The following is a 253,511-nucleotide window of genomic DNA, read 5'->3' on the forward strand; positions in this document are numbered from 1 at the left end:
CGACTTAAAGCATCTGCTACCTTGTTGGCTTTGCCTGGATGGTAGCTTATTGTCAAGTCGTATTCCTTCATGAGTTCGATCCATCGCCTTTGTCTCATATTTAGTTCCTTTTGAGTGAACAAATATTTGAGACTTTGGTGATCGGTGAAAATATTACATTTGGCCCCATAAAGATAGTGTCTCCAAATCTTTAGTGCGAATACCACTGCGGCTAGTTCGAGATCATGTGTTGGGTAATTTTGTTCGTACGGCTTCAACTGCCTTGATGCGTATGCAATCACCCTTCCCTCCTGCATGAGTACACATCCTAAACCTTCTTTGGATGCATCACTGTAGACGGTGTAGTCCTTACCTTCCATAGGTAATACTAGCACTGGTGTGGATGTAAGCTTCTTCTTCAAGGTCTCGAAGCTTTGCTCACATTTTTCACTCCATTGAAACTTAGAGTTCTTCTGTGTGAGCTTGGTGAGAGGTATGGCTATTGAGGAAAATCCTTCAACAAATTTTCGGTAATAGCCTGCTAGTCCCAAGAAACTTCGTACCTCTGTCACATTCTTTGGTGTAGGCCAATCCGAGATTGCCTCCACTTTCTTAGGGTCCACAGATACTCCTGCTGCTGATATTATGTGTCCCAAGAATGCGACGCTCTCTAGCCAGAATTCGCATTTCTTGAACTTGGCGTATAGTTCTTTTTCTCTCAACTTCTGTAGGGTGAGACGAAGATGTTCTTTGTGGTCTTCTTCACTTGACGAATATACTAGAATATCGTCGATGAATACCACAACAAACTTGTCAAGAAATGGTTTAAACACTCTGTTCATGAGATCCATGAATACTGCCAGAGCGTTTGTTAATCCGAACGGCATCACTGTGAACTCATAGTGTCCGTACCTTGTCCTGAAGGCTGTCTTTGGGATATCTTCTGATTTGACCTTCAATTGGTGGTAGCCTGACCTTAAGTCGAGCTTGGAAAAGACTGAAGCTCCTTTGAGTTGGTCAAACAAGCCAACGATCCTTGGAAGTGGATATTTGTTTTTGATTGTGATCTTGTTCAGCTCTCTGTAATCGATACACATCCTCATACTTCCGTCTTTCTTCTTTACAAATAGGACAGGAGCTCCCCACGGAGATGAGCTTGGTCGGATTTGCTTCTTGTCCAACAACTCTTGAAGTTGCTCTTTGAGTTCTTTCAACTCTGCTGGAGCCATTCGGTATGGTGCTTTGGAGATTGGTGCAGCATTGGGCACTAAATTAATCTCAAATTCCACCTCGCGGTCGGGAAGTTCGCCAGGGAGTTCTTCAGGAAAGACATCCGGGAATTCTTGCACTACCGAAATCTCTTCTAGTGTAGGTGCAGTTTCTTGTTTTACCTCGCTTAACATGGCTAGGTAAACTTCTTCTCCACTTTTCATGGCTTTCCAAGTTTGAGAAGCAGAAAGAAGAGTCTTTCGTTCTTTGGTCTTGCCATGAAATAAAATTTTCTCTTGGTGTGGAGCTTGGATGGTTACCATCTTTTCATGACAGTCTACTAAGGCATGATTCTTGGCTAACCAATCCATTCCAAGAATTACATCGAATTCCACCATGTTTAGTTGAATCAGTTTGCCTTGAATTTCTGATCTTCTATGAGAACACTAATATCCCGATATAGAGTGCGAGTTTCTAAAATTCGATTTGCAGGAGTGGCTACTCTATATGGTTCTTCTAAGTTATCAGGCTTAGCTCCTAACCTCTTGGCAAATCTCTTAGACATGAATGAATGCGTAGCACCACAATCAAATAACACATAGGCAGGTATATTATTGATTAGAATGGTACCGGCTACGACATCATTGGAGTTGTCAGCCTCTTCTTGAGTTATAGCATAGACTCGAGCATTTGGCTTGTTCTCCTTAGGCTTATTTGGAGTTGATCCTCCTGCTGGTCCATTCCTTGGATCTGGAAGAGGACATTGAGCAATGCGATGGTCCATCTTTCCACAACGGAAACAAGCTCCGGAATTCCTACGACATTCACCCGTGTGTGTGAATCCGCAAGTTTGGCACTTGACTCCTTCTTTGTTTGATTGAGAAGAAGTGGTTCCTTTGGATGAAGCACTGGTAAATTGGTTGTTTGAAAACCTAGGCCTCTTGAATTGCTGGCCTGATTGGTACTGTCTTGGCTGAGGACGTTTGAGTTTGTTCTCGCCTTCACGCCTCTTGATGTCGTTCTCAGCTCTGATGGCGGCTCCCATCAATTCATCAAAACTATTGGGCTCGATAACGGCAAGAGCAGATTGAATACGGCTGTTCAATCCCTTCTTGAAGCGATGCATCTTCAAAGCTTCGTCTCCCATGATGGTTGGGGAGTAAGTTCCCAATTAGTGGAACTTGGATGAGTACTCCACCACTGTCATATTTGGTTCTTGCACCAAGCTTTCGAATTCTGACAGCTTCTGCACTCGAACTGCTGTCGGAAAGTACTGCCTTAGAAATGCCTCTCGGAACCTTTGCCAAGTGATAGGTCCCGCCTCTAACATGGCTGGTGAGACTCCTTCCCACCATTTGGCAGCTTGATCGACAAGAAAAGGTGTAATCACCTCTACTCTGATCCTTTGGGGAACCTCAAGTAGTCGAAGATGATTTTCCACCTCTTTCATCGAATTCTGTCCGACCTCTGGATCGGTGCTCCCATCGAAGTTAGGAACTCTTGCTCTTCGGAGGGACTCATAATGCTGTTTAGTCCCATTCTGAGCTGGAGGTGGTGGTGGTGGCTGGTTAGCATTAGGATTCACTAACCCTTGTAACGTGGTTGCCACAATCGTGGCTATCGCCATTAAATCCACTTGGCTGAGGCCAACTGCTGGTGGCTGTTGTTGCTGTTGTTGTTGTTGTTCATTCTCATTGTTACGGTCGTCATTGCGATTGTTGCTGTTTCCATAACGGGGGTTGCGATTGTTCCTTACTGGTCTTCCGTCCATTTCCTACAAATACGAAAGTTCTAAGGTTGATGGTAGAATATGGACTCAAGAAAAGAAACAAAATGATTGAGTAATTGCTTGAAATTTAAATATGAAACCAATGGAAAAAAAATAACTTTTATTGATTTCCCAAGAAAGTGCAATTACAATCGAATTTCGAAATGAAAACAGAAAGGCAAGTGGGACAAGTGTTATTACAACTACTACTACTGGTATTCTAGTCTATCACTTCTCCCAAATCTAAATCCATAAGATCCTCTTCAACTTCTTCTTCTTCCTCTTCTGGTTCTTGCAGATAGTGAGCATAACGTTGAACATCACCCTCTAAGTGTTCTGCTCGACGCTCTAACTCGTCATTGTCCAGCTTTAGGCAGTAGTTATGCCCATTTAGTTTCTCTAGCTTCCTCTCTAAGTTCTTAACATAGCTACTTTGGTCAGTCATATCCTACATCCAAAACATTAGGGTAAAGGTTCAGAATTGATATCAAGAATATGGATTAAGTTATAGACAAGTACTGGAATGAATAGAATCAGTAAGCCTATAACATTCAATAGCAGAAAATAGCTCAAAAATTTTCGGTCTCAGAATGGCGTGAAAAATTTATTAAAAATCTTTCACATCAAGAATATGAATGATACCAAGTTTGGTGCAAAAATACTTAGCCATTTGGAAATGAAAATTCCTCAAAGCTTCAAAATTTTGGAAAATTTTTACGGAAATGATGATATCCCTATCTAAACGATGGATTTTGGGCTTCGTCGGTGGTGCTAGAACGATGAATGGTTCTAGGTTAGGTTCTCCTCGTCGAGAGCTTTCCAACGCCTACTTTTAATGGTAAAAATTCCTCCTGGATCAAAAGTTATGGCCGTTTGAAGTTTGCGCGAAAAACACCTCAACTTCTATGCCATTTTGCGAGGTCTACTGCATTCACTTGCTGGAATACACTGCCTACTGCAACTCTGATGCTTCTGCAATCAGTCTGCTGCTTTTCCAGCATTGTCTGCTGCATTCCGAGTCTACTAACTCCGTCTTCTGCATTCAGATCTACTGGTTTTCTTCTACTGGTTCTGGTTTCAGACTACAGGCCTTATCCTACTGTTTTTCGTCTACTGGTTTTGGCCTACTGAATTTTTTTTTTTTTTTTTAAACTCGTTTCAGTAGTCTATTACAGTAGCTTATTTTCAGTAGTCTATTTCAGTAACCTTCAGAACTTATTCTCAGAAGTCTATAAGAACTTATTATTTCTAGTTCCTCCTCCCCAGATTATGAAACCCGGTTCTGCTCTAATACCACTTCAATGTCATGCCCCGGGACGGGGGTTGGTTGACACCGGCGTTGCTCTCAAATATTACATTCGAAAACAACAAGTCTCAGAAGTACAGAATCTCATAAACCAGTCTTTTATTCATAATACGAAATAAATCAATTGTCTGTTACAACTCGAATACTGATGTTTTACAGCGGAAATGTAAAACCAAATATTACAGTGTCTTAACAGATGCAGCGGAATAAAAATAAACATAAACTTAGAACAACAGCCTTCTTCACCAGCCCCAGAACTGGATCTGCTCTTCTTCTTCTAACATCTCTTCAGTACTCTTATCTGAGATGGGTTTGGTGGGTGAGTGATATGATTGTCACTCAGTAAGCAGGGGCGGGATTAACTCCCAGTTTTCGAAATCGTTTTCAACAGAAACAGTAATACAATGATATACAGAACTCGTATTTCATGACAGAAATCAGAACTCAGACTTTGCAGGTTTCAGAACAGAAATCAGAATTAGTGAGCACTGAACACGTTAGTGAATTTCATGGCTAAACCGATATCAGTCCCCTATATGTTCTCTCCTCTAAGGGGTGAGGCCAGAATCAGAATCAGAATTCAGAAATGTTCAGAATATATATTCCTACCATTAGTTCACTAGGGAGTTTCAGTGCTTCAAAATCATATATCAGAAATCATGCAGAAACTGAACTTTAAAACAGAAATATCAAACAGATTTCAAGATATTTATATATAAGCCCACTTACCGTAAATTGCTAGAGTTTCGGTTGAAGTCTACTGAAATCTGCTTGCCTCGCTACTGATTTTACAGCTTCGAAAATACACTCTCTTAGCTCTAATTTGAGGTGATAACTCAAGGTTTTGGTAAACCAATTCAGGTGTTTGAGACTGATATTTATAGGTGAAATTCTGACTGTTAGGCTCCTTATTAATGGCCATAATCTGCCATTAACAATCTTTATTCCGTTTAAATGCTTCAGTTACAAGTCATGGCTGAATTGGTAACTGTCTGCTGCTGCTGCTTTCTCGCTCTTCTTCTGCTGGATTCTGTCTGCTGGAAAATACATGTCTGCTGGAAAATATAAACTTCTGAAATATTAGCTTGATGCTGGAATTGCTAGCTTCTGCTGGAATTTTCATTTGCTACTGAAGTTGCTAGCTGCTGAAAATTCGGGTTCTCACAGCCATGATATGCAAGCTTCGGCATCTTTCTTATGATACTTTACCGTTTTAAAGACTAACATAATAGAATAAGAATCTAAGGGACATTAGTTCCCAATACAAATCCCAAACCATCTGTGTTCTGAAAACTTTAATGAAAGCTTCTAGCGTGGAGAGAATAAGACGAAGACTCCGGCATGAAAAAGCTCTTGTTATTGAACCAATTGGGTTATCGAGTGGCATAATTGCTTCTTACTTTTCTTACAAATAGATTCAATTAACTATTGTTGAAGAAGCCTGTATAGGCAAAAACATTAAAGATTTTCTTCTCTTGCGTTTAAAAATTTACTAAAATAAACTTTATGATATTTTCTATTAAATGAAAATTTAATATTTCATAATTGATATTTTCGGTACCTAAAAAATGTTGCACCAAAAAGCACCGAAATTATGTGGCATTTCTTGATCGCATTAAAGCAAGCTATATTGTAACTTTTTTATTCTATATGATCCTTTTTCCGTTCAATCCCCATGAACCAATGGAAGCTTGAAAACCATGATAAATGTGTATGCTTTACACAATTTATTTCCTCCGTTGATTATCAAAGACCGAGTATTAAAATTCAAGGTATTAAAATTCATTCTCCTTATCCATGGATGCACTTGTTGTCGAGTATGAAAGGGCTTTTTTTTAAAAAAAATCATAAACGTACATGAAATAAATTAAAGTGTGTGTATCAGTAGTTAGTGTTATGCTCGGGTGTTGGCAACACCAGCACACAACATACAGCGAAAATTGATTATTTAACATACACGAAAACTTTTAATAAATAAACACCAGATTTAAATTACGCACAAGTACGAATACTTGTGCGATGTATCATGGCAAAAATTCACTAGAAAAATATGTAAATCGTTTACACAAAACAATACTAGTGAGAATAACAAAAACAAATTCCTTGACACTCCAAAAGGATTAAAATGCATCAAAATAAACCAATATTAAAAGTTAGATGCATAGAATAAAAAACGTATTGCTTAAAACCAAACGAAATCACCCTTCGATCAACACTCTGCGTCAATGTTTTTCTTGAGTGTCGTCATCACTAATCAGCAACACAATATCAGTGTGAATCAATCACTCGATCACTTCACTCGAAAATCTCCAATACAGAATTTGTGTGTTCAGAAAATCCTCCAGCAGCTGCGTAGCAATCCTCTTGAAAAACTATTGCTTCTTCTCTCAACATTCCATCTATATATTGTTAGAGTAGATATCCTGCAAGCCAACGGTTGGCTAGGAAATTTATTGATTCAAGTGTAATAAATAATATTTATTTTAATATAATTTAATTTTTCATGATTTGTTATTTCTTTATCTGTATACTCATGTGAACAACATAGATAAAGACCTTGATTATACTTTAATACAAATGAATCGTAATTCGATGTTGAAACTCATTTGTAAACACTGTATAATCTAAATTCGTTCCTAGTCGATACAGCCGCCTAAAACATGGATAAAGGTCGCTTGAGCTCGAGATTAGCATATGTGATGTTGTGTACCGCGTTTCTTGGTAAAGGCATAGAGATGTCCAAACATGCAGATGGGTAGTCATATGATGATTATACCGAACAACCCTCCTTCGGACTTTCCAAGTGGTTATCATTCATCGAGAGGATAAGTCTGTGGTTATGATTGTACACCATTAGTCCTCACGACCCGGGACAACACTGAGGCTCTATATGCTAGGGATGTGCTTTGACTCGTTTACCGGCTCCAGGAGAGTAATCAGGTGGCGAGATTGGGTACAGTTGCGACACATATAGGAGCCAGTGCATTGTAGTCGGGAATTCACCGCTCACATATGGGTGTAGATATCCTATGTGATCTGATGAAATAATAGTGCGTGGAATCTCTGACCAGAGTATGAGATGTACGTTAGAGAATGAGTTCTCCAATAGTACATACGATGTCACTATTTATATGTGTCACATAGTTATCGAATTATTATGCAACCCTCGATGAACCAATGGTTGCAGATTCGATCGGGATATATGAGATGAAAGGACCGTACTGTACGTTAATCATAATCGACTGGTTCTTGCAGGCACTATCAGTGATACCTAGGGAATCATGGGACGATGCTACTAGACGCTCTTACCATGATTCGATGGGTTTAATCAAAAAATAGTTTCTGACATTCTCATGATCAATTGTTGATACATAGAATGGGGCAAATTAGGGTAAGCTCGAATAAAAGATTATGTCCTGAATCACAAAGAGTTGTGAACCCACGGTTAGCTGTATCCCTGAACCATTGAGGGTCACACGAGAACTGGTTTACTTATTTACGAGTGCCCAAAGAATATTTTGAACGTCAAAATAAAATTTTTAAAAACTTCCGCTGCGTTTGGGTACGAGAGAACCGAGATCCAACATATATATCTCCATCTTTGCCCTAAAATATCTTTCCATAGATACTTACATCCTATAAACAAGGAAACAAGAGTTTGTTAAGAATGAAACTCAATTCAAATCTTGGATGTTATATTTTAAAGATAAGTTCCTAAATTAAATCACGTGAATTAAATCCCAAAAATAAAAATTATATAGGATTAAATCTAATCATCTTATCAATTTAAATTAGTCTAGAAATACAAAATATTAATATTTCTAATTAGATAGAATATAAATTAAAATAAGAATAAAATATTTATTTTAGATTATATTCGAAATCTATGTTCATTTCTCAATCAATCTATAATCCATTATTGTCTCGTGGTGCCAACAAAGTGAAACATGAATTGGATTGGAATTTTCAATCTCGTTGTAATTTCGATTTCTTAGAAGCAATTCCATCATTCCTTAGGCCACTTGTATCCCGTAACTTGCTGATTTGATTAATGAAATGGTTCCATTCTAAAAAAAAAAAAAATATTCTTTTCGTATGGCTTACTCCAGAGTCCACTTGAGTACCCCAGAACCCATTCTGCTTTTCACACAATTCCCAGTTTCCATTTTCCGACATGGAGGTATTCAAAGTTATTTCCCCCCGTCAGCCGGATGCAGAAAATGGCAGAGAGAGTGACAATCAGGTAACAATGGAATCGGAAAGCACAGACATATTCGAGGACTATGACTTGTATCTGGCTGCCAAGAACGGCAAGCAAAACGATTTCAGCAGCATCCTCGATCGTGTTTCAGCGACTAAGCATGTATCCTCCGGTGAAATTTTGAGCAGGGTAACCCCTATTGGGAATACGTTCTTTCATGTAGCAGCTGTACATGGAAATCACGGCATGGTAAATTACATAGCAACCAAATATCCATCCATCATACTCCTAAAGAATTTCAATGGAGACACCGCATTGCATCTTGCTGCAAAAGCTGGAAATGAATCGATGGTGGAAACCTTGGTGCTAATCCATCATGATTTCTTGGGTTCATACGTACCCGAGTCTCAGGAAGAGACTAAAGATGACGCAGATAAGAATAACTTATTGAGGGCAAAGAATGAAAGAGGAAACACAGCCCTTCACGAAGCTTTAATCAATGGTCGAGAATCTATTGTTCAATATTTGATCAAAGAAGATCCTGAGCTATTATATTACCGCAACAAACAAGGAATATATGGGTTGTACTTGGCGGCTGAAGCTGGTTTTGCCAACTGCGTTTCTTCAATTCTTCAATATTCAACAGACCAGGAACGGTTAAATGATCAGTTCAAGGAGAAGTCTCCCATTGAAGCAGCTATTGTGAACAAAAAACAAGGTATTTCACATTTTGCATTTGTTCAGCGTTTGGAACACATGGGTATTCTAAATTATAAAAAGCATTGATCATATCAACTTCAATAAACTCCAAGTCTTTTGACTAGAAATATTTTCTAACATGCTATTGAGGAGCACATCATGAATAGCTTTGGTTAGAAGCAAAGACATACAACTAGCGTATATGCTTTTGATTGTTTAATGCTCAATTTATAGTTGTTGGTAGGTATTCTTTCTTTTATCTTGGGAAATCAAGGATAGAAATGGGTGAACCAAATGGTTAGGAGAAAATAGTCGAGACAAAAGTTTGACTCTTTTTTCTTAAAACGATATTGCCCCGTCCCAGTACTCACGGTTGTTGGTAATTCGTTTCCCAAGATACAACGACTACAACTTCAAAATAGTAGCACTACAAATTTTAAAGCCACACAAACTTGAAGTATTTAGAACGCTATCAAGATGGAATGCAAACTTTCTAATTTCGAATTCTAAGCATTAAACTTAAAAATCCAATTCCAAGAGTTTAAATCTTGCAAAACTTGGATTTAAGCGCAAATGCTTAAAAAACTCAAAACTAGAAGACAACTCTCAAATTTAATTCTAAAGTTCGAATTTAAGCGTAAAAGCTTAGAAAATTCAAACTCAAGATTTTATAACTTGAAAATTTGAACTTTAAGCGCTAGTACTTAAAAATTCGCATATAGAACTAAATTAGAGAGAAATGAGAAGAAGAGAAAGGTGTGATTAATGCAAATGAGGGTGGACTTATTTATAAAAAAATGAAAAGCTTTTATGAAGCAATGCACCACTTCATAACATCACTTCATAATTGAATCAAAATGGCCATGTACATAACATCACTTCATAATTGAATCAAATTTAACTTGGCCATTTGGCCAAGTACAAAGAGACGCCTCTTGAAAGAGGCGCCACATTCATGAAATCACAGCATTGGCCATATTATTATATATATATATATATATATATATATATATATATATATATATATATATATATATATATATATATAATTCTTTCGATTCAATTTTTTCACTCGATAAAATTTTAACTCAATTAATTTCTCATTCACCCTAATTGGTAATCGAGAAATAATTCCGTTCGCTATGTAGCTTGTTCGAATTATTTTATCGATTCTAAATGAGTACAAAACTCATTTTTCTAACAATCACACACATGAATGAAAATTAATGCATGTGACTATGCTGACTCGACATATAGCGTTCTAGCAAAATATTATTGCATCAGGATAGGTAGTTTTTTTGCTTTGAACCTTCCTTAGTAAGATATAATCGGATTTAGTGGACGTGATGCCTTGAACTATTCGTCATTTTGTGTAAACCAAGACAATTATATTCACACAATAACATTTCTAACATTTTATTATGTTGTCACTTTTGGGTCCATTTCGGCCATGTACACCGCTTGGTTTCGCGAGTGCTTTTCATATTTGAATCGGCCACACTTCGCACTTACGTCGGTGATCTCCTAGGAGAGTATCCCACTATACTCCATCATATGTATTAGTATATCTTAGGAATCATTAAACGTAAATCCTAGCCTCATACCTCTTTGTGGGCAACACCTCTTATCACCTGAATAGTTAGGAGATTTTTTCAAGGTGTTTCTTCCAATCTCGTAATTTAGTTGTCCTTTTTGAATCTAGATCTTGGGATCTCCAGTCAACTAGTTGGGTATCCATTACAAGATTTAATTTTGGGGTTTTAATCTCATTCCTCTTGATAAACAATTCATTTGATCTCTCGGTATACCTTTTGTAAGTGGATCCGCTAGATTCTCCTTTGATTTTACATAATCAATGAAGATAATACCATTAGAGATCAATTGTCGTATGATATTATGTCTACGACAGATGTGTTGAGACTTACCATTATATATAGTGTTTTGTGTCATTCCAATTGTTGATTGACTATCACAATGAATTATTATTGAGGACACTGGCTTATTCCAACAAGGGATTTCTTCTAAGAAATTTCGAAGCCACTCGGCCTCTTCTCCAGCTTTGTCTAAAGCTATAAATTCAGATTCCATTGTGGATCGAGCAATGCAAGTTTGCTTAGAAGACTTCCATGATATAGCCCCACCACCAATGGTAAATACGTAAACACTTGTGGATTTTGAATCATTTGTGTCAGATATCCAATTTGCGTCACTATAACCTTCTAGGACTGCGGGATATCTCGTATATTGTAATCCATAATTTAAGGTTTTTCTTAAATATTTAAGTACCCTTATTAATGCCTTCCAATGATCATTGTCAGGATTACTTGTAAATCTGCTGAGTTTGTTTACAATATAAGCAATAACTGGACGAGTGCAGTTCATGAGATACATCAGACTGCCTATAATATTCGAATACTCTAATTGAGATATGAGTTCACCTTTATTTTTGGAAAGATGCAAACTTGGATCTACGGGTGTTTTGATCAAGGACATATCATTCGCATTATATTTTTCCAATATTTTCTCAACATAGTGAGATTGCGACAAAACACGTGCTTCCGATGTTTTGGTGACTTTTATTCCCAAAATGACATATATTTCTCCCATATCATTCATATCGAAGTTTTTCATTAACATCTTCTTAGTAGTCTTGATGATATTAATATAGCTTCCCACAATTAACATATCATCGACGTACAAGCATACTATCACATATGCTTCAGGTGTGCCTTCGATGTAAATACATTTATCACACTCGTTAATTTTGAAGCCATTTGACAGCATAGTTTTGTCGAATTTTTCATGCCATTGTTTTGGCGCTTGTTTAAGCCCATATAATGACTTAACGAGTCTACACACTTTTTTCTCTTGTCTAGGAACCATATACCATTCGGGTTGTTCCATATATATTTCTTTCTCAAGTTCTTCATTGAGAAATGTCGTTTTCACATCCATTTGATGTATTTCTAGATTATGTAATGCTGCAATTGCTATCAATACATGAATATATGTTATTCTCGTCACTGACGAGTATGTATCAAAACAATCAAGACCTTCCATTTGTCTATATCATTTGGCTACTAATCTAGCCTTATATTTTTCAATAGATCCACCGGTCTTGTATTTCCTTTTAAGAATCCACTTGCATCCTAATGGTTTATTTCCCGGAGAGAGGTCAACCAATTCTCATGTATGATTTTGCAAGATAGATTCTATCTCATTGTTCATCGCCTCCTTCCAAAAGGGGGCTTCAGGACTTGATAGTGCTTCACTAACTGTCCTTGGTTCATTTTCCAACATATAAGTTAGAAAATCGGGGCCAAAGGTCTTTGCTATTTTAGCCCTCTTACTACGTCGTGGTTCTTGTTGTTCTTCTTGAACTCCACCGCTCGTAGTTTCATAAATCCTTTTTCGAGAACTTGTTTCTTTATTTTCTTTACAAGGAAATGTTGTTTCAAAGAAGACAACATTTCTTGACTCAATAATTGTTCTTTTGTGCACATCGCTTATTTTTAGATTTAAATACCAAAAATCGATATGCACTACTGTTATTGCATATCCAATAAATATACAATCTATTGTCTTAGGCCCAATTTTTACTTATTTTGGTTTTGGCACTTAAGCCTTTGTCAAACACCCCCACACTTTTAAATATTTGTAGGAAAGCTTGTTACCTTTCCATAATTCGTAAGGAGTTTCTGTGGGGACCCGGACGCTAATCATTTTCTTAATCGTCATTGGGACTAATTTAATCAATTATAATAAACAAGGTCTAAATTTTTGTTTTTAAATGCGGAACGTAATGGAATCAAACTCCTATACATATTAGTATAAAAGTATAAATCTGATACAACATACAAACATTTACATCTCAGGTTCAACAACTAACTATCAAGTGTTTAAACCCTATCTCTAGTCCAAGTCCGTAGTCTCCACTCTAATCTCGATCTTTCTTCACCTCTGTGACCCTGAACCTGTCCCACATGTTGCCATGCACACATACAAACACGATAACAGCCGGATAACTCCGGTGAGAATAAAATCCCAGTATAAACAATGTATTAATGCAATCATATAAAACATATATAAAAGCATAAACAAATATTAAAACATGTATCTAATCTGACTACATGAATCAATGACTCGTTATCTCATCTCAACTCACTTCTAATCTAGGGATCCCGATCTAAGTTAGACTTGGGCATGCTATATCGAATGTCTACAATAGAAGTCGGTCTACATCTAAGCACATCGATATACCACAAGTCTAGGGTCTTAGCGGTTCTGTCCAAGACTTGGCGGTTCTGCCCTAGCTAGGCTGATCTGCCCTAGACTCGAACTCTTTCTCTGCTATAATTCAATAGACTAAACATATCAATCTGATAATTTGCAAATATCAATGCAATGAATTAAAGTATGTGATTTTGGGAAACTCGAGTCAAACCTAACTCGAGTTGTGCAATCCCGAATCAACATTTATTTATACCTTTCGTTCTGTCGTTCTGATACGATCAAAGTCTCGACTCAAAGTCTGTCAATGTTCAATCTGACAATGACAATATCAATATACTGTATCAATATTCTATTCAAATCAAGACATCTCTGTCTTATCAAATTCTGACAGTACAACAGTACAATTCTGCGATACCGGTGATACCATACCAGTATATACTAATTCCAATAACTTATAATCAACCACAGTACAAATCTGACATCAATTCTAACCAATTCCATTCTGAAAATCATAACAATTCCATATGATATCCGTTTCTTGATCAAACTTCAATTCTACGCTGTCTAACATGTCAAGAACATCATATATGACGTGTATTCAATTCCAACAACATCATAATTTTAAAACATGTCAAAACGTATTAAAACTTACGTCCGGTTGTATTCTACATGGACAGGAACACAGTACTGTACTCGGATTCAAAATCAGACGGACGGATTGAAATATAAAGGATTTGACATGTAAAAGATTTATATATATCTCTCGATTACTCCTTGTTTATTCTGAAGGAAACGATTTATATATATCTAATTGCATGTAAAAGAAACGTGGCTTCTTTTCACCATTCTTACGCGGCGCTCGGGCGGTCGATCATTACCGCTCGAGCGCGGAACCCTCTGTCCGTGACTTACATTTGATATCCACTGGCGCTCGAGCGGTAATATTCTACCGCTCGGGCGCCATACTTTCTGTCCGAGCACTTTTCTTGTTAAACACTGGCGCTCGGGCGGTCATTTCCTACCGCTCGAGCGCCAACAGTCCTGTCTAAAAATTACACCCTTCATAAGCTTTGACCAATCTGGTCTCGTAATAGCCCGGTTATAATCACATTAATTCCAATTCAATAATCTCCGTTTAACATGATATAAAATCTAGGGCATTACAGTTTCGTCCTTAACTTTGTGTGGTATTTTTATAAGAATGTAGTTGGATGAAAGGATTGCTTCCCCCAACAAGTTTTGGGGTAATCCTGAACTCAATAACATTGCGTTCATGATTTCTTTGAGAGTGCGATTTTTCCTTTAAGCAATACCATTTGATTGTGGTGAATATGACGCAGTAATTTGATGAATAATGCCACTTTTGCAACAAAATTCGTCAAATGGTGCTTCATATTCTCCACCTCTATCACTGTGACTAACTTTTATTCGTTTAGTCAATTGGTTTTAAACAATTCGAGAGCCTCATATTTGCTACGTTGCAAATAAACATAACAATACCTTGTGCAATCATCAATGAAAGTAATGAAATACTTTTTTCCTCTTCTAGTTTGCACAAACTTCAAATCACATTAATCAGTGTGAATTAACTCTAGAGGCGTTGTATTTCTTTTCACAAATGAAAACGAGACCTTTGTAAATTTTGCCTCTACACAAAGCTCACATGTGTGTTTTTTGTTTACGTCAATTGATGGCGATAAATTTAAATTTACTAGCTTACATAGTGAATTATAACTTACATGACCCAAACGATCATGCCATAAATCACACGACTCAACCAAGTAAATAGAATTGGTATTTTTATTGCATTCAATGTTACGAAGTACATTCATCGCATTCAGTTTGAAAATGCTCTTTTCTAGATAGCCTTTTCCTACAAACATATCATTCTTTGATAGTACAAATTTGCTAGAATGAAACACTAATCTAAATCCAGCTTTGACAAGTGCTGATCCCGACACAAGATTCTTGCGAATGTCCGGAACTTGTAGCACATCAATAAGGGTTAATTCCTTGCCGGATGTCATCTTGAGCACAACCTTTCCAAGTCTCACGATTTTTGACGTAGTAGAGTTACCCATGAAGAGTTGTCGTTCACTAATCGGGGTATAGGTAGAGAACATTTCCTTTTCGACACAAACATGTCTTGTTGCTCCGGTGTCGATGAACCATTCTTTTGGATTGTCCACTAAATTGGCTTCAAATACAACAGCAGAAAGCATGAGATCCGACATGTCATTTGACAATTTCTCATTTTCGGTGATGTTCACTTGGTCCCTTGACTTATTTTTATTACATTTTTTTTTTCTCAGCAATCTAGTGCCAAATGGTTAGGCTTGTCACAATTATAGCAATTTCCTTTAAACCTTTTGGCTTTTCCTTTCTTTGGACCATTCCCTTGGTGCTTTCTTTTCTTGCTAGTGTTTTGTTCTACCAAATTTGCTCTCGCCTCAAAATTGCTCTTTCCGGCCTTCTTTTCGGATGCCCTATTGTCCTCCTCAATTCTTAGGAGCATAATCAAATCTTCAAGATTCATCTCTTTGTGTTTATGCTTGAGATAATTCTTAAAAATTTTCCATATGGGAGGAATTTTTCAATCATGGCCGCCACTTGGAATGAATCACTAAGGATCATTCCTTCCGAATGAATTTTTTGCAGAATTACTTATAACTCTTGCGCTTGGGCCATAATCGATTCGGAATCAATCATCTTGAACTCCAAGAATCGTCCGACAATGAAATTCTTCAAGCCGGCATCCTCAGATCTATACTTTTTGTCAAGTAACTCCCATAATTCTTTTGCCATTTTCACTTGAAAATACACGTTGTAGAGTGCATTGTCTAGTCCATTCAAGATATAGTTTTTGCATAGGAAGTCGCTATGATTCCATGCATCAACGGCTGCCCTCTTTTGAGTATCTTGTTCTTCTTAATCAACAGTAGGCGATCTTCTTTTAGAAATTTTGCCAAAGCCAAGGTGGTCAAGTAGAAAAACATTTTTTTGTAGCCACCGCTTGAAATCAGTACCATGGAACTTTTCAGGTTTTTCTCCATGATGGACAGTTGGAGTCGTTGTACCTGTTGAGGCCATTTTGGTTCAAATATCGTTTTAAGATTGTTGGTAGGTATTCTTTCTTTTGTCTTGGGAAATCAAAGGATAGAAATGGGTGAACCAAATGGCTAGGAGAAAATAGTCGAGGTAAGAGTTTGACTCTTTTTCCTTAAAACGATATTGTCCTACCTCGGTACTCACGGTTGTTGGCAATTCGTTTCCCAAGATACAACAACTATGGTTTCAAAATAGTAGCACTACAAATTTTAAAGTCACACGAACTGGAAATATTTAAATCGCTATCAAGATGGAATGCAAACTTTCAAATTTCGAATTCCAAGAGTTAAACATAAAAATCCAATTCCAAGAGTTTAAATCTTGCAAAACTTGGATTTAAGCGCAAATGTTTCAAAAACTCAAAATTAGAAGACAACTGAAATGTCTGCTATTTGTTTTCTTAAAACATGCTATTTTTTTTCAAACCTCGCTTAGCATTCGGCCGAACCATAAAATATTTTTGACATCATTTTAAAATAAATCAACCAACTATAATTTGAAAACCAAAAGAATTAGTTTAGCATAAAATAACCCAACATTTTACTAAACCTAAAAATAACTTTTGAAAAGTATAGCTCATACTATAACTTCTCAAAAACCATTTATAAATAAATCGTTGTAAAAATATTTTTATCAAAACTCAAAATCATAAATCATAACTAGTGCGGAAAACTAGCGTCGATCCCCGGGTTATGTGCACCTTTAGTCCAGCAAAGTCAACCATCAAGACCTCCATAAACATTATTATCATAATCATCTGCATCAATCACACCTAGTGAGTCTAAAGACTCAACACATCATATTCTTGATACCAAATAATACGTATAAAACCACAAGCAACAGTGAAAATACTTTTACGTAAAAATAACGTTTTCATGACATGCATAAACTTCAAAACATAAACATTTTCATAAACATTTTCGTAAACATTTTCATATCATCTTCAACATATTCATGTACATATTATCATCAACAGATACGTATTCCTTTTCTTTTTCGTTGAATTCAGATCGTTAATTGTGACTTTCGTGTTCATCTACGTCTACGTGTTGGGCGATGGATCCATCTACATGTAACTACAGTACTGGACGGCGGGGACACCAGCAACACGCTCACCGATCCACTGGGCATTGGCCTTATGTATTAACATATCATCGTATTCGTATTCGTATCCATGGAAACACGATCGTAGGGCTCTCACTGGGACCATAACCCTCACGATATCTCCAACATATCATCGTATTAGTCACAATTACTTCACTTTCTTCAACGCTTCATATTCTCATCACTTTATAAAATTAGTCATGCATATAACGTTTTTCTTTTAAACCAAGAATGCAACATATCTTTTAACGTTTTCATTTAATCATAAAACCCATAAACATTTAAAATAATAAATCATAACATATTAAATCATAAAATCCATAAACATTTTAAAACCAACATTTTAACATATTAAATAATAATATTTAAAATAACATTTTGACATGTTAAATCGTAAACATTTAAAATAAACGTTTTAACATATAAAAATCCATAAACATCCATAATCATTGAAAATAATTATATTAGCATATGAAAAAGCATTCAGGACACTGCCATGACATTTATTAATTTCTAGGTGTAAAATGACTATTTTACCCTTGGACGTAAAATTTCACGTTTTTGACATTTTCTTGATTTCATTGACTCTAATATGTCCAATAATTATTTAAGTTTACATGAATTTTCTCATATTTTTATTTAGCTTAAATCGAGGTCTTTTAATTTTATTTTTAAATATAGCAGATTACAGTGTTTAATCCCGAATTAAATCAAATCTTAATATAAAATTCCTAAATTAAAAAATTAGACTTGTAATAATTATTTAAGCTTAAACCTAATTTTTATAATTTTATTCCACATAAAACTAGGCGTTTCAATTAATTCGTTAATTAACATTCCGTGCGGCGATAAAATCTCGGATAAATCCAAAACTCCATATTTTGATCCCAAATTTTAAACATAGTATTTTTATTGTTTATACTACCCTTCCAAGTAATGAGCCACACCCATGGACCCATAGATTCAATTCTAGTCTCATTATTTTTTTTTTGACACCTTATCGAACACACCGAGCCATCTCCTAATTTATGCGAGCCACGCCTGAGCCACCTTGAGCCAAATCCTATCCAACCCACCTAGGGACCCTACTGACCAACCCCGACCCATAGAACCTAGCCCTAGCTCGCTCAAACCTTGCTGAAACTTGACCCAAGTTCTGCACTTGTGTGTGCGTGAGTCTCCTAGCCTAAGTAGGACTCCTAACCCAACTAGGATACTTCCAGCCCTTCGCCACTTGAGCACTCGTGACCCTAACCTTCCCTGGACCACGCCCAGACCATCCCACTCCCTAGAACCCAGCAGCGAATCCCCTGAATTCAAAAGCACCACCTGCGCGACTTCTTGCTCGCTCACGGTTTCCACTCTTGGTTCGAGCCAGTAGCGACCCAACCCATAGCCCAACCCCTTCCCATGACCCTTGGACCCTGATGGACCTACCCTGAGCCACCCAGCCCCAGCAGCAAGCCTCCTTGGCTGCTGTCCCTTGCAACAGGTCGCGCGAGGAGTTCCTCCTCCATGGGACTGATCCATGGCTGTGCGCGAGGGGCTAGGACCCTTCCAGACCCTAACCCACGTCCCTTAGTACCCATCACCATGACCTGGTCGAGCCCCAAAACCCCATGCATAGTGATCGAACCCCTTGGCTTTGCACAACCCAACAAACTCACAGTTTCCTCTTTGAATTGATGCCTACGATTTCCTGCCTTTCTTTTTCATGTTTTCAGCTTATTTGGTGTGTTTTTATGACCCTAAAATTTGTGAAAAACACCCTTAATCCATACCCTAACCATGGCAGCCCCTTAACACAATTTAAAAATGATTTTTGAACCAAAACACAAGAGTTTAACACACACATATATGCATAGTTACAAAAATATCATGATGTGCAATTTGTTTTCATTCAAAACATGTTCAAATAAATATTATGGTGTGATAGATGATTAAAGGAAAGAATATGACGTGCCTTTGCGTTTTAAACGCACGATTTTACGTTGACGAATCGAAGAACGACGACGAGGAGACGACGGCTTGAACCCTTGAAAGCTTCGAATTTTTCCTCTTAAAATTGATGTGTGTGTCGTGAATATACTTGAGAGAAGAGTGTTTGAGTTGCACAAGGAAGGTGGCGTGCATAAGTGTAGGTAATGGGGTCAAATTACATATTAAATAGTAAATAAAGTATTAACCAAGCTTAGGCCCATTAACCATGTTAATTAAGCCCATTAGTGCTTAATTAAAATATTAATACTAATTTAGTTTAAATAAGTTTGTAAATTTATCAGCCAGGTAGTCAAAATATTCGTATTTTTGTTGAAAATCCAACAACGATAAAATTACATACCGGTGTATAAAATCATCTCAAAACCCCTTATTTTCAAAAATAAGAAAAAGCATCATCTTTAATTTAAATAATTAAAAAAAATTAACCAATAAAAATATTTTCTATTTTTCAGCCCTCGGTCTCCGTTCATCGATCGCAACTTGAATCTCCTTTAAAATTACATTTTAATGCAACCAAGTAGAAAAATATATTTTATACATGTAAAAATGCACAACATAATTAATTTATGCAATAAAAACAATTAATTGAAATGCACAATGAATTTAATAACTTGTATGCAAGTGGTTCGTGTGGACCTTCAAATTTTCGGAGCGTTACAACAACTCTCGAATTTATTTCCAAAGTTCGAATTTAAGTGTAAAACCTTAGAAAATTGAAACTCAAGATTTTATATCTTGAAAATTTAAACTTTAAGCGCTAGTGCTTAAAAATTCGCATATAGAACTAAATTAGAGAGAAATGAAAAGAAGAAAAAAATGTAATTAATGCAAATGAAAGTAGACCTATTTATAGAAAAGGAAAAGCTTTCATGAAGTAATACACCACTTCGTAACATCACTTCATAATTGAATCAAAATTAACTTGGCCGAATAGACGCCTCTTTCAAGAGGCGCCACATTCATGAAATCAATGGCCGTGTGATTTCAATAATTTTTTTTTAAATTATATATATATATATATATAGATATAATCTTTTTGATTAAATCTTTTCATTCGATAAAATTTGAACTCGATTAATTTCTTATTTACCCTAATTGATAATTGAGAAATAATTATGTTTGCTAGATAACTTGTTCGAATTATTTTATCGATTCTAAATGAGTACAAAACTCATTTTTCTAACAATAGTTTTCTGAAAGACAGATGTGTTAGAAGTCATATTAAATTCAAGCCCCCGATTCATAAAACTACAAGATGATCGAGGGAGGTTACCACTTCATTATGCTGCTTCATTAGGTTATGTCGAGGTGGTTCTTTATTTGCTGAAAGGGAATGCTTCCTGTGCCACTCGAAGAGACAAAAGTGGCTCGCTCCCCATTCATCTTGCTGCCGTTGAAGGTCATGTTGCTACCATATGCCTTTTGCTTAACTATTGTCCTGCTGATCCGGTGGAGCTGCTCGACGAAGATGGTCGAAATATTTTACACCTTGCTGCTCAAAATGGAAAACTTAATGTAGTCAACTACATTCTCCACAATCCCAAACTCAATGAACTTATAAATATGAGCGATAAATATGGAAATAAACCCCTGCATTTTGGCCGCCACAAACTGGCATCCTGAAATTGTAATTGCCTTGACATGGGACAAGAGAGTGGACATTACGTTGAGCAATGATAATGGGCTGACAGCTCTTGATGCTGCTGACTTTCATATGCTTGATAATCCCCCATTTCGCCAGGTTACGCACTATGAACTCTTCTACTTTCTTTCTTAAGCAAGTACGGATGCCTCTACCTTTCCTGATGGATAAAAAAATTAGAGCTATTTGTTAGCTTGTAATTGAAGGCTTTAAACTCTATTATCATATTTCCGAAATCATTGTGCAAATAAATTGTCTGCACAAAAAAGAAGGGGAGATAGTCACAGCCATTCTTAAAAATGTTAAAAAAAATCAATTGTTTTGCCCCAATATTACCCCTAAAGCTCCCGGACCTGATAAAACTAACAAGAGAAAAGAACAAAGGAAAAACAAATCTAAAAAATGGGAAAATGTCCGTTTGGATTAAAGTGAAGAGAAAATTAAAATTAGAGGAAACATGATATGTTACTAACCATATAGAACTTTCTTCCATGACACCAGTGCAAGTGAAATTCGATAATCGAATTTCGGTGTATTACAAAACATAGAGAAAAGTAACCTCCAGTATTGGATGTATTGAGCATGAATTGAGAAAGAAAAACTGAAAACTCTATTATTGCTCAAGTGAAGAATAAACTCTCGTTTGTACAGATATATGCAACGCTAGTTAACTAACTAACTAAAACATTGAACCACTAACTGTGATGTTAACTGATAATTAGCCGACTAAGCATTAATTAAAACTAATACGCCCCCTCAAGATGGACGGTATATGTCATGAATAGCCATCTTGGACATGAGAGTCGATAATGATGAAAGGGGAGTGGTTTTGTAAACATATCAGCGAGTTGTAGGTGTGATCGAATGGGAAGAAGCTTGATGAGCCCAGCAACTATCTTTTCTCGAACAAAATGACAATCGATCTCGATGTGTTTAGTACGTTCATGAAAAATCGGATTGTTGGCAATGTGAATGGCAGCATGATTGTCACAGAAGATGGCAGCTGGGGAAGGTACAGCAACATGGAAGTCATTTAACAGTTGCAAGATCCAAACCAATTCACTAGTAGTCCCTGCCAGTGCTCGATATTCCGCTTCGGCAGAAGATCGAGAAGTGGTGGTTTGCTTCTTGGCTTTCCAAGATATAAGTGAGTCGCCAAGAAACATACAGAAGCCCGTGACAGAACGACGAGTATCTGGACATGACGCCCAATCAGCATCTGAAAATGCTTTAAGTTGAAGTGATGAGGTAGCTGAAAAGAAAATTCCTTGGCCAGGTGATGATTTAAGGTATCGAAGAAGGTGATGAACTGCTGTCAAATGGGCGGAACGCGGTTGAGCAACAAACTGACTCAGCTTGTGGACAACATATGTGATGTTAGGACGTGAAATGGTGAGATACAGAAGGCGACCAATGAGGCGTCTATACATAGAGGAGTCTGGGAGAAATTCTCCTTGATCAGCCGATAAATGAAGAGTTGGATCCATGGGAGTGGTGGTTGGCTTCCCAGCAAGGAATCCAGTATCCTCTAAGAGTTGTAAAGCATATTGACGTCGGCAAAGAGAAATCCCGTCCTTTGAACGAGCAATTTCCATCCCGAGGAAGTATTTCAAGGACCCTAAATCTTTCAACTTAAATTGGCTGTTGAGGAAGGTTTTGAGAGAGTCAATGTTATGCCGAGATGGACCAACGATGATGATATCATCGACATATACCAACAACGCAGTGAAGGATGAATATGTTCCTTTAGTAAACAAGGTGTAATCTGATTTCGATTGAGTAAAACCAAAGCTAAGAAGCGAATGAGAAAATTTAGAATACCACTGCCGAGAAGCTTGTTTGAGGCCGTATAAAGACTTGTTGAGTTTACACACTAAACGATCGGAACGAGCCCCTGAAACTGGTATCTTGGAATAGCCTAAAGGAAAATCCATATAGACTTCTTCTAATAAGTCGCCATTGAGAAATGCATTGTTGACGTCCAGTTGGACTAAGACCCAATTGTTGATGGCAGCAAGGGCCAAGAGAATTTTGACAGTGACAAGTTTAGCCACAGGTGAAAAAGTCTCAAAGAAATCAACACCTTCTTGTTGAGTGTAGCCTTTAGCCACTAATCGAGCTTTGTAACGATCAACCGAGCCATTGGAGGCATATTTAACTTTGAATACCCAATGACAACCAATTGTATGTGTGGGGACCCGGACGCTAATCATCTTTGAGATTTAATTATCAATTAAGATAAAACAGGGTCTAAAAATTTTTCGTTTTAAATAAAAACTGCGGAAGGTAATGGAATCTAAACAATATATACATTTCTGCATAACAACTACAGTTCAGTAGAAAAGTACAATACTGTACAACCTAAGTCTAAGGTTCAATTACTAAATTCAAGTAATAAACCAAATCTGCTACAAGTCCGGAATCACCACGCTAACTCGTCTTCTCTCATCGTCCTCTCGACCCTGATCCAGCCCCACCTGTTGTCATGCACACATACAAAACAAGACAACAGCCGAATAACTCCGGTGAGAATAAATCCCAGTATAAAACATGGTAAGCATGTATATATTCAAAATAAATCATGATTAGAATCAAAATAATAGATTTCCTAATCTACGAAATCCATTTAAACTCGCATGCAATTTAAATCAATAAATATGCACATAAACAATCTAAATCATACAAACATGCTATCATAACTGAAAGCAATAACGATGGGTCCCATGATCTAGGAGCCACATCCATATGAGCATGCAGTCCTAATCAAATCATGTCTAGACTCGACTCAACTATAACTCTAGGGATCCCGATGTGAATAAGACGTCACTGGCTGTCACATACCCAACCAATCGTGGTGTTGTACGTCTTATTCCTAGACTTTGGTCTGAGCTGTATCAACGGCTGCAATAAGAGTAATAGCTACTCCTAAGCTGAGATACACCGAACATCTAGAAGTCTGCCTGATCTCCAGACTGTCCTATCTTAATGCATGAATAACAATCTATAATCATAGCATAATCATATAACACGTAATAAGAGTATAGTATGTGATTTATTGGGCAACTCAACGCGATCTCAATTGAGTTGTTCTTCCCGAATATCACATGAATTATACCTTTGTCGTCCCCGTCTGATGAAGACGAAGTCTCGAAGTCGAATTTGTCCATATCTGATCTGAAATGACAATAACCAATACACTGTATCAATGTATAATCCAATTCAAAATCTGTCTGGTCAATATCTGAATAACTACAATCTGATTCATATCAACCATATCACAAGATAACAGAAACCAATACTGAATCTGATCAATCTGTACCCACTGATGTTTAGATGGCATAACAATACAGTCTTGTACCCCGTCAGTCTTAACATCACAATTATAATACCAGAATTCCTAATAAATCTCAGTACATTCTATAACTTCAGTACCGGTACACTTTAAAATGAATAACGGCATAATTCTGATAGTAATCTCAATCAAATCAACTATAAAATTCATAACAATGTCATAACCAGTCTATTTCTAAATCTGACTTCGATTCTACAATATCTACGGTAGCAGAAACACCATATCTGAATCATATTCAATTCTAACAACATCATAAATTCAAATCTTGTCTAAACGTAATAAAACTTACGTCCTTGTGTAGCTCGTAGCGAGAGGAGTTCAGAACTGAAGTCGGATTCCAATTCAGATAAACGATTTGCTCATAAATCAATTTCTAAAGAAAAGAACAAAGCTTTCCCCCAAACTTGTCGATTTCCTTTACTTATTCTGAATGAGAGACGCTTGTTATATGTATATATATATACTCCATGCATGTAGAAAACGTGGCATACTTCTTCACGCAGCACGTCTCGCGCATATGCGCGGCCACTACTCGCGCATATGCGCGAGACCTACTGTCTCGGCGAAAATGCTACTCGCGCATATGCGCCATTAATTCCGCGCATATGCGCCACCCCTTCTGGCCCTCCCGCGCATATGCGCCACTCTACTCGCGCATATGCGCCACTGGTTCTGGCCTTGCCGCGCATGTGCGCGCATTATCTCGCGCATGTGCGCGCAAGCCTCGGCCAGCTCCGCGCATGTGCGCCAATCCATACAGCGCATGTGCGCGGGGCTCTTTCTTGGCACACACATTTACACCTTTCTCATGTGTTCTAGTCCGATCCGTTCCGTCTATAATTATCTTGATTAAATTCAATAAGTCATTTCAGATTAATCTCAGATTACGGTAATCGTATCCAAATCATTTCAGATTACGGTAATTAAATTCTCGGGCATTACAGTATGCTTGCCCTGTGGTAAAGGTACGATAGACCAGGTACGATTTTCTTCTAGGGCCGATAGTTCATCACTCATAGCATTTCTCCATTGAGAAAAATGAACAGCCTCATGATAGAACTTTGGCTCAAATTTGGCAGAGACATTGAGAGCAAAAGCTCTATGATGCTGTGTTAAAAGATCATAAGAAAGATGATTGCTTAAAGGATATGAAGCCGAGCAGTCTGTTTGTGGTTTATGCAGTAACAAATTGCAATGATAGTCCCGAAGATATGATGGTGGCTGAGAAACTAGGGTGGAAGTTCGAGTTGGTGCTTGGATTTGTGTGGACTGAAGATCAGATGGAATGAGCATTTCATCCAATGTGGGAGTTGGTAAGTCCTCTAGAATATCTGTATTTTGAGCAGTAGAGTGGAAATCTTCAATTGCTGGTTTGGGAAGCACAACATCAGGAAACATATCTACTAAAGGTGTTGATGTATTATGTGGGGCCCTTAGCTCCTAATCGTTATTACAATGCAATCAGATTAGGATTTAATTAATCACAGCGGAAAACGGGTTTAAAATTTCTTTACAATGAGCCCAAAATATCTCTTCTGATATTTAAATACTAAAAATAGTATCTAAATTCAAATCATAAAACACGCCCACACATAATCAAAACCAATCACATACAAACATCTCATATCCTCGGGACATGCCCCGGTATATAGATACATATACATATATACTGGGAACAAGACATAAATATAAACCTCAGCCCAAGCTGTGGCTCCCTCCAGAAGTACCCTCTCTGGTCTCCTGATATCCTGGAGTACCTGCCATTGTCCACACACAAAGACAACAACAGCCCCCCTTGGGGGTGAGCAAAGCTCCGTATGGAACAACCAATCATATATACCACAGATATCTAAACAATGATATATGGTATGCAATGCATGTATGTCGTGGAGGTATCAGGTCAAATGCCCATCCACTGAGCACATGTCAGAATCAATCGAATCGCTATCAAATCAAATCAATGCTCGAGCTGGCACACCGGCCGATATGGGAATACACATATGACAACGTCGACGAAGCGTCGTCAATCCCACATCTCATATCCAATCATATGGGGCCACAATTGTCTATGCTTTACGGGTCATATAATACCGGCATAGCGATTGTGTTCACAAACCCCGGAATCCAATCAAATCATATCAGGGTATCCAAGGATCATAGCTCAACGTGCATGTCATGTATCGATGTATGCATAAAATGATGTGTGTTAACAAAATATTATTTTATACATCGATATCTCAATCTCAATGTCATGTATGCCACATCAAATCAACAAATAGGCATATAGACACATATTCTCAATCCAATCAATCAAATCAATCCAACATATATCATATAATACAGATACCTGTCGTATGTTACCCGGTCGCAACATACCTCAATTCTTCGTTCCAGTCGATGTAGCTTGAAGATATCAGTATAATACTTTATCTACATCAATAACATACTCATTCCAATCAATAACATACTCCAAAATCATTAATATGAGTTTCAAATATCAATTGAAACTTCAAAAATTCATATCAAATCGAAATCGGAACATAATTCAATTCCGACTTCAAAACTTAGTTTCTTGTCAGTTATTCTACCGCATATATAACCGACACATAATTCTTCAATCTCAGTCCAACTATTAAAATTCCCTAATTATAATAAATTAAGAAAAATTTAAAATAACATCACTATAATCATTTCTACTTCGTTAAAATCATACACTAGTCAACAATTTTCAGTTTCTGTATGATTTAATAATTTATCGGATTTATTCCAAAAATCGATGAATTTCAAACATACCAAAACTATGAAATTTATACCTCAAATCGAAGACCTCGTGTCAACAATCCTAGATCTGAAGTCGGTTCGTCGATTGGATAAACCGATAAGTCGCACGATCGAAAAGAAAATCCGAAAACCCTATTTCTTTTCCCCTCTCTCCTCTCGGCTTTGTCTCTGAAGAAGATGACTTGAATTCCATATTTACGTACGTTTCATATTTATCTCATTTTCCTTTTTTTTATTTTTTTTAATATTATATTATATTATATTATTATATTATATTAATAATAATATAATATAATATAATTTATACTATTTAACATTTTAACTTCGGTGTATCACTTTTGGACCAGTCAAACGATCTAATTTTCCAAAACTCAAAACATGAAACTTCTGTATCTTTGAGTTTTCTACGTCATATCCAAATCTCAAATCATTTGGGCTTCATATGAAAAAGATATGTCACTATTTATCATTTTACTCTTAAAATTAATTCATTATTTTTCAACTTATCTACGAAAATGCCATCAAAATAAATTGAATATTTTTCAACTTATTTACCAAAATGTCATCAAAGCTATTTTAGTCTCGGGGTCTCACATTTCTCCCCCTCTTAAAAGATTTCGTCCTCGAAATCTCAAACATCTCTATATACATAACATTGGTAAACATATATATGTCACCAGTTATAGTACATATCAAATCTAAAATCAGAAAAAAGATCATAATACATCGAATACAATGGAACAGATGTCATAGAATCAAACAAATGCGGATACGAATCTCGCATCTTACTTTCCAATTCACACGTTGATTCTTCAACACCATGTCGTGTCCATTGCACTCGAACTAGCGGAATCGATTTGTTTCTCAATATCTTTTCCTTTCGATCCATAATGCGAACAGGTTGTTCAACATAGGAAAGAGAAGGATCAAGTTCAACCTCATCAGGTGCAAGCACATGTGATGGATCTGGTTCATATTTCCTCAACATAGAAACATGAAACACATCATGAATAGCAGATAAAGCTGGTGGCAATGCCAATCGATACGCAAGATCACCAACTCGATCTAGAATCTTGTATGGCCCAACATATCGAGGAGATAATTTCCCTCGCATGCCAAATCGAACCGTACCTCTAAAAGGAGATATTTTCAAAAACACTCTGTCACCTTTCTGGAATTCCAAGGGTCGTCTTCGTTTATTCGCATAACTCGTTTGACGATCTTGAGCAGCTTTCATCCGTTGCCGAATCAACTGAACCTTATCGTTCATTTCCTGTATCATTTCAGGTCCAGTCAATTGTCTCTCACCAATCTCATCCCAAAATAACGGTGATCTACATCGTCTCCCATAAAGAGCTTCAAACGGTGCCATACCGATACTCGTCTGAAAGCTATTATTATAAGAAAATTCAACTAATGGTAAGGCATCTTGCCATCCCATTCTGAAATCCATCACCACAGCACGCAACATATCTTCTAACGTTTGAATCGTACGCTCGGTTTGGCCATCAGTTTGAGGATGATAAGCAGTACTCATAGCCAAACGCGTACCCATCGCTTCCTGAAAACTACCCCAGAATTTAGAAGCAAATTTGGGATCACGATCAGATACAATTGAGACTGGCACCCCGTGCAGTCTCACAACATTCTCAATGTATAAACGGGCCATTCTCTTATAAGAATAAGTCCGTTCATACGGAATAAAATGTGCAGATTTCGAAATCCGATCAATAATCACCCAAATAGCATCACAGCCCTTGGGCGAACGAGGTAAACGAGTCACAAAATCCATAGCAATATGTTCCCAATTCCATTTTGGGATTTCGAGACTATGGAGTAAACCCCCTGGTTTCATTCTCTCGGCTTTCACTTGTTGGCAAACAAGACATTTCGAAATAAACTCAGCAATGTCCTTCTTCATACGTTTCCACCAAAATTGAGGTCTCAATGTCAAATACATCTTTCGACCTCCGGGGTGAATACTGTATTTGCTACAATGTGCTTCTCGAAGAAGGGCAGATTTCAAATCAGAGTCGTCAGGAACTACCAGCCGACCATTAAGTCGTAAAGAACCATCAGAAGAAATCTGGAATCCAGACTGATGTCCAGCAGATACAAGTTCTTTCGACTTTTGGATCTAAGCATCGCTTCGTTGGGCCTTTCGTATTTTAGATATCAAATTCGGCTCAATTTGCAATGCTGAGACAGTGACAGAATTCCAATTCGAGTGAAAAGTCCAACCAGAAGTACAAATATCCTCGTGTACTTTGGCGACATTGACAGAAGCTAAAACAGAATCATAAACTTTACGGCTCAGGGCATCCGCAGTAACATTCACCGATCCAGGGTGATATTGAATCTCACAATCAAAATCTTTCAGGAGATCCATCCACCTGCGTTGCCTCATATTCAGATCAGATTGAGAAAAGAGATATTTCAGACTCTTATGGTCCGAATAGATAACAAACTTTTCTCCGTACAAGTAATGGCGTCAAATCTTCAAAGCAAACACAATGGCAGCCAATTCGAGATCATGAACAGGATAACGTGTTTCATGAGATTTCAATTGACGAGATGCATAAGCAACCACTTTGCCATGTTGCATCATAACACAGCCCAAACCTTTACCAGACGCATCTGTACAAACCACAAATCCTCCGGTACCTGAGGGAATAGTAAGCACAGGTGCTGTGGTCAATCTCGTCTTCAATTCAAGAAAACTAGCTTCACATTCATCTGACCAAATGAATCGCTGATTCTTCTGTGTCAGTTGAGTAATAGGTTTAGCTATCTTCGAAAATCCTTCAATAAAACGACGATAATAACCAGCTAAACCCATGAAGCTACGGATCTCAGGAACATTCGTAGGTCTCGGCCAATTCAACACAGCTTCGACCTTCGAAGGATCAACAGATATACCATGTCTCGAAATGACATGGCCCAGGAATATCACCTTGTCCATCCAGAATTCACATTTGGACAATTTGGCATACAAATGACTAGTACGAAGAGTTTGAAGTACCAGTCTCAGATGTTCAGCATGCTCCTTTTTCGATTTCGAATAAACAAGAATATCATCGATAAATACAATAACGAATCGATCAAGATAATCTCGAAAGACCCGATTCATTAAATCCATAAAGATAGCAGGAGCATTCGTAAGACCAAAGGGCATAACCAAGAATTCATAGTGGCCATACCTCGTACGAAAAGCAGTCTTGGGCACATCTTCGTCTCGAACTCGTACTTGATGATACCCAGAGCGAAGATCAATCTTCGAGTATACAGAAGTACCCTGAAGCTGATCAAACAAATCATCAATACGAGGAAGTGGGTACTTGTTCTTCACAGTAGCCCGATTCAGTTGCCTATAGTCGATACACATTCGCATCGTACCATCTTTCTTTCGAACAAATAAAACTGGAGCTCCCCAAGGTGATGCACTCGGTCGAATATATCCCTTATCGAGAAGATTCTGTAATTGTTCTTTCAATTCTTTCAATTCCAATGGTGCCATACGATAAGGAGCTTTAGATATAGGCGCAGTCCCCGGCACAAGATCAATACTAAACTCAACTTCTCGATGAGGAGGAAAATCAGGAATCTCATCGGGAAATACATCCGGGAACTCTTTCGCAACAGGAATCTCAGATAAAGAAGACTCCTTCTTCGAAATATCAATAGCGTAGATAAGATAACCTTCATCTCCGCTATTCAAAAGTCGAGACATTTCCAAGGAAGATACCAATGGAATTTTGGCTTGGGAACCCTTGCCATAAAAATTCCACTTGGGTCCATCAATCGGTCGAAATCGAACCACTCCATGACAACAATCAACGGTAGCTCGATTTGTCATCAAGATATCCATGCCAACAATACAATCAAAGTCGTGCATTGGGAGGACAATCAAATTCAGAAATATCACATTATCCTCATATATCAATACACAATTATGTACAACTTTCTCAGACAAAATAATCTTCCCTGCTGGCGTGGCTATCGACAAAGTATCATACAACGGGGTACATTCAATATCGTGAGATGCAACAAATGCATGAGATATGAATGAATGAGATGCTCCTGTATCAAATAAAACACGTGCAGGATAGTCGCAAAGCGTGCAAATACCTGCAATCACACCTCCAGGAGCTTCTCTCGCCTGATCCTCAGTCATGGCATACACTCTAACTTGCTGAGGGCCTTGAGCAGTCTGACCATCAGGTCCTCGAGCTCTTGGTACATTCGACTGCTGAAAAGATGGAACAGGAACAGCAGGTCTCATCATACTAGGGCCACCTCTAAATCCTGGCTGGGGTTGAGCAGAAGTCGTACCCCTGTTCGGACATACTCGAGAGAAATGGCCTTCCTGCCCACATTGATAGCAAGTACCAAAGATACCTCGACACTGCTCGATAGTATGTTTGCCTCCACAGTGGCTACAGTAGGGAGCAATCACAGGACTCCCTCTCTGTGATCCACTAGAACTCGAAGAAGACGAAGAAGCAGAGCCAGTCTTCTTGAACTTCTTACCCCTCGGTCGCAAAGTAGGCTGCTGAGCTGACACCGGTGGTGGAGGAGTATAATGTGGACCTCCCCGCCTAAGTCCAGCCTCGGCTGCCTTAGCTCGTTCAACTGCCTCTGCGTAGCTGGTAGGCAATCCAGAAACAACATATGTATATAAAACAGGATGTAAACCATTTACAAACCTGTTATATTTCGCCCTCGCATTTCCAGCTACGTGAGGTGCATACTTCAACAAAGTAGAAAATTTCGAAGCATACTCTACAACAGTCATCGTTCCCTGCTGCAGATTATTGAATTCATTCTCCTGAGCAGTATAATAAGAAGAAGGGGAATACTGCTCCAAAAACTGGGCCTTGAAGACATCCCATGTGACTTCAGTTCCAGCCTCTTTCAATCCAATCTCAGCGGCTTCCCACCAAGATTTAGCTCGGTCTTTCAGCTGATACAAAGCAAGTTTCAGTCTCCGAGCCTTGGAATACTCAACAATATTAAACAAGTGCTCGATATCCTTTAGCCAGGACCTCAGCTCTTTCAGCACTCTCAGTGCCAAAGAACTTCGGTGGTTTCAGATCCTGGAATCGAGCCATCACAACATCCATGGACAACCCTTCAAATTGCCCAACAATCCTCTCAGTACTGCTACCCGCAGTTTCATTTGTGTGATCCATCTCCAAATCAAAAGATGAATATCACAATTTCATATCAATTCATAACCTCATCGTCTCATATCATCATCTCATATCATCAATCTCATCAGATACTTACTCAAATCAAATCACATAAGAGCAAGTAATACAAATAAGTCAAACACATACGCACAATTCATTTGTGCCTATTTAAGTGTACACAAGACTCAATAGAGCATTCCCAGCTATGCTCTGATACCACTCTGTGTGGGGCCCTTAGCTCCTAATCGTTATTACAATGCAATCAGATTAGGATTTAATTAATCACAGCGGAAAACAGGTTTAAAATTTCTTTACAATGAGCCCAAAATATCTCTTCTGATATTTAAATACTAAAAATAGTATCTAAATTCAAATCATAAAACACGCCCACACATAATCAAAACCAATCACATACAAACATCTCATATCCTCGGGACATGCCCCGGTATATAGATACATATACATATATACTGGGAACAAGACATAAATTTAAACCTCAGCCCAAGCTGTGGCTCCCTCCAGAAGTACCCTCTCTGGTCTCCTGATATCCTGGAGTACCTGCCATTGTCCACACACAAAGACAACAACAGCCCCCCTTGGGGGTGAGCAAAGCTCCGTATGGAACAACCAATCATATATACCACAGATATCTAAACAACGATATATGGTATGCAATGCATGTATGTCGTGGAGGTATCAGGTCAAATGCCCATCCACTGAGCACATGTCAGAATCAATCGAATCGCTATCAAATCAAATCAATGCTCGAGCTGGCACACCGGCCGATATGGGAATACACATATGACGACGTCGACGAAGCGTCGTCAATCCCACATCTCATATCCAATCATATGGGGCCACAATTGTCTATGCTTTACGGGTCATATAATATCGGCATAGCGATTGTGTTCACAAACCCCGGAATCCAATCAAATCATATCAGGGTATCCAAGGATCATAGCTCAACGTGCATGTCATGTATCGATGTATGCATAAAATGATGTGTGTTAACAAAATATTTATTTTATACATCGATATCTCAATCTCAATGTCATGTATGCCACATCAAATCAACAAATAGGCATATAGACACATATTCTCAATCCAATCAATCAAATCAATCCAACATATATCATATAATACAGATACCTGTCGTATGTTACCCGGTCGCAACATACCTCAATTCTTCGTTCCAGTCGATGTAGCTTGAAGATATCAGTATAATACTTTATCTACATCAATAACATACTCATTCCAATCAATAACATACTCCAAAATCATTAATATGAGTTTCAAATATCAATTGAAACTTCAAAAATTCATATCAAATCGAAATCGGAACATAATTCAATTCCGACTTCAAAACTTAGTTTCTTGTCAGTTATTCTACCGCATATATAACCGACACATAATTCTTCAATCTCAGTCCAACTATTAAAATTCCCTAATTATAATAAATTAGGAAAAATTTAAAATAACATCACTATAATCATCTCTACTTCGTTAAAATCATACACTAGTCAACAATTTTCAGTTTCTGTATGATTTAATAATTTATCGGATTTATTCCAAAAATCGATGAATTTCAAACATCACCAAAACTATGAAATTTATACCTCAAATCGAAGACCTCGTGTCAACAATCCTAGATCTGAAGTCGGTTCGTCGATTGGATAAACCGATAAGTCGCACGATCGAAAAGAAAATCCGAAAACCCTATTTCTTTTCCCCTCTCTCCTCTCGGCTTTGTCTCTGAAGAAGATTACTTGAATTCCATATTTACGTACGTTTCATATTTATCTCATTTTCCTTTTTTTTTTATTTTTTTTAATATTATATTATATTATATTATTATATTTATTAATATAATATAATATAATTTATACTATTTAACATTTTAACTTCGGTGTATCACTTTGGACCAATCAAACGATCCAATTTTCCAAAACTCAAAACATGAAACTTCTGTCTTTAAGTTTTCTACGTCATATCCAAATCTCAAATCATTTGGGCTTCATATGAAAAAGATATGTCACTATTTATCATTTTACCCTTAAAATTAATTCATTATTTTTCAACTTATCTACGAAAATGCCATCAAAATAAATTGAATATTTTTCAACTTATTTACCAAAATGCCTATCAAAGCTATTTTAGTCTCGGGGATCTCACATATTATTTGAGTGGAAGGGAAAAATATTTTCATGGAACACCACGTCCCATGAAACAAACACTTCGGAATTGTGGATATCATACATCTTATATCCCTTCATTCCAGGTGGATAGCCCAGAAAAACACACGTCCTTGCTCGTGGTTGAAATTTATGTCTGGAGACAGAAAGTGTGGAAGCAAAACCCAAACATCCAAAGACCCTGAGAGCAGAGTAGTCAAACGTGTGTTTGTACAAGAGTTCATAAGGGGTCTTGTGTTGTAGCAAAGGGGAAGGCATCCTATTTATCAAGAAGGTTGTTGTCAAGACACATTCGCCCCAAAACCTGAGAGGAACTCGTGACTGGAAATACAAGGACCGTGCCACATTCAGCAAGTGCTGATGTTTTCTCTCAACCACAGAATTTTGTTCGGGTCTTTGTACACAAGAGAATTGATGTATCATTCCTTTTGCTTGGATTAAATCTGTGAATGCCAATTCTCGAGCATTGTCGGTTCTAATAGCTTTGATTTTACTGTTGAATTGAGTATCTACCATAGCATAGAATCGTGTAACATATTGTGGTGCATCAGATTCGCTGTGAATGAGAAATACCCAAGTAAAACGTGTACAATCATCCACAAGTGTGAGAAAGTATCGTTGATCATGTAGCTTAGAAACAGCAAATGGTCCCCATATGTTACAGTGTATCAAATAAAAAGGAGATGAAGACATATGATGATTTGAAACAAATGATAACCTTTTTTGTTAGCCAAAGGACAGATATAGCATGGATTAGTATTGTCCAAATTGATCCTTTGACATTGCAGCCGATCTTGTGTGCGTGCCAGAATCTTGTTGGAGGGATGTCCTAGGCGATTATGCCATTCTTGAACAGAGACTGAGTTTGCGGTAAGTTCGGAGGATGTGTTCGCTTCAAGAACGTAGAGATTGTCAACTCTGTTACCCTTGCCAATCGTCTTCTTGAGGTTGAGATCCTGGATCACAAACTTGTCACGAGAAAAACTTATGACCATCTCAGTATGCGCAATGAACGAACCCACAGAAAACAAATTGAATTTGAAGGCCGGGACAAACAGAACATCCCGAAGAATTAAATCATCATTGATCTTGACATCGCCACATGACTCAACATTAACATGTGTATGGTTTGGCAATGTGACAACTGAATTCCGTATGGGTTTCATGGAGATAAAATCTTTAGGACTTGAACATATGTGTCGTGAAGCTCCCGAATCCATTATCCAACTGGAAGAAGACATTAAGGAATGTGGCACATATATGGAGAGACAAGTACCTGATGAGTGTGATGTGTTGGCTGCATCGTGAGACTTAGTCACAGTAGATGATAGATGATTGGCGAACATTGTCATGAGTTGGCCATATTGGTTTTTGTTCAGACCCTGAAAAAAGGGCTCATTGTTGCTGCCAAATGAGTCAGTTGTAGCCTCAGTAGAATTTGGTTGACTTGAAGCTAAATTAACCGGATGAGTTTGGGATGAAGAATAGTTTCGAGGAGGCCTTGTTTTGAACCCCGGTGGATAACCATGTATCTTGTAGCATGTGTCTAGAGTATGACCATGCATGTTGCACGTGGAGCAGAAAGAACGTTCTCTCGGATAATTCCTCACATCATAACGAGGCTTACCTCTGAATGCAGATCCCATGTTATCGTTTGAAAATCTAGTTGGTTCTCCCTTGATTGGTTCTCCCTTTACTGCAAGTGTCAAGCCATCGGGTGAATATGTGGGTGTACCAATCTGATGTTGCCTTTCTTCTTGGATGATCATAGAGAACACCTTGTTGATTGGAGGCAGAGGATCAATCAACAAAATCTGACTTCTGACTTGGGAGAACGATTCATTAAGCCCCATTAGAAAGGCTAGTACATAATCCATTTGATGATGCAACTCCAGTTTCTTAATTCCTTTACAACAGCTCCCACAAATGCATTGAGGCCTGAAATTGTTGAGTTCTTCCCAAATTGTTTTGAGTTTTGTGAAATATACACTTACAGACGATTCGCCTTGACGATGATTGATTAATTCACGTCTTAGTTGAAATATTCTCGGACCGTTGCTATGCTAAAAACGATCTTTGAGATCTTGCCAAATATCCACAGCGGAGTCTGCGAAGATGATGCTTGCTGATATATCCTTTGAGACGGAATTGAGTATCCATGAAATCACAATGTTGTTATTTCGCTTCCACGAAGTCAACAAATTCGGATCGGAATTATCAGGTTTTGGAATTGATCCATCCACAAACCCCAGCTTGTTCTTCACCGAGAGAGCTATGATCATAGCTCGATACCAGGAGGAAAAGTTATCTCCGGTCAGTAGTTGAGAGACAAGAACAAGCCCTGGGCCATCGGAGTGATGTATATAGTAAGGATTCATGGAATCATCAGAATTAGCCATTGCAGAAAGAATCGAGAAGCTGGATTAATTCAGCCTGATCGTCGGAGTATGCGAAGCGGCGAGCATCTCAACTTGATCGGAGATCTTCAATCGAGTGAGCGGTTATTGCTCTGATACCATATTGGATGTATTGAGCATGAGTTGAGAGAGAAAAACTGAAAACTCTATTATTGCTCAAGTGAAGAATAAACTCTCATTTGTACAGATATATGCAACGCTAGTTAACTAACTAACTAAAACATTGAACCACTAACTGTGATGTTAACTGATAATTAGCCGACTAAGCATTAATTAAAACTAATATCCAGCAATGTAGATTATCCATTATAATTATATACTTTAAAACAATCAAACGATCTATATAAACTTTGTTGGTCCAAGTATCACTGAGGTTGTTTAACCAACTCTTGACAAGCCACCAGTAATCTTACCCATGATATCTCTATATCGTCTTTCAGGGATTGACATGGTCTGCCCTGAAAGCAGCAGGAACACCTCGAAGGCAGAGCAAATTCAAATGGGGTTCGAGCTATTGGACTGAAAAATACAAGGACAGAGTTAACACTCTATTGCTTGTATCAACTCTTGTAGCCACAATAACTTTTGCAGCCGGTTTCACTTTGCCTGGTGGGTATAGCATTTCTGAGACAAACATTGGCATGGCAGCAATGTTAAGGAAAAAAGCCTTTCACGTATTTATTTTCTGTGACACTATAGCCATGTATAGCTCCATAGTTGTCGCCGTATCTCTCATTTGGGCTCAATTAGGTGATCTTAAGTTATTGCGTAATGCTATGACTGTAGCGCAACCGTTGTTGGTGATTGCTCTTACCATGATGTCCATGGCTTTCACGGCCGGAATATTCCTAGTGGTTCGTAATCTTCACTGGCTGAGTACTGTTGTTTTAGTCATAGGTTTATTGTTCCTTTCGGTTTTGTTGGTCCTCCTGATACCTTTATGCATGCCACTTACATCAAGTAATAGGATAGCACGCTACATTTCATATTATCCCTTCTGTCTCCTTATGTTAGCAACCAGAACTAAATCACAAGACAAGAAGGATGGATAGATAAATATGCATTTTGTGATATGGATTCCTTGAGCTTTCAAGCTCTTGTATTTCTGTAATTCATACCAATAAACTGAATATCATTAACTGTTGTGAAATTCATGTAATTGTTCCATTTTTGTGACAGCAGAATCTTATATTTGACAGTTTGTTTTTGGGTATAAACCAATTTTAGCCTAGATGATGTTCTTATGAAATGTACTCTTTGGGTCCAAAATTTTTTTTCGTATGAAATTCGGTACAAAAGATTGATAAATCTAAAACATATATATGATATTTCAAAACAAATTATATTAGATCTAATATAAAAAAAATAAAATTTTGAATATAAAATTGGAACAACTATAATAATATCAGTATGTTCTAATCTTGTTTGTGTGGTCAAATATTATACATTTATACCCGATCTGAAAAAGTATATTGAAATATCATATATTATTACTATATTTTTAATATTTGTACCAATTTTCATTCGAAAAAACCTGTGTGTTATTAATGCTAAAATTTGTTAAACATGTTTGGTTGCTAAAAAAATTATATATTAGTGTCAAATATGAAATATTTAATATTCAAGTATCATATTATAAATCCAAGATTTTTAATATTTTATACTGAATTTTCATATGAAAAAGATATGTCATTAATGTCAAAATTTGTTAATACATGTTTGGATACTCGAAAATCATGTATCATTGTTAGATCTGAAACATGTAGTACTCAAATATCATATATTAATAGTAGTTTTTAAGGTTTTGTACCTAATTTTTATCCGAAAAAGATGTGTCATAATATCAAAAATTTGTTGTTTATATGATATGTAAAATATTTAATTTTAAAATATGATATGTTTGTTTCATATTTTCAATGTTGAATATCGAGTAGTTTAATGAAATATTTTGATATATCAAAATATAACCAAATATACACTCCTTGATGAAAGAATAGAATAGGCATTGACACCTAAAAGCAGACACGTGGATTTTTTGTCATGCGGATTTAACGCCTTAACTGTCGTCAGGTCCCACTTTATTAACTTTGTAAGATAGTCCCTAAAATATAATCAACAGACTACTTGATGTATACAAGTTTTAAATAGATTCTGTATAGATATTGCAACGACTTCAAATCTTTTCTTATCTCTAGTGATAGTTTTTAATTAATTATATTCAATGGAAAGTTGCACGAATAAATTTTGCAAAACGTATATTTTTTTGAGTTATTTAAAAAAAAATATTACATTTTATGTGTTTTTAAATTTTCTTATATTTAAATTTAAAAAGAAATGAAATGTAGCAAATAAAAAATAGTTGATATATGTAATGCGAACAAAAAAGAGCGACGCAAGTAAATAGCAGAGTTTGTTTCAGTACATATACATGCAGTTACCCAGTTCCTGTCTCAAAGTTTTCCACATACCAACTCCACAAAAAATACGTCGGCGAACAGTTCGCCTCGATTCCCACGCGCCGCCGCTAGGTGGTGGTTTGACTATCAACATTCCACATTATGAAGGGTCTACTCTACTTAGTCCTTGTCTGCATTCTGGTGGTCACCGCCGCAGCGGTGGCCGACCTGCATTGGTACCCAGCGACCGCCACTTGGTACGGTAGCCCTGAAGGGGACGGCAGCGACGGCGGGGCGTGTGGGTACGGATCTCTGGTGGACGTGAAGCCGTTCAGGGCGAGAGTTGGAGCAGTGAGCCCGGTTCTGTTCAAGGGAGGCGAGGGCTGCGGCGCGTGCTATAAAGTGAAGTGCTTGGACAATTCCATATGCTCGAGGAGGGCTGTGACAGTCATTATAACCGACGAGTGCCCCGGAGGTTACTGTTCAAACGGGCGCACGCATTTCGATCTCAGCGGCGCCGCCTTCGGCCGCATGGCGGTCGCCGGTGGTCACGGCCTGCTCCGAAACCGGGGCGAAATCTCTGTCATGTACCGCAGGTAAATAACAGTAGGGAATCATGTGATTCTACGATTTCCGTTTCATGATTCAGTGTCTTTAACGGTCTTATTGTTTAGTTTTGTCATTTAGTGACTTATTAAAGTAATAATCATCCCCAAGAATTATTATTGGCCAACCCAACAAAACATGTATTGACATTTGACCCTACATGTATCTAGCCTAAATAATTAAGGTAATCTGTAAGATTTTCAGTTCAAACCAGACTAAGTTATTTGAATTTGAGCTACACGTACAGGACTGCGTGCAAGTATCCAGGAAAAAACATTGCATTTCGAGTGAATGAAGGATCAACAAACTTTTGGCTCTCACTTTTAGTTGAATTTGAGGATGGAGATGGCGATGTTGGGTCCATGCACATAAGACAGGTAAACTTATTCAGATTTTAGAGTGCCTAATTTCCCTTTTCTTTTTTAAGTTAACAAAAAGAAATCACCACTTACGAGTACTGTACTAATAGGTAGGAAAATCCCTTTTGAAATGTGAAAGCAAATTATAAGGGTAACCTCTATGGATCGAATTCTCGAGTTAAAAGGAATTGTTCAAAGACTTTCCTTTGCTTTTTAAGTTATTTTAGTGAAAGTGCGATATCGGGACAACAAAAGTGTTTTTTTTTTTGTTTTTCAGAGTCAAAAGGGGGAGGGGATTCTTGGTCTCTTGCAAAAAGTCTCCACTTGCACGACTATCTAAAAGTAGCCTCTTATGTGACCCCTTGATCCAACCGCTTACCTAACTTTAATTTGTTTGCAAAGAATTAACTAATAACAACCCTTTGGCTTTTTTTTAATAATGATAGAATATTTCTTCGTTATTTCTCCATATGTACTTTGTGCTAAAATAGTAGAATGTGTGCAAATCATTATGTGTTACATGTTGTCCGATAAACTGTTAGCAAAGAGAATTTAACTCATGATTATTGATCAAATCTCACACACCCTGCACATCCCCTTCATTAGACGAACTTGTCATTGATATTTTTCTTTACAAATGCATATTTCATTGTAATGTGTACAACCAATTGAAAAGATTTCGTGTATGATTAATTGCAGGCAAATTCAAACCAATGGTTAGAGATGACACATATATGGGGTGCAAATTGGTGCATTATTGCTGGACCTCTTCAAGGACCATTCTCCGTGAAGTTAACTACACTCTCAACCGCGAAAACGCTCTCGGCCAGGGACGTGATTCCGAGAAATTGGACCCCTAAAGCCACTTACACCTCTCGCCTCAACTTCTTTTCCTGAAATCCCTTCTGGTTCTCGATGCAAATTTCGTGTGGACTCGAAAACAACACCTAGATTTGCTCTCTGTTTTGTTAGTTGCTTGCAAGTGTATGCGTGTATGGTAATTGTGATATGTGTAGTAGCCCTCTCCAAAGGAGAGAGTGCGTATTCCATAGTTTGTGAAATAGTACATGTTTTAGTCAGTGGGAAAATAAGTAGTCGTCTCTCTTTCTTTCTTTTTTTCTTTCTTTGTTGTGTGTTTTCATATTTCCCCACTAATCAGTACTGTTTTCTCGTCGGTGTAGCAATTGGAGTTTGTGGTATAAGATTGGATTATGTGGGACCTCTATATATTATTCTAGTGTTTTTAGTACATCATGATAGAATTCTTTAATTTTACAAATAAGGATAACGACAAATTACTACCCAAGAAACAATATTGGTTAACGGTAACTTAAAGTTTGTCAACTTTGTATCTCATGTCTCTATCCATCAATCAACCCCCCCCCCCCCCCCCCAACAACCCCCTGTCTCTTCAATGCCATTGCTGCAACAACTGCCATACACACACAGAGACATATATATATATATATATATATATATATATATATATATATATATATATATATATATATATATATATATATATTCGGATCTTGGAACAAACTTCCTTGAGTAATATGTAATTAGAAATAATTTTTTTAAAAATTACATATATCATATTTGGCCGTAAGATTACGTAAATCGTATATATTGAATTGTAAATTCCGAATCAGAGAGTAGCTCAAGAATTAAAGAAAATATATTATTTAAAAAGAATGCATGTGGGTCAAGGTAGAGCATGTGCTGGGAACATGCATGTTTAAAAGGGCACCTTTCATGTTCACAAGTTCCGACCTTTTCCGGCCGACACTCTTGAGGGTTGTTGGACACATGGATTTGTTTACATTTTTTGTTGAGTGGATTAATCATTTTGACCCGGTTTAATATCCAATGTTATGGATAACTATTTGATTAATAAAATTGGATCTTAAATCGGGTCAAAATGATTATTAAAACATCTTAAAATTTTAACGATAAATATTTGACTATTAATCTATCCTTATTTAATCCACTCAACCAAACACACTTTATGTCTACGGACACGGACTCTCGTTTAATTTTTCAACTTTAATGGACATTTTTTTCCTCTCTTTTTTGTCAAGTTCTTGATAATATCATAAAAAGTCTTCTTACGATTTACGGAAAGTTATGATTACGGATGAATTCAACATAAATAAAGATTTTAACGGTTATCTGGGAACAGTTATAAATTCAAAATAAGAGTAATTGATTGTTCCACAGTCCAAAATTCTGTCGATCGGTAGATGCGAATGCATCAAAAGCTGCTGAAGTTGAACTGAACCTGAGCCTACCAGCACATGAAATGGTTATCAGTTCGAAACGGGCAAATTCTTTTTCTTCCTTTTTGATTATCGAGAGAAATATTTGTTATAATCGGATTTAAGAAATTATAATAAATTGCCAAAGATATTATAGGCCGAGTTTTTTTAGTGGGCCTAGTCTTTCTGGACTGCACCTAAGTATTGGACCATACATTCATTTGACTTGCCCCTCAGATGATTGAACGAGAGAGCAGACAGGCTTGGTGAGAGCATCTGCTATTTGATCAAAAGAGAGGGAACATATTGATCGGCAGCAGATTTGGAAATGACTTTTTCACTGACAAAGTGTAGATCAAACTCGAGTATTTGGTGCGTGGATGAAAACCCGGATCAGCACTTCATGCAATTATGCTGAGATTGTCACACCAGAGAGTTGGATGTGAAGTTCCGGAAGAAGAGATTGAAACCAAATAAGCTACTCAGCTTCCGTGCTTGAAACCACAGCTTGTTTCTTAGAGTTCCGTGAAATAGGAGAACCACCAAAAAATCAACATAAACCAGCATCCGGATAATTTTATTTCGAGAACATGTTAAATTCTGAGAACTTATTTTAGTTACGTCTATTTTCATTTTATTTTAAGTTATAAACACTTCCATAATTTTATTTCGTTTTCGGAAATTTAATTTTAATGACAAGATTATTTTGAGTTAATTTTGAAATAAAATTATGTTATTATTAAACAACGTCCGAGTTGACCACCTGGATCACGGGGCGTGAGACCTTTAGGAGGGAATAATTTGGAGTCAGATTATGTAACTTGGTAAGGTAAACAAACAGCAGTATGGAATGCGTCTTCGCAGAAGGATAAACGCAATGAGGCTTGAGCCAAAAGAGATACGCCGATGCTTTGGTTTGATTTTACGGCTAGATTTATTTTGGTCCTGCCTGAAATGTTGTGATTGTATTTTCTGATTTGATTTTTCATAATCAAGTAACTGAACTGCTGGCTTGCTTTCTTCTATCAGCATTCACCCTTACATTGAGAGGGCACCAAAACAAAATTCCAAGCAATTTTGTAATGGCAGGAAAAATGTTCCTGCCAATGAATGCATGTCAGTGAGGACAAGGAACTTGGAGCTAGAATGACCAAAGTGATACTCATTTTATTACAGAAAAAAGAAACACAAAACAAGTTAGGACAATGCCCGTTCGCAGCCCAACAAATTTGTCAAAACAGATTATTACTTCTCAAAATGGTAACAACAAATAACATGAAATAAAGACTCAACCACAAAATCTTCTTATATATATATAAGATTCAATATCACTCATCAGGCATTAGCAAGGGTCTCTGTCTTCACGGACGATGTATCAGAGGTCGTTATTTTAGGAGCAGCATCGGCTTTAGTGTCCAAATCAGGCTTATCCGCTTCAGCAGGGGATGCAGTTTGTGTAGCGTCCTTTCCAACCTTAGAAGGGTTTGGCGAGGCAGAATTCCCGTCCTTTCCATCCTTAGACGGATTTGGCGTTGCAGAATTCCCATCCTTTCCATCCTTAGATGGATTTGGCGTGGCAGGATTCCCATCTTTCGCATCCTTACCTTCTTTGGCTTCGTCTTTTTTGGGTGGAATCATATGGGGTGGAGGAGTTTGCTTCAGCTTCTGGAGGACTTGTCGCATTCTCGACATGTCGGTAGGTTTCCCGGGCTTCGGCCCTTGAATAACCTCAACCGAAACTTTCTTTTCGTCTTCTTTTCTGCCTCTCCTCCTCTCGATTTTGGAAACTTCACGGGGTATGATCTCCGCTATCGCTTTCCAGTATTGCTTGTCAGCTTCTTTATGAAACTTCTCTTGGTTGGCTAGATAAAGCTGCACCAAAAAATTGCAAAAAAGGAATTCCTCATTTGTATGTCATAACCTTCTAAAAACTATATGTATCAAACATGAAATTTGAATTTACTTTCTCTCTTTCCCTATTCTGGGCCTTATTAGTCTCGCAATTCTGAGTCCTTTTCTCGTAAAATTGCCGCTTGTACTCCTCAGCTTCAGCAATTATCTGATCCCTCATCTCCTTCTCTTTCTTCTCTTTCTCCTCAAGATAAATGGCATTTTGGCTGCAAATAAAATAAGAGAAGTGTTAGATTCATGCGTAGACTAACATGAAAACAAGAGAGATGTTAAATTCATGCCATAGAAATGTTTGTATATTATACTCTTTTTCTGAAGAGGATCATACTACAACTGAAAAGAAGGATTAGACCAAATTTCAGATGCCAAAAGCATAAATTTCTATTATAACACATTCAACCAATGTGTTAGCAATGCCTTTTCGCTTAATATCTTCGAAGTAATGATAAACGCTGCGTAAAATCCCCTGAAGAGAAATGATCCTTAGATCCAACCGCGACTCTCAATCATGAAACCTGTGCATCACCAGTTTGGTGTCAAGACACGTCGAGTTAGTTATAAATATTCAATATTCAGAGCAGTCACTCCAAATATCTAATGATCCAGGGCTGGAACCAATTTTTATAAGAAATAGCCTGATCATTATTTATGCAACTTTTTGAAATGGAGATGACATTGAATTGAGCTTCGAATCGCGTAGAGGTTCATACTACCCTGGGCGAACAACCAAAATTGCTATGGGTGACATATGGATTGAGTTGGAGATATCCCCCCACCTAGAAAAACTCACTTCACTCAAATTTTGAACAACTATGAAAATTTACATGTAAGTTTCCCAAAATTATGTCTTTGGAGTGCTCCACGTAAATATGTTTCTGTGGAAGAGAATTGGCAAGCTTAAATGAAACCAGCTCGATGAAAATTCACGAATTTGCTACCAAATAAAAAACTGATTTAAAGCATTAATTAATACAATTCACAATCATCGAAGATTCATGCACGTCACGCACATAGACTCGTCGGAATCTGTGCAATCATATGATCGAACAATAATAATGTTATTCGATGACAAGAGTATTCCAGGAAAAGGGTGATTAATTACCGACGCCATTCTCGAAAAGCGGAGCATTCCTCACGCATCTGACTGGGTTCCGGAAGCAGAGGTCCTCCGCCTCCGCCATCAGGCGATGTGAAAATCCCTTCATTATCGTCATCCGCCACGCCGTACGGCTTCCCGTTCTCATAACCGCCATAGCCATAATCATCTGTTGAGTAGTGCATGTTATTTTCGGGGCCCATTGGCGGTGGTTCGGCATCGTTGCCACCTTCGAAACCGTACTGCATGTCATCTTGGATCCCCTCAACGACGTCGTTTGCGGGATCAACGACGAACCCTCCATCATCAAAAGAATCCATTTTCCTAAAACAAGATCTTCTTCGATATGTATGTATTACAATGCAATGTATTTAACTAACAGTGTACGTGTGATGCCATCGGAAAGATTTAGGATCGATGGAGAAGAAAGCGGTGCATTTCTTAAAAAAAATTATTTATTAATATTATAGTTGGAGGGGAATAATAATATAATATATCCAATCGATTCATTGTTATATCATATGAAATAATAATATAATATAATATAATATAATAAATAAAATAATTTAAATTTTAAATTTATATATAAATAATAAAAATATTTATTTTTCCAATCTAAAAAATCAAATAATCTTTAATACTACTAAAATAATATTTTATTTTTAAAAGTACAAAATCTAAATAATCATATACGTAAAAACCAAATTGAATTATAAAAAAAATTGTGAACCGTTCCAACAAATTTTTGATCGATTTGATTGGTTCCAACCAGTTTAATACTATCCGACCAGTTTGACAAATAAAATGAGTTTTTGTCGATGTCCAAATCGGACCCGTGACTAGTTTCCGATCTGGTCCGACCCAATTATAAAAACATTGGTTATAAGTACTTTTTGAAGTTGGATATACGATAAATGTAGCGCTCGAATTTTTATTTTATCACTAAAATTTTAGTAGTACTAGTATTTTACTAGTGCTATTCATAAAATATTATTATTTATGTAATTAGTTATTAAAGTTAATAAATATTTGCATTTGAAATTTTATTAAAATTATTGATATAATATAATTAATATATTTAAAATTTAAATATTATTATAAAAAATTATTATATTAAAAATATTTATATCATTTGAGATAACACATAATGATGATAACAATCTTTTAATGTTAAAATAACTTATTTATCTTGGCTTAATGAAACCGTTACAAATAAAATATATATATATATAATCATATATTATTTTATCTATCAATAATTAATATTTTTCAAAAAGTCACAATTTTTTCCACTTATTAGATAATAAATTTTGATAAAATATTTAATTATTTTTTAAAACACGTTAAAAAATATTTATATGGAAATTCTAAATGAGATACATAATAATAACAATAATAATAATAACAACTTTTTCTACTATAAATATACCAGAATTAGAATGATAATATTTCAAAAAAATTAAAAAACGTAATATTATGTAAATTAAATATAAATTAAATAACTTTATATTTAATTAAATATGATATAAAGTGGTGATAACTAAATGTATAAAAGTAACATTAAACTCAAAAACGTAATATCCATGTCTTATTTCGATGTTAGTGATAATCAACTTTAGCTTCCAAATTTGCAGAGTATGTATCCGACGAACACCGGTTTTACTGGGACATGAGTTTCAACGTCCATCTCGAATATTTCATCCTTGAAAAAATAACGATCACATTGATTTGGAAACATTTTGAAAGTGATCAATTTATTTGATTAATATGACAAGAGATTATATCTAAATAAATAACAAAATGATTCAAATTATTTTTTAAAAAAAATCATAATTTTTATTAAATAATTAGTATTTACATGCATCGGCAGGACTACAGAACCAAAGGCTAAAAGCTTTCTTGGCCAAGCTATTTGACAAGGATTATTATCCCAAAGTTTGGTGGTCGCACGATCTGCATCGAGAGACAAAGGGAATGACATGCACATACGTACTACTGCGTCAAAATTTATTATAGAACATACAACATATTTTAGTATGACAAAATATATAAGGTGGAAATTATATAAAGTTTTATCAAAAATCATACCACACTCCACGCTTCAACTTCTCAAAATTTTTTTTTAAAAAAAAAACTAAAATATTACATACATATCTATTTCACTATTCCTGTATTTATCACACAATATATAATTTAAAATAAAAAAAAAATCAAAAAACACGAACAACATTCAAGGCATTCACATTAAATTGGATCTGTCCATAATAAATTTACAACCCATTTAATTCGTTTCAACTTTTGAAACTCGAAAAATATAAAATAGATCGAATGACTACTACTTTTAGGATATATTGGTCCACTTCACTCACGTGTATGTGGCTTAGAGAAGTAAATTCTTGATTATTATTAGTATTATTATTAGTATTATTATTATTATTATTATTATTATTTCTCCTAAACGTGTGACGATCTTTCAAATGCACAATGGCTAAAAGGGTTAAAAGCCTGTGACAATCTTTCCTTTTTTATGTGATCCATTATCACTTCTTTTACCGATTTTGCCTGTCACTTGCTTCAATTCAATTTTCTTGTTTATAAATAATATGATATATACATATTAATTGGTTGCATATTTTCTTTCTCTCTTTCAACCTTTTCGTTCTTCAAAGGAAGAGGAAATAGAATAGGAGAAGATGGGGAGTTTCAGAAGTGTTGTTATTGTTCTGGTTTTGCTCAGCGTGGTCGACGTAATACATGCGAGGCATATTGGTTACCTACGTTCGCCTCGTATGATTCTTTTCCTTATTTTTTTAGTTACATGATAAACGATTAAATACAATTATTTATTTATTTTAAGCGAATATTGATTATGTGTCACTCATTTATTGGATGCACCATTTTCGAAGAATATGGATTCAATGTTCAATTTATAATGATTATGTGTTAGTTACTTTTAGGACATATATAACATAGTTGTATACGAGGAAATGTGTGTCGGACATGTGTAAAATTAAAGAAAGATCTATAATTTTTAATCCATCGTTATTCTTACATAATTTATTTATAACAGGCTCGTATCAAGCAAAGCCTCATAAAAAGGAATTTATGGATCTCTACCGGGTCAAAAAGATGCATAAAAGAGCTGATCCGCTACAGATTGCCGGGTCCAGCTTGCCGGATTGTACTCAAGCCTGTGGATCTTGTACGCCGTGTCGGTTGGTTATGGTTAGCTTCGTGTGCTCGTCACTTGAAGAGGCTGAGACGTGCCCTATGGCTTATAAGTGCATGTGTAATAATAAATCTTATCCTGTTCCTTAGACAGCCATCCATGATCTTCATTAATTTTAATTCTTTTGTTTGTTTCAATTTGGAATTTGTTATTTGTTCTTCTTTATTTTTGGACGTGGGAAAGGCTTCCGTGTAAGAAAAAGAGCTCATTGGTAGTTACATGTAGTTTTATTATACATAATATATATTGTATGTATATATAGTTATTGATGTTCTAGTTTAATTCAGTTCACTCTTTTATTCTTGAACCTTGAGGGTGTCGAAAGTGAGCCCGACCTGAGTCAACTCGAAAAAATTCAGGTTCGGATCGGGGTTTTCAGGTCCAGGTTAGACTCGAATATGAACCAGAAAAAACATGTCGAGTTTAGGTAGACCTGATTGACTGATCCGAGAAATCAAATTAATAATGTTATCGTATATTATTGATAATTATAATGTTATTCTAATGATACATACATTAAAAAGTAATTTAATTGAAAATTTTACATTAAGGTTTATAAATAGCTTTCAATTTTTTTAATTTTTATATCATACGCTTGTTTCAATATTTGATCAGTGCAAAAAACTGTAAAAAGATTGAGAAATGGAACTTGAAATAATTAAGTTACTTTTTTTTTTATGTTTATAGATCTTTTTTGTATATTAATATCATAAATTTTAAAAAATTACACAAATAATATTTATTATGTGAAATATTTGAATTTTCTAAACAATTATTATTTTTGGAGTAATTAATCATTTATAAAAAATTTAACTACTAAATTTAAATATTTAAATACATGAAGCATAATTATCATTATTAGATTAAAAAAAATTATTATCATGTGTTTAAATTAAACTATTTTAATTTTGTTTTGGATTTTTATAATTTTATTTTATTCTTTTGTTAAATAATAACATAATAAATGATAAAAATCAAATCGGGTTGAAGGGTTGGGTCGAGTTGGTTCGTGTTCATGTTCGGGTTGAGAAATTCTTGTTGTGTCTTTGCTTCAACCCAATCCGAACACATCCATTAAATGCATTATTCAAATTTAAATGTTATTATTAAATTAATCAAAAGAACTGATTGTTATAATTAACAATTAAAGCAACGAATTTCGTTCATGACTGACATATTTCCATGGAAAAAGCAAATGGTCCAGAAATTTAAGGACTGGATTAATATACAGTGGATCTGGCCCAATAACAAATAGAATTAGAGCCCACTTCACATAAACAGCTTCCAACAACAGGCCCGAAAGAAATATGACCTTCTAGAATATGCAGCAAACACATTCACACACCGAGTCAATTTGAATCAATATAAGGCGTAATCTGATTAACCAAAGAGAATGAATATATTGTGTAATCTGTGATTCACCAAATTTACGCATGCACAGGTTAAATTATGCTATAAAAAGAGGAAGAGCACCTTTCGATCGATGAACACTACAAGACTAGATGGAGATTCTGCACTTGAACATTTCTGTTTGTTGTGCCTTACTGCTGCTGCTGCTATTCTATGCATGGAGAGTGGTGAAGGCAGCTTTGATTAGGCCTAAACGGCTGGAGAAATTGTTGAGGCAGCAAGGCCTCAAAGGAAACTCCTATCGCTTCGTCTATGGAGACTTGAAAGAATTGAGGAAGGTTATTCAAGAAGCCAAATCCAATCCCATCAATCCCCGTGATGACATCAAGCCCAGAGTCATAGCCTTCCACATCGAAACCATCAAGAAATACGGTACCTACCAAATTTTGTGTGATTTGATTTCAATGTTTCAGTACATAAATAATCATGTCCTGAATATATATATGGTAAACTTTAGGAAAAAGTTCATTCTTTTGGGATGGTCGAGTCCCCACAGTAATCGTCACCGAGCCTGAGCTGATAAAGGAGGTGATGACCAAGTATCATATCTACCAGAAGCAGCATAGCCCGAATCCACTCACCAAACTGCTTGCTCGGGGAGTGGTGAACTATGAAACAGATAAATGGGCTAAACACAGAAAAATCATCAACCCCGCTTTCCACCTCGACAAATTAAAGGTCATATTTCTTGCCATTATATATATATATATATATAGCTCCGACCAATCCATGAATTTGCATTTTTGGTTATGTAAATTGTGATCCACTTGAAAATGTACAATAAAAATTCTAATATGGTTTGTGCAGATCATGATACCTGCTTTCATTTCAAGTTGTGAAGAAGTGATGGAAATATGGGAGAGCCGTGTCACCCCAGAGCAGCCATGTGAGCTCAATGTGTGGCCTCATCTACAAAATTTATCACGTGATGCAATATCGAAAACTGCATTTGGCAGCAACTATGAAGAAGGAAGAAGAGTATTCGAACTTCAGAGGGAGCTAGCAGAGCTTGTTGTCGAGGCTTTACAGTCAACATACATACCAGGATGGAGGTAATGCAACCTATTGTACGATGATACGATTTTGGTTCTTTAGCAGCATTTTTTAGTTATGACTTGTTAATGTGCAGATTCGTGCCAACCAAAAGGAACAAAAGAATGAAGGAAATAGGTAGAGAAGTTCAATCCTCGATAAAGGCTTTGATCAATAGAAGGGTTAATGCCATGAAATCCGGGGAAGTACGTAGCGACGATTTATTAGGACTATTGTTGGAATCGAATAACCAAGAAATTGTACTTAAAGGGAACAAGAGTTTTGGTATGAACATAGACGAAGTCGTGGAAGAGTGCAAGCTGTTTTACTTTGCTGGACAAGAGACCACTTCTGTGTTGCTTGTGTGGACGTTGTTTTTGTTGAGTATACATCCAGACTGGCAGAAAAAAGCCCGCGATGAGGTTTTGCAAGTTTTTGGGAGTCGAGTACCAGATTTTGATGGGTTAAATCACCTAAAAACCGTAAGTAAATTGCTTGATTCATTAATCAATTGTCCAATCTTTCAATTTTAATTGATCGGAACTAAAACTATTAATTATCTTTTGACTAGCTTGCGTGTTTGAATTCAAAAAAAAAATTATAAAAAAAATGACTGTACGAAATCCTGGCACAGGTGACTATGATTTTGCACGAGGTTTTGAGGCTACATCCACCAGCAGTCGTTCTTTCTCGGAAAGTGACTGAGGAAACCAAACTGGGAACACTAACATTGCCAAAAGGGACTCAAGTTTCACTTCCAACGGTTATATTACATCACAGTCGTGAAATCTGGGGGGACGACGCGATGGAGTTCAAGCCCGATAGATTCAGTGAAGGCGTATCAAAAGCGCAGAAATGCCAAGGTTTATTTTTCCCATTTGGCTGGGGACCTCGAATATGCGTCGGACAAACCTTTGCGATGATAGAAGCAAAAGTGGCACTCTCCATGATTCTGCAACGCTTCTCCTTCGAGCTTTCCCCGTCTTATACGCATGCGCCTCATAGTGTTATCGTTCTTCAACCTGAGCATGGTGCTCACTTGATTTTAAGCAAAATTTAGTAACATGATCTTTAGCGAGGTCGGCACTGCCCACATAGTTTGGATGAACAAGATTTACACACATATATGATTTAAAAAAATTAGTGGACCTCATATATGTGTGGTTAAATTTGAGCCCTTATAACCAATTTTTGTTTTTAATAATTCTTGTGTGTTTCTTTTATTTCTCCAAATTCGCCATTCATTTGCTGACAAATATACATATTAATTTTACGAGTGAATCTTATGTGAGACCGTCTCACATGTGATAATCCGTGAGACGGGTCAACTCTATCTATATTCATAATAAAAAGTAATACTCTTAGCATAAAAAGTAATACTTTTTTATGGGTGACACAAATAAGAGATTCGTCTCACAAATACGACCCGTGAGACCGTCTCACACAAGTTGTTGCCTAATTTTATATATCACAATTAAATTTCCTTGGCTAGCTTGAACGTTATCTTAATATTTTTGTTTTACGAGGTTATGAAATTAAATTAATTTTATGGAGTTTAAATATAAAAAAGGGGTGTTAATTTTTATCTTTGGCTGTTTTTTTTTCCTTTAAAATTTTGTATGCTTGTCAAATTTTTAAGAAAATGTAGTGGTAAACGATAACATCAATTAAACGGAAATATTATTCTTAATTATTAATAAAAAAAACTCATATAAACCAATCCAATTATAAATAAACAATTAAATGAAAATAAGCAAACCTTTTTTTACTAAACTCGTGATCAAATACAATTAATTTATATCTATAAATTGAAACTGCCAAATTTAAATATTATTATCAAATCAAATCAAAACTCTGCGTTAATCTGATTTTTATAATAAAACTAAATCAATATCTTGTGTTAATATGACTTGATTATGATTACTATATATATATATATATATATATATATATTACAAGATTGTAAATGGATAGATTGACACGTGCAATATTACCAATATTTGTTCTTAATTCTTGTCGGTCTCTCTGTGTCAGTGTCACGTACATTTTTTGTATGATGATAAAACTTGCATTCGCACAAAATATGGTGCATGTATCATTTTTTTAAGAAAACATATATAGTGATAAAATATAACACAATAAAATGGAAAATTCTTGATCAATTATTACTAAATAAACTCATACAATTATGAATAATCAATTCAATGAAAATAATCAAACTTAATTATTGACTAAATTCAATCAACAAATTACGTTAAACTGATTTGTACTCGACTAAATGAATTATTAAAATTTAAATATTATAATAAAACTAAACCAACATATTATCTTAACCGGATTTTTATAATTAAACTAGTATTTCACTCGTTCGATGTACGAAGTACTATTTTATGTAATTAATTATTAAAATTAGTAAGCATTAGAGTTTGAATAATTATTTGAAATTATTAATATAATATAATGAATATTTTTAAATTTTAAATACTATTATAAAAAAAACTATTATGTTAAAATATTTATGTCATTTTAGATAATACTCTAATGATGATAACAATATTTTATCGTTAAACTGACTTATTTATCTTGGTTAAGTAAAATTACTATTAATAGAAAATAGAAAAAATATTTTAAAAATCATAAATTATTTTGTTTATCAAAAATTTAAACAATAAATAAATATTTTCAAAAATTCAATTTTTTTGTCATTTATTATGAATAAATTTTGATTAAAAATGTCGTTATTTTTTGGACATATATGTTAAAAATATTTATATTAAATTTCTATTAAGATACATAATGATAACAACAATTTACGGACACTTTTTTAAAAAGTTGAAATACGTAATATTATATATAAGCTTTTATATTTTATTTAGTATGATAGAGATTACTAAATATAAACATAAAATATATGAAAGTAACAAACAACTTCATAATTGAAATTAAATAGAATGATAAATTTAATACAGATACTTAAATATAGTTTATATTTTCAAAAAACATCAAATTTAAATTTGAATTTTAAAATAAATTGAAAAGAATTAACATTTAATTAGTATCTATTTTCTATGCATGTAGATCGAATCAACGAACTAATCAGAATTTAAACGTCAAATGTATTTTTGAATGATTTAACTCACGGGCGATACTGAACATTGCATTCATTTTTTCATTTTTATTATGATTGAAAATTGATTGTCTGAACATGATGCAGAAATTAGACTGAATTATTTATAGAGTTAATAATAACAACTAAATATATTATTGTAATACAAAATCATATCTCAAATTAAATGAATTGATATAATAAATGCTAAATTTTAAATTTGTTTGTGTTTTCAATTGAATTCAGTTTCAATTTGAATAAAAAATAAAAAAACTTATAACTCATAAATTAAATTTGAATTTGTATAAAAAAATAAATTAAATTCAAATTTGAACGAATTGATATAATCAATACAAATAATAATTGAAGTTTATGTTTTCAATTCACATTTGAATTTTTTTAAGAAAAATATAGAAATCTTAATAATAAAAAAATATCAATAAAAATCGCATAAAATTTAAAATTTAAATCATTTATTGAAATACACTTATTTCGATATTCGTAACATATCTTTATCTTTTTTATTTCTTTTTCATTTTGACGAGAATTTATTATTTTACTAAATCAGATTACAAATTGTATTGAAGCATGATGTATATTACTCAAATGAATATAATATCTGATTTAGTCATTCAACGATTATTATAATATCAAATCAATATATTGTGTGTACTTGATTATTAAAGAATGCTATAAAACGAGGAAGAGAACCCTTCCATTGATGAAATTAGTCACTACACTGTTTAGATGGCGGTTCTGTACTTGATCCTTTCTGTCTGTTGTGCCTTAGTACTGCTGTTATTCTATGTATGGAGAGTGGTGAATATAACTTGGATCAGACCTAAACGGCAAGAGAAATTGTTGAGGCTGCAAGGCCTCAAAGGAAACTCCTATCGCTTCATCTATGGAGACTTGAAAGCAATGGTGAAGGTCATTCAAGAAGCCAAATCCAAGCCCCTCAATCTCCATGATGACATCAAGCCCAGAGTCATAGCCTTCTACATCGAAACCATCAAGAAATATGGTACCAAACTTTGTGTGATTTGATTTTATTGTTTCATAAATATAGATTTTTGGTTGAATGACTTGTTCAATTTTGTATTTTGGTCTATCAACGATAATTGTTAATTTTCGGTTACTTTGGTCTAATTACTAATGTGGCAACAAAAAATACTGACGTGATATTGAAAATACTTACATGACATCGAAATATTTTAACTTGTCAGACGGGCACATAAAAAATATTTAGGATCAAAATAATCGAAAATTAAAAGTTCGTGCTTCAAAACCAAGTTTTGAAAGTTAAATAGACTAAAACTACAAGTTAATAGGAAAAACAAATAATTTTTCTTACATAAATCATGCCTGAAAATGGTAAACTGTAGGAAAAAGTTCGTTCTTTTGGGCTGGTCCGGTCCCCACAGTTATCGTCACTGAGCCTGAGCTCGTAAAGGAGGTGATGACCAAGTATCATATCTTCCAGAAGCAACAAAGCCCGAATCCACTCACCAAACTGCTTGCTCGGGGATTGTTGAGCTATGAAACTGATAAATGGGCAAAACACAGAAAAATCATCAACCCGGCTTTCCATCTCGACAAATTAAAGGTTATATTTCTTGCCTTAAATATAGCTCCGACCGATCGAAAATCGAGTTGAGCCTAACATAAGTCCATGCAGAGTTGAATTCATCTGTCATTGTTAATCGAATTCAATATGAATAGAGCTTGAATTCGGATTAAATGGTTTAATTTCTCTACTTATATCGTGATGCAGTGTTATTGCTCGAAATAAAAGAGTAATAAAATAATAACAATGAGTAATATATACGACAAATGATTTCATTCTCATAGTTAAAGCGTACTCTTTTGTCAAACATGCATGCATGCATGCATGCAGTCTCCTTAGCTTATCATATATTGACATGGGGTAATTCAAAATTATCCAATTAAGTAGTGAGAAGGGTTGTCCAAATAATTAAAATATAGATTTATATTTCACAACTTCAAATTAATCATTCCAAATTTATTGATCTTGAAATTAATTATATTGTCATGTATTGTTTTCATTATTGGTAAATTTGGATTTTGCTCTCAAATATTTTTCTTTTTGTCATTTTGATAATATATTGCCATATTTCAATAGTAATTTGCTTTTATGCAAATTTGATCTTTTTATTGTCGACGGGACTTTTTTATTCGCAGCGTCGCATCAACACTATCAATGAAAGATAATAAAATTGTCAAAAAGTTAAAAAAAAAATATGAGACTAAAAATCAATGTTAACAACGCAAAAACTAAAATTACAAATAGACATGTCCTACTAATACCCTTTGCCCTGTGTGTTTCCTAAGAATAAGATCCCACCAAGAATATATAAATATGATCTACGGGTGATCTCGAGCATGAGTCCCACGATCTACTTGGAGGAGGGTCCTCATATAATAAAGCTGCTAAAAGCAGAGCTTTGAAAAACTAGTATAAAAATTCGGGTTTGGTTTTGTGTAGATCATGATACCTGCTTTCATTTCAAGTTGTGAAGAAGTTATGGAACAATGGGAGAGCCATGTCTCCTTAGAGCAGCCATGTGAGCTCGATGTGTGGCCTTATCTACAAAATTTATCTAGTGATGCAATATCGAGAACTGCATTTGGCAGCAACTATGAAGAAGGAAGAAAAATATTTGAACTTCAGAGGGAGCTGGCACAGCTCGTTATCAAGGCTTCTCAGTCAATATACATACCAGGATGGAGGTAATATGTAATACATCATGTAGTGAAAGGATTTTTGGCACTTTAATTTGCAGGATTTTTGAGTTATGACTTTCTAATTAATGTGCAGATTTGTGCCAACCAAAAGGAACAAGACAATGAAGGAAATAGATAGAGAAGTTAGATCCTCAATAAAGGGTTTGGTCAATAGAAGGGTTAATGCCATGAAATCTGGGGAAGCGTATAACGACGATCTATTAGGACTATTGTTGGAATCGAATTACCAAGAAATGGTACTCAAAGGGAACAAGAGTTACGGTATGAACATAGACGAAGTCGTGGAAGAGTGCAAGCTGTTTTACTTTGCTGGACAGGAGACCACTTCTGCGTTGCTTGCGTGGACATTGTTTTTGTTGAGCATACATCCGGACTGGCAGAAAAAAGCTCGACATGAGGTTTTGCAAGTGTTTGGAAGTCGACTACCAGATTTTGATGGGTTAAATCACCTGAAAATCGTAAGTAGATTGTCTGATTTATTAATCAATAATGTCAATCATTCAAATTTGATTTCAAAACAAGAAATTATAAGAAAAGGACTGCATGAAATCCTTCCACAGGTGACTATGATTTTGCACGAGGTTTTGAGGCTATATCCACCGTTACCCGTTCTTACTCGTAGAGCAATCGAGGATACCAAACTGGGAACAATAACATTGCCAAAAGGGACCCATGTCTCACTTCCAACGGTTATATTACATCAAAGTTTTGAAATTTGGGGGGACGACGCAATGGAGTTCAAGCCGGATAGATTCAGTGAAGGCGTATCGAAAGCGCAGAAATGCCAAGGTATATTTTTCCCATTCAGCTGGGGACCTCGAATATGTGTGGGACAAACATTTGCAATGATAGAAACAAAAGTGGCACTGGCCATGATTCTGCAACGCTTCTCCTTCGAGCTTTCACCATCTTATACGCATGCGCCTCACAAGGTTATAACACTTCAACCTCAACATGGTGCTCACTTGATTTTAAGCAAAATTTTAGAGTATGATGCTTAGCGAGGCAGACCCGATCGATCAAAATTGTATGTGCAAGCTTTAACTAAAAATACACATGAATTTTTTGTCCATTTGAACAGAATCATGAGTCTGTCCGTGTAATATATATATTAGCAAAGATCTTCTGCTTGGAAAATGATACGTGGTGCAATTAATGAGACGGTCTTATGAATCTTTATCTGTGAGACAAGTCAAACATACATATATTCACTCTAAGGGTGTGTTTGGTTGAGTGGATTAAATAAAGATAGATTAATAGTCAAATATTTATCGCTAAAATTTTAAGATGTTTTAATAATCATTTTGACCCGGTTTAAGATCCAATTTTATTAATCAAATAGTTATCCATAAAATTGGATCTTAAATCGGGTCAAAATGATTATTAAAACAACTTAAAATTTTAACGATAAATATTTGACTATTAGTCTATACTTATTTAATCCATTCAACCAAACACATCCTTAGAATAAAAAGTAAAAAAATTTCATGGATGACCCAAATAAGAGATATGTCTCATAAAATACGATCCGTGCGACAATCTCATACAAATTTTTGACTTAATGAACGTAAAATATACATAGGGATTTGTTATTTTTTTAATTGGAAAAATTATAATTTTGGCATATATGTTTCTTTTGGGGATAATTGTGTGTTGGTCCTTTAATATGCACTTTTTTCTATTTTTGTTTCCGTTAACAGTGACTTTGTATTTTTTTTTTTTTTGTTAACATTGTATTTGTTTTTAAGTCATGTAATTTGCATATTTTTTTACAAGCTAGGATATACTCAAAACAAGATCACATCACATCAGTCAAGGAATAAGAGTATACAGGTTGAGGTGGAGAAACGTGAGGATAATCACCAAGGGAGACAAGAGTCCCCTGATACTGATAAAGACATGGAGCAGAATGATAATGAAAGAATAAGTGGGAATGACATAGGCTCATATATGCTCTCTCGAGACAGAGAAAGGAGAGAAATTAAACCACCCCAACGATATGGTCAAGCAGATATAGTTTCATATGCCTTAAACATAGCTGAACATATTGAATCCTCGGAACCAAACTCCTACAAAGAAGCCATGGAGTGTGAGCAGAAAAGAAAATGGCTTGAAGCCATGAATGAGGAAATGAGCTCTTTAAGCAAGAACAATACGTGGGAACTGGTCCCAAAACCGAAAAGGCAGAGAGTGGTAGGATGTAAGTGGATATACAAAATAAAAGAGTCAGGAACAACAGGGAGAGAAGTGAAATACAAAGCGAGATTAGTCGCGAAAGGATACACTCAAGTCGAAGGTATTGACTACAATGAAATTTATTCTCCTGTTGTGAAACATGCATCAATCAGAATATTACTTGCCTTAGTCACTCAATTGGATATGGAGCTGGAACAACTAGATGTTAAGACAGCATTCCTCCATGGAAACTTGGAAGAAACCATATACATGGATCAACCCGAGGGGTTCATAACCCATGGAAACAAAAATAAAGTGTGTTTATTGAAGAAATCTCTTTATGGCCCTAAAACAAAGTCCTAGACAATGGTATAAGAGGTTCGATGAATTCATGACTAATATCCAATTCGTGAGAAGTAATTTTGATAGCTGTGTATACCTGAGAAACGACAACAAGCAAGCTAAGATCTTCTTACTTCTATATGTCGATGACATGCTAGTAGCAGGTGAAAACAAAAGTGACCTGGAAGAACTCAAAGGAAAGCTAAGCTCTGAGTTTGAAATGAAGGAACTAGGTGAAGCAAGAAAGATACTTGGAATGGATATTAAGAGGGACAGGAGGGCAAGGACCCTGTTCCTAACTCAAGGACAGTATATCAGAAAAGTACTTCAAAGAGCAAAGATGTCTGACTCTAAACAAGTTAACACCCCAATAGGGCAACATTTCAAACTATCTAACAAGCACTCGCCTACCAGCGAACTGGAAAAAGAAAACATGAAGAACAGACCATATGCAAATGGAGTAGGTAGCATCATGTATAGCATGGTGTGCAGCAGGCCAGATCTTGCATATGCCATGAGTGTGGAATCAAGATTCATGTCAAATCCAGGTGAGCTACACTGGGAGGCACTAAAGTGGACTATGAGGTATTTAAAGGGGCCTCAAACCTTGGGTTAAAGTTCAGAAAACAGGAAGATGAAAATCAACCACTGACAGGTTTCGTAGACTCGGATTATGCTGGAAATGTAGACACAAGGAAATCTCTCACTGGGTTCATCTTCACGCTATATGGGACTGCTGTTAGCTGGAAAGCTTCCCTTCAACCGATTGTAGCATTGTCAACAACCGAAGCTGAATATGTAGCTCTTACTGAAGGAGTAAAAGAGGCATTATGGCTTAAAGGCATACTACAAGAATTTGGGGTTACTCAACAATGTGTATCAGTCCACTGTGATAATCAAGGAGCAATACATCTTACAAAACACCAAGTGTTCCATGAGAGGTGTAAACACATTGATATAAAACTGCATTTTGTTAGAGATATTACAACCAAGGGCCAAGTTAAGGTGGAGAAGATCTCAACACATGAGAACCCGGCTGATATGATGACAAAGGCATTACCACAAGCTAAGTTTAAGCACTGCTTGAACCTAGTAAGTGTTGTGGATCCAGAATAACTCAGAGGATACTGGAGGACAGCCTGACTTTGGAAGTCAAGGTGGAGATTGTTATAAAGGGTGCCTTCCAAAGCTGCTAGGTGGCTGGACGCAACAACTAGGAATCTGAAGAAGCTAGGGACAGTTGCAACGGGCTAACTAATATAAGTGGCAGTTAGGAAGGAAGTCACAAAGAAGAGAAGAAGGCATATATATATATATATATATTCTTCTCATTCATTGTGGGAAGAAATACGAATAACTTTCTCCATCAAGAACAAGCGAGAAGAGAGTACAGGGAAATACAATGGAGGCTTGATTAGAGAGTATTGGCTTAAATCTTGTACTGATAATCCAAGAGAGTTGTATACTGTACTGCTGATAAGAGCTTGTGAATTGAGTAATAAAGAAGGTTGTTTCTCCCGTGGACGTAGGCTAATTGATTTAGCCGAACCACGTAAATTGCGTATTGTGTTCTTTATTCTTTGATCTTCCTTCTGTTGTGTTTACAGATAACCAATGCGTGTGTGCGATCAATATCTTGCTTGAATCATAACAAATATCACCCGTTAAACTTTTTAAAGTAAAATATTATAATATACATATAATATATTTCCCCAAGCTACATATAATAAACGGGAAATTGGTCTTCAGTCCTCAGCCGTCGATTTTTTTTGTGTTCAGTTCTTGGGTACTTTTTTAGTACCACATTTCCACATGAAGTATATCACATTTTGTATGACATAGTGCCACAATTTTGTGAGTAGAAAATGAACCCAAAAAAATATTTTGATTGAAAATTTTTCATCAACTTGCTCTTTAATAAACCAACCATTGAGCCATAGTTCTCCGGTTCTCCCCCTAGACAAAATATCGATATGGGCCTCACAAATTTTATCTTAATCATAAAGGTTATGCTGACTTTTACTACTTTGAATTTTTGATTCATTTCTCAGCCACTCACATTCATGTTTGACATGTGACCACGTAAATGTGATATGATGACATTTGCACTGTTCCGACTAAAATATTTAAAATTATAAAAAATCGAAAAATAAATTACTAATATTGGAATTGGATAACATAGATCACAAAATTAAAAAAAAAAACGTATATGACCAAAATTTTATGTTTTCCTAATTCGAAAATTTGACCAAAATAACCAAAAAGTAAAAATTAATATACCAGAACCAAACTTTGAAAAATTAACGAAGTAGAGCTTAAAATATGACAAATTAGTGTATAAAAATTTTATTTTCCCTTTCACAACATATACAAAAGATATCTCACAAACAACTATGATATATATAGTAGTAAGAATTTCTTCCCAGTACAAGAGAAATATGAATTCAAATTTATGTTAAAACACCACTGCCTCTAAAGTATAATATATACTAATAAAAGATGCACATACATTGCATGTGTTATTATTATTTTAAATTTGATTAAATAATACTAAATAATTAACACGAAATTATTTTCGATTTAGAAAAGTTGTTCGATTTAAAAGGGAAGTTTTGTTTTAATTTTTTTATATTTAAAATATGAAGTGATTTGAAAAGGTTTTTAGTTGAGTAAGAAGGGTAATTATGAAATTAAATATTTTGGTGTCCTCAATGGTAGTTATTATAAGGCCCTCACACTTAATATAGAAATATAGATGTATGTATTTAGTATGTACACATATATATATTTGTGTGTGTATAATGTTTTTACAATTAAACACATAGTAAATGGTCGAACAATGATATCACAACAATTTTGTTATTTTTTTCCGGACAAACTCTTGTGTTCTTGAACCTCAAATGCTGTCATAACTTTATTTATTTAAACTAATAACGAAATGAATCTCCACCAATGTATGAACTTATCTCGAAGAATTAGTCTATATTTTATTCGATTAATTCTTTTCATATGTCAATATTATTAGATCACATAAATCTTTCATATTTTAATAAAAGTTGACATGATATGATTCAAAACTAAAATTTAATCACATAACAAGAAGAAAATTAGCCCGAGTGTAGCATATAAAAATCTTTCTCGATTATACGTTATGGACGGCAAATCATAGAGGATTTTATCGATCTTATAACCTAGTTTGTTCTTAGTTCTTGTCTCTTTTTTTTGTTTCACCAAATTCGCCATATATTTGCTGACAGAGAGACATGTCGCCAATTAAGGTACGTCCCGGTAGTATGTCTTCTTGTTGTTGTTTTACGAGGTTGTCTAATTTAATTTTTATGCACTCCGTTTACTTCGAGACACAATTATGTACTGATAAGTGGTGATTAAAAAAAAAAATAGGTTAGGATGTAATGAATAAAATTAGAACTAGGGCAACAATTTGTGTGTGACGGTTTTACGGGTCGTATTTTGTGAGACGGATCTCTTATTTGGATCATTCATGAAAAAATATTATTTTTTATGTTAAGAGTATTATTTTTTATCGTGAATATCGGTAGGGTTGACCCGTCTCACAAATAAAAATTCGTGAGACCGTCTCACAAAAGACCTACTCTAAGATTAAAAAATCTATATGTTAACGTGTCAATTTGATTTTCATTATTAACTTGAATCAATTTATCATGTTAAATCAAATTAACCCACACGTAAAATAATAAGACTATAAAACGACGGAGAGCACCCTCCAATCGGTGGACGCAATCAAACATGGCGGCTCTCTACTTCATCTTTTCTGTTTGCTGTGCCGTAGTGGTGCTATTCTGCGCATGGAGGGTGGCGAGTATAACTCTGATTAGGCCTAAACGGCTGGAGAAATTGTTGAGGCAGCAAGGTCTTAAAGGAAACTCCTATCGCTTCATCTATGGAGACTTGAAAGAATTGGTGAAGATGATTCGAGAGGCCAAATCCAAGCCCATCAATCTCCACGATGACATCAAGCCCAGGATCATAGCCTTCTTCATCGAAACCATCAAGAAATATGGTACCAAATTTTGTGTGATTTGATTTTAATGTTACAATACATAAAATGATCATGTCCTGAATGTATATGGTGAACTTTAGGAAAAAGTTCGTTCTTTTGGGTCGGTCCAGTCCCCACAGTTATGATCACTGAGCCTGAACTCATAAAGGAGGTGATGGCCAAGTATCATATCTACCAGAAGCCGCAAAGCCCGAATCCACTCACCAAACTGCTTGCTCAGGGAGTGGTGAGCTATGAAACAGAAAAATGGGCTAAACACAGAAAAATCATCAACCCGGCTTTCCATCTCGACAAATTAAAGGTTATATTTCTTGCCTTGTATATAGCTCCGACCGATCGAAGATCGAGTTGAGCCGAACTTATTGTGATCTGAGTTAGATTTATGACTTGTGGATGTTAATCGGATTCAATATGAATGGAGCTTGACTTATAGTCTTACACATGTTTAGAGTCCTACTCCAATAAATAATAAATTCATTTTATGTGGGTTGAATTTTGTTGACCAAGTTATGACAGCATATAGTACACGTGAACCTTATAATAGTCTGAATTGGGACTAAATGGTTTAATTTCTCAACTACGTAATCATGTAATACCAGGGCTTTACTTTCAACAAAATACAGCCTATACTGTTTTGGTTTTGTGCAGATGATGATACCTGCTTTCATTTCAAGTTGTGAAGAAGTTATGGAAAAATGGGAGAGCCATTTCCCTCCAGAACAGTCATGTGAGCTCGATGTGTGGCCTTATCTACAAAATTTATCAAGCGATGCAATATCGAAAACTGCATTTGGCAGCAACTATGAAGAAGGAAGAAGAGTATTCGAACTTCAGAAGGAGATGGCAGAGCTCATTATCAAGGCTTCACGGTCGATATATATTCCAGGATGGAGGTAGCATAATATGTGTGTGCGCGCGCGCGTTATACAAGAATTTTTTTTTTTGTTTCCTTTACAACATTTGTGAGTTATGACGTTTATATGCAGATTTATGCCAACCAAAAGGAACAGGAGAATGATGGAAATAGATAGAGAAGTTCAATCCTCAATAAAAGGTTTGATCAATAGAAGGGTTAATGCAATGAAAGCCGGGGAAGCATGTAACGACGACTTATTAGGACTATTGTTGGAATCGAATCACCAAGAAATGGTACTCAAAGGTAACAAAAGTTATGGTATGAACATAGACGAAGTGGTGGAAGAGTGCAAGTTGTTTTACTTTGCTGGACAGGAGACCACTTCAGTATTGCTTGTGTGGACATTGTTTTTACTGAGTATACATCCAGACTGGCAGAAAAAAGCCCGAGATGAGGTGTTGCAAGTGTTTGGGAGTCGATTGCCAGATTTTGAAAGGTTAAATCACCTGAAAACCGTAAGTTCACTGCTTGCTTTATTCAAGAAAAAGTAGTCCAATCTTTCAAAACCGATTTAGTAAAACTGTTAGTTTTGTATGACACAAGATTAATATATAACATAGAGTGTGAGAGTTTATTTTCAAAAGAAGTAATAACAAAAATAGGACTATATATATGAAATTCTTGCACAGGTGACTATGATTTTGCATGAGGTTTTGAGGCTATATCCACCAGTAGTTGCTCTTACTCGTAAAGTGACTGAGGAAACCAAACTGGGAACACTAACATTGCCAAAAGGGAGTCAAGTTTCAGTTCCAATGGTTATATTACATCACAGTCTTGAAATTTGGGGGGACGACGCGATGGAGTTCAAGCCCTGTAGATTTAGTGAAGGCGTGTTAAAAGCCCAGAAATGCGAAGGTATATTTTTCCCATTTGGCTGGGGACCTCGAATATGTGTCGGACAGACCTTTTCCATGATAGAAGCAAAAGTTGCACTCGCCATGATTCTGCAACGATTCTCATTCGAGCTTTCGCCGTCTTATACGCATGCGCCTCATACAGTTATAACTCTTCAGCCTCAACATGGTGCTCACTTGATGTTAAGCAAAATTTAATACACCGTCTTTAGCGAGGCTCGGAGGAATTTGTGTTCACTACTTTAATGTTGTATGTGCAGTCTTTTTTAATACAAAGATGATGTCCGTTTGAACAAAATCACGGGTCTGCCTCTGAAAGATCATCTACTAATTAGAGATAAATTCAGTTCATTGTGCATTAAATTTCTACCATTTGAACAAAATCACATATGAAGCATTTACTAAGTACTAACTACGATTAATTTGTGAGAACGGGCTTTGTAGGTCAGTGGTCTCACCCCGCAAGATTAGCTAGCTCTTTTCTTCGGATTCGATTCCTCTTCCTCGAGTGTGTTGTAATAAAAAAAAACTACGATTAATTTGCATCAAGAGTGATATCTAGCGATTGAGTCCTCGGCTTCTCGGAAATGAATCATTAAATATTCATACGTAATTTTTCTTACAAAAACTATAATTTACCCCCCCCCCCCCACCCCCCCCCCCCCCCAAGAAGTCAAAGCATCGAGTCCTAAGCTTTATCTAACCCGTTCTCAACAAATTTCCAGGATCCTTCCTGATGGAGCATGCAGCACATCCTTTGGAAATTTTATATTTAATATTCTTCATGAAGGAAAAACTAATTTTTTGCTGTTTTTGTTCTTTATGCGGTCAAATTTCAGCTTAAATACAGTATGTTTATTTGTATTTTTTTTTCAATTTTAGAATTTTTTTTGATGTGACGCTGATGTGATGAGATCAAGTTTCGATATGTGCAGTAGTGACACATGAATCCTTTAGATTGAAATTTACATGACTAAAAGTGAAATTTTAAAAAAAAAAGATAATCAAAATATATTTAACCTGAAATACAATTTTCTCATAGTATTAACATGCATTGATTGCATTCAAATCGTCTAATTTATCACTTCTTGATGAATTTCAAATTTATTTTCGATTGAAATATTAATTCATTCAGCATAAAATATGCCGTGGGTGAAGTTTGGATTAATACGATCATAACAACTTCGCTATGGAATATGGTAAGTGGTTGCACTTTTATTATCCAAATCAAATTAATATCTGGACCAACTCTATAATTGGATATCAATGTAAAAAGTCAACTTTTGTCCAAGTCAACGTGGAAATCCATTGTCTTACGGTGGATCCAAATTTTCAATTTTCCTACTATTCAAAGATTTTGTTCAGATTTGGGAATATAATTGCTGCCGGATATAAAAATAGCCAAGCTGATTATATTTCCGAGTCAGTCTATGCTACATCATAAATATAACTTCGATATATTTTAATATACTAGAAAAATGCACGTGCGTTGCACGTAAAAAACTAAGCTACTGAAAATATATGTACGAAATTTTAATAATATATAAATGAATTAAAACATGGTTATTAACATTTATCAACTGAAACAAACTAAGCCATAAAAAATTAAAAATCATGACCATAGACGATATACAAAATCAGAGAAAGTATCTTATCCATGTGACACACTTTCCAATATGCTTCTTGGTTGATTTTGACAACTCAACAGCTCTTTGTCGTAGTTTGTTATAATATACATATAATTATTTTGATATGCTCAACTAGTATCTGATCGTCTTTAACATCTATTATGTTATTTACAATCCTTATCCGGGATCTGACATGCTCGTAGTTTGCTTCTTTATCACGACATTTTTTCGATTTTCTATATTGTTTTTATTTGATAATCTTATTTTTCCGACTATTTTTTTTTTTGTTAATTTTTTCAGCTTTTGACAATAATCAACTATAACTCCTAAGAAAAAATGCTTTTACTCGTGATAAGTTTTCACTTGTGACTAAAAGTATTTATAACCTATATATTCTTCAACAACATAACCAATGAATGGTGTTGCACCTTCTTCAAATATTGTGATATTTGTGATATCATTTTTATATATTTAGTATCATATTATCAACATATATGTAATGCCCAAGAATTTGATTACCGTAATCTGAGATGATTTATTGATTATGAATAGATGTGAGTATAGTTGGACCGCTCCGAGACCAAATTGGTTAAAACATATGAGTTATATGATTTTCGGGCAGAACCTGTGGCGCCCGAGCGGTAGAATATTACCGCCCGAGCGCCAATGCGTGATAAGCCAAGCATCCGGGCAGAAAGTGCCGCGCCCGAGCGGTACTTTCTTACCGCGCGAGCGCCGCCTAAATTGTTTGAGAATGAGACACGTTTCTTTCAGCATGTAACGTGTGATATATATATATATATATATATATATATATATATATATATATATATATATATATATATATATATATATATATATATATATATATATATATATATATATATATATATATATATATAGGAATTGCAATTATTCCTCAGAATTAGAGAAAGGGGTCGAAGCTTTGGCACAGAAAATCCTTATGCCTTTTGGGAGAAATCCGTCCGTCCGATTTTGAATCCTACTTCGGTATTGAGTTCCTATCGACGTAGGCTACAACTGGACGTAAGTTTTGCTACGCGTTGATATGTTTTGAAATTATGATATTGTCAGAATTGAATGGAATTCGTATATGATGTTCTTGACATGTTAGACATCATAGAATCGAAGTCAGATTAAGAAACGGATTGATTATGGAATTGTTATGATTTTAAAGTTGAGTTGATTGAGATTTGATATCAGGATTGAAGTATTATCTAGTATGAGATATTAGAATTAATATCTGAGTGATATGGTATTGTTGGGTATATTGATATTATACCGTTATGCCATCGATATTGAATTAGGTTGAGTATTGAGCAGAACAGATTTGATTCGAGTGGTGTATTGATATTATACTCCTCGACATTGTTCTTGCCAGATTGATATTGACAGGTTTTGAGTTCGAGACTTCGACAGAGTCAGAGTATCAGAAAGAAAGGTATAAATTAATGTGGAGTTGGGATTGCACAACTCGAGTGAGGTTTGACTCGAGTTTCCCTAAATCACATACTTAGTTTATTACATTGATATTTGTAATTGATGAGATTGATGTTTGTAGTCTATTGATTTATAGCCACTGCATGTATTGACTACTGAGTCGTGGAGTCATAGGCTGATTTGCCTAGTCACCGACTGATTCGTCTGGTTATTGGCTGATTCGTCTAGTTATTGACTGATTCGTCTAAACTTTAGCTGATTCGCTTAATTCCTGGCTGATTCGTCCAGCTATTGGCTGATTCGCCTAATTCTTGACTGAGTCGTCAATTCTGCGGCTGTTTCGCCCAGACACTGGATATATTAATTATATCGATACCGTTTAGGGATTGATTTCATTCCTATCGACTGAGATTCGGTATAATTATCATTATCCAGACATCGGGATCCCTAGGTTAGAGTTGAGTCGAGTCTGAGACGACGCGTTGTTGGAGTCGAGTTTGAGTCTGAGTGTGATTCATTGCTTGATATTGAGTTATGTTTCTGATTTGATACATGTTATGAATATTTGTTATTATGCTTTTATATATGTTTTTATATGATTGCATGTATACATTGTTTATACTGGGATTTATTCTCACCGGAGTTATCCGGCTGTTGTCTTGTTTTGTAAGTGTGCATGACAACAGGTGGGACAGGTTCAGGGTTGAAGAGATGAAGAGAGATCATGAGTAGAGTAGAGGCTCCGGACTTGGATTAGAGAAAGGGTTAGACACTTGATATTAGATGTTGAACCTTAGTTGAATAAATGTATGTGATACAACACGTGTACCTTTATACTGAGATGTATATACGTTTTATTTCACTACGTTCCACATTTTAAAAAAAAATTTAGACCCTGTTTTATAATTGATTAATTAGTCCCAATGATGATTAAGAACATGATTAGTGTCTGGGTCCCCACAATATAGCTGTAAGGTTAATAAATTTTTAACAACTATTTCTCAATCAGTGTGAGAAAAATACTTGAATTTTTTCAAATGGCTATATCTTAGAATTGTGTCCTCATTTATTTTGACACAATTCAAGAAAGTCATCTTGATCGTCATTTTTTGGAAGCTTTGAAATAATGATTGCGAACATCATGTCATGATGATGATATAGTTTCAATCTTATTTGTTGCGTTTAGAACATAATATTATATTATTCATTGAAACAAAACAAATTTTCTTCTATCGAGTTTATATTTTGTTTTATAATATTTTATATCTTGTGGAACGATATACAAAATTAATTATTGTATTTTAAAAAGCTTGAGAAGAGATACGAATATTGTAATTAAGATATGCATATGAGATATCATTCAAATATATGTCAAAGTATTTGTCTTATTCAATATCTCATCTAATAATATAACCATTTAGATTTGATGAGCATTTTATGATAGTCAAAATTAATTTGATGAAATATTGTTGAATTTTATTTGAATTTAAATATTTTGCTTAGTGAATTTATTTGACGAGGATTTTTCTATGCTATCATCATATATGTTATAAATTAGCTAGTTAGACACTTTGACTAAAAAAAGAGACAAAAACAATCTCGTATCACCTCGAAATATATCGAGATAATATTGGAGAAAATAAAGTGAAACTGACTCAATGTCTCAATAAAATGCACAGAATTGATATGTTATATTGTGTCAACAAAGTTTTAGAATTGTTCTCATACCATTATAAATAGAATGAGAATTATGCACAATTTGTTTTTCATGTATTTCTTTTTCTAAATGAATAATTTTTTTCTTTTTGAAAAAAACTATTTTATTGAGAAATATTGACATTTTATATGACATTCATATGTCGCACAACCATGAAGTAGCAACATAATCATTATATAACACTTAACGTACACATACAATTCTGCAATTCCTTCTTCATTATGTTTCGTTGAAATTTAAATCTGAATCATTCTTGATCTTAACGTTTTGCTTTAAATATGATTTAATATATATGTATATGTTTCATGTTATTTAATTAGACCTAATTTCAAATATCTATAAAAAAATGTGCTTGAATTATATCATACAGAAATTAGGACATAGTATGTAGGACCGAACGCTTGCCGTTTTACCAAAAGCTATAGCTAGTAGTAATGGTGCAACTCAAATCTTTTAAATCGCGCAGCAGCTCAAGCACCACAGTTCGGCCGATCAAGCAAGCAGGGACAATTATTGCATCCAACAATCTTCCTCTCAATAATTGCACTCCTTGCAATCAATGGGAATCGAACCCGTGACCTTGGCTCTGATACCAATTGTAAGACCGATCGCTTGTCGTTTTACCAAAAGCTATAGCTAGTAGTAATTGTGCAACTCAAATCTTTTAAACCGCACAGCAGCTCAAGCACCACAGTTCGACCGCTCTACCAAGCAGGGACAATTATCGCACCCAACATAGTAATACACAACATTATTTTTTTATTTAACATGTCTTTTTTTTCATCAACTATGTTTGTCAAAACTTTTTTGTTCAAAATTTGACGCATTTCGTAGATTATATGTATGAAAAACCAAGAAATTATATAATTCACAGAAACCATTTACTATTCTCTTCGTAGAACAGAAGACCCAAAATACGTGGCTTTGATTGATGTACTCTCATACTTATTTTATATAATCAACAAGACACATGATATAATATCAGAAAAATCAATTACCGCCAACAATACTAACCAAAATGAATAAAAAAAATCATAACACAAACAACCTCGATAAGAAAAAAAATTATAACTCAAAGTTTAAAAATAATTTATTTAGTACAATAACAAAAAAATTGAAGTATATACGAGCAATAAAAAGCATAAATCACTCTCAAATTAAATATTAACTCATATTATTCACAATTTGTATAAATTTTCCAATATTTTTTTTCAAATAAAGAGAAGAAGCCTTATTAATGTCATCGTTTTATAGATATTCATTTCACTTCTTTAAAAAAACACATGAAAAATGGTGCCTTGAAATCATAATAAAACCATTTAGAAAAGCAGCCGTAATAATATAATACAAAGTCACACAATTTTTCTTAAACCATAGAAACATATTAGACTATTGACTAAATATATCTAGCAACAACAAAGCATGCGTTAACTTGTGATATAATTAAAATTTAGAATCATGCATAATCACTGAATTAGAGCAAAATCGCATGCCAAAAATCTACTGGATATTATATATTTTAATAATTTATCCATATTTGTCGTTCACCAGAGGACTCTTAGACCTACCAAATTTTGTTGTTCACCTATTATTTTCATGATAAATAATATTACAAAAATAATATAAGCAAGAACATAAAAACTCAAATTAAAATGCCTTCTATCAATTTAAGTAAAAAAATTGATTAGAGAATATAATAATGTCGTAAAAAATTTAAATATTGATTTATAGACAGAAGTTTGAAAATACATTTGCCCCAATAAATAAAAAATGTTATCTCTTGATATTATGAGACATGAGGTAAAAACGAATAAATATTTCAATCTTTTTAATATTTTCTAAGTCACTTCAAACTAAGTAATCTAAGCAAACAGAAAACATGCATTATGTGTTTAAAAATTAACAAAATATCTCAACAATAAAAAATTGAAAAATAACCGTTTTTGTTGGATATTTGATTTTGTTTTCTCTTTTATTTGTGCAAACAAACAAATCACATAAACAATGCAAACACAATTACATGATCAATACAAAAGACATATAACAATCAAACATGTTAACGCTAGGGTAAAAAAAATCTCCTCTCACTGCAAGAACACAAAATGATCAAATTGAGCATATTATTTAGTAATATTTATTTAGCAGCATTTATAAAAAAAATTGACTAAATAACTTAAAAACAATGTTTGAAATCACTTAAAGACAAATATTTCTCTCAATCAAATATCTTTATTGACACTTAAAGAGTATGAAAGTATTTTTATTCTAAATGGGAGAAAGAAATTTTGTATGACATTAATATTTATAAATAATTTATTTTTATTCAATCTGACTCATTTCCCTTTGTCTTCATGTTATTATTTGATGGCAATGTATAAATTTAAAGTAAATTAAAATAATAATTAGTTTGATTGAGTTAAATACACTATTAATGATCTTATTAAACTAAGAAAAAAATGAATTAAATAACACCATTAATATGACAAATTGTAAAACAAAAAAATAATATAATAGTAAGCTCACAAATGAAAGTCATATATTTAATAGATTAATAATAGATAATATATTATTTAGTAATATGTATTTAGTATCATATATTGAAAATTGATTTAAAAAATATATATATTAATGATTATTATTAAATGAAGGTCACATTCATATATTTATATTAGTATAGATTAGTATAGATAGATATGGATAGATATAGATTATTTGTAATGTTTTTTCACAAAAAAAAAAATTAAATCTCGGCTATTGAATTTAAAAGTTTAGTAATTGGTAAATAAATAATAAGGATAAGGATTAAAAGTTTAGTAATTAGTAAATAAGTAATAAGGATAAGGACAAAAGAGTAAATGCATAATTGTAATTAATAATTAATAATAAGGATTGAATTTAAAAGTTTAGTAATTAGTAAATAAATAATAAGGATAAGGACAAAAGAGTAAATGCATAATTGTAATTAATAGATAATAATAAAGATAAGGACAACAGAGTAAATTCACAATTCAATCTGTATATTTATATAGACTAGAAAAGTTCACGTGTGTTGCACGTGAAAACGATTTTATCTGAGATAAAATTAGTTGATATAATAAATAAAAATGAAAATTATATTTTTATAAATTCATATTAATTACATATATGAAATTTACATGTTTTCACATGTTTATTTTAAATAATGTACTTTTCGTTATGTAATTTTGTTTGTTATTTTTGTGTACATGTCAAGTTTTAATAAAAAGTACAGATATCGTCCGACAAAACTTGATATATTACAAATCTACATTAAAAACAATTCTTTAATTAACTTGAACAAAAACTTGAATAAATTAATAAACTAAATTGAAGTTAAAATAAAAGGATGAAACAAACACAATTTAAATAATTTAAATTAAAACAATTAATAAACGACTGTTAAAATATCGATTAATGCACATATCGATTCTTAAGCAATGCTTTTGAAGAAATTCATTATTTTATCAATATACTATGCCAAATATATTTAACTAATTCAACAACATACAATAACCAAGTGTCCTTTTGTTATTTAATAATTGCAATTGCAACAATGAATGATGGATTTCTCTAGCTTTCGTTTTTTAGTTTATGACTATCAGTATGTACTCAATCTCATATGTTGTTAGGACCGGCTAGATGTTTAGAGAGGGTGAATGAATACCTATTAAAACTTTCGGTATTATTGGTTTGAGCTAACAAAATACAATCGATTTATCTCAACTCAGTTGAGTCACAAGTCAACAAGGTAAAATATATGCGCAGAAAAAGAATTGTGTTCAAAGTTGAACCAAATAGATACTAACACGATAATCGGTAGATGCAGTTATCCCAATGCCAAAAATATTCATGATGTTCAGTAGTTTTTCGTTGATGAAAATACTGTTAAACAACCAATTCAAGCTGATTTGATGGAGAAAATGGAGAAAAAATGCAGCATCCTTTGGAGAATGCATAATCTGTAGAGTACAAGCAACAATCAATAATCAATCAACATATTTCAGTCAATGAGACAGAAAATGAACAAAGATCTCAACGATTTAGAAGAAGAGCAACATAGATGACAAATTATGAGGTAACTGATAATAACCAAATTGAAGATTAATTTGTTCATTTTGCTCTATTTTCATATTGTGATCAAGTAGCTTTCGAAGAGGGTGTCAAAGAATCAAAATAGCAAAAGACAATGGATGCTGAAATCACATCCATCGATAAAAATAAAACTTGGGAACTCATCGAGCTTGCAAAAGGTCAAAAAACGATGTGTGAAGTAGATTTACAAGAGTAAATTGAAAGAAAATGGAAAACCGACAAATTCAAGGCACCGTTGGTAGGAAAGATTACAAACAAGAGTTTGGAGTCGGTTATAAAGAAATATTTGTTCAGTTGCAAGACATGATACAATCAGATTGGTAATTGCCTTAATAGCACAATATTCATGGTCTATCTTCTATTTGGCTGTGAAATCGACGTTCTTACATGGAGACTTGGAAGAACATATATGTATCCATCAGACTCCTTGTTATATTAAGTTGGAAACGAGCATAAAGTGTATAAATTGAAAAAAACTTTGTATGGGCTAAAGCAAGTCCCACGAGCTTAGTATAGTCGAATTGAAACTTATTTTTTAAGGTATGTTTTCAAAAAAGTCCATATGGGTATAAACTTTGTACAAAATTGAAGATGAATAAAAAATCTCATTGTTTGTTTATATGTTAATGATCTTATATTCTCTGATATTGTCATGTTTGAAAAATTTAAGAAGTCCATGATGGTTGAGTTTGATATGTAGGATCTTGGCAAGATGCATATAGTTCAATATACTTATGAGATTTTTATTTCACAAACGAAACAAGTTCAAAAAGTTTTGTGCAACTTTAATATGAAGAAATGCAATTCTGCAAGTACTCCCGTAGACTATGGTTTGAAGCTAACAAAAATTTGTGAAGGAAAGAAGATTGACAACATATTTTACAAGCAAATTGTTAGAAGCTTAATGTATTCGACAACAACGATGTCGAATTTGAGAATCCTACAGAAATACATTTTTAAGCTGTTAAGAGGATTCTATGATGCTGACAACGAACACAAGAACTTGGTCTCTACTATAAGAAATGAGAACAATCAGATTTGAATGAGATCGAGATGATAGAAAAAGAACTTAAGGATATGATTTTTTTTCCTTAGATCAAGCGGTTGTTCCATGCACTTCGAAGAAACAATCAGTTGTTACTTTATCAACCATTGAAGCTAAATTTGTTGCATCAACTTCACGTGCATGTCAAGCTATTTGGTGGAGAAAAATTCTTGAAGAGCTTAAATTCAAGAATCATGATCCTTTTGCAATTTATTATGATAATAGTTCAGCCATAAAACTATCAAAGAATCTAGTCCTCCATGGAAGAAGCAAACTCATTGATGTGAAATATCAATTTTAAGTGACCTCACAATGAAACAATTGATCTCATCTATTGTAAAAGTGAAAACCAAGTAGCTGACATGTTTACCAAGTCCCTGAAACTGCATGAATTTCATAAACCAAGGGAGCAACTTGGTATTAGCATACTACAAAACAAATTTGAGGGATGATGTTCTTATTAAGCCGATGTTTACCTTATCGGTTTAAGAGAGATATTATTGAATTGTTAAAGGTTTGTCGAAGTACTTAGTTATCTGTCTTGTCAAATAAAGTCTGTTGGTCATTGTTTATTATTAACAAAGTATTACATAAAATAATTATCTTAGCATATTTGTTATTTCATGGTTTAGTGGTCAAATATTGTTGCTATTTTTATGGTTTTTTTCATGTGTGTATTTGTCTATAAAAGGCTCATTGCTGAATAAATAAAATATATAACAGAAAACAAATTTTTTCTCTTTGTTTGATTTATATTTTATTCTCTGAACCACTAACCACAAATTTATATGTTCATTTAACTTGAAGTTTAAAAAATACAGTTCGAACCATTTTTGCTTATAAAACGTATATGTTTATTTGGCTTGAAGTTTAAGAAATTAAGTTTGAACTATTTTTTGTTATGAAACATAGAAAATATACCTTTAAAAAATATTAATAGTAGCCTACTTTTTCATGTGAAAGAATACGTAATTAAAAAAATATGTAAAAAATATTAATAGCATTCAACTTTTTATTTGAAATAATATATATTTATGTATTAATTAAATAAATAAATAAACTAAATTAAATTAAATTAAAAATATATCAATTATTAACGTATAAATTAAATAAATAAATAAACTAAATTAAATTAAAAATATATCAATTATTAACTAATAATTGGGAAAATAATGCATAATGGTGTATCAATCCATCAATTAAATAAATTAAGTTTATTTAACTTGAAGTTAAAAAATTAAGTCTGAACCTCTAACTAAGAATTAATATGTTCATTTAACTTAAATTTTAAAAAATTAAGAACATACATTAATCATATATAAATCAATCAAATCAACAAACTTTAGAGCAATATTACATGAGTATGTTCATTTTAATAAGTCGGTAAATCACAATACATTATTATTATTATAAAAAAATAAAGAACTAAAATTTTTCACATCGTGATGACCTCACATTTATTTCAAATACAATAAAACACCAACATTTACAAATATTTATTTAAGCTAAATTTATATATTGAAACCATATGCAACTCAAATATTAGATCACCAAAAATGTATGGATGAGTGTTATAGATAAATATAAATGAGGTAATGACATATTTATATATTCATTTAACTTTAAGCTAAAAAAGTTAAGTATGAATCATTTTTTGTTAAAAAAAATAGAAAATATATTATATGTTTAAAAAATACTAACCACAAATTTATATGTTTATTTAACTTGAAGTTTAATAAATACAATTTAAATTATTTTTGGTTATAATACATATGTGTTTATTTAATTTGAAGTTTGAAAAATGAAGTCTTAACCGCTAACAAAAAATTAATATGTTCATGTAACTTGAAGTTTAAAAAATTAAGTCCTTACCATTTTTGGTTATAAAACATAGAAAATATATTAAAAAATAGAAAAATTTATTGTAGGTTTAAAAAATACTAACCATAAATTTATATATGTGTTCATTTAACTTGAAGTTTAAAAAATAAAGTTTGAACTATTTTTAGGTATAAAACATATATGTTTTTTTAACTTGAAGTTTTAAAAATTAAATCCGAACCGCTAACCAAAAATTTATATGTTTATGTATTTGAAGTTTAAAAAAACATAGAAAATATACTAAAAAAATAAAAAAATATATTGTGGGATAAAAAAATACTAACCATATATTTATATGTTCATTTAAATTGAAATTTAAAAAATAAAGTTTGAACTATTTTTAGTTATAAAACATATATGTTTTTTTTTTAAATTTGAAGTTTAAAAAATTAAGTCCGAATCGCTAACTAAAAATTTATTTAACTTGAAGTTTAAAAAACTAAGTCTGAACTGCTAACCAAAAATTTATATGTTCATGTATCTTGAAGTTTAAAAAATTAAGTTCGAACCATTTTTGGTTATAAAACATAGAAAATATATTAAAACATAGAAAATATATTTTAGATTTAAAAAATACTAACCATAAATTTATATGTTCATTTCACTTGAAGTTTAAAAAATAAAGTTTGAACTATTTTTAGTTATAAAACATATATGTTTTTTTTTTTAATTTGAAGTTTAAAAAATTTAGTCCGAGCTGCTAACCAAAAATTTATATGTAGATGTAACTTGAAGTTTACTAACCATAAATTTATATGTTCATTTAACTTGAAGTTTAAAAAATAAAGTTTGAACTATTTTTAGGTATAAAATATATATGTTTTTTTAACTTGAAGTTTTAAAAATTAAATCCGAACCGCTAACCAAAAATTCATATGTTCGTGTAACTTGAAGTTTAAAAAAATTAAGTCCGAACTACTTTTTATTATAAAGTTTAGAAAATATATTGATGTGAAATAATGTATAGTAAAATAAAATGTATTAATTAATTAAACAAATTAGGTAATTAGATAAGAAAATTGAAAAGTCACCTAAATAAATAAATAAGACATTAATTAAGTAATAGTTGGAAAAGGGTAACCAAGTAAATTCACAATTCAAACTCATATATTTATAATAGTATAGAAGATATAGATTAAAAAAATTAAGTCCGAACTACTTTTTATTATAAAGTTTAGAAAATATATTGATGTGAAATAATGTATAGTAAAATAAAATGTATTAATTAATTAAACAAATTAGGTAATTAGATAAGAAAATTGAAAAGTCACCTAAATAAATAAATAAGATATTAATTAAGTAATAGTTGGAAAAGGATAACCAAGTAAATTCACAATTCAAACTCATATATTTATAATAGTATAAATTAAAAAAATTAAGTCCGAACTACTTTTTATTATAAAGTTTAGAAAATATATTGATGTGAAATAATGTATAGTAAAATAAAATGTATTAATTAATTAAACAAATTAGGTAATTAGATAAGAAAATTGAAAAGTCACCTAAATAAATAAATAAGACATTAATTAAGTAATAGTTGGAAAAGGGTAACCAAGTAAATTCACAATTCAAACTCATATATAGATAATAGTATAGATATAGATTAAAAAAATTAAGTCCGAACTACTTTTATTATAAAGTTTAGAAAATATATTGATGTGAAATAATGTATAGTAAAATAAAATGCATTAATTAATTAAACAAATTAGGTAATTAGATAAGAAAATTGAAAAGTCACCTAAATAAATAATTATTATAAAGTTTAGAAAATATATTGATGTGAAATAATGTATAGTAAAATAAAATGCATTAATTAATTAAACAAATTAGGTAATTAGATAAGAAAATTGAAAAGTCACCTAAATAAATAAATAAGACATTAATTAAGTAATAGTTGGAAAAGGGGAACCAAGTAAATTCACAATTCAAACTCATATATTTATAATAGTATAGATATAGATAGATATAGATTAAAAAAATTAAGTCCGAACTATTTTTTATTATAAAGTTTAGAAAATATATTGATGTGAAATAATGTTTAGTAAAATAAAATGTATTAATTAATTAAACAAATTAGGTAATTAGATAAGAAAATTGAAAAGTCACCTAAATAAATAAATAAGACATTAATTAAGTAATAGTTGGAAAAGGGTAACCAAGTAAATTCACAATTCAAACTCATATATTTATAATAATATAGAAGTATAAATTAAAAAAATTAAGTCCGAACTACTTTTTATTATAAAGTTTAGAAAATATATTGATGTGAAATAATGTATAGTAAAATAAAATGTATTAATTAATTAAACAAATTAGGTAATTAGATAAGAAAATTGAAAAGTCACCTAAATAAATAAATAAGACATTAATTAAGTAATAGTTGGAAAAGGGTAACCAAGTAAATTCACAATTCAAACTCATATATAGATAATAGTATAGATATAGATATAGATTAAAAAAATTAAGTCCGAACTACTTTTTATTATAAAGTTTAGAAAATATATTGATGTGAAATAATGTATAGTAAAATAAAATGCATTAATTAATTAAACAAATTAGGTAATTAGATAAGAAAATTGAAAAGTCACCTAAATAAATAATTATTATAAAGTTTAGAAAATATATTGATGTGAAATAATGTATAGTAAAATAAAATGCATTAATTAATTAAACAAATTAGGTAATTAGATAAGAAAATTGAAAAGTCACCTAAATAAATAAATAAGACATTAATTAAGTAATAGTTGGAAAAGGGGAACCAAGTAAATTCACAATTCAAACTCATATATTTATAATAGTATAGATATAGATAGATATAGATTAAAAAAATTAAGTCCGAACTGTTTTTTATTATAAAGTTTAGAAAATATATTGATGTGAAATAATGTTTAGTAAAATAAAATGTATTAATTAATTAAACAAATTAGGTAATTAGATAAGAAAATTGAAAAGTCACCTAAATAAATAAATAAGACATTAATTAAGTAATAGTTGGAAAAGGGTAACCAAGTAAATTCACAATTCAAACTCATATATTTATAATAATATAGATATAGATATAGATATAGATAGATATAGATTAAAAAAATTAAGTTCGAACTATTTTTTATTATAAAGTTTAGAAAATATATTGATGTGAAATAATGTATAGTAAAATAAAATGTATTAATTAATTAAACAAATTAGGTAATTAGATAAGAAAATTGAAAAGTCACCTAAATAAATAAATAAGACATTAATTAAGTAATAATTGGAAAAGGGTAACCAAGTAAATTCACAATTCAAACTCATATATTTATAATAGTATATATATATATATATATATATATATATATATATATATATATATATATAGATAGATATAGATAATAGTATAGATAGATATAGATATAGAATAGATAACGATTAATTGATCTTCCGAATTCAAAATAAAAAATATATGCGATCCAATTGTACATTTTATATTAAAAATACCGAGAATATTTATTTCTCTGACGAAATTTTCCCCTGAAAAGGATGTTATTTTAAATAAAGCAAAAACTTATGTGAGACAGTCTCACAGGTCATATTTTGTAAGACGGATCTCTTATGTGGGTCATTTATAAACATTATTATTTTTTATGCTAATAGTATTATCTTTTATTGTGAATATCGATAAAGTTGACACATCTCACAGATAAAAAATTCGTAAAATCGTCTTACAAAAGACCTACTCTTTAAATAAAATATTTGAAATAAGAATACAACTTAATTCAATTTTAACCTATATATGATGACTCTAAGTTGGGTCCCGAAACATGTGATTTGAAAGACTTGAAAGGAAAACTTACGTATCAGTCCCTATTTCTATTCAACTTTTACTGCTACTCTCCATCACCCAAAAAACCCTCAACTTCACTTGTGAAATAAAGCTCTCTCATTAGGGAGTCAGGAACAAAATTTGTTTGATTTGGAGACTGACTGCAAATTTACCTTATTTGGTGAAATGCCAAGTCTTGGGACTTTTTCATAGTTTTGGTTTTCTCCCAAAAAGTTTTGACTTAAAACTTGACATTAGGCGAGGCATCGGATTATTTAATTGCAACTATTTACTTATTTTTTTATTTAGCTTCATAGTTTTCGAAAACTAAATGGAAAGTTTGAAAATTATCTTTCACTTGAAAGTTTATTATAACATTTTCTCAATAACTCAACCAGCTAATCTCAGGGTGAATTCAATAGTACGAGGGAGATTTCTTCTGATTATGTGGAACTAGTCCAAAATATTGACGAAGAGTACCATTTTGCTTCTTTCTACTTTCTTTTTGAACAAACAACTGAGAAGTTTTTGATAATTTTCCAAACCTGTAAACACTGTAAAAATGTAACCTGTACTAGCACCTCCTTCTCTCGAAAACTCGAAAAAAAAATATCCATCAATCATCAATGCATGATTCATCTCTTGCAACTAAAAACTTCAACAAGAGAGTGAATTTCGACCTCTGCCACATAAATATCGCATTCTTCGTGCCAACGATTGATGGCAGACAAACCAAAGGGAAGTTCCTACGGGATATACTCGATAGATTTTCATTCGTCAGCCATGCTGAAACCCCATGAAGTAGTTGAAGTCATGGTGTTGAACCCGCAATTGCTTTAACCAAGAATCTGCGACGGTCAAAAGCAATGCTAGCTGCCTCTCTCCATCTCCCTCATTTTTGTCTGAAATCCACACATCAGCTTGCATTTTGTAGGTGACTAATCCAAATGGCCGGAGAGAGATGCTTTCTCCTCCTAATTTTCTGCTCCCACCAAAGTTCTCAATATTATCTTCCCACTCCATATCTGTTAAATTATATATTCAACGAGACAGTACAAGTGTTGAAATAATGCACAGAGAAAGCGGAAAAATGTATTACAATGGAGTTCAAACCTTGAAAAGAAGAAGAAAGGGTGTGGTACGTGAGAAAGCATGTTTGAAAGTCTTTGATGGTTGGTCCCTTAGGAATGTGATAAATCGGGTACCTGCATCCATATAGCAATTTACATATACATCAAATCAATTCAATCCCATTTCTGCTTGTCAGCACCAAATATAGTGATGCAAAAGGGGAAGAAGACTGGAGAGAAACTAACCATGCGACAGCCATCCAACTCGCGGGTGAAAGATCAACGCTTCGATACGTCATTAATCCGGGGTACCTTCGAGAGAAGCTATTAACCTGACAAGTAAATACTTAGATTTTTCAAAATATGTGTTGAATCTCCTAGTCAAATGACTAGAAAATACATGAATGATCACGATTCTCACCGGAAACACAATTTCAGTGCACAAAGAGAAATGTTGGTTGGCAAAAGCTAGAATATGTTCTCGAGTGCAAGTATAGAAAAATTAGTTCACAAATGGAAGAATCGTTTAACATCAAATCAGAGATAAACCACCTTGTCCACCAGAGGAACTCTTCCATAAGGAGAAGATGTCTCGAAGTGCTGAAAGTAAAGATTACCCCATCGTTCATCGGAATTCCAAAAGCTATCTTGGTCGATCAATCCATCCTCGGATGAACAACCATCCCATCTTGACAGCTTCTCACTCTCACTCCCGTCACTGAATGAATCACTAGAAGAATTCCTCGTCTCACTTGTTGAGTCGATATCCTCCCTATCCCTAATATAAATCATCAATTCAATGCATCATTATAAACTATCTTCGAAACATAACAAACTAGAAATCACATCAACAAAGATAACTTGTTCAATCTATAGAAGAATTGGGAAGTGCTATTACCTTGAGTAGTTTAAAGATGAACTGCTGGTGAAAATTTGAACAGCAGAGAGATAAGGCACAAAATACTGGGTTAAATTATGGCAACCATCTGAAATAATTGGTACTCCAAGCCCACACGCACTCCATTCATCAAAACTATCCCAAAGATCACCTAATGTGAAGTATTGAAGTTTCTCCCTTTCAGAACGGCACCATAGTTTATTAAGCTTCCTCATCTCATTCTGAATAAATAAAATAAACCCGGAAGAAGAAAAAGATGAATCAGTCAGTAACAACTAAGAAATAGAACGAAAATACCAAAAAAAATGGCAAAAAAATATTTAAAAACGAAACAAACCTTGGACAAGAATTGAGATGGGGCAACGGGTGCTGAGCAATTCAAGAAGCTGTCAAGGTTCGATTGTTTCGAAACCTCCTTGTCAACAAACAACATTATTTTCTTCAAACACAGAAACCAGAGAGGTGGAGAGAGGGAGTGACAGAGAGAGAGCTTGCTCTGATTCTTTGTTTTTGGAGAAAAGAGAAAATGGTAAACGTTGCTTACAAAACAAAGATTACTAGGCGTGGACGTTTGTAGAAATAATGGAAAAACGACCTCGAGTCCTTTTCAGCTGCATCAATTTTCTTCCTTATTATAAGGAAAAACGTGGAACGAAATTCCTCTCCTATCTGATCACAAGATTTTCTCCACAAAGGTCAAAACCGAATTTGTATTATATTTCTAGAAAAAGCCGTAGCTTTTTTTCTCAGCAAGAAAACCCACAACGGAAACTTTCAAGATTCTACAACAAACTCCAAAAAAGTACATCGAAACATTATCTCTTATTTGACCCTTTGTAAGTTGCGGTCGTGTGCGCAGAAGGTGTACATACAGAAGCTCTAGGCTCTGAAAAAGCTTGGAAAAATCATGAAAATGAAAGCTTATTTACACTAAATTCTCAACAGAAATCCATGATCTCCGAAAAAAACGAATCAACTTTTCTCCACAAAATCAAAAGCCAGCACCTTTATTCACCGAACTAACCGACACAAAAATTTTGGTCCTCTCCCCGAATTATAGGAAGAAAGCCAAATGTAGAGAATAAAAGCAAAACAGTAGAAAATAGAAATTGGGCTTTCTCATTTACGGGGATTCCTAACATGTGACCCCAATATAAGAAAATTTCATTCGAATATAAAAAACTCGATTCAAATATGAAAATTTCGACTTAAATATTAAAAACTACACTCGGATATAATATTAATACAACTTTATATTTAATTGATAAGAACCGCAAATTTTTGACAAGAAGTTGGTGGAAATATTAATATGTTTCATTTATCTTTTTTAAAAGCTTAATGTTGGTCAATTATGATCTTTTTCTAGCTTAATTTAAAATTTTAATATTAAGTTCATCGGCAATATAATTTGTTAAATGCTATAATTATGACATGATTTTTTTTAATTAAATTTTGGACTCGTTGCTACCAAACTAAGATTGATTTGTTCAATAATAAACTTTTATGCGAAAATTATTAATTACACTAAAAGTATTTTCTTAATTAGTAAGTGTTCAATAGCATTGGTCGTTATTATATGCGGAAAATTAATAAACAAACCAATAACACGCTATAAGTGAAAAACACTAATTGTTTCTAATACTCACGGGAAATTTAGGGTCCGATTCCAGCAAGTGTCACTAGTCCAGACACATGTTTCAAAATTGACCCGAGCCTGAAATCACAAATATGACTGTTAGAAAGGGGTCAGAAGGGTGTCCTGGCGTAACCCATCCGACGTTCAAGTCAGAGACTGAGGATATAAGTAAAGAAACAGCTAATGGTGCTGCCGAAAAACAATATAGTTAATCCATCAATTATACATCTGAACCTGATATTTATAAGATAATATATGGGTTCGTGTTGAGTCTTCCACCTTAGGTTAGAGATGGGTCAGGGGTCCCAAATGTGGTTTGGGCCTAATCTCCATGGAGTATCAGTTTCATTTTCTTAGAGTTTGTTTTCTCATAAATTAACAATTTACTCATTAATTCATTTGTGAAAATGAAAACAGGACAGGGAAAATGCGAAGGTACCACATACAATCGAGCTAGGATGCAAATTCAAATGTCGTGTATTATTATCAGGTGCAATTTGCCGTGGGAATTTTGTGTAAATATATATATAAATGAACCACTTAATTAAAGAAAATATAATTCAGGGGGTCGATTTCAAGATATAAATAAATTAATAATTTGACTTCTACTTCATTTGCCATTAATTTGTAATTTTCCCATATATTTACGCCGTGCTCTTGTGATATCATGTTAGAATTGAGATGTTGATCTAATTTAATCTTAAAAACTAGCTCAATAGGTGAAAATTGTCCAAATTCATATATACAGTTCTCAATGACTAATATCAATTGTCTCACGTATGTTGAATAAAATCCTTGGAAATTACATTTATGAATTTAGATAATTCTTCCTCCTAAAACTAGTTTTTATGGTTGAGTTAAGCTAAAATCTCAATCTTTAACGCATATTAAGATAAAAGCAAATTATCATGTTAAGATATAGACATAGTACGAGTAATCTTAATTGTGATCTTGAACTCACCAACCCAAATTTTTTGTTGAATCCCAGTAATTCACATATATTTTTACATTTATTATTATTATTTGTATTTATATTTATGCTATTTATCTTGATAAATTTATTAAAAATACATTTCAATTTTATTTAATAAATTTATAATACATTTAAATTTTACAACGACTATTTAATAAGAGCTAGTTTGCATCGGTAATAATATATATAACATAAAAACAATTATTTTATTTTGTTTTAAAAAAACATAATTGCTATCGATTATTGCCAACATTTATATGAGTAAATTTGAGCATGTTGATTGCCATAATTTATATTAGTAAAGTTATAATTGCCACCATTTATTTAGAAAACATAAAAACCAACATAAATTTTTTAAAAAAACTTAAACATTCAGGAAACATAAATATCAACGTAAATTAAACACAGACGTCAACAAAATACAAAGAATGAAATAAATTTAAAAGTCACATAATTATATTTAAAAATAAAAACAAAATAAATGCATATGAAATTCACGAAAGTAGAATCTCTAAAAAAATAATAAAAATTTCTCTCAATGTTTTTTAATAATAATAAAAAACAAAATAATCGCAACGTTTGTGATTAAAGTATACTTTTAATGTCTGGTCTTTTTCATCTTTCAACACGAAACTAAAGTATAATTTTATTATTTTAATATTTTATGTATGATTGATGTGTTTTGAAATTGCTTTATGTATGTTTGATGATTTTTGAAAGATTTATATTATTTATAATGATTTATGTATGATTGATAATTTTGAAATATTTATATTATTTATATAATCTTATCAGTCGATGAATTCTTAAAATTTTAAATTATTTATAATATATTTTAAAAAATATTTAGCCATTTTTTTTTTCCAGGTGAGTTCGTCTAACTCGCAACCCGTGATGGGTTAGGGTATTTCCAACCCGTAAAGTTGGAGAGCCCCTTGATAGCTCTATTTGTATGGTGGAATTAAATAAGGTATAAGTTCAATAAATTTTGGAATAGAATGATTGACATTATTGGTTCACAAAAAATCTTCAATGAATAAAATAACATTATTTTGAATAACCAAATTATATTCGTCATTAAATAAGTATTGATATATATATTTTATTTGATATTATCATAATTATTAAAGTTTTGTGACTTATTATTGTTGTTGAATTACTAATATTATATTTTGTATTGTTGTTGTTACTAATATTATTGTTATTATGAGTGTTATTACATGGTAATCATTATCATCATCATCATTATTATAAAGTTGGCTTTTGAACTATTTTGGCCGATAGTCATGTGGACTACTGATTTGAGAGATATTATCGAAATACTTGATTTCGTCATATTTCAGTTTGATTTCAATTATATTCAACTTGTCAAATATCCCAGTTTGACATCTTATAACTACGCACTCGAGTAAATATATTAGAAACACAACAATAAGTTTTGTTATCATCAAAATCAAGATTAAAATCTTTTCTGAACCCAACAATTACGATAATTTGAACGAGCAAACTCAACCTATGATGAGAATAATTTCCATGTTCATTGAAATAAGCATTCACATGGGAGTGAATGCTCTCATTCCAAAAACTATACCAAGTAAAATACTATAATGTGGTTGCGAATATCCATCGAACTCCCACACTATTCTGAGTGAGTCTCATATGAGACCGTCTCACAGATCATAATCTGTGAGATGGGTCAACCCTACCCATATTCACAATAAAAAGTAATACTCTTAACATAAAAAGTAATAGCTTTTTATGGGTAACCCAAAGTAAGAGATCCGTCTCACAAATACGACCCGTGAAACTGTCTCACACAAGTTTTTGTCCACTATCTTACTAAACACTCTAAGATCAAGATTGATACATTTATAAGATAGGAATAAATCAATTTTTGAAATGATAGGTCTATTTTATTTTAATGATTAATAACACAAGAAATAATAGCTACTCGTGACAATAATGATGGAAAATTATGATCCGGCAAAATCTAAATAACTACACGATCCTTTGACTCGTGGCAGATTATGATTAACCTAAACTTAAAAGTTAAAACCCCAACCTAAAATGCCGGCTAAGCTTAACAAACAGTCTCCAATCACTTCATATATATTATATTATATTTTCAATTTATAAAATTATATTTTATTGCTGCGACCTACTCCCCATTGTTTCCATCAACATCCATTGACTCGTTCCACTCAAAATCAACCATCTGAAATCCCAAAACCACCATCAAGTCCAACCATCAAAAACCAGATAAAATGACCTCTTTCAGAAGGCTATTTTCGTCATTTCAAGCATGGAGAGAGTGGTATCTACATTGCCGCCACTCTTCAATGCAGTATTTGTTTCACTCCTCGCCCGTTTCCTCCACACAAGATAACAATAAAATCAAGTTTCTTCCAGTTCTCATCGGGGGGGTGTGTGTGTGTGTGTGTGTGTTTTCCGATGAAGAGTCACGGCGGAGTGACCACCATCTCCGATCATTTGCTAAAACCCAAGAATCCAAAATCTCGAGAAGTGAGTTCGAAATTCCTCTCACCAAACTCCTTTACTACAACATCATCATCATCAGCTGAATATGGGATCCAATCTCCAAACATCATGCTTTCTCCGATAAAGGAAAAGCCCAGGTCATCCATCGACTCGAAAAGGCATAAGAGCCTCGAAAACTCGGGGTTTTTCCGCGGGCTTTGGCCCTCTTCGTCAACCTTATCTACCTTCTGTGCCTCTGAAGCCGGATACTCTCGCTGATCACCTTGGAAATGAGAGACTCAAAGATATCTCTGAGACCAAACAAAATCAAAATCTAGAGTTTCTCAGTAGACAAAGAAGCTGCACGGGATTGAGCAGGTTTGAGAGTGGGAAAAAAGGTGCAGCAAAAGAAAACCATAGGCCTATTTTTGGCAGGTCAATGGGTATTACTGGGAAGTTTAAATTCATGGAAAATCATTGAAATCTTCTGATTTACTTGTTGATCAAAATGAGGGTCACATTGAACCTGGACGATTTTCCGTTGATGGGATTGCATTGCGTAATAAATCATTCGGTAGAGGAGTAGGATCAGACTCGGAATCGGAACACAGTGATTTATGTTCCGGTTCCAGTTTTGAAACCCAGGCAACCGGAAAAAGATCTCAGGCATCATATATGGCTCCTACCATGAGTTCAAGAAAGCATGGGGTGGAAGATTCACCGAAATTTACGCATGATTTATCGTTAAGATCTAGAAGATGGAGTGCCGATTCTAGCGGTTGTGATCCGAAGCCATTTTCACCAGATACCAACTCTCCGAAGATATTCACTCTAAAGAACTCGATGAAGAAGACTTGTTCTAAGTGGGCTGTGTCTCCAGGCCGATCGAGCTCTCCCACTGCAGAGAACACATCGAGTTCAAAGCCTCCCTCAAGTCCTTCTAGGGGAAAGGGAGGAGTCGGAAATATTCTTAGCATGGGGATTGAATTATTGAAAGGGAAGAAATCTAGTTCCAGTACACCGTTGTCACCTCTGGGGCCAGGCAGCTCGGCTGATATTTATCATGAATTAAGGTTGTTGCATAATAGGTTAGTTCAATGGAGGTACACTAATGTCAGAGCTGAGGCCGTCACTGGAAATCTCGTTAAACACGCCGAGGTATTCTCAAAATTTCATATAAAATTTTGTGAGTAATTTTTAATAATTAAAGGTGAAAATGATGATTTTGTTTTGCATGTTTTATTTTTTGTGATTTTGATTTTCTATTTTATCAAAAATTTCAATCTCAATATGTTTTTTTTCCACAATTTTAATCATATCTCCGACGTGGGACTGACATGCAGTTAACATCTTACGTAAAAAAAAATCAAAATTATCTAATAAAAGTGCAAAACATACATCACTAAACATGCCAATTTTTTTTTTTCCGATTTAAGTCATCTATAACACGAAACGTAAATAACATGGCTCCTAATGTCTTTAAGATAAATTTCAAAATTAAATAATGAATGCCCTAATCTCTATATTTAGCTGCAATTAACTTTTGTAACAAAAGAGTCACAAAACCACAGTCAAATCAAGCCCAAAGAGCATGAAATCATTTATTTATTTGTCTTCTTTTCTTTCTTTTTTGGTGCAGAGAGACTTCCTATGCGCAAGGAATAGTGTTGTTAAACTCCAACGTTCTGTGGTACAAAAGAAACAGCAGCTGCAATCGGAGAAGCTGGAAATCAAATTGAATTCTATACTCTCCTCTCATGTAAAACTATACATATATCATTATGCGAAAGAAAGTTTAGATACGTATGATTTGGAAAATTATATGTTTAATATTTTTTCGTATCTTGTACGAAGATGAAGGAGCTGGAGACGTGGGGAAATATGGAAAGACAGCACTTGTCTGCAGTTACTAGGACCAAGGACTATTTGCACGGTGTTGTCTGTAGGATACCCCTTGTAAACGGAGCAAAGGTAAAAACCGTTTCGTTCTATCACCCGTGTTATCCGTATCAAAATTTGTAGGTCTCACTTAGGATAATTTGAGATAATAAATATGAAAATAAAGAATAAGTTGAACACCGAGATTTATGTGAAAAATCTATAAAAATTATTAGGGTAAAAACCACGGGCAAGATGAAAAGAATTTCATTATAATATTTTGTGGTGTACAACTCATTCACTGTGTTTCCAAAAAGAACACTCTATTAATATAGAAGAACAAAACACCTCACAAATATCATAGAGCTAAGTACTCAAATGCTTATAAGATGAAAGAAACTTTCAGAATGAATGATTTCAGAATAAGGGAAGGGGAGCTCTATTTAGAGCTCCTCGTAAGTGTGAAACCGCGTGTAGGAAATTTCCTTCTATCTGCTGAGAATGTAAAATACGACCCGTTATTTAATTAATCAACACCAGAGATGCATTAAATGATGAATGTTGACTATTATTCGCCGACAAAATTTACAAAAAATTAAAATTATGACATTCTTCTTGTTCTTGTCCCACAGCTAGTCGATATAAGTGTGCTTGCTGACTTAAAAATTTATATTTTTGCAGGGTGAGAAACCCTCAGTTTCCTTTGCCGTTAGACATGCGGATGATGTGGCAGCAGCTATCGACTTAAAGCTGACTACTTGCTCACCCGTGGTATACTGTTCTAACTATAACTTTGATTTTAAGGATGATGTTGGATTTTATTATATTTTTCGCGAGTTTTGAAATTTAAATAAATCTTGATATTTCATATAAAATATAAATTGTACTAAATGACTAATGATTTCATTTCCTCCCCTAGATGGAGAAGACTGCAGGATTACTCGCTGAATTAGCAACGGTGGTCACTCGAGAGAAGCTACTGTTGGAAGAATGCTTGGAGCTTTTCAGAATGATTTCTTCAATAGAGGTTAGAAAAGGTGTGTGTGTGTGTGTGTGTGTGTGTGTGTGTGTGTGTGTGTTAAAGAAAAGAAAGACAAATGCATCACCAAAATGGGAAAAACTACAAATTTGGTTTTTTGTGTTCATCTCTTTGCGATCTTGCTTCTTTGTCTTGTCAAGTTTTAGTTTTAGTTTTAGCATATTATTTAATTTTTTTTTTTTTGCAATTATAATAATTTTTATATATCATCTTCTATAGAAATAATTACAGAAATAAATATATCAGATTATTCTTAATTTTGATAATAAAGAAAACTAAAAGTGCAAAAAACCAAACATCAAAGACCGAAAAAAAAATTCCCACAAAAATGTAAACTCGAATTAATAAGTTATTATCGAAAAAATACATCAGCAATGGCACATGATCACACAATGGGAAAAGTTTAATGAAATGGAAAACAAAACTAGTTTTTTGACATTCTTTGACATGCATAATTGCATATACTGTTTATTTTTTTCCTGGTTTAATTAATTAATTAATTGTATGGTAATAAATTTTTAAAAAGTAATTGTTTGGTAATAATAATGATCTTTGAAGTTCTCAGCCTTTTTCTTTCGAAGCACATGTTTTGAAGAAAAGTAGCTATTAATTATACAGCTACCTCCACAAGTCCTAAATAGCCCATAACTATGACAAAAGTGTAATTTAATAATGTGGTGATAAATTAAATATTCTCAATCTTTGCCTTTGCTCACTATTTTATTTTTGGGTGTATTTAAAATTTATCGTAATTATTATTGAAATTGAATAACTTGATATATAGTGAATTTGAAATTCAGTTTTTTTTTCATCCAAGCAGTATGATAAAATTGAAATTCATCGTAGAATCTAACATACTGATCGCGACTCAATTCTTCTTCACTTCTACGTTTAAATCGAATTTCTTGTTTCAGATGCAAGAAAGGAGTTTGAAGAGCAGTATTATGCAATCTAAATCGATGGTCCAGCGCCATATCTTGTTGTCCACATAGTTCTATAAGCTATACACGGAACATATTGGTTCATCGAATATTTCGGAGAATAACTTTGGACAAATTTTATTTTTATAAAAACGACATTCTTCAAATACAGTATTTGAATGTTTTCAAATACACATGAGAAAGTCATTTTCTAAAAAAATGTTTGACCAAAGTTGTTTTACTAATTACCTCATTATTCATTAATTTTACATTCGGAATGAGTGTAAATCTTTTGCCATGCTTATTTTATATATCTGTAATTTTTATTATATTAGTCAAGTATAATTCTTTTGTTGTCGTTTATCATATATATATGATAAGCTATATTGATTTAATATTTATCATATTTAAAAAAATTCAGTGCCCAATAGATGAGACACAATATAGAGACATTATTATAAAATAATGTAAGAATCTATGAGATGTTGTGAGTGTTCAAAATGTTATTTTTTTGGTTTCAAAATTAAAAGTATTAGAATATTTGGAAGCTCTGAGTTTTATAAAATATTTAGGGAAATTGAAATCTTAGTGTTGTAAGTTGTCATATTTTGGATTTTAGTTATGTAATTTGATTATGTTTAGTTTTCATACCGTAATTTGGATTTTTTTTTTGCGTCATAAGCTAATAAATAATATAATATTGATTATTTGACAATGATGTTCTTCGACATAGGTTTTGTAGCGAGAATAAACATATATTACATACATTAAAATAAATTTAAACAAAAATAAAAATAAAAATATGGCAAAACAACACTCAATATTTCAAAACAGGATGAAAAACTTGTCGTTTCTGTTTATTTTTTTAGATAGATTTTAATATGTATAATATCATATTTATTCTCGTCACCTGAGCCATGTAGAGAGAAATAAAAAATATTTGCCGAATTTAATAGTTTCAGCCTTCAGGTGAAAAATGACTAAAACAAACACATAAAAGAAGTTATTGATGAAAATAAAAAATTGACAAGTTATACGATAAAACAAAAAAAAAAACATGTCAACTTTATATAACAAAAATGAAAGTTTGCCAAATATTTATTTATTGAGTATGTCTCTGAGACGGTCTTACGAATATTTATCTGTGGGACGGATCAACCTACCAATATTTACAATAAAAAGTAATACTTTTACCATAAAAAATAATATTTTTTCATGTATGAACCAAATAAGAGATCCGTCTCACAAAATACGACATGTGAGACCGTTTTATATAAATTTTTACTTTATTTATAATATAACGATTTATCCCAAATTTCTATTCCCTACAATTAATTGTCGGAAGTTCAAAAAATCATAACAATTCAACAATATATAATAAAGTTAATATTAATAGCAGCCAGCAGCAACAGCAAAAATATAATGAACTTGATCGAGCCTTGGACGGACAACAATACGATAAATAATAAACTAGGAATCTGTCTTGTCAAATCACAATTTAATTTATTTAACTTTTAGGACAAATCATAATTTTCTTTTATCGATTAAAACCAATGGCATTCCCAAATTCTGCCACCACACCTGCTTTGATTATATATACGTAACATCCAATTACACTTTGCCCCTTTTTTTGTTATTATTTTTAAATTATAATCAAACAACTCATCATCTACTAACCTTTTTCTTTATTATATGGTAAAGTATGCCAGCGGTCCAAACTTCAGGGATGTTAACTGGGAAAGGTTTTACGGATATTAATATATTATGGGTTGCACATATATAATTTTTTTTTACAAAATTAAATATGAAATGAGATTTAATAAGATTATTTTTTTATATGTTAAAGATATTTTATAATATAAAAAATATACATAAATAATAATTGAATAAATATGATCATTTTTCTTTTTTGAAATACTTAAATTGAAAAACAAAATTGTACATTATAATCAATTATGTGAGAGGTAATTTTGGAATTTAAATTTTTTTTCACTACAATTTAGTTCAATATTGAGTTTTTTATTTAATAATATAATCTTTTGTAATTTGAATTTCGTTCCAAATCTGAAACATATTGTAGGACTGAACGCTTACCGCTTTATCAAAAGTTATAGCTGGTAGTAATGGTGCAACTCAAATATTTTAAACAGCACAACAGCTCAAACACTACGGTTCGATCGCTCATATAGACATGTTATATTATAATTGTTTATTTTCTTTTTTAATAAATTTCATTTAGCTGTCATTTTGCAAAAAAAAAATATATATATATTTTAAAAATTAGCATAAATTAAAATGAATGTTTGACCGATCATAAAACAAATTGTTTTCTTCTTCCACGATCATCGAACAGCACTGAAGTGTGCCTTCGAAGGGATGAAATATCTCGCGAATTTTAGCAGGATTCTCCGCGACAACTCTGCTCCTACCAAGCTGTTGGTGCTATGCTCTCTCAGGTTTCGTTTCTTCTGTGGCATTTCTTCCTACATGGACATGGATTTACAACGATTCTTCGTAAATATGTAACCGTGTTTTGTTTCCGGGAGGAGGACTCATTGTGTTGTTTCCTCTTCAGATTGCTTCGATTTTGGAATTATGTATGAGAGGGGGGGGGGGGGGGGGGGGGGGGGATGTGCCTTCGCTTTTCTTTTTTTTCCAGATCCCGCTTTTTACTGTGTCCTTTTTTCCACTGCCTAGTTAAAAATCAGATTGCTTTTGTTCTGCTTAACGATGGGATGCTGTATTAGGTTGGCTTTTTGTTTTGGAAATTCATGGACCCCATTCAAAATGAATCCTGCTGCTTTAAGATAATTTGCTGAGTCATCTTTCCATTACCAGGACTGTACTTTAGGATGCTTCAAGTTTTGGTTGACTTCGAGTTCTCGGATGTTTTAGATTTTGACTGGTGATATATTTACTTTACTTCAAACATGTGCTTGATGTAAATTCTTTTATTCAAAAAAAGGTGCTTAATTTTTTACACAAAGTTCAAGTATTACAAAAGGCCTCTCTTAATTTAATGTTCTAAGGATATGCAGAAGTAGCAAAAAAATAGCTGAAGTCTTGTTCACGGTGAATCTGACTTTGATGGTTAGCATTCGATCTGTTTCATGAAAGTTCTATTTATTCGAGAACTTATATGTCAGTTCAATACCATACGTCTTCTATTACGTGATTTACATTAACAGTGTGTTTGACATCCAGGATTTGAGAGTTTTTATGGGATTTGCTGGTTTGGCCTGTTTGGAATTCAAGGTTTGGATTATTGTGTTGGTTTAAAGTAAAAATGATTATAAATCATTCTGTTGGAGAAAAAAAGGATTCGATAATTTTAAAATTTCTAGTACCCTTATTACATAGTGCACATAAAATAATAATTAAAAATTCAAACTTTAATATGAAACTTAAAATCCAGAAAATATCATAAAGAAACAAAACTCTAAACCATCATAAATTTAAACGAATCTAATGCAATCAATCATATTTATCCTAGATGAGGTTCATTTCCAATCAACCACGAAGACGAGCATGATGTGGAATCCCCAAGAAAAAATCGGCTGCAGTTGGATTTGACATAAGATAATCACTTGCTGCAAAAATGAAATCTTCATCTACTCCATTAAGTTTTGTCAGTTCAGTGTATATCTCTTCACATCGACGCTTGCTCTGTTCATTGACATCCATCGCCTTAGCCATTTGTGAGATCGTGTTATTCAAAGTGTCAAATCTCTCATTCATTTCATCAAATTTTGACACTTTTTTCTTGCCAACTTTAGAATTATTATTTGTGGACGATGAATGAGGAACAAATGTTTGTTGAACATTCTCCTCCTCAAAATCATCCAAAATTTCTAAATGTATATGTTGCTCGGCTACCAACCGATCGATCTCTTCTATTCTTGAAGATTCTCCATAGCTCGGCTCTTTCCCCTCTCTTGCCCAACGACGTGTCTTCTCTTTTCCAGTTTCTGCTCCTTTTCCAGTAGCTCTATCCTTTTCAAATATTTCTCGAAGCACAGGAAAATACGGAATTGCAATATGTCGGACATGTTTAGCTTCAGGATATACCTAATTACATTATATTGATATTTTAAGATAATAACAATTGAAAAAAATAAAAACAATTAAAAATGAACACAATAACAATGCATACCTTGATTAATGTATCCCAAACCTCCTCTGGTGCTTCAATTTGTTTTGTTATGTCATTCCAACCAAAACCACTACCTCGTTTGAAGACTTCCAAAGCAATGGTCATCTTTCTTTTCAAAGTTTTTAATCTATTTTGCACGTTATCTTTATTTACTTTCATAGTGAATTTGGAATTAATAGCCTCAATAGCAGCATTGTACGCAGCTTGAGAAAAATTTCTATCTGGTTTTTGTCCTTGATTCTTTTGTTCAAGTAAAAAATCAAGCAAAAACTCATCCATCTGTTGAGTCCAACTTTTGTAGTGGACAGCTTCAATAGCTGGAGCATCAGTACTCATTTCCTAAGATGTGATAAACATTACAAAGCTCAAATCATAAAAAAAATAATTAAAATGTCTAATGATAAGACAACTAGCAATTAGTTTATTGAGTAAAACAATAAAAAAAATATAAATTCATAAAAAAGAACAAATTTTACATAGAAATCAAACAAATTTAATATTATTAAATTTAAATTATAGGACGACCAAAATATTCTAGGTAGGACCACACGAATAATCTTCCCACATTTCTTGCGCTATTCTATTTCTTATCATTATTCCACGCCTACCACTATCAGATCTACCACGAGATGCTGTATTTTCTTCAGTCACAATATCTTCATAATTTGTTAGTTCACTATCGACTTCAGCAATCAATCTTTCATCAGGATCTACTCCCATGAGAAAATTATGCAAAATGCAGCATGCTAATATAATTTCAGAATGTGTCTCTACGTTGTAGTTGGGCTCGGCACCACTAGCTAAAATTGAAAATCTCTTCTTTAAAACACCGAATGCTCTTTCAATGGCATTTCTCAAAGATGCATGTCTGTGATTAAATATTTCTTTTTGGGATTCTGGCCCACGATTAGTGTATTCTTTTAGATGATATCGGGTTCCTCTGAAATGAGCAATGAAACCATCTCTTAGCATAAATCCAGCATCGACGAGATAAAATTTACCTACACAAAGTAATTGAGGATTAATAATATTTTTATGTACCATTTTTACATTTAATATTATATGTATGATGAAATACCATTTGGAACTTTTAGCTTATCTTCTCTTTCGAGTGCATCCTCAAGGACACGTCCATCAGCTGCAGAACCTTCCCATCCAGGTAACACATATGTAAACCTCAAGTCAAAGGTACATGCAGCCAACACATTTTGTGTTGGGAAATCTTTTCTTCCTCTATATCTTGCAACATGTTCTTTAGATACTTTAACACGGAAATGTGTTCCATCGATTGCACCAACGCAATCCTATTATATGTATCAAAATTAAATTATTTTTTAAACATTTATGGCTTAAATTTTAATAAAACAATAAAAAAAGTTTTATCTATATATTTTTACCTTGAAATATGGATAGAATCTATGATTATCAAAGATTTCAGGTGGGACCTCATTTCCATCAGGTTGGATCATGAATTGATCTTGAAGAGATATGATCGCCTTCAAGATATTGTGAAAATGTCGACTGATGGTTTCTCCAGATCGTAAAAATATAAATCCCATTGAGCGAGTACTTTCATTTTGCCCAACAACATACAAAAATTTTGCAAATTGTTCTTCTATGCTGCTGTAAATAGTATCTTTGAGGAAAGTTTTCTCTCGTAATAGTGTAACAAATTTCATAAATGTTGTTGGCCCCATACGAAGCACCCCACGAATTCTTTCATCGGTTTCAATACGATACATTAACTCCTTCCTAACTACATCTCTTTTTGAATCTTTTTCTGATATGATGTTACTTATGTAGCTCTTATTTTTATGAAATAACATATTCAAGTAAGCAACACAAGCTACTATGGCTACAACCGCAATATGTGATCGCCGAGTTGATTCTTTGACTCCATCCATCTATAAAATAAATTTTTCATATACAAAATAAAAAAACTATTGCAAAAATCCAACATGTATCATAACCAGAAATAATAAATTAGTAGCACACAAAAGCATGATTAACAAAAATATAACAAAAACAAAAAAAATAAATACCAGTATAAAGATCAAACAACAAAAATTGATTTTGGACATCAACATGCACTCTATTAAACGTAAAAAGAGAATTTGGTAATTACTATAACTTTTATTATATTAATCAGAAAATAATACACGAAACTTATAAAATTCAAACAAAAGCTTTCATCTTCTAAAAAAAAGTTAAAAGGAAAAAAAGTCTAACCGTGTAGAAATTTTTGGTGGAGAAATTTGAGATGTGTTGGTGAAGAATGATGAAGAGAAGAAACAAGATTTTTATATAAGTTCTCAAAAATAAATAGAGATATTTGAAATCTTTTTCTCGAATATGCAAAATATTATTATAAATAAGAACCAAATAAAAAGGGAAGATGATTTGAAGAATCAAACGATGATTCATGATTCACTTGTTTGTTAAATATAATATTACTGTTTTTGCTGTAACATAAAGCGGAACTGAAAAGACCGAAATAATCGACGGCGGAGAGAATGACAAGCGTGGTCAGGTTGTCAAGATAAGTTCAAACTCTTGTATGAATAAATTTAATATATATTTTAAAAGTTTTATATTATACAAGATAATGAATTATATTAATACACATAACTTGCATTGAATTTATATCATCATGTGTTTTTTTTTTTTTATTTGATTGTTGTGTCATACTTTTTGCATGATAGGTGAATGAAATAGTATATTTTATTTGGATAAAAAAGTAATTTTGTGTTTTTAAATTCCAAATCCCATCAAATCTTATCAAATTTGATGGGATTTGGATATTCTTATTGAAATCCTATGAAATCCCATGAAATTCTAAGCAAATCCGAATTCCATTTTTGAATCAAATTGTCAAACATAAAAAATAGAATTTTGAAATCCAAATCCCCTCAATTCCCACCAAATCTTGGCTGCCAAACACAGTGTAAAAGTACATCAGCTTAATCATTCTCTTCATTTTTCAGTTTATTGAAATAGAATATCTGCCTTTTTTCTGCCTGTTCACAGTAGTGGAGGCCTTATTGCATATGCAGAATCACCTTCCGATGGTGATAGATCAGTAACAAAAAATCCCAAGGAAACACAAAAGAAAAGAGTGGTAGTGCTTGGAACAGGCTGGGCTGGTATTAGCTTCCTGAAAAATTTGGATATTTCATCTTATGATGTTCGAGTGGTTTCACCCAGAAATTACTTTGCATTTACTCCATTGTTACCTAGTGTCACATGTGGAACAGTTGAGGCACGAAGCATTGTAGAACCTGTTCGGAACATGATAAAAAAGGTAATTAATTTTGAAGACATTTGTTTTATGTCTCATTGTTCTAACTTTTCTTGGCCTATTTGTTTTGTTCTCGGGGTATGTTTACAATTAATTTTGGCCATCCTTCCAATTATTGGTGAATGATTTTACATGTTTTTAATAAGAATGTGCTTAGGTTTTTTTTTCTTAATTGTAGAATTTTTACTTGTTTGCTTTTTACCATTTTTTATTGACAGAGAAATGGAGAAGTTAGTTACTGGGAGGCAGAATGCCTTAAGATCGATCCTGTGAGCAAACAAATTTTCTGCAGGTCCAGTGTTGATGAAAATTTAGTTGGGAATAACGACTTTTCTTTAGAATATGATTTCTTGGTTATAGCATGTGGAGCACAAGTAAACACCTTTAATACTCCTGGTGTATTGGAGAACTGCCACTTTCTCAAGGTATTGTCCATATTCACAGATTGAAACTAAGATATTCTTTAACCGATAAATTCTGCTGCCATGTGCCTTTATATCTTTTACCAAAAAGTAATTAAATTTCATGCAGGAAGTAGAGGATGCTCAAAGAATTCGTAGGACAGTGATAGATTGTTTCGAGAAAGCCATACTTCCAGGGCTGACTGACGACGAGCGACGGACTAACCTCCACTTTGTAATAGTTGGAGGGGGTCCAACTGGTGTTGAATTTGCAGCAGAGCTGCATGATTTTGTATATGATGATTTGGTAAAAATTTATCCCTCGGTTAAAGATTTTGTAAACATAACTGTGATCCAATCTGGCGATCACATCTTGAACACGTAAGTAATTTCAGCCATACTTTCTCAGTGTTTCTTGATGGGAAGCCTGAAAATGACTCAGCAACTATGGTATCTCACACACCTGCAGGTTTGATGAAAGGATTAGCTCATTTGCTGAGCAGAAATTCCAAAGAGATGGTATGGAAGTTTTAACAGGACATAGAGTCATGAGTGTCTCGGACCGAACAATTAACATGAAGAAAAAGATTTCAGGGGAGGATGTTTCTATACCACATGGAATGGTTGTATGGTCAACTGGTGTTGGGACTCGGCCAGTTGTGAAGGACTTTATGGAACAAATTGGCCAGGTATGTTTTGAATTGCGATTTATTCTTTTTACCTATCATATATCTGCACACATTGTTATTGATTGATTGGTTCCGGACTGTCATGTACTTGCTTTTATTAACTATGATCCAGATGAGTACATACACATAATGACTGTTACGTTCTACTTTCAGGGCACCAGGCGTATCCTTGCGATTGATGAATGGTTGCGAGTGAAGGGATGTGAGGATGTATATGCCCTTGGTGATTGTGCCACTGTAGATCAACGTAAAGTCATGGTAAAGTTCGATTTTCACATTATTTTCTCTATCTATAGGCAACATTTGTTAGATTTGAATCACCACGACGCCTTCCATCTTATAAATTCGTTCTCTGATAATTTTAAAATAAAACAGTATGTTTATGCCTTCGTAGTAAGTCATCCCTCGTCCACGTCACTTCCGATTTATCTTTGTAAAGTTTGAGAAACAACAATCAAATTAAGCAGTTTCTTCCTAAATTTTATTGACCAACATAATAAATCAGCAGGAACATGTACAAAAGTGCTTCACATTAAGTGTAATTTATTTATGAGACAAGTTTTCATTCTCCAACAACTGTAAATAAAATGATAATATATGATCTTGAAGTTAAGATAACAGAAAAGAGTACGAAAAATGGAAATATAGGAATATATGTGCAGAAATGGTTGTGACCATTTCCTTTTCTTTAGGAGCAGCTAGTGCAGTGTAACAATCTTATTGTAATTGAATAAAACGACTTCATGTCCTCCATTAGATTGTTAAGGTAGAATATGAATCTCCAGTTTTCATACTTTAATCTTCTAGTTGACAGGAGTAGATTTTTCCATAGTACTGCATGGTCATCATCATTTGTTGTTTTTTCAGGAAGATATCTCATCCATATTTAAAGCTGCAGACAAAGACAATTCTGGTACCTTAACTATGGAAGAATTTCAAGATGTGATTGAAGATATCATGATCCGATACCCTCAGGTGGAACTGTATTTGAAGAGCAAACATCTGTTTGAAGTTACTGACTTCCTAAAAGATGTATATGGAAACGATAAAAAAGAGGTAAATATTGAAGAGTTCAAGTCAGCACTCTCACTCTGTGATAAACAGATGAAGAGCCTTCCTGCTACTGCACAAGTAAGTTTGCTTGGCCGTCAATTTTTCTGTCCTTTTGTTTCTTAAATACCGAGTTTCAATTTGATATCTGATGTACAAGGTTGCTGCTCAACAAGGAATGTACCTTTCTAGGTGTTTTAATATGAAGAAGCAATGTGAACAGCATCCAGAAGGTCCTCGCAAGTTCAGAAGTGGAGGTCGACATGAATTTCTCCCCTTCCAGTAAGTTTGTCATTATTTTTATCATCGACATCTCTCGATTTTTATTTCAAACACCATCACTCTGATTTCTATAGTTAATATTAGTCAACCATTTTATCTTCTTATCCTGAACCGAAACCATAGGCCACTCAACGGAAAGCAGAGGAGATTAAACATTTTTCACTAAGTATTAGTATATGTGATGTAAACTATTTACAGATCATTGGGATGTTTATTAGACACACAGTCCAATGGAGATGAGATGACCTTGCCGATTACAAACAGAAAGTTGGAATCTAATTATTTAGAACTGCTCCATATGAGATAAATATAGTTTCGTCTCTTGTTTATGGTGTATGCAGTCCTGCCTTGTGCCCTTGCTAGCATTCTTACCTTTTTTTTCCCTAAAAGTTAGAAAATGCTGCATTCTGTTTTCAGTTTATGATCGAGCACTATCTATTTTTTTTTTTTTTAAAAGGTATAGATTTCATTGAAGCGTAATAAATCCTTTGATACAAAGACTAAGTATTTTAGTTTGTTCAACTCCATTAGTAAAATCTTTATGAAGCATAAGAGAGAGAGACATAAATCGACTCCGAGCAGGGGATAAATTCACGAGCTTTCTGATAGTCCTATTGAGCTTTTACGAAGATCTTTAAGAAAGCATCTTAAATTGATGGAAGTACAGATGGACTGGCAGACTTAAATTTGCAGCGCAGGGATTGTGAGTTAAAAGTGTGTTTCCAAGATGAAAATTCAGCATATTCATGTTAGATTCATTCTCAACGAGAAAAATATTTTTGAGGTGTTTGTCGACCAGGTTTTGGGAAAATTATGCTTCATTTCATTGTCAGTGTGCTTTTTGATCTTCCTTCTCATATTTATTTATGCATACGTGTCATGCCCTATAAGTTACCTAAATCTAATGTGCTTGGTTATGCGATTGAAAAAATAATTATTTGTGAAACCAGCAAGTTTGATAAAGATGGATTGACTGTTTAGGTAAGTTTAGATTTGGAAAGTAGTTTACTGTGTCATTTAGGGTACAAAGATGTGCCCGTGGCTACCATAACCACTCTCACCTAGGCGCAGGGTTTTCATGGAAAAATCTACATTGATCAACCTAAGTAAGAGAGGTTCAAGAAGCGGGATAAGAGTTCGAAGTGTCTCTCTTAAGACATTATGTTACGGCTTGGGTACCTTTTTTTTTTAGGTACGTTGATAGATTTTGTCAAGTGGAAGAAATTTTTTATGCTGTCAATATCCATGGAAAATGTCTTGTTTGTATGTCTATTTATCTAAGTGGTTCTAGGAAACAATTGACTTAATGACACACAACCTGGAAGATGTTCATATTTTAGTTAGATTAACATTCTCATTTTGATTAGAACTCAGAATAGTATACTAGGACCAACGCTTCTAAGTTTTATCGATTTGGAAGTTCTTTGTAGACAACCTGTATCAACTCCGAGGATTTGAGAAATGTGTATGTGTGGAATCTCCGGTAGATTTCCACTGATTAAGAAAGAGGGATTGTAACAAATTTTAATTAAGAATGAAATTTAATCAGGTGTATAAACCTGTAGTTTATTATTTGTTTCTTGTCAAGATTAATTTTCTGGCAAGATAATACCAAATTTAGAGAATCCGTGGTCTTGAGGTGAGGTTCACGACCTCTTTTTAAATATTTTATGCATTTCCATCTGAAATATCTGCCTCATAAAGTCGATGTGGTTGAGCCAAATGATGTCTCACTCTTATTTACTTTTCATATATTATGTGGTTTTGTAACATTAGTTCCAAAAGCTTCAAATATTCTGAATGTCAGGTACCGGCATCTTGGTCAGTTCGCACCACTTGGTGGGGAACAAACAGCTGCGGAGCTGCCTGGAGACTGGGTTTCCATGGGTCGTAGTACGCAATGGCTTTGGTATTCTGTGTATGCAAGGTCAGTAATTAGCTTTGTGTTCAATGAAGCTAATAATCTTAAATTTGCCAGTTGAATGTCGATTTACAGCGAATTATTTGCCTGCAGTAAGCAAGTTAGCTGGCGTACAAGGTTTCTTGTAGTTGGCGACTGGGCAAGACGATTCGTGTTTGGAAGAGATTCGAGTCGTATCTGAGTGCTTAGAAAAACACTGGTTTTTATTACTATTGGTTACTGGAGTCCCACTTATTTTATTGTACATGCTTGTTTTTTTTATCGTTCTCTTTCTGCATCTCAAATATGACTAAATCCGCAGTATAATTTTCAAGATTTACCACTTGCATACAAAAACTGTTGTTATTCTTCATACTATTTGCCTTTTGATTTTTTCAAACCAATTTCTTGTTTCGACCAAATCAAAATGATTCTAGTACGTTTTTGCATGTTAAACGTGCAATGTTATCTAATTAGAGTCATCCTCTGTAATTTTATTAAACAAATAGGTCGCTGGTTTATTCTTTGTTCAACTATTCTATGTTGGTTTCATCATTGTTATTATGAGAATGGGGATTTTTTAAAAGAAACGAAAGCAAAACGAGTCCTATCGAAGATATAAAAAAAATTCTTGACGGAATTTCCAAAATTTAAATGAAAACAAGAATGGATATATCGATGCATTGGCTGTTTTATAGAAATGTTCATGGTATTTTTCTTAGAAATGCAGAAAATATATGATTACAATTTCTAATTTAGCTTTTAGAAAAATATTTTAAAAAAATCATCATTTTCAAAATAATTTTCACTAATAAAAAACCAATCTTCTTCTAACAAAAATAATAATTATCAGGACAGTTAAGAAATTAACTCTGGTTAATTTTTTAAAAAAAGTTATCCATTTATAATTACTGAGATTTTTTTTAAAAAAAAAAGTTTGAGAAATGTTTTTTTTTTCTAATTTGGTGATAAAAATGTGGTTATGCCAAAAAGCGTCAATCTCTTTCCATTTAAATCGTAGAGTCGCACTCACGCCATTAGCTGTGTCATACAAGGGGCTGAGTTATTTCCTCTCGATTTCCCCCACCGTCGAGCGAAAAATGGGCAAGGACAGGAACTCAACCCCCGAAGCGGCCAACGGAGCAGCTCCGTCTAAACGCGGGCACCGTATGTCCAAATCCAATCATGAATCCGAGTCAGAACCCGACCCGGACTCCGACTCAGACTCCGACCTCGAAGAGGGATCCAGAAAATCAGAAGCTAGGAGAAAACGAAGCAAGAGCAGTAAGAGTAAAACCCGAACCTCCACTTCGAGGAGAAAACGATCGAGAGACTCTGATTCTTGTACGTCATTCTCAGATTACGATTCAGAGTCGGAATCGGAGTCTGACTACTCATCGGATTCGGAGGAGAAGAGGAGGCGCCGGAGGAAGGAGAGGAAGAAGGAGGAGAGGAAGGAGAAGAAGAGGAAGAGAAGAGAAGAAGAGAAGAAGAGGAAGGATAAGAGAAGGCGTGATAAGAAGAAAGAGAAAGATAAAGGGAAGAAAGGTGCAGTCACCAACTCTTGGGGAAAGTATGGAATTATCAAAGAAACTGATATGTGGTGCGTTTACTCATTCTTTTACTCTTCTTCTGAGTAATATTAAGATTAGCGTTTTTTTTTTAATATTTGAGAATAGTTCGTGTATGGAGTATTTTGGTGTAATTTTTTGTTTCTTGGTTGGGAATTGATATCGGTGATAATTGAAATTGAAATTGGCGCTCGGAAGTAAGAAATAGCTGAATATGGTTTTCTATTTCTGCTTTGTTAAATGAATTTGCAGATGTGCTGTTTAAATGGTAAGATCATATGCTACTTTGGCAGGGGAACCCTTATGGCAGGGTTCATCCAATTGTTGGTATTTGTTCTTGTACGTCGGGTTACTGAAAAATTTATGGACCTTATATGTTAGAACAAATTCCCACCTTTGGATGTAGCATCAAATGATCCCTTTGGCAGGATTGCTAGGCCGCAATGTCCTTCTGTTATAAAATGTTAGCCCCAGATTATTGTAAACATTTTGGGGTCACATGTTTGTAGTTTACCGTTCCTTTACTTCAACACTTGGCAGTTCCTTCTCTGTATCTGAATTCTGAACGAATGTGCCTCTAGAATTTGTGATTCTTTGTGGAAAGTGATAATGATGATATAATGAAACTAGCAGTGGAAGCTGCTGCATGATAGAAGGTGTTGAATGTTTCAGTGGAATTTAGTGTGAAAGCTTGCATCCCCCTAAATATTTTAAGGTGGGAAACATGCCGCTGAATTTATCTCTGGAAAAAGACTTAGTAGTGGTTAGCAATTTCTCAGACTGTGTTTTTCACCAGTTAACTATTTGGTTGAATTGGATCATTGGATGATGGTGACGGATGATGTCTCATATGTGGTTCTCAACCTCGCTGCCATGTTGGTAGAGCAAGTACAACTTGGTCATTGTCAAGTATAAAGTCTGAAACTGCTATTTTATGACTGTTAGATCTTTTGTTCTTCCAATTTCCTGGTGCATGCAAGACGTGCGGTCTGTTAATCCTGCATTGATGTGGTCCAAGTCCTTGCAGATTATTTTATTTTATTGCCTTCATTTTGAGATCTCATGTTGCATAGTTGGGCCACTTTTGAGACAATTGTGTGACAGTTGTTTTGTTTTAGGAATAAACGACCGGAATTTACTGCATGGTTAGCAGAAGTAAAGGAGGTAACCCTTTTCCGCAAATCCTTAGTTTTTTTCCCTGAACCTGTAACATGTTTCCATGTGTTCTATGTTCACATTTTCATCTGAAATTCTAATGCACTTGCATCCCTAACACATTTCATGGCATTATTGTGGAAAAATTGCTTAATGATTTGCTGTGAATTATTCTTGCATGTTGCCTTTTCATCTGCTCCATCAGATATGTGAGATATATAGGCCTTATGCATCAGTTTTTAAAGTACTTTTGAGGTTTTACCCTGATTAAAAATCCAGAACTTTTTATATGTTCGAACAGGTGAATCTGGAAAGTTTGCCTAATTGGGAAGAGAAGCAGCTGTTTAAAGAGTAATTTTCTATATTTTAGTTAGTATCGTGTACAAATACTGTTCTTTTATGGATGAAAAGGGATGGCTTTAATGTTGTGTTGTGTACCTTAACTATTATCTAATACTTGATACATGTATCTATTTGCAGTTTCATGGAAGATCATAACACGGCTACATTTCCATCAAAAAAGTGAGTCTTCCTAAATAATAACTTGTTGATTTTTCAAGTCTATTAATTTTCTCTTCTTTTCTCCTCTCCCTTATGATTGTTGGCTTTTCTTCTAGCTTGGGTTGTGATACATGTGTGTTAGCCCAAGGAGTGAGGAGTGTTATCTTTTTTTAGAGCGTTCTTTGCTATCTGGGCACTGATTTTCCCTCTATATTATTCATGGTTGCAGATATTATGATCTTGATGCTTACTATCTTGCTAAAATGAAAAAGCAACAGAAAAAGGGATATTCAAAGGTTCAAGACTCGGAACAGGACTGTGTTCAATGATGAAGAACAGCGGAGGTTAGTTTTAAATTTTAGCAAATGTTCATTAACTTCCACATTCAGACACCAACCATGTGATCTATCTGTGAAGAATAATATGTTGCCAACAAACTTTTCATCATTGAATTTATATTTTGTATAGTAGAAAAGTAGATTTTGGCCGTATCTTTGAACTCGCACAATTAAAGTAATATGATGCTATCTCGTCAATGTTCGGACAGAATACTGTATTTTCCATATCTAATACTCTGTGGTTGCTATGGAGTATAATGCTAAATCTCTAGTGGTGATTATATTCTTATTGTTGTCTTATATAGTTTCAATTAACGGAGATCGTTTTCAAGAAATGGTGTCTTATTCACTTTTTTCTTTTCTCTGCCCAATTTTCAGGCAAGAACTTCGGATAGAGCGTGAAAGACAGAAGGAAGAACAAGTGGTAGGCATTAAAGCATTCCATGCAAAGTGGAATGGTATCATTTTGTTTGAAGATTCTTATTTCTCTCCATCTAACTGCATATTTTAAAAACACGAGTCAATTGTTTCACTGTCTAAATTCTAGGCTCAAGCAATGAAAGAGCAAGCTCAGCTGAGGGAAGAGATGGCATACCAATACAAACTCGGTAACTTAGAGGTGAGAATAACATTGATGTAGTTTTAAAGGAGTCTTTACTTGTGGTTGTCCACTAACCATTGTCTCAACTTCGAATTCGTAGGCAGCAGCTGCTATCCAGAGAAGGCTGGACCCAGATATTGCTATGTGAAAGGTTTAGCAGAACTATAGTCACTATATCAAAGGATTATGTTTCTTGATAACATGTTCCTTGTGTTTCTGAGTACTTATCTAGACGTGGAAGCCACTGATGTTTAACGGCCCATTACACTTTTGTGGGGACATATTTTTCATCTTCTAGTTCACATTAAAGAGTTTGTTGGCTTTTCAAAAGCAGTAGAAGATCCATGTAAGTTCTGTGTAATAATCATCTGAAAAATCTGTCGAAACCACAGAAAAACTCTCCAGCAGTGTGGTGGATCGAGCCGGAGATAAAATTAGAAAAATGAAACTGATTGTGCTTAAAAAATTTAATAGAATAATATCCCTGCCTAATAAGTGTTTACTGAATCTCCCGTCTCTTTCGTTGAGGCGAATATTCAATTGTATCATGTGTGATTACTGAAAGCCTTTGGGCTTATCCATTTTGACTCTCTTAAGACCACCCTTGAGACAATGACAGATAAATAATTTAAAATAATTAGATCCATCTTACCAAAGTCTGAATAAATAATGTTTTTCAGGACGCCTAAAAAAAAAAATCACCTAGTATTTGTTAGTGATACGTCAACTCAAACCAGAGCAAACAAATATCTCAGTGGTTATGAAATTTAAACCCAAAACTAATAGTTTTTTGAGTACTCGATAACGTTTTTAACGTCAAATATTATTATTAACAAATTGGAATATCATCTTCGGAATTTTAATTACACACACCAACCCCACCTTCCCTAGAGATGTCAACGACCCAGAATCGCAATGGACCCGCATGTATGAGGTAGGTTTGGGTATATTAAATAGGTTATGGGGTGGATTTCGGGTCCAATTTTTCAGACCCGTCTTGATATGGGACGGGTCATAGGTCCTATAATATCCGCCTCATACCCGCCCCATATATGTGGATATAAATATTCTAGGGTTTTAGTTTTATTAATTTTCATTTTTTTTAGCTCAACTCAACCATAACGATCTTAGTTATTCCTATCTCAAATGTTGCATTTGAATCTCTTTTTAGCAATAATGGAAGAACAGTTGGTCATCATCTTAGTAGACTTAATCCAACGACTTTGGAGACATTGATGTGCTCGCGAAGATGGTTGTGGGGTGATGTGAAAGGTAAATAAATCACATTTTTATTTTGTTATTGTACTTTCATTTTAATTTTTTTACTGTAATTTCTCTTTTTAAATTACATTTTTTTTCAATTTGAATTACAGTTTTATTTTTTCATTGTACTTTCTCTATTTAATTTTGTATTTAATTATTCAAGTAGTTTACCAACTTGTCCCACCATTCTTGATGAAGAGGAAAATGATCCCAAAAAATGTGTCTGAAATATTGCCTACTCGCTGATTTTATATTGATCTGTTTAAATTATGTTATGACTTATTTTTGAGGATGTCAAGATTTTTTTGGAGAGTTAGTAACTCTTTTTTATGTAATTCTTTATGTCGTGAAAATACTTTGTTTGTTATTATTAAGTATGGTCGAAGTCATAAATTAATTTTCCACAATGTTGTATTTAGAAGTTTGTCTGTTTCATAATTCAGCCATGTGAGAAGAAATATTATTATTTTTTATTTAAAAAAATTCGGGTCTCACGGGTCTACCGGCCCCATTTCGTACTCGAGGTGGAGTGGATCCGAAAAATATTTAACCAGAGTGAGGCGGGTAATGAATCAAAGTTTTTTTCATAGGAAAGATCTTGGGTTTAGCCAAACTCGTCTCATACCCGCCCCATTGACATCTCTAAGTCCTTCCCTCTCCATCATTGAATTCTATCCATTCCCCAACCAAAATTTATTCCATTTTTTTGTTCAAAGGGTCTAAAATGTCAATTATTAGATTATTTAGTTATTCACGCACAAAAATTGTTATGAGACGGTCTCACTTATCAATTTCATAGGTCGAATATCAAAATAATTTTTTATGCTAAGAGTATTACTTTTTATTGTGAATATCGGTAAAATTGACCTTTCTTACAGATAAAAATACGTGAGACTGTATCACAAAAAACCTACATTTCTTCACGAATATTTATGACAAGGAAATCACTTAGTTTTAGTTTGAATTAACTGAAAGCTAACAAAATTATCACGTCAACTGATTAAAGAAGACCGTTTACTGACACGCAGCATGCATCCCACGCGCCACTCGTGTCAACCGACCGGTTATCGGAAGAAACCGAACAAGTTTGTAGGCCGGGGACTGGGGCTCACGCGCTTGGAGTGGCGTGTGGTATCTGGAAATTTAACCGCTGTACAAAGCAGATAGGTGCGTCTGACTTTTCACTCACTTTCATCTCATTCATTCAGCATTTGCTTGCTTTTCAGGAGAGAGAGACTCCTCTGGAAGGGATAGAGTTTCCAAATCTCTTCAACTTTATTGAAGCTTTTTGCCCATTTCCAGCTAAATCTGAAGGTGCTGTTGCCTTTCCTCTTTTCCTTCTTTCTTTAGTTCAATCTTTTGTGTTTTTTTTGCTTAATTAATGCTATCTGAGGAGTTAGTTCCACTCTTTTTTGTGGGTAATAATTTGTTATAAATGTGTTTTTTTTGGTTTTTTTCTGGGAGTTGATGGATCATTAAGGCTAGGTTCCATCAATGAGGTATCGTCATTTGATGATGATTTCCTTTAGATTTTGTTTTCAAGGGTCAGTTCAGTTTTGCTCATTTATTGTAGTTCCACCTTTTTTTGTTTGGTGATGATTGGCGGTAATTGTAATAATTTTGTAAAGTGCAGTTTACTTGTTTTTCTCCAGAAGGTGGGGAGTTGGAGGGATTCTTGCATCTGGATTTCTTTTTTCCTTTTCTTTACGGTGTACTTTTTGCAGATTGGATGGACGTGGTATGTATTGGCTTTGCGGTGTGCTTTTCCGGAAGGTAGATTGAAGATAACCGCGTAATAATTTGGATCAATGGGTGGGAACAAATCTGGTGTGAGTTGCCTCGGTTTGGAGATCTTGCTTGGATTTACTTTGGTTTGTGCTATCCGAATGTGCTTTGGGTATACCAATCCTAATGATGGTGAGTCCAACTACAGCTAAGGAGATTTGTTGTATGCTGGTTTTTTCTTACTCGTGAAGCTCAAATGTTAGTTCTCAGCATGAACAACTTTGGTGAAGATTGATTTTGTAATTTATCTTGGATTGTTCGGATAATTCGACAACTAGTAACCTTATTTATTAGCGTACTTTGGTGTTAAGCAAGAATTTATACCTATATTTTGAGCATAGAGATAAGGCTCTTTTTTTTTTTAAGTCTGGAGAAGGGTTTGTTACAATGGACTGTTCAACCCAAGACTTTGTCCCAAACATGAGACGTTTGTGCCAAATGGACTATAAGCCATTGGAGGATAATGTTGTTATGAGACTGCATTCATCACTGTTTTGGTGAAAGGTAGCAGTTTGTTCTTAGATGGAACATTGGATCTAAACTAGCCCAAGGTGGGCCAGAAGCCCAGAACCAGAAAATGAGATAGTGGGGGCAATTTAGGAATCAAAATATCAATTTTATCCTATATCCATATAGTCATCTTCATGTTGCATGCTATTTTTAGCATACATTAGAATGTTTAATTTCATTTTATGACTTTTTGGTTGAGCTTTTTATAGGATGAGAAATAGTCGAATGTTTGTTTCTTTATCTGTTGGACGCATTCTATGTCGACATTCTTGTTTGAACATGCATGTTGTATTCTTAACCCAACCGATTATACTAATTACCATAATTTTGCTTTTGGTTTTATGTTATTTTTGGATTAGTTGCTGCTATCAATAGTTTATATGTTTCATTGGGATCTCCCTCTGTTCCGGGGTGGGTTGCCACTGGTGGAGACCCATGTGCCCAACCTTGGCAAGGTGTTGGCTGTGATATTACTAACTCATTCATAATTTCAATGTAAGGATCTCTTCATTCTAACTCGCCTTTTATGGTAGTTAAGGAGAATTTAAGTGGTTATAGCATTGCATCTCATTTTGTAGAAAACTTATTGGAGCGAATTTAGGTGGAGAGTTGGGTGACAATCTTGGAGCATTTTCTTCCATTCAAGATATGTGAGTGCCACTCTAACAATCACATTTGCGTTTTTCTTCTGAAAGTAAATATGTGCAGGAATTGTTACTGTGTGGGGCAATATATTCTTGGTGCACTAGTAACCATTGGATTATGCTTCTTGATTTGATTCTATATGAATCATATCTTGGTCTCACTTGATCCCACAATATCAATCCCATCCTCCCTCAGTATTTTGCTTGGTGTTATAGAAAGAGCCCTGTTTTGGCCCTGTTTTTATGTCTCAGTCAAATAATTTATGTTGTGTTGCCTATCTTGCAGTTAACAGCTTCTTGGTTTTATCGCAGAGAACTGAGCAACAACCTTATTGGGGGCAGCATTCCTAATAGTTTACCTGATACATTGGTAACCTTGTATGTTCTGGCACATTCTGGATAAAACTGTTAGTAAATTGAGGAACAATGGAAGCAGAGTTCATATTCTACATTACCTTTTTGTCTGTTGCAAGTTATTTTATGCTCCTATCCAAACGAGAAATGTGATCAATTTTCTTTACGTTCGGCAGTTTTCTTTCTGATAACAAGCTGACTGGCAATATACCTAGTTCTGTATCATCTTTGAGCAAACTATCAGCGATGTAAGTATTGATAACCACTAATTTGTGCATCGGTCAACTCTCAACTATTTAGCTGTCATCCAATTTATGGTTTCCTTCAGGTCTCTTAACAACAATGAATTAACTGGAGAAATTCCAGATGCTTTTGAAGGCCTGACACTGTTGGTTAATTTGTGCGTACCAAATACCGAAGCATCTATTATTGGGACAATGATGTTATGATGTATGTAATAGATCCCAAAATTTTCTTTCACAGAGATTTTTCGAGTAACAACTTGAGTGGGGAGTTGCCACCATCAATGGGAAACTTGTCAGCTCTTACTACCCTGTGAGTATATTGCCTTCTTCTGTTAATTCATTTTTCTGTGTTTTTTTTTGGGGGGTGGGGAGGAATATAATGGCTATTAATTTCATAATTGGCAGTCATTTGCAGAATAATCAGCTCTCTGGAACTCTTGATGTCTTACAAGATCCTCCTCTTAGAGATTTGTATAACTCTTACCATGTAATATTCTGTCATCCTTAATGAATTCCGGTAACAAGCCCATTAAATGTCTCTTTCAATCTGACAGAGATATAAGTAATAATCTATTTTCTGGACCAATACCTGAAAAGGTGTCGAGCATTCCCAATTTTCGGTAGGTCTGAAATACTCAATTTTTTTCAGCGCGTTTTTCTGACAAATTGATAGTATTACCTTTTGTTGAATTTATGTCAGTCTTATGTGATATTTGTGCATCCTCGTATTCATTTATCTCTTGTTATGTGGCAGAAAATGATCAGATTTCTTAATCCGTAAAATTTTTATCTGAGCACAGGACTGAAGTCTTGCATCCAAATTTAGATTTTAGCATTATGTAAAATCTTACTTGTAAATTGCATTTTTAATTTATTGCCTTCGCTTGTACGAGAAAAAGGTCTCCTATGATCAGTTCTCAAACAATGTAATGTTTTATGTGAAAAATGAAATTGTAAAATGAGTTGCAGAAGCACTTTCATTTGTTCTACCTTTTGATATATCAGAAAACATAATTAATTTTGTCATGGCCCCTCCCTCGTGGATAAGTATATTGTTGGAACCGGGAGTAACAATAGTTCGAATACTGTAATTGTAGCAACTTCCTTCTGCACAAAACTTGTTTGCTGCAATGCTAGTTTAAAATATATAAAAAATCCACAATACCATCCTGTAGAAACTACCAGAAATATCTTAGTATTGGTGATTTTCTTATCTAATTCCTAATTTTTTTTTTCTGACCTGCAGAAAAGATGGGAATCTGTTCAATATTAACATTGCACCTCTATCCCCACCAATATCCTCAGGACCACCAGCGCCACCATTTTTTCCTGGACCAACTTCTGATAAAACACCACCAACGTCCAACAGGTCTCCTTCAGCTTCCGGACAAAAACCTGGAAAACAGGCCGATGGGCCGTCTAATTCAAAGGAATCAAATTTTCAAAATTCAAACAAATCTTTGGGCACAAAAAGAATTGTATGGATCTCCATTGCATCCGTGTTATCATTCATAATACTCCTACTAGCAGCCCTACTTTTTGTGCCAAGATGCCTTCGTGAAAGAAGAGAAACATATAGAACCCCGAAACAGCGCGAAGTAACTCCATATAATGGAGCTAGAGAAAATCCTCAAGGTGGTGGTTTAGTTATCCAACCAAGAAATGATGAAGAGAAGGGTAATGAAAAGTTCTTTTCGTATATTTGCATGTACTAAAACACACTTTTCCTGTTTTCCATGAGCTTGGGATTGAAGCTTCAGTTCCTAAATATGTTTAAAGTAGTTCAATATTGAATTTTCCGGCACCTTTCAGAGTCATTTATAAATTTGTTAAGTTTGTAAAAATGGTTAGTTTTATGAGCAACTTTTTTTAAAAGAAAATGCTCGTGTTTGTAATTTATATACATGAAAACAGAAGTGCTTTGGACTATTGAACGGAAACATATATTCCATGCCAAGAGCCCATTATAATGACACGTTTTTTTATTTTGTGAACAGCTTCCCCTGTAGTTCTTGTGAGGCCAAAGGAAGAGAATAAACCTAGAGCATTTGGTTCAATTCCCAAACCACGTGGTGATGAAGAGGAGGTGAATAAGAAACAGATGGGTGGAGTACCTAGGAAGAATTATCATGAGATAGACTTGAGTGGCTTTGACTTGGATGTAATGGCACCACCACCACCACCTCCGCCTCCACCTCCAACTCCACCCCCACCCCCACCCCAACCTTTTTCCCCACAGAAGGTTATTGTAAACCCTATTGCAGCAGTTGAAGCCTTGGCAGAAAAGCCTTTGCGTCTTCCTGCCACTTCTGTGAAAGCTTACACAATAGCATCTCTTCAGCAGTATACTAATAGCTTTTCACAAGAAAATCTTATTGGGGTTGGAATGCTAGGAAATGTTTACAGAGCAGATCTACCTGATGGAAAGGTAATACTTTCAACAGTTTATACAGGCTAAATCATTTATAACTATTTTTTCTTTCCGGGTGTCAGATTTCTTTTTCCTGTAGTTTTCATATATATTTAGGCATCTAGATCTCATAGTGACTAGGTGATATGTATGGAAGTACGAGCTGTGTATAAAATGGATTGCAAATTCAAACCGATGGCGGGAAATGGGGTTCTTTCTCTGTTTAATTACTTATTACTCCCGAGACTGGGGATTTATAAGGCTGGTGCATCCTGATGCCTTCCACCTTAACTAATGTAGCCCAATGTGCTCTTGTAAATATTTGCTAATCTCCTTTATGGGTATTTAAAAAAAAGTATATATCCTTAACTTGGGTGGATATCTAAGAGCGAAAACATGATGTCATCAGATATTCATATTCACCTCAAATATGTACATGATATCGCATAAAATACAGAATCTTTATATCTTGGAGACAATCCCTCTATTATGCACACAATGTATCAAAGTACTATTGAACTCGAGCAGTCTCACTATTTCCACTATTCACATCACATTTACTCCTCAACTGGTAAATCGTAGTAATCACCTAAAAAATGGTCTTGCACTGGGTGAGCTATACCTGGTGTAACACCAATAATTGTGCACGTTACAACTTCCATTTCGTGTGCTAGTTCCCTGCACCTACCCAGAGCTCACTATCTTACACCTTCCTTCATGAGGTATCTTCCTTCACAATGTATTCGTGTCAAATGATATACCAACCAACCGCTAAGACTAGAGCATGGCCTTATTATCTCATCTCACGAGGAAGGCACTCCTCGTTATGCCCTTCAATCGTCCCCTAACATCAATCATCGAGGTTGGAAGATAGAAGAAAGATGAGACATGGAAAGAAAATGGAAATGGAAAATTATTAATGATATGAAGCAGTCAAGAAAGCATGAGCCTGTTAACAGATGGAAATATGCCGTAAACATCAGGCAGCATAGGACTTCACCTCTTAGTTTGTGTGCTCCCAATTGAAGAATGATGTTCAAATAATCATACTTTCGAACTGAGAATAATTTTGCTAAAAGGGATTTGATGGGACCATCCACCCAAAATATTCTCTATTTATCTCTCTCACTCACTCTCTCTTAGATTGTTTCTTTTCCTGATGGAATAAATGATTTATGAATGGTGACAACAGTTGTTTTTGTTCCTGCAAATTTTTATGTGCATATCTCTATCATTTGGAAGAAACTTAGTCCTTACTACTTGAAAGAAATTATTTGAAATTTAGTTCTCTCCTATTTTTCTTTAGTTGCTTGCAATCAAGAAATTGGACAAAAGAGTTACCAACCAACAGAAGGATGATCAATTCATTGAGTTGGTTAATAATCTCGATAAAATTCGACATGCTAATGTTGTTGAGCTCATGGGTTATTGCGCTGAGCATGGACAGAGACTGCTAATCTATGAATATTGTACCTTTGGAACACTTCAGGATGCTCTGCACTCTGACGATGAATTTAAGAAAAAACTTTCATGGAACAACCGTATCAGGATGGCACTTGGAGCTGCAAGAGCATTAGAGTAAGTGAAATTAATCCAATACACATGATTACCATTTTTTGTTTTCTTCTTAAAATTTGAAATATGAAATTAAATATAATCAATTTGTGTCTGATTGATTGAAGATTTGTTTCTTTCCATGGACCATAGTCTACAATATCTACCCATCTCTCTATCTGATGGTTTCTTTCTTTCCTTCGGCAGAATTCTTTTAGTTTTTTAATTTCCTCACATGTTTTTCTAGATTTTGAAGTTTACGTTCTGGAGGATATATAGCATTTATGGGCTCTGCTGTTAAATAATTATTAAATTTCTAATTCTGCCTGAACTGTTTCATGAAGGTATCTTCATGAGGTCTGTGAACCGCCTGTAATTCACAGGAATTTCAAGTCTGCTAATGTTCTACTGGATGATGAAATCTCTGTCCGTGTCTCTGATTGTGGTTTGGCTCCATTGATATCCTCTGGAGTTGTAAGTCAGGTAACTTTAATATCAATTCAATATCCCAACCTAACATGTATATTTAATTCCTTGATGCTGATTATTTAGTAGAAACAATATGACAATGGAAAAAACTTGAACTGTTTAGCTAGTGACTCCAGTGAATTGTTAAACACCAATTGTTTCATCATGTTCAATCCTGTGTGGAACGTTACTTTTTGAAATTTTGACTTGGCCCTAGTAAAATGAACCCCACTAGATGCATCCTGCTGTGCGTAATCCATTAAAACAGTTTGATGCAGTGCAGAAATCTTTGCGCTGCCTGCATTTGAAAGGTGGAATAACATTTCAACCAAACAGGTAAAGACCTGCCCAAGGACCAGATGCTGTGAACAATTGTACTGAGAATTACTAGTTGAAGAAAATGAAATTTAATTTATCTGCAAAATCTAAAAGCCAACACATGAACCTCTGTATATGTAATACTTCATTTCAGGTACTTTTCAAGATCATTATTAACTTTGGAAATCATGTTTGGTGTATTTCATGAAACAGTTAAAATTGACCGAACAGCCATCCTTTACAAATCTTAAGCAATGTGTGAAAGCATTAAACTTCGTTTTTCTGCTAATAATATTCATGTGATTTGCCACCGAAAAAGTATGCTAATTCCTATTCCACTTTATATGTCAGTTGTCAGGCCAGCTTCTCACAACCTATGGATATGGTGCCCCCGAATTTGAGTCTGGAATATACACTTCAAAGAGCGACGTTTACAGTTTTGGAGTCGTCATGTTGGAACTGTTAACGGGTAGAATGTCTTACGATCGGTAATACTTCATTCCATTAAGTTGCTTAGTTTTTGGTTTGTCTTTGTATACTACCTTATTTTCTATAAATCTTGACTAGGACACGGACTCGAGGAGAGCAATTTCTGGTAAGATGGGCAATTCCTCAGCTTCATGACATTGACGCCTTGTCACGGATGGTTGATCCTGCTCTGAGTGGAAATTATCCAGTGAAATCTTTATCACACTTTGCTGACATTATCTCCCGCTGTGTCCAGGTGACAAATTTGATGTTCCTTTTCACCTGGTTTTATAGCTTCTCACGAATGCTTACGATTATACCATGTTTCTAATTCTGCTTCACTTAAGTTAGTTTTGATTGTAAAAAGTTCAGCAGTGTGATATTCCAGATGTATTGATTATGTCTAGATTATGGCACACGATCCATTTAAATAACTTCTCTTTGTAGCAAAAAAAGTTGTAAAAGACAGCGACCCAAATCTTTTTGAGTTTTCTCTTTTAGCTATTCATGCTACTTCCCAATTAGCATCTGACCAGGTTTCCCCTGATTACTTTCTTATACAACTGAGATTGCATGTGCAGACGGAACCTGAATACAGGCCACCAATGTCTGAAGTGGTGCATGACCTTATACAAATGATAAGGAAGGAATCTCCTAGTAGTTCGTCAGACGGAGATTAACTTGGATTACATGACACTACGTGGTGAAAATTGGTTACACCTGACATGAACCAGCGGTCAATCAACGCGTAGAACGTGAGGGGAAAAACAAGCTGTGCGATTATTTTGCCTTCATATACTGGAAGTGTTCTCGTGGCGCCGCCAGGCTTTCCTGTGAAGATATTTGTGCAAACGATCCATGAATGGCTTTCCATGATGGTTGGCCGTTAATTAATCTGTGTTATTTAATATGGGATTAAAAAAAACTATTTATCATTCTTAATTGTGCAATTTTTTGAAGGTGTATATTTTCCATTAATTGGAGGACTTTGTCGTGCCCTGAGGCTAACTGTGATTTTGCTAGACCTAAATGTCAGGGACACATTTGTATGGTAGGGACACATTTGTGTTTCTTATGTGCTAATAAAATCATAAGTTACAAGAACATATTCAGAAAAAAATGTGATAAGTTGTTTTTTTAGGGAAATTTGTAATTTTAGTCTCGTGAGTTGGTATGTTTTGAGTCTTAGTCTTTTAATTTGTCGAAGTTTTTTTTGTTTTGTTTTGGTCTAAATTAATTAAATTCATCGAATATTATTTATTTGGAACTGATTTTTTCGTATGCGACACATTTAGTGAGAATTAACCTTATATTACTTAAATTAAAATTAACCTGATAAAAATAAATTAAAACATTTTTTAATATTTGAAATTGGGAGAAAAAAGTGTTGTTTTTATCATATTTGTTTATATATATTTAATGTGTGTAATATATGTTTTATTCTTGTAAGATGAATCACATATTAAAAAATCAGTTTCATAAGCAATATTAAGTGGTTTTAGTGGTTTCATAATTAAAAAAAGGTTCAAAATAAAAAAAATAAAATTATTGAATGAAAATCAAATTTAATAATTTAAATGACTAAACCTAAAATATGTGAACTTGCATGGCTATTTTCTCTTCTTCTTTTTTTTCAAAGATAGTGAAGTGAACAACTGGCCTTTTATATTATACTAGTATTTAACCCGTGCGATGCATGGCATGCTATTATTAAAAATTAGTGAAAAATGAATAAATATTTAAATTGAAAAAATAATATAATTTAAAAAATTAAAAATAAAAACTATTTTCGCTAATTTAAAAAAACTTTCTTAAATATAACGCATGTCGATTAATTTTTTTGACTAATGATCACTATCATATATCAAAATTTTAGATTATGTTAGTTTAAGGCAATGACACGATTCTTATCGTGTTTAGTGTATTGATGTCGAACATCAACCTTAATACATATTTAATTCTTTAATTTTCGAGAAGCTATATGATTTTTTTTAATATGTGATAAAATAAATATTTTTAAATCACATTCAATAAAATTAATGAGAACTTTTTTAAAAATTCAATAATTTCGTCTAAATCCACATTCACAAACAATTTTGTGACATGACACGTGTTTGACACATTTGAATGATAACAATAATTGTTTCATCAATATCTTTATCCAAATGGGTTGTGATTTTATCTACAAAATATCTTCATAATATACACAACAGCCTATTATTTTGAAAGAAAAATGAAACATGTGATCATAAGTAAATTATGTATAAATCAGAAAAGTTATTTTATTAACATTTACTATGTGTTTTCCAAAACAATGTCAATAAATTTTATAAGATGTCTTCTAATAAGATGCGTACTTTCTTTGGAATTCGTTTAATCATTTCAATTACGGAGCATTTTATACTATCATGTATCCGTGACTTTGTAGCATAGAAGAAAATTATCACATTAGTAATACGTAATAATTAAAATTTTGTACAAATAGAAAAATAATATTTTTTACTCCTCGATCATGAAAGACATATTTCAAATTTAATGTCTCGTTGTTCTCGCTGTTTTCATATGTAAGTAGTTCATAACAACGAACAAATCTAAATTTAAACGAACATTACATCTTGGAAGGATTCAACTCATATATGGTGTTGAAAAAAGGAGTCATTTCAGAATTCAATTTTGGAGTAGATAAATTTAGTAAGATAAATAGAATAAAATTGGTTTTTAATATAATATGCAATATTATATTACTTATAGTTTAAAATTCAAATAAGACATCCCAAGGGACAAAAATTATACATTGGATGCTTTTGACAGAATTATACCATACATTAACTCTATCAAATTATGAAAATCTCAAATTGCATGCACTGGGTGTCAAACATTTCTGATTATTGAGGGTGATATACATGTTTATTGAGAGTAATTTAATGTCCATTTGAAACTCTTTTGAATCTATCTATTTTAATTCTCTTGTGCTGTTTTATTTGAATTTTTAAAAAGACAATTCAAAATATATAATATACTTATGGTAAAAAGACAATTCAAAATATACAATATACATATGGTTTTGGAAGAAAATTACAATGCATTAATTCTTTCAAATTAAGGTAATTTCGAAATAATATGCATTTGAGATCAAAAAATTATGATTATTAAATGATAATTTAATGTCCATTGAAAAACCTTGTTGTAGTGATAACTTTTAACAATCGACCAATTTTATTTTTAGAAAAAATTTAATATTATATTTCTTTTTTAGTAAGTAATTTGGACAGAAAATTACTTAAAATAGCAAAATGTATTTTTGAATGATTTACATAATGAGTGATACTGAACATTGCAATCATTTGTATTTTAAATTTATTTATATATTTTTTAATTAAATTGATTGATATAATCAATGCAAAAATTTAATGTATTTTATGTTTTCAATAGAGTTTAGTTTCAATTTGAATAAAAAACATATAATACATAAATTATATTTGAATTAATATAAAAATGAATTAAATTCAAATTTGAATTAAATGAATTGATATAATCAATGCAAACAATAATTGAAGTGATCATTTATTGCAGTATATATATATATATATATATATATATATGACATTTTGACGGAAAATTATTATTTTTTGCAAAAACTCTGCTTATATATAGATTTAAATAAAAAAACATATAATTTATAAATTACATTCAAATTGATATAAAAATAATAAAATTCAAATTTGAATTAATAAAAGAATTGATGTAATCAATGCAAACAATAATTAAAATTATCATTTATTACAGTACATCTATTTCGAGATTCATTGTATTTATATCTTTTTTTTTTTAGAAATGATATTTTGACGGGAAACTACTATTTTTGACAAAAACTCTGTTTTTATATATATATAGATATTTAAATTTTGGGCATTCCTTTCCACGTGTTTGATGATTCTTATGACTTGCTCCACGATGGGTTATCTCAAGTGCTTGGTGGCAGTCCTTTCCCGCTTCGTTGATGGTTCGACGCCATGCCCGCCTTTCACAATCACCCGCAACGACGTTACTGTGCTTAACCCCAACTACTCGTTAATTTGGATCCGTCAGGACCAACTCTTGCTCAGGGCTCTCATTGGTGCACTCTCTCCTGCTCTCATCCCATTTATTGACACATCCTATGAGGCATGGACCACACTTGCCAAGACTTATGCTGCCCCCAGCCGAGGTCGCGTTATGCAACTCAAGGCACAACTCTCTCAACTGGTGAAAGGTACAAAATCCATCACTGAGTTTCTCCATGGCATCAAAGCCAATGTTGATGCCCTGGCTCTCATGAATGTCTCGGTTGATGCAGAAGATCTCACACTCAAAATTCTCAATGGTCTCCGTAAGGAATTGTTGTTGTGCAGGAAATAAATATAAAAACATTATTATAATGTGTGTATCAGAAGTTAGTGTTGCGTCCGGTGTTGTCAACACTGTACGCAACACGGCAGCGGAAGTTAAGTATTTAACACACAAATATAACTTTAATAAATTAACACCAGATTTAAATTATGCACAAGTACGAATACTTGTGCGATGCCTCATGGCAAAAAATTCACTAGAAAAATTATGTAAATCGTTTACACCAAAACAATACTAGTGAGAAAACAAAACCAAATTCCTTGACACTCCAAGGATTAAAAATGCATCAAAATAAACCACATAAAAACTAGATGCATAAAATAAAAACGTATTGCTTAAAACAAACACAACCACTCTTCGTCCAACACTCTGCGTCAGTGTTGTCTCCGAGTGTTGGCAACACCAATCGGCAACACGGAAAATCTGTGAATCAATCACTCAAACACTTCACACGAAAATCTCCAATACTGAACTTGTGTGTTCAGAAAATGCTCCAGCAGCTTTCTGCGTTGCAAAGTGATCTATCGATCACACGAAAACTTCTCATCAAAAATAGGCTCGGCTTTCGTATATTCTTCTATGTAAGAACTCCTCTGCCGACCTTCCCGAAGACTCCCAAAAACTCCAGCAGCTTCTCTTCACAACAAAGTGATCCACAATCACACAAAACTTCAGCACCTACACAATAAAGTGACAACCCGATCACATAAAAATGTAGAGCAAATATATGTTGGACTTTTGTAATTTCTTCTATGTGAAAAGCTTCCTAGTCCAACTCTCTCCTCTCCAAAAACCCCACTATACGGCTGCAAAGGTATCCATATTTATATCAATAGTTTGACCTAAAATTTATTCCATAAAAGTGTCCTACAAAATATGGAAACAAGATTTTCATTAGATAAAAAACACTTTCAAATAAAGATAAAATATCTTGGAGATACAAATCATATTAAAAACAAATACTATAATATCTATAGATAAATAAAGCAAGATCTTATCATCTAGAAATAAATCAAATAAGATCTCATAATCTAGAAATAAATAAATAAAATATTTTAGTCTAGAAAGGCAAAATCTTAAATTGATATTATCAATTTAACAAAATAATAAAGGAATAAAATATTCCTTTCAATCTCCCCCTTTTTGCCTTTCTGGACAAAACATCCAAAAATGATAATCTTGGTAAGCATCGCACTCAGTTAAGCTCCCCCTGCATTGGAGTGTGTCTCCCCGTGAGTCAAAGTTCATCTCCCCCTGAATTAAACATGTTAGAGCACTGGTGTTGTTGACAGTGTTGTCAACACCATCATTAGAACACCTGAAAACATAAGAAGTCATACGAATGAGAAATTCATTAATCATGTAAAGCAACCTAAAAAGAGCATTAAAGACAGAGAATAAGTATTCATTCAATCTCAGCAATCTCAGCAACTCCAGATGCCTCAGCATCATTGTTTTGCATTTTTGGTCCTCATACTCCCCCTTTTTGGCCAGAATGTAAGCCAAGTTCCAAAATCAGACTATAACAAAACATATATGCTCTTACTCTAACAAAAACAATACACCGATTCAATCATTCAGCTCCAAAAAAAACCGCATGGTAAATGTAATATTTCCGAAATTTACCCAAAACACTCATAACGATTCTATCCCAAAATCAAACAGTAAAATTGATTCAAACTCGTGTTACGACGATTTCAAAAGAAAATCCAGTAAAACCCACGTCGATTATAACTCACTGACACAAGTATACACATAAATTCAAAATCTAGATAATCAAGGTTTTTATCAACTGTCATAGGTCAACACTGATATGTCACTGCACATGATGAATTCACGAAACAAAAGTCAATATGCATGTCCTAAATATGCCTCCAATATGATGAATTATCAAAATGTCAGGCAATGTATAAACTGTGCTATGACAGAACTTGGTGTTGGCAACACCTTCTGGCAACACCACCGAGTTTTATTCAAACTTCCACAAATTTTTTTCTTTGATTCAGAAATGGTAGCTCCCACACTAGAAGAACGGTCTTCAATGGACTCCCCTAGGTAGCTTTTTCCATTACTATTTTTACTTAGAAGTGGTAGCTCCCACACTAGAAGAACGGTCTTCAATGGACTCCTCTAGGTAGCTTTTTCCATTTTCTTCTAATATTTTTTATTTACCTCTTTTCTGTTTTTCTCCTTTTGCTCACATTTTCCAAGTCATCTTTTCACTTTAGACAAGATCACGATTTTCATGATTGTCCTCAACTACTCAATGCCTTGGATTTGAGCAAAATCTATTTCTCAACATACGATTGGAAGTATGAACACTCAGGGGTACCTTTCAGAAATTTGCCTCCACTGTTCAGTCATTGCACAAATAAATAGGATGATTATGAATATGCAGTATACTTAATATCCTAGTAATGGTCATGCAAAAACGAATGTTGTCTCTGGTGTTGGCAACACCACTGACAACACTGAACAAATGTTTTTAAAAGTACACACATGCTGAGAGATTTCCGAAGATTGGAGAAACTCTCAAAATCCAAAGGTTTCGTGAATATATCAGCCAGTTGATTCTCAGTCCTAACAAATTTCAGTCGAATTATGCCTTTTTTCAACCAAATCTCGAATAAAGTGACGTCTTATGTCTATGTGTTTTGTTCGAGAGTGTTGAACAGGATTCTTAGAAATGTCTATAACACTTGAGTTGTCACAATATACCATCATGCAATTGCTTAACTTGCAATCCAAGAAAGAAAGTTAGTTTTCCTACCATGCTCATTTCGAATTGTGATGACATGCAATTCACAGAGTTATTCACAAGCATTTGAGATGAATCACTGAAAATAATATCATCTACATACACTTGATAGATCAAAATATCACATTTCAGTTTTTGAATGAAAAGAGTTTTGTCAATCTCACCTCGTTTGAAACTCAAGTTTATCAGATTGTCAGCTAACCTACCGTACCATGCCCGTGGAGCCTGTTTCATTCCATACAAGGCCTTCTTCAATTTGTAGACATGATCCACGTGGTGAGGATCTTCAAATCCCTTAGGTTGACTGACATAGGCTTCCTCATTCAAAATGCCATTATTATTATTCTTGAGTTCAATTTGAGACACAAAACACGAGTGACTTACTTGGGAAAACGTGGAGCTCATGCAGATTAAACCAATCATTTTGCGGTAGTCCACCTTTTCTTTGTTTCTTGTTTGCACACCATCATGTAATTCACCAATGATTTGTGATGATGGATGATTCTTCTGAATCTTGCTGGGAATTTCTCTTTCACAATTAATCACCACATCATCATTATCATTGTTGTCATTATCCACAGTTTCTGTTCGGTTCAGAGACGGTGTTGTGCTTGGTGTTGCCTCACTGGTCTCAACACCGGACTCAACACTGTTTCTGGTCAGTGCCTCACTTATATCCAGCCATTCTTCTACATCAGCCTCCGGTGTTTTAACTGTTAGATCTGCAAGATCATCAAACACAACGTTAATTGATTCCATTGTAGTCCTAGTTCTCAGATTAAATACACGATAAGCACGGCCATTAGTAGAGTATCCAAGAAAGAGACATTTAACACTTTTTGAATCAAATTTAGCTAGATGATCTCTATCATTCAACACATAACCTACACATCCAAAAATATGAAAATATTTAAGGTTTGGTTTTCTTCCCATTATAATATCATATGAGGTCATTGTAGAACCACTCCTTAAATAAACACGGTTGGAAATGTGACATGCCATATTTAAAGCTTCGGCCCAAAAACATTTTGACACATTCTTAGAACTAAGCATGACCCGAGCCATTTTTAGGAGGGTTCGATTTTTCCTTTCAGCTATGCCGATTTTTTGAGGGGTCTTCGGAGATGAATAATCATGAGTGATACCTTTCTTATGGCACAAAGAAATAAAATGAGAATTTTCAAACTCCTCACCATGATCGGTTCTTATTTTAACCACCCTCATATCAAACAGATTTGTTATCCTAGCATGCAACTTCTTAAAAGCATCAAATGTATCAGATTTTTCTCTAAGAAAACTTACCCAAGTAAAATGCGAAAAATCATCAACACAAACAAACGAATATTTCTTACCACCCAAGCTCTCAACATCCATTGGACCCTGTATATCCATATGCAAAAGTTCAAGGCACTGTGTTGTCCCAAAGTGTTGCAACACCGAGTGCGCAACACGGGTTTGTTTACTTTTCTGGCATGGACCACAGACATACACAACACCTAAATTTAAATTGGGCATACCTCTCACAGCATCAAACTTACGCAGATTCTTCAAGGTATTGATACTCACGTGTCCCAGTTTTTGATGCCATACGTCTAATTCACTCACCTTGGCACTTCGGCAACCATCACCTTCTCCCAATTGATAACAATTGTCAGCTGAACGAGTACCTGACATTACACAAACATTGGCATCATTAAAAACTTCACAATTATTTTTATTGAACTTAACATGTAAATCATCATCACAAAGTTGACTTATGCTTATTAAGTTTGAGTTAAGTCCTTCAACATGTAGAACATTGTGAAGTTCAGGAAGCCCATCAACGTTCAAGGTTCCTTTGCCTACAATTCTTCCTTTAGAACCACCACCATAGGTTACACGCCCACTTTTTATTTCAACATAATCCGTGAGGTGTTCTTTAAATCCGGTCATGTGGCGTGAGCACCCACTGTCGAAGTACCATGCACCTTGTGGAAGATTTCTTGACTGCGGTGTTGCGCTTGGTGTTGGACAACACTGTGGGCAACACCCGATTTGATTTCCAATTCAGGTAGTCGTCTCTTAGTTTGTAGCAGAAGGGTCTGATGTGCCCAGGCTTATAGCAGTAGTGGCAGATAAAATGTCGCTTTCTTTGCTTTGGTTTGGAAGTTGACACTTGCTTCTTGGTTTGTGGCATCTTCACTGGCGGGTCAACTTTCAAATGAGAAGAGGAAGCTCTGTTTTGTTTCAGCATTTGTTCCAAGGCTTGCTTTGAGATTGACAGAGTGTTCATGGGAGGTTTCACTGTTAAGGGGACAGAGCAATCTTCGCTTGCCTTTACAAACATGGTTGATTTTGATTTAGAATTGGAAGTTTCACCATGTTCATATGTGCTTTCAACATATCCAAGACCAGTTATGGTGTCCTTTCCCATAGTTAGCATTGAGTCAAGTTTTGACGAACTTGAGTTGAATTTTGCAAGAGTCTTTGCCTTCTCAAGCTCCTCCTTGACTTTGCACAATTCAAGATCCTTCTTGCTAAGCACAACTTCAAGTCGAGACACAGATTCTTTCAGATCAGTATTCTCCTTGGTGAGGATCAAATTTATTTTATTTCTTTTTATCCAATCATCATATAGCTCCTCATACATAGCCTGCACACATTCAAATGTGAGTTCATCAGAATCAGTATCCTGGATTTCATGATTACCTGAGTCATTGTGAGATTTAGCATTGAGACACAAGGATTTTGAAGTGGTGTTGCGGCCTGGTGTTGCAACACCAGCGGCAACACCGTGCGGGTTGACTTGCAGCCAGCATTTTTCCTTCAAAACAGCAGTATTCTTGGATAATATGTCCATCGGGATTCTGTTAAATTTCCTGAAAAAAAACAACAATAAACCAGAATCAATCACTTAGTGTATCAAGCGTTGGCTCTGATACCACTTGTAAGGAATTGTTGTTGTGCAGGAAATAAATATAAAAACATTATTATAATGTGTGTATCAGAAGTTAGTGTTGTGTCCGGTGTTGTCAACACTGTACGCAACACGGCAGCGGAAGTTAAGTATTTAACACACAAATATAACTTTAATAAATTAACACCAGATTTAAATTATGCACAAGTACGAATACTTGTGCGATGCCTCATGGCAAAAAATTCACTAGAAAAATTATGTAAATCGTTTACACCAAAACAATACTAGTGAGAAAACAAAACCAAATTCCTTGACACTCCAAGGATTAAAAATGCATCAAAATAAACCACATAAAAACTAGATGCATAAAATAAAAACGTATTGCTTAAAACAAACACAACCACTCTTCGTCCAACACTCTGCGTCAGTGTTGTCTCCGAGTGTTGGCAACACCAATCGGCAACACGGAAAATCTGTGAATCAATCACTCAAACACTTCACACGAAAATCTCCAATACTGAACTTGTGTGTTCAGAAAATGCTCCAGCAGCTTTCTGCGTTGCAAAGTGATCAATCGATCACACGAAAACTTCTCATCAAAAATAGGCTCGGCTTTCGTATATTCTTCTATGTAAGAACTCCTCTGCCGACCTTCCCGAAGACTCCCAAAAACTCCAGCAGCTTCTCTTCACAACAAAGTGATCCACAATCACACAAAACTTCAGCACCTACACAATAAAGTGACAACCCGATCACATAAAAATGTAGAGCAAATATATGTTGGACTTTTGTAATTTCTTCTATGTGAAAAGCTTCCTAGTCCAACTCTCTCCTCTCCAAAAACCCCACTATACGGCTGCAAGGGTATCCATATTTATATCAATAGTTTGACCTAAAATTTATTCCATAAAAGTGTCCTACAAAATATGGAAACAAGATTTTCATTAGATAAAAAACACTTTCAAATAAAGATAAAATATCTTGGAGATACAAATCATATTAAAAACAAATACTATAATATCTATAGATAAATAAAGCAAGATCTTATCATCTAGAAATAAATCAAATAAGATCTCATAATCTAGAAATAAATAAATAAAATATTTTAGTCTAGAAAGACAAAATCTTAAATTGATATTATCAATTTAACAAAATAATAAAGGAATAAAATATTCCTTTCAGTCTCGATGAGAACTACAAAGAACTTTCTCATGCCATTCAAGCACGTGACTCATCTATCACGTTTGATGAACTCCAGGAAAGCTGCTTAACGTTGAAGCACAACTGCTAGTTTGCCAACTCGCTCCCCTGGCCCAGCTGTGACCTTTCCTGTGCTTCTCGCATGAAACACGTCGCTCTGGATTATCATTTTGTTCCTGACTTGGTGCAACAATCCAAACTCTGGGTCTCAGATGTCTCCTATGTCGATCCACTAGCTGATGCACTCACCAAACCATTATCTGGTACCCGTCTTCGAGATATCATTTGCAAGATTGGTGTTTCCTTGGAACCTCCATCTTAAGGAGGCATGTTAGCATATCTAGAAATACTAATAATCAATTCTCAATGATTTGCTTGCCTTGTTCTTGTATCTATTAAGCAATTATTTGTATGTATCTTGAGATTATTTAGGAGCTAAACCCTCGAACATGTTGCTAAATTAATCCATTCATTCTCAATCACATACAAGCTTTTCGCATTCTGCAAATATGTATGTATCTTGGTTTTCCCCGGCCAACTGCAGTTTTATAAAATAATGTTGATAGATACTTACAAAACAAAGTGATTGAAATATTTTTCTCCTTGCTCGTTAGCTGGATGGCTAGGAAATGATGCCATCTCCCCTATCATTGGTGAGCATGACCTGTATTATCATGTACCCTCAAGAGTAAGATTTTGAATTCTGAATATTGTAACCCGATTAAGTTATCTTTGGATATTGGAAGTTGAGGGCAAAAGAATAAGAATTCGAAGATCCATTCGGATTTTTGAAGGAAGAATTCCATTTTCCAATGCCAGCCTTCAATTTCCTTCTTCCAAAAGATTCTTGTTATTGTAGGCATTATGTATCTTGATGTGGATTATGGCTTTTCAGGGTGTAAATAATCTTCATCCGGTTGCTGTCCTCATGACCGTTGTGATGATTATTTCTCTCCTATCTTCTATTGCTATAGTCCGTCGCGTACTTATGGCAACCTCTGTCCTCAAGGTAAGTAGTTCTATATTTACAATGGTTTGAAAGATAGCCTAATCTTCCATTAAATATGATCTGGAAGTTAGTGTGTTTTGTTTGTATTCTGCATCCATCGACCATCGCTAAAGCTTATCACGTGCATCTCTATTAATCATCAAACCCAGAATCCAGGGTAAACTCTTACAACTTCATATTCGAATCTATGTAGAAACTATCTCCAAAAAAAAAATATTATGAAGCAATTGAAATAATAATGCTGTTTGAAAATGGAGATCCAAAAATGGGTTTGAGTTATAGTATGCATAAAAAACTGTTTAACATGTAATGTTGTTCGGTAATCATAGTTCATTCAAGAGTGAATATTTGTTCTCTTTTTTTTTTATATAACTTTTGGAATGTCTGGAAAACACCAGTTCATCAGCAGCACTGTTCCAACTAGTCAGGCCACAGATATTGTTCAACTCTTTTTTGCATTAACGTTTAGAGATCTTTCCTATCCTATCCTACCCTCAAGGATGAATTGGAGAAATCAGCACATGACATCTTCTAATTGTCTTAGTGATAGTAAATTTTCTAATTTGATGGTACCATGCCCACTTTGTTGTGTTTCTTGAAGTAGCTCAACTTCAATTTCCAGGTTGCTGCGAAGGTCATTGGAGATATAGGGGCAATGATAATTTTCCTATCATCCCATATGCCATACTAGCAATCTTTCATATGTTCTGGTTGTCCGCTGCTCTCCATCTTTTTAGTTCTGGAAGTGATATCCAAAATGATTTTGAAGCTAACTGCTGTGTCTATGATCTCAAAGCAAAAAAAAAAGAGCTGTTATAGTTGCCGTGGCTATAAAGTTCACTATACTTCTCATATTTTTGTCGCCGTCCTTTTCCACCTATTTGGTGGCTTCTGGGCCACCCAATTCATCGTAGCATTCTCCTCTACATTTATTGCTGGTTCCGTTGCTTCGAATCACTGGGCTCGAGGTGAAACATCGGTAAGAAATTGTGCAAGTACCCCGTTAGCTCAATGGCACAAGAATAGCTAATACAATGGACTTAGATTAAAAAAAATTGCTTCGTAATGGATTACTCTAATCTTTTAGGAATTGTAAGATATCCATCCTTCCAGATTGCAATAACGGGAAAAGGTTTATTTAAAGCTTCTGAGATCAACGGAATTGATTATGAGCAACATACTTCGGATCAGAAAGGTGAACATGTTGGGAGACGTGATTCTCTTTCTTGGGAAGCTTTGTGTCTCCCTCACTAGTGAACTTTTCGCTTTTCTGATTCTAGACTCTCATAGATATAAATCTGCACACAACAAGATCTCCTCCCCACTGTTTCCTGTGCTGGTATGCCATGCCATGAATATTTAGGCACCACTATAGTAGTGTCAGATTATGCGAATTTCATTTATGTGTGACGTGATTCATTGGTAACAATAGAGTGGTGTAATCTTAAGTGTCCTGAGAAACAGGCTGATGAGGTGGTTATGGTGGGTTCAGGTTTGCTCCGGTTTTGCGTTTATTGTCGCCAACCTCTTTTTCCGAGTGTTGGAGATGTCTATCGATACTATCAAACTCTCGTTCTATCAAGACTCTTGATGAACACCAGGAACAGCTCAATATGCTCCTCTCTGTTCATCCAGACTTTCAAAGACGACAAAAATGAGATGTAGAGACTGACCCAATGATCATTTTAAACTGAGCTTTTAATGACTTTCTTTTTTTGTTGTGCATTAGTTAATGAAACATACTCGAAAATATTGTTTTTTTATCGTATATTGTGATATCTTTGTCTCAAATTGATTGAAAATGAAAGTTTAAAACGTTTTATAAGAACTTATAATAAACTTATAGCAACCTGAGTTATATTCTTCAAATAAATTATTATGTTATCTATATATATCGTTTTTTTCATCTTTATATTAATTCATCGTTGATTGTCTCATCACACGAATCATTAATATGGAGCCATATTTTAAAATAAATTACTCCCACTTCTATAAATATTATCATTTACCAATGAAGTATTGTGACACTGCTTTACATGTCTCACTTACGAATAATGGCTACTCCCCCAAAAAAATAACATGATATGTCAATTCGAATGACTGTTGAACCAAAAAAAAAAAAAAAAAAAGCGCATCCGAGTTGTTTCGGCACGTCGGTATATATATCATAAAAATAAATATGGCATACTACTTGATAACAAGCTTAAATTTATTAAATTATTTTGTACAGGAAAATATTAATCAGTTTAACACATTTATTTTCTTTAGAACTTAAAATTTTATTCTTTTAATCTTAAATTTATGGTAAATCTATTCTTTTATGTATTGTTTGACTTATAATAATTAAAATTAAAATATTTTTTACGCTTAATTTGAGGAATCAAAAGAACTGCTAAAAATTACGAAATGATCTTATTAAAAGAATAAAAAATGAAAAAGTAGTAGTAGAAAGTGGAATGATAAATGTGAATAGCACAAACAAAGAATGGGAATATCCAAGAAAAAGGATTCAAAGATGCTTTATATACTTTGATTTATGGTTGAATATGCTTTGAACCTTTTTAAAAAGATTGCAATTTGCAAAATAATGCTTTGCGTACGCAATCTTTGGGACATACACTCTTACTTTCTGTTTTTTTTTAAAGCAAGATGATGTTAAAAATGGAGGTCCTCGTATATTCGGTTGCACCATATCCATGTCAATTGTCATTTACACAAAGGTTGTTTTTTATTAAATACTTTAGTAGCGTTTTGCAAAAGAAAAATTGTCTTCACTTGAAAAATATTAAAATACAGTGTCACGACTGCGTACAATATAAAAAATTTGAGTTCTACCTTCATCATTAATTATAAATTCTAATGAAATACTATACATATACCCTCGTAATTTGTAAAGGCAAAAACTTGTGTGAGACGGTCTCACGGGTCGTATTTGTGAGACGAGTCTCTTATTTGGGTGATCCATGAAAAATTATTATTTTTTATGCCAAGAGTATTGCTTTTTATTGTGAATATGGATAGGGTTGACTCATCTCACATATTAGGATCCGTGAGACGGTCTCACATGAGACCCATTCATTTGTAAATAGTATCATAGTTAATTTTGGGAATTTGATTGTTATAATTCGTAAATTGATGCAAGTGTTGAGACCGCAAATATTTACTTGAGGATAATAGTTGACCTACTATGTGCTAATTGAGTAATTGAAATGTAAAGTTTGGACTTACATTTTGAAAAGATTTAAATTTTATATTGTTTAAGTTAGCTAATTAAATACTTATCATAAATAGTCAAAATCTTACTACTCAAGAAACATATGATTAAATTAAATGAGTCATTCATTTAACAGTAGGTATCTTGTGAGACGATCTCAAGAATCTTTTTCTGTGAGACAGGTTAACACTACCAATATTATAATAAAAACTAATACTCTTATCATAAAAATTAATATTTTTTCATAGATAATCCAAATAAAAGATCTATCTCACAAAATATGCTCTGTGAGACTGACTCACACCGATTTTTATCTTCATATAAACCGCAAATGATCGATTTCAAGCCCGCCACATTCAATCTATGTATGCTTGACTGTCAGTTTCTTACTAATTCGGTGTCAACCTATCGACTAATGTCTAATGATAAATTTATACGAGAGTACAACCTAAAAAAACAAGTCTAATTATAGGATCTCTCTCAAATAAAACCAGACAAACTAGTCTGAATTTGTGTTCCTTTGTCCCATAAAGTAATGACTATTTCCAAATAAGAGTATGATATATCTTCTTATTCACATATATAAAAATGCTTAAATACCGGTTGCCAATTGAAATGATGACTGACCCATACCAGAGGGTACAATGCGACATATGTAACGTGTGTTGTTTGGTATAAAGCAATCACACATAAGCCTGGTCCCCATTTGGAAAGGATGATCTTGTTTCTAATTTGAATTGATTTAAGATTTAAATCCCGACATCAAATATAAGTTAACGTTCAGTCCCCATGATTCGAGCCCGGTTTCAAAATTTTAAGGAATCAAATCTATCAATAGATATTTAACTCTTGCTGCAGTTTTCGAACCCAATTTCGAAAATATGATCGATTCGGGTTTTTTGGGAGATGATTCATGATTGTGATCTCCATTTATGGTAAAGCCGCTCCAGTGTCGATTCCGTAATCAAAACAAAACTGAGGTAACTTTATGTTTTATTTGGATAGATGAAAAGATGTATTTCAAATATATTTTTGTAGTTTAGAGAAGTAAAACAATAAATTTCAAATTTAATCTATGCATTTATTTATTATTTTATGTTAATTATGATGAATTTCAAGTTAATTCGATAATGAAAGCATTTGAAATTCATTCTACTTATTATAATTAATATATACATAAATAAAATATGAATTTAATATTTCATCTATTATTTTATATTAACAATAAAACTATAATCGAAATGAGTGAGTCTCATGTGAGACCGTCTCACGGATCATAATCCGTGAGACGGGTCAATCATACCCATATTCACAATAAAAAATAATACTCTTAGCATAAAAGGTAATACTTTTTCATGGGTGATCCAAATAAGAGATCCGTCTCACAAATACGACCCGTAAAACCGTCTCACATAAGTTTTTGCCAATCGAAATTCATTGATTTCGAATCTATTTCTCCAGATATAATTTATCTAAAATTATGCTTGGATATGAAGATTTGATTTTGAACTAAGGATTTGATCTGGAGAGAGATTTACCAAAATAAATTTAAAATAACACTCATTTTGAATATATTTCAAACTCATCATAACTAATATTGCATCGACGTCGATTAACAAATGGTAAATTTGAAACATACCCAACATAAATTCATCCAAGTAGTAAAATAGAAAAAAAATCATGGATTTAAATTCAAAACCTTAAATATTTTCATCCAAGCACAACCTCAAACAAAAAATAAAAAAATTGAATATTGATTGTTAAAGTTTGACGATATATTTTTCGGGAAAAAACAAGGAAAAAATATGATCCAAATAATAAAATTGAAAAGGTGAGGATAGATCCATATCTCATTATTCACTAACAATTTCATGATATTCTTCGATAAAATAAAATTCGTCACAATCTGTTTCCATCAATGATGCTGGTAGTAATATTAAATATATATTTTTTCAATAACTTTTGTCAAATATTTTTTTTTTAAAAAATAATCTTCAAATGTATTTAAAAACATGAAATAAACATTTGAAGATAATTATTTTTAAAAACTAAAATTTGACCAAAGTTATCACTCAATATCCCTTAAAAAACACGCACGGAGTCGGATCATATCATCTTATCTATGAGCAGTTACCAGAGTCTCTATGAATCTCAACCCATCAAACCTGGGAGCAAATTTATCCGAAGAAGAGGCGCCTTGCGTTGCTGAATTCTCGTTATTTTTTGTTCGGAAATAATCCTGTAAATTTAAAAAGCATTCATTAGTAAATTAAAACAACAAAAATTAACTAAGATCTAAAGAATCCATAAAGAAATAAACATCACAAAGCTTCAAAAAAAAATATGTTGATAATTTCCGCAAAAACACAAAAGAAAAATTATGGAAAAATATGAAAGTTACCTCATGAGGAACTTGAATTTTGGAGGAGGAGGAGGAGGAAGAAGTGGTGGAGATGGCAGTTGCGGAAGCAGCAGCGACAGAAGCTGCGAATATGCCTGATTTCTTCATAAATTTGTTTATTTGGATTTGTGAATCTGATTAATATAAAAAAAATCGAAGAAATAAATAAGAAAAACTTGTTGGTTTGTGTGAGAGAAATTAATGGAGGCAGAAGGGAAGTTGGGGAAGAAGACTGAACAAATAAATAGGAATGAGGAAGTTTTGGGTCAAATTCCTCAAATATATACGCGGCAATCATTTTGGTCTTTTTTTTCCCTCTCACCAGATTTGTTGAATAAGATTACCCTCTCACCCCTCGCCCTCGGTCTTATCTATTTTTAGATCCGGTCTTTTGTAACATTGTGACACAAATTTTTATCTGTGAGACAGATCAATTCTATCGATATTCACAAAAAAAAGTACGGGTCAATTTTACCGATATTCACAATAAAAAATAATACTTTTAGTGTAAAAAATAATACTTTTCATGGATAACCCAAATAAGAGACATGTGTCTCACAAAATACGACCCGTGAGACCATCTCACACATGTTTTTGTCCTATTTTTATTTTTTTTATTTATTATTTATAATTATAATTCTCAAACTATTTTTTTACCATCACTTTTAACAAAAAAATTAATTTTTTTATTAGTTGATTCCATGGAGTTATATTTATGAAATAGATTGATATGATTTATGTTTAAAACAAAAGTAATATTCTTGAGAAAATAGTTTATATTTTTTTATATATCATGTCAGATAAGATATTTATCTTATAAAATTGATTTGTGAGGAAATTTCGTAAAACTTAGAATACAGACTTTTTGCCACTAGTTTTCGTTTATATATATGCATGAAAAGAAGCACGCATTATAGTTTTATAGCTTATATCATGAAGTATACAAGAATTTAAAATTATAAATAAATATTTCTAAAAAAATTAAGGTCGAGAAGATGTAGGTAAAAACTTGTATGAGACGGTCTTACGGGTCGTATTTATGAGACAGATCTCTTATTTAGGTCACCATGAAAAAGTATTACTTTTTATGTTAAGAGTATTACTTTTTATTGTGAATATGGGTAAGGTTGACCCGTCACACAGATTATGCTCCGTGAGATGGTCTCACATGAGGCCCACTCGAAGATGTGTTAGTTATAGATAAATTTCAAGTATACTAAAATAGATATTTGTGATATTATTTATTAAAGAAATATTGGTGTTTTGATAATTGTATTTAACAAAAGGAAAACAGATGGGGGCGATTTAGTGAAAACACACACATTGTGGGAGTCAAAGGTTTTCCGCGTCGGACGTTGATGATCATTGATCGCGGAGCATGCAATCTAGCCAAGCTGTCCCGTTTAATGAGCCGATATTTTACTCACTGGCCAACCATGGAACGACACGTGTGTGGACAAGATGAGTCCACGATACTTCCACAAGGTTTCACATGTTTGCCGTGGGCCTTACCTCACCAAGTGGAGGAATGTGCACAGTGACAGGCCATTTGAATTTCCAAATATGCCCATCAAATTCATTAATAAAAGTTGTTTTTTCTGTAATATGATATATGATTTGAATATCAGTTGGCCTAGATTATGGAATATTTCACCCTATCTTGTGGGGCATTGTACTCATGAGAAGATCAAATGTCCAATTTTAACTACATATGTGAGGTTCACCAATTCATATGCAGAGTCCATCAATTTCTTTAAAATCAACTGTTCAGATCCTGTGAGAGCACTGCACTGCCCCACAGATAGCATCGACACTACTCTAGATTATGGGTTGGTTGGCATGGGTTAAAACTTACAATTTTCAACACAATCACATAAATTTTCAATTTCTATAATATATATATATATTTTTTAAGTCAAATACTCTAATAATGTATTAATCTTACACTTATAATATATATCCTACATCTTGGAACAAACAAATCTATATAATAGGGTGGGGGGCGAAATTTTTGCCTAACTAAATAAGTAAAACTTTTAACTCGAGACTTTTTGGATGTGGGAGCATGTCTTTACCATGAGACCAAGGAATTGTTGTCTATACAAGTATGACTTATAACATGATGATTTAACTCAACTTTCTTGCCAACCCCTTTGATTTAACCATAACGATTCATTGGTTATCTGATTTATAATCCTTCTTACCAATAACAATTAGAACTATTGACGTCAATTAAAATCATTGTCGAAAATAGAAATAAAATATACTTAATAAGTCTATGTTATATCCCACGTCGTTAAAACGCATCCTCCTTTTCGTAAGTTGCAAGGTTCCATCAGCAACCACCTAGAATCTGAAACGTGTGTGGCCATAACGTAGTCAACTTACCACACCTAAGTGCACCCATTAGACTTACTTCTCAAATTTAATTTTAATTAGTAGTGTGTGTGTGTGTGTGTGTTTGTGTGCAGGTACGTTCAGAATAATTAAATAATATTGGTTTTGTTTTTTCATTTTTTCCTTTCAAAAAATAGATTTTGCCAAATAAATTACGTCGTGTTTTAAATTTTTTGGAAGTATTACTATTTTTAAAAAAAATATAAAGCATCATCTTACAATTATCCAGCCAAGTCATTGTTTACCGAGTGACTAAAAAATATTGACAAACATGATAGTATGATATTAATATAGGCAAAAACTTGTGTGAGACGGTCTCACGGGTCATATTTTGTGAGACGGATCTTTATTTGGATAATCCATGAAAAAGTATTGTTTTTTATGCTAAGAGTATTACTTTTTATGGTGAATATGCGTAGGGTTGACCCGTCTCACATATTGAGATCCGTGAGACGGTCTCACATGAGACCTACTCATTAATATATTTGAATTTTTTTTTTAATAGAAATTAGATTCAAATTGATGGTTTTTTAATTAATTTTCTTTTTTTTTTCAATCCAGTTTTTTAAAATAATAAATATATTAATCTACTAAGGCCGTCCATGCGGCAAACGATCACCCATGGTCGCGATCCTAAACGGCACCTTTTACAACACTGCCAATTAGTGTGGCCAAGGATCAAGTTGTGTTGACGTTAGTGTTGCAGTGGTTCAAGAAAATGTTGGAACTCTACTGCCAGATTTCAGAGCAGTTTGAAGGATTGAAGAAGACGGTTATTGAAGGACTCTGTGCAGCAGACAAAACGAGACCATCTCTTCAGAAACTACTGGATGGTCTTACCAAAATTCAGCAGATTATTGTTGAGCAGTAATTGAGAGAGGATGGAGTTAAATTTTTTGTTAATTTCCTTCTGGTATTTCTGGAACTTAAAATCAAATGAAAAATCTCTAAATTTATATGGTGCTGATCTTGCCTAATTAAAAAGAAGATCTTTTCTATCCCCCTTTCTTCTTGTGCTTTTTAATTGATTCGAGGTCCTTTGTTAGCAGCCTTGGTGAGATAGTCATAGCCATGAGTTCTTGAATTAGAAGCTTACAGGCATAAGGAATGTATACCTGTCAATACAGAAAAAAAAGCAGTCATTCAGCGATATATTGAGTTGAAGAACACCAAAAAAGCGAAATCCCGACTCTTGGGAAAAGAAATTAACCTGAACTATATCAGTTTTGTTCTTGCAGCTTCTACACTCGAAACTAAGTTTCTTTAAATTGGAAACGGCTATCAATCCACACCTCTCGCATACGTGAACTCTATATGCATCGCTTTGATCAAATAAACGTTCCTTCAAAAAATGTGCTGCCCCATGTGCTATCATGCAGTCACGTTCCATCTCTCCGAACCTTAGACCACCGTCTCGTGATCTTCCTTCGGCGGGCTGTCTGGTGAGGATTTGCATAGGACCTCTGCCACGAGAGTGGATCTTATCATCCACCATATGCTTCAGCCGCTGGTAATATGTTGGCCCCAGAAATATCAAAGATGATAGTTGACGCCCTGTGTGCCCGTTGTACATTCTTTCAAAGCCGCTCATTTGATAACCACATTTGTGAAGAGCTTTGCTAATGTTATCAACCTGAGGAAAATGGATCATCGTAAAAAATTAAAAAAATCTGAACCAAGTCTTGGAAACTGGGAGTACGTATACTATCACTCACGGTAACATCCGTAAAAGGAGTAGCGTCTCCTTCCTTTCCCATCTGAGCAGCCACCTTCCCCATAACACACTCAATAAGCTGACCAATTGTCATGCGTGAAGGAATGGCATGAGGGTTTACTATTATATCAGGAGTAATGCCTTCGATTGTCCATGGCATGTCTTCCTGTGAGTAAGTCATTCCAATTGTTCCCTTCTGTGCGTGTCTGCTACTAAATTTGTCTCCAATTTGAGGTATCCTGACAGATCGCATTCGGACTTTGACAAACCTCAATCCGTCAGCATTTGTGGTTAGCAGAACCTAATATAATGAAGAAAGATCGAACAACAGAAATGTAATGATCAAATGTTATTCTAGGAGAACACATTAACCAAAACAAAACATAGAGTTGCGAATAGAAATTGAAAATTTTGAACCTGATCCACAATTCCACTTTCACTATGGCGTAAAGAACAACTACGATCCTGGCGGGTGTATTTTGAAGATGGTCCTTGAGCTTCATCTTGCGAAAATGGTATTGTCTTTCCAATAATGACATCATCACCAGACACTCGCGATCCCTGATGGCAAGCATAAATTGAATGGTGTATTCTCCAGAAAATGAGAACTAAAGGGAAGAAATATATACTGACCGGAGGCGCAAAACCATCAGAATCTAATTTATCATAAGATCCATGACGCATTCCCTGCAAACATCACTGCAACTTTTGGTTTTCTCGGAAGGTGGACAATGCTAGAAAATATTAAAACAAGTTGAAAAAAAATTACTAACCGTGGTATTGTCGCTACTAGGACACCCAAAGTCCTCTTTCACTAATGTCCCCATCTTTTTCTCCTCGTCCCTATGCCAAAACAAAAGAATGGAAATGAAGTTTGAAAGAAGAAAGGGTGTATCTTGATATCATCAAGGACTCGCTGTGAGGAGATCTTACCGATATGAACGGAAGAACAAAGACCGAAAAAATCCTCGATCAATCGATGATTGGTTCATGATGATCGAGTCTTCTTGGTTGTATCCGGTGTAACAGGCAATAGCAACAACAGCATTCTTGTGTGAAGGTAAGAGAAAATTAAGTTGTTTTATTATCAAAATATAAAACCTGGTTGAAATTTGATTGGACTATGTCTTACAATGCCTGCTGGAAGCTGCCTAAAATGCAAATGCTCCATTGCACGAGTAGTGACCAGAGGCTTCTGAGGATAGTAAAGTACATAGGCTAGTGTATCCTGTTTGAATCAAATAAAGAAAAGCAAAACGGAGGTGTCAAGTGAACGGGAAAGGAAACATGATCTGAAATGCTCCGTTGAGTGGATAAATAAGTATTAATTGTTCACCATTCGAAGTTGGTAGTTGGTCACATATATTCCCATTGCTTGCTTTCCCATTGCCGATTGGTAAGTGTTACGAGGGGACTGCACCACATCATTAAGAAGAAACCCTACTCATATAATTCATGTTAAGAAAAATATGGACAGAGTTAAGAAAATGGACCTGGTTGTGATCAGGAAATGGTATGATTGATGCACAAACACCCAGTAACAATGACGGATGGATTTCACAGTGAGTGTATGTTTCGGAGTAAGCATCACTTGGATTACGTTTGGCATTTAGAAGATCCTAATAAAATCAGAAATTGGAAATAGAGTAAAAAGTGAATTTGTGAAACTTTGAGCAGGTAATGGAGGAAGTTTCCCCCGTAACTGAAATAAAGAAAGCTGGTGAAGCATTCAGAAGTGCAACTTTTATGCTCCTCCTCTTTCTTTGGTTTTTGTAACTTGTTTGAGATTATGACCTCTCAAGTCAAAGTCCTAGTTCTCTTGATCTCAACATTGTTTCCTTGTGATATCTTTGATAAGGCTGATATTTTTGAAAACCGTAAAACAAAATGAAGTGAGATAGAAGAAAACAGAAGTACACGTGTTACTGACATTCATTGTCATTGATATCATTGTCGTCTCCTCTTCTTCGGTGTCAATATATTCAATAAATCCTTTCCTGATAAGGTCGTGCCAGCCATATTCTTCATGGGATTCCTGAGAGAGAACCTACACCACTAATCACAGGAAAAATATGTAACCGATAATTGAGAGCCATTTATGGTAATCATACCCTTTGCTGCAAGGCAAGAATATCTTTCTTCTTTATAAGCAACCTTTGTTTTTCAACAATGAATAACGGCCGACTGCAACGACCATAGTCTGTATACAATCGAAGTTCTTTAAGATGTATGTCACGAATAATTCCAACTTCTGTATTGACATCCACCTACAATAAATTTAATCCACTCAAACTTTCAAGTTTTAAAATAAAAGATATAAAGAATTCAAGTAATTGGATGTTTTACTTGTCTCCTTAGCTGTTTGAGAGTCTTGACCAACAGCTCTGGGTGACGGTGAATGCCAATCCAGTTGCCATTAACAAATATTTTGGTAGATTGAGGAATCACCGCTGGTGATATTTCCTATTCACAGGTAAGAATAACAAGATTAGTTGTGTATGAATTGTATTATCAGCACAAAAAATATCTCAGGAAATGTCTGAACCTCAAAATTCTCTGTACTCCACTCGTCCAAAAACTCTAGAATGGGGTTCGCTGCTGATCCCACTGTTATGTACACCATAAGTGCAAGGTTCTTTACTAGTCCACATGCCTGAAATTGAACCAGTGTAAACTGCCAAAACATAATAACACATATTCGTCCATGGGTTCATAATATTACCTGTCCTTCAGGTGTTTCGGCAGGGCACATCATGCCCCAATGGGAATTGTGCAGTTGTCTCGGTTTAGCCAATTTACCTAGTTCAAAAGTTTCAGAATAAGAAAATGTCAAAAACTAGGGAACGAAGAAGAAATCAAAATGATCAGAGAAGTCAAAAGCCTCACCCTCTCTGCCGATAGGTGAGTTTAATCTCCTCAGATGGGAAAGCGTTGAGGCATAAGTCAAACGATTAAGAACCTGGTTCAATAAATGCATATGAACAAAAATACAAAGGCAATACTGAGAAATATTTTCTCAATGAACAGAATAAATGACCTGAGAAACTCCTGCTCTGGTTCCGGCTGCATTTGCTTGTCCCCAGTTCCCGGTAGCAAGAGAATACTTGAGCCCACTTGTAATTGTTTTTGCTTTAATTGCTAACTGTAAATTTACATCCTTTCCATTGTCGACACACTGGTTCATTCACAGAAGTTGTCAATATTAAGTCGGAGGAGCATTATGTATAAGAAATACAATCAGTTGTCCTAAGATGCCTTTAAAAATAAAGAGACCTTTTGAACATGAGATCTCACATCCCTGATTAATTTTCTGAATAACTGCACCAACATCAATGAATTACCACATGAATTTCATCAAAATTATCCAAAGAATATCCGAACATTAAAATTGCAGACCGTCCTAAATAAACCGCCAAGTAAAGGACCGGCAAGGTCCAGTCTCTTGTTCGCGTAGTGATCGCGGTCATCTTCTGGCCTTCTTCCGAGGACACAAAGTAAGAGTCTGTGGATTATATAACTGGAAAAGCCAAACCTATCACTTTTGGACTTTTAGCAGTGGAAATCCAGTTGAACAACCTTATGTGTCGAAACTAACCCAAAATAATAAGCTTTCTTTGTTTCACAATACTCCTCAGTACCAACATGTGGAAGCATTTCTCTTTGGAGGATTTCTTTGGCATACCTGTCCAAGATAAGAGTGTTATTAAGCATCGGGATATAACAGTATTGCACAGTATTGTTTTATGCATTAATTAAGTTTGATCACTTGATGCATACTTGATTCTTTTATCTCTCGTAACACCAGTAGTAGATCCTCTCTTGCCAATGTAGTCAAGCGCAACCTAGCAAAAATACGTTTCAATAGTTCAGCAGCTGCTTATGGTTCTATGTATAAATAAGAATTTCAGTAAACACCTGTTGATTTTGGATCACAAATGCCTCTTCCAAGGAAGGCCTAAGCAATTCCATCATTTGAACATCGTTAAAATCATAGCAAATATGTTCTAAAATATCTTTGTCCGCGACAAAGCCTAATGCACGGAAAACAATTATTATAGGAATTTCAGTCCTAATGTATGGGAGTGTAGCGCGAATATACTGCGCCGAGGATCCCTGAATCACAAATACGTAAGATCACGTTCAAATTTAAGTCCATGAAGCACAGTAAATCTATTATTCATATGATGAGGAATTTTGATTACCCCTTTAGCACCGGATCTAGACAGCATCCTAACAAACATACTGCTGGGTGCCTTGCTTTGAGACTCAACTACAGATCTAACTTCAGCTACGTACGAATACTTGTTAGGCTGCCGTTTCTTGAACACATAAACATGATTGCTGCTCATCTTTTCCTGAGCAATGAGGACTTTCTCGCTGCCATTTATTATGAAATATCCACCTTGATCATAAGGGCACTCCCCCAACTCTGTTAAGTCTTTCTCAGATAGATGATACAAACTACAATAGCTCGAACGAAGCATTATTGGAACCTAAAGACACGGTAACATATAAGAGAAATGCTCGAATCACAGATCTATGATAAGGATCAAATGGATTAAGACTCGACAACATAAGTACCTTTCCAATGAAAACTTTGGTGAATTCTTGAGTTTCTGCCACTTCTTCGCAGTCATACCCCCTTTTTATGACTCTCTTGGTGACATCCACGTACAATGGCGAAGAGTAACTCAAGTTTCTTAATCTTGCAGCTTTTGGATACAATGTGTTAGTCTCCCCATCAGACTCAGTCATCATAGGTTTACTCAGGTAAATCTGGCCAAAGTTAATCCTGTAGATTGTCTGAATAGCAGTTTAAAATAAGTTCATTTAAAAAAAATTAGCCAAACACTATGAGCCCCAATTTTGCCAGTTTTCATCTACCCTATAGTTCTTTCCGTGCATCACATGTTTTTGTTATTCAATTTAGGACGAACAAAGAAATCTGAACATTTTTTCAAAGAATAAATGCATGCATGCCCCGAAAGGCCACTGATGTGTAATAATTGTTTTCCTTCTTTGAATCTTTTTTCTGCCCGAAAGATCCACTGAAATGATTTTAAAAAATTACTGATTTGGGGTGACCATAGAAGAAAGCCGATTAATGTTGACCAAATCTTTTACACAACCACTTAGAATCAAGTCAAATTGCTTAGAATAAGTTCCTTTGTTCTAATTCCAAAACTTTAATTCGTTAATCTTTAAGTTTCTTTATAAAATAATTCAAAAAAATTCAAAATAAATTTGAGTTTCCTAATTCGCGAGTGATCAAAATAAATTTGAGTTTCAAAATGTTAAGAAAAGGCAACCAACCTCGACAAAATCTGAGCTTCGACCCGGGTAATGCTGAGCCTCGGGTCGGATCTCAATGTTGGCGGACTCATCCACGATTTCCTGCATGGTATTCTGTATGAACTCGTTGAACGAATCCAACTGCTGCCTAACCAACCCCTTCTCCTCGAAAAACGCACTGATCACAGCCCATGCATCCTCCAGCGAAATCTCTTGAGATGCATCGTCCTCCTCGTAATTGAGTTCTATTTCACCGCTATGCTCCCGATTCCCGTGCTCAAATCCCCCGCCGCCATACATTTCAAACAGCAGGAAAACGAATCAATCAGAAAAGCTTTTGTTACTCCTTTCTTACGATTTCTCTCTCTCCACCCCGTTTCTGCTCTGCTTTTCCAGTTTCCTCGTTGCATTAAATGAAAATTGTGGGTTTCCAACCGATTTTCGCTTGACATTTGGATTTAGTGAATTCCAAATCTGAACCAACTCATACGGAATTCCCGGGAATCTGGTGTAAATTTATAAAGCCCTAGAATCAATGGGTTGGGTTACGTCTGATCATGAGCCAGCATACGTAGTAGCGATAGCAGGTGCATGCAAAGGAAACAGCCAACAACCGAAAGCATGCATACGAGCGCCAGTGTGTGAGCTTTTTCGTTCTCATTAAATTTCATTTATAAAAATGAAAAATTACTCCACAAAATTAATAAATGGAAATTTCTATGAATACCCAAAATTTAGTGGACCTAGGCTTTATAGAAAAAATTTCAAATTAAAATTAGAATGAGTCTCGTGTGAGACCGTCTCACGGATCATAATCTCTGAGACGTGCCAACCCTACCGATATTCACAATAAAAAGTAATACTCTTAGCATAAAAAGTAATACTTTTTCATGGATGAACAAAATAAAAGATCCGTCTCACAAATAGGGCCCGTGAGACCATCTCACACAAGTTTTTGCCATTAAATTAAATAATCGGGTCATTTGCATGGTATGTATTTGACACACATCTCTTTATCAAGCGTAAAAATTATAACATGCACGAGAAGTAAACGTAAAAATATAAAATGTAGGAAAGATGAATGTAAATTACGTAACCTATAAATAATTTATAGAATAAAACTTTTTAAAATTAATTAAATACTTTTTTTGATTATCTTACGAAAAGAAAATATATAATTGATGATCATAAAAATTACTTTATAATAATAGATATTGTAGTTTAACATCATTTTTTGTCAATATTGAATCTGATCATTAGCAAGAATATACCAAGTGTATGTCTAAGTTCCAAAATTTGATTTACCAAGTGCTTGAACGTAACTAATACAAGAAAACTTTGCTTATACTACAGTAGGAGTGTTCAAATTTCGGGTAAACAAAAAAAAAATCGACACAACCAAAATTTGGTTATTCGGCCGGTTTTGGTTTTGATTTTGAATTTGAATTTATAATACCTCACACTTACTTCTTTAACAAGTTGATTGAATCAGAACCTTTTTAAATGGGAGATCAATACCCTTTTTAGGGGGAAAGAGAAGTAGAAATCAGTAGCTTTTATTATAAATGACATTCAATTTAAGCCTGAATAAATAACAAGAAATAATATATACATATATCCTGCCATTATCACGTTTTTATATGAAATTCCCTACTTAACAATTTGAACTGTGATACAGATTAATCGAATAAAATTGTCAAGGAATGAATACATTAATTTTTTTTGGACTATGATGAGTTATCAAATAAATTAATTCAAATCTAAAATCTGCTTAACATTATATCTGCATATTTTGACTCGAATTTGGTTCGATAATTTCAAATCAAATTGAAATGATAAAATAAAAAAATTTCGTTTACAGAAATGAAAAAACGATGTTTATGTTTATTTTAGGTAATATATAGAAATGATGACTAAATGAGGACCAAGTGTTTATGCGTCTATGGTTTGTACATGTTTGTATTTGATTCGCTTTTTCTCCTGATTTTCCTTTTTCATTAGATGATTTATTTTATATAAGCGATGTATATTACATGATTAGGTTCATTAAGAGTTGTATTGCTTGCGAGTTGTAATGTTTCCCCTAATCGTGGAATTCGGGAATTGTTCCTATCAGTCTTTTTTTCAGAGAACTAGACGAGCAATTGCTTTTGGGGGGTATTTTATTGTTAAGATTGAGACTTGAACATAACTCAATTCCAAAACTAACTCTAGAGGAGAGGATTATTCAAGTCATATATGCAACTTTCAGAGTTTTATCTAACCGATGTGGAACAACTAACACTTACTCACTGTGTCATGAGATGTTAGATGAGAATTGGGGTAGGTTCGATGCTACATGTGGGAGCAGTGGTTTAGATGGACAAAATTTACACACATACGTGATTTAAAAAAAAATTAGTGAATCTCATGTATGTGTGGCTAAATTTGAGCCCTTAATTCTATCATGGGGGTAATGACCCTATATGTAAGATGAAATCAACCGAGAATTGGAGGCTTATCAATAAGATATGAAACATGAACTAAAGATTTCTCATCAATGAAATAATTAAGATTGGAGCTCATCAACGAGATAAGTTCTTAGGTGTACTTTTATATATTTCCGCTTGAGTTCCATTTTGTTTACCTGCTCGATAAATTAACTATCTTGGGCTCCATTAAATTCAATTTAAGGTTATGATAATTTAATTTGAATATGAGATCTAACAAGTAACTTAGTCGGATTTGAGATACTTTTGTCTCACATCTTTAAAAAAAATTAAAGATTTAAATGAGTTTATAATGAGCTTACAATGGACTTCTATAGCAACTTAATTGGTTAATCATTTTCGTAAAGCAATGACGAATACAAAGTAGTTGCTATAGAGGCTCATTGTGAAGTCACGCAGCCGCGGGCTCAAGCCCGGGCTCGTGACGTGACATAATGGTATCAGAGCCGGTCACCGGGGTGGAACACCGGGAAATAAGTACTATACAGGACGCTACGTGCATGAGAGCCACCTCTTGAACCTGTGGGGATAGTGTTACATGACGGGATCCACCTCTTGAACATGTAGGAGCCATCTCTAGATTCTCGACGCTGGTGGATCGAGTGGTTAGACCGCGATGAGGACGTCGCGTTCTGAAGGATGAGTGATTGTGATACTCTCGTCCCACATCTTAAAAAAAAATTTAAAATGAGTTTATAATGAGCTTACAATGACTTCTATAGAAATTTTTATTAATTATTTTCGTAAAATAAGGATGGATACGAAGTAGTTACTATATGTACATATTGTACAGTCACGTAGCGGTAGGCCCTGGCTGGAAGCGTGACAGGATTTGCTCAGGTTCCCGAGCATGCTTCAAACTGGGCCCGTAAAATTAACAAGCAAGGGAATGTAGGGTCTGTGCATAAGGCTAGGACTTTTTCATTGTTTACCGTAAAACCAAAACAATTTTCGTGTCTAAGGTAATTCTGAAAAACATTTGTTTTTATCGTAACATACCACCAACTAGATGGGTGTGATAAAAATTAGAATCACTTTATGGGATCAGAAAAAGAAAAAAAGAAAAAATCATTTCACATCCTGACAAATGAAGTGACTTATATTATATATAAAAATTCTTCCGAATATTTACTTAAATAATAATAATATTTTGATTTATAATTATATAAAAATAATAATTAAAATATTTGATAATAAAAATAATAACAACAACAAATTTGATATATCAAAACTTAAATCATAATGAATTAGACTTGAAATTAGGGAGTCAATTTAGGTGGGTCAGATTGAAATATTAGTATAAACAAAAAATTCTCAATCCGAATCCGAACTCACTAACCTTGCTAACCCGATCAACTTGAAAGGTTTTTTTTTCTTTTAAATATGATTTTTGTAACATGCAAGTATGCAAACATTTGTTTTATTAATATTTTATTTTAAACACACAATAACAAAATAGTCTAAATATATGATAATTATGTTTCGTGGATTTAAATTTATGAGTATAAGTAATGTAAACTATTAATTACTTGATAAAATAAACAAATGTTTAGAAAATGTAAATACTTAATAAAATAAATATTACATGATAAAATTAATGAGATCACTGACAATATAAAATGTCCAAGCATGTAGAAATAAATTTCAATAAACTGTTTTAAAAAATAAATATTTGATCAAGTATTCTCTGTTATGGAAAAATTCATAAATTTGAAAATTAATTTGTAGAAAATTTAAAGTATATTAATATAGAAAACTAAAAATTGTTTCAAAAATCAATATTTTATAAAATAAATATTATATGATGAAAATTATACATATATAATAAAAAAATTCAAACATATAATACAAAAAATATAGTCAATATTTATTAATTATATAAAAAATTATTTTAAAAAAAAATTGAGTCAACTCGGGTGAAATCCAATTGACTAAAACTCAGCCCAACCCATCTATTTTTTTCAGTTTTGCTTTCGAAGTCAACCTGACGTAAGTAAATAATCGATTGTCCTACTTAAGTACGTGGAAAAAGTATCACATCGAATGCCAGTGGGAACCACCTCTTTAGCCCACAATATTTATTTCAGAATTCTGAATAGTAACTATATTTCACTTGATGATATTTTTCTACTGATATGTTATTACTGATACATATTATTTCATATTGAATAGTTGCACTATTAAATTGTCGTTTGACTTGTTATAAATATATAAACTCGATTTTATTTCCTCACTGAATCCTCAAAGATTTAACCTCTACTTTTTTTATTTGTTGTAAACTTCAGATACATTATTACAAGACTCCAAATAGTATGAAAATTGATAATGAAAATGTTGGCTAAGCAACGTGACTTTCCGTTGAATTTTTTATTTTTGTTATATTTTAAAAGTAAAAGATTATAAACGCTTTCACTGCTATAGCCTATGGGTGTGTATGGTTGAGTGGATTAAATAAGGATAGATTAATAGTCCAATATTTATCGTTAAAATTTTAAGTTGTTTTAATAATCATTTTGACCCGGTTTAAGATCCAATTTTATGGATAACTATTTGATTAATAAAATTAAATCTTAAACCGAGTCAAAATGATTATTAAAACATCTTAAAATTTTAACGATAAATATTGGTGTAGTATCCCGATGCCTAATTTGAGTTAATTATTGGATTAATTATATTTCGGTGGGATCGGAAGGACCGAACAGAGTTCGGATCGTCCGAAGCGGGTTCGGATCGTCCGAAGAGGGTTCGAATCGTCCGAAGACAGGTGGCTGGACACGTGGAAGACATGCAGAGTTCGGATCGTCCGATCAGGGTTCGGATCGTCCGAAGACAGGTGTCTGGACACGTGGAAGACATGCAAGGTTCGGATCGTCCGATCAGAGTTCGGATCGTCCGAAGTGTGCCGGATCGGATCTTCCGAAGTGGATCGGATCTTCCGATCGTTGTCTATAAATAGAGGCGCGAGGTTTCACTTTTTACTCGCCAATTCCGAGTGTTACAGAGCGTTTTAGTCGTTTCTGATGGGTTTCTAGTATTTTCCCGAGGTTTAGGCACTAGCGGGGAGCTACTAGTCTTGTAGCGGAGCTGTGCTCTAGTTGGGAGCTAGCGGCATCAGTGGGCTGACTACGGACGCAGACTTGATTCTAGGACTGATTGCTAGGATCTACTGGTTTGAGGTACGAAAGTACTATCCGAGATAGCAGGATTGAGTATGCTTTACTATGTGTTGCATGTTTATATGTTGCATTATTATCTGTCATATGATGCATGGTTTATTATGCGGCATTTGCATAATCATATTGAGCCTGACTATTTTTGAGATAGCCTGTTGAGAGGGTGCTCAGCCCTCGTTTGTTGTGGATGGTTGGACCCCGTTGGCCGACGGTGGTCAGGTCACCGGTATATCCACAGGTTTATTTTGGTATGGGAGCCACCTCCTGGTGCGACGGCGCAGAGTGCTACATACCTTGACGTCATTTACCTGAGCAGTATTTCGATATACCCAGATCCTGGTATCCAGTACATTTTGCATACATGCATGTCATAGTCTTGTATACTCATGCTTTCGGTGCTGAGCGTTTTATGCTCACGTCCTCGGTTTATCTCTGTTTTGGACACCCTATTCGATGGGGCAGGTCTCAGGTTGGACGGTCCAGGAGGGAGTGGACAGGGAGCTGGCAGAGGTTGACCTGTAGTTGTTGGTATTTGTTCTTGGTATTTAGTACGATCTGGTTGTTTAAGTATTTTTGTACCTACAGATTCGATTGGGTTGTATTACTGTTTTTCCGCTGTTTACCTGATTCAGTTTAAATGTTAAATTTTGCATGCTTAAGTTCTGATTAGTAGGTGATTCTGGAATGGGTCACTACATTTATGGTATCAGAGCATGCATTAAGATTTTGGGATTTAGAACTGTTCTTTTGGGTTTAATCTCTGGTAACTTTTGTAGCTAAGAGATGTCTGGTTTTGACGACGATGCTAGTAGTCATGGCAGCGTTGGACGCTGGGGAGACCGCGACGATCGGGAGCGTCGTCGAGAGCATCGAGAACGTCGTCAACACCGTCGTGATGAGCCTCGGAGTTTTAGTATGCATCGATTCTTGCAGATGGGGCCGAAACCTCTTTCAGGCGGTGAGACCCCGGATGTTGCGGAGAACTGGCTCAAGAGGATGGAGAGCTGCTTCAAGACTTTTCAGTGCTCGGCGGAGCAGCAGATTGATACCCTTGATTTCTTGCTGGAGGGTGGTGCGCGCAAGTGGTGGAGGTCTACCTCTGCACCGATAGTTCAGCGACAGGGTCGAGTTCTTTGGGCCGATTTCCGAGCCGCTTTCATGCTGCTTTACTTTCCGCCAGCTCTTCTGCAGACCAAGGCGATTGAGTTGATCAATCTGAAGCAGGGAAGTTTGTCTGTTGATGAGTATCAGCAGAAGTTCTTTGAGTTGCTTCCGTATGTTCCGCATGTCAGTGACAATGCTATGGCCAAGTATAACCATTTTCTTCAGGGCCTCAATCAGGAGATTTATGATCGGGTTGTTGTCTGCGATGATCCGACATCGTATGAGGGTCTTGTGAATCGTTGTCGTCAAGCTGAGGGCAGTTTGCTGAGAGGTCGAGCCATGCAGTCTGCTCGTCCTACTAGTTCTTTGGGTCCCCGCGCCCAAGCATTTAAGAAGGCAGGATCTACTTCTTCTTCCTCTGGATCTGGAGGAATTCACCATTTTGGGAAGAAGAAGGGCCCGTGTCAGCATTGCGGGAAGGATCATCCGACGGAGCGTTGTCGCAAGGTTGCGGGTGCTTGTTACAAGTGCGGTGAGATGGGCCACATGAAGAGAGATTGTCCACAGACGGGCGGAGGATCAGGATCTGGTTCTCAGGCTTCAGTTCATCAGAGGCCACAGCAGGGACAGTCTACTCAGGGTTCTAACCTCCGACCACGTACTCAAGGGCAGGTCTTTGCTCTTAACCAGGATCAGGCGGCTGAGGAGAACGAGAGAGTTATCGCAGGTGTGTTTTTATTATGTGGATTACCTGCTTACGTTCTCATTGACACTGGTGCATCTCATTCATTCATATCTGCGAGATTTGCTAAGCGTCATAAGTTACCTTTCACTTCTTTGGACGTTGTGGTATCTGTTTCCACGCCGATGGGTCATTCGGTGCTAGCTAAACGTCTAGTTTTGGGTTGTCCTCTAGAGTTTGAGGGTAATGCTTTAACTGCTAATTTGATGATTCTTGTGATGGAGGATTTTGATTGCATTCTGGGAATAGATGTGCTGACTGTGTTTAGAGCTACTGTGGACTGTTATCAGAAGTTTGTGCAGTTTCGTCCAGTTGAGGGCAACAGTTGGTTTTTCTATGGAGAGGGAGCGCGACCCCCGATGCCTGTGGTTTCTGCTCTGAAAGCCTGTCGTGCTTTAGAGTCGGGCGGGGAAGGCTACCTTATCTATGCTATTGATTCGTCCGCAGATAGTGTCGGTATCAGTGACATTCCAGTGGTTTGCGATTTTCCGGATGTTTTTCCCGAGGAGATTCCTGGTTTTCCTCCCGTTCGGGAGTGGATTTCGGCATTGATTTAGTGCCAGGCACGGCACCAATCTCTAGAGCTCCTTATCGTTTAGCTCCATCGGAGATGCAAGAATTGAAACAGCAGTTGCAGGATCTTCTTGACAAGGGGTATATTCGACCCAGTGTGTCCCCGTGGGGAGCACCAGTTCTTTTTGTCAAAAAGAAGGATGGTTCTATGCGGCTCTGCATAGATTATCGGCAGTTGAATCGTGGGACGATAAAAAATAAGTATCCGTTGTCACGGATTGATGATTTATTTGATCAACTGCAAGGTACCTCTATGTATTCCAAGAGTGATTTAAGGTCTGGTTATCATCAGCTTCGGGTTCATCAGGGAGATATATCGAAGACTGCATTCAGGACCCGGTATGGGCATTATGAGTTTCTGGTTATGCCTTTTGGGGTGACGAATGCACCAGCAGTTTTTATGGATCTGATGAATCGGGTTTTTCGGGAATTCTTGGATAAGTTTGTTGTAGTGTTTATAGATGATATCTTAATCTATTCGCATGATCAGCAAGAACACGTACAACACTTAAGGATTATTTTACAGACACTTCGCGAGAATCAGCTTTATGCGAAGTTGAGTAAATGTGAGTTTTGGATTGACAGGGTTGTATTCCTTGGTCATGTCATTTCTAGCGAGGGAGTTTCAGTTGACCCAAGTAAGGTGGAAACGGTATTGAACTGGTCGCGTCCGACGACAGTAGCCGAGATCCGCAGTTTTCTGGGATTGGCTGGGTATTATCGCCGTTTCATTGTCAACTTCTCTCAGATTGCTAGGCCACTCACTCAGCTCACTCGGAAAGATGTTTCATTTGAATGGACATCAGAGTGCGAAGAAAGTTTCTTGGAACTTCGTAGACGTTTGACATCTGCGCCTGTTTTGGCTTTACCGTCTGGATCTGGTGGTTTCAGTGTTTACACCGATGCCTCTTTACAGGGACTAGGGTGTGTTCTGATGCAGAATGAGCATGTGATTGCTTATGCGTCGAGACAGTTAAAGCCTCATGAGGAAAACTATCCTGTTCATGATCTGGAATTAGCAGCGATCGTTTTTGCTTTGAAAATCTGGCGCCATTATCTGTATGGTGAGCGATTTGAGATTTTCACCGATCATAAGAGTTTGAAGTATCTGTTCACTCAGGCTGAGTTGAACATGCGTCAGCGTCGTTGGATGGATCTACTCAAGGATTACGATTGTGAGATCAAGTATCATCCAGGATCTGCGAATCTCACGGCCGATGCTCTTAGTCGCAAGGTGAGGTTATCTGCTCTTCAGACTTGTGCTGTATCTGGAATTATTCAGGATTTCTGTTCGATGGGATTCAATTGTAAGCATCGGAAGGGAACAGAGAGTATCCGTATAGCTACTATTTTGTCCGAGCCAGTTTTGTATTCTCGCATTAGAGATGCTCAGATGTCTGATTCTAAGGTTCAGAAATTAGCTCGGTTGGCTGATAAAGATAATACTTCTGGATTCCACTATCAGTCCGAGGGTCTTTTGTGCTTATCTGGTCGTGTTGTTGTACCGGAAGATGACACTTTGAGGGAAGAGATTTTGTCCCAGGCTCATCGTAGCAAGTTGAGTGTTCATCCAGGAGCAACAAGATGTATAAGGATTTGAGGACTCGATTTTGGTGGAAAGGTATGAAACGTAATGTTTATCAGTATGTCTCCAAGTGCCTTGTCTGTCAGCAGGTGAAGGCTGAGTGTCGACGACCTGGAGGTTTGTTGCAGAATCTTCCTATTCCGGAGTGGAAGTGGGAGCATATCACGATGGACTTCGTGACTCACTTGCCTATGTCTGTGGGGAATAGAGATGCTATCTGGGTGGTAGTGGATCGACTTACTAAGTCTGCCCATTTTCTTCCGTATAACAGAGATTTCACTTTCGATCGGATGGCACGGTTGTACATTCAGGAGATTGTACGGTTTCATGGTGTGCCCGTGAGTATCGTTAGTGACAGAGATCCTCGATTTACATCTAGATTTTGGGGCAGCTTTCAGCAAGCTTTGGGCACTACCTTGAGTTTGAGTACTGCATATCACCCAGAGACTGACGGTCAGTCAGAGAGGACTATTCGTACTCTTGAGGATATGTTGAGATCTTGTGTGATGGATTTCGGGCCAGCTTGGCAGGATCATCTGCCGCTGATAGAGTTTGCATACAACAACAGTTTTCATAGGAGTATTGGTATGTCTCCGTTTGAAGCATTGTATGGTCGACGTTGTCGTACTCCTCTGTTCTGGGAAGAAGTCGGAGAACGACAGGTCGAGGGTCCAGAATTGATTCAGCAGGCCATGGACAAAGTTCTTGTGATCAAACAGCGGATTAAGACTGCTCAGGATCGACAAGCGAGTTATGCGAACACCAAGCGCAGACCTCTTCATTTTGATGCAGGCGAGAAAGTGTTTCTCAAGGTATCACCTTTTCGGAGGATTCTGAGATTTGGACTCAAGGGTAAGCTATCTCCGAGATTCATTGGTCCTTTTGAGATCTTAGAATGTGTGGGAGATTTGGCCTACAGATTAGCTTTGCCACCGTATCTGTCTAGTGTTCACAATGTGTTTCATGTGTCCTTGTTGAGACGATACGTAGCGGATGAGTCTCATGTTTTGCATCCGACAGAAGTTCAGCTGAATCCGGATTTGTCTTTTGTGGAAAGACCGGTTTCGATCTTAGACCGGAAGGATAAGGTACTGCGGAATAAGACTATTCCTCTTGTCTTAGTGCATTGGCAGCGCCGAGGTACTGAAGAAGCTACTTGGGAACTAGAGAGTCGCATGCGGTCAGAGCATCTAGAGTTGTTCTAGTTGTAGTATTTTCAGTAATGATTGTAATTTCAGTTGTACTTTCAGTTGTAATTCATTCTTAAGATTGAATGTATTGTTGTTCAGAATTGTCATTCTTCAGACTCGATTTCGCGGACGAAATCCTTTTTAGGGGGGGAGAATGTAGTATCCCGATGCCTAATTTGAGTTAATTATTGGATTAATTATATTTCGGTGGGATCGGAAGGACCGAACAGAGTTCGGATCGTCCGAAGCGGGTTCGGATCGTCCGAAGAGGGTTCGAATCGTCCGAAGACAGGTGGCTGGACACGTGGAAGACATGCAGAGTTCGGATCGTCCGATCAGGGTTCGGATCGTCCGAAGACAGGTGTCTGGACACGTGGAAGACATGCAAGGTTCGGATCGTCCGATCAGAGTTCGGATCGTCCGAAGTGTGCCGGATCGGATCTTCCGAAGTGGATCGGATCTTCCGATCGTTGTCTATAAATAGAAGCGCGAGGTTTCACTTTTTACTCGCCAATTCCGAGTGTTCCAGAGCGTTTTAGTCGTTTCTGATGGGTTTCTAGTCTTTTCCCGAGGTTTAGGCACTAGCGGGGAGCTACTAGTCTTGTAGCGGAGCTGTGCTCTAGTTGGGAGCTAGCGGCATCAGTGAGCTGACTACGGACGCAGACTTGATTCTAGGACTGATTGCTAGGATCTACTGGTTTGAGGTACGAAAGTACTATCCGAGATAGCAGGATTGAGTATGCTTTACTATGTGTTGCATGTTTATATGTTGCATTATTATCTGTCATATGATGCATGGTTTATTATGCGGCATTTGCATAATCATATTGAGCCTGACTATTTTTGAGATAGCCTGTTGAGAGGGTGCTCAGCCCTCGTTTGTTGTGGATGGTTGGACCCCGTTGGTCGACGGTGGTCAGGTCACCGGTATATCCACAGGTTTATTTTGGTATGGGAGCCACCTCCTGGTGCGACGGCGCAGAGTGCTACATACCTTGACGTCATTTACCTGAGCAGTATTTCGATATACCCAGATCCTGGTATCCAGTACATTTTGCATACATGCATGTCATAGTCTTGTATACTCATGCTTTCGGTGCTGAGCGTTTTATGCTCACGTCCTCGGTTTATCTCTGTTTTGGACACCCTATTCGATGGGGCAGGTCTCAGGTTGGACGGTCCAGGAGGGAGTGGACAGGGAGCTGGCAGAGGTTGACCTGTAGTTGTTGGTATTTGTTCTTGGTATTTAGTTCGATCTGGTTGTTTAAGTATTTTTGTACCTACAGATTCGATTGGGTTGTATTACTGTTTTTTCGCTGTTTACCTGATTCAGTTTAAATGTTAAATTTTGCATTCTTAAGTTCTGATTAGTAGGTGATTCTGGAATGGGTCACTACAATTGGACTATTAATCTATCCTTATTTAATCTACTCAACCAAACACACCCTATAAGTATAAGTTGATGATGCTATTATTAGTTTAGGGCCAACACCATACCCATAAAAAAGTTAGCACCAAAATTTTACCCAAAAAATTAGAAGTGCGAATTTTTTTACTCCTTCTGAATTAAATACTAATTTAATCTATGTTAATAAATACCCAAAAAATATGTACACCAAAATTTACCCAAAAATTTAAAGTAAATATTAACACTCGTTAAATACTAACAATCCTGATTTATTTTTTTAATTTTTTTTAATCCCAGAAAGACACGCCAATTGAAGTAACTTGACTCTAATTTTTATCACACCTATTAAACCGACATGTTGTGGTAGACACAGGGACGTAGCCAGGAAATATTTTGATCTTTGGCTGAATGAATCGATAAATAACCAGGATCTCCCATATGAATTTCACTCCTCTCAGTATCCATTTGTTGGAGATGAAGCTTTTTGTGTAGAGAGAAGCCCTGTGAGACACTATGAAATATGCTCAAAGAGATGGGCTAAAAAATGAGCTGAAAAATTTACTAAGTTGAAAATATAAGACTGAGATTTAATATATAAAAACTCAATCCATATTATTAGGTTGGCCTAAAAAAATAACTTGGGCTGGAGCCCACCCGAGCCTTTGGGGTGGCTCCGTCCCATGGTAGACACTCATGTTTTTCAGAATTGCCGTAAACATGGAAATTGTTTGGTTTTTTTTTTTAATTAAAGATGACAAAATACAAATCTTTGTGTGTGTGTGTGAGCCTGAAAATCTGAGGAAATCGTTGACTCTGCTATTCCTTGATCGCTCACATAAGCAATAGCGAAGTAAAAAAGATTGCACGCAACCACTTGTTGGAAATTTGAAGTTTGGATAAAAATCATGTCTCGTGAATGTGGGAGTGTCTTTTGGCTCTCTATATTCGTAGTTAGTTAAAGAGTTTTGACTTTTCATATTCTTGAGTTAATGGGAAGATTAATTGAGTTAATTAATCTTGCATGACTCTTGGTGTGCATTTTGGTGTTTATAAATAGTGTATTCATTTACTCATTTCATGTACATGAAAATCTTTTCTCTTTCAAGTATTCTCTTGCATTTCATATTTTTAGCTTTTCGTTTGGCTTCCGATAAATGTACGTTTTCAGTTCGCTGTAGTAATGTCTCGTGCTAAGTCATTGCTGGATGTTTCGTTGTATCCTGGGAAACAGACGTCCAAGACGATCCTCGAAACACATACAGGAGGGGTCAAATCTGTTTTAAGGACACTGTATTTCGTACAGGCCTCGGTTTGATTTACTTCATATATAGCGTTTCTCTACTGTTTTCTCTTTACTATATTGCTCCTTGTTTTATTGATAAAAACTTTTTTGTACTGTAACATTCGATATATTGTGCAACATTAGTTTCCTCGCCGAGAAAGAAGACTCTTCTCTATTGTAATAACAACTAGTCCATATCATATCACAATGGATCTATCCTCAAAAAATGGCTCAAAAAATGGTGGCAAACATCATTTTGATATTAAAAGAAATTAAATTGCTCGCCGCCCAACATGCAAAGGACAATATCAAAAAATCTTATTATTATTATCATTATTATTATCATCATTATCGTCGCAACGCTTAGCTTAAGTTACAAGTTGTCGATAAGCTGAGTAAAATTAAATCCCAATCGTGCAATTAAACAATGGGAAGGAATCAATAATCATGCATCCATCCAAACGCGTAAGTTCGGCAGTTTCCTTTTTAACAACAGTCCACGCGTTATTCCTCCATGGCTCACACTTCCAAATCCAAAGTAGAATTAACCGTGGACCCCACATATAATATCCGATAGCTTCAGAGTACACCTCGTATATATATTAATCAGTGGAGGTCTATTGTGAAATGATCTCACGAATCTTTATCTGTGAGATAAGTTAACCCTACTGATATTTACAATAAAAGTAATACTCTTAACATAAAAAGTAATATTTTTTGATGGATGACCTAAAGAAGAGATATGTCTCACAAATACGACCCGTGAGACCGTCTTACACAAGTTTTATTATATTAATAAATGTTTATATGTGTAAAGGTGGTTTCAAATTTCTTGGAAAAAAATTAATATTTTATTTTTGTTTTTGTATAATTATATCATTTTCAAAATTTTTTTGCTAAAAAAATACCCAATTTGTGTGCTACCCCATTCCCATATAATTAACTTAATATTTTTTTAATATTTAATTGGTTTTCAATTTTACCAAACAAGCAAGGGAATAATTACTAAAGAAATTCAGAATTCCAATAAGAACAGGAAAATCCAGTCCGCACAATTTATATATTTCTTATCAAATATATAACATAATTTTGATATGCTGCCTAGTGCTTATTAATCGTGTTCACTATGTGTTCATATCAATTACATATGCATGTGCATTTATTAATTATATATAGAAATAGGATTTCAAAAAAAAATTATATACAGAAATAGATATGGTAGACAGACAACTTACGTTTTTTTTTTTATAAATATAACTAAAAAATGTGTAGAAAGGGAGGAAGTTATTGAAAAATCCCTAATCAAAAAATTTATTTGGCTTCACTCCATATCCACAAAATTGTGGTACTATGTCATACAAAATGTGGTACACTTCATGTGGAAATGTGGTACACTTCATGTGGAAATGTGATACTAAAAAAATACCTAGAACTTAACACAAAAAAAAATGACGGTTGGGACTGAACCCAAATTTCCCAGTAGAAAGGCGCAAATTGACGTAATGTCCGATACATCACATTACTAATGCTATAAATATCGACGAAGTGGAGGAACCTTGCTGAAGATCCGTACAATTTGTACCATTTTATCAATGATAAAAAAATAATAAATAACAAAATCTCAGCTCTAAAAACCATTCGAAATAAATCTCGTTTGGAAACACTCTAATTCATAAAACCGAAATGTAACGGCTCCGTTTTAAAAATATAATTAATATATAATTTACCAACACAATGCATAAATGATTATTTTTGTATTAATGTTGCTATCATGTCCAACACAAATATTTCAAATTTAAGAGTAAAACAATAGTCCAAATTATTATGTGCTACACTTTGATGTGATCAAATGTTAACTCTTGAATAATCAATATATATCTCAAATTTTATAAAAATGATATTGAAATAGGGAGAGCAACACCCTCGTATAAGATGGCAAAAATTTGTGTGAGATGGTCGCACGGGTCGTATTTATGAGACGGATCTTTTATTTGGGTCACCCATGAAAAAATATTACTTTTTATTGTAAATATGGATAAGGTTGACCCGTCTCATAGGTTATGATATGTGAAACGGTCTCACAATTCAAAAACATTCAAATTATCTAGCTGTTTAAATTGAATAGATCGAAAAAAATTACTAAATAATAACACAACTAATAAATATTTTATGAAAATATTGGTTGTATGAAATTCAGTAAATTTCTTTTTTTTTTTTAAAAAATAATCAGCAAATGACTAAATTTATTTGTTGACCATTTAAAAGCAAATACTCTGTTGATGTACAACAAGTACAGCACATGTTACCATCGTGACGTGAGTATGTTGATGTACCATCCGCCATTGTCATTTGAAAACATTTCATAGATTAATCCCAACATTCTGCACGGACGAGAACAGATATAAACCCAAAAACTTCGAATAAAAACCCTCAGAATTCTCAGATCTATCCGAATGCGACGATGAATCAGCGGCCTCAGCCACACTCTGCCGGAAGCGACGATGTATACAACATCATCCCGATTCACAATCTCCTCGATGACCACCCTTCGCTCCGTTTCCCCGAGGTTCGGGCCGCTGCGGCTGCACTTCGGGCCGTTGGTGACTTGAGAAGGCCGCCTTTCTCAACATGGAAGCCCCACTACGACCTCCTTGACTGGCTCGCGCTCTTCTTCGGTTTCCAAGCTTCTAATGTCGACAACCAGAGGGAGCATCTCGTACTCCACCTGTCTAATGCACAGATGCGCCTCTCTCCGCCTCCGGACAACATTGATACTCTTGACCCTGCCGTCCTCCGCCGCTTCCGTCGCAGGCTCTTGAAAAATTACACTAGCTGGTGCTCTTACCTCAACCTCAAGTCCAACATCTGGCTCTCTGATTCCTCTCGCAACGCCTCTGCGGGTCACCGTCGGGAACTTTTATACGTTTCTCTTTATTTGCTTATTTGGGGGGAGTCTGCCAATTTACGTTTTATCCCGGAATGCATTTGTTATATATTTCATAACATGGCTATGGAATTGAACAAAATCTTGGAGGATTACATTGACGAGAACACTGGGAGACCTTTTTTGCCGTCTGTTTCTGGAGAGAATGCCTATTTGAATAAAATTGTGAAGCCAATTTATGATACGATCAAAGCTGAGGTGGATAATAGTAGGAATGGTACAGCTCCGCACTCTGCTTGGAGGAATTATGATGATATAAATGAGTATTTCTGGAGTAAGCGGTGTTTTGAGAAGCTTAAGTGGCCCATTGACTTGGGGAGTAATTTTGTTGTTAGGGGGCATAAGGGGAAGAAAGTGGGGAAGACGGGGTTTGTTGAGCAGAGGTCGTTTTGGAATCTGTTTAGAAGTTTCGATAAGTTATGGATCATGTTGATTCTCTTTCTTCAAGCATCTATTATTGTGGCATGGGATCACAAGTTCCCATGGCAGGCACTGAAGGAGTCATCTGTTCAGGTCAGATGCTTGACTGTATTTTTCACGTGGAGTGCATTGAGGTTCTTGCAGTCGGTGCTGGATGCTGGAATGCAATATAGTCTGGTGACGAGGGAGACTAAATCTTTGGGAGTTCGGATGGTTTTGAAAAGTTTGGTTGCAGCTGCATGGATTGTGGTGTTTGGCGTGTTCTACGGAAGGATATTGAGTACGAGAAATGCTAATGGGGAATATGAAAAAAGCAGAATTGTAAATTTTCTTGAGGTGGTTGTGGCTTTTATTGCCCCAGAGCTGTTAGCCTTGGCCTTATTTGTTCTTCCGTGGATTAGGAATTTTTTGGAGAATACAAATTGGAAGATATTTTATCTGTTGTCCTGGTGGTTCCAGAGCAAGATTTTCGTGGGTCGGGGCCTTAGGGAAGGTCTCGTGGACAATATAAAATATACCCTTTTCTGGATTGTAGTGCTAGCAACAAAATTTGCCTTCAGTTACTTCATGCAGATTAAGCCTTTGATTGCTCCCACAAAGACATTGTTACATCTCAAAGATATTAGTTATGAGTGGCATGAGTTCTTTAGTAACAGTAACCGATTTGCTGTGGGGCTGTTGTGGCTCCCAGTTATTTTAATATACCTCATGGATATACAAATATGGTATTCAATTTACTCATCATTTGTTGGCGCAGCGGTTGGATTGTTTGATCACTTGGGTGAGATTCGTAACATGCAGCAACTGAGGTTGAGGTTTCAGTTCTTCGCTAGTGCTATTCAATTTAATCTGATGCCTGAAGAGCAGCTTTTGAATACCAGGGGAACATTTAGCAGCAAAATTAAAGATGCCATCCACCGGTTGAAACTGAGATACGGGCTAGGCCGGCCGTTCAAAAAGCTAGAATCCAACCAGGTGGAGGCTTACAAATTTGCCTTGATATGGAATGAAATCATTAATGTATTCAGGGAGGAAGACATTGTCTCTGACCATGAAGTGGAGCTATTAGAGCTACCTCAAAATGATGATAAGGATCCTAAATGTAACTGGGAAATTCGAGTGATTCAGTGGCCATGCTTACTTCTGTGTAATGAGCTGTTGCTTGCTCTCAGCCAGGCTAAAGAGTTGGTAGATGCGCCTGATCGGTGGCTTTGGTATAAGATATGCAAAACCGAGTATCGGCGATGTGCAGTTATCGAATCTTATGACAGTTTGAGGCACTTTTTGCTCGCCATTGTTAAATATGATTCTGAGGAGCGTTCAATAATCAGAATCTTTTTTCAAGAAATCGATGAGTGGATTCGGCTGGAGAAATTCACGAAAAACTACAACATGACAGCACTCCACAGAATCCATGAAAAAGTTGTCCATCTTCTAGATCTTGTACTCAAGCCTAATAAAGATGCAGATAAGGTGGTGAATGCTCTTCAGGCACTTTATGAGACTGCAATTAGAGATTTCCTGAAAGAGAAGAGAAGCAATGACCAGCTAAAGGAAGATGGTCTAGCTCCTCAAGGTACAATGTCTAATGATAGATTGCTTTTTCAAAATGCTATTGAGTTACCGAGTGCAAGCAATGAGAAATTCTATCGTAGAGTTCGGCGGTTGCACACCATTTTTACATCTCGGGATTCAATGCAGAAAGTACCTGAAAATCTTGAGGCAAGACGCCGAATTGCCTTCTTCAGCAATTCCTTGTTCATGAACATGCCCCATGCTCCACAAGTTGAGAAAATGATGGCCTTCAGTGTTTTGACTCCATATTACAGTGAGGAGGTACTATACAGCAAGGAACAACTTCGTACTGAGAATGAAGACGGGATATCCACCCTTTTCTACTTGAAGACCATCTATGCCGATGATTGGAGAAATTTTTTGGAGAGGATGCGGCGAGAAGGGATGGTAAGTGAAAAAGAATTGTGGACAAATAGGTTGAGAGATCTTCGACTTTGGGCATCGTATAGAGGCCAGACACTTACTCGCACTGTGAGGGGAATGATGTATTATTATAGAGCCCTTGAAATGCTGGCTTTTCTGGATTCTGCTTCTGAGATGGACATGAGAGAAGGATCTCAACAACTTCGTTCTATGAGGCATAGTAACAATGTGGACGGTTTAAGCTCAGAAAGGTCACCCTCCTCGAGAAGTTTGAGCCGAGCTAATAGTTCAGTCAGCTTGTTGTTCAAAGGCCATGAGCGTGGGACTGCTTTGATGAAATATACTTATGTGGTTGCGTGTCAGATTTATGGTTCTCAAAAGGCCAAAAAGGATCCCCATGCTGAGGAGATACTATATCTGATGCAAAATAACGAAGCACTTCGTGTTGCCTATGTTGATGAGGTGTTGTCAGGGAGGGATGAGAAAGATTATTACTCTGTCCTGGTGAAATTTGACAGGAAGTTGCAGCGAGAAGTTGAGATATATCGTGTCAAGTTACCTGGTCCAGTGAAGCTTGGAGAGGGTAAACCTGAGAATCAGAATCATGCCATTATCTTCACAAGGGGAGATGCAGTTCAGACCATTGACATGAACCAGGACAACTATTTTGAAGAGGCTTTAAAGATCCGGAACCTTTTGGAGGAATTTACTCGCTACTATGGTATCCGGAAACCTACCATCTTGGGAGTCCGAGAACATATTTTTACAGGCTCTGTATCATCACTTGCTTGGTTCATGTCTGCTCAGGAAATGAGTTTTGTCACCTTGGGGCAGCGGGTTTTAGCTAATCCCTTGAAAGTTCGGATGCATTATGGGCATCCTGATGTGTTTGACAGGTTTTGGTTTTTGACTCGAGGAGGGATAAGCAAAGCTTCCAGAGTGATTAATATCAGCGAGGATATTTTTGCTGGATTCAATTGCACATTGCGAGGCGGAAATGTTACTCACCATGAATATATCCAAGTAGGAAAGGGAAGGGATGTTGGGCTTAATCAAATTTCAATGTTTGAAGCTAAGGTTGCCAGTGGAAATGGTGAGCAAATTCTGAGCCGAGACGTGTACAGGTTGGGTCATCGGCTGGACTTCTTTAGAATGCTCTCGTTCTTTTATACAACTGTTGGCTTTTTCTTCAATACCATGATGATTCTTCTTACTGTGTATGCCTTTTTGTGGGGCCGGCTTTATCTTGCGTTGAGTGGAGTAGAAGGTTCTGCATTAGCAAATGATACCGATGATAATAAAGCACTTGGTACAATATTGAATCAACAATTCATAATCCAACTTGGTCTCTTTACTGCCTTGCCAATGGTCGTGCAAAGTTCACTTGAATTTGGCTTTCTGAATGCACTCTGGGACTTTATTACCATGCAGCTCCAGCTTTCTTCAATATTCTATACATTCTCCATGGGAACCCGTGGTCATTACTTTGGAAGGACCGTTCTTCATGGTGGTGCAAAATACCGTGCGACAGGGCGAGGTTTTGTGGTGCAGCATAAGAGTTTTGCTGAGAATTATAGATTGTATGCCCGAAGTCATTTTGTGAAGGCTATTGAACTTGGTTTGATACTTACTGTGTATGCTTCCTACAGTCCGGTAGCTACAGGCACTTTTGTGTACATAGCATTGACAATTTCCAGTTGGTTTTTAGTTGTGTCCTGGATTTTGGGCCCTTTCATTTTTAACCCTTCAGGTTTTGATTGGTTAAAAACTGTGTACGATTTCGATGAGTTTATGAACTGGATATGGTACAGGGGTGGCGTATTCACGAAGTATGAGCAGAGCTGGGAAAAGTGGTGGGATGAAGAACAAGATCATTTGAGGACAACTGGTCTTTGGGGAAAGGTACTGGAAATTATTTTGGACCTCCGTTTCTTCTTCTTTCAGTTTGGGATTGTATATCAGTTGGGCATTGCTGCTGGAAGCAAGAGCATTGCTGTTTACTTACTTTCATGGATCTACGTGGTTGTGGCTCTTTTACTTTACATGGTAGTAACATATGCTCGTGACAAATATGCTGCAAAGGAACATGTCTACTATCGTTTGGTGCAGTTCCTTATTATTATTCTCGTGATAGTTGTGATAATTGCCTTGCTGGAGTTTACTCATTTCAAATTTATTGATCTCTTCACAAGTTTACTGGCTTTTGTCCCCACCGGGTGGGGTTTTATATCGATCGCACAGGTTCTAAGACCGTTTTTCGAGAAAACAATGCTCTGGCAAGTTGTTGTTTCTTTAGCTCGCTTGTATGACATAATGTTTGGAGTCATTGTGATGGCTCCCGTGGCCCTTTTATCATGGTTGCCTGGATTCCAAAATATGCAGACTAAGATTCTTTTCAATCAAGCATTTAGTAGAGGCCTTCACATATCTCAAATTGTGGCAGGAAAAAAACCAAAGGCTGATTTGTGATTTAAGGTACTTTATTCTTTAATATTTACCATATTTTTAAAATATCCCAGCTCACAGTATGTGATTTTTTCGAAATTTAGATTTCTATATATTCACACTTGATTTTTAACTCTTAACAAGTTCAGCCATGCTCTTTTCTAGTTGGTGGTGCTAGTGTTGAGTATCTAAACGCTCGTTTAGATTCGTACCATGGTTGTATTCTAATTTTGCAACTCCAATACCCATACTTGTACCTTTTGCATTTTTGGTTAATATGGACAAACTCTTATAGTAATATGACAGTTATTTCACATGTCAATGGATCAATGAATGTCCCTTGTCACGTGAATAAAGGAATGTCAGTGAATAAGTTACTTGAGAAACTTCTATTCGAAATTAGGATCATGTGATCGTGGCTTCAGAATTTATGAGAGCATGCAGTTTGAGTGCACCAATTTACATCAAGACAGAGTGGCTTTTATGAGATGGTTCTATCATAACTCTCTTGTCAGGACACAGATAAATGCTATCTACAGTTTCCCTGCAGGGTGATGTTAGTCAATGACTACCCGCCACTGTGACCTGATTATGCTTTTAGATTTTAGTTCCAAACTAACATTGTTGAGGCTGTTCTTTGAACTGTACCAACAATCACTTGTTATTAGATGCTGCTGGCTGTGTGTTTCAGTTTGCTAATCTTGAGAATTTCACTTTTATTTTCTGAACCTAAAGCAAAGCTTACTGAGTTTCGTTCGCATTTTTCAGTTTGCTGCATCATTGTACAATCTTTTTCGATGCATGGCATCTAGCTCTTGTTAGGCAAGCCTAAATAAGTTAATGTCTTCATGTATAATAAATAGTGTATCCCTATGTTCTAGCCTGAAATTAAACTTCATGTGAAGTAAGAATTTGAAAGAAATAAAATCTCACAGATTATGGGACCAGTTGAAGTGAAAGTAAAACTGGGATATACATGACTTATCATCTGGAACCCAAACAATAGAATATTCTCTCTGGTGCCCAGATCTGTATCAGTTGGGTCTTGGTGTGGAGTGCATATATCTGAAGTGGCAGGATTCTGCTATATTTACTGATTTTCATTGTTTGGAGATAAGTTTAGGGTGAAATTATTTGGAGTGACGAGATTCTGCTATATTCGCTGATTTTTTTGTTTGGGGCGACGAACTTCATGAATCATGATGTATTTATATGTTCTTTTTAGCTTTTCACTTTGTCTTTATGGATGATGCAGACATTAAACACTCCTTTTGATGCATAGTCGATATTTATTGTGTTCTCAGGTTTAATGTTTCGTGGCAAATAGGTTTAGAATTCGAGGTTCGATGATTGTATTTTTTTTGAAGAGTTGATAGTAGTGGATCGTAGCAGGATTTGTTTTGAAAACCTGTCTTTAAAGTATCGAAGGGGAAATAAGATTCTGATAGAGGTTTTCTTTCTATCTTTTCTCTTCATGGTCACTTGATGTCGTAATTGGCCAATTCTTTACACGTTTATAGCTTCATTATTTGCCTTCAGTTGCCGAAGTTTTGTATGATAAGAATTTGTGTGCATGCTATCCGAGTTAATATAGTGTAAAAATTGTTCTGTTTTTGTCATTCTTCTTGCAAATTCCAGGTCTAGGCAAGCTCGAATCCTGAAATTTAATGGTCAGATCTTTTAGTCTCACGGGTGATCCATGAGCTTCTCTCTTTCCATTGACGGTGCTCTCATATTACTATGGCCTGCTATGCTATAATTTCCAAAACTCAATTATTCTAAGGAACTTTTTATGCGAATTTTGCAAGGTTCTAAAATTTGTTAGACGATAGTCGGACTTCAAACCAGCGTCTAGAGGGAACTAGGTGACGCTAAGTGGATATCATATCAACATAATAAATCATATACTATTACTACAAATTAATAACATCAAATTTAAAATGTATTCAAAATTGCATAACCAATAAAATATAATAAATATGCTCCATTTATTTTTCTCCAATTTTTAACTTGTTTTTTATCGGACACAAACTCAATATCATCATTGTGATTTTTTTCGGATGCAAAAATATCATCGTGAAGTCATCTCACTCTAAAGCTTTTCCAGGACTGTAGCTTTTCATATGTTCTCATAGCTTAATCAACGATTTGCCTAAGTGAGCCCCGAACCTGGTACAAACCATCGTCAACAATCCAGCATTTTGCATCCGAAGCATCTTTTGCAAAATATTCTTAAAAGCCCAAAAAACTTTTTTTAAAAGAAGCTCAAAACACAAGGCCCTAATTGTCCATGGCGCCTAAAATGCATAGGTTGATTATTCAACGCCAGTGTCGCGTAGACGTCCTTTTCGCCTAGGCTGGCCGACTAGTTTTTTTGATGTGGTCGGTTGGCACCTAGCGCTTAGGCCACCGCCTAACCCGAATGTTAAAATACTTGTATTTTTGGTGAGCTTGCAGAGGTTCTAGCTAATGAATTATGGGTCGCTTGTTATGTACCAAAATCTAAATATACTACCTGAATCTTATTTTAGTATGTGTCGCTGTTTGGTAATTTCTTTAGATATGTAATTTTCTAGTCGACACGTGAAATTGAGTTTGTACTTGTTCCATATGTGCAGACTTAATTGGGTATCTAATGACTTGGTCTATCTTCCATCTAATGAAATTCTGCTGTCCGATTAACGACAAAATTGCTGTGTACCTACATGAAAGATTTGTAAGTATATATGTTGGTTGCCGGTTGGTAGTATAATATTTCAGTGACCTGTCAATGGAGTTGTCATTTGCTTTTTGCATTCATTTTTGGTCTTTTTAATTTCTCTCTCAGTGGATTTTTACAGGTTTATTTATCATTCAATTTCAGTCTAGAAAAAATGTTATAATTGCTCATTATTTCACTCGTTTATGCATTTGCATGATACTAATATATTAACACGTTTTAGTAATTAAATTTCACCAAATTCTTTCTATCTATTGGTTCTCGAACTGATTGTTTTAGTTCCATTACTATTTGAATTGATTTGAGTTGAAATTTGTTCTTTTAAATTTTGAATAATTAAGGAAAAATGATTATGCTAATTAATTAAATATTTTTTTTAACGTTAACATCACCTAATTTTGTGAATATTTGTATTTTGCTGATGTTCAGTAGCTTACACACAAAAAAAAAAAAAAATTAAGTTTCCTATGTATTTCAAGGTTTTTAAAATCGGAAATTAATTTACATTTTGGATTATAATTTCGATCGACCAATTCTCAGTCTCATAATTGACAATATGTATATTCTAATATACCATTTGACGTATGAGATAAGACAATTGTAAAGTATGTAGATAATTAATATTGTATATTATTGACGTATGAGATAAGACAATTGTAAAGTATGTAGATAATTAATATTGTATAATAAAATATATGATGTTTAATATGTGTGAGAATAAAATGCAATATAAAATTTTGTATTAACATAATGACCAAAATGCTCTTACAATGTATTAATTAATATTTTTGAAACAAGTTAATATATAATTAAATATTAATAAAAAACAATTTACAAATAGATTAAATCGAAATATATTAAATTTATAAATTTAAAAATATAAAATAATCAATAAAAAATAAATTAGAAAATATAAAATCATTTAAGTTTCTCATTGAGTTAATTAATGAAATAATTATTTATAGAAATTTAACTTCATTTTATATTTTCATTGATATTATTAAAAAAATTAATAAAATAATGTTTCGACAATATTGATGATTTTTTTGGAAAAATTACACAACTAATATTAATGCTTAATTGTAAAATTGTGGAGAAAGAGAAAAACTGAAATGGTATATAGGTTGAAAATTTGACTAAACAAGCTTAGGTTCTATTTCTATCATAATAACATAAGTTAATGAAGAGCTAAACTACAATTTGAAACAATAAATTTTTTTTAAAAAAAACTGTAATTTAAAATAATGAAATTAAAAAAATACAAAATACACAGCATTTTTGACTTTATTAAACATATTCTTAATAAATATTAAGAGATTTGTTGAATAAAATAAAAAAATTGGAACCTTATTTTAAATGATCTTTTTAATCTTAAATAACATTGCAGTGAGCAAATTAATGCCAAAAATTCAATAATATTGAATAATAAGACGCGTGAATGTTGCATTTCAGCTATAATTAGAAACTTTCATAATATTATGCAGATCAATAAAAACTAATTTATCCACAACTAAAGACAGTCATCTCTATGTACCAAACTGCTGGAAAATATTGTGACGACTCAAAATGTAGGCTCCGTCATTCAACCATCCCATGGCATAAACTTACTGTTGGAGGCGAAACTGCTCGCAGTCCGGCGAGCCATACCTTGTGAAGTTTGAAACGAGACCATTTAACATTCTTCCAACCGCTTCCTTAAAATCTGGTGATCCCATATTCTGAGTTGCAGTACCATCTGGGACGCTTTCGTTGACCAAGGAACCAACTAAAGCACCATCCATATATGCTCTACATGCTGATAGAATAGCATGGGCATGGGAATGAAAATGACCAGACACGAGATCTTCAAAATGCTAGAAGTGCAAAAAGAAGTATATCAGAAAGCAAGTATGATGATAATATTATATGTCAAAAAAGTAACAGAGTCAAATATCATAATTTGTACCTTTGGCGGCCTTCTAAGAGTGTACATCATTGTCTTCAACGATAGAATGAATACATCCTCGTTATATGAATTGGATTTTCTCTCTCCTTCTTGGCCAACATACCGAGTATCGTATCCAGGCTCGTTAAAGAAAGGCTTTGCATTCAGAATAAGAGCCTGAATAGACACCAGTACCTGCAACATGGTGGATGATTTCGGCAGCCACTTTTCGTTGTCTCTACCAGTCCAAGTGTTCAGAAGACTGAGGCACACTTTTCCACAATCATACAAGTTTGGATTTAGCCGCAAGCCACCCGAATAATAGTAAACCATCTATAAAGCAACAAAAAGCGGAGGAACGAATAAATAAAAATAAATATATGTTTCCAAAATAAATATACTGAAAGACGTACTGGTGGTACATCAGGATATGTGGGAGGGAACAGAATATCAAAGACAAAAAGACCATCATGGTAGGGAGTGCCTTGTGGTCCTATAATAACAGCCCTCAAAAGATCCATCCTTGATTCATAAACTCTTACAAATATTGTATCTGCAAAAAGGGAAGGAAACAAGAATGACGTGAATTAAACCATCAGAGATGCAAGAATTTAGACAATGATAGAGTTGAGAAAAATTGACATAAGCATAAGTAGCATGGAAATACTTTGAGCATATAACTACTCTCTTTTAAAATAATATCCTTTTGCCATCAGTAGCAGTTTATATTCAGTTTGTGTTTATTAATTTTAACAGTTTTTGGTCTTTCATTAACTCGTCTTAGAAACAAATCAGGAATACATACCTGCCCAACTAATCTAGTTATCGTGATGGGGATAGTTTCTTGAATAAAAGAAATCAACTACTCGAGAAGATGCAAGATTTAAACATAAAGAAATCAACTACTCGAGATGATGCAAGATTTAAACATAAAGAAATCAACTACTCGAGATGATGCAAGATTAAATATAAAGAAATCAACCTCTTAATCTAACAAATGTAAAGCTAGAAACTTTAGAATCCCTCTCCAAATCCTTCAAAAATCTGTTAAGAGTTAAGTGATTAAACCTTGCCACTAAATAACAAAAACAAGAAGAAATATTTTCCAATTTCAACTGTAGTATTGGTTTGGAGGGATATATCACATAGACAGTATTTGGATACAACAGTTTGAAAGAAATCTCGTGCATAGATCAGGAAACACACTACTTAAGTACCCCACCCTCAACACATTCACACAATGAAATCAAGGTTGTCCACATCAACATTCCAGGTACGACTGTTTTTTAAGAGTTCGAGGAATGGATTGAAGATGAAAATAGGATTCAGGATCATAATATCCTAGCAAATTCATGAATTAATGTATAAATGTAAAGTTCAACTTTGTATGATTCGAGTGCACATTTCCATACAATACATGAATGAGAAATTTAGGATTTGAAACTGAACGCAAATGGTATGTCCTATTAGGACTAACCGTACCCAATCTCAAAACATTTTGATATTAGGAACCACAGGTAGTAGTAGGCTTACCCGGTAAATCCTTCTCCAAAATTTTCCACTCCTCTTGGATTTTCTTAGTCCATGCTTTGGACGGCTAAGGAGATGAGAAACACACAAAACCCAGAGTAAATATATTATGAGAAAGTTTAAAGAGTGTTACATGCACAAATACAAACTGGAAAAAAAGTTACCTCCTGCCCTTGGATGCGCAAATTGCCATAGTGATGGTCTGAATAATCACCAACGACATCAAATTGCTTGAAAGCTTCAGACTTTCTCAAAAGATCAACCCCATTGACTTCTTTCTCCTTCCCACTAGAGCTAGATTCTGTAAATAGTGATGAATTGCTTGAAACATTGGCCTCACATTTGCCGTTAGAAGGAACTGGAACAGATGCTGCCACAGAAGCAGAACTGGCAGGTCCACATCGCGTAGAAAAATCTAGCGGGACAGGAGCATTGGAACTCAATTTGGTGTCATTCAACCAAGTAACTGATGCCTCCACTCCAGGAGGTATATCCACATTGTCAAATTGTGCCTGCATACTTGAGTAATCATCATCATCATTATCCTCATAAAAATAGTTTTCCTCACTACCGTATTCTGAAAGATCACAATCATCGACAAATGCTTCATCTTCGTCATCCAGATCACCCTCATTCTCATCCTCCTGATTTAACATATCTGACTCATTAAAATCCTCTGAGTTGGGAGATACAGATACTGATGCATCTATGCTAGTGGAATTAGCGACATTCTTCTCCATAAACACCTGGAAAAATTGGAAAGTGAAAATTAAACCTCACAAAAGAGAAGCTTTAGAATAAAAATGCAGCATTTCAAGTGCGTAGAAACCAAATCAAGTGTACAAGAAGAAAAATACAAATCTAACAACGTGAGATAAAGTCACACAAGCTGGGAAGCAGATATGGACATAATAACCAGAGAATGATGAGTGCGCATTCACTATCAATACTAAAAGTAGCTCCCAATGATAAAATTAATGCAAGCTTAGAAACCAGAGAAACTATGTCATTAGCACACATTACAGTCCATTGAACATTAATTGAGCAAAGGAACTCTGGCAAAAACCATATTAGTAGTCTGAAGATATAGAGACATTTGCCTTGGAGGAATCTAGTTTGAATTCATCCTGCAGTTTACTTAGGTTCAACATCCGAGACAAGCATAAATCAAGCACCAAAAAAGCTATCAATCATTCTAAAAAAAAAAAAAAGGTGTTTATTATTAAATTTTGTATCAGTATATCTAAGCCACATAGAAGGAACTAAAATTAAATAAAACCGTCCTAAAAATATAACATACAAATTCCTGACAATTTTTTTACTTAATCGCCTTCAAACTTCCGACTCCGTCCTGGCCAGGGAGACTAAATTTCAGGCTTCGGTCTCCATTAAATTTCCGATAAAAATCTCCGATCTCAAATCCTGGCTCTTAAATTCATGACACGCAATCACTCAAAAACATGAAAGAACGAATTTTGATCAAATTCTGAAATCATACAAGTAACCTAAAAATCGAACAGCGACAAATCCCAGGAATTAGAAAGAAAAAGAAAAATCCTCTCCCTTCTTACCTCACCGTGTTTAGACTCCTCAGGAACCGAGTCTTCGGAATCCAAAATCTCGGAATCAAACTCCATGAAATCCCCCCAATTACGCAAACGAAATTCAAGATTGTGCAATGCTGAGTATGCAACTTCCTTACAGTTACAGAGGCGGACTCTTACGAGTGAGAAATTTCTTGGTCGACAGGTTGGTCAAAGCTACATAGGAGTTTTCATACAAGTTTCATATTTATATATTTTTGGGTATCTTAGGATAAAATTTGACCATATTAAAAAATAAATATTTCAAATGTAACATAGAATGCAAAGATATTTTGGTGTTTTTACATACATCTTAATTATCGATACGACATGAGTAATAATAACTTGCATTATAATTAAGAGTAAGTATCATGTAAGACTGTTTCACGGATCATAATCTGTGAGACGGGTCAACACTACCTATATTGACAATAAAAAGTAATACTCTTAGGATAAAAAGTAATATTTTTTAATGAGTGACTCAAAAAAGAAATTCGTCTCACAAATACGATCCGTGAGACCGTCTCACATAAATTTTTATCTATAATTAAAAAGCATTTGAATTTTTCTTTAAAAAATATATAGCTTCTTGTAAATTAACTCCAATATATTAAATTATTTAAAATATATCATCTTTATAGATATGATAGAGAACTTCAAATTTACTTAGAAAACGAGTTTTTAGAGTTTCATTGCCATCGGGATTGTCAAATGTACATAATATATTCCATGTTTTTATGTTAAAAAAAATATTTGAAAAATTCTCTCGTATACTCCACTATGAACCTTGGAGATCGCTCCTAATCTATCATACGAAGAACGATCGATACAAATACTCGATCGCAGATCCAAAACCTTGCGAGCAAGGAAATCCAATTGGTGAAGGTGTTGTGGTAGATTAATCATAATGCAGAGGAGGCAAAATGAGAAGGTGAAGAAAAAATACGACTAATATATCCTATTTTATGAAGTAAGTTCAATTCATAATTTCTTAAAAGAGGAGGAACAATGATTTACGATATTTATGTATTTTGATAACAATATTATACGATCAATGATAATCGTATTCTCTTACATTGGATATCGGATTCTGGTCATCATTGACCTGGAATATTAATTGAATAGCCCAGATCAATACCAATATACCGAGTACTCCTCTCAAAGACCCGGGCACTTCATCTCTACCCGGGTGATCAACCAACAGCCCTGGCTCTCACACAATCATCCGGGTGCCTTACTACCGGGTCACCTCGAGAATTGCACCATACTCAAGTATGATTTTTACAGGCCGTCTAATCTGTCAGAACCACTTGGGTTTGGAATGTCCTAAAAGCCATCAGAAGCTATAGTATGGGCATCCGACTTGTCATACTTAGTAGGTGCACGAGAATTGAGGTATCTACCCCATTTTCTACTATAAATAGCAGGTATACTTCTCATTTAATGATTCTGAATCTTTGAACTGTCAAGCACTTACGTATATTCTCTCATATATTTGCTTGTGTTCATCTTCAACCTGCTAACTTAAACATCAGAGTGGCTATGCCGGACACCCCTCCAACGTCCATTCACGAGTTCTTTTTCTTGTTTGCAGGTGTTATCGTAGCCATTATCTTCACTTAACTTCCCAAAAACTATAAATTATTGATTTGACCCGTTAGAGTCTTTTACCCGGCTCATCCATTTTAGCGAGATCACATCACATTTATTCTTAAGGCAATTCATATGAGGATAACGAGCACGTGATTTAGTATATTATGTCGACTATTTGGTAGAGTTAATGATAAATGTGAAGTATTGACATTGAGACGATGAAATGGAATACTTGGATTTGTTAACGAAAGTGAAAAAAATGATGTTGTAATGAAGGTTAGGATTAATATTTGATTTTATGCTTAACAGGTATATTTGGATTGCGATTGATAAACGACATCAGTTATAGTTTTTAGTATAAAAATCTAGATATTAATCCAAATGAGACGAGACCAATTTTATTAAAAATTCAAGATATAGGACTATAATTTTTTTGTATTGACACATTTTGATACAATGATCATAACTTTATGGTCCATTCTTAAAATTGAGTGAGACTAACCGTAAATGAAATTAAAGGCATATAGGTCTACAATTTTTATTTTACCACGTTCGTCAACTCCGAAGGGAAAATAAGACTTTGGATAGAACACGACACGTCCCTATGGGACCAAAACGCGCCGAAGGCCCTGTTAACATATTTCCGACAACACCTGGGGCGCCCCTGTGCTCCAGTGTGTGAAAATATGTTTCCAAAACACGTTGTTAGTCATTTAAATACAGGGAGGTTAAAATTTTAAGCTAGCCATTTTCATCATTTAAAGCCTTCTTACACCTTAAAAATCGAGAGAAAAAGTTGAGAGTTCTTCAAGTTCTTCATAAATTCTTATCAAGTCAAGCATTTTCTTTCCAAATTGAATCCAGATTCATCACCTACGTATAAGTTGATTCCTAGGTATGTATTTTGATCATATTTTCATTGGATGGTTAAGGTTGGCGTAGAAATAGGTATGAAAAATGTTGAACATTGGGAATTATACATATTGATGGAATATCTTATGAATTTGCAGCTTAGATTCTAGGAACAACAATTCAATCATTTTTCTTCGAATTATATTATAAGTTGAGGCTTATCATTGCTGCTCATATGAGTTTATGTACATGTGTTTTTCAGATATTTTGAAAGAAATTTCAGTGTTTGTAATTAAAATAGTCACGACTTTATCTAGAATAATCGATAAAATTTTTGGTTCACTGAAAATGAATTAATTACAAATAAATATTAATCTAATCATCGAATCGAGAAAATATCAATTAGAAAAAATATCTAGATGAACGATTTTCATGTAGTTTCCACGAACTACGTGAATTTCAATTATTTAATGGCCAAGTACACTTAATTATTTTTATTCCACATTTCCCAAGTGACGAATAAATTATATCATTCAAATTTCGATCCAAACATTCCTAATAAGAATCTAAGTTTAAATGTTCTTACCTAGATCTCGCTAAAGTTATACGCCTTCAGAGCGATAGAAACATTCAACACGTGTCTATAATGATTTATAATCTCATTCCATATCCGGAGTTGTATAATTAATCAGACAACAACAATTTATGGTCGGTAACTGAAGTTGAATAAAAACAAAGAAATACAATTAAATCAATTTTATCTATTCTCCATCATTTTCTTTTTGAGGTAGTTACCAAAATAATTTTGATCAATTTTTTTTTTAAAAAAATGATATTTTTATGTATATTTTAAAATACTCAAATATACTTAAAAATGATATTTTTTGCAAATGAAGTTTGACAAAGATTATTCACCGAAATATCCCTTTCCTTTTTTCTATTTTTCGTTTTAATTTATTTTTTGAGAAAAATGGTAGGGCCATTATGTGAATTTCACATTTCATTCAATCAATTCTCCAATTTCCCTAGCCGTGCCTTCTACTTCTAGTTTTTTTTTCGTTTCCAACCCCCAAAATCGTCTGTTTTTCCGTCCAATCGTATATAACAGACTCCATCGTCAAATCTCATCGATTCAAGACAACAGCCTCTAGTTCATGCCAAGGTGTCACGACGATCGTTGATTCGATCATGAGCGATCGTTTTCTATCATTTTATAACTTTTTTTATGAATCATATATTTCTCATTGTTGTATGTTTTTCATTGAAAAAAAGACATAAAAATAAATAAAGAGAAAACAAATTGATAGGCATAAAAAAAAATTATTTGGTGCATATCTTACATTTTTCTATTTAGAGTTTTTATGTTTTTTATTTATCTTCTTAGGATATTATTAAAATTATAAAATTAATTTGATAATTAAATATATTTTACAGTAAGGTTGAGGTACGTGAGTAAATTTTTTAAAAATTCACAGAAATATTAATCTATTAATTTTTTTTATAAAGATAATGTATTAATTAGGATTTTCACAAGGACCGGATGCATAGCCCGGTTAAAACCCAACAGAGAGTGGGTCACTGCTCCGTATAAGCTACGTTTCCGATCGGACCGATCCAACGGTTGATACGAGCTTCCGCTTTTTCAGAAACTGGACCCCACTTGGCTATATTAATCAATTTTTTAAAAAAATATCAATAATAATTCTCAATAATAATTCTCTAAAATTATAAAACAATTCTATTTTAATTTAATAAAAATATTATAATACTATATTTTAATAAGTTTATGTATTTTCTTATAAATGACATTTCTATTTCTCAAAATTTTTAAAATTACTAAAATATTTTATTTAATCTTTATCCAAACTTTTGAATTTTTAAATTAAATAATTTTAACATTCCTATTTTCTAATATAACAGTTATTATAAAAAAATTAAATTAAAATAACAAAAAAAAAAAATTAAGAGTATAACGAGTGTCAAGGTCGCTTGTAATAAATGCTCATGTCCTTTGACATACATATATGTGTCTAGATATTAAAAAAATGGGAAAAACTTGTGTGCGAGACGGTCTCACGGATAATATTTGTGAGACGGATCTCTTATTTGGGTCATCCATGAAAAATATTATTTTTTATGCTAAGAGTATTACTTTTTATTGTGAATATGAGTAGGATTGACCCGTCTCACAGATTAAAATCCGTGAGACGGAAGACCCACTCATAAAAAATTTATGTTAAATAAATTTTATATGGAAAATCTAGATAAAGTTTATTAAAATAAAATAAAAAACCAAAATTATAGATAAAAACGAAAAATTATTTGTTTAGAACATGAGACTTACGTTTTTATGGTAGTTTTAATTAAATAAAAATGGAATGATTTTTTAATTTGAGAAGGTAAATATTTTCGATTTATCGGAAAATATACCAAGATCCAAAATTAATTGATTACTATGTAAGACATGAGTGGGTCTCATGTGAGACCATCTCACGGATCTTAATCTGTGAGACGGGTCAACCTTACCTAAATTCACAATAAAAAGTAATACTCTTAGCATAAAAAATAATATTTTTTCATGGATAACCCAAATAAGAGATCCGTCTCACAAATAAGACGTGTGAAGCCGTCGCATACAAGTTTTTGCCATAAAACATAAAGCCCCACAATCTTAATATTTAGAGGATAGTAAGTATATATGATTATAAAGTTTTTATGCTAAAAGTATTATTTTTTATTGTGAATATGAGTATAGTTAACCCATCTCACATATTAGGATCCGTGAAACGGTCACACACGAGATCATTCTTCATTCGCTATAAGTTAATTTGAAAATAAACTAAAAATATCTGATAATCTGATATGTAAATTGTGTTTTGAAAGAAAATCAAGTCTATTTACAGCTTATTTAATATTTTAATTCAAATGAATGCTTTCAGCTACAGTCTTTTCTTTTCTTTTCTTTTCTTTTCGGGGAAGAATAAATAAAAGAGGTACTAAAGGGCAAAGTGGACAGCTCTCGCAACGTCTTTTCACGGTCGTAAAATTGAAGCCTACCCATAAGAGGAAAGGAAAGCGAGGGGAAAAGAATTTCAACTTAGATCTATGGCAGAAAACATCACGGGAGAAAAATCCTCAAGTGTCCAGGATAGCCCCGATTCGCCAATCCTTCTGAGGCTCGTCGCCAAAAGAAGCACATGGGTTTGCCTATTTGTGTCTGTTTACTCACTGTTGCTTTACCTTTCTTGGAACCTCTTGACGTCAGTTCTTAATTGGTACGAATCTGAATCATTGGCCTCTACCTCTTCTTCGACTGGGTTGTCGGCTCTCTATGCGTCGCTTTTCCTGGGGATGGCTTTCGGGATTCTTTCGATGGTGGCTGCGCTAGCCGTGGCTGTCCCGGCAACGCTGATGACTTGGATATCTGTACTCGTGCTGTTGGCTTTTTTTGGGAAGCCCAGGAGGACCTTGGTGGTGGAAGGTAAGAAATTGACCGCTGAGATTGGTGGGTTTGTTCTGAGAGTGTTGATCAAGGAAGGGAATATAGTAGCTGCTGTTTGTGCGGTTCTTGGGTACTTTGCGCTCGTTAGGAAGCATAAAGAAAGCATCGGAGATAACCAATTCGATTGAAGATCACAAATTCATCAAGGGCCCAGATTCGATTGATCCAGTTACAAGCTTTCTGGGATGCACTTCTTGAAGATATATGGACCGACATAACTCAAATTGAACCTCCAATTTTCTCCTCTTCACGAGAACATATTTCAGGATCCATACTTTTAGTCGATGAATGGTAGTTTTTGGGGGCACTAGCTTTGTTCTTTTTTTAAGCTTTTTTTCTACTTGTTTTGCAAAGAAAGAGGAGACCTTGTAGATTGCGAGGTATTTGTGGACTAATATTCCGGCTGTCTGTTTTTGGCTATTTGGCCTGTCGCAATGTACTACTTCTATAGTTACTGTAAAACATTTCTCGCATTTCCGGTGTTAATCTTTTGGGCGTGTGGATGAGCCGACAGGATCTATATTTTAATTCATAGGAAGCAGCACTCCGGTGGGTGATTCAAGTAGCTAGGTGGATACCCCTACCCCTTGTCATTTTCTTGAGGCTTCTCCCTAAAGCATGTATATATATATACACACACGCGCATACCTATATAATATAATAGGATTGTGGCAGCCAAGTGTCATGTAACAAAACAACTTCTAATCAAATATTTATAATAACGAATATAACATAAAGTTCCTACCGATTATTATCGAACAAATGCAACTTATTACCTAGTTTTCACCAAAATCGGAATTCAGTAGTTCGGCCTATGTAGCTTCTCATATATTAAACACTCTACCAACTATTTAATTGCTCATAATTAGGCATATATATGTTTCCAAAACTTCACCATCTATTTGGTTCCTTCGTGGGAAACAACTAGTTAATCCTCGAAACTTAACTAAAACATATCTCATTTTTAGTTCTCTTCCATCCAAACATGTTTTCAACAAATCTCGCAGCATGAAATAGTGATTCATTCTACAATTTCGATGTTTTATCATTTTCCAAAAGGATTCTGTTATTTTATGGTGCACATATCAAACATTTATTATATTGTTAGATATTTTATTTATTGTGAAATCTATGATGTCCCAGGTTAACGATATTCATTTCTTGCTTCTTTACATAGTACGATCGACTCTTTGAATGTATATTTTATATGGAAAACGAACATACGATATGCTTAATAATCTTGATAATCCATAATAACTGGCCAAAGAATAGATTATATATTGTTAAAATAAATATTATATTTTTGTGATTACATTCTCGCAAAAGATAAGGATCTAGCAAAGAGTTGCATATGTATGGAGAGTTTGTTGTTTTTTTTCTTAAATTATTATTATTTAGAAATCTTCACATACGATAACCTTAATTAAATTTCTGCTGGCGGGAATGCTTCTGGGAGACACAAGTACTCCCATAAATTGGATTCTATACCATAGTCACATACATTTAGTTGTGATTCCACCACTTCACTGCTACTACTCCCACCTATCAGTTCCTTCAGCCCTCCTGACGTTGTTGCCCCTCCATAACTCGAATTGGACTTCTGGATCTGCACATTTACAGTGAGTCAGGTACCTTAGCTTGAAATTACATAAAGCAGATTTGAATAAGAAAGACATATTTTCCCCCAAACGGCTAGACTGTTAAAATCACCTTGTCACGGTGAACATGAATAGTTGAGCTCCCATGCACTGAAAAGTTGGCATTCGCAACTTCCACTCCATCTCGATGAAGCAAATTATGGATGATGGCAAGAAACATGGAGTAATCTGCCAGCCCACTTGCTAAAATGACATCCATATTCGGTCCCATATCTTGAACTTCAACAAGACGTGTTGAAGTTGGTTGATGATCGCTTGTGAGGCTCAACTCGGGTGTTCTAAGGTTTGCTCGACGCAATAAGGATTCCTTCTTCCGCCTCATATTTTCAAGCTTCGACTTCATGCTTTCTATATATTTCACGGCTTCATCTATTTGATCCGGCAGTGGCAACGCTTCCTGCAATATTCATTCAATCACAGTCATTTAAACCTATATATATATATATATCACATGTATGTATTATACATGATGAATATCATAAAGAAAATAAACCAAACAAGGAGAAATTGTACCCTGGAAGTATGATTAGTGGGAAGAAGAGAGAAGAGATGAGAGTAAAGAATCTTGAGTAGATTTCTCCTATTCTTCTCTATCACTTTCCTTTCAATTTTTGGAGCAGCACCATGAATGTAAGAACATGAGCTAACCTTAGGCTTTCCCATTAATTTCTATGATATAAATGTTATAATAATGGGTGAAAACATTTGTGAGTTAAGAGCTATATATACCACGTTTGGTAAAGTTGAGGAAATCATGATTAATTCGTTAGAAAATTCGTAAAAGGGAATTGTGTGACGTTTTGGAATGACATCTTTTCTCGTAAGCCGACGAGTGGGGAGGTAGCATCAGATGTTAGAACATAGTACAGATGTCCATTATACATATATATGTATATGTATGTATATGTATATGTATATATGGGGTCCATAATAGAATTGAAGACGAAGTTGCGACCTCATATCCATGCACACTACCCGGAAAGATTATCTAGTTACTAGCCTACATTGTTTTTCACTTGGACTATTATAATAATTATATCTGAAGATTTAATAATAATTTTTGTCTTATAAAATATTAATAATAATAAACTCATTCTTTAATTAAAATAATTTAAAATTCCCCTTAAATTTTGATAGGGTTTTTTAAAAATAATTTAATTTTTAAAATAAATTTCAAAAATAATATATTTTTTTAAAAAAAAAGGTTTGCAAAACTACCACAATCTGCGCTTATGAAGCGCGGACGCTGCTTACATGGAGCAGCGTCCGTGCTTCGTAAGCGCAGACGTTGCAGACGTGGAGCCATGTCCGCGCGACGGAATATCTAGCGACGAAAAATATAAAAAAAAAACCGTCGCTAAAATGGAATCCGCGACAATTTTTAACAATCGTCGCCGTCGCTACTCCGAAATTAGATTGGTTCAATCAACATATAATTTCAGTAGTTGATTGAACCAATCTAAGTTCGATTTTTTTTTATATAAAAATTTGCTTATTTATTTAATAAATATAAATATGACACATATATCAAAGTTTTAAATTAAGTATTTATATTGCAAGTATTTACATTATTTAGTTTTTCATTTTCACTATTAGAATTAAAATTTTGAGCAATAACTAATTAATTCTATAAAATTGCTATAAATTTAACTATATTTTATTTAGTTGGCAAAAAACTGACGTGCTGTAAATTTAAAAATATTAAATTAATAATAATATAATATATATTAGAAAATTATAATAAAATTATTTTAAAAAACATAATACCAAGCTTTTAAATTCTAGAATATAAATATATATTTTTATTGTTGTGTAAGATTGATAAAATTTTGGTAAATTAAAATTTCGCGCAACCCATTTTTTTAATGTATTTTATAGAATAAAATTGGCCAAATTTTATGTACTCATATTAAACTTGGGATAAACTTTAAGTTAATTTATATTTTATTTGTATATAATAAAAAATAATTTCAAATTTTTAAATATTAAATATTTAGTTTTTGTGAAAAAATAAAATTTTTAATTGTTGGAGTAGATATGGTATTTGTTCATTTTTATCTTCTTATTTTTAATTAAGCTCATATTATTTACAAAATCTAAGTTTGGATAATTAAATTTAGTTTTTATTAAGTTTTTTGCCTCAATAAATGTAAACAAATATGAAAATACATTTAATAATTAATTTGTAAAAAGGTTCGTGATCATGTATAAAATGTTTCTGACTAATAATATATCATAAGGAAAATTTTATACATTAGCTAGTCCATTTCCTTTAAATGTAATTAGAGGTGGTATACCGTACTCTGCTGTATCAAAAAATGCATATCATGAAACATATTTACACAGCTATCGTAACGGAAATTTCGATATGCATATAATTAACATATCTATTATACCGAAATATTGCAGTATGCTGAAATTTTGGTATAATATCGGTATATATATATCTTGTTTTATACAGAAAATTTATCTTATTATTTTTTTAAAAAATAACTTTATTATTTATTTTATATTTTATTATTTTGGTATTTGACATATATATCGAAAAATTTCAAATTTTATATCTTTATCGTATCGAAAATCTCAATATCAATATCATATATTATCGAAAATTTCGACAAATTCGATATTTTTTAATATGAAAACCTCAATTTATCAAAAACTTGGTATTATTTTCTATTCTAACAGATAATGTAGATAACTCTACAAATTTGATATTTTTAAATGTTTTTTCAGACCTGTCGCTGAAAGTAAACAGAGCTCGAAAATTTGAGCACTTTTAAAAATACATTTAGATCGATGCCGCTACGTAAGTTGTACCTTAGTGCCGTCAAATGGCAGAAGAGTACACAACTTGCATCTCTCTGTGTCTCCACTTGATTCTATCACACTTAATTAACTTTTATCTTTAATAATTCAAAAAATGAGTCAGGGTCAGGGACACGCTGTTTTTTAAAATGTGACTCGGCGATCTGTTCCGCAGTTTTTTGTTATTACGTTCTCATCCGGCTCTTGTTTAATTTATTTTTGCTAATTAATTGGTCTAGTCGGAAATTCATATAAATTAAGTGAGATATAATATTCAATTTAGAGTTTTGATGATTTTTCAAATAATAGAATTTTTATTGATTTGATATATTTTATTAACTTTTACAAAATTTATTAACAGACTTACGTAGATTCGTGTAGATTTTTTTGCAAGATTTTTATATATTTTTGTTAGTTTTTTTTATAGAATTTTATAAATTTTATATTTAATTATAACATATTATTTTTTTTATTAATTTTTTTGAACCAATAATTAATTGATATATATATATATATATATATATATATATATATATATATGGATTTAATAATTTAACTTTTAAATAAGTATATTTAATTATTAATATAAATATTGAAATACTATTTCAAATTATATATATATATATATATATATATGAGTTTGTATGCATGTTTTTAAATTTTTAAAAATACATCGATTAATCTGTAATTTTATTTTCGAATCGATAATATACATGGGAAAAAATATTATTTATTATTGTGTTGATACAATTTTGTATAAAAATATCATAGCTTACATATTAATTGAAAATGCTAAAAAAATAAAAAAATCATGATTGTTACGTTGTGAGGCTATTCAATTATTAAGAATTAAGAGACATTTTTTTGGATCATCTTTCATTATTATTGGACATTACATTAATTTTTATAAATCATAAATTAAAAATCACAAAATCAATTATAATTTGAATATCTATAGAATTTTTAAAAGTCAATGTAAATATCACTTGACTTTTTAAAACTTTATGAAATTCTATTTTGAATATCATTAAACTTCTATAGAGCATAGAAAAGTCTTAATTGAATACCTCTAAACGTTTAAAATCTACAAAAGCCATTAAAATAAATAAATCTCCTACATTGAATACAACTCCCTAAATTCAATTATATAAATGAAGTATATCGGAGCCATGTTTTTAGTTCCATGTATTTCCATGTATAATTATATAAAAAAAAAATCATGATATTTTAATCTAAAACGGTATTTGTATGTATGTTCTTGATAAAATAAAATAATTTTTTTTTTAAATTTAGAAATCTGAGTCAAGTCGAGCAAATTGTACGTCAATTGGTTCAATACTAAAATCCACCTGCAATAGAAGAAGATACATTCCAGGTTTTCTTGAAAGGTTAAACAGCTCCCCGAGCGCCGACCGAGGAGCGTACGGCATGCTCTCACGCACAGATTGGTGACAAGAATAAACGATAGATCCATATATCAATGAAATGCCAGCCAAAACAACGCGACATGTTTAATGAAATTAACGAAATTTTTATTGAAGTGAGTGGAAATGGACACGTTCCTTTTTTTCCATAAACATTTTGAAGAATATAGGAGTGAGTTTGAATCGAACTTAGTTGAATTGAATGATGGTCCATACAGTGTAAGAACCACTGTGCAAATTTCGGCTCCACGACTTGATGCAACGACTTCTGAGAGCCTTATCTTTGATTAACCAGAACCAATGAGTACTCCCAGTCAAGGGATTTAGAAATCTTGACCGCCAATGGGGAACCGACAAGTGCACCATGTTTACGTATTCTGCGAAATTTCCCCCACCAGAAGCAACAAAGGAGCAAGAATTTGGTTTCTTGTGCTATGTTATTTCCATTTCATGTATTGTTTTGAGTAGGGACGACCAAAACTGGACGGTGCAAGCACTTTGGAATTTTTTATTTATTTTTAAACCTACGAAGTGACAATTATTGACAAAAAAAGACAGGATATTATCAAAAGTTCAATCTTTGAAAGACTTGACTGATTTACACGGTTGAGATTAATGAGAATCCGAAGACTTTTTTAAAGCCGTATTCATTCCATCATTTTGCCACAGCATGTGGATATACATGCGAATTCCTTTTTAGTACTGCTGTACCATGATTATTTTATTTTTTTATAATATCTTTTTTGAGATAAGTAGATTCTGTCTAGGGTAGAATTTTTTTAGATAAGGTTGAGCTAGTATTGACAAATGAAGTCTTCGGACTATAAAAATGAGACAATTTTATATAAAAAAAAATAGAGAAAAAACCGAGTCCTCTGGACAGTGCCGAAAAACCACATGGCTCCGCCCATGTTTGGGACAATCTTGCTGGCTTGATATACAAGAACTTGGCGTAGACTTGTCTCTTGGTATAAGAAAAAAAAAATCGTTTGCGACATTTTTTGTAATATTTCTGATTAATGAATCGGTGGTACACAAAAATGTTTTATCTGTTGTTTGGGGTATTCAAAACATGAGGGAAAGCAAGAAGAAAACAATGGAAATGGCTTTGTAGAGGCAAGTGTTGAACACTTTCTCCTTAAGAAGAATTTGCCCTCACAATGTGCTAGAGTTTGTGGCAATCTTCTCCCAAGATACAACTACAACACTTGAATAATGAGCACTCAAATATTCAAGTTCTATCACAAGGAAATGAAGAAACTCTCTCTTGTAGAAGAAGGAAGAAGAAGATGATCAATATGCATATGATGTTATGTTTGAATGTCTTTTTGATTTTCAAATAATCATGCATTTATGTTTTTCATGCAAAAGACATGATCTTTCATTCATAGAGGGTGTCCCTTGGCCATTGTAACTGATCACCATCATCAAACAATGCCAAGGAAATGAAAAAACATCAGAAAAAACGAAGGGACACGAAAAACCTGTAGGCACCCGCTCGCGCCTGCACGCGCGCGCGCGCTGCCGAGCGCTCTCGGCAGCGCCTGCCGAGTCGTCTCGGCAGCTCCTGCCGAGCGCTGCCGGCAGGCGCCTGCGCGCCGGATCTGGCGCAGGCTCGCGCCTGCTACTGTCTCGACAGGGGACTCGGCAGGCGCTAGCGCGCGCCTGCGCGCATATTCGCGCCTACTGTTCACCAACCGATTTTTTTTTTCTTTTTTTTTTTTTCAAAATCGATTCGTTTTCCGTCCCTTACATGTTCCGACTACTCGTTTGAAATTCTTTCAACATATATGATGAACTTTTTCGAGTTTTATTCAGAACAATCGAACTTAATATTTGTTCATTAAGCTTCGTTTTTCTTTTCGAATTTTTCCAAATCAAACACATTGATTTACTTGCTTAATTTTCATTCATTAAGCATCAAAATTCCAACAATCCCCCACATGAATGAAATTAATGCATGAATGCTCGTGATGCATAAGAGAGAGTATATACGAAAAATTATCACATCAGGAGAGGTAGCTTTTGGCTTTGAACCTGTCCTAGTGGAATACAATCGGATTTACTAGGCCACGAAGTGAACGTGATGTCTTGAACTTCTTGGCGGTTCATGTAAAACCAGACAACTGTACCCACTTGATAACCTTTCTTCTATTTCCATTTTGTGTTATCGGTTGTGTCCGTTTTGGCCATGGAACACATGTTGGCTTCATACGTGTTTCATCGAGGCGGCCCGTCCTCACACGTACATAGGTGATCTCCTTGTAAAAGGGTATCCTACTTACCCCGCTTTTGCAAGCTACGGAATCATTAAAAGTACAATACTTAACCTCACTACCTTTGTAGGCAACTTCACTCATCGTCTTAGGAATGAGGAGTGATTCCTCAAGTTCTCATAATTTAGTTGTCCCATTGAACCAAGATCTTGGGATCTCCAATCTACAAGGTTGGGTTGCCACTATGAAAACTTTATTTGGTAGGTTTTAAACCCATTCCTCTTGACAGACAGTACATTTGATCTCTATTTAATGCTTTTGTAAGCGGATCCGCTAAGTTATCCTTTGATTTAATATAATCAACAGATATAACTCCATTAGAAATCAACTGTCGCACAGTATTATGTCTTCGACGAATGTGTCGAGACTTGCCATTATACATACTGTTTTGTGCCCTTGCAATTGCCGACTGACTGTCGCAATGTATCATGATTGCTGGCACTGGACTTGTCCAACATGGAATGTCCTCTAGAAAGTTGCGAAGCCACTCAGCTTCTTCTGCAGCTTTATTTAGCGCTATGAACTCCGATTCCATAGTAGACCTCGCAATGCAAGTTTGTTTCGATGACCTCCAAGAGACTGCTCCTCCACCAATGCTAAATACATAGCCACTGGTGGATTTGGAGTCGTTGGTGTCAGAAATCCAATTTGCATCACAGTATCCTTCAAGTACTGCAGGATACCTTGTGAAATGTAGTCCATATTCTGAGGTGTGCTTTAAATATCTAAGCACCCTTGTCAACGCCTTCCAATGTGCATCACAAGGATTACTTGTAAACCGACTTAACTTGTTAACCGCACAAGCGATGTCAGGTCTAGTACAGTTAGTGATGTACATAAGGCTTTCAATAACTTTGGAGTATTCCAATCGGGAAACTGGTTCTCCACGATTCTTCGCCAAATGGGCATTCACGTCTAAAGGCGTTTTTACTGGGGTAGAGTCAAAAGCGTTAAACTTCTTTAACATTGTTTCTACATAATGAGACTGAGATAGGACTATTGCTTTTGGAGTTCTAAAGATTTTAATCCCTAGAATTACATCAGCAATACCCATATCTTTCATATCAAAATGTTTTGTCAACATTTTCTTTGTGCCCTTTATCAACTCTTGGTTATTCCCCATTATTAGCATGTCATCCACATATAGACATACCATCACATAAGATTCTCGAGTGCCTTTAATGTAAACACATTTGTCACACTCATTAATCTTAAATCCATTTGACAATACCACTTTGTCAAATTTTTCGTGCCATTGCTTGGGCGCTTGTTTAAGTCCATATAGAGACTTAATTAAACGACAGACTTTTCTTTCTTGTCCTTTAACTATGAAGCCTTCGGGTTGCTCCATATATATTTCTTCTTCAAGTTCACCATTTAAGAATGCCGTTTTGACATCCATTTGATGTATCTCAAGGTTATGCAAAGCTGCAATAGCAATGAGCACACGAATGGATGTTATTCTTGAAACTGGTGAATACGTGTCGAAGAAATCATAACCTTCTCTTTGTCTATAGCCTTTGGCCACAAGCCTGGCTTTGTATTTTTCAATACTTCCATCAACTCTCATTTTCTTTTTCAATATCCATTTGCATCCCAATGGCTTGGTACCTGGTGGAAGATCCACTAGTTCCCAAGTATGGTTTTGCAAAATGGAATCCATTTCAGAGTTGATGGCTTCTTTCCAATAAGGAGCGTCAGGGCTAGCAAGAGCATCTTGTATGTTCTTTGGTTCATTCTCCAACATAAAAGTATGGAAGTCTGGACCAAAGGACTTTGAGATTCTAGCCCTTTTGCTTCTTCTTGGCTCTTGCTCTTTTGAAGAGTCTTCCAATGGTATAGCATTTTCATATAGAGTTGGATCATGTGTAGGTACTTGACTTTCATTCTCCGTCTCTAGTTTTCTTTTGCTAGAACCATTTTCTTTCCTCTCTTTACAAGGAAATATATTTTCAAAAAATACTGCATTTCTTGACTCAATTGTCATGCCCGTATTCATTTCTGCATTTTCAGATTTGTGCACTATAAACCTATAGGCACTACTATTATGTGCATATCCAATGAATATGCAGTCGACCGTCTTTGGTCCAATCCGTTCTTGTTTAGGCTTTGGTATTTCAACCTTAGCTAGACACCCCCACACTTTGAGGTACTTGTAGGAAGGTTTGTGACATTTCCACAATTCATAAGGTGACTTGTCATTTTTCTTGTGGGGTATCTTGTTCAGAATGTAATTAGCCGATAGTATTGCTTCCCCCCACAAGTTTTGGGGTAGTCCTGAACTTATCAACATAGCATTCATCATATCTTTTAGAGTTAGATTCTTTCTTTCGGCAATGCCATTTGATTGAGGTGAATAAGGTGCAGTCGTTTCATGAAATATACCCACAGATGTGCAGAATTCATCAAACGGTGCTCCGTATTCGCCCCCTCTATCGCTTCGAACTCTCTTTATTTGTTTGCCTAGTTGATTCTCAACTTCGGTCGTATAACATTTGAATGCTTCAAGAGCTTCATCTTTCGACCTCAAAAGATATACGTAACAGTACCTTGTATTATCATCAATGAATGTCACGTAGTATCTTTTTCCTCCTCTAGTTTGTACAAACTTTAAATCACCAAGATCGGTGTGTATTAGTTCTAAAGGAGTTGTACATCTTTCAATCGAGTGGTAAGGCGCTTTGGTCATTTTTGCTTCAACACATATCTCGCATTTGTGTGTTGGATCGACGTTGTGTTTAGGCAATAATTCAAGTTTCATTAAACGTTGCAAGGTATTAAAATTTACGTGTCCTAAACGAACATGCCATAAATGAGAACACTCAAGCAAGTAAATAGAACTCTTGTCTTTATTACTTTCAACAACATTTTGGCGTATAGCCATTACATTCAACTTGAAAAGGTTCTCATCGAGATATCTTTTTCCAATAAAATGATCATTCTTAGTCAATACAATCTTGTTAGACTCAAATACTAGTCTAAACCCGTGTTTGACCAACAAAGACCCCGACACGAGGTTCTTTCTTATGTCCGGTACATGAAGTACATCAACAAGGGTTACTTGCAAACCCGATGTCATCTTCTGTATCACATTTCCGGTGCCCACCACCTCAGATGTAGCGGAGTTCCCCATGTACAGTTTTCTCCCGGTCGATGGAGTGTATGTAGAGAACATCCCTTTGTCGGAGCATATGTGTCGAGTTGCTCCCGTATCAACCCACCACTCGTTGGGATTTTCCACCAAATTTGTTTCCAAAATAACTGCAGACAAATTAAGTTCAGAAAAATCAAATGGTACCGACCTTTCTTGAACAACTTTGGCTTGAGGATTTCCTTTCTTTGGCTTCCTACAATCCTTAGCCATGTGATTTGGTTTTCCGCAGTTATAACAAGTGCCTTTGAACTTCTTCTTGTTTGATAGTTGTTGGCCTTGTTGTGGTTGCTTTTCAAACTTTCTCTTCTTCCCTTTGAAACTTGTTTCAACAAGGTTCTCCTTTGCTGCCATTCCATTTGCCTTGGCTTCGGTGCTCTTGTTGTCCTCTTCTATCCTCAATCTCACAATGAGATTCTCCAATCTCACATCCTTTCTTTTATTCTTCAAATAGTTCTTGAAATCCTTCCGCAATGGAGGGAATTTCTCGATCATAGCAGCAACTTGTAAAGATTCGCTTAAACTCATCCCTTCCGCATGAATCTCGTTTTCAGCAATGGTGGGAGGATCCTCCTTCAAGAACCTTGACAAACTCAAGGTTGTGAGATAGAAAAGCATATTTTGTTGCCATCTCTTGAAATCCGCAGTAGAAAATTTCTCCGGTTTCTCTCCTTGTGCAATTGTAGCATGTGGTGTTGTAGATGATGATGCCATTGAGATTCTTCTTGCAAATAATCAAAAATCCGAAATTCTTCTTAAGATTGTTGTTTGGGGTATTCAAAATATGAGGGAAAGCAAGAAGAAAACAATGGAAATGGCTTTGTAGAGGCAAGTGTTGAACACTTTCTCCTTAAGAAGAATTTGCCCTCATAATGTGCTAGAGTTTGTGGCAATCTTCTCCCAAGATACAACTACAACACTTGAATAATGAGCACTCAAATATTCAAGTTCTATCACAAGGAAATGAAGAAACTCTCTCTTGTAGAAGAAGGAAGAAGAATATGATCAATATGCATATGATGTTATGTTTGAATGTCTTTTTGATTTTCAAATAATCATGCATTTTATGTTTTTCATGCAAAAGACATGATCTTTCATTCATAGAGGGTGTCCCTTGGCCATTGTAACTGATCACCATCATCAAACAATGCCAAGGAAATGAAAAAACATCAGAAAAAACGAAGGGACACGAAAAACCTGCAGGCACCCGCTCGCGCCTGCACGCGCGCGCGCGCGCTGCCGAGCGCTCTCGGCAGCGCCTGCCGAGCGCTGCCGGCAGGCGCGCGCCTGCTACTGTCTCGACAGGGGACTCGGCAGGCGCTAGCGCGCGCCTGCGCGCATACTCGCGCAGGCGCGCGCATGATACTGTTCACCAACCGATTTTTTTTTTTTTTTTTTTTTTTCAAAATCGATTCGTTTTCCGTCCCTTACATGTTCCGACTACTCGTTTGAAATTCTTTCAACATATATGATGAACTTTTTCGAGTTTTATTCAGAACAATCGAACTTAATATTTGTTCATTAAGCTTCGTTTTTCTTTTCGAATTTTTCCAAATCAAACACATTGATTTACTTGCTTAATTTTCATTCATTAAGCATCAAAATTCCAACATTATCGACCTTTTGAATTGAACCGATTAGGAATAACAAAAGGGATCCAGTTGGTTCGATGGATTCGATAATCTTATTATAAAGTCGAGGGATAGAAATGATAATTATAAAGTGACTGAATATATAGTTGAAGAAATTACTGGAATTACAAAATCAAATAGCAAAAGGAACCAATTCAAATGCCCAGGACAAAAAGGATTTTCTACGAATATGGGAATTACCAAAATGGTTGGAGGATGTAGTACAAGACAAAAACTAGACATTTCTGCTAAAACCAGATTGAATGTGAAATTGCGGAGAGATGATGGTGTCCGTTGCGTGCTTTCTTGTTTGACATTTCCATCGGATGGATCGATGCTTGTACGCTTGGCTTTATATATTTTCCCACTTGACTTGGTCTCATTCCTTAATAATTATTGTGCTGTACTTTGGTCGGAAAATAAATTGAATCACGATTTATTATTTATCCTATGTTTGTTTTCCTCTATTCATAATATTTGCTGATACTTCCGAAGAACCTGAGTCATGGATGATTTCAAATAGTAAATAGATGATCCGGATGAGGGTAAGATTACAGGAAGGAGCTCATGAGTAGTCGGATAGGAGAGTGCTCGGGACATCATTTACCGAGCAATCAGAGGCCCGAGATGTCTCGATAATAGAACTCCACTCGAGTACGAAAGCATGTAATATTTTCTCTCGATAAGCGTACCCGACAAAATCTTGCTGATTTGACGTGATTGAAAGTCAAGACGGCCTGAAAACAAGTAAGCGACAGCTACAAGTGGTAAGTAGACGCTCTAAACAAGAAAAAAATCATCTTCTTGTTTCCTATAAATAGAAGGTTTGCTTTGCATTTATTTCATTAAGATATATTGACATATACACACCAGTAGCATTTATTTCTCTATACTGGTTCTCTTCATATTTCTCATGCTAACTTAAGCATCGAAGTGGTCACGTCAGACAACCCTCCGACGCTCATTCACAAGTTCATCTTCTTATTTGCAGGACACGATTGCAGTCATACCACATTGATATATTCTTATCTCAAGATAATCTCCTTGCTCATTTTTTCCTTCAAACAATACTCTTATCAGATTCGATGTATTGCTCTGATCCAGCTCACCCAATTCATCCGAATCATATCATTTGCCTAGATAAATTCTGGAAATAAATTCATGACAAAGACTACAAAACGTTAACGTTACTATCAGTGCTTGCCCATTTCTCTCCACAGCTACGAAACGGTTGCAAATGCATGCGTTTATTCATTTTTTTAATCATTAATTCCATAAAATTAACTTTGGATTTTAAGGTTTCAGATTGATACTCTTGAGTTATTACAGCGGAATGAGAGAAAAAGGATTAGATATCGTACGCGGATAACTCGTCACATACATCGAATGTGTTACGAGTTATCATTTGAAAATTCAAATTACCAACGGGTTTAAGGATTTCTGTTTGAATTAAAAAAAATATATGAATCGCTGCAAACGAAATGCAAGCTTCTCAGCATTTTGAAAGCACTTGTTTTTTTAGAAAAGCAATGGGCTGTTTCTATTTATTTTTTTGCTGACTAAAATATAATTTTTTTTTATTCTTAAGATTTATTATGTTTCGTCTTCTTTAATCGAGCATGTCTATGTCTATTATGAAATTGTTTCACAAATTTATATCCATAAATGAGTCGAATAAAGTAACTAATTTTGATGTCTTAGTGAATTTATTAAAAGACAAACAAGTTCTCTCTAAAATTATCAAAGTATTCTATTTACATTTAACAATATTATAAAATTTATTTTAGTAAATTTGTGTATTCCTTTACCATTATCATATCTATTTTTCAAAAATTTGGAAACTACTAAAATATTTTCTTTAATTTTTAAACAACACTTTTGAATTTTTAGATATTTATATCATTTCAAATATAAAAAATTATTATATTATATTAAAATCATAAAAAAAATTAACACAAAAAATATCATATATATGCACGCATATTTAGTATATTTATTTCGATGTTTTAATTAATTCTTACAGGTCTCGATCCTTGGCGTTGGCGGACCTAGATCATTCCGACATATCTATATGAGGACATAAAAGCGCCAAAATGCACCAAACAGGGGAATATCATTTCTAAGGGCATCCGCATCCGTCGGAATTAATCCATGTTAATAACTCTCCATCTCATCAAAAATGATGGGGTCCACGAGCCACATATTCATTACATTAACACTTCCCCATTATTAACACACACCCACATTCATTTAATTTCAACTTTTATTATTTATGGGTCCCACTATCCACTTACTCACTTATTTTTTATTTTTAATTATTTCAATATCTTTCTAATATTTTTAAAATTTTACAACAACTATTACTAAAAATAAGTACTATTATTATTTTACAAATAACTTCATTCCAATATTCATTAAAATATTATTAAGAAACAAAAAAAAATTGGAATCTTTTTTTTTTGAAATATTATTCAACACAATCTCTTTAAAAATACCACAAAATACAATGAAAACGAATTACGATAATTGAAAAGAGAATTACATCAATAAAAAATTACATATTCCATTTCTCTCTAATCTGGTCACACAGATGTTCATGAACTATAAGCTGCTCCGGCGTCATTTGTGATGTGTCTTTCGAAAGGATTTCGTATTCCTTAAGCAAATATTTGCTCTTTTTAGCTTCAGATTTGTTCAAAGCCGCTTTTGCTTTCATCTCCTCTATTGCAAGTTCTTTTTGTTTCCATTCAGATTCGTTCTTCTTTATGTCTGTATTCTGCGCAAAACTTTCGAACATACTGTCGTATCTTGTTGTCAAATCCTCCATCGATGATTTTGCTTTGTTTTTACCTTTTCTTTTTGCGGCTTTTTGACCAATTGGGCGAATCTCTTCTTCATTTATATCTAAATCAATACTCGCATCTTTGTTCGATGAGGTGTTGCTAGCCCCCGACTCTGAGATTCTCGCTTTCTTTGTACCAACCAAGTGCTCATCGGACTGTGGAGTGAACAGTGGACGTGTTTTCATGATTCTCCACACATGCTCCAGATTAAATGCAACTCCATTATTTTCATCACGGTATTTTTCATATGCAAACCGCAATATATAGTGAATAAATTTTAGTAGATAGTATATGTAGTATTTAATTTCGAATTTAGCCGTTGGTGCATTATTCTGCCGTTTGAAAATAGCCGTTGGTGATAATTAGCGACGGTTTTGAAAAACCGTCGCCGATTGCAATTTTTTTTTAAAGAAATTCGAAAGATGCGACGCTTTTGAATTTGCGACGGTTTTTGAAAAACCGTCGCAAATTTCGGATTAACGGCTTTCATTCTGATGAATTTTCTGCTGACTTGGCACAAAAAATTAATAACACCTCCACCCACATTGGTGCTTTAATGTTAATGGGTGTTAATAACACCCATTAACATACCAATGTGGGTGCCCTAAGGGAGCAGAAAACATGTCAAAGAATACTAGTGAAATAGTGTCGTCGCGTGTTATTTTCACTCTTAACTTGTATTTGGATAATAATAATAACAATAAAAATAAAGAACATTAGGATTTTAACCGTATCTCGGTTTAAACATCTACGTCTACGATTACACCCAAGTTTCAAATAAATCCACTAAATTTCAAATGTTACAATCATGTAAGCATTTAGATGATATAATATAAAATAATTCATCTTTTATCATATGCCACTTTAATGATAATCATACGTTCAATAAAATTTATTTAGAAAGCATCACTCGATTTTGACACCACTCCATTCAAACTCACTTTCCATATTGTTCCTCGTTCTAACCGAGAACAGTGATTTCCTTTCCCGAGAAAGAATTCGCGAACCTCTGAATGGATGTGTACCACTAACAATTGAAAAACTCAAATTCAAAATGAAAAAGGTGTCTTGTTTCAACATCTTGTTGCAACAAAGAATGAACAATTTCTTTTTTACTCTTTAATTTCACGCAAAATCAAAATTACAACTTTACGTTTTGATCGAAATAGCTAGAGTAGAGTGTCAATAACCAACTGAAGAGGTTCGAAGTCACCATATGATATAAAAGTTAACCGATGTCGAGCGCTACAATCAAAAAGTTTCGAAGCATGAAAAAAGACTATTCAAGAATCATTTCAAATCAAATGTATGTAGTGTACTATTATTGTCTCAATTCCTTCAGATATGACCAAGACATTAAAAGTAAACACATATATGGCATAAAAAGTAAAAAGTAAAGTTACGACGGTGATGACATGTGTCAATATAAAATTCTTGTTCATTAAGGTTGCGTTTGATTTGAAAGATAGGATAAACTAATGATTAGTATGTAAATGATAAAGAAAATGATTGTGGTTTGATTGTAATATATGGTGTAAAATAATATTGTGTTTGGTAAGATTTTTAAGTGTAGGATAATTTTGAATTTTTTGATGAAAAGACAAAATTGCTCTTTCCCTTCTCGGCGGCGGCGGCGGCGGCGGCCGGCCGGACGAAAATGGTCGGCCGGAAACGGCCAGCGGGGGGCGGCCGGAAATTTCTGCCGGCGGTCGGCCGGCGGCGGCCGGAATTTCTGCCGGCGGTCGGCCGGCGCCGGTGGTCGGCCGGCGGTCGGCGGCGGTTGGTGGCGGGAAGTGGTGGTGAGTTTGAATTTAGGAGAAGGGTAAAATTGGAAAAATAAGATGAATTAAGAGTAGGATAAATAATCCTGGAGGTGAGGAGATATTATTTTAACCTACCTAATATAACTTAATCATTTATAGGAGGGATTGACTTGGTTAAATAATCATCCGTACCAAACGTCGGATAAAGTGGGATAAAATAATCTATCCACTTTATCATTCAAACCAAACAGACCCTAATATGATGAAAAGTCGAATAAAGTTTGACAAGGCTATTGGAGATTCCAGTATTTTGGTTGTTATTATTGTTTGAATCACGGATTAGACAGTTCAAACACTAAACCAAGCAACATTTTTAAATTTCCATTTGAAAAAAATGAAGTTTTACCGAATACTCAATTTGAATATTATTTGATTTTGATAATTCGATATGTATCATGGGAATTTTTTTATTTTTTATTTTTTATAATGGTTTATAACTTATAAACGTTACATATATATTATTATATTAAGCGAGCAACTTTTTTACAATATAACTAAAATTTCATAAATTATTTAAATTTTTCAATGAACATAAGATAAGCGATTAATGTAAGATTATATTTTAAATGATTTATTATCTTTTAAATTAATTTAAGTTTTTGCATATATAATATAAACACAAAAGTTCTTGTAAGACAGTCTCACGGATGAGTAGGTATTTTGTAAGACGGTATCACGAATCTTTATCTGTGAGACGGGTCAATCATACCGATATTCACAATAAAAAGTAATACTTTTTCATGGATGACCCAAATAAGATACCTATATCACAAAATACGACGCATTAGACCGTCTCACACAAGATTTTGCCCTCACAGATCAATTTTGTGAAACATATATTTTATTTAATTCATCAATTAAAAAGATTCTTTTTTATGTCAAAAACATTATTTTTATTGTAAATCATTTTGCCATCACAGATCAATTTTGTGATACATGTATTTTATTTAATTCATCAATTAAAAACATTCTTTTTTATGTCAAAAACACTATTTTTATTGTAAATATGGATCTAATTAACTCGTTCCTTTATGAATAAAAATTCATAATATCGTCTCATAAAAAATTTATATAGTATAAAAATATTTTATATTGCACACATCTTATAATTTATCAGACTCTGGTAGAAATAATTGGAGGGTGCTTTTAAGTTTTAACACAAATACAAACAAAAAATTGGCAGGAGATTGATTCATCTCCCATTTTAAAGGAAGATGAAAAACTTAGCAGGAGTGAAGTTCGTGGAAAAGATGGAATCCTTTTCAGTCCACTCTCTCTTACTTGCATTATTCCTTCTTTGTAAACCTAATTTCGTTCCAATGTTTTTCCTTTTTAAAAAAAATCGCCTTTCGCTTTGTATGTACTGACGTGAAATTGATTTCAGGTGATTTGCGAATCTCATTTTCGCAACAAGGGTTTTGTTCTGCTCCGTCAATCTTGGAATCTCAGCCACTCTACTGGAAAGTCACCAACCCCACACTTTCACCAGCTTATCTTCAAGGTGAGTCCCTTGTTTTTGTTGTTCATATATGCGGATGAATTTGTTAGACTTTGATTATCGTTTGTGTTGGTTTACAGAGTTACCAGGATTCACCCGCAGTGTGTACGCAAAGGACCATGCTCTGATCACTCCTGAAAGTCATGTGTTTAGCCCTTTGCCCGATTGGTATGATCAACTCGGTGATTTATTTAGTTTTCTCATTCACTGTATGAGCTTGATCTTTGATTTTTGGTTGGTTTCGCAGGATTAACACTTTGGGTGCTTATCTTATTGCTCCCCCCATGGGTTCACATTTTGTAATGTATTTGGCAAAGATGCAAGGTGTGATTTGTAAAGTTCTTTTACTCTATGGGTTGTGATAGTTTCAGCAAAATACTTTCTCTATTGATGCTTGGGAATCTTTGCAGATAATTCGAAATCAGGGCTACCTCCAAGTGATGTTGAGAGGTCAGCAAATCTTAGCTTATGTTAGTTTTTTGGTATATTACTTCAACTTTATTGAACGCTATTGTGTTGAAAATTCAGGTTCTTGTTTGTCCTTCAAGGTGTGGTTACTCTATGTGAAATGTCTGGCATAGATTACAAGCTAGAGGTTATGTAAAATTCAGCTCATCTACTTCCTTCCTGAGATGCTTCATAACCATTAGGATTATATGGTTAACACAATATAATAAACATATTGTGGTAATTATGTGTTATGGTTTCCTAAGAAACATCGGCCGATGTTATCTTGAAACTTGCAGGTGGATTCGTACGCCTATCTTCCTCCAAACTTAGAACATTCCTTGAAATCTGATAATTCTGCCACTCTTGTTGTATTCGAAAGAAGGTTTGTTTTAGTTAATTCTTTCACGTACCATATCGTTTTTTTGCTTCAATCTCCGACTTTGTTGGGAGAAAAAATGTTGTTACAAGAATTTATTTAAATAACTCTCATTACAACTTTATGTCCCATATGTTGTTCCTTTTATCTCAGGTATGCCTATTTGGAAAACCATATGTCCGAGCTGATTGTTGGTTCAACCGGTAAGCAGCCCATTCTTGAAACCCCAGGCGAGGTAGATTTATATCCAGACGACAAATGATCAGTTTTGATGCCACGTATCATAGTTTTGATCCCACTGTTATTTCTTCAGGTTTTTGAGCTGAGGAAACTTCTTCCGACCTCTTTGGCTTATGATTTCAACGTTCATGTAAGTTTTGACTGATTCAAATTTTTTTAATATGGTAAATTGCATTCAATTTTAAATTCAGCCAAATGATAATTGACCAATTAAAATAACTTTTCACGTCCTTGCATTTCCTGCCTGAAGTCTAATGTGTGAAATTTAAGAAAAAGGTGTTTGAAGTAATTTCACCTCTTAGATTAATAGATTTTGGTTTCTTCTACGCACGCCTCATTTTGGTCACGTTATTTTTCCTACTTGTATTTGTAATTCAATGCATGTTTTTGTTGTCATCTTTCTCCTCGTTTTCCATCTCGACTGTGTGCTTTATTGATATCTTTTGGTTGGTGTAGATCATGGATTTTCAACCAGGTGAATTCCTCAATGTAAAGGTATGGTGTTGATTTTGTCTGTAAATAACTAATGTTTAGTACTTTTTATGTTTCATTGGGTGTTTTGCATTTTGGCAGGAAGTTCACTATAATCAGCATGGTTTGCTGATTTTGGAGGGGCAAGGCATATACCGCTTAGGGAACAACTGGTGAGAACAAAGTTATATATATGTATGTATGTATGTATGTCTTTATTGTTTTGGGATAGAGTTGATAAAGTTTCATAATTCCAAAGCTGTATTATGTGTGACAGGTTTCCAGTTGAAGCGGGTGATGCAATTTGGATGGCTCCATTTGTGCCTCAGTGGTAAGTTGCGAACAAATATGATTAATGTAGGAACTTTATGATCTATCTCACTTCAATTTTATTATTAACCAATATCCAGGTATGGTGCTCTTGGCAAGACCAGGTCCCGCTATTTGCTGTACAAAGACGTCAATAGGAATCCATTACTGTAATATTTTGCTGTACAAAGACTTCAATGGGAACCCATTATTGTAATAATTGTCCTTATAATTGAAGATGCATGATTGCATGTGCATACACAAGTAAATGCATGTTAAACTGAAATTCTTGCGACACCAAGCGCATATAAATGGAAATTCATGAGCCACTGTCTAATTTGTTTGCCTTCAAGCTATGCAACTGCATGATGGTTAACACCCGCAGTTATCCCTTCTCGATTTTGCCATGGATGTATATTGATTTTTCTATTTTGCAACACTCCCTTTGTTTGACACTGACACAATAAAATATCAACCAGCGATTCAAGACTCTGGCATAAAGTGACGAGAGGGGAGGGCGTAGTTTGATAGTTCAAAAACATGATTCCAAACTGATGAAAACTTTCATGGATGAGCCAAATGATAAAGCGAAGCTGTCATGTCATATTTACAACAACAAGAAGTCGAAAATTATTGTTCTCTGTTCTTCCTCGAGTTGCATTGTTACAAAGAAGTTCATCCATGGTTGTGGCAGGGTCAAGATCACTACAACCCTAATGGTGCCATGGACTTTTAAGGCACACGATAGCACCTGGTGAGAAAACGCAACATCTCATTTTCTTTCAAAAATATATAAATGCTTTGTTGTTCGAGTTCTCCTTTCAATATACTTCTTAAAACCATCCAGTTTAATCATTGGAGTCACCCGGCCAGGCACCATTCCCTTCAGAATAGTTATCAAACCATCTCATACCAATTCCTTCATCTGGTGTGCTTCTAAATCCATTCTGGACAGTAGTCTTAATCGTTTGATGCTCTCTATTTTCTTTTGTTTTCTTTGCTTTATGATTCCATTGATTCAAAAGAAAGGATGATGAGGATAATATATCATACTAGTAACTAAAATTCTGACGAGTTTCCTGAAATGATATATAGGAGACATATACGGATTCATACCCAGTAATCAGTAAAACGTCCACGAGGGGTACAATATCCAACTCCAATGCATGTTGTTGGTTAAGTATGTGTGTAACCCCAAAATGACCATTTGCTGACCCACAGGAGTAACATGGAAAAAGAACCATCAACATGAGCAAACCCAGTTTCAACAGCAATGAAACATCGAAAATCGTTACAAGAAATCACTGGTTCACATATTTCCTACCATTTCATAAAAACGAATCGAGTCTTCCCCGAGAAGCTGGAATTTGGATCAGCTGTACAACCCACGAGCCCCGGCTGAAATTTTTCTCCATTGATCTCCAGATCCTCTAGGTTGGACTTATCTTAAATTTAAAAATTAAAACCAAAATCCAACCCAAGCTTTGTATGAAAATTGGCAAAAACTTGTGTGAGACGGTCTCACGAGTCGTATTTTGTGAGACGGATCTCTTATTTAGGTCATCCATGAAAAATATTACTTTTTATGTTAAGAGTATTACTTTTTATTGTGAATATCGGTAGGATTGACCCGTCTAACATATAAAGATTCGTGAGACCGTCTCACAAAAGACCTACTCATAAAAATTTATACAATGTCAGAAAGACAGAAGTTACATATTTTAAGTAAAAACCGAAAAATGAGGTGAAGAAGAGCGAGTCGCATATTAACCCTTTCCATTGCGTGAACTTTGTGGGAAGTGAGCGAAGTATGCATAGTTTATATAATTTAGACACCCTGTGATAGTTGTTGTCTTCCCATCTCTCATTTGTTGACTTCTATATAGATACTAAACGTCTATTGTCATAAGATTCATCTTATGCTTTCATTACAATTCGAGATATTATTAATATATATCTTTTATGATTATATTATTATTAAGAATCTTTATAATAAAGACAAAAAATGGTTTCTTTATCTGCTATTAAAATTATAATTAAGTCATAGTTATTCAAAAGATTATTAGTTTGGGCAGGGCCAAAGGAAATGTAGCAGACAAGACAAAATAATAACAAATGAAAAATGCTAATATGCCGGTTATATTAAAAGATACACACACGTTGTTTATATGTAATATTTCATATTTCTCGAATCCATAGTGAATCGTTGCGAGTCAATCCACACCACAGGCGGCACACGCACGCCGCCACGCTAAGGGACCGGTCGTCCAGCCTCTTGAGTATTTCGATCAGCACGTCCATGTTGTCATTGATGCAGAACTCCACCCTTTTCTCCACCTTGTCCTCCGCCTTGTCCCCTACTTCATGAACTTGCACCATCTACGTTTCTTGAATACATAAATCTGTACAAGAGTGGAGATGCTCGGGTTCCCAGTGATATCTGTTATTTATTTACGTGCAGGCAGGGGCGGAGCCAAGAATATGATGTTCTTCGAGTTAGAATTTTAAACTCTAATCAGGGAGTAGCCAAGAAATAATTTGAGACTGGGCTGAATGCTAGTTGCGACGGACGATATCTAAGTCTTCCAAACACCGTCGCCGATTTAGATCGACGACGGTTTTGATTAAACCGTCGCCACTTGGCGACGGTTTTTACGTAACCGTCGCTATATAGCGACGAATGTAGTAAAACCGTCGCTAATCCATCCGTTTTTTTTGTAGTATTGGCTATGGGTTAAAATTTTTAATAAATTCAAAAATTTTAGCGACAGATGTAGTAAAACCGTCGCTAGTCCATCCATATTTTTTAGTAGGTCCAAAAATCTAGCCTAGACTGGAGCCCACCTCAGCTTTTGGGGTGGCTCCGTCCGTGACTCTAACGTATTTTAATATTTTAAATTGATCTATCCGAACTAATATCAAATTTATTTAAAATCATAAAATAATTTATATATAAATTTTTGTAAAAAAATTTAGACCACTCGGACTAAAGCTCGAGTACAGCTTGCTGTACCTCCGCCCCTGCGTGCAGGAGAAATGAAAGATGATGAAGAGTATTTATACTTGGTTAAGAAGAAATAAGAACCTTGATCGAATATCTCTGTGCATAATAATATTTACAGTAACATCATAACAACTGCGTCTAAGTGTGTGAGAGAGAAGAGGGTATCGAAGGAAGTAGGGAAGAGGCCAACGAGGAAGATGACAGTGGAAGCACTGGAACCCATACAAATAATAATGTCATTCAATAATATTGTTTTGTTGTTTTGCTCATGTGTTTTATATGTATCTATCTATACATACACACTTGTTGTGTATATAAACTATAAAGAGTACCGTTAGTGTGTGTAAAAAGTAAACGTTGTGTGTGCGTTTTGAGGCCTGTATTCGTTTGACCATTGGCTGATTTCACAAAGAAGCTATCAAAGAAGTCTACTTACTTTTTTTTTTTTTTTTTGTGTGGTATAAACATTAATATATTAAGAATTTTTACAGATTCCATTCGAACAATTCTATTTATACGAATCCACACCATCACTATGATTTATGTAATTTACACGTTTATCAAATCGGGCCAAAATAAAAAAAAAAGTTTTTATATTTGTAATATATCTATATCATACATAAAAGTTGATGTATTCAATTATCCGATTTTATAACATCAATTAGTTTTTTCGAAAATATAATATTCGTTTAGGTGAATAAATTTTTCATAACAAAAAAGATGAAACAAAGACGTTTAATCTCGCGCCAAAAGCTGGATTGAAAATTCTAATTTTATAATGATATTACCAAAAAAAGGAGGTTATGTTAATTATAAATTTTCTTCCCCTAATTACATAAAATGTTGAGATTTTTTTTTTGAAAAAGAGAGGGAAATAAAACAGTGCGCTGTAGTTTGTCAGAAAGTGAATGTTTTGTATTGTGTGGAGGTTTGTCGTTCGATTTTGATTCGTGAAGATGGAAGCTTACAAGTAGATACTGACCCGTAAAGCAGATACAAGGTGATTGAAATGTATTATTTAAATGGCAAAGACAGAAGACCAAGTTTGTTCTTAGACATTAGTGGAGGATTAGAACAAGGAGAGGTGAATTGTTGCATCATTGAGTCTCATCAAATGTTGTCGTTACAAGCTACTCTACGTACAATTCGAAGGGATCATCTGTCGTCCGTGCATATAGAAAAATTAAGGACCTATTAAAATTTAGTGAACTTCAAAGATTCAATTAGTGTTGCGTAGTTTAACAACTCCACAAAGCCAAACAAACTGTCCTGTCATAAATAATATGTTTGCGGCGTTGTGTGAGTTCATGAATATAACTTAAACATTCCTTGGAAACGATCATTGAAGATTTAAAAGTAATTATTTGCAACAAGAAATCGGTATTGTGTACCAGAAAGACCAAACACTTTCTGAACTTATGAACAGCTGCTAGCTTATTTGATCATTAGCCAGACGAAACCTTCTAGAGATAAGTTGGCAGGGTTTGGTTGGTCTCTCACACTTGGAAACCGTCTCGCCTCAAGGTGGCCAAACTTTGGCATTGAACAAGTGGAGATACCAATTACGGTATTGTGTACTAGAATTTTTAGATAAGTTTTGTTATGCTTTCTTATAGTCATTTGATTTCAGGATTTACACACCAATACATGTGCTGCTTTTCCCACCTAACGGAAGTGGCTAATAAATTAGTTGTTAAACCACAAATTTTGATTTGACAGTAGGAATAACACGAAGGATACATAATAGTTTTTTGACACTATACCATATCAAGAAAGTCAAGGAGAGAACTTTTATTTACCAAGTTCAAAGGTTCGCCGTCCTTATTCGTAGATTTGAAGGAGCAAGCTTGGACTCAAATGGAGTCCTTGGCGGAAGATCTTTAATTACTTCCCACTTCTCACGAGAAAGCATTCTGACTGGTTCCCTGACCAGGAGGGCCATTCTTCATCTTTCGCTCGAGTCTTTCCTGGCCGTGGACTCATCATACTGCAGGCAGAAAAATATATATATTGCTTGCATTTATTCAAAACATTTCATATGGACAGCACAGGGAACAGAGAAAATCAACAAAGAAGTATATTATTCCCATACAACTACTGGTAAAAATGTCATGTAAATAATACTTTTGGAAGATTACAAATTGAAACCTCTATGGGTTTACTTAAACAAACATAGAGAATTCCAGATAAATTCAAATGACAATCTATTAAGCCTCAAAATCGATAAAATCAAGCGCTAACATTTATATTAGATAATAAAATTATGAACTCAAAGGTAAGAACACTATTGGATAAATTCGCTTGTAAATTTTAAAATGTTTTGATTCATCATATTGATTGTTTAGCAAGTAGCATTTGTTCCAATTGGTAAGATCAACTCCCTCAACTGCAATTAGAATGAATTTCTAAACTTTTGGGTCGAATTGACCAATTCTCAGGGCATGTATAAATTTTCTCAACGATCAACAATTCTCAATTTAAATCATAAGGAGCTTTGCGAATAGTGCAGTTCCCACTACCGTGAGTATCATTGGCATGGTTGGTTTGTCAAGATAAGATCTTGACTCGGGAACTTCCACAAAAAGCATGTTTTCTTTGGACTTCTTGTTTTTTGTTCTTCCGTGTCTCAGCAACCTTCATCTTCAAGGTATTACCGGGCCTATCACGGGGCATCTTATGCAGTTGTCTACAAAATTTAGGCAATATCCGGTCGATTCCACGCATTTTTTAACCTGCGGTCTCGTATATCCCTTGCTTGCCATCATCAACCAAGCATTTGAATGTCGATAAGAGAAATAGGCAAGTCCAAGTGATGCATAAATGTACACCATATGCATAATACATACTCAATAAAATTTCAGATATCGTGTTTTAAAATTTGGTTGCATTGCCTATAAAATTATGCCTTTGAAAACATTACTGATACAACCGTGTCCTAGCTGCATAGATTCCTATAGTTTCTGAGAATGCTGCACATATTCTGATACATACCTTGTTCGAGCAGCCGTGTTGATGCCATAGCAACATTTCATCGAACATGTAGAGTGCAAAATGATAGATTCTTAGATCACCCAGTAAACAGAAGAGCTAGATCGCATTGAATAAATTTTGAAATAGTTACCTATACCTATTGGCAGCTTATATTCCAAAGAAAAGACACACTAAGGAACGACAAAAATAATTATTATTATCAATACTCAATGTCGCGGAAGCTGAAAAAGTGCGCTTCGTCGAATGGATATAGGAATTGTTTTTACTTTATTGGTAAAATAAGCTTGAAGAACCCTAGAAAACATTTGCAGAATGAAATAAATTTATTTTAATTACTGCGATAATTCATAACCCTCAAATTTTAGATCTTCACTCGATTTCATCACAATATTCTTTCCTTTCCCAACACAAAACCAAGTCTATCTAGGTATTTCTATATCTGTACGCTAATTTCTGGAAGGTTCGAGAGGTCGGCAACTTCCTTGAAGAATCGATAGTTATGGATATATGGGAGGTCTGTGGAGATAAGCTCCCAGCGAATCTAAGTAAACGAGATCCAAAATGAGATACTGACAGCGGGTCGAGCCTATCTCTCTGAGTATCAACAACATATGTACGTAATTGACAGTTGGACTAGTCTTGAAATTGAATGAAGAAGGTGAAAAGAAAAGGAGCGGTGGAGTTAAGGGAGTTATTTGGGTTTCGATTCCGATTAACGTGAAGAAGACGATAAAAAATATCAAGGAATTCACTGGGAAGAATCACAGCGAAGGTGATATTCAATGCTCAAGGAATGCTCCATGCACGGATCCCAACGAGACTACGCCTACTTCTTGGTCATTTTCTGTCGCTTTTTTTCCATCAGCTTTCTTTTATTTCGCTCGTGGTATTTCATGTTGACGCCACTTCTGATCTTTCTTGACAATTAGAGCCGAAATCTAACTTTTGTTCAGCTGTTTCATCGCTACAAATCAATGGTGCTATGAATTTTGGAGTTTTATAGATTGAATATCAGTTAGAGTTGTTGGTGCACCATTATTTGAGTTTGCTGGGGGACTCATATTTCTCTTCCAGTTTGGTCGTCCTGGATTTTTTATTTTTTATTTTTTATATGCAGAGTCTTAGCATCAGCGGGCGAAAGCAATGACATTCCTTGTTAGCTACCTCATATTATGTTTAGACTGATTTTTTTTTTTCAAGATATGTTTAGACTGATTTTAGCAGTACCTTTATAATTGCTACACTGATATGTTGGGACCTGGTTTATAACTGGAATCGCATGCCAAATTTTCCTCTGCTTTCATTCCCTGATTATGTGACTAGAATGTAACTAAGCTTCAAAAGTGTTGTTAATTTACAAGTTTCATGGTGGAAATGCAAATTGTTTTGTTGATTGAACAGTATATCGTGCTTATGTTCGATTGTATGAAGTCTTCTGAACAATCTGATGAGTGTTCTGTAAACTTCAACAGATGCATTCATGAAGTAAAAAGAGAACATATAGGAGAAAAGTGGTACTATTTACCTAGTGATTTTATTTCCTTTCATACTGTACTTCCATTTGAATAATCTTTTCATACAACACTATTAAGATAAGATTTTTTCAACCTTGAAAAAGTGTTTTGAACCACATTGTGTTTCTGTGGCAGGAGTGAATTTGTAATTATGCTTAATAAAGGTTCAAATTTGGACAATATAAGAGATAATTAATTGAGTTATAGAAAATATAATAAGGAGACTAGTTATTGGCAAATAAGTTTGATAGCCTTGATTGTCTTACTATATGAACTCCAACCAAATCAATGACATTCGTCACCGTTAAGTTTGGCGTTCTGTTTTTCGTACCAAACAATGCACTTTATTTTACCAAATTTTCCTGCTACTTTTTAGTAATTTTTCCATCATTATATTTGCAGTCAGCTCTTGCCTCTTTTTTTCCATAAGGTTATGGAAGGAAACAGTTCAAATTTATTTTCATTATTGATACTAAATGTAATTCAAATTCATGTGCCCATCTTAATCCGTGATTTATACTTAAAAACAAGAATCTTTGTCATGTACAATGTTTCTTATGCGAATTTGTTTGACTTGTTTGTTTCAACAATGTTTAATCTCTGAGAAAAGGTAAGAGAATTTGTTATAGCGACTGTTTTGTAATAAAGAAAAGGAAGTTTTATTTGATGGCCCTGTTAATATTTTCATTGATTTAACTTCATGTTTGAATTGCTTTTTATCTGGTTGTTGCCACACAGAGTACTCATATTGGCTGTATTGACTTCTTGAAGTTTTTAGCTTGTTATCATGCTAAAATTTCACTGAAATTTATTCCTCAAGCTGGCTATGACTTGGTTTGTGTTACCATCTTGTACATTTCAGAATCTATATAAGGAGCCTGGAGAATCAAAAGCGGAGTCCAGGCACCCAATCACTTGCGAGAAAAGGAAGTCAAGGAAATTACTCATCACAATACACATTCCGTAGTGAGCCTATCTTTGAGACTAGCGGCTATGCATAACATCACTCAATATGTACCTGTTGAAATGGACATGGAAACATAACTGGGATTTCCACCATGCACAAGCAGTGACATCAGGATCCATTTGCCTCTTTTGCAACAAACTCAAGCAGTTATTAGACCTGTGGATATGATGGGACCTGCAGTAGCCCATGTTTACCAGCAGCCACGGCATGCGCAATTGAGCTGGAGTAACTTCTGTTAAATAAGAAACATCTGTTTCGAAAGGGTAATGAATACTATTCCTCAATTCTTTGTTGGCTTTCATATAGAGCGACAACATAAAAAAGACTAAAAAATGCTAAAACCCAGTGTAAATTCATAACTGGGTTATACATTATTGTGGACTTTCTCCTGAGCAGTGACAGTATTTAAGTTAATTGAGGCAAGGATGAGCAAGCCATCTGTTTCTTGCTTCTTATTGATTTGCATTTCTCTTTGACATATGGAGAACACTTCATGGGTTTCAGCTCTATCTTTCTTAGGTCTCTAGAGAATTATATTCTTGCTTTCTTTGAAATTCAAGAGGTGTTCTAGGTAGATCTTCACATGAGAATTTTAGGCTTTTTTTTGGATCTGCCACTATTTGTAGGCTTTGTCTTTCTTCTACTATATGTTTGTAAAGGGAATTTTTGACTAGCAAGAAGCCAAGAAGGGGTATCCAACATTAGGTTTCTCTTTATGGAATATATAGTTGAGCAAAGGATGTTATATTTTCCAAAGAAATTAGTCTTTGTGCGTATTTGTTTTTATGCTCTCTTTCATTTTTCCCTTCTGTGGTATATTTGCTTGAAGTTGAAGATTTTTTTAATAAATATAAGGATAGAATATATGACTGGCTCATGATCCTAACACTTGATAATAATGATATTATATAGTAGGAAGTGTAAAAGATCTCTGACGAAGTGCCAATTACAGAAATTATACGCAAAGCCCAAAACTCAACCACAAGAAAAGGTCTTGTGTTTGAAGTTCTCTTTTACATGCCAAGTTAAGTGATACCTAAAACAACACAAGTATCTTAGCTTATAAGCTAGCATGATGCAATTGTAAGTTCAATCTCCTAAGCCAAACAGAATGGAGAATCATATGAAAAAGATCAAATCTTTGAGGATCCCCATTCATAACAAAATGCCTTTGCACTTGCTTGACCCTCTTGTGCATTTTTGAGTACTTAGCCTTAGAAATATTTAGCAATATCTTCTTGATATTAGGTATGTCCTCTACTGCCACCACTACCGAAAACTTGTTCCAATTAAGCACATCACTGAAAGGTGGTACATAGCCATCTGATATCAAAACAGGCACACATTCTGCGTATATGGCTTCCACCACTCGTGGGCTGGCAACCTCGTAACCACTTGGGCACAGGCAAAACTTGCTTTTCTTTAGCATTGATTCATAAGTAAGGTTTGAGGGTAGTTTTTCGTAAACAAGTACATCTGGATCTTTTCCTTTCCATTGTTCTAGTAATCTGTGCCTTATGTTTCCATGTAAGCCTCCTGCAAAAAAGGCTAGAATTGATCTTTGTGAAGGCGTGAAGCCACCTAGAAGCCCTGTAAGTTCACCTGTTTTCAGATTGATCTCAGGTAATGATGCATCTTTTAGAGGATTGAAGCCTTCAGAAGTATTGGCGTTGCATAAAACTCTGATGGAGTTGTTGAATAGCAGTGGAACATACGAGCTTGAGTACGGACCCTACATTGAAAAAATATAGAAATAATAAATAAGAATTCGTAAGAACTGAAACATGTCTCAGGTGTGGCGGTACTCTTTAATCTATTTGCAGTTGTTTCAATTCTAACATTCTAAATGAAAAATATTGCATATTGTATCTCGAATCCAGTAATTTAATATGGCCTGTAATAATGTTCTCTCACATTTTTCAAAAAGAAAGGGTGTTGTATGCTGATGAAGGTTTGATGCCAAGTCTCTGTTTAGGCATCGATGGTGTTTGGAAAAAAAGAAAGAAAGAAAAAAACATGTCTACACATACCCAATCATGGCATGAAAGCATGAAATGATCGGCACCAAGGCTTGTATTCCAATAGGGATGCTTATGAGAAATTGTTTGTACATAATCAGCAATGGTGTTTCCAATTGCGTGCATGTCCATGGCTCCAGGTTCGTATAGATATTGAACCATTACCACGACACTAAATGGCATGAAATATACACTGGCTTCTTTTGGATCTTTGGTTCTAAAATGATTTCCCTTTTCCATTTGGTTGATGAATCTTCCTTCTGTTGAATATATGCTTCTGCATGGACCATTGTGGAAGATTGGCGCTTCTCCTTCTTCGTAGACGTAAACCTTGAAAACCCTTTCCATTTCCTGATAGCTCCTGCAACCAAGAAAAGTATGAACATGATCTTGCCTCTTAGGTGATCAAGAACCAGATGATCAGAAATTCAGAATATGTTATTAATCTATACCGATAAAACACGTTGGCCTTTCGGTAGATAGGGCCATAAGGTATATAATTGTTCTTTTGGTCATGATTAGGTGAAGAGATATTGAAAGTTCTAAGTTCTCTAGCCGCTTCTCTAACTGAAAATCGAGCTTTGGCTAAAACGGCTTCCACCCTCTCTGATCTTGATAAGTACTCCGGCTTCACGAACACTCGTTTCTCCTTTCTCTAATATTTTTTTTGCAGAAACATAAATAACCATATTCCAAACCAAGTTTTATTGAAAATTCAGAAATAAAGAAAAACTATTACTGGTTTGTGATGCAAAGAAGCACTCCAGACCAGGTAATCTGATATACTGAAATTGTTTTTGTGATCTTCCTTCAAAAAACCAATAGACTCGCATATCCATGAAGAGGGGAAATTTTTAATATCAGGATATAAATTAGTGCAAGTAATGAGAAACAAAGGAGTAAATACTGTAAGTATGAAAACTACTAAGATGGAAGAAGGGGAGAAGGAAATATATGAAGAGCCATGCAATTTCATGGTGGTTAATTAACTGTTCTTTTCTTGTCTCTTGCAAATGGCCGCAACAGAAGAAGACTACATAATAATACTCATTACAATACATTAAGTAAAGTTTATTCTTTGCTGCATAACAGTAATATACTCTTCAAATGGCCAAAAGGGCAGCTTTTTCAATTTTTTTCCAACTCATGGGGATCTTCAACTTGCCATGCATGCACAAGCTTCCTTTAATCTCAAGCCTCTTCTTAATTACTCCACAACAAAGGGCTCATGATCCGATCAATTATCTAATTATAATTTCTTCCATTGCAATATTTTTCTACTTTTTTTTCTATTGCTACAAGAACTGGAATTTAGAAGCAGATGGCTAACCGGTTACTTATTAGTTAATGATCTGAAAATTTCTAATTTAGTTCAAGAAATTTACATTTAATGATAAAATAATCATATTCTTGTAATAAGGTAGATTGTATATTTTCCATATATACCTGTAAAGGGTTGAAATCTTTTGTTAGATTTCATGTGCAAGTGTCTCGATATGTCAAAGGGAAGTTAATGGTCATCGATCGATCCAAGATTAATGTACGATACAAGCTTGAGATTGATCTCTACAAGTCAAGTTAGATTATTTAAAAAAAGAGGCACATATCTATATGTGAACTGGTGGGGATTGATATTTAGATTAAATTTTTTTAAACAAAACTCATAAACACATAAAGAAAATGACAAACACTTGTGTGAGACGATCTCACGGGTCATATTTTGTGAGACAGATCTTTTATTTGGGTCATCCATGAAAAAGTATAACTTTTTATACTAAGAGTATTATTTTTTATTGTGAATATCGGTAGGGTTGACTCGTGTCACAAATAAAGATTCGTGAGACCGTCTCACAAGAGACATACTCTATATGAAAATTGACCCTTCCAATTTTATTTTAACTTTTTTGATAGTATAATATAATGTTTTAGAAAACTTGATACCTAAGCACATTGAGCAAATAACGTCAGTTTAAAGTAAACTTCCATCTTTACAGTGAAACAATTGATAAAGTAGTCATCGGATCTATTTGTTATCAAATAAACAATCATTTAACAAACACAAAAATCTCATAATTTTTCTTTAGAAAATAAGGATTTAATTTCAAACCGGCCTTATAGCAAGAACCATTTTTCAATCTTGAGCCGGGACATTTACAATCAGCAAGACTTCTTCAATTATGAAAACATTTGTTTTTGGCTGATAATTTATAAACATGCGTGCATCACTTGTAATTCATAGTTCCATTCTTTCTATTTTCAAAATGATAATCCCAAAAGATTTCAAAATAAAAGAAACAAGCTATATTTTACATTGGTTTGAAGCATTAATAATTAATGAACTCTGAGATTCAGCCGTCTGAGCCATAAAGAGTGAATCATCAAATGAAAAGCATCATATCTCTTTGGTGGATCATTCACCACAAAATGCCTCTGCACATTCCTCACTCCCTCGACTAATTTCTCATACTTATTCTCTCCAAATCCCATCAATATTTTCTTCAGATCTTGCAACTTATCCACCTCTAGCCGAACCGTAAACTCGTCCCAATCAAGAACATCGCTATAAGGCAGCACATAGTCCTGGGATATCAACACCGGCACACATCCTGCATAGATAGCCTCAACGATCCTAGGACTCGCCACTTCGTGTCCACTTGGACACAGGCAATACTTGCTATTCTCCATCATCTGTGTGTAGGATAAGGATGAATTTTCTGGGATTGTCTCGAACACTTTTATGTCACCTGTGTAGTTCTTCCAGTGCTGGAATAGTAGAGGTCTGATGTGGCCGTGTAATCTGCCTGCGAAGAATGCTAGAATGGTACGATTATTCGACGATGTTTTTGTGACAAGTCCTGTCAGATTTCCTGTTGGGAGATTGATCTCTGGAAACGACACATCCTTTCTTGGATTGAAGAACTCTGAGGTGTTTGCGTTGCATAGAACTCGCATGGAAGTGAAGTATAATTTATGAACAGCCCATGTTGCTCGTGGCCCCTGCATGTTGTCATTATTCGATCAATACAAAAATGTATAAATCACAAGAAATTAAAAATAGCTCGACAATCTTGAATTTTGGAGGCTATATATGTACAAATACACACCCAGTCATGGCACGAGAGCATGAAATGATCAGCACCGAAGCTTCGATTCCAATACGGGTATTTGTTAGATATTACGCCAACATAATCGCCCACAACACGTTGAAGAACAGCCTTATCACGTTCGATAGGATCAAACAGGTACTGAAGAATCATTACCACACTGAACGGAAGGAAATAAGCATGAGCTTCATCCGGATCAAAGGTTCGGAAATGAGTATTGGATTCAATCAGGCCAAGAAATATTCCTTCGGTAGAATATATGTTCTTGGAGGGGCCCGAGTGAAACAAAGGGGGTTCCCCTTCTTCATATACATATATCTTGAACAACCTTTCCATTAACAAGTAACTCCTACAAATGTGTAATTGCTTGTGAGTAGGAGTTGGTACTTTGAGCTAATTGGATAGAACTAAGTTCAGATCCAAGATTTTCTATAATCAACAGGAAAGCTTAGTTACATGTAATCACCTGTTACCTTTCAAAAACATAGGCATTTCTATAGACTTTCCCTCGAGGAACATAATCCTGGTCTTCAACTGCAGGCACATGAGAACGGCGACTCTCGCGAATCGCATCTCTAATTAAAGCCCTTGCCTTAACAAGTTCTGCTTCAACCCTCTCCATCTTTTTATCCCTCTCCCTCCCATCATTTCTCATCACGCTTTCTGCATTCAATTCCTTCATCAGACCCTCCACCACCTTCTGCATTTTCAGATTCTGCAACCATATTCAACCGCAACGTGTTGTTATATCATCGATCTATCGTGCACATGTAACTAGAATAATACATGATAAAAAAGGATTGCATACGTTGAATGTAGGGTATACATCCTTTTTATGGTTTGTGTAGGAGAGTGCAGAAAAGGGAAACGAAGGAGTAGGAGGAGGAGTACTGCTCCATGGCTTACGATCAAGAAACGACGATGACAGATTTTGGGAGCCAATATTTTTAAAAACAACAACCAAAACCATTGACAAACAGAATAAAGAAAATAAAGTAATGCATGGACTACTGCATTTACAGCTGATGGATCTAAAGATCCCCTTCATTGGCTCTCTTACTGAGAGAGATCAATGGAGTTATTTACTCAGTTAGAAATACACGGATTTCTATTCAATAACCATCTTAATTTTCAGCATTCTCTGTGTGTCATTGTGATAAAATCATGTACATATAAGATAATCAAGATTGTGATGATATGTATTACGTAAGATCTTATCGTAATCAATTTGTTTTTATCAGTAGTATCAAAAGGGAGTAAAATTAATTGTTTTGAGTCGATGAAAATTCTTTCCGATCTTATTTGCTGGAAATCTCCCCCCCACCCCCGGCGAAATATGCGCAAAATGATATGTTTTTTTTTAGACAAAAACTTGTGTGAGACGGTCTCACGGGTAATATGTGTGAGACGGATCTCTTATTTGGGTCATCCATGAAAAAGTATTACTTTTTATGCTAAGAGTATTACTTTTTATTGTGAATATGGATAGGGTTGACCCGTCTCACATATTAAGATCCGTGAGACGGTCTCACATGAGACCCACTCTTTTTTTTAATCTGTAAGATGAGAAAAAAGTGTAATTCTTCCCGTGCATTCGATGTTCATTGGGCTTCTTCTGGGCCATGTAGATTTGAAGTTGGAGGGAAGATTTGGCCCATTATATTGAGCCCAATTTATGAACGTTTATTATAGTGCCTCAATTTATCTAGCCATCAGATTGTGCTGAGATAGGTTTATATTTCTCTAGAGATGGGCCTGTAGAGTGTGGACTTTCTCAAAGACTACTGGGCCTTCTTCTCGCCCACGAGTTTTGTCTACTAGTTGGGCCTTTATGAATAAAGGCCTGGTAGCAAGTTCAAAGAATCGCATTCTGGGCATTTAGATACCTAACTCTCTATGGCCCAATTGTTCGTTTGTAAATTTGGTTCTGAATCTGCTCCTCTCTATGGACCAGCCCATCATCCCAGCTCCAGTATAAGTTTCCCAGGTCACGTGCAATGCACCCTTGACCTTGAGCATGACGACACAAGGAAGTATGGAGGCGTGTAGGAATCGCCAAGGGGCTCGGCAGGTGAGGAAAATGACATAGTACCGACATTATCGGTGAATTAATTTTAGTTATTTTATGACTTATCCTTACATATTTATGATCGAATTTGTCCTAAATCTCTAAAAATAAACTTAATTTTGGTTTTTGTGGGCACCGTTTTTTTATTCTCTTGACTCACATGTTTTTCACAAATAAAAATCGAAACAAAACATTAAAAATATAATATTAATATACAATATTCAAGTATCAATTGTTTTACATATGTTACAAAAGATAAAGTTTTGAGTATAAAATTAGAACAAATTTGTTAATATCTGCATCTGTTACACATGTTTAAGTACTTAAAATCATATATTAGCAGCATATTTTTAAAAAATTTTGTACAAAATTTCATCCAAAAGACAAATATGTCATTAATATTATTATTTGTTATACATATTTGAGTACTCATTAATCATATATTAGTATCATGTCTGGAAATAATCGGTACTCAAGTATAATTTATTGATACTATATTTTTAATTTTTTGTATCGATTTTCATCCTAGAAAAGAAATACGGATTTAGGGAGTGCAGAAAGATTTTTTTAAAATCAGAGAGCAAAAACATATATTTTTACGATAAGAACTGAAAGCAAACTTAAATTTAGTTGTCCGGAGGCAAATTTACTCTTATATTTACTAACCAAATATTGTCAAAAAAATGAACCTCAAAATTTGTGTGATAAAAATATTACTTTTTATTCTGAATATCGATAAGACTGACCAATCTCAAAGTCGTATTTTCTCTTATTTGGGTCATCCATGAACAAAGATCACTTTTATGCTAAAAATATTACTTTTTATTGTGAATACCGATAGGACTGACCGTCTCCTAAATAAAGATTCGTGAGACCGTCTCACAAAAAACCTACTCAATAATTATATGCAAAAAAATGTAGAATCTTGATTATTTTAGCAATGAAGTGAAACTAAAGTACTGAAAATTTTTAGTTTGAATTATAAAATGTATTTTAAATAACTATTAAACAAGGGCAAAAACTTGTGTGAGACGGTCTCACGGGTCATATTTGTGAGACGGATATCTTATTTGGGTCACCCATGAAAAAGTATCACTTTTTATGCTAAGAGTATCACTTTTTATTGTGAATATGGGTAGGGTTGACCCGTCTCACGGATTATGATTCGTGAGATGGTCTTACATGAGACTCACTCTTAAACAAGATAGAGAATTGGTTAATTAGATATAAAGAGCCATGGAATCAAATATGATATTAAATAATCCTATATTTAGTTAAAGAACTATCAAATAGTTATAAAATGGAAAGGTACCCAAATGTCCTGAATTAAGATTTTGCCATACCCTCCACAATTCCTGTTCATTTCTTCTTCGCAATACACGCACAATCCTGAGATTCTTGACAAGAGAAGTTGATTTGGAGTTCCATCTTTGGACCGGTAAGTTAACTATGATTCTCTCGTCCAGTTTGCCCTACAAAAGCCCGTAAAAAGTATTTCCAATTTCTGTTCTTTGAGTTCATCGGAGGGATCTCAAAATTCTGATCTTTTGTAGATCTTTTGGTTTGTTTTCTCATGATGTTAATTGGGCCTTGATTGTTTTTCCTGTAGTTCTGTTTTGCTGAAGATCTTGCTTGCTTTGCCACTTGTGCTAGTTAAATTCTTGAAGTGAATGAAAGATGGACAAAAAAAAAGGAAGAGATAACAATTATAATAAAGCAAAGGTGGATTCTTTATAAGTAAATCTCCTCTTGTTAGAATCTTGTTCTATTTTTATGTTGATCCATTGGTGTGTATCAGATACATCACTCACCCGTTCTATTGGACAATAGATTTCGTAACTATCTGATACACTTTAGAATATGATCCCATCTTGAATCACAGTTGTACACATTTTCTATCTAATTTTGTTGTTTTTTGTTTGCAGATCTGGTGTGTTATGTATTTAGAAAAAAAACTTTATGTTGACAAATTTCGCTATTATGGGTTTTAGTAGGAACTTGAGAAGTAATGTATATATATTGAACTGCTTGCCTTTGTACTGGGTCACACTTGGTATGATTTCTTGTATATTATGATGAATCTTCCCGATTTTTTTATAGGTTGTCCTGGTAATGGCTATTTCATCGTATCCAACTCCAGCAGATGCTGGAGTTCTCTGTATAATTCTAGCAAATGCAGCAATATCCATCTCCATCTTCAAGGAAATTGTGCGCTCTGTACTGCATGTGATTGGCATCCACGTTGCACCATGGGAAGGATTTTCAGTGGAGCCCTCAGATGAATCATCCAAATGTCGTAAGAGTCCCTCCGAAACATACATGGAGGAGTTTAGAAACCGAACATCAGCCATTTTCATATGTGATTCCTGCCCTGAGCAAGAGTGCTCTATTTGCCTGATGGAATTGGGGCCAAACACAGAGATTAACTGTCTCTCATGTGGCCATATTTTCCACAAGTTGTGCCTAGAAAAGTGGTTAAAATATTGGAACACCACATGCCCTCTTTGTCGGGATTGCATGATAGCTCAAGAAATGGAAGAATGTGAATGTCCCATGTGAGTAATTTAACAGAATCCTTGAGGTGTACAGTGTAGTAGAAATGTGGAATGCATAAGAGTGTCCACAATATGTCAAGCATGTACATGTTTAGCTAGCTGCCGATATTTGCATCCTCTTGTAGTGATGGGTAAGCGCTACTGATATATGTGTTTTATGTACTCTGAAAAATGGTTCTGGAACTCTTTGTATCTGGCTGTTAAATGGGTGATTACTAATATATCATTATCTGTAGAAATATAATGGTGCAACAAGGATCTTAAAGAAACTTTGGCATCGTATAATCTGTACATAGATTAATAAACTGGATGATATACAAGCTATAACAACATGCAAATCCAGAGCAATATGATCACAGTAAACCTATTTGAGCTGTGAAGTTTCTTCATATTTTGGTGGTTAACTCGGAGAGTTTGGAACCAACAGAGATGCTAGTGTGGGAAAGACCCTCGTTCCTGTGGTGTCGACACCTGAAGGAACCGGCATGCGTGGTTGGTGAGCACAAGCAGCTGTATCTGGTGCTTCCCGACTTCCTCAGGGCCATTGGTGAGGTTGGTAACGAGGATGAGGAGTGGCGATGGTACCTCTTGCTGTCTTGGAATAGTACTACATTTATCTTTGATTTTCCATGCTTTTCGCTTGCTTGTGCTTCTTCTGCCATTCTTTTCCTGAATAAACATATACATACATGCATGCGTGTAGATACGTACATGTATGTATAATCATTGGTTAGAAGAATTTTCCATATAGCGTCTACCTCGAAAATATTTTGGCTGTGTATGCATCTACATTTAACATTTATATACGTTATGTTTCGAGCATTTTGCAACAGGAAGGGCATCAATAAATCCTTAAAGGAACGTAAGAAATTTCCATTGTCATTATGATTTCTCCAAATTTAAGCAAAGTATTTGTGAATTGATTCTTAAACAATGGATAATTGGAATACGCATCAGGAAAGGATGGATTCACCGAAAATACATTTTTTGTAATTTGTTAAACATGACTAATAAATGGATTGCATTAATCAACGCTTGTATAATTACCTGGACAGATTTTGGGCTGCAAGATTGTTTTGGATACCTGGTAATTTGGTTCTTATAATATCAATGAAAGAAATAAATTGTTTTTATCAACTTTTTTCTCATTTAGATTCTCTCACATGTTGTGGTTAATCCTCAATTTTAGGTCAAAAAATTGCTGGGTTTATTATTACCAGAGAAAAAAGAAAATTGAATTGATGTCTTACACGTGGACACCCGACACTCTTTTTTGCAATTTATATATATACAAGAATAGTAATACGTGACTGTGTTTATTGCTGGTTGATTACAGATTGTTTTGATTATATTTTGCCTCTTAATCATGTAATTTGAGTTTTATTTACTCAATTACCAGAAAAATTATAACCATATATCGGACATTGTTCAACAGCCTATGTTTTTCTCTTGTGCTTTTAGCCAAAGCTCGGTGCATGCATGCGAGATCACTAACCTTAAAAAGAATGACAGCTGAAATAATTAGACGGATAATAAAAAAATTTACGCAAAATATACAGTTCCCGTTTATAATGCAAGAAAATGCTAAGTGTCATTGAGAAACTACTAATAATACAAAATACAATTATATAAAAAATATGGGACAAAAATAATACTGCATAAAGTATCAGTCTAGCTTCTCAATTTCCATAAAAGTAACAAATTCAAGAAATCGTGGAAGAAGTAGCGCACAAGAAAATTGAAAAGTAAAACACCAGATGCAAAGAATAACAAAGGTAGGGATTTGCATCTGAAGTACGAGGATTTAAAGGAAAAATATTGACTTAACCTATCATTAAAGGGGGGGGAAAAAGTAAAGAAAAGCAACACTTAAAGAGTACATATCGCCAAATGTCCGAGGGAAATATGGAAATGTTAGCTAGCAAAGTTGCAGGTATTGATACCATCTTTGCAATCTTTTGTGAGATCGTTAAATGTCTCAATCTGTATTTTGCCCCTCAAGAACACTTCGGTGTCCACAGAAACTCTCATGTATCCATCAAACTCAACTGGATTTCCCTTATTCAGCTTTGTCATTTCTTCATACCAGTCGCTATTTTGATCCCACAGATCTTTATATTCATCAAGAAAGTGTGTGGAATACTTGTCTTTTAAAGGATCAAAGAACGAAGTCTCTGGTTCATTTGTCGCAATATAAAGGTTCCTTCCATCTTCAATTTTGTCAGGCAGACTGGCCAGAAGAGCTTCTGGTGAAGTATCTCTATCGACATTGGGCCACAGCTCCTTGTTGCTAGCTTTCTCACCTCTCTCAACGTGAACAGAGTCAAAATCCCAGTTCATTCTGGACGCAATAGCTGATGCTACGTCCAACAACCTTCTACTCTTCCAAATCATATGCCATGGCCGTTGAATAGCCGACTCTGCTTCACCTTCACAGACACGGTACCAGTAATTGTCAGGCTCCACAGTGCCAAACTTCCTCATAATCAAAGTATCCTTAACAGCAGAAAGCTTCATTGGCGTGGTCCTGAAATCCTCCACAAGATGCAGATTTAAGCCATCTTTTTGCTGCCACTTGTTCCAGTCCGACCAGAACTGAGTCTGATCTAGCACAGATGCTGAATCCATCAGGTGCTCGAAGTCAAAGTAAAACCTAAAATCTTTTCCTTCCTCATCCTGACCGGACGAACTGTATATCTTTGACAAGCACAAACTCAGATCCATGACAAGAGTTCGATTTAAATACTGCGCCTCCCCCAACATACACATGAAACTCCACAAGTATTGCTGCATGCTCTTACACCTATCCCCACCGCCAGAGTAAATCAAATACTTTCCATGACTGAATGAACCCTCTGATTCCACCTCAGGAAGAGCGTCATTAACAGTTTCGCCAACTTCTGGTAAGGCAATAGGGTTAGCCTCCACCTTCGGCGCCTTCTCAAAAACCTCCTTATCCTTTTCCTCGTTCTTTCCCTTTTTCTTCCTCTTCCGGGCATTCCCACCCGAATGATAGTCACCGATCTTAACTACACTGAGAGTGCAATTATCAGATCTCTCAAGCATAAAACTCCTATAATCCTTGTAAAACGCAGCAGCCTTGCCTTCCTTGGGCCTAAATCGCCATGCCATGTGACAAGAATTTTCAACACTCCCCGGAACAGGCTTCCCAAACCGGTAAAAGTGAATATCCTTGAAGTACTCAATGGCAGACCGCATCATTATATGGAAAACATCTGGATCACGACAGTCAATGGGATCGTTGACCCTGCAAGCAGTTGTCTCAGAAACAATATCAGGATCTCTAACTTCAGTCAGGGCAGCAGATTCAACATCAGTGATGTTTATAAAAGTTGCAAATGCAGTTTGATCGGAAGCTACAAAGTCTTCCCCAGTCTTTACTACAGCAATATCGGATTTGAAGGTGGCATTGGACTCTGATGTGAGGAAAGTATTGATCTTCGTGGAAGGGTGGAACAATGGATCTTCAGGCTCATACGTTGCCGCAATTATAGTGAAAATCAAGACCCCAATCACAAACATAGAGAAGCAGAGGTTCCCGATCATCGCCAACGCATTTTGACCTAAATTTTCAGGCCTGAAACCTCCATTCCTACGAAAAGTAAATGAAGAACGGCCCAACATTTTCTTTCCTTGTTCTTTTCCCCTGATGATACAATACAATCACCAAAACATAAAATTTTAAACTAAAAACAGAGAATCGAGAAATGCAGAAACCATAAATATGCCCCAATTACAGACAAGGGTGCCTGTCAATTAGAAGAAAAATAACGAGAAAAACCTTGGGCTTGACAGATCTGTTATGGTTGTAGATACATAGATCCGTATCTATTAGAAGGAAGATCCTGTCACCTGCAGCGAGGAGATTTCGGAGCAGCTCACCCGAATTCCTCGATCGCAGAAGCTGAGATTTACCCGGAGCCGCTTCAAATCTGGGCAGCGGAAGCTGATGGTAGTTCAGAGGGGGGAGTGTTTTCTAAAGTGAGCGGTGGGTGACAGATTGACTGCTACAGTGAGCAGACACCGACAGGTAATAAGGGTAGGATAGTCATTTACCACTATAAATATTAATTAATAGTAGATATATATATAAAAAAACTGATTAAAGAAAATGAATTACTAGTTGAACCGGCTCCACCAAAACCGAATCGATCCACCACCACGGCACAGCCGCATAGCATCTCTCCTCCACCACGCACCGCTTGGCACCGGGATCAACAACGACCAATCCAAACACCTTGAAGAAAAGCATGGCTGACCGTTTCTTCCCCAATAGCATGCCAGATACATTCCGGAAACTCCACCACTGGAATCAGCCGCGGTTGCTGCCTTGGATTCACATACCGAACTTCTCCATCTCCCGTTCAGAACCCTGTGTCAAGTCCTCTATGAAGAAACGGTAATTCCTAGGCTGATATGTTTTTATCGTCATTTTTTTGTTAAATTCCATCTTCCCCCACCGACGAAAAAAGAATAAGAAAGCATTTACTAGTATGCTCATTCGCCCATTAAATTTCTTGACTTATGGGTGCTTCTTTTAGATCGTGAAGGGGACTTGGGTCGCTAAAGGAAAGCGTGTTGATGATTTTGCTCTGTACACTGGGTCTCTGGGGCTGCTTTCTTATTGTTCAAAGCATGTCAAGTGACCAAAGATAAGAATGATCTTGTTCTTTGCTCTGACATAATTAAGGCATGTGATTTTGCCTCCCGTGGCTCCAGGTGAAGCCAATTATCTATTTGGCTCTCTATATGGATGGAAGTATGAGTTTGTGGATGAAATTTATTGTCCCTGGACTGGTGGTTTTGCCTATGTTTGAGCTTTTGTGTCACATTTAGCCAGGTGCGGAGCCATTGACCCAATGGCTATAAAAACTATATTTGTTTCTAGTGTTTTGATTGTATTAGTACTACGTGTGATGGATGAAACATTAGATTACTCATTTTTGTTGCATCTGACATTCAACTCTCACTATTTTGTGTATATATGTTGATTATCATCCACGTATGATACATTCTTCACCGTCTCATACCACGGGCCAAACAGTGCTTACTAGTAAGGAAAACTTCAGATTGTTTACCGGGCTCATGGGATGGGATAGCTTGGTCAGAAATCAAGAATTTTGTGGGTTCATTTTTAGATCTTGGGAGAATTATCTAGTGTTCTGGCCCTTGAAACGTCTTCATTGCCTGGCGATAAAGAAAGCGAGAAGCACATTGAAGTTTGAAAATCTTAAATGTCCGGTGATATTATGGTTCTGTTGTTTAAACTCATTGACCATAATTGCTCTACGTGTTAGCACAATTCAGCTTTTGAAGGGATTGATTGATAAGTTAGTTCTTCTTGTTTTCCGTTTAAATGGAGGTCATGTCCAATTCGACACATGTTTCATCTTGGATTGCCACAAAACTATATTAAAAAAAAAAACTGAAGGATTATATTTGCAGCCGTGTGACTTTCATATGTGGTGTAGCTAGCCTTTGTGCTCTTGGTGCAGTAGTAGCAGAGCATAATGGTGATGAACACTTGTGCCAACGGTACTTAACACAATTCAAAAAGGTATTTTATCATTCTGTTGCTTTGTGTTTAAAGCAACTTTGGCAGCTTTTCCCTTCGTTTTCTTTGTATTTAAATTCTTTTAATGTTTCAAATTTTGAATTCAGCTTAAGTTTTCCAAGGATCTTCCAAATAAAATTCTTTATGGGAGAGCAGGATTCTCACGGGCATGTTCTTTCTCAAACAAAATTATCGGCGCCATATCTACCACTAGTATGGTATGCCCCTTTCCCCGAAGTACAGTTGAATTTCTTTTGCTAGCTTCAGACAGCCTAATTGCTTTGATTAAAAATTTATTAGACGGCTGTTACCGATGAAACGGCGAAAGGATTATGTCCTTTGATGGATGAATGGCATGGAAAAAAAATATTGGGGAGCAGCCCATTGGGTTAGCTGGGATTATGTGCATGTTAATGGATATGGATCTGAAGTCATCGAAGTGAAACAGATAGGCCTGTGCATTGGTGCCATGGGGCTCCTGGTATTGCACTTACTTGTGAACAATATCAATATCAATACGGTGAATACTGTTGGTAAACATAAGATGTGTTGTTTATAATCAATAATTGCCTTTATACACATCACAAAAAAGTTTAAATAATTATATTGTTTGATTCTACCACGAATTTGTTAGCCAAATGTTTGTAATGCAAGTTCGAAAATCCATGATCTTGATCAAGTACAAAGGATTTTTGGATGGCATTAGTACCCGACATATTCTTGATATGACAATAATAATAAACTTCTTTTCCCTAGGAATATAATGCCGTAATTCAATTTTTTTTTTCCATACAATTTTAATTAAACATAAATCCAAAAGTATAGTAATCTAAATCAAAATCCCTAGGACTATAATGCCGTAATTCAATTTTTTTTTCCATACAATTTTAATTAAACATAAATCCAAATGTATAGTAATCTAAATCAAAAGTTACCTCGATAAATGGGAACAATTGCACCGTCTATGTATAAAGTATAAACTGTCGTGGAGAAATTGACAAAGCGGGCGTGTTCTGATAGTAGTATTTTCAAGAATTTGGAAGCATCGATCCACTTACATTCCATTTGATATGCCCACCACTAGTAACCAGGTAAAGAATTTGAATGTTCAAGCTTACTTTGCAGCCTTTCAACATGGAATTTAGCCCCCTTAAATTAAATATTTTCGACAACCATATGCCTACCACTAGTAGCCAGGAAAGGAGACCAAATCTAATGGCGTATAGCATAAAAACATCTAGAATAAGGTTCCCAACAAATGTCATACTTTATTACCAGTTCTATGTCAAGAAACATATTAATCACAAAATCATATAATACAGACTGTGTGTACATGTTGCACTGGGATATGAAGCTTAATATGTTCTCTAACATCGCAGACTAATGCGATGAAAAAATGTAACTAAAATGAATCGCTAATTTTGTATAGGTTACCACGCTTTTAACTCTGCACTTGCACATTTACAAGATACTTTCATATTCTGAACTCAATGGTGTAACATTTCTTGGGAGACGCACGCTTACGAATGCCATCAGCAAGGCTCTCCTTGTTCAATCTCAGACCTGACTGTCAAAGGCACTAGTACCAAAAATAAAAAGGAAAAAAAATATCTCACCAAATATCTGTACGATTTTGCAGGTGTAGACTCATGAATCCACTGATCACTTGTGTCCGGCAGGCAATCCAAAGTTCTGGAACGTTTTGATTTCTCCTCCTAGGCCAGCAGTAACTATTACCATTCCCCAAGCTGACCTGCTCTGAGTAAACCCAGTGGAGAAGTCCCCGCTTACATGAGGACTATGGCTCTTGGAAGTTGAGCTTGGTTTTTCCTCTACCCATGTCACTGGTATTCTATCAAACAGAGAGCTATTCATAACACTCGATAGAGTTCCATCGAGAGGGCTATTACCACTGCATCCAGACGTTAATGGCGAGCTCTCACTGCCATTAGTTTCTTCGACTGGTGTAGTAGGATGGTTAGCTGTTGAGATCTCAAAATGATCGATGGCACTATTTTTCATGCCGACACAAGAATCGTGAATCTCCCAAGTGTCTGGCATGCCAGGCCAAGGGATAGCCACGGATACATCTTGACAATGAAAAGACTCATATGATCGAGTCTCTGTAACACCGTTACTTCTGTTTGGTCGAGAGACACCATCGTGTCGCCATACATAAACATAAGAATCTTCACTGGCAGAGATTACATACTCCCCATTAGAAGTGAGGGATGCTGAAATCTGGCTGTTTGTGTTACGAAACCCTGTGGAAGTTTCGTTTAAACTCTGTCTACAAAAAGTTTCCAAGATCTTGGAAATATATACCATTGTGAGGATTGGGTAAATGCAACCATTAAAAATAAATTGCATGCCAAAGCCTGGATTCGGGAAGTTTCCTTTAGAAATTTTCTGCATACTGTACTATTAAATTGACCTCCCAGAAATGGACCTATGCGGTGGAAACATGCAATGCAACGTTACTCTGATCAGACATATTTTATCTTCTACAGCACTGAAGAAACTAGAAAACAAATAATCTTTCAGATTCACCAAACAAAAAGTGGCGTGACAGGAAAATGTGTGTAACTAAAAATCCCCAAAGTAAAAAAATAATAATTTATCACGTGACTAAAAGGATCGATCATCCAATAAAACAAATCAAATTATTTTACCATGCATCTCCATACCTTTGAATTTGCGAACAACATCAACACCTTCTAGGACCCGAATTCGAGAGTCTGCCGTTGTGATAAACACTTCTGAAGTACTTCCAGGAGCAAACTGTGCCATAAAAACTATCAGAAATTGCCTCATGTGGAAAATACATCGTGTTTTCAAGAAGAACCAGGTACATGCCAAAAGGCTTTGATATATAGCAAAAGTACAACTCCCGTAGAATGTGCAAAAAAATGGCCAATGGACTGATTTACCTGGAAACCAGTAATTTTCTTCTGATGAGATTTCTTTTTCTGGTTCTGCAGATTGATCTGGTTTTCCTGCTGCATTGTATTTTCTGGAAATAAATCATAGCAAAAGTAAAATAATTACTCAATCACAGACGTAAATCTCTTGTCATGGATCCCCGTATACCTGATGTGTTGTATAAGCGGCAACGACCTTTGTATGAACCAACAAATGCACCCTATTGACATATACAAACAGATTTTTGAGAAATCTCAACACATGCAGGCAGAAAGATTTTTTTTAACATGCATTAAAATATCGAGGTAAAATTAGTTCCAGTAACATGCAACCCATGCCTGACCTTTCCATCCGGTGTATAACAAGCTGCAGTGACCATTTCATGCAAATCACTCCAATCAACAACTTGGCGATAGGGAATGCTCCATATCCGAACCTTAGCATCAAGAGATCCGCTGATGAAGTATCTATCATCAACAGGATTAAACTGTATGCAGGTTACTGTGTCATATGAAATCAGGTAGTTTTATCAATAGACAACCTTATGTTATTCATTCAAGCAATCACCTAAATCCACCAAAGCACGTGGAATTAGATATATTACAGTATATTACTATATAAATGCAGGTAAACCGAAATGGGAATAAAGGGAGGATACAAGGTAGTATGACTAAACCACTGAAACTCCAAGGTACACGGTGTATAAGGCACCGATCTTAATCATCAGGCAACTGATTGAACTCTCAGCATATGTATAGCATTTTTATTCCTTTATATATAAGTTCACCCACATCAAATCTCTCAAAGCGACTATTCTAATTTTTTATTCAAAACACCTAAATATACAGATGCACAACCCTTTCAAGTAACTAACTGCAAAAGCATCGCCTTTTTTTTCTTTTAGCCCTTCCTTATTTGCTTCTCCTACCTCTTTAAATACCTTATGTAAAGCCTTGGGTCCATCTTTACAATTTAGAACAATCAATGCACGTTATCTAAGCTCCACTCTCGTTCCCAATCCATTTCCTGACACCAGGTTCCAGCCTAATGTACCTTCATAGACATCAATGTTCGCTAGCCAAAGGCATCTGACAAGGTTTAAAAGTGCCAGTTCCAAACTGGGAAACCTAGAAGTTTGAAGAATAACAGGATAATCTGACAAGTTACCACCCTCAGCACCAACCCCACTTGTGGAGAGAACGCCTCTCAAACAGAAGAAATTCGAGCAGATGAAAGTAGACAGAATCTACATGATTACCAAAGTCACTATGTGAAAAGATCTTCAAACAAGACTTGCTAGACAAGTCCCAGAGCCGTACTGTTTTGTCCATTGAAGATGAAAGCAGTTGCTGGAGAAGAGAGAGAACTGTAAGTAAATTTGCAAGTGATTGATGATATATATAACAAACTTCCGATGGAACTTATATGAAATAAAAGACAAAAGAAAATAGTTCTCAGTTTTATAGGTCAATCCAATAAATATTTACTAGCAAGCAACAGTGGAAGTTGCTCATACTAATAGAACAAGAGAAAGATAAGATTTTATTAGTTAACATCCAAACCCAACACCTGAATCTCGAACATGCCGCCAAAGACATGAAGGGTGAAATCAATGTTAATGGCATTTTTATTATATTTAGGAGTTATGAGCCACCTAGAACCCTCACGAAACATAGTTGCTATGGGAATCAAACCTTATGTAAAAAGACAGGTGAAACTTTCCTCTTATCCACTTTTGCATAAGGAACCTTAGAAAAAACTTTTACATAAACATCTAACTTTCTGCAAGCATGTAATGGTGTGCTCCATTTTATCGTTCTTTGGCCATTGTATTAAAAGGAAATACTAGACCAATTCATAGGACAAATTCATAGGACAAGTAGTTCTAAGTTCCAGAAAACCATTTAATGTTCATCCCCTTTAGATTGTTTTTTTCTTTTTTAATACAATAGGGAATTTGGGGAAGGGTATTTGACAGTTCCTGCTCTATTTGCTCGACTACATTAATATAGGTAACTAAAATCCTCTCCTCAACAAAAATAATCATCAGTCCTGCAGAATGTGGTACACAGCACACACCCAAAGAAGGTAAAAGATCAATGCAACAAACTACTTTTTATGGCTACAGTACATAGTGTGAACACACCCATAGAAGGCAATGGAAAAACAATGTCACAATAAAGTGTAATCTCATTATACAAATATAACATAATGCAATCAAATTTCTACAAGTCATCAGAAGCAGAGGAAAACAAAATTTATTCATCAAAACGCCATGCTTGATGAAAAAATATTACAGACCTGAGACTTGGACCACGAAAGGTCCAGTACATCGTTTAAGTGTCCTTGTAAAGAACAAATGGGCTTCTCTGAAAGAGCAAACACCGTCTCCGGTACCAAAATCTGTTCAAAACTCGAAGATTTTATACCTACAGAGAACCTCCCTCTTTTCTTCGCTTCCCAGTGATCATCTAAGTTAGGTGATGGTGACAAGGGCTCAGGTGATCCTTTGTGTACAAACGGAATATTGAGATTTCCATCTTCTGGCTTGTCAAATGAGAAATCTCCCTTCATTTCTGTTTCCACAATCCCCCAAACAAGAATCACACAGTCCTCACCAGCACTAGCTAGATACTTTCCATCCAAACTAAACTTAATTGTCCAGATTGATCCTTTGTGGGCCTGTAACTCCTGGGTCTTGTACAACGCTGACAGTTCTTTAACAGGCTTCCCATACTGTCTAACTCGAATCTTCTCCGGGCCATGGAAGGAAACATCCTGGCTATCATCTGTAGCTGAGCTTGATCTCCTCCCGCCCTTCTCAGACGATGAATCCTTCTCATCACTACTTCGTTTTTCTTTATGCCCCAAAACAGAATTCGCTGCGTTTTTTATACTCCTCAACCAGTTACCTTTCTTCTTCGACTTCGATGCACTTCCGTAGCTGCCATCAGCATTAGGATCCAAGCCTTCCCTATTTCCATCCTCAACATTCTGTCTCCTCATCAATTCCTGCACAATCGGAGAAGTCCCGACACACATCTCAGATGAGAACTCCTCCATGGTCAACTGACACCCAGTTCCCACTTCCTTGATTTTTTCCCACATCCCATCCTCACGCACCTTATTCACCACAAACTTCTTCCCGTTATCCAGATTCTTTATCATACACAGGGCATTGATATCAGCAGCCCCATTGCACTCCACACCCTCACCAACTCCATTCCCCAACACGGACAAAAAGCTACTGCAGCTCCCATTACGTGAACAATCCATTTTAAGCTTTCCTTTTGGCGGTTTGTTTGGAGACAGCGTACTGCTTCCTGGCGATTCATGGCCACTGCTCGATCTCTCCGTATGAGAATAATTTTGCATGAAGCTCGCACTATCGCTTTTTACAGAAATACCGCGTCCACCAGCTACGGAATTTTTAACATCCGAAGTCTCATACGAATTGCAGTCCCCATCCGACTTCGATCGAATGATACCAGATATTCGAATCCCATTATCATAATTAACATAATCGCCACTATTACTGTGTTTAAAATTGTAAGATTTCTCACTCAAGAGGTTCAAATGATTGGACGAGAGAGAGAGGGAGGACCTATGACGGAGGATGGAGGGGTCGCCATTGAGGCCCATTTGGCGGAGAAGCAGGAAACGACGCTCTTCCACCGACGTAGGGTGCGACATCCAAACATCGTAGTTTCGAACGGGAGCCGGTTCATCGTAATCGGGGAGGTTGGGATCGTGATCTTCTTCGGGCTCGGAAGTGGAGGTGGAGCAAGAGCAAGAAGTGTTAGAAGAAGAAAGGAGCCGGTCGAAGGATTCATGGAAGCACTCCTCATCTTCGTCTCCTTCTTCTTCCCCAGCTTGGCTCATCGTGCACCTTCTTCCATCAACTCCGGTTCACGTTACCCGACCCATTCCCCACTCGGCCCGGGCCCACGCCCGAACACCCGATTCAGAACTCCTGATGATCGGAGCGGGAGTATATGATTAAGGGAATTCGGATACGATGATGAGTGAGGGGGCGGCGGGAAGACGAGGAATGGTGTCGTGTAGTGGGTGATCTGGTGGAGTTGCAAATAATAATAATAAAGAAACATAAATATAAATACGATAACAAGATGATGGTTGTAATAATCGATAAATAAATAAAAGCAATAATTAGGCAACAAGCCAATTTTATGAAATATGGGGAACAATATAGACATAGGGTAGGCAAAGAAAAAGGTTGGTAATGTGATTTAGGATTTGTGTTGGGATTTGGTCATTTTGGAATTTCATATTTGGTTTGGTTTCGTTTCGTTTTTTGTCGAAAAAATAATAAAAATAAAATTATTTGTTGCTTTCGAAAATCGAAATCTTGAGGGAAAATGATTTTTATGTGGTCTTTTATTATTTACATTAAAGCAAGATATTTTCATTTAGTTTTGGGTCAAAAAATCTTTTCGAATTCTGACTTTTTTTGTTTGGACGTTTTGAGTAGATCTCTCCTATCCATCTTCCAATGCAAGTTATATTACATAATTTTCGACTACTCTCTTTGCTCTCGTGGAACTTGCTATTATGTAGAGGATTTATTTTCGTTCAAATATTTCTTCTGCAAATCCAATAATTTTTCTTGTCATTATATTTAATATAAAAGATCCAATAACTGAATTGTGTTAGAATTTGAATTAAAATTTAACTTTGTCAATACCTATGATAGACTCATATACTTCATGCTCTTTGGTAGAGATGTCATCTTCATTAACTGAAACAACAATTATGTTCATTTATTGGAGGAACTTTGATGAATTTTTGGACATTCATATATGGCCTCTTAAATTTGATGAAATGGAAAGTCTTGTATTAACCTTTCTTAGCTGGTTCAGATGTCGCACTTAAAAATTATAGCTCCATAATATCTTATATGGACAAATAGTCATTATCAACATATGTTTCATGAACGACTTCCTGAATCCATTTTTTTAGTGCGGATATATCCGGGAGACATGATATCACGATATAGACCGAGGCAAGAGCCCCAATTCATACCATGAGTTGACTTTCTTATATCCACATCCTTGGATATTTTTATGCTATGTCAACACGACCTATGTCTGGGTTGATTCATGCTCTAATTTTTTTATTTATCTCAGTTCTGCTAATATATATCTGAAATGTAGGGATTATAATTTCATTAGTATCAAGCTTAGATTTTCTCTTGCCTGTTTGAGTTCTGAAATAGATCTCCTCGTCTTCAATCCCTGATGTGAAGGATTGACTTGATGACTCGAGATAAGATCCGAAGCCTCAATTTTTTCTTGGGCCGACTCGTCTAAAGATAATTCATACTTAGCACTTGTGGTAGGGATAATTGAATGATATGCTCCATGTATAGATCTATGTAATCGAAAACTCTCATTTTGAGAAGCCAGTGGTTTCTCAATAGTATCCAGAACAGACTTTTGCAATACAGACCATAACTGAATGTAATCCGTAAACAACATGAAATGCGATCAAATACAATGACATTATTAACTTGTTGTAGCCTACCCGTAAATTTTGTATTTAAGACAAGCTTATTGAAATAGTTTTGAAGCATTTTAATGTGTTTCCTCAAATGTCTCTGTATTTTCATAATGACATCGTCATATGCTTTTTCCATATCTTGTTATAAAAATTTCAAAAACATTTCATGACATTTAATAATAACAATATAAAAAAAATAATTTTGATATAAAGTTTATGGAAAAAACTTGTGTGAGACAGTCTCACGGGTCGTATTTGTGAGACGGATCTTTTATTTAGATTACCCATGAAAAAGTATTACTTTTTATGCTAAGAGTAATACTTTCTATTGTGAATACGGGTAGGGTTGACCCGTCTCACAGATTATGATCGTGAGACGGTCTCACATGAGACTCACTCAAAGTTTATTTTTCTCCAAACTTTCCAAAATCCTACATTTTTTGTTGTAGAAGTTTTTCTCCATCATCATGTTTGCTGTGAAAATGGATTCACATTTTTCTGTAAAATGTCTCTCTTGCTATCAGCACTATAATCTTGTGATCACATGGTATTATGAAAACTAATCTTTTAGTCTCATTTCTTGTCTATATGAATTAAACATTAGTAGTAAATTATTTTCCAACAAGATGTCCGCTCTCGTTTCATGAAAGTAAATCGATGGTATTTTTATCTTATATCAAGGTATTTGTTATGTACATCCGATTAGGATTTCTTCTTTTTTAATCTATTTGCATAAGATTAAGATTCCCTTTGAGAAATCTCGTCAAGCTATTTGAGGTATTTCTTCCTTCAATTCATTGGGAAAGGCTCATAGTTTTGCAGTACCAATTCCAGCTCATGAATCAATATAACCAGTAAAGTTATCTGTTGTGTATTGTTTGTACAACATCTTTACTGAGATATACATCGATAATGGATTTGTGGTCATTAAATTTTCACATCCGATCTTCTGCCATTAATTTCTTTTCATTCTCAAGTCATTTCTAAGATTCGCCTTCCTCGAGAAACTTTAATCCAAGAACCAATTGTTCATATTCTTTTGATTGAACCTTCAAGTCTCTGATGTTGATCATCCTTGATAGATTCTTATCATTGGCTGTTTTAAATAGAAAATGGTATTACTGGAAATTGATTTCTTTGTCTTATAATATTAAATATTATTTCAACTTTTCATCCTTCCGAACATCTAATTTTTCTCATTGTTGAAAAGTTTTTTGTATCAGCTGGGTTTCCTAGACATGTGTTTTCCCACATGTGACTTGTTATTTAATCTTTTTTTAAATATAGTCTATTTGCTTCCATCTCACGACTATAATTTCTTTGTAAGATTAGTTTGTCTTAGATTTGGATATTGGTTTATTGTATTAAGAGAAACTCGATTGTTTCTGGATAAAATATATTAGCAACTTTTCAAATATTTCTGGTATTTAATAAACTCATTTTTAATAAATATTTTTGAATGATGTGTATAGAAATAACATATAAAACATTTTAGGTAATAAAATATTATCTATTACCTATTTTCGTCAACATTTTTCCTTGAAGTTTTGATACAACACCAAGGCTCCACTTTCGATTTTTCGTGTTGTAGGCAATTATTGGATAATGACGTTAGTGTAGATAGAGATTTGAAATTGAGTCCTGACCGAGTACGAGTAGTACATATATAAATTGATCTTGAACTCAAGTTTGAATTGTATCTATAAAATATAATTAAATTCACGGATAATATTGATCGAGTCGCCATCATTTAATTAAACACCAAAATATCCATAATCCACTCACAAACCAACAATTTGATAGCGCAAGTTTGTAACCATAGCATGAGGAGATCATAGTGTATGATCACATTATCGATTTTTGGTTGTAAATAAAACATAATAGCATCATAACAATGATAATATTAGAAGTAGTTAAGTCAAACGAACCGTAACCGGACACATTGTTCTAAACTTTGCAATTTACATTTTCCGTAAAACTTGGTGGATTAAGGAACTATATGTGAGAAAATATCAAGTATCATAAAGTCTGAATTTTTTTTGAAAATAGAAGTTGATGAAATGATGTTTCTGATTGGATTCGATACAAAATCAGCAATTTCATTCAGGAAAAGTGCAACCAACACTTTCCATAGCCAATTATGAGATATTGGGGATGCATGAAGTAGTAATTTATTACTTTTTCAAATTTGGTACTCTCTTTTTACTCCTCTCTGCCTACCTAGCAAGCACTTGCCACCTCCTTCAATGTACTCCTTTCTTGAATAAGGCAAACACACCACCTGGTTTTTGCATCTCATTTCCTATACCATCCACATCACAAGTTCATAACACAAGATTAGGTGTTGATTAATCCATAAGCATGAAAATAATAGAAACTTAAAAAATGAGTATTACCTTGTACATTTGGGCCAATGTCACTAAACAAGAATAATTATATTTGAGTGATAAAACATGAATTTTCCTTCGAATTATATACCATTAAAACATGATACACATCACAAACCTTTTTAGATTGTGTTTGGATCGATGAATTTCAAATATATTCAAATATATTTTTTTAGTTTTAGAAGAGCAAGACCATAATCTTCATATTCACCTTCTATTTTTATAATGTTTCATGTTAATTATGATGAATTTCAAATTCACTCAATAATCGATAAATTCAAATCCCACTTTCGAATACCTTTGTCTTTAATAAAAGGGTGAAAATAGTATAGCCGGAAATGTATTATGTATTGTTTGCTAAACTTGACTTGCACAGTAAAATAAGTGTTACAAAACATCTATAAAAATGTGACACAAGATAGGTACAGCAATCTTATATGAATGAAGAAAAACCAGAATCAATGCCCATAATCAGTAGTATGATCTGGCTCACTTGTAAGCGGCCATGCCAACTCCTGCTTCGCCTCCATAAGGACCTAAACTTCCCCGAGCCCTCGAATAACTATAGTAAAAGAACTCCGAGATTAATGCCGTGAAAAAAATGAAAGCCGCCCCTGCTGCAAAGACTCCTTTTCGAACAGTCTCGCAGGAAGGCGGGTTGTCAAAAAAATGGGTCCTGTATTTGGTGTGATATGCATTTCTCACAGAACCAGCCAACAAACAAACCTCAGCAATGAAAAATGTTACCCTGCACCAAACAAAATTAGGTAATATGTATAGTTGGATGAATGAAACATAAAATATTAATTTGGTAAGCATTTCAAGTTAGTCTCTAAAAGAATCTACCTCAACATTGCTAATTCTCACAGAAACTAAAGTTAATAGTTTTGCATGTGCAAGGAGCGTATGCTTACCAGCAGATGATGAAAAGAACAACGGCGCAAGCCCTTGAACCGCCTGGTTTCAGAGGATCTCCGCAGCAGAAGCATTTGGCAGCGACCATGATAAGCACTTGACTGGCCATGAGGAATAAAAATGCACCGACACCGTATCCGGTTGCGATGTCCGAGTCATAAACACAATAGTTATAATTGATCTCGCTATCAGGCTTCGATATTCCCTGTCAAAAGTTAAAACTGGAGCTAATATTTATTTTATGTGCTTGAACAGTCATGGGACACATATCATATGCACCAACATTTTTAATATTGTGAAATATTTTAAATATCTAATTTTTAAGGGAGAGAGAATATCTTATATCTAAGAAATAAAAATGAAGATTATGTTGAATCATATTAATATTTATTAAATTTGATATATAATAATAAATTATTTCTCATAGTTGTGAAAAATTAAAAGAAAATATAATGCACCTGCGTTCCATCATAACGACTACTGGTGCTATAAATTATAGACATTCGAACTTGATCTATATTATTAGAACACATAATCTCTACACGTTGCATAAACTAAACAAGGACAAATATAAGATACAACATAAACTGCAACAACTCATTTGAAATCAGATGGATTTAGTGATTTCAAGAAAATGAATGGGAAGAACTTACAGTACTTCTTCTATGTTCAGCGGCGATAGCCAACCCGAAAGCAATGAGATCCAGAACGAGGACAATGATCATTACGACTTTCGAAGCCATTTCGATTTGGTTCGGTTCGGCGAAATCTGATCACTTCTAAACTTCTATATATTGACGTATGCACTTCGCTCGAGTGATCAAGAAGTAAGGAAAAGTTACACGACAGATAGAGATGGGGCATCGACCCCTGATGGTGATAACTCAACCATTGTTCACCATCAAGCAAAGGTACGTACTACCCACCAACTGATAATGAGGGTGCATTGTATGATAATTAAGGTTTTTTTTTTTTGGCTTTTTAAAGGAAACAATGTCTTTGTTATGGACCCGTGTATATGTATATACATGGGAAAATGATTTTTTAAAATTAATTTGTCCAAAAAATGATTTTTTTAAATTAATTTGTCCAATTTTTTATTTGAGTCAAGTAATTTTTCAAAGTTTGATTTTGATATACTAACTTTTAATTTTCAACTATTTTGGTTCAGTTGTTGAGATCATGACATCTAAGTACTAGTCAACAATTTCGATGTCATATCGTCATTTTTCTATGACATTGTTAATTATACATGAATGCGCTTTTATTAAATAGACTTTAGAAACACGCTTTCTTTTATAAATTGTATATAAGCTCACATAAAAAACCTAGTTAGATAGAAGAAACATTTTATCAAATCAGTGAAATTTTCTCTCAATATGGTCGTTTTCTTACATGGTATCAGAGCTTAAGATTCGTCTCTAGGGCATCATTTTTCGATTCAATTGCTCGATTGAGTAGCTATAAAGTGTATCGCGGTGATTCTTCAAGAATTTTGATAGCAAATAACAACAATTTCAATGATCTGCTATATATTCACTCGTCTAATACTCCGGGAACAAATTTGGTCAGTGATCAACTAATTGGAGTGGAAAACTATTGCATTTGTGGTAGAGCTATGATGGTTGCATTACGAGTGAAGCTCAAGATCGTGTTCATATATGGAAGTTGTCGAAGAATACTGGTTGGAAACCAAACATCAGTTCAATGGGAAAGATGCAATGCGCTTGTGCTATCGTGGATAATGAATACAATCTTGAAGAGATTTTTGGTAGAATAATCTATGCACAAGATTCTTCAACAGTGTGGATAGATATGAAGATACAATTTGACAAGATCAATGGAGAGCGAGTTTTATCATTGAATAGAGAAATTTGACGGCCGACCCCAAGGTAACTGTAACGATCATGAGCCATTAGGCTGAATCAACATGGTCTTGGCTCATACTCATGCACCACAACTAGTCATGAGTCGTTATAATGGTCTAGCATGAGCTACTAGCATGAACCGTAGCTCATGCTCATGCACCGTCACTCATAGAATATCTCACCCCTGAAATGTGGTTTCTTTCACCTCCCCAACACTTGGACCCATGATCTCCAGGCTTAAGTACCTAAATTCTTAAAGTGTTGGTATGAGTCATGGTTTACGGCTCGTGCTGGACCATCCTAACGACCCATGATTAGTTGTGGTGCATGGGTATGAGCCGAACCAACATGAGCCTCGTCCCATACCCATAAACTAATATTGTTCATGAGTTGTTAGGATGATCCGGCATGAGCCGTAGTCCATGCCCATGTAACGTCATTCATAGAATATCCCACTCCTGAAAAATGGTTTCTTTCGTCTCCCCCAACACTTGAATCCAAGACATCAAGACTTAAGTACCTAGATTCTTAAAGTATTTGTACCAGTTAGGCTATTTTTTTGTAACGATCATGGGTCATTAGGCTGAACCAACAAGAGCCTAGGCCCATACCCATGCACCACTACTCGTCATGGGTCGTTAGGATGGTGCATGTGTATGGGCTACGGCTCATGCTGGACCATCCTAACGACCCATGACCAGTAGTGGTGCATGAGTATGAGTCGAGGCTCATGTTGGTTCAGTCTAATGGTCCATGCTCGTTACATTAACAATATTATCTCATCATATAACTGTAATCTTAAGCAACTTTGGGATGAATATTCACCTCTTGTCATTTTGCCTTAGTGTGAGTGTGATACTGCAAAGAAGCTCCAAGTACAATAGCAAAGGCTCATTCCTTTAGGTCTTAATGGGACTTAATGACAACTACGTGAATGTGAGGAGCCCGATTTTGATGATGAATCCATTGAATAATGTTGGGCAAGCATATTTCATTGTTATCTCAGGAGGAATCTCATAGACCATTATCTTCTGATGAAGCTCCAATATCAACTTTCTACACTAGCTAGAGCAAGGTAGGCAAAAGTGGTTAAGACATATGGCAATATCAATAATGCAATTGTTATCTTTTATACAAAAAATGATTCACTCATTGCTCTGTGTGCCATGTTTCACAGTGAAGTAAAATATTATTTCACAAGCTAGTTTGTCCAAATCCTCATCTGCATTTCAGTTTGATTCATACAGCTTGGGGTCCATTTCACTCTCCTACACATACAATGGTGAAAGGTAATTTCTTACCATTTTTGATTACATCACAAAGGGAATATGGATTTATCTTATACAATCTAAGATGGACGTGTCTAGGAAAATTAGGTTGTTCTTTGTTAAGATGGACAGCCAATTTTCAAAGAAAATCCGAGTTATGAGAACATATAATGCCATTGCTTTCTTCAAAAGTGAATGTCAATTGTTTTTTTCATACCTTTATTTATACATTTTATATAATGTCCCTATTCATGTTTATGTGTGATTACTAATGATGGTTTAAGCTATAAATTGTACATTGCATCAGATTTTTTTAGTGGACTTAAAAATTGCAACCGACATTGGATGAAAGGTAAAACGTATGTACGTGGTCTTCTCTATGTTTATCTGTATGTGATTTCCAGTTTATTATACATATTTGGAGTTTATTATGTGTACATCGAAAGATAGTAAATATAGGGTTTCTCGTTATAAAAAACGTATGTCGTAAAAGATGTCAAATATTAAAGATATCTTTGTGATCTAATAGCTAGCTATAAGATTTGAGTGGTTAACATATATAGCATGGGTCGGGTATAGCAAGCAACGTCCAAGCTCATTTGTTTGACGCACGTCCAGGATTCAGTCGAGTTGAGCCCCTTAGGATCAGAGTACTTGCCCATGAGCAAATTTGTGGCTGAAGCAACAGCTCCGCAAAGTTTTCAGTCTGGTCTATTCCAAAGTGTACAACAAGGCTGAGTAGCCTCCTCAATTAACAACATTTACTGAATTTCCCGAGACTTTGGAATGGGAGAGCTCTAAGCTGCTTCTCCGCTCCTATGCTCCCCCAAACCCACCATAAGTAAAACCGTAACCCTACAACGTAATCAATGGGAAGTTGCAGGCCCACATCCATTATAATTATTGTTGTTGGGATCCATCATTACATTATTTTTACCTCCCCCAATCAAGCACACCGCTCTATATGCTGAAGCGGGAAAGAAAAATAAGATGAAACTTGTCACATGGAGAAAAAATTTTGTCGGCATTGGTGGGTCAGTGCCCGAAACATCGTATTCTATCAACCGACCAACGGTCTGAGTAGGCCACAGTCGATACCTAAAAGCACGTGGCCGCAACATGACAAACCGCCCAAAGGGCAACCTGTCTCTCGTTCATGAATTCTCCACTTTACAATTCTATTATCAGTATTAAAATCCGAGAAAATGATCCATTTAATTCTTAAGTTGTCATATTTTTTGTTTTGGTTTTGGATTTTTTAATCTGCCAAAGTTGTGTTTTATTCATGTGATTTTGTTGGTTTTTAGTCTTGTTTCTACGCAGCGTTGATGCGACACTGGAAAATATCAATATGACACTGAAAAATATTGACGTAATATTATAAAATAATGATGTGTCCGGTATCACGTCAGCACTCGAATGAAATAGGATAAAAAAACCAACAAAAACCGAAGTTACATGATAAATATTACATAACTTCGACGAATTAATTTGTTTGTTTTTCCTTAAAATTAGCAGCAACAACAAAAATCGAGAAAGAAAGAAGGAGAATCCTCGTTTTGATCTTCTTCTTACTGATTTTTTTTTTAGACAATGGAGTGAGGTTCTAGCTAATCTAATTCGAAATCACACGCAAAATTTCACATCTTCTTTTCTGTTTTTCCTTTCCCATGTGCATGCACAGATGAAATAAGTGATATCTACACGTTCTCTCGCTTTCGTTTAAGATTTTCTGCAATTCGGTGGAAGAGATTCACTTCTACTTGTATTTGTTTAATTTAGATAATTGTTTTGATACTTTATGGAAAGTGGAAACCCAGTTTGACTTGTATTCTTTCTTCTTTCTTCTTTCTTCTTTCTTCATTCCTTGTTTTAATTGGTTGCAACAATTGTTTAAGTTGTCTGCAGGCGCGCAGTACACTTTGTTTCTTTTTCTTTAATCAAAAAAAGTCTTTAACCACGTGTTTCGAGTTACGAATGCACACGTTACATAAAAAGTCTCTAACCACATTTCGCTTTGATATTCTACGACTAATCGCCAGTAACTCATTCTGTACACATCTTATATAAAAACAAACAAATATTTTGTCAGTAAACGTTGCTGTGCTACCATGTGCAGTCACACAAATGGTAGTCTTCATGAAATAAAACAAAGCATTTTATCACTATTTAGTTCATGAATAGATTTTTTATCAGTCCCACGAGTTTATATATGTGAGATTGTCTCACGACTTGATTCATAATTTTCATGATAAATAATACTTTTGAAATTAAGTATAATATATTTTCTTGATTTAAGTTGGGTCCGAGATCCATCTCAATGATCTTATAAATTTTTTTGTGTCAAGTCATGTTCAATGCTGCCATTTTCGGTGCTAAAAAGGTGCCCCCAATTTGTGTCAAGTCGTCTTCAACGCTGCCATTTTCTGTGCTAAAATGGTGCCTTCCATTTCCAGCACCGGATTTGGCGCGAGGTTTCGCATTTGCATCGAATTTGGTGCAAAGGGTCTATAATTTATTTTTATTTTTTTGAATATTTATTTATTTTTTTAAATTAATTATAAATAATTAATGAATTATTCACTTTAATAGATAAATAATATATTAGTATATTATAATATGTAATTTATGTGAATTTTATAGTTTTATTATATTCATAGATTAAAATTTATGAATAATTTATAAAAACAATTAATGCAACATCGTAATTTATAACACAAAATCCAAGATAACAATTTAAGTGAAACATAAAAAAAGAGAGAGAAACAAATCAGATCATCAACAATCTCATAATTAACAATTTAAATATTACACTAATAATATAATGTCAATCGCACTATGATCGATTCGAAGTCCGGGATATTAGGGTTGGATCCCTGTCTCTACAGGCTTCATCCGCACGATTCAGGGATCTGTGCGTCGGCTTTGTTGTCCCTAATTTATGGATCCCGATGAGATATCACGGTTGGTTAACGATCTGAAATTATATCATAATGACCCAAATGATACAATCAATTTGGAAGAAGAAGATATCAAGATAGAGGAGGAGCGGTTATTACGTTGCTTGGTGGCAAAGGTACTCTCACCGAAGGCCATTAACAGAGACGCCTTCCGCCAACAGATGCCGAGAGTGCTTCAATCAGAAAAACGAATTATCATCGAAGCCACTGGTGACAATACGTTCGTTTTTGAATTTCTTTCATTACGTGATCGTGCTAGGGCACTCTCCGAGGGGCCATGGCATTTTTCGAGGAATCTGGTGATATTTAAAGAACCTACGGGATGGAATAATCCAAGATCCATGATTTTTGATGAGATACCTATATGGGTACAACTTCATAATGTCCCTATAGCGCTCATGCATGAAGACTTGTTATTGAAACTGGGAGGGAAGATTGGTTCAGTAGTGGAGATAGATAAGGGAGAAAATGGGGCTTGTCTGGGGAGATTCGCCAGAATTAGAGTCCGCATTAATACTATGCAGCCGCTACGAAAGTGTATCCGTATTAATGCAATGAGAGATGAGGAAGATTTATATATTCTACTAGTGTATGAAAGGCTCCCCGATTTCTGCTATGCATGTGGCCGGCTTGGCCACTCTCACAGGGAATGCGATGATTCAATGGCAGACAAGGTGAACCTTAACTTTGGTGCCTGAATGAGGTCTTTATCACACCTTGGAGGCGGTAGGGGCTCGAGGGGTCATGGGGCAAGACCAGATACTTCACGGGGCGCAGGTACTGAACATGAAGGAACGAAGCAAGGGGAAAACCAGAATCTAATCTTAAGAGCAATAGGCGAAAATCTGTCTTTGCCTCGACAGGAACACAGCCTGGAAACACATCAGATGGTTAGCTTAACTCCTCCAAATAACATGCAGAACATTGATATTACTGATACTATGCAGGCTGCTCAGTATATGCCAAGGGTCGAACAGTCACCCAAGTATAGTGCCTTTTCCGTGCCTAGCTCAGGGTCGAAGGACTCAACAGTGATAGATGGAGGAGTAAACATGAGCCAATGTAACACTTCTGTTTCGAAACATTGGAAAAGAAGGGCTCGAGAGAAGGGGAGGGATGAACTGGAAGCTTCGGCCTCAAACTCTATATCTGGAAATAAAAAGGCACCAGTGTACGATCCCTCAGCACAGGAGTACACGAGCCCTGTCAAGAAAAAGGTGAAGGATGGAGACGAGCACTTGAGTTCACTTGATAAAACGGTGGGTGTTGCTTCGCAACCCCACCGACAACCATGAATATCATAATTTGGAATATTCGGGGGCTTGGGAACCCACGGGCATTCCGGGAATTGGGGCGACTTATCGCCGAAAAGAAACCCACTCTCTTATTTCTTAGTGAAACAAAAATAAGAGAGGTTCACTGTAGATATTGGAAAAATAAACTGGGATTCTCGGGTTGCTTTATGGTTGACTGTAGGGGAAGAAGTGGTGGCCTAGCACTGTTGTGGAAGGAGCCCTTCTCTGTGCTGGTTAAATCATACTCACATGGACATATTGATTGTCTAGTTCAAGAAAAAGATCGGGTATGGCGCTTCACAGGTTTCTATGCACAGCCTGAAACACATCTTCGTCACTTCTCTTGGGAGCTTTTGCATCGACTTCGGGGCTTGACAGAACTGAGAATGATGTCTTGGCTGGTAGGAGGAGATTTTAACGAAATATGCTTTGATAGTGAAAAGCTGGGCGGCAATAGAAGGGCTCCAACTCAAATGCAGGCTTTCAGGGATATCCTGGATATCTGTGATTTGCAGGACCTTCACTGTCATGGGGAGTTCTTCACGTGGGTGAATAGAAGAGTTTCAAACAACTTGATATTTGAGAGACTGGATAGATATGTGGGGGACTTGAATTGGAGACTTCTTTTTCCATCAGCAAAGGTGCATTCTTTGGAGTTCTTCCACTCTGATCATAGACCCATTTGCCTGAAATTACATGGTGAACAGGTACCGAATCAATTTATCCGAGGAAATAATGGTTTGAGCTTCAGGTTTGAGAAAGGTTGGCTACTGAATGAGGATTGTAGATTAGTGGTTGAAAATGGGTGGAAAGCCAGTGATCCTACCCTCTCGCTTGGGGACCGTATGGAACACTGCAAAGTTGCTCTTCTTCAGTGGGATAAGAATAAAATACGACATACTCCCAAAATACTAAAAGCACAACGAGAAAAGCTGAATGGGCTGAGGACAAGTGACAATTGGCGATCTCATGAAGCCCAGATCAATGAGTTAGAAGAAGAAATTGAGGACCTTGCTTCTAAAGAGGAGATGTATTGGAGGCAGAGAAGCAGAATATCATGGCTTAAGGATGGCGACCGTAATACAAAGTTTTTTCATTCTAAAGCCTCTAACCGCCGAATTCAGAATACTATCACTGGGTTGATCTCAAGTCATGGCGACTGGTGCACGGAAAATAGAGAGATGTCGACAATTGTGCTGGACTATTTTGAATCTTTATTCACATCCACTCAACCTTCGGCCGAGTATATGGCGCCAGTTTTAGAAGTAGTGGAACCAAAAGTTGATGTCCATATGAATCGGTTTCTATGTGCTCCGTTTACTGATTTAGAGGTCAGACGTGCCTTATTTGACATGCATCCCGATAAAGCCCCTGGCCCAGATGGTCTCCCGGCCCTTTTCTTTCAGAAGTTCTGGGAAATAGTTGGTCCGGATGTTACTGTAGCTGTGTTAAGAGTCTTAAATGACGGTGCCTCTTTACAAGAATGGAACAACACTCTTGTTACTCTTATTCCAAAAATTAAAGATCCACTACTCTTGAAGGATTTCAGACCGATCAGTCTCTGCAATGTGTGCTCTAAAATAGTTTCCAGAGCCATCACGAATCGATTCAGACCGATCCTTTCACAAATTGTTGGCACATCTCAGAGTGCTTTTATTCCGGGTTGCCTGATATCTGATAACATTATTGTGGGCTTTGAAATTTTACACTGGATGCAAAGCAGAAGTACTGGTCGTAGTGGTTATGCTGCCCTTAAATTAGACATGAGCAAGCCTTATGATCGGGTTGAATGGAATTTCCTGGAACAGATGATGACACGATTGGGATTTAATAACTACTGGATCGCTAAGGTAATGAATTGTGTAACTTCTGTTTCTTACTCCTTCAGAGTGAATCAAGAAATAGCTGGTCCCATCAAACCCAGTCGAGGTCTGAGACAGGGGGACCCACTATCTCCCTATCTATTTGTCTTGTGTGCGCATGGATTATCTAATCTCTTTGATGCTTATGAAGCCAGGGGTCTATTCCGAGGGGTTAAGATTGCGACTGCAAGCCCATCTGTATCTCACTTGTTTTTTGCTGATGATAGTCTGATGTTCTTCAGGGCTACCATGGAAGAAGGGGCAAGGGTCAAAGAGTGCCTATCTATTTATGAGAAGGCGTCTGGGCAACTTATAAATTATGGTAAATCATCCCTCTCATTTAGTCCCAACACCAATCCTTTGCTCATGGATACGATTAAGAACATCTTGACCATCTCTGTAGTTCACCAGCATGATCTTTATTTGGGACTACCTACAGTGTCACTGAGGAGTAAAAGGCTTCAGTTTAAATATCTTGTAGAAAGGGTGGTGCGACGAATCCAAGGCTGGAGCAACAAGTATTTTTCGAAGGGAGGGAAACAGGTGCTAATCAAGTCAGTTTTACAAGCCATCCCCTCATATGCGATGTCTTGTTTCAGATTGCCTACTATGGTGTGCACAGATATTGAAAGAGAACTTGCAAACTTCTGGTGGGGAATAGATAATGGCCAGAGGAAATTACATTGGAGGTCATGGGATTTTCTATGCAACCCAAAGATCAGGGGTGGCCTTGGCTTCAGGAAATTAGTAGATTTTAACCGAGCTTTACTTGCTAAACAGGTATGGCGCCTTCTTAGACACCCTGACTCACTAGCTGCTCGTGTGCTTAAAGGGAGATATTACCGTCATCAATCGGTGCTGAATGCAGGGCTAGGTAATAATCCCTCCTATATCTGGAGGTCGCTCCATTGGAGTAAGGATTTATTGGTGAGTGGCTTACTATGGAGAGTTGGGGATGGAAAATCAATACATATCTTTGACGATTCTTGGATCCCAACTATGCAGTCAAAAATCAGTCCATCATCTGTTCCGTGGGAGATTGCACCTACTGTGAATACCTTAATAAAGAATGGAGTGTGGGATGCAGAGCAGATTGAGGCTAAATTTAATCCATATGTTGCAGGATAGATACTTAAGATACCTCTACCATCAGCAGGAAAGAAGGACTCTCTATATTGGCGGTATGAAATGAAGGGTCAATACACAGTACGAGATGGCTGCCATCTACAAAAGGGGTTGTTCTCTACCCCGGAAAATCAAGTGGGACATTCTCTGGGCTCATGGTGGGCTTTCTTATGGAGTCTCTCTATCCAACCGAAAATACAACTGTTTTGGTGGAGCATATCTCATGATTGTATACCTACCAACCAGAACTTATTGCGGCACCATGTACCAGTTAATGAGTCTTGCAGTCTGTGTAATTACCCAATAGACTCAACATTCCATAGTTTAATTTTCTGTCCAGCCACTAAGCATCTTTGGAAGAACACCCCTTTTGAGCATGTTATAAGAAGGGCGCAACATACCAACACATTGGAAATATGCTTTTGGTTGAAAGAAAATTTCTCTAAGCACGACTTTGAGGGGCTGGCGACTCATGTCTGGGCAATTTGGAAAGAAAGACAGAACTTCTTGCATGGGGATAGGAGGAAAGAGCTTGCCACCTGTATTACTTGGGCTTCTGCTATGCTAGTTGAATTTCGACGGGCTCGATTGAAAGAATTAATTACATGTACAAGCGAGAAGCGCGGCAGCGAAAGAATCTGGAAGCCGCCAAGTTCGGATTCCCTAATGCTTAATGTTGATGCAGCCGTGAACGAAGAGAGACATATGTACAGTGTTGGGGGCGTCGTTCATGATTCTCAAGGCCGGTTGTTACTGGCATTTGGAAAACAAATTAATCAACCGCTTACAGTAGTTCACGGTGAACTCCTGGCCATCCGAGAAGGTATCAAGCTTTTGTATGAAAAAGGATTCCAAAACGTCCATATCGCATCAGACTCTCTGTTGGCAGTGCAAGCAGTCACTACCAATCAGGAGGACCTTGGCTACACTGGTTTTTGCACGGCAGATATTATCGAACTTTTGACAACACCAGTGGTTTCTAGTATGGCTCATGTTCATAGATCGGCGAATAAAGTAGCACATCACATGGCCCAATTTGCTTTTTCTTCCCCGTCACCTGTTATTTGGGTGAATGGTGAATTTCCTTTTTGGTTGGTTCAGCTTGTAAAGGATGATTTTACGCAATAAATTTATCAGCTCTTCCCCTCAAAAAAAAAATAATATAATATCAATCATATCACATGTAAAAATATTTATAATTATATTAATAAATTAATAAATAGATAATTCAATATATGATAAGAATCAACCTGAGTAAAATAATAAAAATATAAATTAGGGGAATATTTTTTTACCTGAGATTTGATGTAGATGAGTTGAAATAATTAGACATTTAATTCATAACTTATATTGTTTCAGTGCAGAACTTGTAGCTCTCACTTGATGATATTTATGTCAAACAATTGCGTCAACAACTAAAATTAAAATTTTATAATACATTTATTAGCAAGGCAACATCAATTCTCTACGTATTTATTGATGTTAATTAGTTGACAATAGAATTAGATAAGATATACTAGTGATTTCGACATCAATCGATAAAATAAATTAATTATATGTCATCTATATATCAATTTTTTTAAAAAAATAATGGTACAATGGCAAAAGTATTCTTTAAAAAAAAAATGTTCTATTTGTGTCTACTTTTAGTTTGTCGGAGCGTCAAAGCTATCGTTTTTTTAATGAAATTACTTTTATTAAACAAGGTAAAAAATGAGAACATGCAGATGTACAACTATACATAGCATTCGCAGACCAATCCAACATGTTACCTACTACAGATCATCTAAAAAATCTATCGCAGTTGAGATACAACGAAAAATCAAATTTTTATCTTGTAGATGTATCCTACTCAACTCACGGCAACATCAAATTTGCCACTATACTGATCTATTATTTTAAAATCTGAAATTTTTTAAATTGATCTACCCGAACTAATATCAAATTAATTACACTCGAGCTTTCGCCACATCATGCTATTGTTTTTTTTTTATAGATAGCTTATTGACCACAAACACGTTAAGAAATACAGTTACTAAGAAATGAATTTCATGTAAACTATTATGTGCGCAATTATATTTCTCATGAATTACAACAATCTCGATATCTTTTTTGTACGAAAGCATGGACGTACAGTTAAAGAATGTCAATTTTTTTTATTAATTAAATAAATATTACACGTAAAAATGTCGCAAAAAACTATAACCATAAACTTGGGCCTTAATTTTTCCAGGTAACGCTTAAAAATTAGAATAAATTTGTACTAATAATTAAAATCGTGCTGGGTTCTTGCCAAATCGAGTTTTGTTATAGAGTATATGTAGGGGTGAGTAAGATTTCGGTTAAACCGAATTAACCGACCGAACGGAGCCAATTCGGAAATTCGGTTCGGTTATTTCGGAAATTCGGTTTTCAAATTTAAAAAATTCGGTTATATCGATTATGTTTTCAAAATTTTGAAATCGGTTAATCGATATAATAAATAGTATTATTTAATAAATTTTTATTATTTATCAATTTTAATATATTTTTTAATCTTTTTAAATCGATTAAAATATATATTAATTGTTTTGAAACAAATCTTATTTATTTGTGATGTGTGTGATTTTATGTTTTTATACATTTTTGTAGATCGTAGGACAAGAAAAATTATATATATAATTAAAGTTAAATCATATTTTTTAAAAAAAACTAATCGGTTAATTCAGTAGATTATCGAATTAACCAATTGTAATTTGGTTCGGTTTTCATCGGTTATGAAAAATAATTCGATCGGTTCGGTTATGAAAAAATATTTCGGTTTGGTTAGATTATGGCTAACTCGGTTCGATCGATAACCGAACCGACTGAATGCTCACCTTTAAATATATCCCATCTCAATCATCCGGAATATTCTTCGATCCTTCTTCGTGGATCTCCACCATGAGAATGAAATTTGACTTCATATGAAAGATACCGTTTGACTCAACTGTTGCACTGGAATTACCAAGATGGAACCAGAAAAATAAAGTTGGAAAGACGACAAAAACTGAAAATCTTCGAAGGGGCAAGAACAAATTTTAGAAAGATAATAAAAAAATTATAATTATTTACAACCTTCCACTCTTTAAAACAAATTGAGGGGATCACTGCACCCATTTTGAAAAGACAAAAATTTGTGTGACACAGTCTCACAGGTCGTTTTTTGTGAGACAGATCTCTTATTTGGATCATCCATGAAATAATATTACTTTTTATGTTAAGAGTATTACTTGTTATTGTGAACATCGATAGGATTGACTCGTTTCACAGATAAAGATTCGTGAGATCATCTCACAAGAGTGAAAAGAACTACTCCCCTGGTAGCAATTTGGCGAGAGAGAGGCATATCCACAAATATCATAAAATATTTGATGTGGATAATATAAATAAACATGACTTGAACGGTATGAAATAAGTGAGTTACCTTGTCTCCGTTGTAACAAGTAGTTGTTTACTCCGCAGGTTTTTGGCCTAATACCCTCGTACTATGTTTTGACGTATTTTATAATTTATTCCATATTTTATCCGAATAAAACTATTACAAGTGACTCGACCACCACGTGTAGCAAAGACCGTGAAATTTATCTTTGTTTTATTACTATTATTAATTTATTGGAAAACATGAATGTAAAATGACAATAGTGGAAAGAGGATAAAATACGTGACTCACTGCCACGTACGCTTCGGATCGACGGTTGTTGACAATACGGAATTCAAAGAAGAACGCTCTCCTTTTTGTCAAGTGAATGAATAGACCAACCAACCATTATTATTATTATTATTATTATTATTATATCTAAAATAATACATTATTCAATTCAATAATATTACATATACAAAATCGCTCCAATTTAATTAACATATTATTTCCTCCCTCAATTTCTTTTTTCTAAAAAAATAAGTAAAAAATCACATAAATAATTTAAAAATGACATATTTGACAGGACAGGGACTGGGGTTTGGTGAGGCACGTTATCTGATAATGTGGCTCCCACCGTACCATAAATTCCAACCACGGGTGCACTTTGTCACATTAATTAATATTTAAGATAGTAGCCGAGCCGGCAAAATATAATTAATAGTATTTAATTACATGGTGAAGTACTTAACCACAGCGTTTAATTACTCATATGTAATTGTTTTTTAAATCGATTATATATAGTATGTTAAATTCGTTCGGGAAAAAAAAACTTAAAAAAAAATTAATTCACCACAAAAACCGTGTGTTAGTTCAACTTTAGGTAAATCCACCGAATAATAATTTCCCTATGATTTGATAATTCATAATATTTTATTCCCATTTTTTAATTTAATTTAATTTAATTTAATTATATATACTGAAAGCGTGCTTAGAATGGGGGACCGTATGGGCGTGGCCTGGGAACAAGGTAAGCCGTATTAAACAATGTATGTAACGACCACCGAACAAGGCAGTAAGCAGCCAAGGAAATTAACCTATGTCTATCACGTCAGAATTGACGGCTACGATTACATCCACGCATGGATATTTTGGAGTTACTCAGCTCCACGTGGATCTTCGCCACCTAGAAAATTCAGTCAAACATATTATTAATAAATTTACTATTATATAATTTCATATATTTTTTTATCTATGTAATAGGCCAATTATATTTATATTTATAAAAAAATAATATATTTTTTTATGACTGATTTAAATAAAAAATATAAAATATGTATTACAAAATTGATTAATTAGACCGTAGATTATATTATCCATTTTTATTTTTTCACACTCGGCAACTTTATTTTCTTTTTTGGGGGTTGTAATGACAAATAAAGTTTTTTATTTTTGTCAGGATCAAATATCAATCGATTTGATCTTAAGTCAAATTAATCCATATAAAAGAAATTTGTCTGCCAGTTACAAATAAATTCAGTCCTCGACTACTTGGGTTATATTTGCATAATCAAAGGTGCGTTAGGTTAATTAAGTTGGCGATAGGAGGATAGAAGCGACAACAGTTGTTTTTGTTCAAGGATTGTTCTTCGTTATCCACGCATGATGCACACAAGCAGCGACACGCATGTTTTGTGTGTGCGCGTGATACATGTTATTCTATATATATAAAATTGTTATACAAAATATATGTTGAAACAGAAAGGTATACAAAAACCAGCGAGCTAGTATAGCGAACTAAACAGTAGCACAATGCATAAAATAAAGCAAACCGATGTCTATATGTAATACATTGTCCTTAAAACAGATTTTTCCCTTCCGGTGTGCTTGGAGGATGAACTTGGACGTCTGTTTCTCATGATACAACGGAACAACCAGCAGTACCTTAGCACGAGATACTACAAAGACGAACTGAGATGTACCTGAACTTTATCACGAGAGTAGTGTAACGACATAGGAACAACAGCCGGGGGAAGTAGCAGCAGCCGAGATAACAGAAAGCAAAGCTTCGAAATATCAGAATGCGGGAGAGTGTTTGTTTTGGTTGTCTCTGAATGACTTGAGGCTGCCTCTATTTATAGGCACTCATATGGACAGTTACGGCTGGTCATTCGAAAGGCCAAAGGTCTGTCCAGTTGGAGCACCAAAGGTCAAATAAAAAATAGCAAAAGCCAGGTGAGCCTTGGTGGGAAATTTTACCTTGATCGGTCCGACATTCGACGCACCCAGGTCGCGCTCGTACGCTTGCACACAAGTCAAGCCTTTTTCCACTGCAAATCGGGCCCATGATTTGCACCCCTGCCCCTGTGCGCGCGAGAGAGAGCCTCTTGACCAATCATTGTTACACCTCCATAAAGTGGAGCTCAATATAAACTCACCAATGCTATGTTTATTTTCCTATACGGGACATTTCCCATTTACCAACTATTGGGCATTGCTTGTGCCAATTTCCCATTCAAAAAATACAAGCCCAATAAACCTCTAGTCCAACAAAATTTAAGATGTATTATTATTTCATTCTACAATATTTTAATAGCTTATATTACATTTAGATTTAATTATGGAAAGTAACGTGCATGTAATATTTTGTTTTCGGGTCGTATTTAGGAGGTAATATTTGAGGTAGTTTTCATTGTTTTTAATTACGAGGTCACGAAAAAGAAATTTACAATAACGATTAGATCTTGTATACATATAATTACGTCGAGATCAATTCATTAATATTCTCATCACCCAACAATTGGTGTGATTTAT

General features: G+C 34.9%; 26 protein-coding genes, 1 long non-coding RNA gene, 1 other non-coding gene and 2 pseudogenes across 44 annotated transcripts; 17 read left to right on the forward strand and 13 right to left on the reverse strand.

The window, feature by feature from the left end:
- Positions 1 to 8,462: 8,462 nt before the first annotated feature.
- Positions 8,463 to 38,354, forward strand: LOC140838585 (protein ACCELERATED CELL DEATH 6-like). Its single transcript, XM_073205013.1, is given in 4 exon segments — positions 8,463 to 9,181; positions 20,813 to 21,204; positions 21,206 to 21,349; positions 37,625 to 38,354. Coding segments are annotated over 4 exon segments (1,818 nt in total). The 5' UTR covers positions 8,463 to 8,511; the 3' UTR covers positions 38,237 to 38,354.
- Positions 38,355 to 39,603: 1,249 nt separating this feature from the next.
- LOC140838586 (expansin-B3-like) lies at positions 39,604 to 41,794 on the forward strand. Its single transcript, XM_073205014.1, has 3 exons — positions 39,604 to 40,176; positions 40,434 to 40,563; positions 41,245 to 41,794. Exons 1-3 carry the CDS (start codon positions 39,743 to 39,745, stop codon positions 41,440 to 41,442), a joined length of 762 nt encoding a protein of 253 aa, XP_073061115.1. The 5' UTR covers positions 39,604 to 39,742; the 3' UTR covers positions 41,443 to 41,794.
- A 2,168-nt stretch (positions 41,795 to 43,962) lies between these two features.
- Positions 43,963 to 46,234, reverse strand: LOC140837713 (clathrin light chain 2-like). Its single transcript, XM_073203828.1, has 3 exons — positions 45,817 to 46,234; positions 44,767 to 44,920; positions 43,963 to 44,675 (listed from the first exon to the last, which is right to left on the reverse strand). Exons 1-3 carry the CDS (start codon positions 46,128 to 46,130, stop codon positions 44,139 to 44,141), a joined length of 1,005 nt encoding a protein of 334 aa, XP_073059929.1. The 5' UTR covers positions 46,131 to 46,234; the 3' UTR covers positions 43,963 to 44,138.
- Positions 46,235 to 50,529: 4,295 nt separating this feature from the next.
- Positions 50,530 to 52,547, forward strand: LOC140838587 (cytochrome P450 CYP72A219-like). Its single transcript, XM_073205015.1, has 5 exons — positions 50,530 to 50,821; positions 50,907 to 51,127; positions 51,257 to 51,501; positions 51,579 to 51,963; positions 52,116 to 52,547. Exons 1-5 carry the CDS (start codon positions 50,542 to 50,544, stop codon positions 52,539 to 52,541), a joined length of 1,557 nt encoding a protein of 518 aa, XP_073061116.1. The 5' UTR covers positions 50,530 to 50,541; the 3' UTR covers positions 52,542 to 52,547.
- A 2,784-nt stretch (positions 52,548 to 55,331) lies between these two features.
- LOC140838589 (cytochrome P450 CYP72A219-like) lies at positions 55,332 to 58,434 on the forward strand. The gene is made up of 5 exons (XM_073205016.1): positions 55,332 to 55,611; positions 55,973 to 56,193; positions 57,094 to 57,338; positions 57,427 to 57,811; positions 57,914 to 58,434. The coding sequence occupies exons 1-5, from the start codon at positions 55,335 to 55,337 to the stop codon at positions 58,352 to 58,354; spliced, it is 1,569 nt and encodes a 522-aa protein (XP_073061117.1). The 5' UTR covers positions 55,332 to 55,334; the 3' UTR covers positions 58,355 to 58,434.
- A 5,142-nt stretch (positions 58,435 to 63,576) lies between these two features.
- LOC140838590 (cytochrome P450 CYP72A219-like) lies at positions 63,577 to 66,038 on the forward strand. The gene is made up of 5 exons (XM_073205017.1): positions 63,577 to 63,912; positions 63,993 to 64,213; positions 64,561 to 64,805; positions 64,899 to 65,283; positions 65,458 to 66,038. The coding sequence occupies exons 1-5, from the start codon at positions 63,639 to 63,641 to the stop codon at positions 65,881 to 65,883; spliced, it is 1,551 nt and encodes a 516-aa protein (XP_073061118.1). The 5' UTR covers positions 63,577 to 63,638; the 3' UTR covers positions 65,884 to 66,038.
- A 15,659-nt stretch (positions 66,039 to 81,697) lies between these two features.
- Positions 81,698 to 84,399, reverse strand: LOC140838591 (uncharacterized). Its single transcript, XM_073205018.1, has 6 exons — positions 83,632 to 84,399; positions 83,295 to 83,515; positions 82,949 to 83,174; positions 82,643 to 82,728; positions 82,440 to 82,531; positions 81,698 to 82,351 (listed from the first exon to the last, which is right to left on the reverse strand). The coding sequence occupies exons 1-6, from the start codon at positions 83,725 to 83,727 to the stop codon at positions 82,104 to 82,106; spliced, it is 969 nt and encodes a 322-aa protein (XP_073061119.1). The 5' UTR covers positions 83,728 to 84,399; the 3' UTR covers positions 81,698 to 82,103.
- A 3,955-nt stretch (positions 84,400 to 88,354) lies between these two features.
- Positions 88,355 to 92,370, forward strand: LOC140837714 (QWRF motif-containing protein 3-like). The gene is given in 8 exon segments (XM_073203829.1): positions 88,355 to 88,624; positions 88,626 to 88,847; positions 88,850 to 89,539; positions 90,021 to 90,140; positions 90,236 to 90,352; positions 90,941 to 91,030; positions 91,179 to 91,286; positions 92,213 to 92,370. Coding segments are annotated over 8 exon segments (1,695 nt in total). The 3' UTR covers positions 92,291 to 92,370.
- A 2,145-nt stretch (positions 92,371 to 94,515) lies between these two features.
- Positions 94,516 to 104,387, forward strand: LOC140838592 (external alternative NAD(P)H-ubiquinone oxidoreductase B1, mitochondrial-like). Of its 4 annotated transcripts, XM_073205021.1 has the most exons (11): positions 94,961 to 95,308; positions 99,399 to 99,514; positions 99,609 to 99,672; positions 99,888 to 100,094; positions 100,201 to 100,451; positions 100,540 to 100,759; positions 100,913 to 101,017; positions 101,627 to 101,890; positions 101,970 to 102,091; positions 103,899 to 104,018; positions 104,106 to 104,387. In XM_073205021.1, exons 3-11 carry the CDS (start codon positions 99,661 to 99,663, stop codon positions 104,191 to 104,193), a joined length of 1,389 nt encoding a protein of 462 aa, XP_073061122.1. In that variant the 5' UTR covers positions 94,961 to 95,308; positions 99,399 to 99,514; positions 99,609 to 99,660; the 3' UTR covers positions 104,194 to 104,387. The 4 variants fall into 4 exon arrangements, 3 of the variants coding, with proteins under 3 accessions (XP_073061121.1, XP_073061122.1, XP_073061123.1); XM_073205020.1 differs by lacking the exon at positions 94,961 to 95,308 and adding an exon at positions 94,516 to 94,674 and having other exon boundaries at positions 99,399 to 99,672; XM_073205022.1 differs by lacking the exon at positions 94,961 to 95,308 and having other exon boundaries at positions 99,398 to 99,514.
- On the reverse strand, positions 95,729 to 99,361 carry LOC140840292 (uncharacterized). The gene is made up of 2 exons (XM_073207588.1): positions 96,372 to 99,361; positions 95,729 to 96,286 (listed from the first exon to the last, which is right to left on the reverse strand). The coding sequence occupies exons 1-2, from the start codon at positions 96,705 to 96,707 to the stop codon at positions 95,729 to 95,731; spliced, it is 894 nt and encodes a 297-aa protein (XP_073063689.1). The 5' UTR covers positions 96,708 to 99,361.
- Positions 104,388 to 105,001: 614 nt separating the features above from the next.
- LOC140838593 (uncharacterized) lies at positions 105,002 to 108,507 on the forward strand (annotated as a pseudogene).
- A 2,078-nt stretch (positions 108,508 to 110,585) lies between these two features.
- Positions 110,586 to 119,334, forward strand: LOC140838594 (protein STRUBBELIG-RECEPTOR FAMILY 3-like). 5 transcript variants are annotated; one of them, XM_073205025.1, is made up of 17 exons: positions 110,586 to 110,734; positions 111,145 to 111,337; positions 112,075 to 112,210; positions 112,294 to 112,365; positions 112,672 to 112,737; positions 112,890 to 112,961; positions 113,042 to 113,113; positions 113,197 to 113,268; positions 113,364 to 113,429; positions 113,513 to 113,578; positions 114,205 to 114,635; positions 114,968 to 115,386; positions 116,675 to 116,946; positions 117,267 to 117,405; positions 118,060 to 118,196; positions 118,276 to 118,432; positions 118,758 to 119,334. In XM_073205025.1, the coding sequence occupies exons 2-17, from the start codon at positions 111,229 to 111,231 to the stop codon at positions 118,854 to 118,856; spliced, it is 2,385 nt and encodes a 794-aa protein (XP_073061126.1). In that variant the 5' UTR covers positions 110,586 to 110,734; positions 111,145 to 111,228; the 3' UTR covers positions 118,857 to 119,334. The 5 variants fall into 5 exon arrangements, with proteins under 5 accessions (XP_073061126.1, XP_073061124.1, XP_073061125.1 ...); XM_073205023.1 differs by having other exon boundaries at positions 110,587 to 110,734; positions 114,956 to 115,386; XM_073205024.1 differs by lacking the exon at positions 110,586 to 110,734 and adding an exon at positions 110,788 to 110,919 and having other exon boundaries at positions 114,956 to 115,386.
- A 10,072-nt stretch (positions 119,335 to 129,406) lies between these two features.
- On the forward strand, positions 129,407 to 132,420 carry LOC140838596 (choline transporter protein 1-like). 3 transcript variants are annotated; one of them, XM_073205028.1, is made up of 4 exons: positions 129,407 to 129,682; positions 130,034 to 130,107; positions 130,315 to 130,428; positions 131,051 to 132,420. In XM_073205028.1, the coding sequence occupies exons 1-4, from the start codon at positions 129,562 to 129,564 to the stop codon at positions 131,117 to 131,119; spliced, it is 378 nt and encodes a 125-aa protein (XP_073061129.1). In that variant the 5' UTR covers positions 129,407 to 129,561; the 3' UTR covers positions 131,120 to 132,420. The 3 variants fall into 3 exon arrangements, 1 of the variants encoding a protein (XP_073061129.1); XR_012119622.1 differs by having other exon boundaries at positions 129,407 to 130,072; positions 130,315 to 132,420; XR_012119623.1 differs by lacking the exon at positions 130,034 to 130,107 and having other exon boundaries at positions 130,315 to 132,420.
- A 3,307-nt stretch (positions 132,421 to 135,727) lies between these two features.
- On the reverse strand, positions 135,728 to 136,374 carry LOC140838111 (uncharacterized). The gene is made up of 2 exons (XM_073204194.1): positions 136,044 to 136,374; positions 135,728 to 135,881 (listed from the first exon to the last, which is right to left on the reverse strand). Exons 1-2 carry the CDS (start codon positions 136,149 to 136,151, stop codon positions 135,759 to 135,761), a joined length of 231 nt encoding a protein of 76 aa, XP_073060295.1. The 5' UTR covers positions 136,152 to 136,374; the 3' UTR covers positions 135,728 to 135,758.
- A 2,690-nt stretch (positions 136,375 to 139,064) lies between these two features.
- On the reverse strand, positions 139,065 to 145,896 carry LOC140838597 (DNA-directed RNA polymerase II subunit RPB2-like). The gene is made up of 25 exons (XM_073205029.1): positions 145,468 to 145,896; positions 144,736 to 144,957; positions 144,357 to 144,647; positions 144,070 to 144,267; positions 143,932 to 143,996; positions 143,750 to 143,836; positions 143,551 to 143,671; positions 143,428 to 143,472; positions 143,192 to 143,329; positions 143,041 to 143,113; positions 142,877 to 142,953; positions 142,700 to 142,807; positions 142,501 to 142,617; positions 142,266 to 142,421; positions 142,085 to 142,189; positions 141,648 to 141,773; positions 141,491 to 141,568; positions 141,287 to 141,382; positions 141,088 to 141,203; positions 140,928 to 140,997; positions 140,788 to 140,841; positions 140,572 to 140,715; positions 140,156 to 140,455; positions 139,651 to 140,073; positions 139,065 to 139,555 (listed from the first exon to the last, which is right to left on the reverse strand). Exons 1-25 carry the CDS (start codon positions 145,744 to 145,746, stop codon positions 139,436 to 139,438), a joined length of 3,609 nt encoding a protein of 1,202 aa, XP_073061130.1. The 5' UTR covers positions 145,747 to 145,896; the 3' UTR covers positions 139,065 to 139,435.
- Positions 145,897 to 161,318: 15,422 nt separating this feature from the next.
- Positions 161,319 to 168,575, forward strand: LOC140838598 (callose synthase 12-like). Of its 4 annotated transcripts, none has more exons than XM_073205033.1 (2): positions 161,319 to 166,769; positions 168,378 to 168,575. In XM_073205033.1, the coding sequence occupies exon 1, from the start codon at positions 161,454 to 161,456 to the stop codon at positions 166,761 to 166,763; it is 5,310 nt and encodes a 1,769-aa protein (XP_073061134.1). In that variant the 5' UTR covers positions 161,319 to 161,453; the 3' UTR covers positions 166,764 to 166,769; positions 168,378 to 168,575. The 4 variants fall into 4 exon arrangements, with proteins under 4 accessions (XP_073061134.1, XP_073061135.1, XP_073061133.1 ...); XM_073205034.1 differs by lacking the exon at positions 168,378 to 168,575 and adding an exon at positions 168,067 to 168,356; XM_073205032.1 differs by lacking the exon at positions 168,378 to 168,575 and adding an exon at positions 167,675 to 168,036.
- On the forward strand, positions 164,401 to 164,481 carry LOC140840355 (small nucleolar RNA J33). The gene has a single exon (XR_012119943.1). It is a non-coding gene; the product is annotated as a small nucleolar RNA J33 (small nucleolar RNA).
- A 2,270-nt stretch (positions 168,576 to 170,845) lies between the features above and the next one.
- LOC140838599 (putative ubiquitin-conjugating enzyme E2 38) lies at positions 170,846 to 174,667 on the reverse strand. Its single transcript, XM_073205035.1, has 6 exons — positions 174,484 to 174,667; positions 173,077 to 173,658; positions 172,916 to 172,979; positions 171,796 to 171,935; positions 171,404 to 171,715; positions 170,846 to 171,311 (listed from the first exon to the last, which is right to left on the reverse strand). Exons 1-6 carry the CDS (start codon positions 174,547 to 174,549, stop codon positions 171,063 to 171,065), a joined length of 1,413 nt encoding a protein of 470 aa, XP_073061136.1. The 5' UTR covers positions 174,550 to 174,667; the 3' UTR covers positions 170,846 to 171,062.
- A 5,259-nt stretch (positions 174,668 to 179,926) lies between these two features.
- LOC140838601 (uncharacterized) lies at positions 179,927 to 180,573 on the forward strand. Its single transcript, XM_073205037.1, has one exon. It carries the CDS (start codon positions 180,046 to 180,048, stop codon positions 180,568 to 180,570), a length of 525 nt encoding a protein of 174 aa, XP_073061138.1. The 5' UTR covers positions 179,927 to 180,045; the 3' UTR covers positions 180,571 to 180,573.
- Positions 180,574 to 181,682: 1,109 nt separating this feature from the next.
- On the reverse strand, positions 181,683 to 182,809 carry LOC140838600 (transcription factor bHLH162-like). The gene is made up of 3 exons (XM_073205036.1): positions 182,614 to 182,809; positions 182,153 to 182,497; positions 181,683 to 182,048 (listed from the first exon to the last, which is right to left on the reverse strand). Exons 1-3 carry the CDS (start codon positions 182,761 to 182,763, stop codon positions 181,866 to 181,868), a joined length of 678 nt encoding a protein of 225 aa, XP_073061137.1. The 5' UTR covers positions 182,764 to 182,809; the 3' UTR covers positions 181,683 to 181,865.
- A 16,387-nt stretch (positions 182,810 to 199,196) lies between these two features.
- LOC140838604 ((S)-ureidoglycine aminohydrolase) lies at positions 199,197 to 201,737 on the forward strand. 2 transcript variants are annotated; one of them, XM_073205040.1, is made up of 14 exons: positions 199,197 to 199,355; positions 199,441 to 199,557; positions 199,635 to 199,722; positions 199,802 to 199,878; positions 199,965 to 200,004; positions 200,083 to 200,149; positions 200,301 to 200,386; positions 200,534 to 200,615; positions 200,694 to 200,750; positions 201,077 to 201,115; positions 201,194 to 201,264; positions 201,369 to 201,422; positions 201,502 to 201,557; positions 201,601 to 201,737. In XM_073205040.1, exons 1-14 carry the CDS (start codon positions 199,271 to 199,273, stop codon positions 201,615 to 201,617), a joined length of 936 nt encoding a protein of 311 aa, XP_073061141.1. In that variant the 5' UTR covers positions 199,197 to 199,270; the 3' UTR covers positions 201,618 to 201,737. The 2 variants fall into 2 exon arrangements, with proteins under 2 accessions (XP_073061141.1, XP_073061140.1); XM_073205039.1 differs by having other exon boundaries at positions 201,502 to 201,737.
- A 9,189-nt stretch (positions 201,738 to 210,926) lies between these two features.
- LOC140838602 (probable glycosyltransferase At5g03795) lies at positions 210,927 to 213,026 on the reverse strand. Its single transcript, XM_073205038.1, has 4 exons — positions 212,634 to 213,026; positions 212,347 to 212,549; positions 211,907 to 212,255; positions 210,927 to 211,608 (listed from the first exon to the last, which is right to left on the reverse strand). The coding sequence occupies exons 1-4, from the start codon at positions 212,868 to 212,870 to the stop codon at positions 210,937 to 210,939; spliced, it is 1,461 nt and encodes a 486-aa protein (XP_073061139.1). The 5' UTR covers positions 212,871 to 213,026; the 3' UTR covers positions 210,927 to 210,936.
- Positions 213,027 to 214,136: 1,110 nt separating this feature from the next.
- Positions 214,137 to 216,155, reverse strand: LOC140837715 (probable glycosyltransferase At3g07620). Its single transcript, XM_073203830.1, has 4 exons — positions 215,807 to 216,155; positions 215,472 to 215,713; positions 214,999 to 215,347; positions 214,137 to 214,891 (listed from the first exon to the last, which is right to left on the reverse strand). The coding sequence occupies exons 1-4, from the start codon at positions 216,044 to 216,046 to the stop codon at positions 214,226 to 214,228; spliced, it is 1,497 nt and encodes a 498-aa protein (XP_073059931.1). The 5' UTR covers positions 216,047 to 216,155; the 3' UTR covers positions 214,137 to 214,225.
- A 2,214-nt stretch (positions 216,156 to 218,369) lies between these two features.
- Positions 218,370 to 219,865, forward strand: LOC140838605 (probable E3 ubiquitin-protein ligase XERICO). Of its 2 annotated transcripts, XM_073205042.1 has the most exons (3): positions 218,370 to 218,504; positions 218,676 to 218,788; positions 219,167 to 219,865. In XM_073205042.1, the coding sequence occupies exons 2-3, from the start codon at positions 218,744 to 218,746 to the stop codon at positions 219,623 to 219,625; spliced, it is 504 nt and encodes a 167-aa protein (XP_073061143.1). In that variant the 5' UTR covers positions 218,370 to 218,504; positions 218,676 to 218,743; the 3' UTR covers positions 219,626 to 219,865. The 2 variants fall into 2 exon arrangements, with proteins under 2 accessions (XP_073061143.1, XP_073061142.1); XM_073205041.1 differs by lacking the exons at positions 218,370 to 218,504; positions 218,676 to 218,788 and adding an exon at positions 219,032 to 219,076.
- An 18-nt stretch (positions 219,866 to 219,883) lies between these two features.
- On the reverse strand, positions 219,884 to 220,882 carry LOC140838606 (uncharacterized). The gene is made up of 2 exons (XR_012119624.1): positions 220,669 to 220,882; positions 219,884 to 220,290 (listed from the first exon to the last, which is right to left on the reverse strand). It is a non-coding gene; the product is annotated as an uncharacterized lncRNA (long non-coding RNA).
- Positions 220,883 to 221,259: 377 nt separating this feature from the next.
- On the reverse strand, positions 221,260 to 223,596 carry LOC140838607 (uncharacterized). Of its 2 annotated transcripts, none has more exons than XM_073205044.1 (2): positions 223,424 to 223,596; positions 221,260 to 223,288 (listed from the first exon to the last, which is right to left on the reverse strand). In XM_073205044.1, the coding sequence occupies exon 2, from the start codon at positions 223,264 to 223,266 to the stop codon at positions 221,536 to 221,538; it is 1,731 nt and encodes a 576-aa protein (XP_073061145.1). In that variant the 5' UTR covers positions 223,267 to 223,288; positions 223,424 to 223,596; the 3' UTR covers positions 221,260 to 221,535. The 2 variants fall into 2 exon arrangements, with proteins under 2 accessions (XP_073061145.1, XP_073061146.1); XM_073205045.1 differs by having other exon boundaries at positions 221,260 to 223,280; positions 223,415 to 223,596.
- On the forward strand, positions 223,557 to 226,006 carry LOC140838608 (lanC-like protein GCR2; annotated as a pseudogene).
- A 433-nt stretch (positions 226,007 to 226,439) lies between these two features.
- Positions 226,440 to 232,225, reverse strand: LOC140838609 (uncharacterized). 2 transcript variants are annotated; one of them, XM_073205046.1, is made up of 7 exons: positions 230,420 to 232,224; positions 229,377 to 229,467; positions 228,462 to 228,619; positions 228,287 to 228,338; positions 228,127 to 228,209; positions 227,884 to 227,977; positions 226,440 to 227,460 (listed from the first exon to the last, which is right to left on the reverse strand). In XM_073205046.1, exons 1-7 carry the CDS (start codon positions 231,998 to 232,000, stop codon positions 226,859 to 226,861), a joined length of 2,661 nt encoding a protein of 886 aa, XP_073061147.1. In that variant the 5' UTR covers positions 232,001 to 232,224; the 3' UTR covers positions 226,440 to 226,858. The 2 variants fall into 2 exon arrangements, with proteins under 2 accessions (XP_073061147.1, XP_073061148.1); XM_073205047.1 differs by having other exon boundaries at positions 227,278 to 227,645; positions 230,420 to 232,225.
- Positions 232,226 to 236,410: 4,185 nt separating this feature from the next.
- LOC140837716 (uncharacterized) lies at positions 236,411 to 237,749 on the reverse strand. The gene is made up of 3 exons (XM_073203831.1): positions 237,594 to 237,749; positions 236,940 to 237,145; positions 236,411 to 236,773 (listed from the first exon to the last, which is right to left on the reverse strand). Exons 1-3 carry the CDS (start codon positions 237,681 to 237,683, stop codon positions 236,515 to 236,517), a joined length of 555 nt encoding a protein of 184 aa, XP_073059932.1. The 5' UTR covers positions 237,684 to 237,749; the 3' UTR covers positions 236,411 to 236,514.
- A 5,268-nt stretch (positions 237,750 to 243,017) lies between these two features.
- LOC140838112 (uncharacterized) lies at positions 243,018 to 243,734 on the forward strand. The gene has a single exon (XM_073204195.1). The coding sequence runs from the start codon at positions 243,018 to 243,020 to the stop codon at positions 243,732 to 243,734; it is 717 nt and encodes a 238-aa protein (XP_073060296.1).
- Positions 243,735 to 253,511: the final 9,777 nt, after the last annotated feature.

Source organism: Primulina eburnea, chromosome 8 (genome assembly GCF_022965805.1).
Source record: "Primulina eburnea isolate SZY01 chromosome 8, ASM2296580v1, whole genome shotgun sequence".
Taxonomy (NCBI): Eukaryota; Viridiplantae; Streptophyta; class Magnoliopsida; order Lamiales; family Gesneriaceae; genus Primulina; species Primulina eburnea.

What these genes read in the sequence shown, in the direction of transcription:
- LOC140838598 (XM_073205033.1), top strand. Translation starts at nt 161,454, where the DNA reads ATGAATCAGCGGCCTCAGCCACACTCTGCCGGAAGCGACGATGTATAC.
- LOC140838604 (XM_073205039.1), top strand. Translation starts at nt 199,271, where the DNA reads ATGAAAAACTTAGCAGGAGTGAAGTTCGTGGAAAAGATGGAATCCTTT. An exon ending in GTGAATTCCTCAATGTAAAG is followed by an intron (nt 201,116 to 201,193) that starts GTATGGTGTTGA and finishes GCATTTTGGCAG; the next exon opens with GAAGTTCACTATAATCAGCA. An exon ending in GCTCCATTTGTGCCTCAGTG is followed by an intron (nt 201,423 to 201,501) that starts GTAAGTTGCGAA and finishes ACCAATATCCAG; the next exon opens with GTATGGTGCTCTTGGCAAGA.
- LOC140838609 (XM_073205046.1), bottom strand. Translation starts at nt 232,000, where the DNA reads ATGAGCCAAGCTGGGGAAGAAGAAGGAGACGAAGATGAGGAGTGCTTC. An exon ending in AGAAAATTACTGGTTTCCAG is followed by an intron (nt 227,978 to 228,126) that starts GTAAATCAGTCC and finishes TTTATGGCACAG; the next exon opens with TTTGCTCCTGGAAGTACTTC. An exon ending in TGTTGTTCGCAAATTCAAAG is followed by an intron (nt 227,461 to 227,883) that starts GTATGGAGATGC and finishes AAACTTCCACAG; the next exon opens with GGTTTCGTAACACAAACAGC.
- LOC140838600 (XM_073205036.1), bottom strand. Translation starts at nt 182,763, where the DNA reads ATGGGAAAGCCTAAGGTTAGCTCATGTTCTTACATTCATGGTGCTGCT. An exon ending in CCACTAATCATACTTCCAGG is followed by an intron (nt 182,498 to 182,613) that starts GTACAATTTCTC and finishes TGAATATTGCAG; the next exon opens with GAAGCGTTGCCACTGCCGGA. An exon ending in TTCATGTTCACCGTGACAAG is followed by an intron (nt 182,049 to 182,152) that starts GTGATTTTAACA and finishes GTAAATGTGCAG; the next exon opens with ATCCAGAAGTCCAATTCGAG.
- LOC140838589 (XM_073205016.1), top strand. Translation starts at nt 55,335, where the DNA reads ATGGCGGTTCTGTACTTGATCCTTTCTGTCTGTTGTGCCTTAGTACTG. An exon ending in CGAAACCATCAAGAAATATG is followed by an intron (nt 55,612 to 55,972) that starts GTACCAAACTTT and finishes GGTAAACTGTAG; the next exon opens with GAAAAAGTTCGTTCTTTTGG. An exon ending in ATATACATACCAGGATGGAG is followed by an intron (nt 57,339 to 57,426) that starts GTAATATGTAAT and finishes ATTAATGTGCAG; the next exon opens with ATTTGTGCCAACCAAAAGGA.
- LOC140838592 (XM_073205020.1), top strand. Translation starts at nt 94,595, where the DNA reads ATGAAATATCTCGCGAATTTTAGCAGGATTCTCCGCGACAACTCTGCT. An exon ending in TTGGTGCTATGCTCTCTCAG is followed by an intron (nt 94,675 to 99,398) that starts GTTTCGTTTCTT and finishes GCCTGTTCACAG; the next exon opens with TAGTGGAGGCCTTATTGCAT. An exon ending in GCCTTCCTGCTACTGCACAA is followed by an intron (nt 101,891 to 101,969) that starts GTAAGTTTGCTT and finishes CTGATGTACAAG; the next exon opens with GTTGCTGCTCAACAAGGAAT.
- LOC140837715 (XM_073203830.1), bottom strand. Translation starts at nt 216,046, where the DNA reads ATGAAGGGGATCTTTAGATCCATCAGCTGTAAATGCAGTAGTCCATGC. An exon ending in ATGTATACCCTACATTCAAC is followed by an intron (nt 215,714 to 215,806) that starts GTATGCAATCCT and finishes ATATGGTTGCAG; the next exon opens with AATCTGAAAATGCAGAAGGT. An exon ending in TGCTCTCGTGCCATGACTGG is followed by an intron (nt 214,892 to 214,998) that starts GTGTGTATTTGT and finishes GACAACATGCAG; the next exon opens with GGGCCACGAGCAACATGGGC.
- LOC140838591 (XM_073205018.1), bottom strand. Translation starts at nt 83,727, where the DNA reads ATGTTGTTTGTTGACAAGGAGGTTTCGAAACAATCGAACCTTGACAGC. An exon ending in TCATCTTTAAACTACTCAAG is followed by an intron (nt 83,175 to 83,294) that starts GTAATAGCACTT and finishes GATTTATATTAG; the next exon opens with GGATAGGGAGGATATCGACT. An exon ending in CCTTTCTTCTTCTTTTCAAG is followed by an intron (nt 82,352 to 82,439) that starts GTTTGAACTCCA and finishes ATAATTTAACAG; the next exon opens with ATATGGAGTGGGAAGATAAT.
- LOC140838605 (XM_073205042.1), top strand. Translation starts at nt 218,744, where the DNA reads ATGGACAAAAAAAAAGGAAGAGATAACAATTATAATAAAGCAAAG. An exon ending in ACAATTATAATAAAGCAAAG is followed by an intron (nt 218,789 to 219,166) that starts GTGGATTCTTTA and finishes ATTTTTTTATAG; the next exon opens with GTTGTCCTGGTAATGGCTAT.
- LOC140838587 (XM_073205015.1), top strand. Translation starts at nt 50,542, where the DNA reads ATGGAGATTCTGCACTTGAACATTTCTGTTTGTTGTGCCTTACTGCTG. An exon ending in TCCACCTCGACAAATTAAAG is followed by an intron (nt 51,128 to 51,256) that starts GTCATATTTCTT and finishes TGGTTTGTGCAG; the next exon opens with ATCATGATACCTGCTTTCAT. An exon ending in ACATACATACCAGGATGGAG is followed by an intron (nt 51,502 to 51,578) that starts GTAATGCAACCT and finishes GTTAATGTGCAG; the next exon opens with ATTCGTGCCAACCAAAAGGA.
- LOC140838594 (XM_073205023.1), top strand. Translation starts at nt 111,229, where the DNA reads ATGGGTGGGAACAAATCTGGTGTGAGTTGCCTCGGTTTGGAGATCTTG. An exon ending in GTATACCAATCCTAATGATG is followed by an intron (nt 111,338 to 112,074) that starts GTGAGTCCAACT and finishes TTTTTGGATTAG; the next exon opens with TTGCTGCTATCAATAGTTTA. An exon ending in GGAGCTGCAAGAGCATTAGA is followed by an intron (nt 116,947 to 117,266) that starts GTAAGTGAAATT and finishes TGTTTCATGAAG; the next exon opens with GTATCTTCATGAGGTCTGTG.
- LOC140838596 (XM_073205028.1), top strand. Translation starts at nt 129,562, where the DNA reads ATGAAACACGTCGCTCTGGATTATCATTTTGTTCCTGACTTGGTGCAA. An exon ending in ACTCACCAAACCATTATCTG is followed by an intron (nt 129,683 to 130,033) that starts GTACCCGTCTTC and finishes CTTGCTCGTTAG; the next exon opens with CTGGATGGCTAGGAAATGAT. An exon ending in ATTATCATGTACCCTCAAGA is followed by an intron (nt 130,108 to 130,314) that starts GTAAGATTTTGA and finishes ATGGCTTTTCAG; the next exon opens with GGTGTAAATAATCTTCATCC.
- LOC140838601 (XM_073205037.1), top strand. Translation starts at nt 180,046, where the DNA reads ATGGCAGAAAACATCACGGGAGAAAAATCCTCAAGTGTCCAGGATAGC.
- LOC140840292 (XM_073207588.1), bottom strand. Translation starts at nt 96,707, where the DNA reads ATGAGTACTGATGCTCCAGCTATTGAAGCTGTCCACTACAAAAGTTGG. An exon ending in TTTGGGATACATTAATCAAG is followed by an intron (nt 96,287 to 96,371) that starts GTATGCATTGTT and finishes TAATGTAATTAG; the next exon opens with GTATATCCTGAAGCTAAACA.
- LOC140838586 (XM_073205014.1), top strand. Translation starts at nt 39,743, where the DNA reads ATGAAGGGTCTACTCTACTTAGTCCTTGTCTGCATTCTGGTGGTCACC. An exon ending in ATCTCTGTCATGTACCGCAG is followed by an intron (nt 40,177 to 40,433) that starts GTAAATAACAGT and finishes CTACACGTACAG; the next exon opens with GACTGCGTGCAAGTATCCAG. An exon ending in GGTCCATGCACATAAGACAG is followed by an intron (nt 40,564 to 41,244) that starts GTAAACTTATTC and finishes GATTAATTGCAG; the next exon opens with GCAAATTCAAACCAATGGTT.
- LOC140838597 (XM_073205029.1), bottom strand. Translation starts at nt 145,746, where the DNA reads ATGTATGGCGGCGGGGGATTTGAGCACGGGAATCGGGAGCATAGCGGT. An exon ending in AAGAAAGCTTATTATTTTGG is followed by an intron (nt 143,672 to 143,749) that starts GTTAGTTTCGAC and finishes TGGCTTTTCCAG; the next exon opens with TTATATAATCCACAGACTCT. An exon ending in TTGGCGGTTTATTTAGGACG is followed by an intron (nt 143,473 to 143,550) that starts GTCTGCAATTTT and finishes ATGTTGGTGCAG; the next exon opens with TTATTCAGAAAATTAATCAG.
- LOC140838112 (XM_073204195.1), top strand. Translation starts at nt 243,018, where the DNA reads ATGGATCCCGATGAGATATCACGGTTGGTTAACGATCTGAAATTATAT.
- LOC140837716 (XM_073203831.1), bottom strand. Translation starts at nt 237,683, where the DNA reads ATGGCTTCGAAAGTCGTAATGATCATTGTCCTCGTTCTGGATCTCATT. An exon ending in CTGAACATAGAAGAAGTACT is followed by an intron (nt 237,146 to 237,593) that starts GTAAGTTCTTCC and finishes AACTTTTGACAG; the next exon opens with GGAATATCGAAGCCTGATAG. An exon ending in GTTCTTTTCATCATCTGCTG is followed by an intron (nt 236,774 to 236,939) that starts GTAAGCATACGC and finishes TGTTTGGTGCAG; the next exon opens with GGTAACATTTTTCATTGCTG.
- LOC140837713 (XM_073203828.1), bottom strand. Translation starts at nt 46,130, where the DNA reads ATGGATTCTTTTGATGATGGAGGGTTCGTCGTTGATCCCGCAAACGAC. An exon ending in GCTTTTCGAGAATGGCGTCG is followed by an intron (nt 44,921 to 45,816) that starts GTAATTAATCAC and finishes TTTTATTTGCAG; the next exon opens with CCAAAATGCCATTTATCTTG. An exon ending in AGAATAGGGAAAGAGAGAAA is followed by an intron (nt 44,676 to 44,766) that starts GTAAATTCAAAT and finishes TTTTTGGTGCAG; the next exon opens with CTTTATCTAGCCAACCAAGA.
- LOC140838599 (XM_073205035.1), bottom strand. Translation starts at nt 174,549, where the DNA reads ATGGAGTTTGATTCCGAGATTTTGGATTCCGAAGACTCGGTTCCTGAG. An exon ending in TGCGCATCCAAGGGCAGGAG is followed by an intron (nt 172,980 to 173,076) that starts GTAACTTTTTTT and finishes TCATCTCCTTAG; the next exon opens with CCGTCCAAAGCATGGACTAA. An exon ending in TTTGGAGAAGGATTTACCGG is followed by an intron (nt 171,936 to 172,915) that starts GTAAGCCTACTA and finishes CCCTTTTTGCAG; the next exon opens with ATACAATATTTGTAAGAGTT.
- LOC140838590 (XM_073205017.1), top strand. Translation starts at nt 63,639, where the DNA reads ATGGCGGCTCTCTACTTCATCTTTTCTGTTTGCTGTGCCGTAGTGGTG. An exon ending in TCCATCTCGACAAATTAAAG is followed by an intron (nt 64,214 to 64,560) that starts GTTATATTTCTT and finishes GGTTTTGTGCAG; the next exon opens with ATGATGATACCTGCTTTCAT. An exon ending in ATATATATTCCAGGATGGAG is followed by an intron (nt 64,806 to 64,898) that starts GTAGCATAATAT and finishes GTTTATATGCAG; the next exon opens with ATTTATGCCAACCAAAAGGA.
- LOC140838607 (XM_073205044.1), bottom strand. Translation starts at nt 223,266, where the DNA reads ATGTTGGGCCGTTCTTCATTTACTTTTCGTAGGAATGGAGGTTTCAGG.
- LOC140838111 (XM_073204194.1), bottom strand. Translation starts at nt 136,151, where the DNA reads ATGAAGAAATCAGGCATATTCGCAGCTTCTGTCGCTGCTGCTTCCGCA. An exon ending in AAATTCAAGTTCCTCATGAG is followed by an intron (nt 135,882 to 136,043) that starts GTAACTTTCATA and finishes TTAAATTTACAG; the next exon opens with GATTATTTCCGAACAAAAAA.
- LOC140838602 (XM_073205038.1), bottom strand. Translation starts at nt 212,870, where the DNA reads ATGAAATTGCATGGCTCTTCATATATTTCCTTCTCCCCTTCTTCCATC. An exon ending in AAGGCCAACGTGTTTTATCG is followed by an intron (nt 212,256 to 212,346) that starts GTATAGATTAAT and finishes TCTTGGTTGCAG; the next exon opens with GAGCTATCAGGAAATGGAAA. An exon ending in TGCTTTCATGCCATGATTGG is followed by an intron (nt 211,609 to 211,906) that starts GTATGTGTAGAC and finishes TTTTCAATGTAG; the next exon opens with GGTCCGTACTCAAGCTCGTA.